Below are 288,358 nucleotides of genomic sequence, written 5' to 3'. Positions count from 1 at the left end.
GGCTGGGAGGGGGGGTTCCCCTCATTGAAATGTGCCCGCCAGGCTTCCGCGCATTCCACCAGCCGAGGGCTCAAAGTAGGGGCGGGGGGGTGGCGGCTATTATTAAGGAAAGTCTCTGTCTGAGGGAGGCCACTGTACCACAGATAGCCGGATGTGAGTCCTTCCTTGTGAAGTGGGGCCTTGGGGTGCAGATGGGCTTGCTGATTGCGTACCTGGCTCCCTGCCACATAGTAGCAGCCCTGCCTGAGCTGCTCAACGTAGTAGCCCGGGTAGCGGTGGATATCTCCAGACTTACGGTCATGGGGGATTTCAACCTGCCATCTGTCGGTGAAACATCAGAGGCGGCTTGGGAGTTCATGGCCTCCATGACAGCCATAGACCTGACCCGTTAATTCAAGGCCCCACTCACACGGGGGGGACACACTCTAGATCTGATTTTGTCTCTGGTCAGTGGCTGAATGATCTAGAAATAGGGGATATAGACATCAAGCCCTTGTCATGGTCAGATCATTCACTCCTTTGGCTAGACTTTCGAGCAACTACCCTCCACCGCAGGGAGATGGAACCGACCAGGTGGTTCCATCCCAGGCGCCTGATGGATCCGGATAGGTTCCTGACGGAGTTTGGGCCATTCCCTGAGGCTCTGGTTCACGACTCGACTGAAGAACTGGTGGCTGCCTGGGATAGAGTGGCCGCTGGAGTTTTGGACTGCGTCGTGCTTTTGCGGCCTCTGACCTGGTGCCGATCTCAATTGGCTCCTTGGTTTTCTGAGGAGCTGACAGAGATGAAGTGCCGTAAAATATGCCTGGAGTGTGATTGGAGGGCCAGCCGCTGTGAATCTGACCGAACACTGGTGAGGTCTCATATTAAGATCTACCTAGTGGCGATAAAAGTGGCAAAGTTTAATTATTTTTCCACTCTTATTGCAACTGCAGAGAACCGCCCAGCAGACCTGTTTAGGATGACCGCTCCCTCCTTCATTTGGGAGCGAGAGAAGACCCCTTGCAGGGTAAGGCTGAGGATTTTGTGCAATTCCTGCATGACAAAGTCACTCAGATTCGGGAAGGCCTGGACTCCGATTGGGTAGATTCAGATGGGGTGACAGAGGTGGGTCTTGAGAGTGTTATCTGGGTGGGGTTTGACCTTGTGACTCCCGAGGATGTGGACAGGATTCTGGGTAGGCTTAGTGCTGCCACATGTTTATTGGACCCGTGTCCCTCCTGGTTGGTGCTGGCCTCCTGGACAGCCACACGAGGCTGGCTCCAGGGGATTATTAATGCTTCTTTGAGTGGGGGTTTCTTCCCTCCTTCCCTGAAAGAGGCAGTGGTGAGGCCCTTTCTCAAGAAGCCTTCCCTGGATCAGGCTGTATTAGCGAACTATCATCCAGTCTCCAACCTTCACTTCGTTGCGAAGGTTGTTGAGAGTGTGGTGGCGTGACAACTTCCCCAGTACCTGGATGAAGCTGTCTATCTGGATCCGTTCCAGTCGGGCTTCAGGCCGGGGTACAGCATGGAAACAGCATTGGTCGCATTGGTTGATGATCTCTGGAGTGCTCGGGACAGGGGTTGTTCCTCTGTTCTGGTCCTATTAGACCTCTCAGTGGCTTTTGATACCATCGATCATGATATCATGCTGCGCCGATTAGAGGGGTTGGGAGTGGAGGGCACCGTGCTGCAGTGGTTCTCCTCCTTCCTCTCTGACCGTATGCAGTTTGTGTTGACAGGGGGACAGAGGTCGACCTTGAGGTGCCTTGTTTATGGGGTGCCACAAGGGTCGGTCCTCTCGCCCCTTCTGTTCAACATTTATATGAAGCCGCTGGGTGAGATCATCCATGGTTTTGGGGTGAAGTTCCATCAGTATGCTGATGACACTCAGCTGTACATCTCCACCCCAGACCACCCCAATGATGCCCTTGATGTGATGTCCCAGTGCCTGGAGGCTGTGTGGATCTGCATAGGGAGAAACAGACTCAGACTCAACCCTTCCAAGACCGAGTGGCTGTGGTTTCCGGCGTCCCAGTATAGCCAGCTGGCTCCATCGCTGACTATTGGGGGCGAGATCTTGGCCCCCTCAGAGAGGGCTCACAACTTGGGTGTTCTCCTGGATGCACAGCTGTCTTTAGAAGATCATATGACGGCTGTGGCCAGGGGAGCTTTTTATCAGGTTCGCCTGATCCACCAGTTGTGTCCCTTTCTGGACCAGAATGCCTTGTGCATGGTCACTCATGCCCTCGTCATGTCCTGCCTGGACTACTGTAACGCTCTCTACATGAGGCTCCCCTTGAAGAGCACTCAGAGGCTCCAACTGGTCCAGAATGCGGCTGCGCGGGTGATTATGGGGGTGACCCGTCGCACCCATGTGACACCTCTCCTGCGTGAGCTGCACTGGCTCCCAGTGGTCATCCGGGTGCGATTCAAGGTGTTGGTTACCACCTTTAAAGCGCTCCATGGCTTAGGACCTGGGTATGTATGAGACCGCCTTCTGCCACCGATAGCCTCACACTGGCCAATACGCTCCTACAGAGAGGGACTCCTCAGGGTGCCGTCAGCCAAACAATGTCAACTGGTGACACCCAGGGGGAGAGCTTTCTCTGTCGGGGCACCTGCCCTCTGGAATGAACTGCCCCTGGAGATTCACATGATCCCCGACCTACGTACCTTTCGCCATGCCCTTAAGACTCTCTTGTTCCAAAAGGCTGGGCTGGCCTAGAAACTGAATTTTAATTTTCTTGGGTGTTTGTAGTTTTTAATATAAGGGCCGAATTTTTAATATATTTTAAAATGTTTTTTAAATTTTGTGGGTATATGTTGTTTTAATATGGCTGTACACCGCCCTGAGTCCTTCGGGAGAAGGGCGATATAAAAATTTAATAAATACAAATACAAATACAATCATTCTCAGTTGCTTTCATGTGTAAACTCAAAGGGTAATCTGCTCAATAACCCACAACATCGGTTGTGAGCCAAGAATATCCTTAACAAGGAGCAAGTAAAAGAAACAATGATAGCTTGGGGAAGAAACTTTGGATATTCAATTCATTTGGAAAAATGGCAACAAATATGGGAAAGGAATTATAAATTAACAATGTCCACTGCATATAAGGAAAATCAATATAAAATGTTTTATAGATAGCATATGCCACCTAAGAAATTAGCAAAAATGTTTAAAGAAAAATCAGCTAAATGTTGCAAGTGTCATCAACTACCAGGATCATATTATCATATGTGGTGGACATGTCCGGAAGCCAAAAACTATTGGATTAAACTCAAGACTTGGTTGGAAAAAATGATACATCAACGTATCAAATTTAAACCAGAGCTGTTCCTACTGGGTATCCTACCTGAAAAAATTAGTAAGGAAAATGTTTATTTGATAATACATGTAATAACAGCTGCAAGGATTGTTTATGCACAAAATTGGAAAGTGGAGAAAATACCTTTGGAAGAAGAAGTAATATTTTTTTTTTAAATTGTGCAGAAATGAATAGATTAACTTTGATGATTAAAGATAAGACTCAGAATATTTTAAAATATGGAATGATTTTTATTATTGGTTGGAGAATAGATATAAATGATTAATTATATAAGTATGTAAAAATATGTGATGAGTAGAATATTATGTTAGTGATGAATTGATATTGTGGACTGGATACGGATCAAGATAGAAGTAATGACAACTATACAGAAGAAAAAAGAACAGTGGAAGATAACACTGAGATGTCACAGGGAAGAGAAAACTGATGTATTAAATGTTTGTTTGTCTAAAAAATTAAAAACTTTTTTTTAAAAAAATAGAAAGAGGCCTAAATTAAGAAATAGCTGTTTTGACCCAGCCTTAGCAGAAGCAAGAAACAGACTCCTTGTCACAAAAAACTCCTTTTTATTTCCTTTTTGTAAATTAATTGCATTCACCCACCAAAAAGTCCAGGAAATAGTCCTTCAAGGAATTAACTGCAGTAACAGACCTTATCAGTTCCTTGTGATAATTGCAAGGCCATGAGCTCCCAGCCGAAAGGCTGCAAATTAAGTTCTGGCAAGCAGTCTTTGTGGCACGAAACACAATGAGCAAAATCTTCAGTAATATGAACTGTTGTCTCCTACGACAACCACTCCCCTTTCCTTCTATTTATTCCCCAGCCAGGGAGGGGGCATTCAGCATCCACATGTGCTTTGCTTCCCGAATTGACTCCTTGTCGTCCGTTGTACACCTCTCCTAACTGCTCTGTGTATACATGCATCTGGAACAGTCCCCAGCTGTTCTTCCTCCTCATTCATATCAGCCTCCAAAGGCAGCTGCCTTTCTGGTGGCTGGGAAATGTTGGACGGCCCTGGCTCTATCTCTGTATCTGATGCAGAGCATCCATCAGAACCTTCCCTAGACTCCAGAACTGGCCCAAGTTCCTCCCCAACCTCCTCATTGTACAAGTCTGGCGGGCCACAATAACAGCACAGTCCCAAGCTCTATGGGAAGGGAAGAAGAGGTTCAGGATAGTTATGCCCTAGAATCTCTCAGCATATAACTTTTAGGTTAGTCTGCAGGATTCTGTCTATAAGATATAAGTAAATAAAGAATTAATTGGATTTCATGTGTCAACTTCGTGCTTGGGTCTGATATGAGCCCATGTTTTGTTAACTACCTAGATCAGGGGTGTCAAACTCATGGCCCATGCACCGGATGTGTCACATGCTGGCAATGCTCACCCCAGTTTAGCGAAGGAAAAAATATGTCATGTGATAATGTGATGCCGTGAGTTTGACACCCCTGACCTAGATGTTTTAAAGAAATTCTTTCCCTTCATTCTCATAGCATGACAACTATTATTGGCATATTTCAACTCTTGAAATTTTCATTGCTTTCCTCAGCATATAAGGAGACATATTACAGCCTTCCAATATTGAAGAATAAATATAATGTGACCCACATATTTTTTTTAAAATGTCAGGCTTGACAGCTATTTGCTATTCCAATTTACTATCTTTACATATTTTTGCACAGCAATAATACCAGCATAGATATCACCATAAACATCATAAATCTGGAAGTTAGTTTCAATTGGAATGACTCCTTTAGCAATCAAAAATGCAATCATGGTATTTAAACCATACTAAATAAGTAGACATTGCAGACTTCCATTGCATGCACAGTTGAAATCTTTTCTCACAGCAATTTCCATTCAACTAACATGAAGGAACAGGTGCAAAAAAGTCATATCAGAGCTTTCAAGCTTTACTTTTCATTTATTCCTTATATTCAGCATTTCCAAAGACCTATCAACTATACACTAATCATTTCATAAGATATTTTTGGAAAAAAACAGCATAGGCCTGTGTCCCTTTAATTATGTCAAGGCTTCACCAAAATAAGACCTTTAAGCCCAAGAGATAAATTTTTGGAATAAATTACTATCATATGCTTTATGAGGTGTAGAGGCTGTCAACAGCCTCTTAACAGTTAACAGATACTGCTTTGCTATAGTAATTCAGGAACTATAAATTTATCCTTCAAAGAAACTAATAACAAATTGAACTGGAACTCTAGGATAGGAAAGTATTTATTTTATTTTATTTATTTTGTTGAGTACATACTGGATAATATATATAAGTATAAGCATGAATTGAATATATAAAATGAATACAATTAAAGGGAACATTAGGACAGGGACGGTAGGCATGCTGGTGCTCTTATGCACGCCCTTTACAGACCTCTTAGGAATGGGCTGAAGTCAACAGTAGACAGTTTTAGGTTAAAGTTTAGGGGCCTTTGGGATGAGACCACAGAGTCTGGTAGTGCATTCCAGGCATTAACAACTCTGTTGTTGAAATCATATTTTCTGCAATTGAGTTTGGAGCAGTTCACTTTAAGTTTGTATCTATTGTGTGCTCGTATATTGTTGTGGTTGAAGCTGAAGTAGTCATTGACAGGTAGGACATTGTAGCAGATGATTTTATGAGCTATGCTTAGGTCATACCGAAGGCAGCATAGTTCTAAGTTTTCTAAGACCAGAATTTCAAGTCTGATGGCATAGGGTATTTTGTTAGAAATGTAATAAAACTTTATATGTGTACCAGGCTTATGCAGGAAGATCATTTGTCTGATTTCAAAGGTAACAAAAAAAAGTATGTTGGCAAATAAAAAGGGCATTGCCACTGAACTTCTCAAATCTTGCAATTGAAATCTGAGGTTATAAAACAAGAAAATAGCTTTCTTGGTTTAAAAAGTATTTACTTTTTTTGAAATTAAAATGTTACAAGCAACAGATATTCCCTCCTGTGTGAACAATTCCAAATCATATCAAAATGTCAAATAAATAGCATGCAAAGGAAATATATCTTCTGTGCCAGAAAAGTAATGAGAAATAAATTCATTCTCATTATTTGGAAGATTCTAATCATCATAGACCCATTCCTTTCTATGTTACATGCATGTTAACTTAAATGTCCAAGGAGGAAAGATGGAGATAACTGATTAAACATGTTTTCTGATACTGTACACAAACTATACCTTGCATACTTGTGCATGACATGACAACGCAAGTACAAAGTGCTAGAGCCTGCATTGTTGCAATGAACTATGAGAATAACCTTGGGAGACAGGAGGAAGAGCAGCCAGGGCAGCAATCAAACAAGAGAAAACTCAGCCCAAAGAGATATGGGGGGAGAGTGAAAGAAAGCATCTCAGATGGGAACATCCCTAGCTTTAGAATTACAAAATCAGAATAGAGCTGGAAGGGACCTTGGAGGTCTTCTATTCCAGCCCCCTGCTCAAGCAGCAGATCCTATACTATTTCAGACAAGTGACTATCCAGTCTCTTTTTAAAAACCTCAAGTGATGAAGCACACACAACTTCTGAAGGCAAGCTGTTCCACTGGTTAATTGTTGTCACTGTTAGGAAGTTTCTCCTTAATTCCAGGTTGCTTCTATCCTTGATTAGTTTCCATCCATTGTTTTTGTCCTGCCCTCTGGTGTTTTGGAAAATAAATTGATCCCCTCCTCTTTGTGGCAGCCTCTCAAATACTGGAATACTGCTATCAGGTTCCCCCAGTCCTTCCTTTCTCTAGACTAGCCAAACCCAAATTCTACAGGCCTTTATTCATCTTAGTTGGTCTGCTTTTCACTTTTTCCAAAGTCTCAAGATCTTTTTTTGTAATGTGATGATCAAAACTGGGTGCAGTATTCCAGATGTGCTCTTACTAAGGCTTTATAAAACCCCTCACATCCTGGACATAAACTGTTTCAACTCCTACCGTCAAAACGACACTACAGAGCACTGCACACCAGAACAACTAGACACAAGAACAGTTTTCCCCCAAATGCCATCACTCTGCTAAACAAATAATTCCCTCAATACTGTCAAACTATTTACTAAGTCTGCACTACTATTAATCTTCTCATCGTTCCCACCACCCATCTCCTTCTGCTTATGACTGTATGACTGTAATTTTGTTACTTGTATCTTTATAATTTATATTGATATTGTTTCCTGATTGCTTCTTTGTATCCTATGACTCTCATTAAGTGTTGTACCTTATGATTCTTGATGAACGTATCTTTTCTTTTACGTACACTGAGAGCATATGCACCATTCTATTCTATTCTATTCTATTCTATTCTATTCTATTCTATTCTATTCTATTCTATTCTATTCTATTCTATTCTATTCTATTCTATTCTATTCTATTCTATTCTAAAACAGTACTAATACTTCACATGATTTTGATTCTATGCCTGTGTTTATACACCCTAGGATTGTATTTAGCTTTTTTGGCTGCTGCTCCACACTGCTGACACATGTTTAAGTGATCATCCCCCATGACTCCAACATCTCTCTCACAGTTACTCTTTTTGAGCCAGGTTTCACCTAATCTGTTCCATTGGTTCTTCCTGCCCAGGTATAAAAACTTGCTTTTCTCAATATTAAATTTCGTTTTGTTTCATAGGGCCCATTGTTCAAGTCTGTCAAGATCTTTTTGGATCCTGAGCTTGTCTTCTAGGATGGTGGCTATTCCTGCCAGTTTAGTGTCTTCTGCAAATAGAAGTTCCCCTTCTATTCCCTCATCTAAGTCATTTATGAAGATATTGAAGAGTACTGGGCCTAAGATGGAACCTTGTGATACCCCACTGCTTACTTCCCTCAACGTAGATGTAGTATCATTAAGGACTACTCGTTGAGTATGGTTTGTCAGCCAGTTACAAATCCACAGATGGTGATGCAGTCTATCACACATTTTTCTAGCTTATGAAGAAGTAGGTTGTGGTCTACTTTGCTGAAGTCTAAATATACTATGTCCAGAGCATTTTGCTAATTTAGTCACTTTGTGAAAGAATGAAATAAATTGGTTTGGTTGACCTATTTTTAACAAACCCATGCTGCTACTAGTTATAAATGTATTTGTTTTTAGATGTTCACAGATCCGTTTTGTTATTATTTTTTCCAGTATTTTCCCAGGTATTAACATCTGCCAGCTCCTTCAGAACTCTGGGATGTAAACCATCAGATCCCAGTGATTTATATTTTTAAGATCAGATAGGTGTTCTCTAACCATTTTCTTGTTTATTTTAATTTTTATTACTAGTCTGACTTACAGTTACGGTTTTAATTGGGCTAGGGTTTTCTTTTGCATGAAGACTGATGCAAAGAATGAGTTAAGCAGCTGTGCTTTCTTTCTACTGCCTGTTACTTCCTTGTCATCTTTTCTCTTTAGTGGACCGACAATTTCCTTGACTTTTTTCTTTTTATTTATATGTTGAAAGAAACTTCTTTTTAATATCTTTGACTTTTTTATTTCTGTAGAGATGTAGTGATCTTTTATATTACTGCAACTCCACCTCCTCTTTTATTAGGTCTGTTTCTTTTGAATAGTTTGTATCCTTCTATCAGTACATTCCAGTCATGAGTTTCATCCCACCAAGTTTCAATAATGGCAACTATATTTTATCTACCTTCATATACTAATATTTCAACTTCATCCTGTTCATACCCTAAACTTTGAGCATTAGTGTATAGGCATTTGAGTCCTTTATGGGGCTTGGGTATGTTTCTTATATCTCCTATTTTGAAACTGGGATTTCCATCCTTTCCATCACTCCCTACTTCATTATGTTTTTCTTTTTTCTCTTTACTCCCTTCCTCCTTATGTGATTGGTTATGTATTGGTTTTTGCTTGGAATTAGGTTCTAACGATCATGAAGATTGACCCCTTTCTCCATCAATTTTAGTTCAAAACCCTTTTGATAAGATGAGCCAGAAATTTTCTGAATATCTTCTTTCCATTTCTTGTGAGGTTTACTCTATCCCAGGGGTCCTCAAACTTTTTAAACAGGGAGCCAATTCACAGTCTCTCAGACTGTTGGGGGGCTGGATCAGCTGGGTGGGCGTGACTAGGTGGTCATGTGACTAGGTGGGCATGGCTAGGTCATGTGACTAGATGGGCGTGGCCAATTTACCAGTCTATTGAACAATGCACATGAACTAAACTTTAATTTGTTTTGCTCCTGGGGGTGGTTTTTTTTGCTTTTGTTTGCATGTTGCTCTTTTGGTTGCCTTTTCTTTTTACTAGATTGTTTTTTCAGTTGTTTAGGAATTCTAGTGGTCCACTTCAGGAAACTCAGTTTTGCAGCAATTCTTCTCAGCCCCAAGGAGCTTGAGAAATCTCTCTCTGTCTCTCTCTATCTCTCTATCTCTCTGTCTCTTTTTTTCTATCTCTCTTTCTCTCTCTCTGTCTGTCTCTCTCTTTTTTGTCTCTCCCTCTCTCTCTCTCTCTCCCTCTCCCCCCTCTATTTTTCACTCTCTCTCTTTCTCTCTCTCCCCCTCTTTCTCTCTCTTTCTCTCTTTCTCTTTCTTTCTTTCTTTCTTTCTTTCTTTCTTTCTTTCTCTTTTTCTTTCTTTCTTTCTCTCTCTTTCTTTCTCTCTCTCTCCCTCCCTCCCTCTTTCTTTCTCTTTCCCTCTCTCTTTCCTTCTCTCCCTCCCTCCCCCCCTCTTTCTCTTTCTGTCTCTCTCTGTGTGTATCTATCTCTATCTATCTTCTGGAGGTGGGGAAGGTGAAAAACCGGTCATTTTTGCCTGTTTTTGGGCCTCCTTTCACCCCCCCCCCAAGCATTCTGCAGGCTAAAAACAGGCAAAAATGGCTCGGTTTTTGGCCAAAAATGGGCTGTTTCTGCCTGTTTTGGGGTCTCCTTTCAACACCCCACCCCACAAGAATTCTGCAGGTCAAAATTATTGAGCTTACCTTTTGGTTCCAGCCCGCCTGGCTCCTGAAGGCAAGTCCTGCACTCTGCTGAAGGCTGGGCGGGGTGATGTGGGTGGGGCAACCTCGTGGTGCTCAGAGGGCTGGATTAACTGCTTCAGCGGGCCACATGTAGCCCGTGGCCCGTAGTTTGAGGAACCATGCTCTATCCCTTGCCAGTACCTTCATGTAGGTAATGCAGACCATCGTCTACAAAGGTGAAGTTCTGTTGACAACACCAGTTTTTAAGCCAGTAGTTCATTTCTAAAATCCTTTGCTTCCTCATTGGTTGTTGGCCTTTTTTTGGAAGTATCCTAATTCTTTAACTTTCTTCCCTAGCTGTTTGTAATCTCTTGTTATTGTTTTCAGATTCATTGTTGTGTCATTGGTCCCCACACATAGGAGAAGAAAGGGGTAGTAATCTGTGGAGTTGATTATTTTTGTTGCAATATTTTTCAGGATCAGACTCAATAAATTTAGTAAGAGTTAAAGGTTTAAATATATCTCCTTTTATTTACAATAGGCATTCTATATTCACTGAATATTCATAGGTAGAAGCAAGTAAGTGGGGACAAACAGCTCCTTATATATACAATGGGTGGAGCTAGATGTGGGAGTGGTGAATCATGAATACATTAAGCAGTGAAGAATAAGTTAACCCCTGATACCCCGTTCATATATTATTTACACATTACAGAATAAGGCATTTACATCTGACAAATCCCCCTCTAAATGCCGATTCGTTATACAACACCAATTACATTCAGATTCAGGACAGTACAAAACATATAATTTAGAAGTTAAGTATTTATGCTGCTTGGCAGGTAAAGGTTTTGTCAATATGTCAGCTAATTGTTCTGAAATCTCACAATGCACAGCTTTAATAAATCCATCCTGAGATAATTGTCTCACATGTTTAAATTTTATGTCTATGTGTCTGGACCTTTGTCCAATGGCGTCAGATCTGGATATTTCAATAGCTGCTTTATTATCTTCATGCATAACAAAAGGTAAAGTAGGTTTTTTCCAAACATCTGAAATCAAATCATTAAACCATACAAGATTATTTGCAGCTTTAGATAAACAAACATATTCTGCTTCTGTCGTTGAAGTGGCCACTAATTCTTGTTTACCAGTGTACCAGTAAACTGGACAGTCATTTAAGAGGAATATATATAACCAGATGTACTTTTTCTACATGATGTGTCTCCAGCCCAGTCTGCATCTGCATAACATGTAAGCTTTGGTTCTTTATTATCGTTAGGTTCCAACATTAAACAAAAGTCTAGTGTACTTTTCAGATATCTTAATATTCTTTTAACAGCTTCCCAGTGATACATTGTTGGCTTGCTGACATGTCTGGATAATAAATTGAGGGGTAAAGCGATATCTGGTCTTGTCCAATTGATATATAAAGAAGTGAACCTATGACTGATCTATAAAATGTGTTGTCTTTGAATTCAGGGGATGATTCATCAGTATTTCTTAGAAAGTCAGTTTGCATAGGAGTATCGCAAGGTTTGGCATTACTTAGATTGCATTTGTTTAAGAGCTCTATGATCTTATCTCTCTGAGTAAGTTTGAACCCTCTTTTTGTTTTATTAATTTGAACACCAAGATATTTGTTTACTTTGCCTAAAGATTTCAATGAGAAATGTTCATTTAGCTTAGTTACAAAAGTTTCTCTTCTCTCTTTATGTTTTCCTATGTATAAAATGTCATCCACATAAATCAATACAAATTCCATGTAATCATCACCCTTTTTAACGAAAAAACAGTTATCAGCAGTGGTGGCATTGAAGTCCATGGTTTTAAGTACTTTTACTAAGCAATCATACCATCGTTTACCAGATTGTTTTAACCCGTATAAACTCTTGTTTAACAACCAAGTCTCATTTCTGTTAGTGTATTGACTGTGAGGTGCTCTTACATATATTTCCTTATCTAGTTTTGCGTGTAGGTACGCAGTTTGTATGTCATATTGGAATACATCGAGATTAAGTGCTGATGCTACCACTAGAGCTGTTTTGACACTCTCGGTTCTTACAGTGGGGGAATACGTGTCAGTGTAATCCTCCGGATATTTCTGTGCATAACCTTGTGCAACTAGTCTAGCTTTGTATAGGGTATTACCTCCCTCTAAGTTCTTAATTTTATATATCCACCTGGTACCAATAATTGTTTTATCCTTTGGTGCGATTGCAGGTGTAAATACATTTAGTCCTTGTAAACTTTCCATTTCTTTTTTCATTGCTAATTCCCATTTTTCTTTTTCTTCACGAGGGAGTTTTAACACTTCCTCATATGTATTAGGTGTCTTTGACTCATCATCCATATGCATTATATAGTCCTTATATCTATTTGGCATCTGATTTCTGGTGTTTCTAATTGTTTTTTCAGGTTTACTATTGTTATCATGCAAATATCTTGCTTCCTTTTTTGTTAGTGTGTCTGTCTTTATTTTGTGTTGGCTATTTGTCCATGTTTTGGTTTTGTTTTTATATTTGTTGATGTTTTGTTTTTCTATGGTCTCTTTCTCTTGAGATTTTATATCTTTGTTGTCACTTGGAAATATTTCATTAAGATGTATTTTAGACCAGTTGGCCTGTTCATGGAACACAGCTGTTCTGGAGACTATAAATTTGTTATTGCTATCTATGAATCTGTATCCTTTAGTACCTGTCTCATATCCCATAAATCTGAGTCTTCTGGATACGTTTTCTCCCTTTCTTCTCAGTTGCTTAGGTATGTGTACGTCTGCAGTGACCCCAAATATGTGCATGTGCGCCAATTTTGGTTTTCTATTATACATTACTTCATATGGTGTTTTATTTACAATGCTGGACCAGGTTCTATTCTGTGTATAATTGGATTAATGTAAGGCTTCTGACCAGAATTGTTTGCTTAAGCCAGCATCTTCCAATGTGCATCTAATCATGGTTTGTAATGTTGAGTTCTTCCTCTCTGCAATCCCGTTCTGGAACGCAGAAAATGGACTAGACGTGTAATGTAACATTCCTTTGTCCTTTAACCATTGGGAGAATTCTTTAGACATGAATTCACATCCCCTATCTGTCATAATTTGTTTTATTCTGATATTGTGTTGTGTTTCTATGCGTTTATAAAATTCTTTAAATTTTTGGAAGGTTTCATCCTTGTGTTTTAATGTATAGACAAATCCATAACGGCTATAATCGTCTACTATGGTTAAGAAGTAACGTTTTCTATAAGTGATTGATGGAGTTAGTGGACCAACTAAGTCCATGTGTACTAAATCAAAAATTTGGTTGGTTGATCTGGTGGATTTTCTTGGCCTGGGGCTAGTCTTTAGTTTTGTAGATTTACATACTGAGCATTCCAAATAGTTTTCACAATTTTTTTATTTTGACACCTTCTGCGTGTTCAGTCATTTTTTGTACTACAGGAAAACTGGCATGTCCTAACTTCCTATGTAAGATGTGAGCACACTCATCATGAATTGGCTTACCTATTTTTGGTTTTTTTTCATTGTGTACATCTTTGTGATCATGAGATATTTTACATTCATCATTGTCACTGTTGCTAATGTTTCCATCATCTACTTCAATACAATCTTCTATATTTGAATCAATGTTGTGTAACCATTTTTCCTTTGTTATTAGATAAGGTAGGCCTCCTTTAATTATTACAGTGCCTATATCTATTTCATTTTTCTTTAAAGTCGCCTTTCCTTTAGAAAAAACTATGTTAATATCAGAATCTCTACTTAGTTTTATGGCACTTAGTATGTTATGAGGTATTTCAGGTATTAGTAATACCCCCTCTATTTTCCCTAGACCTGGCAGTATTACATTCCCTTTGCCTAACACTTGAACCTTTTCTTGGTTAGCTACCTTTATTACAAATTTATCTTCTACAAATGAAGACAATATATCTTTGTTATTAGTGGTGTGATTAGTTGCTCCAGAATCAATAAGCCAATTACTATTTTCATTCTGCTGTGTGTTAGTGTTGTCTTGTTTATTTAATCCATTCAATGAACCAGATTTTCTATTCTTAGAATTATCTCTGCCCCCTCTATTGTCTTTGTAATTTGGTGGGCTTCTGTACCTATGTCTATCCATGGAAGACTGTCTATAATTGTATTTGTTTCTATATTCTGACCTATGTCTTTCTTTTGAAATTTTGGGGCAATCTCTTCTATTGTGTTCCCTGGATCCACAGTTGTGACATTTAAATGTTTCACTGTATTTTTCTTGGAAAGCTACTTTCCTATATGGTTTGTGTTCTATGTGGTTGTTAGAACGATTCCTTCTTGAATTGTCTTCTGCTATTAATTTATTGGATAGACTTTCTATGGATAAGTATCCTAGATTGATCGTGTCTAAATGTGACATATAATTGTCCCATGATGGATCAAGTGAGTTGATAATAACACTTTTCATTATTTGATCTGAAATCACCTCCCCCCTTAAATGCAGCTCAGCTCTTATTTTGTTTAAAGATACTAAATGCTCACTTATGGAAACCCCTGGTTTTATCCTAGATGAAAAGAAATCTTTAGACATCCTTGTGGTGGTAGCTACACTGTCACTGTAAAACAAATTGAACATGCATTGAATAATTTCTGATACAGTCATATTTTGCTTAATGCTATGATACATTGCAGGAGACACGCTAGATATTAATAAGAAAAATGCTCTATGGTGTAAGCAGTCTATTTTTAGAGTCCAAGGTCTTTTTGGGGGACTAGTGATAAAAAACAGTAAGTTTTCCTTCATAAAGACAACCTGGAGCTGCTGATACCATTCTTGCAAATTAATGCCATCTATCCTTAGCTTTGGGAAGTCACTGGGTAAATTTCCGACATTATTATGTCCATTACTTACAACCTGAGGTAGTCCGTGGTCTCGCAAATGCAGAAAGTTACAAAACGGCGTGGGGATGCTCGCGACGAGTCTGCACGGTCTCCTCGCCAGTTCATGTCTTCCCGGACCGTCTGCGTAGTCTTGCGCATGCGCGTTGTTCATTTCTTCCATGGAGTCGTCGTGAGAGGTTCTCCTCGTTGCGGCTCGCTCGTCCTGCTCCTCCTCAGACGAATTGGTCTCTGGCTCGATTTTGGGAGTCTTGACGATGGCGGCTGCTCTTCTTCTTCCTTTGACGGCGTTGGTGCTTGCTTCGGTCTGTGGCGTGGGGCGGTATCAGCAGGGCTCTCTGGGTTCGGGCGTCGTCGCTCTCGTAGTCAGAATGGGAGCGGGCAGGTCTTGAGGCGTTGGTTTGCTTGCTCGCTTCTTCGTTAGCTTTTTTGTAATTCTTAGTTTTGGTCCAAAAGCAGCAAAAAGCGTTTTCATTGCTGATTTTATTTGATTGTTTGTTGAATCCCCTTCACTTTCCAATTCTGATTCTTCAGAGGTGTTAGAGTCTTCTTTTTCATTTTCGTTGTCTGATGTTTTTCGCGCCAGAAATTTTGAATTGAGCTTTCTGATTGGCTCTGCTTCGCTCACCCTGGAGGTCTGTTGAAACCAAGATGGCTGCCATTCAAAATTTCGCGCGGGATCACCGGTTTTCTTCTTCACAGCAATATTTTCTGTAGTCATATCACTCACTATTTTGGTGTCTTTTGATTTTTCATTAGTGATGTGCTTCTCTCTCGCTGCTCCGCTGTTCTTCAGCATATCTTGGAGGTTCGCGATGAGGCTTTCATCGTTCTTCTGGCTCTTCAATAGTTTTAATATTTCTGACCTGAGTTCGTTATTCTCTATTTCGATTTCCTCCTCCTCATCATTTTCATCTATTATTTCTTCGTCTTCAGTGGTGTATTCTTCAGATTCTCTCGAAATCGCATTTGTGGATTCGTTGATTATTTCTTGTTCTGTTTCTATTTCTTTGCTGTATGCCCTGGTGTTGGGCCTATCTTTTTTAGACATTTTTAATTTTTTTATTGAGTCAATTAACCATCCTCTGCTACCAGCTTGTTGCAATATTTTTCAGGATCAGACTCAATAAATTTAGTAAGAGTTAAAGGTTTAAATATATCTCCTTTTATTTACAATAGGCATTCTATATTCACTGAATATTCATAGGTAGAAGCAAGTAAGTGGGGACAAACAGCTCCTTATATATACAATGGGTGGAGCTAGATGTGGGAGTGGTGAATCATGAATACATTAAGCAGTGAAGAATAAGTTAACCCCTGATACCCCGTTCATATATTATTTACACATTACAGAATAAGGCATTTACATCTGACAATTTTAGTAAGGTACTCAGTTACATATTTGATTTTTCCTCCAAGGAGACTATGTACCTCCCTAGATTGACTGCCTGGTCTGCAGACTATAGTTTCTGTTCTGCTAAGAATTGAATCTGCTATCACTAACATTCATCTTTATTCCCCTAGGGTAAGGTGACCAGACGTCCCGCTTTTGGCGGGACAGTCCCGCTTTTGAGCAATTTGTCCCGCGTCCCGCGGCGTTTCAAAAAAGTCCCGATTTTTCTTGAGCCCCAGCTGATGGCTAGAAGAAAAAAAAACTGTTTAAACTCTTGCCCGGGGCTTCAAAGGGCCGCCCTACAGGCAATCAGTGTAAAGCAGTTTTTTTTTCCCCTAGCTAAGCTTCAGAAACGAAACCGAAACCAGGGTCTTTGGTGCAGCGTGACAAAATGAGGCAGAGAGAGATTTATTTTTATTTTTATTTTTCCTCCCCAAAAAAGGTAGGTGAAAAACTGCAAACAATGGGAAATTTAGGAGGAGAGTTCAAGATTTTAAAACACAAAGGAAAAAAAGCTGTATTTAACTAGGGAATTGTAATAATTGAGATACTATTAATTGTATATTGTGTTGAAAGCAGAAATGGTTAAGTTGTGGTTCGGAGGAATATATGGGAGAAATTATTTGGTTTATTATTATTGGTAAATATAATTAATTGATTTGTAAGAAATTGGATTGCATGGAAATAATTGGAATATTCATGTTCATATTGATTAATATACAAAAAAGATAGTTTTATAACTAATTGATTTATATTAAAATGTTGAATTTGTATTAAACAACTGTATTACATAATTACATAATTAAACAATGTGAGGATGGATATAAAAATAGATGACAATGGGAAGGGGTATAATATAGAATAGAAGGGAAAAATTGAATTTGATTAAGATTAGAGATGAGGATGAAGGGTAATATTGGTTTTTTTAAAAAATAGATGAGGAATAAATATGGCAAAAAGGAAATATAGAAATTGTAAATTTAATTGAAATGACTAAACGCTGTTTAAATTTGTGAACCAGCCAAATATTCTGTTCAAAGAAAATACATTGTATGTTTGTATGTGTGTTTCTAATTATTGCTATTTATTCATATTTGTTCTCTTTTATTCTTTAAAGTTTAACAATTCATTCTTTATCTTAAATCATTCTTTATATTTGCTTGGGGTTGGCTTTCTTCCCTTTCATCTTTTTTATTGTACAGCAATCTTTCTCCTCAAACCTACCACCTCTCTCTTTTCTTTCCTTCTTACTTTCTCTTCCCCCCACCCTCTTTTTCTCCTCCCTACTTCCTCTTTCTTTCTCCTTCTCCTCCTCTCTTCCTCCCTCTCTTACCCTCACTCCTACTCTAATTTCCATTCCTTCATCCCTCTCTATTGCTGTAATCCTTTAATGCATATGGACTACTCAGAGGGCTGAAAAAGTTATTTTTGACTGGTCCTCACACTTTTGACCAGTCCTCGAACTTATGACTGTCCTCACATTTTACATTTTTGCCCTATCTTGTCATCATGGTGAAGAGAAGCAGTTGTGAAATGAGTGACATGGTTGTTAAGAATGCTGCACGGGCATAAATGTGAGGATGGTCATAAGTGTGAGGACCAGTCAAAAGTGTGAGGACCTGTCAGAAATGACTTTTCAGCCCTCTGAGTAGTCCCTATACACATAGCCATGGCCACCCGGTCACATGACCAGGTAGCCACGCCCACCCAGTCACATGGCCTCCAAGCCACGCCCACACAATAAGCCACGCCCACAATGGTGTCCTTCTTACCAATGTTAAAATCTGTTCACCTTACCCTATAGACATAGCCATGGCCACCCGGTCACATGACCAGCTAGCCACGCCCACCCAGTCACATGACCAGCTAGCCACGCCCACAAAATAAGCCACGCCCACAATGTCCCTCTTTACCAATGTTAAAATCTGGTCACCTTACTATAATAGTAATACGAAAAATAAAAAAAAGGAGGAGATCTTACCCAAAGAATTTTTTAATATGGCAACAGAATTAAACCTGCGGGATGCATGGACAGAAACACACAATGAAGAAAAACAATATACATTTTACTCCCATCCGCACCATTCGTGGTCCAGGATTGATATGGCCTAGATGACAGCAGAGATACAAATAGGATTGGGAAAAATAGAGATAGGAACTAATGAATGGGCAGATCATAATCCGATAAATATAGAATGGAATGGACAAAAAAAATATAAAAGATGGACAGTCAATCAAAACATATGTAAAGATAAAGAGTATATTCAGATGCTGTACAAGGAGTTGAAAATATTTCTCAGGGTAAACAAAAAAAAGATACATCAATTCAAAATCTTTGGGATACGTTAAAAGCATATATCAGAGGATTAACATTAGCCTATAACACAAGAAAAAAGAAGGAAAGAAAACATGAATAGGATGAACTTCAAAAAGAGTTAAAAAAACTAGAAGGAAATTTGCAGGAGGACCCTCAAAATAAAAAAATAAAAGAGGAATGGAGGATAGTTAAACATAAAATAAATTTAATAACTCAAAAAGAAGTGGCACAGAAAATAAAGATGGTGAAACAGAATTATTTCGAATATGCAAATAAAGTAAGTAGATGGTTAGCCTATAAACTAAAAAAGGAGAAAGATAAACGAACGAAAGATGACAAAGGAACAACCCAATACAAAAGAGAAGAAAAAAAGCAAATTATACATACATTCTTATATAGACATTTCAAAACTATATACACAGGAAGAGATACCAGAAGTAAGAATATCTGGAGGGAACACATATACGTAGGTAAAATAATGGAAGAACAACAAGAAATGTTAAACCGACCAATAACAGAAACAGAGTTTGGAATTGCAATGAAAAAACAAAAGAATAACAAAACACCAGGCCCAGATGGACTACCAGTGGAGTTATATAGAAATATCCAAGGATTTTTTTTTTATTGAAAAGTTTTACAAAAAGTTTACATATTTCCCCCCCCTTCCCTACCTCAACATCCCCCCTCCCCCCTCCTCTTCCTAGAACAAATTACAGGGTATAACCTTCAACAATCATAATCAATCCTAGTCTAAATAATTATGACATTCCACATCTCTTGTTCCTTCAATTCCCTAATTACCCGCCTAGCTTTATTACTTAAAGACACACCAAATATCTATATAATCATTCATAACCTATCTGCAATTTCTTATTCCGGTATTTATTTGGAATATAATCTATCCATCTTCTCCAGTCTCTTAAATATCTTTCATTTGAATGATCCTTCAAGTACGCCAAAATTTTTGCCATTTCCACTAACTTTCATTGTCCACTCTTGGATTGTAGGTAAATCTTGCTTCTTCCAATATTGTGCCACCAACAGTCTTGCTGCAGTTATTAAGTTCAAAATCAATTTAGTCTCTATAACTGTACAATCCGTAACTATACCCAGCAGAAACAGCTGTGGTATAAATTTCAACCTCTTTTTAAGAATATTTTGTAAAATCCACCAAATTTTAATCCAAAACGCTTTAACCTTTTTACATGTCCACCAAATGTGAAAATAAGTGGCATCCTCACAATTACATCTCCAACATTTTGGTTGTACATTCAGATACATACGAGATAACTTTTTTGGGTCTAGATGCCATCTATAAAACATTTTATAAAAGTTCTCCCTTAAATTTTGCGCTTTGGTAAATTTCACATTTGTCACCCATATTTTTTCCCACGTTTCCATCATTATTGGCTGTTCAAAATTCTGCGCCCATTTTATCATACAGTCCTTAACTAACTCTGTTTCCGAGTCCATCTCTATCAATATATTATACAATCTTTTTATGTGCATTGGGCTTTGGTCTCTAATTTGTTTAATTAAATTTTCATCACTTTGTATAACACCAGTTTTCTGGTCTTTTCTCCATCTGGCTTGTAATTGTACATATTGAAACCAAGTTTGAGTTATTTTCTCAATGACTTTTTTCAGCCCTCTGGTTAGTCCTTTTGTGCATATGGACTACTCAGAGGGCTGAAAAAGTTATTTTTGACTGGTCCTCACACTTTTGACCAGTCCTCGAACTTACGACTGTCCTCACATTTTACATTTTTGCCCTATCTTGTCACCTTGTTGAAGAGAAGCAGTTGTGAAATGAGTGACATGGTTGTTAAGAATGCTGCACGGGCATAAATGTGAGGATGGTCATAAGTGTGAGGACCAGTCAAAAGTGTGAGGACCTGTCAGAAATGACTTTTCAGCCCTCTGAGTAGTCCCTATACACATAGCCATGGCCACCCGGTCACATGACCAGGTAGCCACGCCCACCCAGTCACATGGCCTCCAAGCCACGCCCACACAATAAGCCACGCCCACAATGGTGTCCTTCTTACCAATGTTAAAATCTGTTCACCTTACCCTATAGACATAGCCATGGCCACCCGGTCACATGACCAGCTAGCCACGCCCACCCAGTCACATGACCAGCTAGCCACGCCCACAAAATAAGCCATGCCCACAATGTCCCTCTTTACCAATGTTAAAATCTGGTCACCTTACCCTAGGGAAGTCTGGAATACTTTTCTTCCTGTTGCAGGAATGCTAGGTTGTGTCTCTTTTTTAGAAACTATTGATGAATGCTTTTTTGTGAATGTCTGTATATTTTCTTCCAGGGGAGGCTATGAAACCATTTGTTCAGTTCTAGAGGGATTCATTAGAGTGGACTAGGGTAGATATTAGGGGCTTTGCTCTTTATTGTTGTTTTCTTCTAAAAGTGACATGTTTCCATTGGGCTTGCACTTTAGGTACATATATAGACTCATTTTTTAATGGAAACTCTTTGTTGCCTATTGTGTTCAATTTAGGTGTATTAGTTTTCTTCTTTATGTTCATATATGAATTCATCATTATCATCATTATTATTTTTTAGAAGCTGTTTGCTCCCTATTTTATTTTGGTGTAGTCTTCTTGTTTAGGTTGGGATTTCTCACTTTGTTCATTGAGTTTTAAAGTGGCTAATGTTGCTTCTAAACCTTTTACTTTTTCTTCTAGTAATTCAGGTAGTTTACATTTGATACGTACATAGTTTGGGTCTTCTGTCAGCATTAGCTGAAACGTATGGCACACTTTACAAATCACTACAATGTCAGCCTCTATTTCCATGACTTTTTTCTTGGTTTGTTTGCTAAACAATTAAAATTTTCTAGAAATTTAAATATTTTTATATATTGTCAGTTTACAATAGTTTACAAGAGATCTTTACCTTTTGTTCTCTGTCTTGAAAAATTCATTACTATCTTCTCTGTTTTAAGTGCCTATTTCTTTTTCTTTCTTTTTTTTATTTTTTTCCCCTAAAATTGTTAAGAAATTAAAATTTTCTTTTTTAAAATTTTTATTTTTATTATATAAAGTAAGAGCAATTTCAATGTCTATATAAATAGAATGTCTGGTTACAGTTAGTTTGAGCAATAGTCATTATCATAATAATAATAATGTTCACTAGTAGTGATCATATAATAACAGTATTTTCTCAACATAATATTAATACTTAATTAATACTAAATCATATTGATAATAAACATATCATAATAAAAAAAATTCTAAAGAATTAAAATAAGTAAACTTTTTTTTCCCAAATGTTTAGTTGAAAAAAGAAAATGGAAAAAAATGGGAAAAAATTAAAATTGAAAAAGATTTAAAAATTGAAAAAAGAATTTAAAATTTAAAATGATATTGGTCTTCTGCACTGCTCTCAGCCACTGCTGGTCCATCTCATTGCTCTTAGTCACTACTCGGGGCACTTTGCTCCTCTGCCACATAGCTCTGCACCACTACTGCTCAAGATCTGCCATGCTGCACATAGCGATTGGTCTGCTGCCACCCACCTCCATTTCACTGCTGCTCAGTGGCCTCCGTTTCCACCGCACTGGCTCTGCTCAGGTGTCAGGCTGGGTTGCTAAGCTGCCTCTCCGTATTTCAGCTTGGCTGTCTCTCCTTCTCTCAGATGGGTTGTTGCACCACCTCTCAGTTGCGATATTGGGCTGTCTCTCAGCTGGGCCACCTCTCAGCTGGGCCACTTCTCATCTCTTTGTTCAAGGAGTTCAAGTTCTCTTTTTAATCCCTCCTGTAGCTAATCTTGATGGTGCCCTCTTGATATAGTTTGTAATCCACCATGTATTGAAAATGACAGATGAATAAAATTTGCAAAGTAAAACAAAATCTCAGTTTAAAAGGAAAAAAATAGCATCTCAGCTATAAGGGAAAAAAAGAGTCAGCTTGTTAGTGTAAAAAAAGATTATACAAATATACATATATACATACAGTATATAAAATAAATTAACAGAAATAAATTCACAATAAAAACACTGCCACCATCAGGAAGGATCTATCACTAAAAGATGCACTGCTGAGCACCTCTAATGCCTCCAGGCAATGCCAACTCCATCACTGCTGCTGGTTTACCAAGTGCTAATGCCAGTGGTGGGATTCTGCCGGTTCTAGGGGGTTCGGCCGAACCCTTTGTTAAATTGCTGGCTCGCCACGCCCCTTGCCCCGCCCCTCCACACTACTATTTATTGCCAATAAATGGGGCGAGCGAGCCAGCAATTTAACAAACGGTTCGGTGTTTTTTTGTAATTTATTGGCCCCGGAGCACACCGAACCATTTTTTAAATTGCTGGCTCGCCCGCCCCTCACCCCGCCCCACCACTATTTATTGGCCAGACAGCACACCGAACCGTTTGTTAAATTGCTGGCCCGCCCAGCGCCCGCCCTTCACCCTGCCCCGCCCCATTATTTATTAGCCTCCCTCGTAAAGATGTTGCAAAGCTTGCCTTTGTGACACACCGAGGCATAACTTCTTTTCGTCTTTGGCTCCTCTCAACCATGTGGCCCAGCCTGCTTTCCTACCTTTGCCCGCGGCGGCCTCTCACTCACCCGAAAGCCCACTTCGGACTGCCCCGACCAGTCCAGCAGCAGAACAGGCAAGTACAGCCGAGTACTGCCTCGGGGAAGCGGGGCTGGGAAAGGTGGCCGACCTGTGGCCGCCCGGCTACCGGCCACGGCCTACACTTTTTAAAAAACAGGCTCAAACTCAACCCTTCCAAGACTGAGTGGCTGTGGCTCCCGGCATCCCAATATAGTCAGCTGACTCCATCACTGACTATTGGGGCGAGTCTTTGGCCCCCACTGAAAGGGCTCGCAATCTGGGAGTCCTCCTGGATAGGCAGCTGTCTTTGGAGGAACATCTGACGGCTGTTACCAGGGGGACCTTCTGTCAGGTTCGCCTGATTCGCCAGTTGTGGCCCTTTCTCAATTGGGATTTCTTGTGCACAGTCACTCACGCCCTCGTCACCTCTCGCCTTGACTACTGCAATGCTCTCTACATGGGGCTCCCCTTGAAGAGCACCTGGAGGCTCCAACTGGTCCAGAACGCAGCAGCGCGGGTAGTGATGGGAGCAACATGGCGCTCCCATGTAACACCGCTCCTGCGCGAGCTGCACTGGCTCCCGGTGGTCTTCCGGGTGCGCTTCAAGGTGTTGGTTATCACCTTTAAAGCGCTCCATGGCATAGGGCCTAGCTATCTGCGAGACCGCCTGCTGCTACCGACAACCTCCCATCGACTCGTGCGCTCCCACAGAGAGGGCCTCCTCAGGGTGCCATCAGCCAAACAATGTAGACTGGTGACCCCCAGGGGGAGGGCCTGCTCTGTGGGGGCCCCTATCCTCTGGAATCAGTTGCCCCCTGAGATAAGGAGAATCCATGACCTCAATGCCTTCCGTCGTGCCCTTAAAACCCATCTTTTCCAGCAAGCCGGGCTGGCTTAACAAGAAATTTTTAAATTCTTTTAATCAGTTTGTGACTTCTTAACTTTCGGGCTAAATTTATATATATATTTTTAACTGTTTTTAATATTTGTATTCTATGTTCTTATCTTGGCTGTACACCACCCTGAGTCCTCAGGGAGAAGGGGGGTATATAAATTGGAAATTAAATTAAATTAAATTAAATTAAAATGTAAGGAGCAGAATCTTGGTGAACTGGACAGGATAATAAAATTATATTTTGGCTTTTTTTTTGATTCGTGATCTACATGGTGGGGGTAACCAGTGAGGCGCTTGGGTGGAGGTAGCCCCACCCAAGCCTTGTTGGCCACGACGGCTTCCTCCACCCAAGCGCCTTGCCGTTTACCTCCACCCAAGCGCCTCACCATTTACCTCCACCCAAGCGCCTCGCCGGCTACCCCCACCCAAGCGCCTCGCCGTTTACCTCCACCCAAGCGCCTCGCCGGCTAACCCCCACCCAAGCACCTCGCCGTTTACCTCCAACAAAGCACCTCGCCGTTTACCCCCACCCAAGCACCTCGCTGGCTACGTCCACCGAAGCGCCTCGCCGGCTTCCTCCACCCAAGCGCCTCGCCGGCTACCCCCACCCAAGCGCCTCGCCGTTTACCTCCACCCAAGCACCTCACCGGCTTCCTCACCCAAGCGCCTCGCCGGCTTCCTCCACCCAAGCGCCTCGCCATTTACCTGCACCCAAGCACCTCGCCGGCTTCCTCCACCCAAGCGCCTCGCCGTTTACATCCACCCAAGCGCCTCGCTGGCTTCCTCCACCCAAGCGCCTCGCCGGCTACCCCCGCCCAAGCGCCTCGCCATTTACCTCCACCCAAGCGCCTCGCCGGCTACGTCCACCAAAACGTCTCGCCAGCTACGTCCACCCAAGTGCCTCACCGGCTTCCTCACCCAAGCGCCTCGCTGGCTTCCTCCACCCAAGCGCCTCGCCGTTTACCTGCACCCAAGCACCTCGCCGGCTACCCCCACCCAAGCACCTCGCTGTTTACCTCCACCCAAGCGCCTCGACGGCTTCCTCCACCCAAGCGCCTCGACGGCTACGTCCACCCAAGTGCCTCACCGGCTTCCTCACCCAAGCGCCTCGCTGGCTTCCTCCACCCAAGCGCCTCGCCGTTTACCTGCACCCAAGCGCCTCGCCGTTTACCCCCACCCAAGCACCTCGCCGGCTACGTCCACCGAAGCGCCTCACCGGCTTCCTCCACCCAAGCGCCTCGCCGGTTACTCCCACCCAAGCACCTCGCCATTTACCTCCACCCAAGCACCTCGCTGGCTTCCTCCACCCAAGCGCCTCACCGGCTACCCCCACCCAAGCACCTCGCCGTTTAACTCCACCCAAGCGCCTCACCGGCTACGTCCACCTAAGCCCCTCACCGTTTACCTCCACCCAAGCGCCTCGCCGGCTACGTCCACCAAAACGTCTCGCCAGCTACGTCCACCCAAGTGCCTCACCGGCTTCCTCACCCAAGCGCCTCGCTGGCTTCCTCCACCCAAGCGCCTCGCCGTTTACCTGCACCCAAGCACCTCGCCGGCTACCCCCACCCAAGCACCTCGCTGTTTACCTCCACCCAAGCGCCTCGACGGCTTCCTCCACCCAAGCGCCTCGACGGCTACGTCCACCCAAGTGCCTCACCGGCTTCCTCACCCAAGCGCCTCGCTGGCTTCCTCCACCCAAGCGCCTCGCCGTTTACCTGCACCCAAGCGCCTCGACGTTTACCCCCACCCAAGCACCTCGCCGGCTACGTCCACCGAAGCGCCTCACCGGCTTCCTCCACCCAAGCGCCTCGCCGTTTACCTGCACCCAAGCACCTCGCCGGCTACCCCCACCCAAGCACCTCGCTGTTTACCTCCACCCAAGCGCCTCGACGGCTTCCTCCACCCAAGCGCCTCGACGGCTACCCCCACCCAAGCACCTCGCCGTTTAACTCCACCCAAGCGCCTCACCGGCTACGTCCACCTAAGCCCCTCACCGTTTACCTCCACCCAAGCGCCTCGCCGCCTTCCTCCACCCAACACCTCGCCAGCTTCCTCCAACCAAGCGCCTCGCCATTTACCTCTACCCAAGCGCCTCGCCGGCTACCCCCACCAAAGCGCCTCGCCGTTTACCTGCACCCAAGCACCTCGCTGGCTTCCTCCACCCAAGCGCCTCGCCGTTTACCTCCACCCAAGCGCCTCGCTGGCTTCCTCCACCAAAGCGCCTCGCCGGCTACCCCCGCCCAAGCGCCTCGCCGTTTACCTCCACCCAAGCGCCTCGCCGGCTACCCCCACCCAAGCACCTCGCCGTTTACCTCCACCCAAGCGCCTCGCCGGCTACGTCCACCAAAACGTCTCGCCAGCTACGTCCACCCAAGTGCCTCACCGGCTTCCTCACCCAAGCGCCTCGCTGGCTTCCTCCACCCAAGCGCCTCGCCGTTTACCTGCACCCAAGCACCTCGCCGGCTACCCCCACCCAAGCGCCTCGCTGTTTACCTCCACCCAAGCGCCTCGACGGCTTCCTCCACCCAAGCGCCTCGACGGCTACGTCCACCCAAGTGCCTCACCGGCTTCCTCACCCAAGCGCCTCGCTGGCTTCCTCCACCCAAGCGCCTCGCCGTTTACCTGCACCCAAGCGCCTCGACGTTTACCCCCACCCAAGCACCTCGCCGGCTACGTCCACCGAAGCGCCTCACCGGCTTCCTCCACCCAAGCGCCTCGCCGGTTACTCCCACCCAAGCACCTCGCCATTTACCTCCACCCAAGCACCTCGCTGGCTTCCTCCACCCAAGCGCCTCACCGGCTACCCCCACCCAAGCACCTCGCCGTTTAACTCCACCCAAGCGCCTCATCGGCTACGTCCACCTAAGCCCCTCACCGTTTACCTCCACCCAAGCGCCTCGCCGGCTACGTCCACCAAAACGTCTCGCCAGCTACGTCCACCCAAGTGCCTCACCGGCTTCCTCACCCAAGCGCCTCGCTGGCTTCCTCCACCCAAGCGCCTCGCCGTTTACCTGCACCCAAGCACCTCGCCGGCTACCCCCACCCAAGCACCTCGCTGTTTACCTCCACCCAAGCGCCTCGACGGCTTCCTCCACCCAAGCGCCTCGACGGCTACGTCCACCCAAGTGCCTCACCGGCTTCCTCACCCAAGCGCCTCGCTGGCTTCCTCCACCCAAGCGCCTCGCCGTTTACCTGCACCCAAGCGCCTCGACGTTTACCCCCACCCAAGCACCTCGCCGGCTACGTCCACCGAAGCGCCTCACCGGCTTCCTCCACCCAAGCGCCTCGCCGTTTACCTGCACCCAAGCACCTCGCCGGCTACCCCCACCCAAGCACCTCGCTGTTTACCTCCACCCAAGCGCCTCGACGGCTTCCCCCACCCAAGCGCCTCGACGGCTACCCCCACCCAAGCACCTCGCCGTTTAACTCCACCCAAGCGCCTCACCGGCTACGTCCACCTAAGCCCCTCACCGTTTACCTCCACCCAAGCGCCTCGCCGCCTTCCTCCACCCAACACCTCGCCGGCTTCCTCCAACCAAGCGCCTCGCCATTTACCTCTACCCAAGCGCCTCGCCGGCTACCCCCACCAAAGCGCCTCGCCGTTTACCTGCACCCAAGCACCTCGCTGGCTTCCTCCACCCAAGCGCCTCGCCGTTTACCTCCACCCAAGCGCCTCGCTGGCTTCCTCCACCAAAGCGCCTCGCCGGCTACCCCCGCCCAAGCGCCTCGCCGTTTACCTCCACCCAAGCGCCTCGCCGGCTACCCCCACCCAAGCACCTCGCCGTTTACCTCCAACAAAGCACCTCGCCGTTTACCCCCACCCAAGCACCTCGCTGGCTACGTCCACCGAAGCGCCTCGCCGGCTTCCTCCACCCAAGCGCCTCGCCGGCTACCCCCACCCAAGCGCCTCGCCGTTTACCTCCACCCAAGCACCTCACCGGCTTCCTCACCCAAGCGCCTCGCCGGCTTCCTCCACCCAAGCGCCTCGCCATTTACCTGCACCCAAGCACCTCGCCGGCTTTCTCCACCCAAGCGCCTCGCCGTTTACCTCCACCCAAGCGCCTCGCTGGCTTCCTCCACCAAACGCCTCGCCGGCTACCCCCGCCCAAGCGCCTCGCCGTTTACCTCCACCCAAGCGCCTCGCCGGCTACGTCCACCCAAACGTCTCGCCAGCTACGTCCACCCAAGTGCCTCACCGGCTTCCTCACCCAAGCGCCTCGCTGGGTTCCTCCACCCAAGCGCCTCGCTGTTTACCTGCACCCAAGCACCTCGCCAGCTTCCTCCACCCAAGCGCCTCGCCGTTTACCTCCAACAAAGCGCCTTGCCGTTTACCCCCACCCAAGCACCTCGCCGGCTACGTCCACCGAAGCGCGTCACCGGCTTCCTCCACCCAAGCACCTCGCCGTTTAACTCCACCCAAGCGCCTCACCGGCTACGTCCACCTAAGCCCCTCGCCGTTTACCTCCACCCAAGCGCCTCGCCGCCTTCCTCCACCCAACACCTCGCCGGCTTCCTCCATCCAAGCGCCTCGCCATTTACCTCTACCCAAGCGCCTCGCCGGCTACCCCCACCAAAGCGCCTCGCCGTTTACCTGCACCCAAGCACCTCGCTGGCTTCCTCCACCCAAGCGCCTTGCTGTTTACCTCCACCCAAGCGCCTCGCTGGCTTCCTCCACCAGAGCGCCTCACCGGCTACGTCCACCTAAGCCCCTCACCGTTTACCTCCACCCAAGCGCCTCGCCGGCTACGTCCACCCAAGCACCTCGCCGTTTACCTCCAACAAAGCACCTCGCCGTTTACCCCCACCCAAGCACCTCGCTGGCTACGTCCACCAAAGCGCCTCGCCGGCTTCCTCCACCCAAGCGCCTCGCCGGCTACCCCCACCCAAGCGCCTCGCCGTTTACCTCCACCCAAGCACCTCACAGGCTTCCTCACGCAAGCGCCTCGCCGGCTTCCTCCACCCAAGCGCCTCGCCATTTACCTGCACCCAAGCACCTCGCCGGCTTCCTCCACCCAAGCGCCTCGCCGTTTACCTCCACCCAAGTGCCTTGCTGGCTTCCTCCACCAAAGCGCCTCGCCGGCTACCCCCGCCCAAGCGCCTTGCCGTTTACCTCCACCCAAGCGCCTCGCCGGCTACGTCCACCCAAGCGTCTCGCCAGCTACGTCCACCCAAGTGCCTCACCGGCTTCCTCACCCAAGCGCCTCGCTGGCTTCCTCCACCCAAGCACCTCGCCGTTTACCTGCACCCAAGCACCTCGCCAGCTTCCTCCATCCAAGCACCTCGCCATTTACCTCCACCCAAGCACCTCGCTGGCTTCCTCCACCCAAGCGCCTCACCGGCTACCCCCACCCAAGCACCTCGCCGTTTACCTCCACCCAAGCGCCTCACAGGCTACGTCCACCTAAGCCCCTCGCCGTTTACCTCCACCCAAGTGCCTCGCCGCCTTCCTCCACCCAACACCTCGCCGGCTTCCTCCCCCCAAGCGCCTCGCCATTTACCTCTACCCAAGCGCCTTGCCGGCTACCCCCACCAAAGCGCCTCGCCGTTTACCTGCACCCAAGCACCTCACCTTTTACCTCCACCCAAGCGCCTCGCCGTTTACCTCCACCCAAGTGCCTCGCCGTTTACCTCCACCCAAGCGCCTCGCCGGCTACCCCCACCCAAGCACCTCGCTGTTTACCCCCACCCAAGCTCCTCGCTGGCTACGTCCACCGAAGCGCCTCGCCGGCTTCCTCCACCCAAGCGCCTCGCTGGCTACCCCCACCCAAGCGCCTCGCCGTTTACCTCCACCCAAGCACCTCGCCGGCTTCCTCCACCCAAGCGCCTCGACGGCTACATCCACCCAAATGCCTCACCGGCTTCCTCACCCAAGCGCCTCGCTGGCTTCCTCCACCCAAGCGCCTCGCCGTTTACCTGCACCCAAGCACCTCGCCGGCTACCCCCACCCAAGCACCTCGCCGTTTACCTGCACCCAAGCGCCTCGCCGGCTACCCCCACCCAAGCGCCTCGCCGTTTACCTCCACCCAAGCGCCTCGCCATTTACCTCCACCCAAGCGCCTCACCGGCTACCCCCACCCAAGCACCTCGCTGTTTACCTCCAACAAAGCACCTCGCCGTTTACCCCCACCCAAGCACCTCGCTGGCTACGTCCACCGAAGCGCCTCGCCGGCTTCCTCCACCCAAGCGCCTCGCCGGCTACCCCCACCCAAGCGCCTCGCCGTTTACCTCCACCCAAGCACCTCACCGGCTTCCTCACCCAAGCGCCTCGCCGGCTTCCTCCACCCAAGCGCCTCGCCATTTACCTGCACCCAAGCACCTCGCCGTTTACCTGCACCCAAGCACCTCGCTGGCTTCCTCCATCCAAGCGCCTCGCCGGCTACCCCCACCCAAGCGCCACGCCGTTTACCTCCACCCAAGCGCCTCGCCATTTACCTCCACCCAAGCGCCTCGCCGGCTACCCCTACCCAAGCACCTCGCCGTTTACCTCCAACAAAGCACCTCGCCGTTTACCCCCACCCAAGCACCTCGCTGGCTACGTCCCCCGAAGCACCTCGCCGGCTACCCCCACCCAAGCGCCTCGCCGTTTACCTCCACCCAAGCACCTCACTGGCTTCCTCACCCAAGTGCCTCGCCGGCTTCCTCCACCCAAGCGCCTCGCCATTTACCTGCACCCAAGCACCTCGCCGGCTTCCTCCACCCAAGCGCCTCGCCGTTTACCTCCACCCAAGCGCCTCGCTGGCTTCCTCCACCCAAGCGCCTCGCCGGCTATCCCCGCCCAAGCACCTCGCCGTTTACCTCCACCCAAGCGCCTCACTGGCTACGTCCACCTAAGCCCCTCGCCGTTTACCTCCACCCAAGCGCCTCGCTGCCTTCCTCCACCCAACGCCTCGCCGGCTTCCTCCCCCCAAGCGCCTCGCCATTTACCTCTACCCAAGCGCCTCGCCGGCTACCCCCACCAAAGCGCCTCACCGTTTACCTCCACCCAAGCACCTCACCGCTTCCTCACCCAAGTGCCTCGCCGGCTTCCTCCACCCAAGCGCCTCGCCATTTACCTGCACCCAAGCACCTCACCGGCTTCCTCCACCCAAGCGCCTCGCCGGCTACGTCCACCCAAGCTGGCGAGGCGCTTGGGTGGAGGAAGCTGGCGAGGCCCTTGGGCAGAGGCAGCCGGCGAGGCGCTTGGTTGGAGGAAGCCGGTGAGGCGCTTGGGTGGATGGTGGGGGTAGCTGGCGAGGCGCTTGGGTAGAGGAAGCCGGCGAGGCGCTTGGTTGGAGGAAGCTGGCGAGGCGCTTGGGTGGACTGTGGGGATAGCTGGCGAGGCGCTTGGGTAGAGGAAGCCGGCGAGGCGCTTGGGTGGATGGTGGGGGTAGCCGGCGAGGCGCTTGGGTGGAGGAAGCTGGCTAGGGGCTTGGTTGGAGGAAGTCGGCGAGGCGCTTGGGTGGACTATGGGGATAGCCGGCGAGGGGCTTGGTTGGAGGAAGCCGGCGAGGCGCTTAGGTGGACGGTGGGGATAGCCGGCGAGGTGCTTGGGTGGAGGAAGCTGGTGAGGTGCTTGGGTAGACGGTGGGGGTAGCCGGCGAGGCACTTGGGTGGACGGTGGGGGTAGCCGGCGAGGCGCTTGGGTGGAGGAAGCCTGCGAGGCGCTTGGGTGGAGGCTTCTTCCACCCAAGTGCCTTGCCGGCTTCCTCCACCCAAGCCTCGTTGGCCACGTGGCCGCCAGCTACCCTACCCCATCCAGTCGTGAAGGGGCCGATCGAACACTTCTCCTGGGTCTTCTCAGCAAATTCTAATCCCGCCGAGAGCAGCTCCCGAAAAAACTTACTGGCCTGCCCTGATTGGACGGCACATGACGTTGAGGCTAAGCTCCGGGTGTGGGTCAAAGTGAAGTCGTGCAAGTGCTGTGGTCATGGGGAGGTTGCTCCCCTGTCACGGGTGGTGCCAGTGCCAAGCACCAAACTCCCGAACACCCTCGGGAAAGGAAGGGTCGTCGACAGAAGCAGAGACTCGGCAAGGCGGAAGTGGCGGTGGTGGCAACTTGTTGCACGCTCTTAACACTGTTATGGTAATGTTGGCATTATATAGTTGTATATTGAGAACTGGTCATAGCTAGATTGAAGAAAAAAAGACATAACACTATTCCCTGTTTTGTCAGACACTAAAAGGCGTTTTCTACCTGTTAGAAAACTAAAAGGCGTTTTCTACCTGTTGCCCATTTTGTCACCTAAAATATTGCCAGATACATTTTAAAGAAGCTATTTGTAAGCTCCAGAGTTTTCTGTTAAAGCAAGGTTACCATGTCACCTATTTTTCTGAACAAATATTTTTCAAGGATAAACTTGGTAGGAATACATTCCACAGACAATATGCTTTTAAAAGCAAGACTGAGCTTGCGATGAATGTGTGGTTGATTTCCATTGCTTTAAATTATTCTAATTTTAGAGTATGTGGCAGTATTCTAAAAAATGGTGGATCTACCCCTTTTTTTCTGCAGTTTATTTAAACCAAATCTACTGTCATCATAAGAGCTGCACTGTAGAACAGCTTTAATGCATTCCAGAACCTCTGGTTGCAGAGCTGTTCCATTGGAACAGCTGAATAGGGCAGATATACTGTATGGATTAAGTTAAAAGGCGGGATGAGTTTTTTGTTACTCTGAAAAAGGGCTACCAGATGACTCCTGAGTTTTGTCTACTGTTAAAAAGGACATTTTGAACAATAAGGGGACACTATTTACAAATTGTTTTTAACTTTACTCACATGAGAACTTGAAGCATTTTGCAAATCCTCACAGATACTCTATAGAGATGGTGCTTCAGGCACAAACAACACAAGAGCTTATTTTCTTTCAATACAGAATACATCATAAAAGTAAGCAAGGAAAGGTGAATATACAGGCAATCCTTGACTTACAACCAGCATTGGGACCATAATGTCTATGACTAAGCATTGTGGTTGTTAAGTTTGTTGCACCTGATTTTATGACTTTTTTTGCAGAAGTTGTTAAATAAATCACCATGGTCATTAAGCAAATCTGGCTTCTCCTATTGACTTTGCTTGCCAGAGGTCTCCTGGGAAGATTGTAAGTGGCAATCACATTACATGGGGACACTGTAAGGACAATTCATTCACATTCTTCAATGCCATCATAACTTTAAATGGTCATTAAATGAATGGTCATAAGTTGAGTACTTGAATAAGGTGCATAAGAAAACTGCATGGGGCAGCCATGTAAAAATGTATCTGCCTAATGTGGACATCATAATTATCCAGATTTCATTTTGTGAAAAAACCCTTTAGATCTTCAATAATGGACTGTAATAAAAAGATAATTTTCCATTGGCCTTGGGGGAAAATATGGAAAATCGGAGATAAAAATCAGCTACAGTAAAACTGTTTTTTTTTTTTGGAGTAGGAATTATCTTACTGCTATGTTATCAGAAAATCTAATGTAAAAGTCACAGAGCTGACAATAGCTACATTTCCTCTTAAACAGTTTTCCATTACTATTCTGCTGTTGCTGAGTAAGTAGCAGCTTGGTGGATAAATAGTTTTTATTCATATTGTAAAACTTGTATGGTTTTGTATAGTTTTTCATTCATATTGTAAAACTCGTAACAAAATCTAGTTCTGTGTACCTCTTATTCTTAAGTATTAAATACTTATAAATAAACAACCTTTTGGTATATTTTTTTTATATTTAAAACAGTAATTGGGGAAAAGAAATGATGTCGAGTTGGCCACGCCCGCCCAGTCACATTGTCACTTAACCACGCCCACCCAGTCACGTCACTTAGCCATGCCCACCCAGTCACATGGTCACTTAGCTACGCCCACTTAGCCACGCCCACAGAACCTGTTGTTAAATTATTTGAATCCTACCACTGGCTAATGCACCAGCTATTTCTTTGTGGCCTGAAATTACTTTTAGTTCATCCATGTAACCCTTTCTCCCTCTAAAATTTTTCAGGAATGTTCTAAAGGAAATCAAGTCAATGATAAGCCCTGAAACTTCTGAAATGATGCTCCTTAAAGAGTAACAGCCTATTGCACAGAAGCAAAGATCATAATGATATTAATTCTTCTTCTTACTTTTCTAGCTTCTACGTGACTATTGGATATTTGGCTGAATATCAGTTAATAAGAAGAAAGGTTTTAAACTTCATATTCTGTTTCATTGTGAGCATCATTCTTGTATAAAATACTTTTTAACCTATTCTTTTGTTTATATAAATCCCCTATTGTGCATAAATTCACAAGAAATTCTTTAAGTAATTGAAATTCACCTTTTAACTATTTAAAGAATTTTAAGTAATTAAAAATATTGGATTTTAAACTAAAAGATTTAAAGATAAAAGAATGTGTTTATGTTTTTACATTCTGCAATTAATTTTCATTTAAGGTAAAAGTATAAAATGAAAAGCCTGACTGTTGCTGTGTATTCATCTTAAATTAGTTAAACTGCCTTAGTTACAGTTACTATGGGAGGAAGGCTATAGCAACACTGTAAACCTAAATATTGAATAGGGAGAGGTCAGTTGAGGACAGGTTGTTCCATGTTGATGCAGAATTCCTCAACAGTGAATATGAGTAAAAAAAAAATGACAGAGAATTCTATAAATTCTCACTTTATTGTTTTCAAAAAGACATGAATACACTTGCATTTGTACTGTGTATTAACATGGCTGGCTCTAGAACAAGGGATCATTTGACAGAAGCATATGTGCATTTTAAATTCTTTATTATAAGTCAGCAGCCCAGTTTAAATAAGACTTGCTAAATAAAGTCTACAGAATACAGCTTAAAATAGAATGTGCAAAATAAAACAAGGCATGCCATATTTTAAAAATATACAATCATGCTTGCACTATTTTGCTATCAGCAATGTACAAGTTTTACAAGCTGCAAAAACAAACTTTACAACAATAAATTATTTTGGGATCCTTATCTGCCCAGTAAAAGTAAACCTAAAATTCTTCTGCCTGTCCACAAATGGGGTTAGAAGAATATTAGTAGCTTTTTACATTTTTCTTATTATAATTTACAATACAACAGAATATGAGTTAATATTTCAATAGTACCATCTTTACTAAGGCAGGGCCTTTCTGCATATAGAATTTTACAAAATATTCCATCCAGCTGTTTTGATGGTATAATACTGAATTGTAATAATATAAATGTCTGTCAAAAATGTGTTGTTTGTAAGTTGATCTAGGTACAATGCTGCTTTGAAATGTGCATTGTAATGGCCCAATTGTATGTTAGCTGAGGGTTATTATATTCTGATTGCAATTTTATATAGAGTCTTTTGCTTAATCATCTACAGTGCCTGATTTTGTACCATTCAAACGAGTATATCCCTTGAAAAATCATTTGTTCATTCATTCATTCATTCCTTAATATGAGTTTTCCAGAGTAATCTTATTTATTGATTAATGTTAACTGTTTCAGATTTTAGCTTACAAAATAACCTTTATCCAATATTTAATGCAGATAGACATGCCCTTGCTTCACCTTTTGTAAGTCCTGCTTCCTGCCTTAGGACAACAAAAGATTTCATATAGGACAAACCATAGGATTTCACCACTTGGAAAAGCTTCCTTAAAATTTTTGACTATACCCTTTCCGTGTTCTATTAATCATGGATTTAAATGGTCTCTGTATAATGGCTGGAATAAAATCCTGGCTTCAAAAAATAGGAGTAATTTTTAAAAAAAATAAATAAAAAATCTTTTTTTTTTTTAAAGTTCCAAAACAGATTTCTGATATTCTATGAAATTAGACCAAGAGGGCAGATTTCCAATTTTGAGAAACAGACAGATGGGCATTTACTGCTGTGTTGGTGGAAACAGACTTCTTAGCCCATCAGACCTTTAAATATATTGCCTAAATAATGTGAAAACTGCCTTAAATAAAGTACAGTGTCAGATATCTATGGAGTTCCCATAACTTTGGGAAAAAAATGATTTTAAATGTAAATTGTTTTATTTGAATTTAATTTCAAATCATCCAATGTAGCAATGTAACTGCAGAAATTATGGTGCATACATAAAGTTTAGGAAGGTCTGGAAATTTGAATATAAAATTTAAAAAATTCTTTAATCATTCATTCTTTTCTCTGAAATTCAAATATACTGTAAATGAGGTGAACTTTTAACTAAGTATATGGTAAAGAAAAACAACTGCATATATATATATATATATATATATATATATATATATATATATATATATATATATATATATGCATATTCTCTCTAGCCAGGTATACATATATATATATTTGTCTATGTAAATTTTGACATTAAACTTTGACAGACCAACAGAAGAATGAGTGTGCGCATCGAGGAACATAAAAACTCAGTACAAAAGAAAGAACACACATCTTCATTAGTACAACACATAAATGCCACAGGATATAATATTAATTTTAATAACACAAAAACAGTTGCAAAAATAGAACATCTCAATGGCAGAATAATCAGAGAGGCTATTGAAATAGAGAAAAGACCAAACGTGATCACACTTCCCGTCTGCCTACTATTTGGAAACCTGCTCTCATAGACAGACAAACCATAGATCAAAGGTTCATCAAAATGCCTGTTTTGCCACCAGTTCCAGCATAACTTATCCATTGACCCACAACCAAGCAACTGCGCTTCCACCCAATCAAAATACAGCTACGTCATCAGCCAATCAGAATACAACAACACTGTCGACCAATCAGAATACACCTTTGCCTCTTTTCATAGAAAAACATCAGTTATGATCACACAGTTTGCCCATAAGCACCAAACCGAGAACATCAGCCAGAAGATGACGAATGAGATTTCGTCGAAACGTCGCTACTACCCTTTTAAGGATATGTTTACAATTACACAGGAAGAAACCCGAGATATTAACTATACACACACACACACACACACACACACACACACACACACACATAGTTGTCCAGTTTTTCTTTCCCATGTGGCCAGATTATGAAGGTGTCGTCCACATATCTGAGCCAGAGTTTGGGTTTGTGATCAGATTTTTCTAGAGCTTGGGTTTCAAAGTATTGTCATTGCCAACCTCTATATGGAATACTTTGAAACCCAAACTCTGGCTCAGATATGTGGACGACACCTTCATAATCTGGCCACATGGGAAAGAAAAACTGGACAACTTCCTCACACACCTCAACAGCCTACACCCCAAAATACAGTTCACCATGGAAACAGAAGTGAACAACCAACTTCCCTTCCTGGATGTCTTAGTCTACAGAAAATCCAATGGCTCCCTAGGACACACTATCTACCAGAAGAAAACACACACAAACCGCAATCTGCACGCACTCTCACACCACCATCCAGCACAGATCAACTCTTTAGCCAAGACACTCATTTCCAGAACAAAACGCTTAGCTGACGAACAACACCTAAAAACTGAACTACACACTCTCACTAACGTACTAACATCCAATGGATTCCAAAGAAATAAGATCACCAACCTAATCCAAAAAGAAACCCCCACTAAAATCCAAGACAAAGAGCAAGAAAATGGCAAGGCCCTCCTCCCATACATAAAAGGCACCACAGACAGAATAAGCAAAATCCTCCACAAACATAACATCAAGACAGCATTCTGCACAAACCGAAAAATATCCACCATCCTAAGGAACCCCAAAGACAAAATTGAGTTAGAAAATCAAGGAGTATATGAAATCCCATGCACCGCCTGCCCCACCACATACATCGGACAAACCAACAGACGAATAAGTGCACGCATAGAAGAACACAAGAACTCAGTCAGAAAAGAGGAACCAACTTCTTCCCTGGTCCAACACCTTAAAGCCACAGGACATGATATTGACTTTAAAAAGACCAGAACTATCGCCAAAACTGAACACTTTAACAACAGAATAATCAGAGAAGCCATCGAGATAGAAAAACACCCACACAGCATGAACAAATGAGACGATACCTCCCGCCTACCAGCCATTTGGAAACCCGCCCTTATTGACAAACGAGTCCCTAACACGACGAATGACACCAGACCCACACTCACGAGAGCCACACAGGATGTCACCACCACACATCCATGCAGAAAGCAGACTCAAACCCACACTGATAATGAGCCACGACCAAGGACCAGAAGCCAGACCGCAGCTGCATCATTAGCCACTTTAAACCCCTCCAATCCATACATGAAGCAGACTGACACCCACCATGAAGAGCTCGCACGGCCACAAACACGAAGCCAAACAACAACAACGCAGCTCACCAGCTCAAATCCCCCTGCAACTCAGACTAAGCTGAGCACAACCAAGCCCCCACCCAAACAGAACACACCCCCAGCCAATCAGAGCACAACCAACCCCCCCATCCAATCAGAGCACAGCCAAGCCCCTAACCAATCAGAACACACCTCCACCCAATCAGAACACAGCCAGGTTCCCACCCAATCAGTTCACGCCCCCACTAGCAGTTAAAAGGAAGAGACAGCTGCGATCTCACATTGCTCCTGGAAGCACAAAGCCGAGAACACCAGCCTGAAAATGACGAATGAGACTTCGTCGAAACGTCGCCAAGACACTTCCAATTTTACGTGGGAGAAGACCCGAATAACCAAAGACCTACATACAAACACCCGCGAAAATCTGAGAAAACATATATATATATATATTCTGAGGTTTTCACGGGTGTTTGTATGTAGGTCTTTAGTTATTCGGGTTTTCTCCCGCGTAAAATTGGAAGTGTCTTGGCGACATTTCGACGAAGTCTCATTCGTCATCTTCAGGCTGGTGTTTTCAGCTTCGTGCTTCTAGGAGCAATGTGAAGCTCCTAGAAGCACGAAGCTGAAAACATCAGCCTGAAGATGACGAATGAGACTTCGTCGAAACGTCGCCAAGACACTTCCAATTTTATGCGGGAGAAAACCCGAATAACTAAAGGCATACATACATACATACATACATACATACATACATACATACGTATATATATATATATATATATTTGTTTTCTCAGGTTTTCGCGGGTGTTTGTATGTAGGTCTTTGGTTATTCGGGTCTTCTCCCACGTAAAATTTTACGTGGGAGAAGACCCGAATAACCAAAGACCTACATATATATATATATATAAAAACTTGATTACAGTAATTTAGTTTATCTACAATGCATCTTTGAGATGTTTATTTATTTATTTATTTATTTATTAAATTTATATACCGCCCTATTCCTGAGGGACTCAGGGTGGTGAACAGCGAACGATAAAAAATACATGTAATACAAATGTTAATTAAACAAAAACCAATTAAAATATACTAAACACTCTGGTCCTAGATAATTCAAGACATCCCAGTTTAAAATAAAATCGAAAGCAATATAAAGGGAAAGTTAGGCCAGGCCGGCCTGCTGAAACAGGAATGTTTTGAGGGCACGGCGGAAAGTGCGCAGATCCGGAATCTTCTGTATCTCTGGGGGGAGCTCGTTCCAGATGGTGGGTGCCCCCACAGAAAAGACTCTCCCCCTGGGAGATGTTATTTAGAGATGTTATTTAATGAGCTGTATATATCAAACTATCATAAGAAAAATAAAGGTTTTTTTAAAAAAAATCTATCTATAAAGAAGAAGCAATTCTATATTTCTTATTTTGAAATGAACAGCTGTATTTGTACTTTTAGTTACTGCATATGTTAAATGTTTCCAAAAATAATGAGGATGCTAAAATATGCTGAGAATAGAAAGTACTGTTTATTAAACCCTATCTTTGATTTTATAAGTATTTGAATATTAACAAGTAGCACAGAAATTTAAATGTAAATTCACATGATTTAATACATTTTTAGGCATTACATATTTTATGAAGGATTGTAAGTGTTATGGTTGCACAAAGTAGATGTACAGAGGTGATACACACAACTCCTCTGGATTTTGCAGCTAGATACTCTAATTCCAATTTTCTTCTTCTGAACCACAGCTGCATTTTCTGTTATGTCTATGCTACTTGGGCAAGGAAAATCCAGATGACTACAAGCAGCAGAGCTGGAGTTTTCTTTAGAGATATCTAGTGGTTACCTGAATATTTGCACCAAATTCTTGGTAGCTCTAACTTATATACACCAGCATGAAATGATTATAAGACAGTTAAAAACAGCATTGTTCTCTGGAAAATCTTACAAGATCATCCTTTTAACTGTGGAGTTGATTGAATACATTGTATATGAGGGCTGTGCATGCTTCAAAAATTATTTAGAAAAAAATGCTTTGAACTTTGCATGAATTTAACAAGTTTCTATTTTTCATTAAAACAGCCTAGAGTGGGTTTTTTCAGGATACCATATCTCTTCATTAATTTAATTCTTAAAATGGGAACACCTTTTTTCAGGCAACCTTTTTCCTTGAACCAGATTTTTACACTACCCAATCTAAAAGGCTAGGTGATGCACAAAAATCACAATTGCCTATTAAAAAGTCTACAAAATAATACTCTAATGCAAAACTGTGAGAGGAGACCAGGGGTAACTCCATGGGCCGCTTGTTCCACAATTAGGAGGATACTAAAGACAAGAAAAGTTTTTTCTCCACATATCCTTTACGTTCTTCAGTTTAGCCTGAACATTTTTGTGCACATTGTAAGCTCACTAAACATTTACCAAATTTTAAAGCCTTACTTCAATTGATAGAAAATCACTCTTTGCCATTGTATCTCTAATGTTTTCATGTCACTATTAAATGTTGTTGCTTGAAAATGTTTCCAGAGCTATATAACCTTTCTATTTTGACTGTTGTATATTCAATATATCTTCTACAAAGTAGCTTGATTGGGGTGGTTGCTATATTACTTCACCATAGCTGTGTGTTTATTTTTTTAAAAAAAATAATCCCTTCAGTGATTATGACACTGTATAGTGTCTAAGAATCACAGCATCTAATTTAATATGGCATCAGCTTGACAGAATGTTGACAAATTACTCATAGTGTTTTTTTAAGAAGCCAGTGACTCTAGCTTAATGCCTGACACCTAGCAATGAAAAACTGTCATAAAAACATATTGCAATTATAATAATTACTGAAATTCTATTTTAAATGGATAGGAACAGGAAGTCAATAGCACAAAAATAGATAGCGAGAAGCACCAGAACTGCTGACAACAAAGACATTGCTTTTTTCCTAAAATGTAATTACTTATTTATTTATCAATATTCTCCCAGCTAAATCTATGACTCCAGTCAAAATGGCCTTTTAGAGACTCCAAAATGGAGTTTTAGAGACATGGTCTCTATTTCAAAAAAAGAAAATCATGGTGATTTTCAAAAAAGCACATCTTGGTATTCCTACTTTTCTTTAATGTTAAATCAAGCTCATCTCTTAGTGACTAATGGACACATTGATGAATATGAACACATTGATGTATATGCCCAGGTTGTTGGCAACAGTATGTAAGTGTCTGCCATTACTTTCTTCTGGGTGTTTTCAGATGAAGAACTCTCATATTACTGCCTTGGTTATCTAGAGTCAGTATGATAAGAATGACTCTAACAAAAGAGGAGGTAGAGTTGCATTATATGTAAGAGATCCAATACGGGTCTTGGAACCCCGAGAGGTGGCATGCAGCAAAAAAGAGAGTGAGGGATTTTTAAACAAAAGTTTGTGTTAAGTTTTTAAGGGGTTTTGGGAACGGGTGGGAAGGACCTGGGGGGGTCCACAGAACCTCAGAGCAGCTGAGTGGGTCTGAGGGTCAAGGCGGGAGCAGAGAGGGAGGGGGTTTAGATAGGGAACCGGGGGTCGAGTGAAGGGCTATTCCATCAAAATAGTGGGTGGGAGGGGCAGATATGGTGGGCGCAGGGGGCCATATCATGTTCGGTGAGTATGCACTCGCTGCTTACGAGCGGTGGCATGCTTCGGCCCTCAAGACGCCACTTGTATTCCAGGTTGTGCAGAGTCGCAGGGCCCGAACCTTTGGCTGCTGTTGTGTAATATCAGGTCTGCAACTAATAAAGCCCCCCTCATTCATGATTTAGTTCAGGTTGGGCCATGAGGGGGGATTCCCCTCGTGGAGATGTGCCCACCAGGCTTCCGTGTATTTCATCAGCCGAGGGCCCAGGGGAGGGGCAGGGGGGGTAGCGGTGATTATTAAAGAAAGTCTTAGTCCGAGGGAGGCCACTGTTCCTCAGATAGCTGGCTGTGAATCCCTCCTTGTGAAGTGGGGTCATGGAGTGCAGATGGGTTTGTTGACTGCGTACCTGGCTCCCTGCCACGTGACAGCAGCCCTGCCTGACCTGCTCGATGTAATAGCCGGGGTGGCGGTGGATACCCCCAGGCTTCTGATCATGGGGGATTTCAACCTGCATGTTCTGTCCTCGTCTCACACATGCACACAAACAGATAGCCAGGGGTTAAATAAAACTGGCAGACAACAAATTCTTTCGATAAGAGGATTGGCAGCAACCCAGTAGCTGCTTGCCAAGAACTTTACTCATAGAGGGAGGGGGTGTTCCTCCATCAGATAAACCTAAACAAGATACATACAGTTCAAGAATTGTCAAGTCCAGTCTGTATTAAATCCAAGGCAGATAATGTTTCAAAGAAACAATGTGACTCGCTAGTAGTTAGTTTTGTCCGTCACAGAGTCTGAATGGCCACCTTATCCCCTTTTATCTCCTGTGGGGTGTGGTCCAGTGACTCAGCTTCATCTCTGGCACGCCTCCTTTTCTGCTGCGTGCGCTTGTCTCTCCAACGCTGGCGTGGATCCAGCCAAGACTTATCTCCGTCACTGTCCGACTGCGAGGAAATACCTGGCTCCTGGCCAATCTCTTCTCCTATGGGAGACACCTGAGGCATTGCCAGAGAGGAGGGTCCTGGAGAGGGAGGCCTGGCCAACTCCTCTCCTTCATGTTCGGAGCCTTCTCCCTCCGATAAGTCGGCCTCGGGGGTCGGTGAAACATCAGAAGCAGCTTGGGAGTTCATGGCTTCCATGATGGCCATGGACCTGACCCAGTTAGTTCATGACCCCACCCACATCGGGGGACACAGGCTGGACTTGATTTTTGTCTTTAGTCAGTGGTTGAATGATCTCACAATAGGGGACCTAGTTATTAAGCTAGACTTTCGAACTGCTTCCATTCATCGCAGGGAGATGGAACTGACCAGGTGGTTCCATCCCAGGTGCCAGATGGACCCCGAGAGGTTCCTGACGGAGCTTGCACCATTCCCAGAGACTCTGACTTGTGATTTGGCTGAGGAACTGGTGGCCGCCTGGGATAGGGCGGCCGCTGGAGCCTTGGACCATGTTGTGCCTTTGTGGCCTCTGACTCAGTGTCGATCTCAACCAGCTCCTTGGTTCTCCGAGGAGCTGAGGGAGATGAAGCACCAGAAAAGATGCATAGAGAGTGATTGGAGGTCCAGCCGCACCGAATCTGACCGGACACTGGTGAGGTCTTATATCAAGACCTACCTAGTGGCGATAAGAGTGGCGAAATCCAACTATTTTTCCACTCTTATTACATCTGCAGAGAACTGCCCAGCCACCCTGTTTAGGGTGACCCGCTCTCTCCTACGGGTGGGAGCGAGGGAGGATCCCTTGCAGGGTAGAGCTGAGGATTTTGGACAATTCCTGCATGATAAAATCGCTCAGATTCGGGCTGGCCTGGACTCCGATTGATAGCATCAGACGGGATGACAGAGATGAGTCTTGAAAGTGTCACCTGGGAAGAGTTTGACCATGTGACTCCTGAGGACGTGGACAGGAGGGAGGCTTAATGCTACCACATGTTTACTGGACCCGTGTCCCTCCTGGTTGGTGCTGGTCTCCCGGGAGTTTACACGAGGCTGGTGTCAGGAGATTACCAATGCTTCATTGAGTGAGGGTGTCTTCCAATCTGCCCTGAAAGAGGCGGTGGTGAGGCCCCTCCTCAAGAAGCCTTCCCTGGGCCCGGCTGTATTAGCTAACTATTTCCTGTCTCCAACCTCCGCTTCGTGGCGAAGGTTGTTCAGAGTGTGGTGGCGGGACAACTTCCTCGATTCCTGGATGAAGCTGTCTATCTAGATCCGTGCCAGTCGGGCTTCAGGGCGGGTTACAGCATGGAAACGGCATTGATCGCATTGGTTGATGATCTCTGGAGGGCCTGGGACAGGGGTTGCTCCTCTGTCCTGGTCCTCCTAGATTTCTCAGCGGCTTTTGATACCATCGATCATGGTATCATGCTGCGTTGACTAGAGGCGGTGGGAGTGGGGGGCACCATGCTACGGTGGTTCTCCTCCTTCCTCTCTGACCGTACGCAGTTTGTGTTGATGGGGGGGCAGAGGTCGACCTCGAGGTTCCTCACTTGTGGGGTGCCGCAAGGGTCGGTCCTCTCACCCCTTCTGTTTAACATTTATGTGAAGCTGCTGGGTGAGATCATCCATGGCTTTGGGGTGAAGTGTCAACTGTATGCCGATGACATGCAGTTGTACATTTCAACCCCAGGCCACCCCAATGATGCCCTTGATGTGATGTCCCACTGCCTGGAGGCCGTGCAGATCTGGATGGGGAGGAACAGGCTCAGACTCAACCCTTCCAAGACTGAGTGGCTGTGGCTCTCGACGGCCTGATATAGCCAGCTGACACCATCACTGGCTATTGGGGATAAGATCTTACCCCCCTCAGAGAGGGCTCGCAACTTGGGTGTCCTCCTGGATTCACGGCTGTCCTTGGAGGATCATATGACGGCCGTGGCTAGTGGGGCTTTTTATCAGGTTCGCCTGATCTCCCAGTTGTGTCCCTTTCTGGATTGGGACGCCCTGCGCACAGTCACTCACGCCCTCGTCACTTCCCGGCTGGACTATTGTAATGCTCTCTACATGGAGCTCCCCTTGAGGAGCACCTGGAGGCTCCAGTTGGTCCAGAATGCAGCCGCCTGAGTAATAATGGGGGCGACTTGTCACTCTCATGTAACACCCATCTTGCGTGAGCTGCACTGGCTCCCGGTGGTCTTCCGGGTGCGCTTCAAGGTGTTGGTTACCACCTTTAAAGCACTCCATGGCTTAGGACCTGGTTACCTACAGGACCACATTCTGCCACCAATTACCTCCCACTGACCAATACGCTCCCACAGAGAGGGCCTCCTCAGGGTGCAGTCAGCCAAACAGTGTAGGCTGGCAACCCCCAGGGGGAGAGCCTTCTCTGTGGGGGCCCCAGCCCTATGGAATGAACTACCCCCGGACATACGAAGGATCCCCGACCTCCATGCCTTCCGTCATGCTCTGAAGACCCTATTATTCCAGCAAGCTGGTCTGACAGGATAAAGGTTTTTTAAATTGGGTTTTGATAGGGGTTTTAAAATTATTTTAGTTGGATGTTTTAAATTTGGCCGAATGATTGAATTATTTTAATAAGCTTTTAATTTTTGTTGTACATTGTTTTTACCATGGTTGTTCACCGCCCTGAGTCCCTCGGGAGAAGGGCGGTATATAAATATAATAAAGTAAACTAACTAAACTAAACATATCTACAAAAATGCACAAAACGAACGACAAAAGCCTCCTTAATGATATATTGGTCAATATAAAAGGAAAAAATAAAGACATTGCTCTAGGCATATACTACAGGCCACCCAAACAAGCAAAAGACGTAGATGAACTTTTTGCTAACCAGTTAACAAATGTATGTAGGAAGCACACTACAGTAGTAATGGGGGACTTTAACTACCCTGGCATCAACTGGGAAACAAACTCTGCATCAGGTTGGTGGTTGAAGTTGCTGGAACCTTGGGCAAGGGTGATCATGTCATATTCAACATAATGCAAACACAAATAATAGAACATAGTCATAGACTTTAAAATAGCTAATTTTAACAAACTGAGTGAGAGCTTGGGAAGGATTCCATGGATGAAAATCTTAAAGAAGAAAACAACGCAAGAACCTTGGGAAACCCTGAAAAATTATAAAAGCCCAGTCCAGCTCAATACCACTGAAAAAGAAAATAAGAAATCCAAGAAGAAACCAACATGATTACACAAAGAACTCTCTGAGAAACTGAAAGACAAAAAAGGATAAGCACAAAAAAATGGAAAGAGGCACCCATAACTAAGGCAGAATACCCAAAAATAGCCTCAACTTGCAAAGATGATGTTAGGTTCAGGATGAAGTAAGACTTGCCACAAATGTCAATAATAATAATAATAAATTTTATTTCAACATGTAAAAAACAAGAAAAAGTTCAAGGAAACAATTGGTCGACTAATGAGAGAAGGCAAGAAAAGTAATGGACAGTAGAGAGAAAGCAGAACTGCTTAACTCATTCTTTGCATAGTCTTCATACAAAAAGATAATACAGCCCAACCTACAAAAAATCATAAATTTAAAAGAAAGACTTGGAATACAAATTAAAATAAGCAAGAAAATGGTAAGAGAATACCTGTCTGATCTAGATGAGTTCCAATCACTGGAGTCTGATGGATTATATCCAACAGTTCTGAAGAAACAGACAGATATGATCTTGGAACCATTGAACCATATCTTTAAAAAATCCTGGAGCACCAGGGAACTACCAGAGGATTGGAAAAGAACTGATATGATTCCCATCTTCAAACAAGGGGGAAAAAGTAGTTCTCTACTTCAAAAAAAAAGGAAAAAAAAACAAATCCAGAAAAGTATAGCCCAATCAGCCTGACATTTATACCTGGGAAGATCTGGAAAAGATAAGCAAACAACAGATTTGCGAACACCTAAAAGCAACCAAATTATAACCAGTAGCCAACATGGGTTTGTCAAAAACAGATCATGCCAAACAAATCTTATTTCATTCTTTGGCAAAGTGACTAAATCAGTGGACCAGTGAAATGCAGTGGATATAGTATACTTGGATTTCAGTAAGGGATTTGATAAAGGAGACCTCAAACTACTTCTTGGTAAGCTGAAAAAATGTGGGATAGGCAGCCTCACCACCAGATGGATTTGTAATTAGCTGATAAACCACATTGATAAACCACGATGTGTAGTGTAGTGTTAATCAAACTACATCTACATGTAGAGAAGTAAGCAGTGAGGGACCCCCAAGGTTATGTTTTAGGCTGTGTACTCTTCAACATCTTTATTAATGATTTAGATGAGGGAATGGAAGGGGAACTCATCAAATTTGCAGATGACACTGAATCTTGACAGACTTAAATACCTAACATAATGAAATTCAGTATAGAGAAAAATAAGGTTTTATAATTAGGAAGCAAAAACAAAACATACAGATATAGATTAGGTGAAACCTAACTCAAAAGCAGTAAATATGAGACAGAACTGTGTGGTAGCAGCCAAAAAAACCAATGCAATCCTTGGTTGCATTAATAGAGGGAAACAATCAAGTTCACATGAAGTATTAGTACCTCTTTATCAAGCCTTCATAATACCATACTTGATCACCTTATTATAAAAAAAATGAGTAGTCTCTGGAACAAGTGCAGAAAAGGACAACAAAAATGATTAGGGGACTAGAGGTTAAAACATATGAAGAATGATTGCAAGAATTGTGTTTTTCTAGTCTAGTGAAAGGTAGGACTGGGGTGACATAATAACAGTGTTTCAATATTTGAGAAAAATGCCACAAAGAAAAGAGGGTCAACCTCTTTTCCAAAGCATTCAGAAGGCAAGACAAGAAATAATGGATGGCAACTAATAAAGGAAAGAAGCAACCTAGAACTAATGAGAAATTTCCTAACAGTGAGAACAATTAACCAATGGAATGGCTTACCTTCAGAAGTTGTGAGTGCTCCATCATTGGAGGTTTTTAAGAAGCGACTGGAAAGCCACTTGTCTGGAATAGTATAAGTCCATGATGGTGAACTTATTGCACACGTGCCACAGGTGGCACACGGAGCCATATTTGAGGACACACGAGCGTTGCTCTAGTTCAGCTCCAGCGCACATGTGCATGCCAGCCATCTCATTTTCAGGCCTTCCGGGCCCTTCAGAAGTCAGAAAACGGGCTGTTTCCGGCCTCTGGAGGGCCTCCAGGGGGTGGGGAAGGCCGTTTTTGCTCTCCCCAGGCTCCTAGAAAGCCTCTGGAGCCGGGGAACGGGGAAAATGGGCCTACCGTGCCAAAAGTGGGGGTCACACGTGCATGTGCAGGGGCGCGTGACGGCATTGAATTATGGCCGTGGGCACACGCATGCACAATCCCACCACGCTCCCACCGCTTTTGGCACGCATCGGCAAAAGCTATAGGTTTTCCTGCTTGAACAGGGGATTGGACTAGAAGACCTCCAAATTCCCTTTCAACCCTGTTATTCTGTTATTCTCTATAGTCTATACCAATAATGCATTGGGAAACATATACATGAGTATTGGTCTCATAAAATTGTCACATAAAGCTTTTTTCCCCACAAGAATATGATCAGATACTCTTTCGGATCAACCAAGTGTTGATACACTGGTTGCAACAGAATTTACCCAATGGCTTGCCACCAAAGCTTATTGTGTCGTGGGCTGAGAGAGAGTGACTGACCCAAAGTCACCCTGCCAGCTTTCATGCTTAAAGCTGACAATCTCCTGGTTTCTAGTCCGGTGCCTTAATCACTAGACCAAACTGGTTCTTTTGCCAATGCAATCCTAAATTGCATTAATAGAGGGATACAATCAAGATCAAGTGAGGTACTAATACCACTCTATAAAGCCTTAGTAAGACCACACCTAGAATACTGCATCCAGTTTTGGTCAACACACTATAAAAAAAGAAGTTGAGCCTCTAGAAAGAGTGCAGAAAAGAGCAACCAGGATGATTAGGGGATTGGAGACTAAAACATATGAAGAACAGTTAAAGGGACTGGGCATGGCGAGTCTAGTGAAGAGAACGACCAGGGGAGACATGATAGCAGTCTTCCAATTTTTGAGGGACTGTCACAGAGAGGAGATGATCAACCTGTTTTCCAAAGCACCTGGAGGCCAGACAAGGAATAATGGATGGAAACTGAACAAGGAGAGATTTAACCTGGAAATAAGGAGACATTTTCTGACAGTGAGAACAATCAACCAGTGGAACAGCTTGCCTTCAGAAGTGTTGTGGGAGCTTCATCACTTGAGACTTTCAAGAAGATATTGGACTGCCATTTGTCAGAAATGGTGTCCTGCTTGGGCGAGGGGTTGGACTAGATGACCTACAAGGTCCCTTCCAACTCTGTTAATCTGTTAATTTGTTTTGGCAAATAAAGATATAAATCTTATAATTATACATGATCCATTATTATATTAGTCTTTGAAATCTTTTGAAATTTTTTTTCCCTAAAGGCCAATTACAATTTTTAAGATTTTCTCTTTAACCGAATTTATTTTTTAAGCAATTTTTTAATTATACCACATAGCATTTTAAGGATAGTATTTTAATAACTCCTTTTCTTATGTAAATAATTGTCTGTAAGTGACCACAAATATAATAATGAAAATAATCTATATGCATATACTTTGAATAAAAATCCAATACACTGTATATTTTAGTCATGTATAGTTCTATCACGTTTCTTTTATAATCAATATGCAGTTCACATAAGGTAATACAAATATTTTTCTCAATCAAAATATACACATACACATAAATAAATTATAGAACTATATATTTTTCATACGTGAGAAAAATATGTAGTTCACAGAATCCATTTTAATAAGTTATATTTTCATATTGTAATAAGATTAGAAAAATATTAATAATCTCTGTATTTAGCCTATTATGAACTAATAAAGATTGATAACTAAATAAATATGAATAGAATGCCAAAATTTATTTTCAGCTAGTCTAACATATGGAAAATTTGAGATTCATAGATCATTTTTATCTTTATTTTGAATTAAAGAGAAAATATCTCCAGTTTTCTATTGTTTTCTAAATTAATATTTACAGACTTTTCAATATCATATTTTAGCAGATATTACAATATGAACAAAATTATTTTGTTGCAGTAAAATGTTATGCTTAAGTTGCACATGTTTTTACTGAACTAAAGGAATATCATTAAAATAATGATATTCAAAATTAGTCACATCAGCCCAATATTGAAGCTAGTTGAGCTAAGACTGGATAAAATTTTGGAATGCTATGTTATAGATTGTATCTGAAATCAGAGACATGTTGATGCAAATAGTGTTCCTTCAACACAGCACCCTTAAGCAGTTATCTGTTTTATATTGCATCTTATTTATTTATTTGAATTTGTATACCGCCCTTCTCCCTGAGGACTCAGGGCGGTGAACAGCCAAGTAAAAACATCAAGTACAAATATTAAAATACAGTTAAAATATACATATATAAATTTGGCCCCATTAATTAAAAACAATAAACAAAACACTTAAAAACACTTAAAAAATTAGGCCAGCCCGGCTTGCTGGAAAAGGAAGGTTTTAAGGGCACGGCGGAAGGCACCGAGGTCTTGGATTCTCCTTATCTCTGGAGGCAATTGATTCCAGAGGGTAGGTGCCCCCACAGAGAAGGCCCTCCCCCTGGGGGTCACCAGCCTGCACTGTTTGGCTGATGGCACCCCGAGGAGGCCCTCTCTGTGGGAGCGCACAGGTCGATGGGAGATCGTCGGTGGCAGCAGGCGGTCTCGAAGATAGCTAGGCCCTATGCCATGGAGCGCTTTAAAGGTGATAACCAACACCTTGAAGCGCACCCGGAAGACCACTGGGAGCCAGTGCAGCTCGCGCAGGAGCGGTGTTACATGGGAGCGCCAGGCTGCTCCCGTCACTACCCGCGCTGCTGCATTCTGGACCAGTTGGAGCCTCCGGGTGCTCCTCAAGGGGAGCCCCATGTAGAGAGCGTTGCAGTAGTCAAGGCGAGAGGTGACGAGGGCATGAGTGACTGTGCACAGGGAATCCCGATCAAGAAAGGGCCGCAACTGGCGGATCAGGCGAACCTGACAAAAGGTCCCCCTGGTTACAGCCATCAGATGTTCCTCCAAGGACAGCTGCCTATCCAGGAGGACTCCCAGATTGCGAGCCCTCTCTGTGGGGGCCAACGACTCGCCCCCAATAGTCAGTGATGGAGTCAACTGACTATATCGGGATGCCGGGAGCCACAGCCACTCAGTCTTGGAAGGGTTGAGCCTGAGCCTGTTCCTCCCCATCCAGATCCGCACAGCCTCCAGGCACTGGGACATCACTTCAAGGGCATCGTTGGGGTGGCCTGGGGTGGAGATGTACAGCTGGGTGTCATCAGCGTACTGATGGTATCTCACCCCAAAGCCACGGATGATCTCGCCCAGCGGCTTCACATAAATGTTGAACAGGAGGGGCGAGAGGACCGACCCCTGAGGCACTCCACATATAAGAGGCCTTGAGGTCGACCTCTGCCCCCCTGCCAACATGAACTGCGACCGGTCGGAGAGAAAGGAGGAGAACCACCGTAATACGGTGCCCCCCATCCCCAACTCTTCCAACCGGTGCAGCATGATACCATGGTCGATGGTATCAAAAGCCGCTGAGAAGTCTAACAAGACCAGAACAGAGGAACAACCCCTGTCCCGAGCCCTCCAGAGATCATCAACCAACGCGACCAATGCCGTTTCCGTGCTGTGTCCAGGCCTGAAACCCGACTGGAACGGATCTAGATAGGATGTTTCCTCCAAGAATTGTGGAAACTGTCGCGCGACCACACTCTCAACAACCTTCGCCAGGAAGCGAAGGTTGGAGACAGGACGATAGTTGGCCAATATTGCCGGATCCAGGGACGGCTTCTTGAGGAGAGGCCTCACCATCGCTTCTTTCAAGGCGGCGGGGAAGTGACCCTCACTCAACGAAGCATTGATAACACCCTGGAGCCAGCCTCGTGTAACCTCCCGGGAGGCCAGTACCAACCAGGAGGGACACGGGTCCAGTAAACATGTGGCCGCACTAAGTCTCCCCAAAATCCTGTCCACATCATCCGGAGTCACAGCATCAAACTCCTCCCAGGTAACATTCTCAAGACTATTCCTCGTCACCCTGCCCTGATCTACCCAGTCAGAGTCCAAATCCCCCCGGATCTGAGCGATTTTGTCATACAGGTATTGTCCGAAATCCTCCACCCTGCCTTCCAAGGGATCCTCCCGCGCTCCCGGATGGAGCAGGGAGCGGGTTACCCTGAACAGGGCGGCCGGACGATTCCCTGATGACGCAATAGAGGCGGAAAAGTAGTTAAACTTTGCCGTCTTTATCGCCACTAGGTAGGTCTTAATATGCGACCTTACCAGTGTTCGGTCAGATTCAGCGAGACTGGCCCTCCAACCGCTCTCTAGGCGTCTTTTCTGGCGTTTCATCTCCCTCAGCTCCTCGGTGAACCAAGGAGCCGCGAGGGATCGACACCGGGTCAGAGGCCGCAAAGGCACGACTCAATCCAAGGCCCCACCAGCCACCCGATCCCAGGTAGCTACCAGGTCCTCGGCCGAGTCGTGTGCCAGATCTTCAGGAATTGGCCCAAGCTCCGTCTGGAACCTATCAGGATCCATCAGGCGCCTGGGGCGGATCCATCTAATTGGGTCCGCCTTCCTGCAGCGGGGTGTAGCGGTTCGAAGGTCCAGATGAAGGAGTGAGTGATCTGACCATGACAAGGGTTTCATGTCTATATCCCCTATAATAAGACCACTCAACCACTGGCCAGAGACAAAAATCAGGTCCAGCGTGTGTTCCCCCCTGTGAGTGGGGCCATGAACTAACTGGGTCAGGTCCATGGCCGTCATGGAAGCCATGAACTCCCGAGCCATCTCTGACGTTTCACCAACGGACGGCAGATTGAAATCACCCATGACCATAAGCCTGGGTGTATCAACTGCCACCGTGGCTATCACGTCGAGTAGCTCGGGCAGGGCCGTTGCCACGCGGCAGGGAGCCAGGTACGTAAGCAGCAAGCCCATCTGAACCCCATGACCCCATCTCACAAAGAGGGACTCACACCCGGCAATCTGTGGCACAGTGGTCTCCCTCGGACGCAGACCTTCGTTAATAATAACCGCCACCCCCCCCACCCCTCCCCTGGGCCCTTGGCTGATGGAATGCTCTGAAGCCTGGTGGACACATCTCAACCAGAGGGACCTCTCCCTCCGGGCCCAACCAGGTCTCCGTAATACCCGCCAGGTCCGCTCCCCCCTCTTGAATAAGATCGTAAATGAGGGGGGCCTTATTTACCACGGACCTGGCGTTGCACAGCATCAGCCGGAGGCCCAGGTCCTGAGTATCTGAGCCACCTAGTATCCGAGGGGAGCCTTGAGGACCGGGGCGTGCAATCGCTCTCAAGTAGCGAGTGCGCACCCCCGGCACAAGATAAGGTCCTCTGCTCCCGCCATATCTGCCCCTCCCATCCACCGTGCTGATGACATCCCCAATCCCTCGTCCTGCGCCCTCCAGACCGTTACCCTGTGCCAGGCTGGGCCCTGACCTAGGTGGATTACCCCCCCCATCCCCTTTGGTCGCCCTCCCAGTTCCCCTTAAAAGATTATTAAAAACCCTAATTAAAAACCCCTCAATCCCCGCTTTAAAACATGCCACCTCTCGGGGCTCCAAAGCCCGTCCTTAAGGTAGGCCTTCGATAGAGTGGAAGGCCATCGCCGCGAGAGGGAGGCATCTCGCAGCGCAAGCAAATCTGCCGAGGTATAAGCCATACAAGTATGATGAGATGGAAAAGGGGAACCTTGGATGTCAGCGAAATTTAAAGATAGTCATTGAGGTGAGAGATGGCAAAAGAGGCTGGCCAGGATGAAGCTGGGGCCCCTTCACTCTCTCACAGTGATGGGGCGACCAGATCAGATGGTTGCAGTGCAGGCGGATGGCCACAGCCGTTCTCTCACCGCGGCTGGATGTAAAAGGCCAACAATAGTCACTCTCTCCCTGCAGATGGAGCAGCAGTCCTTGACCTGGACTCTCAGCTTCTCCCTCCAGCCTGCAATCTCTCCTCCCCCGAGCCAAGGCCTAAAGGTGGAAATCGGGCGGCAGGAATAAACTAGCCAGCAGCAGAAGGAGATAGAGAACAAACATAAAAATCCAGGAGGGTGATAATAAAGTCCCAGAGTCAGTAGTGATGGAAAAATGGGCCGACCTAATAGAGAGTCCAGGTAGCAACGGGGGGGAGGCCATTTTCATAGGGGGGGGGCGAATCCAAGGGGGAAACCAGATGGTAATTGGAAATCCCCCTCTATCACTCCCCAACTCCCTTCGATGTTCCGGGCCAAATCCCCCCAATAGTCCTGCCCGTTTTCTCTGAGCAAATTCTGCCACGATCTTCCCAGGTCTCGGTCCATGTAGGGGGTTTTCAGGCGCAGCTGACCGCTGGGCCATACACCCCGGGCCTCAAATCTGGGCTAAATAACTGTTTGAAGCGGCCAACAGGCCTCCGAGCCTCCGGGTGCCGGGTCCATCGCCTTCCCGCACCCCCCCTCCCCCGGCAGCCCAGCTTTTTTTCGGCCACCGTCAAATCGAAGGGAGGCTTGGGTCGCTATAGATGATTCCCTCGGCTCCCTCAGTTCTCCATCCGGCTCAGTTAGACTCCCCAGACCACCTTAACTCCTTCACCTCCTACAGTCAGTCCGTAGGATGAAATCTTAAATAGAGAGAGATGACTAAGCTTATAATAAGGCAAACATCATCATTCTTTTTAAACACATTAAGGTAAATATTATGTTTTTATATGTGAGAGAAGGAGACTTGGTTTGCAGTCCTTTTCTTCTTGTCTATGGAGATTCTCAGTCATCCAGGTCATGGTCCCAAAGGTGCTTTTTCAAGACGCAAATGTTTTTCTTTGAAAATTTTTCACTTCTCATCAGGGGTAGGTTCTAAAAATTTTTACTACTGGTTCTGTGGGCGTGACTTATTTTGTGGGTGTGGTTTATTTATTTATTTATTATTCGTATTTCTATGCCACCCACTCTCCGAGCACTCTGGGCGGCTTACACCAAAGACAGTATACTAAATAGCATATTGCCCCCAATAATCTGGGTCCTTATTTTACCCACCTCGGAAGGATGGAAGGCTGAGTCAACCTTGAGCTGGTGAGATTTGATCCGCTGATCTGCTGAACTAGCAGTCAGCTGAAGTAGCTGAAGTACTGCACTCTAACCACTGCCCCACCTCGGGGGGGGGGGTAATGTGACTGGGTGCGTGTGGCCAACTTTTTTTTTTTTACTTTTAAAAGCATTTTTTCTACAACCTTAAGAGGTTGCAGAAAAAAATGCTTTTAGAAGCTTCTGACAATCAGGCAAATCTGCTGGGATTGCCAGAGGCTTTTAAAGGGATTTTTTTCCCTATAACCTCTTCGCCTGAAGTGGTTGCAGAAAAAAATGCTTTTAGAAGCTTCTGACAATCAGGCAAATCTGCTGGGATCACCAGAGGCTTTTAAAGGGATTTTTTTTTCCTACAACCTGTTCAGCTGAAGAGGTTGCAGAAAAAATGCTTTCAGAAGCCTCTGACGATCCCAGCTGAGCCGCGCGATCATCAGAGGCTTTTCTTTAAATGTTAAAGCATTTTTTCAGTCGAAGAGGTTGTAGAAAAAATGCTTTTAAAAGTAAAAAAAAAAAAAGCCTCTGATGAGGTGGGCGAGCGGCGACCGGGCCGGGGACCGGTTCGGGGGCGTGGCCAGCCAATGTTATTACCGGTTCTCCGAACTACTAAAATTTTTTACTACTGGTTCTTGTGAACCGGTGCGAACCGGGAGCAACCCACCACTGCTTCTCATCCAAGAAGCTTCTTCAGCTCTGACTGGATGGTAGGGAATGGAAGGATTTCTATTTCTTGCCGACAGCTTGTCCTTTGCATTTTTTTAGAAAGTTGTTGAGGCCACTTGGAGGTTTATCACTGTTCTCAAGGTTACCTGAGTAGTGCAAATGGGTTTGGAGCCTTATTGGAAGTGTTGAAAGGACTGTGTTGTACACTGGAGATAAATGATGTGTATCCCACCCCCTCTACTGAGAAAGGGCTATTAAATTTTGACATAAATGGCCTCTTTGATCCCTCTTTAAAACCAGCGGTCCTCTCTGTCCAAAATGTGTACTTTGATGTCTTCAAAAGAGTGGTGTTTGTCTTTTAAATGCAGATGGAGTGCTGAATCTAGCCCTGATGGGTTTGTTCTCCTATGTTGTGCCATGCATTTATGAAGTGGTTGTTTTGTTTCCCCAATGTACAGATCTGCATGTTTCACTGCATTTTACTGCTTATACTACATTGCTCTGTTTGTGTCTGGGTGTCCTTGGAGTGTATTCTTGGGTTTAAAGTGTGCATGTATTTTGTGCTGGCTGAAGATCCTCCTGAGATTTTCAGATATCCCTGCAACTTATGGAATGACAACATTGCTTTGTTTCTCTGTTTAATTTGTTATGGAGGAACTCCTGCTGAGTCTTTTTTGGAATTTAATGAAGGTCCACTTGGGATAACCAGACATTCTGATGGCTTCCTTGATGTGTTTTAGTTCTTTTTCTTTCCATCTTTGCTGGTAGGCAGGCCTTCAGCTCAGTGGTGTAGAGTTCTGATAACTGCCATTTTGTGCTCCAATTGATGGTGAGACTCAAAATATAAATATTGATCTGTGGGTGGGGGTTTTCTGTAAACTTCAGTGTTAAGGCTTCTATCTTTTTTAATTCAGCAGTTCCAAGAAGGATCCATACCCATTTGCACTACTCAGGTAACCCTGAGGACACAGATAAAGCTCCAAGTAGCCTAATTGACTTTCTAAAAGAATGCAAATGACCAGCTGTCTGCAAGGAATAAAAATCCTACCATTCCCCACCATCCAGTCAGAACTGAAGAAGCTTCTTGGATGAGAAGTGAAATGTCTTCAAAGAAAAACAAGAAAGTCCAGTTGCCTCTTGAAAAAACACCTTTCGGTCCTTTTCTTCTTAATACTGTACATCTCATATCTCTTCCACTTTCAATACCTTGTAAAAGGAACAAGGAAAGTATGGTTCTGAAATGTAGTGATGCAAAATGTGAAGTTAGAAGCACAAGATTCTACACCATGCAGACTCAAGAGTATTTCCACAGCTTGAGGAAGCTAGCTCACTTTGAGAGTGATTCTATTTCACCATCCCACAAGACTATAATTAAAAAAGGAATTTAATTTGATTTAGATATATGCTTACATGACATGGATATAACAGGATTTGCATTCCAAAAGCTGTCATGTACAATTATCTTGGCATGCTGTTATGACAGTAATAAGCACCTATGAAGAGATAATTGAAATGCAATGAATGTACACATGTTGAACTAAGCATTTTGTTAACCATCTATTATAATAATATATAAATAATACTCTGGATTTTATAATGAGTTTGTTTCACAAACATGCATCAATCCATGTGTTAGGCAGAAATAGCTTCTGTCTGTAAGTACCCAATTTTCTTTGGATAAACATAGAGAAAAAGAAGTTTAATGTCACCTTTACCAGAACAAAAAAAAAAAAAAAAAAAGAGGGGGGAGGAATGCAGTGAGAGAAGAAGGTGGGCAGTTGAGTGGCTCTTAATTTTAAATCTGCACAAATAGAGGTGTTAATATGAAAAAAAGTTCATTTTAGATTCTGATTTTTCATGTAAATACTTGGGATGATGAACAATATTTTTCACTGTTTAACAATACTTGCCATCATTATATTAATTATACTCAATAATCATCAACAGTAATATGCACCACCACTAGTTCTAGTTTGTAATTCTTGGTGTTCTCTGAGCTTGGCTGTTGGCTTGCAGATGTTTAATTATCCAACAAAGTAACATTCCTGGAGAAAACATCCTATCTAGATCCGTTCCAGTTGGGTTTCAGGTCTGGGCACAGCACGGAAACGGCATTGGTCGCGTTGGTGGATGATCTCTAGAGGGCTCGGCACAGGGGTTGTTCCTCTGTTCTGGTCCTATTAGATCTCTCAGCGGCTTTTGATACCATCGACCATGGTATCATGCTGCACCGGCTGGAAGAGTTGGGGGTGGGAGGCACTGTGTTGCGGTGGTTCTCCTCCTTTCTCTCCGACCGGTCGCAGTTTGTGTTGGCAGGGGGGCAGAGGTCGACCTCGAGGCCTCTCATCTGTGGAGTGCCGCAGGGATCGGTCCTCTCGCCCCTTCTGTTCAACATTTATGTGAAGCCGCTGGGTGAGATCATCCGTGGCTTTGGGGTGAGATACCATCAGTACGCTGATGACACCCAGCTGTACATCTCCACCCCAGGCCACCCCAACGATGCCCTTGAAATGATGTCCCATTGCCTGGAGGCTGTTCGGATCTGGATGGGGAGGAACAGGCTCAGGCTCAACCCTTCCAAGACTGAGTGGCTGTGGCTCCCGGCATCCCGATATAGTCAGTTGACTCCATCACTGACTATTGGGGGTGAGTCTTTGGCCCCCACTGAAAGGGCTCGCAATCTGGGAGTCCTCCTGGATAGGCATCTGTCTTTGGAGGAACATCTGACGGCTGTTACCAGGGGGACCTTTTATCAGGTTCGCCTGATTCGCCAGTTGCGGCCCTTTCTCGATCGGGATTCCTTGTGCACAGTCACTCACACCCTCGTCACCTCTCACCTTGACTACTGCAATGCTCTCTACATGGGGCTCCCCTTGAGGGGCACCCGGAGGCTCCAGCTGGTCCAGAATGCAGCAGCGCGGGTAGTGATGAGAGCAACATGGCGCTCCCATGTAACACCGCTCTTGCGCGAGCTGCACTGGCTCCCGGTGGTCTTCCGGGTGCGCTTCAAGGTGTTGGTTATCACCTTTAAAGCACTCCATGGCATAGGGCCTAGCTATCTGCGACAACCTCCCAGCGACCCATGCGCTCCCACAGAGAGGGCCTCCTCAGGGTGCCATCAGCCAAACAATGTAGGCTGGTGACCCCCAGGGGGAGGGCCTTCTCGGTGGGGGCTCCCACCCTCTGGAATCAGTTGCCCCCGGAGATAAGGAGAATCCATGACCTCAATGCCTTCCGTCGTTCCCTTAAAACCCATGTTTTCCAGCAAGCTGGGTTGGCTTAAGAAGAAATTTTTAAATTCTTTTAATCAGTCTGTGATTTCTTAACTTTCGGGCCAAAATTTATATATATTTTTAAATGTTTTTTTAATATTTGTATTCTATGTTTTTTATCTTGGCTGTACACCGCCCTGAGTCCTCAGGGAGAAGGGCGGTATATAAATTGGAAATTAAATTAAATTAAATTAAATTAAACATCTTAAGCGCAAGATCTAGTATACTCTTTAGATCTCCCTTTTCAATATGTATCAAGTATGCAATCAGTCAAAATTTTAATCCACACCCAGGTCTTGTTGATTCAAATCCCATAAGAATCTTTTTTTTAAAAAAAATTATTTATGAAGTTCATTCTCCTTCATTTGCTTTAAGAATTTCAGGGAAGTTGCAACATTTCACTGATGCTTCAGTCATCTAAGGTAAAAGACTTTCTTTGGGTTATTATTTGGGTTATTGGAAGTTGAGGGTAAAAACAATAAACATAATTTTATTTATGTATGTTTATGCCTATGTATGTATATATATCCAGAAGGTCAGCCACAGGAAGGAAAGTGCTTGGCCATTACTTTCCTGGGACAGAAAAATGAAAGGGCACAGCAGGAAAAGTATTGTTCTTTGGGAAGATGTGGCAATCTGTTGCCCAGGCTGAATACCTTATGAGGCATGGACAAAATGTCTTAGTTCCTAGTTCAAATAGGAGTCTTTCACAAGACTAGAGTGGCATGAGCACAGAGGAGTAGCTTAAATGTGATAAATATTGATATGCCAATACAATGTAATATTGCTATTACATTGTGTTTCAATAAGTCCAATGTAACTAAGAAAGGCTGGACCTAAGTCTGCCCATAAAATAATTCCCAGGAAGCAGAGCAAAAATATCACAGAACATTTTCTGGAATCTGTCTCAAGAAAAAAGCTGATGTTCGGCTGTTCTGGGGCTTTTACGGAACTGAGGATCAGGTGCTCGTAAAAGAGTGTCTTCAAAGCTCACGGAGCCAACTGGAAGCCCTCTTTTACAAGCGCCCGATCCCCGGTTCCGTAAAAGCCCCAGAACAGCTGAAAAACAGCTGTCTGGAGGCTTGGAACCCTCTCCCTGGGCAAAGGGGAGAGAGAAGAGCCGACAGGCAGAGGTAGAGCCCCCCAAGTGCCCTAGGAGAAATCCTGGGGCGTGAAGGGTGTGGGCTCCCTATTGAAGCCTGTCAAGCTGCTCCGGACCAGGGACGACTCCGCTAAAGCGGAGCTAGAAGCCACGACCAAAATCTGCTGAAAATAAATGAGGGGACTTTTAACATCTTTACCTTGATTGCAGACAGAGCAAACCAGGAGAAAAAAGAAGAAAATTGCAAGTAACACTTTAACTCCATTTTAAAATGCAGAAAATGGCGCCTGAGGGCAGGAGGAGGAAGCTACTAGGGAAAGTGCTTGTTACGCTTGTTAACGTTTGCAACATTGATACAGCTACTGGATTACACCTTAAGAGAAAGTTTTAAAGTGGAAGCGCCTAGGAAAAGAATTTGGTACTGAGGAAAAGAATTTGGTACTGAGGAAAAGAATTTGGTACTGAGGAAAAGAATTTGGTATTGACTTTAACTAAAATTGTGCTCTTATACTGTGTGGAAAATAGTTGGAATTGTCAACCTAATAGCTGGATAAATACAAAGTGACTGAAATATGGCTGACATCAGGGCTGGTGAATCAGCAAATTCTCAAGCTGTGACTGTTAAAGCTTTTCAATAAGTTCTAGAATCTTTTAATTCTGCTCTTTTGGATACAATTGAGCTTTTTCAAAAAACAGCTTGGAAAATTATAAGGAGTTGTTGGATGGGCAGCAGAAAATTTTTCAGAGGAGTTTGCCCTTGGAAGATCAAGAGGCTGTTAGGACTGAAAAGCAGGCTGGCACAGCTGAAACAAAGGACTGGGTAGACGCTTCCATTCAATTGATAGAAAAGCAACAAATAGACTCTTTATCGCAAGCTGACAAACTTTATGGCAACAAATTTTGGCTATATGGACAAAGGAATGGACTGAAGGATTATACAAGCAAGAAGAGTCGAAATGGAGATTTCAAATTAGAAAAAGTGATTTCAAGAAGAGAGCGAGTATTTCAGAAACATCAACCTCAAATCAACACTTTAAAATTTTCAAAAATAACATTGGGGGAAATGTTGAAAGAATTAATTAAAAAAAAAAGGATTGGGAGCTTCCGGTTTGCTAGCCTTCGGCGACGGCGGTGCCTTTTGAAGCTCCGCCAGCCCCGCCGCCTGTAGAGCCGCTTCGCGATCGAGAAGCGGCTCGAAAACTTCAAAATCCTGAGGATTGTTGGAGGAGAGATAGCAGGGCACAGGTCGAGCCCCTGTAACCCCCCAGGGAATCGTTTCTGGGGAGGAAACAGGCGCGGCTCCCTCCCAACCTGCTGAGACTCCGGGCGGCGTGGGACGATTCTGCTTCTGCAGAACAAGCCGGCTGCAGTAAACATTTAAAGCGAAAGGAACTAACTTTAACAAGCAGCGGATATACACTTGAACCCTGAAACTTGGAATCGCAAGTATTAGCGCTTTGTTGACTTTTCAATTTAAGAAAAAATGCGAATGAGTGAAAGTGACTTGAAAAAATATGGCGCTCAGCATTAGAGTTAACGAGCCAGCAAGTGTGGATTGGTGAAGTTATCTTGCTTTGTTACAAAGTTACTAAGTTGCTACAAAGTTGCTTCGCTTGTAACAAGAGAATAACAGAGAAATTTCTCCTTTTTTAATACTGGACTTTGTTTTACTTTGGTTTTTATTTGATTAAATCTGGGGGACTTTTTTAGAAGTCTTTATGGAGGTGGGAGAGGAAGAAGAACTTCCCTTTTTAGTAAAACCAGCCTACGTGGCAGGATGGCTTCAAAGAAGCAGGAAGCGAAGGCAACAGGAGGTGGATCTCCCACACATAAAGCACAGCCTCCCCCAGTACAACAGATACAGACTCAGAAAAAAGATTTTGATGTGGGAGATTTAAAAGAATTTATTTCTAAAACTTTGGATGATAAATTTCAAAAATCTCAACAGGAGATAGATGATAAACTTCAAAAATCACATCAGGAATTTATGCAGGAAATTAATGAAGTTAAAGATATGGTGAAACAGAATCAAAACAAGGTGACCAAAAAAATATCAGAAGTGGCGTCTGGCCTGGCAGAATTTATTGGGAAAGTTGATTCTAAAGTTGAAGAACTTAAATCAGAAGTTAATGTTAAGATGAAAGACAATGATTATAAAATTGCTGATGTTGACAATAAAATGCAAAGAGTTGAAAATGAGATTGTCATGGTACAATTCAGGGCAATGGAGTTTGCCATATGGCTTCGAGGAATTCGAGAAGAGGAAAGACAGGATTTGAGACAAGTTTGTTCTGAGGCCCTGGCCAAGATTCTACAAGTTAATCCTGATGTGGTTTTTCACAAAATAGACAAAATTTACAGAGTGAATTCTTGGGTGGCCAGACAAAGACAATTGCCCAGAGATGTGGTCATATATTTTACAGATAGACAAATAAGAAATGACATCCTGCAAAAATCCTTTTACACTTCTGTGCAAGTGGGGGGCTCACGAATTGGAATTTATAAAGAATTACCTCCTAAAATGCTGAAAACTAGAAAAGAATTTGGCTTTCTTGTTAAGGAATTGCAAAATTTACAGATACCATTTCGGTGGGACGCCCCAGTTGGTATAATTTTCAGATACAAGGGAGAAAGATATCATTTGAATACCGTGGAGAAGGCACAGCACTTTTATACTACTATTCTTAAGGAAAGAACACCATCTCCACGTACATCTACAGTTTTGGAGATTAAGGAGAATGAAGAGAAGCAACCTCAACGAGAACTGCAAGAACAGTCTAAGCAAGAATTAGAGGAAATGCAAGGCGCAGAAGGAGGTTTTCTGGATGAGCCTCTGCTGGAATCTTCTCCAATCTTGGACCCGGTTCGGATGATTGAAGTTAAGGATCAACGTATAACTCGAGCTCAATCTAAGTTACTTAAACAAAAGCAACAACAACAACAGGAAAGACAAGACAAGAAGGCAGTTAAGAGTACTGCACAAGAGACTGGAGCCATGGGGGGAGCGAGATCGAAGCTTTCGGATGACCTTCGATTATTCTGCTCTTTGCTCCAGAAAGATGAAGATGATGTTTAAGTGTTTATCTTGGAATGTTAACGGGTTGAATTCAGTACAGAAAAGGAAGAAATTATTTACATATTTGAAACAATTTAATAATGATATAATTTGTTTACAAGAAACGCATATCACAACTCAAGATCAAAAATATTTGACAAACTCCAAACTAGGAACACATTTTATATCTTCAACTTCGCAAAAAAAGAATGGTGTGGTTATTTATGTAAATAAAAAGCTAACAGCTAAAGTTATAGAAGCAGATGAAGATGGTAGGTTTGTAGCAATTGAATTGCTTACAGCAAATGGCCAAATTCTTCTGATTGGAATTTATGCTCCCAATCAACAACAGGACCATTTCTATAAGATGTTACATACTAAAATACTGCAATGGGACTACAGATCTATTTTAATTATGGGAGACTGGAATGGAGTAATTGATTCCAAATTAGATAAAAAGAGTTTGGCAAAGTCTAGGATCAGATTACCACAGACCTTTTTTGACATGAAAGAAGATATGGAACTAAAAGATGTTTGGAGAATACATAATCCAAAAGAATTGTACTACACTTTTTTTTCTGACAGACACAGATCCTTCTCTAGGATTGATTTCATTTTGTTGTCAGATGACTTACTTGTCAAGACAAAAAGAACAAAGATTTTTCCAAGAACTTTGACTGACCATAGCCCAGTATGGATAGAAATTGAGATGGATAAGGTTGAGAGACGTTCTTGGAGATTAAATGAGAACTTGTTTAGATACGAAAAAAATATAACAGAACTTAAAAAGCATTTGAAAGAATTTTTTGAAATAAATTTGAATAAAGGTACCCCAATTGAAATTGTGTGGGACGCAAGTAAAGCTTATATGAGAGGGGTACTTATCTACATGAACTCTAAACATAGACTGTTTCGACAAAAGAAAAGATCTGAATTGGAAATAGAAATAAAGAATAAAGAACAGTTACTTATTAAAAATCCAACAGATGAAAGAATATGTAGTGCTATAAAACTTTTGAAAGACCAATTTCAAATGCTTATGGCGGAACAAGTTGCAACAAACTTACAATATGCGAAGCATAATACATTTTGTAACGCTAATAAACCGGGCAGATGGTTGGCTTACACATTGAGGAAAAAACAAAGTATACGGACTATTGATAGTATTGATATTGGAGGGAAAGAAATCTTTCAACAAAAATTAATTAAAGAAGCTTTTGTGGACTATTATACCAAACTATATGCCAAAGAGGAGGTGCAGAATGGACTTATAGAAAAATATTTAAACGATAAAAGAGTTACAAAAATTACTGATCAACAAAAGGAAAGAATGAATTATCCTATAACAGAGGAGGAGATAATAGTAGCAATTAAACAGTTAAAAACAGCCAAAGCTCCTGGCACGGATGGTTTGACCGCAGTGTATTACAAAACTTTGCAAGCTGAAATGGTGGGACAACTTAGAGATTTATTTTGCAATATTCAACAAGGGGGTAAAATATCCCCATCATGGATAACTGCTTATATATCTTTGATACCAAAAGAACAAGTCGGTCCTAAAAAACCAGAGAACTATAGACCAATATCTCTTTTGAATACAGATTATAAAATCTATGCGAAAGTATTAGCCAACAAGTTGATGCCAGTAATCCAAAAGGTGATTCATGACGATCAAGCGGGATTTATCGAGGGTAGACACATGAAGGATAATGTAAGGCAAGTAATAGATTTATTGGAATATCTTGAGAAGAATAAACAGATTCCTGCAGTGCTGGTCTTTTTGGATGCAGAGAAGGCCTTTGATAGAGTGGATTGGAATTTTCTACTAAAGACTTTAAAAAAGATGGATTTTGGGGATCAATTTATACAGGCGATTTCAGCAATTTACCAAGAGCAAAAGGCACAGATCATTATTAATGGAAGTTTGACAACAGAGTTTAAAATTGAAAAAGGAACAAGACAGGGATGTCCGTTGTCCCCACTTTTATTTATTCTAACATTAGAAGTCTTGCTAAATACAATACGGGACTCTAATATCTTGAAAGGTATAATGATTAGGCAAGAGGATTACAGAATAAAGGCATTTGCAGATGATCTGGTTGTTACCCTATCACAACCAATGGAATCAATAATCTTGATGAAGGACATTATACAAGACTATGGTAAAGTTTCAGGTTTTAGACTGAATCCAAAAAAGACTAAAATGATAGCTAAACAGTTTATGACACAAGATCATAAACATGAGCTAGAAAGGAGGGCAGGTTTTGAAACTGTACCTAAGGTAAAATATCTAGGAGTTCAGGTTGCAGAATCAAACATGAAATTGTTTCAAAATAACTATGAGGTGTTGTGGCGAGAGGTGCAGAAAGACATGGAGACTTGGAAAAAACTGCAGCTGTCTCTACTTGGAAGAATAGCAGCAGTTAAGATGAACATTTTGCCAAGATTTCTTTTTTTGTTTCAAATGATTCCGGTGCTTAAAAGTGATAAACAATTGAAAGTCTGGCAAACTGGAGTGAATAAGTTTGTCTGGAACGAGAAAAAGCCGAGAGTGAAATTGAAAATTATGCAAGATGTTCCAGAAAGAGGAGGTCTTAAACTTCCAAACCTACAGTTATATTATGATGCAGCAGCTTTAACTTTAACAAGTGATTGGTTTGGAAGGAAAAAGACTGGAATATTGAATGCAGAAAGTTTTGATCTCGAATTTGGATGGCATGCTTACTTATTTTATGATGACAAAGTTGATAAAGTATTTAAAAGTCATATACTTAGAGACTCTTTGATGAGAGTTTGGAAGAAGCACCGACTCAAATGGGATTATAAAATACCGCTATGGCTGGATCTTGGTCATACTTTGTGGAATACAAATATAATGTCACTTGGGGGGTTTTTATACAAAGAGGTTCTTTTTACAGATGCGGGCAGATGGCAGCTGAAGACATTGCAGACACTGTTGGACGAAGGGATTAATCTAACATGGTTACAATATAATCAATTACAATTCAGATGGAAAGAGGACCAAAAAACTGGTATTATGTTGCACGAAGAAGAATTGGTTAGACATATGAAAGAGAAAGGTCCAATGCATATCAAAAGGCTTTATAATGTTTTGTGAGAAAGGGATTCAGAAACCGAATTAGTTAAAGATTGTATGATTAAGTGGGCACAAAATTTTGAAGAACCAGTGATGTTGGAAACATGGGAAAAAATTCGGGTTCAGAATGTTAAATTTACACAGTCACAGAACCTGAGGAAAAATTTTATAAAATGTTTTATAGATGGCATTTAGATCCCAAAAAGTTGTCATGTATGTACCCTAATGTTCAGCCAAAATGTTGGAGATGTGAATGTTTGGATGCTACGTATTATCATGTTTGGTGGACCTGTAGGAAAGTTAAGGCTTTTTGGATAAAAATCTGGTGGGTCATGCAGAATGTTTTGAAGAAAAAAATTCAATTCTCTCCACAATTGTTTTTATTGGGTATAGTTAAGGGTTTTACATCGGGTGAAACAAAACTGATATTGTATATGATAACAGCAGCAAGATTGTTGATAGGTAAATATTGGAAAAATGAAGCTTTGCCCACTATTGAGGAATGGACTTTGAAGATGGCCAGTTTTGCAGAGATGGCGAAGATTTCAGCATACTTAAAAGATTGCTCACAAGAGACTTATGAATGGGAATGGAAAAGATGGATAGAATATGTTCAGAACAAATATCAAACTAGAAAGTATCAAATAGCTTTTATTTGAAAATAATGTTTTAGAAATATTTTAATGTAATGAGGTAAAAAGAAAAATTATACAGGGGAGGGAGGGGTTCAAGTTTACACATAAGTGTTATATTAAGGGTTTTTTTCTTGTGTTTTTTTTTACGAGTTATGAGTATATTATAGGGAAGTCTGGGGGGAGGGGAGGGTTAGGGAGGGTTAGGGAGGTTGGGAAGTTTGGGGGGGGTGGAGGGGGGGAAAAGGGGTGAAAATGTAATTGTAAAACTTTTGCAATAAAAAAGAAAGGATTGGAAAAAATATAGAAAGAAGAGAAGAATAGAAGATTAAGTACTTGCTTTTTTTTCTCTTTGGGGAAGGAAGATTCTAGTAATAAATTGAAAAGTTTAATTACATTGGTAGTAAAGGCTACTTTAGGAATTGAAAATTTGAAAGATATCTTCCTGTAGATTTTGAAATCTGCATTTGGCAAATATGTGTTTTAATGGTATTAAGAGATTTTTAAAATATTTAACATAAGATTATACTATTTTAAAAGATATATGAGATAAAATGTGTAAGCTTTCAAGATGCCCAGCTTTTTGAAGCAAAGAGGATTAATGTTAAACTCAGAATTGTATTACAAAATGATAATTAGTTTTGGATAGTAAAAGGGCTGTTTTCTAAAAAGTTAGAGGTATTAAAATGGCTAATTGAAAACTTGAAAGATATCCTCCTGTAGATTTTGAAATTTATATTTGGTAAATAAGTGTTTTAATGGTATTAAGAGATTTTTAAAATGTTTAACATAAGATTATATAATTTTAACAGATATATGAGATAAAATGTGTAAGATTTCAAGATGCCCAATTTTTTGAAGGAAAGAGGATTAATATTAAATTCAGAATTTTATTAGGGAATAATGTTCAAAAAGAATGATGTTCGAGGGTATGGAAATGAAATTTACTTATGATTTTTACTGTTTGTAATATTGCTAAAGTATTGGATTATACATCAAGAAAAAGTTTTTTTATAATTAGGAAGAATGAACTTAACTTAATTGGTCTTGAGGATTTATAAAAGGGAGGTTGATGAATTGGAGCAAGGGGAGTTAAAGAATGTGTGGGAGTTTTGAACTTTATAATTAGTTTATTTTAGCATATGTTTGTTAGATGCTATACCCTGTTTTTGCTCTGGGAAGTCGGGGGGGTGGGTGGGGAGGGTAGAATAAGGGTTGGGGTGGGAAAAAAGTGGTGAATAGAGAAATGTTTTAACAGAAGAAAGTATTTACTATTAGAATACAGGAGTTGCTCAGATACTAAAAGAGGAGAATATTTCACAGCAAAGAAGTTAGAAAGGAGAGAGGAGGAGAGGGTAGGAAGAGGAGAGGGAGGGAGAGGAATGGAAGAAAGGAGAGGAGGAAGGGAAGGGGACAAGAGTAGGAGTGAAGGTGAGAAGGGGGAAAAGAAGAAAGAAGTGGGGGAAAGGAAAAGGAAGTAGGATGAGGTAGGAGAGGAGGAAGGAGAAAGTAGGAGAGAAGAGGAGGGAGGGAAGGGAAAGAAAGGAGGAGGAGAAGAAGGTTTGTTGTGGAATGAGCGAAGAAAGAGAAGAAGAGCAACTCCGAATGTAATTAAAATGTCTTATTTTAATGCTTTCTTTAAGGGAAACATGTATAAGTAGGATTTATTATGTATAAGAAAATGTACACTTTCTATTATGTGGGGAGGGGGAAAGGGGGGGGAGAAAATTGTTTGTATTTCTTATAAAACTTTTCAATTAAAAAAAAAAAGAAAAAGCTGAAAATTGCAATGAAGTCAGTTTTCATTCTGTAGACAAATTTCATCCTTTAATCAAATAATTTTAACTTAATAATTTGTAGTCAAATATCACTAAGTCAAGGTCAGAGGTCACATTTCTTTATTTCCAGAAAATTCAAAGGATTTTCCTTTTCTTCAGATATGAAGCCAAGCTTGGCAATTTGCTTTCCAAAGTATCTAAATTACTGAAAATAACTTGAACATTATTGTATGCTACCCATCTCACTATCAAGTGATTCTAGCTAGGTTACAATACCATAAATAACAATTACAGGATTAAGACATTAAAACGTTAGGCAATAAAAGTTAAACATAAAATTAAATTAAAGTGGATAAAAAGAACCAATGCTTACACAGCATGGAATTGGTGTCCTCTACTAATCTACTAGTCACCTCTACGCCCCCACTGGGCCCACAAGACAATCGGCAGAACTTCAGACTGTCATCTTAATCAAGAAAGGTTATTTGAAAACCAAAGATTCAGAAAATGTTAAAGGAACTGTTGACACTTTTAAAAAAGATTTTAGAATCTTTTTGAGCAGAACAGGCCATAATGACAAGAGGCATTGATCAAAAAATTTAGCCAATCATTAAAGAAAGGTTTAAACATGTCTTAACGTGCCATTTTTATTAAGTACAATGGTGAATTAATAATAAAAGTAATAACATTTTATACTCATCTACAAATACAGATTATATTGCTATGATTTTCTTTTAGCACATTTATCTGCTAAGTCCAATTCAGAAACAGTAACAGAGTTGGAAGGGACCTTAGAGGTCATCTAGTCCAACCTCCTGCTCATGCAGGAGACCTATACTAGGGATTCAAACTGCCGACCTTTCTGATCAACAAGCCAAGTCTTAGCCACTAAGCCACTAGCCAGGCATTTCCTCCTGTATAAAGCAATAGTCAGAAATCTCTTGAAAAAATGTTAAAACCAATAAAATTATAAAAAGGAAAACCGTAGACAGGCTATATTATATGGCCTTTCTACAGAATCAGTGAGGATACTAATTGCAAACACTATTTTTATCTGTTTTTATTATCAAATCAGTTCAATTCATTACTTGCCATTGCTTTTGCATTTGCAGGCATTCTTACTCATTCTGTATTACTTTACATAATGCTTTGTTACATAAATAAATCTTGAGTTCAGTTAAGTCTGAAAATAAATAAAGCAGTATTTTGCACTATAAAGTCACTCTCACATAAAAGTTTCAGGAGTAATGCTCTACAGGTAGTCCTCAACTTACAACAGTTCATTTAGAGAAAGAGAGAGTGCGTGTATATACATACATAAATAGTCTCAAGAAAAGAAGGGCTAGGAATGAGATGATAGCAGTATTCCAGTATTTGAGGGGCTGCCACAAAGAAGAGGGGTCAACTTATTTTCCAAAGCACCAGAAGGCAAGACAAGAAACAATGGATGCTAATTAAGGAGAAAAACAACCTGGAATTAAGGAGAAACTTCCTAACAGTGAGGACAACTAATCAATGCAACAGCTTACATTCAGAACTTGTAGGTGCTTCATCACTGGAGGTCTTTAAGAAAAGACTGGACAGCTACCAGTCTGAAATGGTCTCCTGCTTGAACAGGGGGCTGGACTAGAAGACTTCCAAGGTCCCTTCCAACTCTATTCTGATTCAAGATTGATTCTTGGTTGCTATATCTCTCCCACTATAATTCTTCAGTCAGAATTAGTTCTTCTAGAAGTTTCAGGAAACCAAGCAACAAAATTAAATTAAAAAAATAAAAATAATTCCTGACAAATGTCTTTTATTTGATCAGTAGAAAAGGCACAACATCATAAACCACAAAGATGATGAGCACCTCTTGTATTAGAGTAAGATCTAGGTAACATCTAGATTGTCATGTTTAGGTTTAGATTTTTATTTTGTATTTTCATACAAATATATCAGAAAAGTACTTTATCCAAATGCATTATACTTAAACACCATCTATAAAAAGTGGATGTGGTGGCTAAAATGTTGTTTAGTGGCTAAAATGCTTGTTGATCAGAAGGTCAGCAGTTCAGTGGTTTGAATCCCTAGTGCAGTGTAAGGAGTGTGCTCCCGTTACTTGTCCCAGCTTCTGCCAACCTAGCAGTTCAAAAGCAAGTAAAAAATGCAAGTAGAAAAATAGGGACCACTTTGGTGGAAAAGTAACAGCACTCCATGCACCTTCAGCATTTAGTCATGTTGGCCACATGACCATGGAGACATCTTCAGACAGTTCTGGCTCTTCAGTTTAGAAATGGAGATGAGCACAGCCCCTAGAACCAGAAACGACTAGTATGCATGTGCGGGAAAACTTTACCTTTACCTTTAATAATAAGGTCAGCTATATGGAAATGTTCTCCAATACTTACTGTTCTTCCAATAGGCATGATCTCATGGTTCAGAGCCTAGCCAGTAAGAAATGAGGCCACATGAATTGTTGGTAGAGCAATTCCCCTTTACTGTTCTCTCAATTTGGTACACAGTGAAATTTGGAATCTCACCAGGATTACCGGCTTCCGCCTGACTGCTGATTTTGAGGGCTCAGCAAAGCTTGCTACAGGCTTCCTCCAGCAAACACACTCCAGCTGCTGCTGCTTCGCTCTTCAAGGGCCCCTCTGCGAGTCGGTCATGCCCCTCTCCATGAGTCCATTGCAACACCCAGCACCCAAAACCGAGCAGTGCACCCAGTGGTGGGATTCAAATAATTTAACAACCAATTCTCTGCCCTAATGACCAGCTGGGTAGGTGTGGCTGGGTGGTTATGTGTGGCCAATTTGACATCACTCACATCAAGGGGCGCTTCTCCTCACCTGGCCTCTCGTGACCATGGGGATGCTGCAACGGTCATAAGTGTGAAAAATGGTCATAAGACACTTTTTTCAGTGCCATGGTAACTTTGAATGGTCATTAAGTGAAATGTTGTAAGTCAAGGATTACCTGTACAAAAATACAAAAAGCTTCTTTGCTTGCAAAAAGCTGCCCTAAATACCAATCATTACATTAAAAATACCTGTAACCCAGAGTTACAAATCAGGCAGGGTGCCGAAGCACCTTGAGGAATTAAAATAGTTAAAATGCAATGATAACTGTCAGCAGTCAACTCTTGCTCATAAAGTGAAACCCTTTAGCAGAGAGGTCATTTAAGCTCTACAGAAAATGGGTGGGCACATTTGGACTACAAAATGCCAAGCTAAAAAGACAAATTAACAAATTATATAGGGAACCCAGGTTCAAGTCTCTGCCCTCCAAAGTTTGCTAAGCACGACTTTCCAGATTTAGGAAAGATCACCTGCCTCCCAGAAAGGCAGTAAAAAATCAGTGTCAAACTTGCTTCCTGCCTCTTGGAAGTGCACCACAGTGTCAGGAACCACTAAAGCAGTGAAGGAAGACCCCCTTTCCAGATAGAAAAAGAAACCATGAGGCAAGAAAAAATTCAAACACAATACAAATAATTAAATCACAACAGTTTAAATCCTTTTAAAACTAAAATACAAGCCTTGTCTGGCTCATTGCCAGAGCTCACACCAGTGGTGGGTTCCACCCGGTTTGGCCCAGTTCTGCCAAGCCGGTACTGGTGATGATATGACTGATCAGCTAGAGGGGAAAAAACTGTTTAAACTCTTGCTGTGGGGCTTCAAAGGGTCGCCCTACAGCTGATCAGTGTTAAAAGAAAACAAATGAATAGACCGGTGCCTGCAAAAATAAATGAGTAGACCGGTGCCTGCAAAAATAAATGGGTAGACCAGTCCCTCCAAAAACAAATGAGTAGACCAGTGCCTGCAAAAATAAATGGGTAGACCAGTGCCTCCAAAAACAAATGAGTAGTCCGGTACAGCTCTGCAAGCAGTTAAAAGCCTGGTAGACCAGTATCTCTGCTAAATCCTAAAGAATTGTCACATGACCATCAAGCCATGCCCACAAAATAAGCCATGCCCACAGAACCAGCAGTAAAAAAATTTAGAACCCACCCCTGGCTCACACCCAAGGCAAGCTCAAGTGTAAACACTTGAGATAAGCCTAACTACAAAGAAAGCAATTAGCACTAGAATGTAGCAAAAGAGCAAACACAGTAGCTGTTGCTTGTTAAACCAATTACCGGAACAAATAGACACAGAAACTAGCCAGATTTCTGAACACTGCTTCTTTTCAGGAACAGAGATTAACCTTTCTCCTTCCAAACAAAGCTGAATATCCCATCAATAAATGCAGGATTAGACATCACCAAGCACAGAATTAAAAAACTAGTTTTTTACTAGTAAAACTAGTAAACTAGTTAAACTAGTTTCACAAAAAACTAGTTTTAGACCAAAACTGAGAAAGGGTATGTAAACTCACATTTGAATATCAATCTTTCTAGCTAGCCAAGAAGCCTTGCTGAATGTCACTCATATTTGTTCCTTGTTATTAAAAGCTTCTTTCCAGTAGCTCTACTTTGTTATTCAATTATTTCTTCAAAGGGATAATCGTTGCATCCCGGCTGGAAGAACTCCAACAGGGGAGTATTTCCTCCCAACAGCAGTGTAAAAAGCTTAAAGCTTCCTTAAAGCTTCCATTTAAGAAAATCAAGCCCCAGCAAAGTACCAGCAAAGAAAAAAAAAAAAAAACCTCCAGAGAAGCTCAGGTGACAGTAAGTCTGGGCATACTGCCAAAAATCTTTAGCTGTTACAATGTAATAAAGGAGGCAGTTTCTGTAAACAGGGCAGTAAAGATAAATATTAGGCTAGAAACAACACCAGAATGTTTCCTTCCTGCCTTCCATACCGGATTAGCCCTGTAAAGTGAAAAAAAACAAAACAAGATTTCTTCCAACAACTGGTTCTCCAAACTGCTTAGAAAGTTAACAACAGGTTCTAGCGAATAGGTGTGAATGGTTTGAATCCCACCACTGACTGCATTCCAAGGCAAGAAGACTAGACAAGAGAATACATAGCCTGGAGCTGAATTGTAGAACGTAGAGGAGATTTAGGATAGCCACTTTCCAGAATCTTCCTGGTATGTCTGTTAGGGTAGTACAAGTTTAGTCTGATGAAATTCTTCCTATACAGTATAATGTAAGCAAATAAGGAACTAAAGTTTAGCTGCATTGTTCTTAGGCTGAGCCTGATGTCTATAATTGCTAGAAGTTTTAAACACACATTGTTTTTTTCATTTCAAACAAAGCATTAACCATCATGTTTCAAAATCGTCATGAAATTCACATTTAATTTCATTCATTGTTCACTAAATAATATTGAAGAGTAAATTCAATGTGACATACAGAACAGAGTTATTTTTAAAATTCTAAATTTCACAGGGACCTACATGAATATAATTTCTGCTTTCAGAAATTATCTCTGATTCAGATTAATAGAATATCAGAGTTGGAAGGGACCTTGGAGGTCTTATAGTCCAACCTCCTGCTCAAGCAGGAGACCCTATAGCATTTCTGAGAAATGGCTGTCCAATCTCTTTTTAAAAGCCTCCAGTAATGGAAAACCCACAACTTCTGAAGGCAACCCTTTCCACTGGTTAATTATTCTCACTGTCAGAAAGTTTTCCTTAGTGCTAGGTTGTGTCTCTCCTTGGTTAGTTTCCAACCATTACTTTTTGTCTTGCCTTCTGGTGCTTTGGAAAATAGGTTGACCCCTGTCTTCTTTGTTGCAGCCCCTCAAACATTCATAGAGAATTATGGTTAGGTACAGGTTTAGAGTTCCTGTTAGAATATGTTGATTTCACAAAATGAAAATGCAATATAAACAAATTGTATATATTATGAAAACAGGATTTTGTCAGCAGGTTTGGGGACCATAAATGAAGATGGCGCCAATGAAATGGCTGGTTTGCTACACTTTTGCTGTCATGGGAGGCAGGGTGGGAGGAGGTTTATAATGTATGATGGATTTTTCAAATTTTTTCAAATTTTGTAAGCTGCCTGGAATCACCTATGTGTGAACTGGGTGGCTAAATAACTTTATTTATTACATAAATAACAATACATGAGCCTCCTTGGCAAAATGAGTAATAATAATCTACGTTTTTATTTATAAAGTCACCTCAAGCAATATGGCTACAATAATGAGTTTAATCTGTACGAACTGCATAAATCTTTAAAACATATTTATAAATTCAGAAAATGTTTATAAGTGTTTTGTTTCTCCAACCGTTTGCAGAAATAACCTCAGATTTACATGATGGTGTTGTCAGATTTTCAGACCACAAACTTATGTTTTCAAGTACTATTTGTGCATTTTCTGATTGTATCTTCTCAGAAACAGTAGGAAAATGTCATTTGCTTCCACATGGCTGGTTTTCTGTTGATTAAATGGAGCTAGTACATATTTTCATTTCCCTCCAAAGTTTTTTTAAAGTCTGCTTTCTTGGCTTTTGTTGTATTATTTTCTACTGTCTAGAAACAAATGGTAGCAATACCTAACAATTTTCAATTTCACCTTTTTCTTCTTGTATAGTTGCCCTTCCCCTTTCTTTTCCTGCTCCTCATCAGCTTTCTGTCATCTTCATCTGACCCTGCTAGAGTTGCAAGATGCCAGATTCTGATTCTGGCAGTTCATACCATCCAAGATTGACCCTTAAATCTATGGAGTGATACAAAAATGTGCTTTATGGAACATTTCCATAGAAGCCATCCTTAATATTATATTCAAGCCAATGGAGAATGGGCCTTTGGGTCTAGGGAAGCAGTTTGCCTACTGTATGAATATTGATAACAGTGTCTGACTGAGTGGAACAACTTATGCCAAGAGAACTGCCAGTATGTTTCTGAGTTTTTTCCCCCCTTTAAACTGAGGGTCACATATACATCAACAGATTTGTTAAAGTACAAAAAGAATTGACAGCTGCTAGCTCTGTTAAGCAGAAATTTCATTTTCATTACCACTGAAGTGAACTATTCCATGAATCTCTGATTAAGGTCACTTTGAATCAAATAGTGTTTCAAAATAGATTCAATAACCTGAAGCTCCTCTAAAGTCAGACTATCATATTTTGTCTATTAACTAGATATATACCAAAAAGCATTTTTTATCATTGGGATTTTTGTAAATTCAATACTTAGGATACATCCATACTGCCATCATTGTCATCCAAAACCCTAACTCAGAATAACTCTTGGATGCTGAGTTTATTTATTTATTTATTTATTTTTCATATTTGTATACCGCCCTACTCCCGAAGGACTCAGGGCGGTGAACAGCCATAATAAATACAAATACATATAGAAGTTAAAAACTATTAAGAAACAGATTAAGTAATTTAGGGTAAAAGATTAAAAACATCCAAATTTATCTAAAGAGGTTTAAAACCCAATTTAAAAGCCAGTTTAAAAGCCAATTAAAAAGGGAGAGTTAGGCCAGACCAGCTTGTTGGAATAGAAATGTTTTCAGGGCACGGCGGAATATGCGTAAGTCTTGGATGTTTCGTAACTCCGGGGGAAGCCCGTTCCAGATGGTAGGTGCCCCCACAGAAAAGGCTCTCCCCCTGGGGGCCGTCAGTCGACATTGTTTGGCCGACGGCACCCTGAGGAGTCCCTCTCTATGGGAGCGAACTGGTCGGTGAGAGGCTATTGGTGGCAGGAGGCGGTCTCGTAAGTACCCTGGTCCTGAGCCATGGAGCGCTCTAAAGATAGTAACCAAAACCTTGAAGCGCACCCGGAAGACCACTGGGAGCCAGTGCAGCTCGCGCAGGAGGGGGGTTACATGAGAGCGCCACATTGCTCCCATTACCACCCATGCGGCCGCATTCTGTACCAGTTGGAGCCTTCGGGTGCTTCTCAAGGGGAGCCCCATGTAGAGAGCATTACAATAATCCAGGCGTGAGGTGACAAGGGCGTGAGTGACCGTGCGTAATGAGTCCCGATCCAGAAAGGGATGCAACTGGTGAATCAGGCGAACCTGATAAAAAGTCCTCCTGGCTACGGCCGTCATATGCTCTTCAAAAGACAGCCGTGAGTCCAGGAGGATGCCCAAGTTGCGAACCCTATCTGTGGGGGCCAATGACTCGCCCCCAATAGTCAGAGATGGCGCCAACTGACTATATCGGGACATATTATTGGATGTTATTGGATGCCCCCCAAGAAAGATATATCAGCTTTTATTTCAAGATGTTTCAAACCACAGTGCAGCTATGAAAGTACAATGATCATAATTCATACATGAACACAAACAAGTTATATTGTGTATAGTATATATTTGTGATGACTTCATTTTTTCAGTTTTTTTTTTTAAATTTTTATCTACTATTATATATCAGTTGGGACCTACTTCTAAAGCCACCATTGGTTACTCTAGACATATTCTCTGTACTAGAAAGTAGGCACCTTCAAAAACTGGCCATCCTTCCTCCATATGGCTTAGGGAAGAGCATAAAAACCAGAGATTTCTTCCATGCCTTAATCTAAATTTATTTTGTCATATATCATTAGTTTTGTGTAAAGAAAAAAAAAAGGATATGTTCTCAGAGAGTAGCAAACCACAAGAGTTGAATGGAGTAAACTAGCAAGATACCAAAGTACTTGAGGAAGTAGGACTAATTCAAGGAGATGGAAGGCAAGTTAAGGCAGGCTTCTCTGCCAAGGACAATTACCCACATCTCCAAGGAAACACTGATTATTTTCTTTATAGTATTTGTCTACAGAGTAGCAGCTGAAGTTAACCCACACAACTGCAAAAAACATCTTCAATCCCAACAAAAGGTTTCTTCAAGATCCAGCTCCCTGGCAGAAACCATTTTTGATGCCAATCATGCTTCCTTTAATTATTTTCTAGCCTAGCATGCTATGTATTGAGTTGTTATTAATTTCTCCAAATATTTCCAATATAGTATCTCTCTGAGGTATTGGGGAAATTAAAAGGATAGCTATCAACCATCTCTCTTCCCAATGCCACTAACTTATGAAATATGACTGCCAAAGTAAGTAAGATAAGTCAAGACAAGATGCTTCTAATAGTTTTTTTAAATTATCTATTTATGGTACAAAAATTCAGATGATAGCAAAGAGTTTGTTAGAGGAAACATGGATATTAAGACTTTAATGTAAAGAAGACTAAGCAATCCAAGCAAAGAATTTCTTGTACAGATTGATCTAAAGAGCAGAGTCCTTTCCAGGGAAAATTAGAAAAAATAACCAAATAACCAAACAGTGGCTTTTGATTTAGCTGATCACATTTTGAAAGACAATCTCAAGGCAATCTAATTAGAGTCAACTCACTTCATAGGAGGATTTTCCACTCATTCTTTGAAACACCTGTGGTATAAATAAACTAAGCCTTTTATTGTTTCTGTATTCTCGTCTCAGACATAATTCACAAGAACAATATGAGTGAATTACAACTAGTAGAGAAAATAGTTGTACAGGAATTCCATGAAGAATAAATCCAGTGTGAAAGGTTGCTAAAGATAGTTTCACTAACCTATGAAAAATTACATAGTGCAAAAGAATGTTAAGACTTTTCTCCTTCTTTGATGATTAGCTCTGAATTGCAAAAGTCTGGAACTATTTTATAGTATTAAGGAGAAACTGAAAACTCTAATGCTTTGCTGCCACATAGTAGTTATCTTCATCTCTGCATATTTGATCTGCTTGCCTTATTATTTTAAAATAGTAACATTCAAATAAATAAGAGAGATAGCAGGTTCAGAATGAAAAAGATACTCTGTTAAAATACACAATTCACTTTCTCAACTGAACTGAAATATTTTAAAGTGAGGGCTTGACAAGGCCACTCATACTTTCCAGTTACAATTGTGATATATTAGATGAAGTATGTTTCTAACTCTGGAAGCAACAATGAGAGAAAACCATTGCCTAGTGTTATATTCTGGGTTTCTCACTGCCATCTGGTTGGCCAGTTTGAAAAATAGGATACTGGGTTGGCCAGTTTGAAAAATAGGATACTGGGGGGCCAGTTTGAAAAATAGGATACTGGGGGGAAAGCACAACTTGGGCTCAATGACTGAGACTCAATTTATTTTTTTCCTGCGAGGAGAGGGAAGAGATAGAAATTTGGGTAACAGGTGGGTTTCTAAAAACTCATACTGGGTATTGCAATCAAGACAGTCCTGACTCAAGTAACAACCATCCAGAATAAAATCAATAGACTTGAGCAAAGTTTTCCTAATAGATTTCAGGTAGCACAAATTAATGCAGAAAACTTAGAACAATATGCATGCAAGGTTCTTGGCAAAGTTTACTGTATGTTACAGAAGTGCTTCTTTCATTACTTAAAGATTATTTTCTTGGATTCTCATTCAACTATATTGTTAGATTCTACATTTACATTACATTTGGTGGACATATAGCATTATTTTTTTCCATTTGTTGTTTTTATTAATTAATCAGCAGGAAGAACAAATAAAGAAAAAAGGTAAATGGAAAGGAGTTAAAGTAAAAATACAAAAGACAACATGTAATGTAATGAGAAGGGAGGGAGGGAGGGAGGGAGGGAGGGAGGAAAAGCAAGCAAGAAAAAACGTTCAAGTAGCCCTCTTCTCTTCTCTTCTCTTCTCTTCTCTTCTCTTCTCTTCTCTTCTCTTCTCTTCTCTTCTCTTCTCTTCTCTTCTCTTCTCTTCACCATTAAGTTACTGCTACTTAAATATTTTAATATTATGATTTAAATAATTACCCATTTCTTTTTATATTATTTTAATTATTTTTAAAGTTCCCCTTTGTCTCCAAAAACCCATATTTAAAATATGATATTTTGTAAATGAATATACAAATCCTGCTTGAATGTTAGCATTCTATCTAAACTCAGAAGGGGAGCCCATTAGTCAATGTTATTTTTTTTAACAATTCAGTGCATATCAAGTCTCCAGATGGTTGACTAGTAGTTAAGGGAGAATAGTATTTGGAAGTAAATTGAGATGAAAGACTGTAGGGAAAATCCATATAATTGACTACATGTCAGCAGCATCCCATGTTCATGTGATCAAATTTGAATGCTTGGCAACTGGCATTATGTGTGATGTTGCACTCTCCTGAAGTCATGTGATCACCTTTTATAATCTTCCCATCCAGCTTCCGACAAGCAAAGTTAATGAGGGGAAGCCAGATTCACTTAACAACCACATGATTACTTAACAACTGCAGCAATTCGCTTAACAACTATGGCAAAAAAAGGTAATAAAATGGAGCAAAACACACTTAACAACTGCCTTGCTTAAAATTTTATTTTTTTCAATTGTGGTCATAAATAGTCCTCAACTGAACCAAAATGTAATTGTATCACTTGTGTTATAGGATATCTGAGCTTTGAAATATCTGAGGTATTGTTCCTAAATCAGGTGTAACTCTCCTATGAAGTTGAATAAGGATTAAGGTCCAGAGGAAGCAATAAAAGAGTGTGGTCACTGTCTGGCCAGAACTCAACTTTAAACAAGATTACCAAATGGTAAAAGTCATAAGAAATTGGCACATATTCAACCTCTTCAATGTTTACATAATATATATCTAAAGACTGGAACAATTACATTACTATTCCCCCCTTTAAGGACAGCAGAATGGACTTACCTAAGTATTGTCTGATGAGTCTCCTCAGTTTCCCCAGTTAATTATATACATGCTTCTTATTTCATAAGCTTTGATTGACATAAAGAGCAGAAGAATAATCTTGAGGAATAAGAGGAAGAGCTGCATCCAAGACAATATTCTAATTAAAGAAATCTGAGCAAGAGTCTTGAGCAAAAGTCTCCCTCTCTAGCATTCTTATCCAGGTTACGATTCTGGCCCAAACTCAGATTTCTTTCATCTGACTATTGCCTTATTTGTGGCTTTTTCTCCTGTTCTTCGTGGTTATTCCTTCTGCCCATTGTAACTGGTCAGAAGAGAAGAAATTTCTTACTGATGAAAAAACTGGTTTTAGGGAAGGAACAGAAAAACTCCTTGTGTTACATTTTTTATCTTTAAAAAATCAGCATTTGATTCAAAACTTAATGAAAAGCTCTGGTTAAAGTTCTTGCATTTTTTGATTTTGGTCTTCCAATCTTATATTCTCTTTTCCAAAAATTGTGCCAGACTGTTTTAAGCATATATGTTAATAAAGTATTGTGCTTTTCCTTTGTTTTGAGATCATACCTAATAAAGTATTTGTGGATTTAATTTAAATGTTATTTTATTTTTATGTTTTGGTATTTTTTTCTCCAATACTTTTTAGTCTTTTTACATGATCACCACTATATTCACTAAGACATTTCCAAAATCTATTACTGCATAATTTGTCTACCTTACAACCAGTGGTGGGATTCAAATAATTTAACAACTGGTTCTCTGTCTTAATGATTTCTTCCAACAACCAGTTCACATTACTTACTGAACAACTGTTCAGTAAGTTAACAACTGGTTCTCCCGGTTACAATGCTTACAACCATTCATGGAATAAAATATCATAATTTTATACCAATTTGCCTTTACCTTGTAGTTTGATGTAAATTGTATCAATTTTTTCATACTGTAGTTCTTCCCAGTATTTAATAATAATAATAATGATGATGATGATGATGATGATGATGATGTCTCTGTTTTGTATTTAAATATATGTATAAATATATTATTAGACTTCATGTTGAACTCTAGAGTGATGCCAGCTGTCTTCTCCACAGCATTCCTACCATCATAAACATCAATAGTAGTTGACAGGCAGGGTACATGTTTACTGCAGTACACAGGAAATTGCCTGTACCATCATCTTTATTATGCATGCTTTATCCCAATATGTGTTTAGAGTTTAGGGCAAAATACTATATGTATTTAGGGCAAAATACTATATGCAATAGCATGACAGGGCCAAATATCAGAGTTGGAGTTCTCTATTAGAAGCATAGTATCTATGCAGAGATGTGGTATGCTGTCAAATGATCCACTTGAGCTTGGTTTTGTGTGATAATTTTTAACAGTTGTTTTTGCGAACCTTTCCTTTGTCCATTTTCTTCAATACAGAAAAAGCCCAGACTTTCCTTTCTGTAAATTTGGGGAGAGAGTTGGAAGGAGAGGAAGTGCTCTCTAGCTACTTCTGCTATTTCTGGCATTATCACATTAAAATGGATAATGAATGATTTCTGCTTTGTTCTTTTACTTTCTTTCTTTTGCTTAACAACATTCACCAAAGTGATAAAATAGCACCAAATCTGTCAGCATGTTTATGTTGCTGAATCTTTCTCCATGACAACAGGAGAGAAACTCCTAGTTTTATTTCACAATCTAAGGTTTCTATTAGCTGGCCACATTCCCTTAACTCCAATTAAGATTTTCCTATTATATCTATATAGTTGTTAATTACATCACCTTGTTGATAAGTGATGAAAATGATATAGTAATTTGTTTAATAGGAAGAAATAGAAAGAACCTAGCCAGTAGACAAAAGTGAATTTGCATTTCCATCTTATTAGTAGTTAAAGTACAGGTTGCTGCTGGTTAAGGAAGAGTGGGATATTGTACTAAAAGGGCAAAATATGGGATAACAGCATAAAGCAGATTCTTTATTCTCTAGTTCTGTTTTGTCTGCTTATGGAACTTGATAATATAAGATAATAAGTACTATAGTGGAGGCAGAGCAAAATCTTGATGGCAGCTTTTAGTACAGTAATATAGAAGACCATAAGATAAATCCACCAAGAGACATTTGAGAGTTAGTTTGTTTTTGAATCTAATCGCATAGATTGCATAGATCACTGTGAAGCACCAGGGAAATAAGAAAATCCAGGCAGTTTAAATGAGTATAAAGATTTATTGCAAGCTTAAGCTCTCTACAAAAATCTGAAATACTAATACAAAGCAAATTCGTAGTAGATAAGAATCAATGGAATTCAAGGTGACTGGACTTAAATCTCTTGTGGGCACAAAGGGATTTATGACTGATGATGCATTTGATCCCTCCTTAGGCTTGGTGAAGAAAGAGGGCTGGTGGGTGAAAAGTTTTAATTCATTGGTGTGTAGTATTGGTGTGTAGAAATCCAGATGAATGTAACATCTTTCTTAAGTAAGTTGGGTCAGTGGTTTGGCTTTACAAGCAAAGCCTAGTATAAATTTCCTGTAGAAGTTAGCAAAGCCCAGAAAGCATTGAACATTGTTGGCTATGTGAGGGGCTTGCCAGTCTAGGATAGCTTGACTTTCCAAGGGCCCATCTGAATGCCTTTTGTGAGAATATAGAAACCCAAGAGATTTAGTTTTTGCAGATGAAATGTGCATTTTTATGCCTAGGCAAAGAGGTGCTTCTTTCTTAATCTATGGAGAACTGTGCCCACAAGATCGGTGTGCTGAGCTTATGTTCAGAGTAGGCCAAAATGTCATTCAGATAGAGTACCATGAATTCATCTATGAGATCTGAGAATACTTGATTCATAAATCTGGAAAATACAGCTCCTGCATTAACGAGACCATAGGGGATCGCTGTGGATTGAAATTTGCTGTATATGGTGTCAAAGACTGTTAAGTATTCCTGCTTTTCTTTGATCCTAATGAGGTTGTAAGCATTGCAAAGGCTTTCTCATAAAAATGTGCTTTATTCAGTCTATCTGAGAGGTCTGGTATTAGCGACAATGGATACTGTCACTGAGTACAAAGTTTTGTAATAATGGACCACTCTCAGTGTGTGGGGTTGCGGTGTCCCCACTGTTGTTAGATCCATGGTGATCTTGCTTCTTCAGTATGAAGAAGGTGGGAGCTGAGGCAGTAGACTGGGAGGGTTGTATAAATCCCTTTTGCAAATTAGAGTTCAAATATTGTTTCAGAGTTTCTAATTCTTTAGTAGACATTTGATATTGTCTCTTGGTGGGAATCTTGGTGCCAGGAACAAGATTTATGGTGCAATCACAGTCTCTGGATGAGGGTGAAGATTGAGGCTTCTTCCTCTCCAAAACATCAGCAAAGTTTACTTGGCAGGTTGGGAATCTTTCTGTTAGGTTTCAGGGAGGGCAGGTGGGGGGGGGGGGTGGTTTGAAGGGTCAATTGCAGTGAGAAAGCAGTGAGATTGCATTGAGGACTTTCAAAGGCAATAGACTGGTTCCTCCACTTCATAGTAGGATCATAGTGTTGTAACCAAGCGGTCCCAGATCGATGTGGTCAGCCACGTAAAGGATTAATGCTTCAGGATGTTGATTTATTGTCAATTGCAAAGTCACTGTGGCGTGAGTGATAGGGCCTGCTTTAAAAATTTGACCATCAATAGTTACAACCATCAATAAAGATTTCAAGGGAACAGTGGATATCCTAATTTTCTGGACTATGGCTAGGCTTATATAAAGTCAGCAGTTGCCCCAGAATCTATCAAAACAGGGAGGGTGATTTCCTGACCACTGGGGAGTTTCAGGACAGAATCAAATAGTACCTGAGTGTGCTTGTGAAATGGGGGCATTTTTCATTTCCCTGACCTTGGGGCTTGTTGTCCAAGTGGAGAGTAGTAGAGACTGTTTGTTGCCTCTTCTAGGAGGTTTAGTAGGGCAATTCTTGACCATGTGTCCAGGCTCTCCACAGTAGAAACAAAGGGCAAGCTCTCTGTGCCATTGCCATTCTTCTGTTCCCAGGGCTTGTCTGGCTGCTCTGCTTTGCATTGGCTCTTCTGTGTGCAAATCCAAGAGGGCAGGGGGGCTTGGCCTAGTAATGGCAGGAGGCAGCTTTGGAAGCAGCTGGCTGATTCTGCTGAAAAATGTTACGTGAGTTGAGACTCAGCTGTTATAGCGGCTATGGTAGAGGTCTTGTAGACCACAGATAATACCTTGTTGTATTAGTTGTGTGATTATGGCCTTGTTGAGACTGCTTTTGAATTGTGCTCTTAAGGCTGGATTATTCTAATCCAATCTGCAGCAAGGAGCTTGAAATCTTCAATATATGTTTCTATGTACAAGTGTAACCCCATTTACAATCAATTGCAATATTCCAAACGTGATTGACAAAAGCATGAATAACTATCCTAAGGATCTCCTAGTCTAAATATGGGCAAATTTGGAACATTAGATGAATTTGTGCAAAGGCCTTCCTGGCTAAACTTCTATTTGCTCCTTAAGCGAGTCTATAAAAATGAATTGCATAGTACAGGGGTGTCAAACTCAAGGCCCATAGGCCGGATTCAGCTCACAGGATGCTTAAATCCGACCCACAGGGCCACCCTGGAAATAGCAAAGGACTGGACCACGGTGCCTCTGGTAGCCAAAATGGGGTCTGGGGGGGGGGGCACACAGCCTGGATGGCCTTCTGCATCACTCTGCCAGTCAAAACAGGGCACAAAATGGGCACCCCCATTTTGGCCAGCAGGGTGCTGCAGGAGGTATCCGTCCCATCTCCCCCTCCCCCAGCCAGCCCACAGAGGAGAACTACAATGCTGATCTGGCCCTCGAAGAAATCCAGTTTGACACCCCTGGCATATTGGTTCTGAAGTAGAAGGATTGAAGGTGGAACATCTCTAGACCTGGATCAAATATCTGAACTCTTCCCAAGAAATCTCTTATTTATAATATTTATTTATTTTATTTGTTAAATTGATACTCTGCCCATCACCCAAATAAAGCAAGTCTGGGAACTTTATGATGAAAACTTGAAAATTTCCTGATATAATGTTTTTCTAACATAGGCTCTATATGTATAGAGCATATGCACCAAAGACAAATTCCTTGTGTGTCCAATCACACTTGGCCAATAAAGAATTCTATTCTATTCTATGATAATACTCTCCATGTTTAATATGGTAAAGTAGACAAATTATCCAGAGGAATGCTCAAAAGGGCTGCATTTTGGCCCACCCCTGTTTAACATTTTTCTAAATGATTTGGAAACCTCCTAAATGAAGTCAAAAGACATTTTCTTAAATTTCAATTCAGGAAACAGAACATTTTATAATATGAAAATGGCACAGTGATACTTTTGCGGTCACTCTAGGATTTGAATTGTCAAGGCACTTTGATATTAATACACTGAAAATTAATTACATTATTGTTATTGATAATAGGATCACCAACAAGTTTACAGACCATTTGTTGTCTTCACCATAAGTGTTTTATCACTAAGAAGGCATCTGCCTCTATTCAGTGATTCTTAGAATTTTCCATTTAAAAAACCCTCAACATCCATCAACAATAATTCAAGTTTACATAGCCAAATCTGTGATTCAAATTAGGTACCAATCTAGTTCAAGGAATTAAAGATTGTCATCATTCATTACAGACTCAATTCCATCAAATTTTGGTTCATGTCCCAAGTTATGTCTCTAATACAGTTTTGTTACTGAAAAAACGTGTCTTCTTTTGATTTTAGCTTGGTTAGCTGCTCTTAAATTATGATTTACAATAGCTATATACCTACAATATTGACACTAGTTCCTTTATACGGTTACATTGATACTGGGCAGTTTTGTTAGCAGACAAAATAGGACAAATAGCATTGATTTGACAAAGCTCTCCAGTTTTGAGCAAATGTCAAACTGAACTGAATTGAACTAAAATCTAGAAATCATTCACCAGGATTTGTATGTGGCAGCTGACGTATCTTATTCTTTGGAATAAGATATGAAAAACCGTTGTACTTTACACCTTCTATTAAAAATCTTTTCATATTAAAATAGGTTCAGACAGGCTTTTCGCAAGTCTAAGTTAATGTCTTCCTTCCCAGAAAACATGGGGAGGGTATAAGGGAATTAGCACTTCTAAAAGAGTGGATCCCTCTAATAGCCAGAATATAGTGGCAATGAAGCATACATTCCCCTAGTGTAGCTTTTATTTTAGCTTGTATAATGATGTGATTAATCTTATTTTAACACCTTTTCCTCCACATTCAAATCAATTTTACATTAAATATCTTCTCTGTGATCAAATTCTTAAAGAATTTAGCAATGGCAAAGTTTCTTACTGGTGATAGTAGGATACAAAAGTAAACAGATGTCAAATCATATAGTGATATTGAGAGTTGTATTGTTAAAAAGAATATTTTTTTGGATTTTAAAATAATACCATGTTGTGTTATGATCTGTACACTGTTTAAATAAACTGATCAGCTTCTCAGCCTGGAAGTGGCACTGATAAAATATTGTCACCATCCATACCCTGGAAGAAATGGCTTTTGGAAAGAATTTGGGAATAATGAGAGTTGATCTAACCTCCCTGTTAGCTGTTATAGTTTTTATTATGATAATTATTGTTAGTTCGGTGGATTGAAGAGACTGGAGACAGGCTTCAGACAACAGCTCTTTATTCAGCAACTATTTACAATCCAGCAGCCAGTCCCTCTAACAGCCAGCCTTTATATAGAGGGCTGTCTGGGAGCTCAGCCAATCACATTTAAACATTCTTCCCACCCAAACAGTGGACCAGAGGGAAAACTTCCTTGTTAATATCTAACACCCCTCCCTTCTAGATGGAGCAATCCATTTTACATATGTAGTCGTGCAGGTAGGTAGGGCGTTTACTAGCTCTACTTGACCTGCGTGGTTCAGTTGGTGTGGCGGCAGCAGGCTGAGAGGTTGTGCCTGCTGCTGCCTCTTGCTCCGCTCCTGGAAAGTCCTGGAAACTTTTGGGCAGGGCCTTAGATTCTACAGGAACCAGTTCGCTGGAGGAGCATCGCAGGATTCCTGGTTCTTCAGGTGCGTTCTCCGGTTCCATCAGGCTTGAGTCTGCTAGGAAGGGATTAGAATTAAACTCTTTTTGTTCAGTTTTCAATAATGAAAACTTTTATTACTGCATCTGCTGTGGTGGTAGACATTAGAATGATTTCCATCCATTTAGAATAGGCATCCACAATTACTAAAAAAGTTTGGCCATGGAATGGCCCAGCAAAGTCGATGTGGATCCTTGACCAGGGGGGCTCTTGGTCAATCCCACTCTTGAATGGGTGCCTTAGGGGGAACTGGCCATGATTCTTGGCAGGGTTGGCATGTGGATACCCACTCTTGTATCTCTTGCTCCATATTGGGCCACCATACAAAACTCCGAGCCAGGGCTTTCATCTGGACAATTCCCAGATGACCCTCATGCAGTGCATTAAGTACAGAATACCTCAAACTGGGCGGTATAATTACCTGGTCCCCCCACAGTAAACAACCCCCTTGCGCCGAAATCTCATGTTGTTGTATTGCAAATGGCTTAAACTCTGTACCAAATGGGCCCTTTGGCCATCCCCTCCAAACCTAGTTTTTTGAATGTCGCATTTTTAACCAAGTGCTTTGCCACAGCAACAGAAGTCACGAGGCCAGAGTTCAGGCAGTCAATGAGGAGAACAGGGATGCCCGGGGTCAGGTCATCCAATAAGTCTGGCAGAGGACATCTGCTGAGGGCATCAGCATGTCCCATAGTTTTTCCAGGCTGGTGAATCAGTTTGTAGCAGTACGCTGACAAGAAAAAGTCTCGTAAAACGAGGCAACAATGCCACCGGAGTGAGGCGGTCCCCCGCCAAGAGTCCCAACAGAGGTTTATGGTCCATTACCAATTCAAAATCCCTCCCAAACAAATACTCATGAAACCACTTGACCCCAGCCACCACAGCCAGCACTTCCCTGTCCAGTTGACTATAGTTCCTCTCAGCACTTGACAGTGTCTTGGAGAAATAGGTGACTGGGGCTTCAGTCCCATTTGGGAGACGGTGGCTCAGCACAGCCCCTACACCAAAAGGAGAGGCATCACACACTAGTACCAATGGTAGTGTGTCATTGTATTGAATTAGAAAACTGTCAGCAGATAGAAGGCGTTTTACAGCGGCAAAAGCGGTAGCCTCCTTATGTCCCCAAACCCAGATGCTTTTCTTCGCCAATAGTTTGTGGAGTGGTTCAGCAATGGTAGCCTTGTTCTTCAAGAATACACTATAGAAGCTTCCGGCGGCTCCGCAGGACGTTGCAGACCCTCCTTTGTGGAGCGCTAGCCCCCTGACTTTGTTAGCCACTAGAACAACGAAAAAACAGCTGTCTAGTGGCGAAGAACCTTCCCCCCCAGGAGAAGAGGGGGAAGCAAGCAGCCAGGCAGAGTAGAGCTCCCTAAGAGCCCTAGAATTAATTCTGGGGCTCGAAAGGTGAGAGCTCCCCAGGAGCCTGGGAAAGCTCCAAAGCCGGACGCCTCTGCCAAAAGGCAGAGCAAAACGCCGTGACCACCCCTGCTACGAAATTGAAACAAATTGAGAATTGAAGCAGGCAGAACAGAGACAGGAGGCTACATAATTGCAAGTATTTATACCTCAATTCCATTGAACATTGCTTCTTTCTGAGCCTACAAGAGCAGAGCTGAAGCGGAAAGGGGGGGAAGATGGCGCTGGCTTGTTAACACAAAGAGACGAAAGTAAAAGTTAAGAAGAAAGTTTTTATTGATTCGTTAACTCATTAGCGCCTTTCAGCTACCAGCCCCGCTCAAAAATTTTTGGACTTAATTCTGTATTTTAGACTTTGGGATTAAAAAATTAAAGATTTTCTGGATTTTCTTCACTGGCTTTATGAATTGATTCTGAGACTGTGTGATTTTAAAATGGCTTCAAAGCAGATAAAATCTGGGTTGCCTAAAGCAGGGAGTGCGGGAAGTTCCCTCGCCCAGACTACCAAGCTGCAAGCATTATTGCCCCCAGCAGATACACAAGCTCAATCACAACCACAACCACAAGCACAAACTTTAACACTCGAGATGTTTCAGGAAGCCATGAAAGAAATTAAAAAAGGATTTAAAGAAGATATTGCATGTGCATTTAAAGGAGTCTCAGATCAAATGGAAGAAATGAAGGACATAATTAAGACAAGAAATAAACATATAAGGGAAGACATAGTTGTTGCACTCCAGGGACTGGTAAAGCATGTTAATTATGTAGAGGATAGAGATGAAGAGGTTGCTCAAGCTAACAAGATTCTGGATGGTAAATTTGAGGAAACACAAATCAAGATTGATAAAACAGAAGCTGAAGTGATGTTGACACAATATAAGATGATGGAATTTTCTGCAAGAATAAGAGGCTTGAAAGAAGATCCCAAAGAGAACTTGAAAGAGATCTTTGTGGAAGCCCTGGCACAGTTTACAGGAGAGTCCAGAGGAGAACTTGAATGGCAAATTGATCGGACCTATCACGTTAACTCATGGATAGCCAGATAAAGGAAATTACCAAGAGATGTTGTAATCTACTTTGTTACCAGAAGGATTAGAAATGAGATTTTACAAGCCTCTTATAAAAACAAGTTGCAAGTGGCAGGACAAGAAGTGGCAGTATTCAAAGAAATACCACCTAAAATGTTGAAATCCAAGAAAGAGTATGCATTTCTGTCAGATGAACTTAGAAATCGACAGATACAATACAGATGGGAAGCTCCAGTTGGATTAGTGGTGAACTATGCAGGAGAGCGATATCGCCTTAATACAATTTGGAAAGCAAGAGATTTCTACACTAACATACTAAAGGCTGGATACCCACCATCTGTGGGAGTTAAAAAAGTAAGAGATGTAACAGAGGGGAGGAAAGAGGATCTGCAGAAGAAAGCAGAAGGTGGAGCTATGAGTAAGCAGGATGAATTACTGCAACTTTCAAGTGCTGTCCAAGCATGGGATATAGTTGAAAAACAAGAAGAAGTTAAAGATCAAAGACAAACCAGAGCAGTTACTAAACGTAAAGAACAAGAATTAAAAATGTTACAAGCGCAGGCTTTATTACAAGAAAATGTGAATACCGTTATAGAAGCTGTGGGAGGGGCAAGACCGAAAAAGAAATTCCAAGAGGATTACCAAGCAGTTCTTGCCAAGCTTTGAGAGTCTGAAGATGGCTTCTAGGTTTTTAACCTGGAATGTCAATGGTTTAAATTCACCACAAAAAAGGAAGAAAATATTTCACCATCTGAGACAATTTAAAAATGATATAATATGCCTGCAGGAAACACATATAAGGATAACTGATCAAAAATATTTAATAAATGCAAAATTGGGAACACATTTTGTTGCGTCTGCCCCGGAAAAAAAGAATGGAATAGTGATCTATCTGAAAAGAGACTTGACGGCTAAATTAGTTGAAGCAGATCAATAAGGAAGATATTTGGCAATTGAGTTACTGATAGAAGGGAAGAAAACACTTTTAATGGGGATATATGCACCCAACCAACAAGAAAAGTTTTATAAGTTGATACATACAAAATTATTACACTGGGATTATAATTCATGCATGCTGATGGGGGATTGGAATGGAGTAATAGACCCCAATATTGATAAGAAAAGACTTTTACAATCTACTAAATTGCAAGAGAGACTGCCTAAATCTTTTTTCGATATGATGGAGGATATGGAATTAAGAGATATTTGGTGTGAACTGAATTACAAAGAACAAGATTTTACATTTTTTTCAGACAGACATCAATCTTTTTCGAGAATTGATTTTATATTAACTACAAATGATTTTTTTTCCAGGGTAAAGAAGAGAAAAATTTGCCCCAGAATTTTAACGGATCATAGTCCACTTTGGATGGAACTGGAGTGTGGAGAAAGGTCTAGGAGATCTTGGCGGTTAAATGAAAATCTTTTTAGATATGAGAAAAATGTAATAGAATGTAAAAAATTAATGAAGGAATTTTTTTCTTTTCAATATGAATAAGGGAACATCTATGGATATGGTATGGGATGCTAGTAAAGCATACATGAGAGGAGTTTTGATAAATATGAACAATGCATATAGGCATAGACAGATGGAAAAAAGGAGGGAATTAGAAGAAGAGATTAAGAAAAAAGAAAAGGTGTTAATACATAACCCAGGGGATAAGAAAACTAAAGAAGAGATTACCCTATTACGAGGACAGTTTAATATGATGCTCTCAGATCAAGTGGCAACTAATTTACAATATGCTAAACATAATACCTTTTGTAATGCAAATAAACCAAGTAGATGGTTGATATACATGCTGAGGAAAAAACAAAAATCTCGTACCATAGAGAAAATAGAGTATAAAGGTAAAGAGGTTTATCACCAAAATATGATTAAAAAGGCATTTTTAGAATTTTACACAAGATTATATACTGCAGATAAAATACAAGGTGAAGATATAGAGAGATATTTGGATAGACAGAATATTCCTATAGTCACAGAGGAACAAAGAGAACGGTTGAACCAATTAATAACAGAGGAGGAGATCCTCTCAGCAATTAAACAGTTAAAAACTGGTAAGGCTCCTGGCACGGATGGATTAACAGCTGTGTATTATAAATATTTACAACTGGAGATGGTTGTACCTCTTAAAGAATTATTTAATAGAATTCAGTTGGGTGAAGGGGTACCACCTTCATGGAAAACAGCTTTTATTTCGTTAATTCCAAAAGAAGATCAAGATTTGACACATCCCAAAAATTATAGACCCATATCATTATTGAATACAGATTATAAAATATTTGCTAAGATATTGGCAAATAGGTTAATGTCAGTAATGCAAAAAATGATTCATGCTGATCAATCTGGTTTTATACAAGGGAGACAAATGAAAAATAATGTAACACAAATTGTTGATATATTGGAATATTTGGAAAGGAACACCCAAATCCCTGCGGTGTTTATATTTTTAGATGCAGAAAAAGCTTTTGATCGATTGGATTGGCAATTTTTATTGAGAGTAGTTTACAGGATGCAATTTGGGAATTGCTTTATGCAATCTATAAAAGCAATATATCAAGAACAGACAGCTCAGATAATTGTTAATGGCAGTTTAACAGAAACTTTCAAAATTGAAAAAGGTACAAGGCAGGGATGCCCCTTATTGCCATTATTATTTATATTAAGTTTAGAACTGTTGTTGAATAGAATACGTAATATAGATGAGATAGAGGGAATTAAAGTTAGAGATTATGAATATAAGATACAGGCATTTGCAGACAATTTGGTTGTGACCTTAACTCAACCAGTAGAATCAGCAAAGGAGCTATAAAGGGTAACGGGATGTGAAATAGTTAAAAAAGTTAAATATCTAGGTGTTCATATTGCACCTTCTAATGGGAAACTGTATAAATATAATTATGAGTTGTTATGGCATAAAATACAAATTGAAATTGATAAATGGAAAAAATTACAATTGTCCTTGTTAGGTAGAATAGCAGTTATAAAAATGAATGTTTTACCTAAGTTTTTATTCCTCTTTCAAATGATACCAATACTAAAAAAGGATGCCAACCTGGAAGAATGGCAGAAAGGTATTAATAAGTTTGTATGGCAAGGTAAGAAACCAACGATAAAATTGAAAATAATGCAGCATATACGAGAAAGAGAGGGGCTGAAAATGTCCAATTTAAAATTATATTATGAAGCAGCTGTCTTATCAGCAATTAGTGATTGGATTAATTTAACAAATGGAAGGGTATGATTTGGTTTATGGTTGGCATGCCTACTTAGTGTATGATAAAAAGGTGGATAGAGCATTTAAGAGCCATATATTGAGGAATGCTTTACTGCGTGTCTGGAAGAAATATCAATATAAGTTAAATGAAAAGATACCTATATGGACAGTTCCCAGGCATGCAATAGAGAACATGAGTCTAGAAAGCAGATAGGATGTAATTACATATACAGATATTCTTAATATGGAGGGAGGTATATTAAAATTAAAACCTTTGAATGTGTTGAAAGAGGAGAAAATAATTCAAACTTTGTTTCAGTATGTACAACTTCAAGCCAGATGGAGAAAAGATCAGAAAATTGGTATTATACAAAGCGATGAAAATTTAATAAAACAAACTAGAGACCAAAGTTCAATGCATATAAAAAGATTGTATAATATATTGATAGAGATAGACTTGGAAACAGAGCTAGATAAAGATTGTATGATAAAATGGACGCAGAATTTTGAACAACCAATAATGATGGAAACATGGGGAAAAATATGGGTAAGAAATGTGAAATTTACACAAGCGCAAAACTTAAGGGAGAATTTTTATAAAATGTTTTATAGATGGCATCTAGATCCAAAAAAACTATCTTGTATGTATCTGAATGTACAACCAAAATGTTGGAGATGTGATTGTGAGGATGCTACATACTTCCATATTTGGCGGACATGTAAAAAGGTTAAAGCGTTCTGGATAAAAATTTGGTGGATTTTACAAAATATTCTTAAAAAGAGGTTAAAATTTACACCACAGTTGTTTCTCCTGGGTATAGTTATGGATTGTACGGTTATAGAGACTAATTTGATTTTGAATTTAATAACTGCAGCAAGATTGTTGGTGGCACAATATTGGAAGAAGCAAGGTTTACCTACAATCCAAGAATGAACAATGAAAGTAACAAACCTAACGGACCTAACCTAGCGTACTTGAAGGAACATTCAAATGAAAGATACTTAAGGGACTGGAGAAGATGGATAGATTATATCCAAAGCAAACACCGGAATAAGAAGTTGCAGATAGGTTATGAATAAATATGTAGATATTTGGTGTGTTTTTAGGTAATTAAGTTAACAGGGTAATTAGAGAATTGAAGGAATAAGAGATGCTGAATGTTATAATTACTTAGATTAGGATGGATTATGTTTGTTGAATGTTATACCCTGTAATTTGTTCTGGGAAGAGGGGGGGACGTGGGCGGATGGGAAGGGGAAGGGGTGGGGGGAGGGGTGGGGGTGGTAGGGAAGGGGGGGAACAAATATGTAAACCTTCTGTAAAACTTTTTAATTAAAAAAAAAGAATACACTATAGAAATTGAGCAATCCCAGGAAAGTCTGCAATTCTGTCTAATTTCATGGCACTGGGGCTTCCTGAATTGCTCTGACCTTGCTTTTGGTAGGATGAATGCCTTCTCCATTTATCCTGTATCCCAGGAACTGAACCACAGGGACCCCGATTTGGCATTTGCTGCCCTTTACTCTGAGCCCTGCGGTTCTAAATTTTGACAGCACCTCCCTCAGATGCAAGTGTAGTTGCTGTTTGTCACTAGCAGTAACTAGGACATTGTTGAAATAAGGCACTACCCCAGGAATTTTCTGCAATAGTCTTTCCATTACACTCTGGAAAAGACTCGGGGCAACGTTTACACCAAATTGTAAATGGTGACATTTGAATGCCCCCCTATGCGTCACAATGGTTTGGGCCTCGGCAGTAGTGCCATCTACAGACAGCTGCTGACACGTCTGCGTGAGGTCCAATTTTGCGAAAATCCTTCCGGGACCCAAGGAATGCAACAAGTGCTGAACTATGGTCACTGGGTACGCGCTGTGCTGTAGAGCCTTGTTCAATGTGCACTTATAATCAGCACAGATGCACACAGAGACATCACTCTTAACTGGGGTGACAATGGGGGTCTCCCACTTAGCATGGTCAATTGGCTCAAGAATGCCCTGCCTGATCAGTTTGTCAAGTTCTTTGTCGATCTTGGGTTTTAGGGCAAATGGAACACTCTGGGATTTCATCCTAATCAGTGCCACCTTGGGGTCTAGACTGAATGATATTGGGGTGCCCACATACTTGCCGAGTTCCGGATTGAACACATCTTGGAATTCCTGGATCAGATCATCGGCCCACAAGCTGGCGATGGCATTGATGCCCGTCACCCCTAGACCAAGGGACTCGAACCAGTCCAGCCCGAGCAGGTTGGGAAGGTTTCCTCCAACAATTGTTAAGGTCAGCTCACCCCAGAATTTGTTGAACTGGACCTTGAAGGTTCTGCAGCCGATGACAGGGATCCAATTTCCCTGGTAATTGCTGAGCCAAAAGTGTTGTCATTCAAGTTGGTGTTTTTGAAGTCTTGGAACAGCAGCCTTCAATGCTTGCCAGGAGATAATTGTAACCAATGAGCTGGTGTCGATTTCCATGTCGCAGGGCGACCCTTCTATCTGTACAGTGACATGAAGCTTCTTCCTGCAGGGGGTGCTCACCTGCACTATTCTAGTCTGGCAGTTTGTTTCTGGCACCCTTGCATTAGCAGCTTCAAGCCTAGGCTTCCAGGTTTCCCACCAAAACAGTCTTGCACCCTCAGTCTTTGGAATGTCTGTGTCTGCACGATAACTAGAGGGCAAGTTCGCTTGGCAGACTTTTGCCAAATGTCTCTTTTTGTTGCATCGGTGACATATGGCGTCCTTGTAATGACAGGAAGCCCTAGGATGCTGCCCTCCACAGCTGCACATGGTTGCCTTCTCAGCTGCCCTGAGTCTCCGGAGAAAGGCGGCATATAAATTGAATAAATAAATAAATAAATAAATAAATAAATAAATAAATAAATAAATAAATAAATATTTTCTGGCTCTGCGTGTTTCTTCTTTTCTGTCCAATAAACCTCGTCCTTGCTGCTTTCAGATTCTTTGTCTTGGTGATGGCTCTTATGTATAGTGGCAGTCTGTTTTGCTGCAGCCAGAGCTGTAGCAAGCTTTTGGAGTGACTCGGCTGCCCTATTTGACAACACAGTTGTCCTTGCAGCCTGCAACGTTAGATTTGTCTTTGCTAAGAGTCTTCTCTGCAGCCGGAGGTCTTTTACTCCCCAAATTATTTGGTCGATTAAGATATCCTCCAGATCTCTAAATTCGCAGTGGGCAGCGGTTTTTCATAGTGCAGCAACAAATTGGTTAATAGATTCTCTGTCCTACTGCATTCAGTGCCGGATTTTGTAGTGTCTCACTGTCTTTGATGGGGCAGGAACATAGTGTGTTTTTAGTGTAGCACTTGCCACGGTACAGATTGTACCAGAGTTGGTTCGCACAGGGCTTCAGCGGTGTCGAACACATCATGCCCGCAGTGGCTTAGGAACAGTGCTCTTTTCCTGTTGTCCAATAGTCAAGGAAGTCATTTGCTTCCATGAAGCATTCAAACCTGGTCATGTAAATGCCCCATTTCTCCTTCACTGGATCGAACGGAACTGGTGGGTGAAATGCAGACATGCTTGCCGCTGTTTCAAGCATTTGAATTTGGCGCACAAGATGGCTGCTGTTCATGTTTGCTGTTGGACTGGATTGTTTCGTTGTCAGCTCTTTCTGTTCTCAGTGATTTCTTCAGTATCCCACCTTCATCGCCAATGTTAGATAGGTGGATTGAAGAGACTGGAGACAGGCTTCAAACAACAGCTCTTTATTTAGCAACTATTTACAATCAAGCAGCCACTCCCTCTAACAGCCAGCCTTTATATAGAGGGCTGTCTGGGAGCTCAGCCAATCACATTAAAAAATTCTTCCCACCCAAACAGTGGACCAGAGGGAAAACTTCTTTGTCAATATCCAACAATTATAATTAATATATTTTGTTGTTGTTGCTTGTTGCATTTGAATTTAAATAGCATTAAAGCTGCAACAAAACCAAAACAATATTGCTTTTTTTTTTTTTTACATGCTGGCAAAAATCAAAGGCATTGCCTGGCTACAGTCAATACAGGCAGTCCTTGACTTACCACTGTAATGGAGCCTGGGACTTTTGTCATAAGTAATGAGGGGCATAAGTCAAGCCTCTCATGTGACTGATCCAATTTTACGACCTTTTTTTTTTTTTTGCAGTGTTCATAAAGGCAATGTAGTGGTTGTAAAGTGAGTCCATTTATTCCTATGACTCTCAGCCCCTTATCCCGCACAGCACGGAGACAACAAGAGAACAAAGCCGGACACATCAAACAGAGGTTGAATACTGGTTTAATGCTTTCGTCAGATATGAGACAATGCTGAGCTACAAAGCCTTTCAAAGTTGGCACTATGAGCATCCGCCTCGTAGTGCTTTATATCCCGGTGCCCCGCCCTTCCTGTAATGGCCAGGTATTGTCCATCAGCTGTGAAGGCTTGTTCCGGGGCTCCGCCTCCGGTAATCCAGCATCCACCTCATCAAGCGCAGCGGTTATCCTGGATTGTGGACCTAATCCTGACTCCCCACCACCCGATTCCGCGTCGCGTACACCTGTGTCACCTACATCCTACACTACCAGGGTGTAGGCGACAGGGTGTAGGTGATGCTATAAGGTTTCGTTGCCCTGCCGGAGAGGTTCTGTGGGTTATATCCTTCACCATTCCTCCTTCCCGTCCCGTCAGTGTGTCGAGCACGCCAGGCTCGACAGGCGGCTCCCCTTCACCAGGGACCTCTCTGGAAGACATAAATTAGACATATTACTTTCGGTCGATGGTTTCCATGGATATCTCTTATGGAATTGCCGTACTAGACGGATAGCTGCGGTGTCTTTTGCTAAGACCCAGGTGGCTTCCTCTAACGGATAGCCTTCCATCTTACTAGATACTGTAGCCTTCCCCGATGGACCCAAGCATCTAATATATCCTCTACCTCATAATGTTCACCATATACAGGAGGGGGAGGGGATGGTGTGGGTTTATTGTGCCTACAGGTTTCAGAAGGCTACTGTGAAATACCAGGTGGATTTTCTCTAACAGGGGTGGAAGTTTTAAAACCACCGTAACTGGGTTAATAATTTTGCTAATGGGAAAGGGTCCCAGATATTTTGGTCCTAACTTCCGGCTAGGTACTCGTAGTTTGATATACTTAGTGGACAGGTATACCATATCCCCCACGCTAAAAAGTTTCATGGTGGCCCGTTTTTTATCAGCCTGGTTTTTATATCCGGCTGCAGCCTTATCGAGTGCTCCCTTCACTTGTGGCCATAGAGCTCGTATTTTCTCCCCCCCATTCGCTAGGGGCTACTCCAGTTTGTATGGTTTTAAGTTCTGGGATGGCAATGAAGTCTTGTCCGGTGACTATTCGGAATGGGGTGCAGCCAGTACTCCAGTGTACCGCATTGTTGCGGTACACTATCATTCGCATATGCCACCTCTGCGAATGATAGTAATGCGGACCAGTCCATTTGTTGGTATGAAACATAGCTCCTTAGGTAGCACTCCACCATCACATTAGGTCTTTCAACTGCGCCATTGGTGCTAGGGTGGAATGCTGAACTAAGTCCTTGAGTGGATCCTATCAACTGAAGAAAGTTTCACCAGAACCATGCCGTAAACTGTACCCCCCTATCTGAAATGATTCTACGAGGTACTCCGTGTAGTCGATAGACATGTTGGATGAATGGTTTGGTTAACTGCTGGGCCAATGGTAATCCATTGCATGGTATGAAATGAGCCTGTTTAGAAAAAAGATCTATAACAGTCCAGATAACATTACAGCCATTGCTTTGTGGTAGGTCTACGATAAAATCCATGGCTATCTCTTCCCATGGTCTCATAGGGTTGACCATGGTTTGTAACAGACCAAGAGGTTTTACAGGTCTGGGTTTTGTTTTGGAACAGGTTACACAACTGTTTACATATTCCTCTATCTCTTGTCGCATATGCGGCCCCCAAAATTGACGTCTTGTCAGATGTAGAGTTTTAAGAAATCCGAAATGTCCAGCTGCTTTGACATCATGGCATTGCTGTAATACGTCATTTTGTAGAGCCATGGGGATATATAATTTGTCCTCTTTCCACGCGTACCCATCCTTATACGTGACCAGCTGGAGATGTCCTGATAACCAGTCATCTGTTAGCAAAGCATCTCGGAGTTTGTTCCTCCACCCTTGTGAGGATCCTGCCAGTGCCAAACTCCCTTCTGCTATGTGCTTAGTGGGCATCATAGCTTGTACAATTTCATCCCTCTGGCTATGGTATTGTGGCACTCGAGACAGGGCGTCAGCCAGAAAATTCTTTCCTGCAGGAACATACTTTAGTGTGAAGTTGAACCGTTGGAAATATTGGGCCCACCACACCTGTTTGGGGGATAATTTTTGAGGAGTCTGCAGAAATATTAGGTTCCGATGGTCCGTCCATACTTCGAATTGAGACTTCGCCCCTTTCAAGATGTGCTGCCATGTAAGAAGTGTCCACCTAACTGCGAATGCCTCTTTCTCCCAAATAGCCCACCCGCGTTCAGTTGGGATGAATTTCTTCGACGTGTAGGTGGATGGTTACAACTGGCCTTGATTGTTAGGTTGTAGCAAGACAGCACCAACAGCCACGTCACTTGCATCTGTTTGTACTATGAATGGTTTATCTTGGTTGGGGTGTTGCAAGATGGGTTCTTGTGCGAACAAGGTTTTCAAGGTCTCGAAGGCCTTCTGGCATTCTGCAGTCCATATGATACGTTGACTCGGTTTCACAGGGGAATTACTCCCTTTTGTACGTAGAAGGTTGGTAAGAGGTAATGCTATATGGGCAAATGCTGGGAATTGGCGGTAAAAATTAGCGAATCCGAGGAAACTTTGCACCTGTTTCCACGTTCTCAGTGCTTGCCATTCCATAACTGCCACTACCTTTTTGGGATCAATCCATAAACCTCCCTTCGAGATTCTATACCCCAAATAATCCAACTTGGTGCAATGGAACTCACATTTTGATATTTTAACAAATAGTTTGCTGCTAATAATTTTTCCAGTACTTGGCGTACCAAACGTATGTGTTCCTCCATAATGTTAGTGTAGATAAGAATATCATCAAGATATACTAACACTCCTCGGTATAGGTGTTCATGCAATACCTCATTGATGAGTTGCATGAAAACCACTGGGGCTCCTTGTAAGGCAAACGGCATAACTTGGAATTTATAACTGCCAAGGGGGCAATTGAACATGATTTTCCACTCGTCCCCCTCCTTTAAAACGGATACGGTAATATGCTTCTTTTAGATCCAATTTGGTAAAGATATGGCCGGTAGCCAATATTGCTAAGAGATCCTTTATTAACGGTAATGGGTATAGGGATTCAACACTCACTGTGTTCAGGCCACGAAAATCAACGCAGAGGCGTAGCCTGCTGTCTTTCTTTTCTCGGAAGAGAACCGGGGCTGCCATAGGAGCTCGACTAGGCGAAATAAAACCCCAGGTTAAGTTACTGTCAATATATCTATGCAATTCCTCCACCTTCTTGGGAGTCATGGCGTACATACGGGGTTTGGGTAATTTAGCTCCAGGGATTAATTCTATTGCACAACCGGTGGCCCGATGTGGTGGGAGGGTGTCACATTGATCCTCGCTGAAAACGTTCAATAGATCTGCGTATACCTCCGGAACCCCTGGTACTTGGGGTTTGTCTTGCTGGGGTTTCGTTTGTAAGTCGATACCCTTGGTCTGTTCATTAGGACTCTCTGTTCTTGGCTCAGGGCCTAGTTCCAGACGTAATTTCCTATACCCACCCTCCCACCATATGGTGGGTCTCCACTTATCCAACCACGTTAGACCTAATATGAGGGGCTCTATTATGCTGTCTACTATCACAAAGCGTATGAGCTCCCAATGTTCTCCTATCTCAAGTCTTATCAGTTATGTCACCTGTGTTGCCGGTGAACCCCCTAAGATAGACCCGTCCATTTGTTCAAAACGGATGGAAGTTTTCAACCAGGCTAAACAAAGCCCCAATTGCTTGGACAGGGAAGCTTGTATCAAGCACCTGGTACACCCGGAGTCGATCAATGCCCCTTGATACACCATTGCATTGGTGCAGGGATTCTGAAGGCCAACCTGGATAATGAAAGGGCTTATGGGTGCACTCACCATTGGATCATGGTTGTCTTCCTCGTCACTATCTCCCAACACCACAGGTAAGTCTCCGGGTCCAGTTGAGTTCCCTTCCTCCTTGATGGGGTTGTCGCTGTCCATTGGCAAAGTCTGTGAGGCTACTCGGGATCGTTCGGGAGTTGTTCGTGTCCTTTCTTTACCACCGGATTGGTCTGGGGTGCGCCCTGCGGGAGGTTGAGGGGGTGGGAACGGACATTCTGCGGCCCTATGTCCGACTTGGTTGCACCAGAAACATCTAAAGGGAGCTTTCCAAGTGGATCCTATGGTCCCAGGCAGAGGGGCCAGTCTTCCCGAGTCCCTAAAAGCAGGTGGCCTCTTGGGTATTCTTCTTACTTGTGCAACTCCAGTGGTCCCTTTAAATCTAAACTCCTTCAGACCTAAATCCGATGGCTGCTTTGAACCAGCTAACCGGGACAGTAGTCCCCAGTACATGCAAGCCTGCCGTAACTCCCTATCCAAGCCAAGGTGGAACTGGTGGACTAGGATCAGTTCCGGCCATGCTCGTAGTCTACCTGCAATTTAGTGGAAGTCCTTCACATATTCCCTGGCCGGCTGGCCTCTTTGTCATAGAGACACTAACTCCCCCTCAGCCTGCTGTATACGGGAATCATCCTCAAAACGTGCCCGAAGACTCTCCAGAAACAGACCCACGTCTATCAGCTCCCGTCACTATGGAGGTCAGCCACCCAATCTGCTGCTTCCCCTTCCAATACTGTCATGACTGCTACCACCATGGACCACTGGGTGGGGTAAAACTGTCCATACAGATCAAAATAACTGATGACTTGGCTTAGAAAAATGGCCACCCTGTCCGAGCTGCCATCAAATGACGCCTGCAGCGGAGGTGGGCCCCACATCGGTTGAGGTGGCCACGGGCCCTGACCAGGGGCCCCCGCATACCCGTGACTGGGGTGGCCCTGGGGAGGTAGTCGATTTGCTCGATGGTCTTGGGTCTCCGTAACACGCCCCATGTTGTTCTGTCATCTGTCACCCAAGAGGGACATAGGGACGTGCCTCCTACCCTGGTCAATGGTCCCCAATCCCCCCCCCAGATGGAGGATGGGTCTCAGTTATCATCCGTTCCAGGTTCCTTGCTCTGCTTGCAGGTGCTTCAAGCCGCAATTTGGGGCTAGCCAAACTAAACTAAGTGTCAGACTTCGATGCTATCTCAAAATAAATGAATTTCCAAACTGCCAATCTTTAAGGAAATCTTTTCTTTAATTGAGCACAGCAACCAGATCATGACTCGATGCGGACAAGACTGACCTTTTGCCCCCCAATCCCTCCCTTTCTGATCCCCAAATCTCTGCTTCTCATTGGCTATCTTCCAAGTCATTCTCCAGAGTTCTTGTCTCATCATTTCCCAGGAATGTCTCCCCCCTCCTCATTTCCATGACAACCCAGCTTCAAAGGGATTTAGCAGGCAAAAGTTCAGAACTTATCTCTCTCCTCTCTATTTCAGCGCTGAGGCGCTGACATCCGGCCCCTCTCCCTTCACTCTCCCAGCGGGGCCTGCATGAGATAAACAACAAGTTTAGTACCTCACCCCCTCCGAGGGGGTACCCCACCCCCTCCCGGCTTGTCCGGGTGATCTGCATGGAATTTAGCTATTTGGCAGTCAGCTTGGATGTTTGTGCTCTTCACCCAGGGAGCTTCTGACAAGGGGTAGCCCTTCCACTTAATTAAGTACTGGAGGCGCCCTCTGTGCCACCTCGAATCAAGAACTCGCTGTACTTCATAGTGGGTCTGGCCTCCAACAATTAAGGGCCCTGGGGGATCACGTGGCACCGGCCTTAAAGTTGACCCTACTACAGGCTTCAGGAGGCTACTGTGAAAAACGGGATGTATCCTCCCTAGTAACCGGGGCAACTGCAATTGTACTGTGACCGGGTTGATTACTTTTACTATTGGAAATGGCCCTATGAATTTCGGCCCCAGTTTTCTGGTCAGGTGTCTGAGTCTCAAGTACTTGGTGGAGAGGTAGACCTTTTCCCTCACTTGGAACGGCCTCTGGGGGGCTCGGTGCTTATCTGCTTGTTTCTTATAAGACCGTGCTGCCTTGTCTAATGCCCTCTTGACGTTCTCCCAGGTTTCTCTTAGCATTGCCATCCATTTGGTCAAGGTAACTGAGGAAGGAGGCTCCCTCAGGTACTCTGGCATGGGGACGAAATCGATGCCGCTCACTATCTTAAATGGGGTTAGTCCTGTACTACTGTGGACAGCATTGTTATATGCGACCTCAGCAAACGATAAGAGGTCCGCCCAGATTGATTGTTGAAACGATTGAAGTATTGGGCCCACCGGACTTGCCTGGGCGATAACTTCCGTGGGGTCTTGAGGGCCTCTAGATTTTTGTGGTCAGTGCAGACCTCGAACGGTGTCTGGCCTCCTTCTAGCAGGTGTCACCAGGTTAACAGCGCCCATCTCACTGTGAACGCTTCCTTTTCCCACGCCGCCCATCGTCTTTCTGTGTCAGTGAGCTTGCGGGATGTGTAGGCACAAGGTTGCAGGTCCCCCTGGCTGTTCTTTTGGAGTAGGACTGCCCCTACTGCCACATCGCTGGCATCTGCTTGGATGATGAAGGGTTGTTCGGGGTCAGGATGCTTCAAGACCGGTTCTTTTGCAAACATTTGTTTTAGTGTCTCGAATGCTTGTTGGCAGGCCAAGTCCCACTGTAGAGGCTGTCCCAGGTGGGGTTTCATTGTCAGACTTCCTGTCTTTAGGAGGTCCATCAGAGGTTTGGCAATTCTTGCAAAGGAGGGGATGAATTGCCTGTAGAAATTTGTGAACCCCAGGAAGCTTTGTAGTTGCCTGCGGGTGCACGGGGGTCGCCAGTCTAGGACTGATTGTAATTTAGCCGGGTCCATCTCTATCCCCTCGTTTGACACTCGGTAACCTAAATAGTCCAGACGCGATCGGTGGAACTTGCATTTTGACAGTTTGACATAGAGGTTCGCTTTCAGCAGTTTTTCCAGCACTTTGTGTACGAGGGGTATGTGTTTGTCTATGGTCTCCGTGTAAATGAGGATGTCATCTAGGTAGACGAGGACCCCTTTGTACAGGTGGTCATGTAGAACTTCGTTTATCAATTGCATGAACATGGCTGGGACTCCCTGTAGCCCAAATGGCATCACCTTGAATTGGTAACTTCCCAGGGGGCAGTTGAACGCTGTCTTCCACTCATCTCCTTCCCTGATGCACACTCAGTAGTAGGCTTCGCGGAGGTCTAGTTTGGTGAAAATCTTCCCCTTGGCCAGGTGAGCTAGCATGTCCTTCATGAGGGGGAGGGGGTATAAGTTGTGTACACAGACCGCATTGATCCCCCAAAAGTCAACTACCAGACGCATAGAGCCGTCTTTCTTCTCTTTGAAGAGAACCGGTGCCGCAACCCGCAGTTTGACTGGCTCAATGAAATCCCGTCGTAGGTTTTTGTCTGTGTAGTTTCGCATTTCTTGCATTTCACGGGGTGTCATGGCATACAATTTAGGTTTAGGCAGTTTCGCCCCAGGGATGATTTTGATGGTGCAGTTGGCATCGCGGTGGGGAGATAGGACGTCGCGCTCGGTCTCGCTAAATACCTGTGCTAGGTCTTGGTAGTCTTTTGGGATCTGCTCTCTTTCATGGGTGCTGTTGGATGTGGGCCCCAGCTGCTTCGCGGTGCCCTTTGGGAGGGGCCCTTGCATCGGTGCCATCTTCTTTTGTTCAGGTGGGAGATGTTGGGGCTCAAGTGTGGGGGGTATTTGTTCTGGCTGGAACGGCAGAGGTTGGGGCCCTTTGGCTATCCTCAATCTGAGGGTCCGCTCTTGCCACCAGATAATTGGACCCCACTTGTCTAGCCAGGAAAGTCTCAGTATGACTGGATCGGCCATCTTGGGGGCTATTATGAACCATATCATCTCCCAGTGATCCCCTAGTTCTAGCTTCACTGGTTCGGTCAGGTGTGTGTCACAAGCTCCGCCTACTAGGGTCCCATCAACTTGCTCAAATCGAATTGGGTGGTTGAGCTTCTTAGCTCGGATCCCCAATTTTAGGACTGTGGGTAGATTAATCAGACACCTAGTGCAGCCCGAATCTATCAGGGCTTGGAAAGTCTCTTGGGTACCTGTCTTTGGGGTTGTTAGGCATATGGGGAAAAGGAAAGGGTGGATGGGTCCACTCACCATTGGGTCGTCTTCACCCTCGTCCTCGCTGTCATACGAGTCGGGGGATTGGTCTCCATCATCCTGGACTCCCCTTGTCTCGGTCAGGTGGGCGAAGACCTCTGTGCCGGGGAGGAGACTTCGTGGCGCATCGGTGGCTCGCTTGGGGCCCTGTTCTCATCGTGCCTTTGGCTGAGGGTTTGGCCTCGTGCCCGGGGTTCCACAGGCTGCTGCTAGATGGCCCATTCCTCCACATCTGTAGCATCTCATTGGGCTCCGCAGAATGAAAGGCCTTTGGGTAGGCCATGGTGCCATGGTTCCTCGTCTGGTCTGTGGCCTTGGGTCTGATTGGTATCTCTCCCTGGCCTCTGGTTGCTTTAACATGTCATTGGCGCGCAGTCCCCTTTCAACTTGCATCGCCACGCGGAACCATTCAGAGAGTCGGTTCGGGATGTCCCGGTAAGCGGTCACTTGAGCGATCCGCTTATCTAGGCTCGTTCTGAAAAAATACACTAGCAGTCGCTCAGGTAGGGGAGGCAAGGTGCCCACGACTTTTCGGAACTCACAAATGTGCTCCTTGATGGGCTTCCCTCTCTGGATTAGGCTTCTGAGTTCGTCTTCCACATATGGGTCCTCCCCTACTTCCTCGTACCTCACCCGCAGTAGTTGCAAGAAATCATCTGCGTCTTGCAGTTGGGGGGCTCTATTCTTGTAGAGGGCTGATGACCAAGTCTTTGCTTCTCCCTCCAGCCCTTCTGAAATGGCATTGACCAGGGCTCTGGGGAATGGGTAAAGGTGCCCATAGCTCTCGATATAGACCTCAGCTGCATCGAGGAACTGCGCCATCTGGTCTGGATCCCCATCAAACTTCCCTTTGAACCAGGGTGGCTCTGCCCTCAGTGGCCCATCCTCCCATAGTGGGGCTCTGTGTGCCTGTCTAGGGTATCGTTGGGTTTCTTCCTCATCTCTCATTCGGGGGTGGGGGGTGATGCCTTGCGTAGGCTGGTATGCTTGCTGGGCAGAGGAGGAACCCATGGATGCAAACTGGGACTTTCCTTCCTTCTGGTGTGGGAGGGGGAAGGGCTGGGCCCCCTTCTACGGTGACTTAGTTCAACAGGGTCAGCTGGCCACCTTCTATCTTTGGGCCTGCAGGATGGATCGTCTTCCAGGCTGACGGCACGTTCAAAATCTTGCTTTAACTCCTCCATGGGGCTTTCGAGTGGCAGGGTTGAAGTTTTTTTCTGTCTGGCCTGCTGTCAATCCCATAACCAATCCGCCCTTCCCAATTCACTCAGGGGCTTCCCCTTACCTTTAGCGTCTGGAAAGGGGAATTCAGCTTCTGCAGATTTTGGCAAAGTCCACCAAGGTTCATCATTTTTTCTTCTCTTGGGCTGGAGCACGATTGTCTGTCCTTGGTAATCCTGTGGCAGTGGGGGGGGGAAGGCGGGGTTGCAGCTTTGCTGGAGGAGGGGGTGGCCCCATTGCATCCAAGCTGGCTGGAGTAGGGAGGGGTGGCTGGTTCACAGTCATCTGGAGTAGATTTTCAGTAGACAGCTGGCTTGTTGCCATGGCTTCAGAACCTTGCCTCCAATCCGTCCAAACATCTGATAGGAAGCTGGAGGGCTGGAGGTTTGCCAGTTTGGCTTGGAAAGTTGAGTCTTGTCCGTCTGTCAGACTTCGATGCTATCTCAAAATAAATGAATTTCCAAACTGCCAATCTTTAAGGAAATCTTTTCTTTAATTGAGCACAGCAACCGGATCATGACTCGATGTGGACAAGACTGACCTTTTGCCCCCCAATCCCTCCCTTTCCGATCCCCAAATCTCTGCTTCTCATTGGCTATCTTCCAAGTCATTCTCCAGACTTCTTGTCTCGTCATTTCCCAGGAATGTCTCCCCCCTCCTCATTTCCACGACAACCCAGCTTCAAAGGGATTTAGCAGGCAAAAGTTCAGAGTTTATCTCTCTCCTCTCTATGACAGCGCTGAGGCGCTGACATCAAGTTGTCCCTGAAGCCCCAGAACTTTGCCAGGCAGAAAGGGGTTCCACTCCTGTGGCCCATGGTTGCCACGATGAAGCGTCCCTAAAGCTATTTTCCCTAAACCGGTCCCTCAGAATATCCATAGTGGAAGAACCGAGGCCAGTAGAATAGCTCCACTCTCCTCCTTTGTCGTCATCCACCCAGAGTCTTTCTCTCCAGTGCTGGAAAGTCTAGTCTGATGGGGAGGTCACAGGAACCTTCCCACCTCCCCCGGGGCCAGCCAACGCCAGACTGTGCCACCATTCACTGGACATGGAAGGCCCTTCTGTGGGCTTCGTCTCTGTTTCATCTGCCCCTCCACCATCCTCACCTTGTTTTATGAGCCGTTCCTTCGGTCTCACCATGGGCTGCAACTCAGCCTGGACCACTGGCCGCACGCTCACTTCCTCCACCAGCGTCTCTGCTAACACCTCCACCTCGAGGTCCGTACCCTCCACCATTCCAAATATCCAGGCGTACCTTGAGAATGAAACTGGAACGAAGGGAGCGCCAACTTTCTCTCAGCTCCTTATCCCGCACAGCACAGAGACAGCAAGAGAACACAGCTGGACACATCAAACAGAGGTTGAATGCTGGTTTAATGCTTTCGTCAGATACAAGACAACGCTGAGCTACAAAGCCTTTCAAAGTTGGCGCTACGAGCATCCACCTCCTAGCGCTTTATATCCCAGTGCCCCGCCCCTCCTGTAATGGCCGGGTGTTGTCCATCAGCTGTGAAGGCTTGTTCCGGGGCTCCGCCTCTGGTAATCCAGCATCCACCTTGCCTAGCGCAGCGGTTATCCTGGATTGTGGACCTAATCCCGACGCCCCATCACCCGATTCCGCGTCGCCTACACCCTGTGCCACCTCCACTGCTATAAAATTTCATTGCCCCGCCAGAGGGGTTCTGTGGGTTATATCCTTCACCGTTCCTCCTTCCCGTCCCATCAGTGTGTCAAGCACGGCGGGCTCGACAATGACGTTTTTGCCAAAAACTAGCCAAAAAGGCAGAAGCCAGGCAAAAATGTTTTAAATGTGACTGCAGAATGCTGCAACCAGCCATGGAAGTGAGCCTATTGCCAAGCACCCAAAATGCAGTCATATGTCTGGTGTGTGTGTGTGTGTGTGTGTGTGTGTGTGTGTTTGTATGTGTGTGTGTGTGCTGTTGTAAGGTCATAAATACTTTTTGGTGGTTGTCATAACTATACATGGCTCTTATTGCATCATCAGATAACCGCCCGGCCGCCCTGTTTAGGGTGACCTGCTCCCTGCTCCACCAGGAAGCACGGGAGGACCCCTTGGAGGGTAGAGCTGAGGATTTTGTTCAGTATCTGTATGACAAAATCACTCAGATTTGGGAAGATCTGGACTTCGACTGGGTAGTCTCAGGGGGAGGGACTGTGGCAGGTCTTGAGAATGTTATCTGGGATGAGTTTGATCCTGTGACTCCGGAGGATGTGGACAGGATTCTGGGCAGACTGAACGCGACCACATGTTTGTTGGACCCGAGTCCCTCCTGGTTAGTGCTGGCTTCCCAGGAGGTGACATGAGGCTGGCTCCAGGGGATTATAAATGCTTCATTGGGTGAGGGTGACTTTCCCACCACCTTGAAAGAAGCGGTGGTGAGGCCTCCCCTCAAGAAGCCTTCCCTGGACCCGGCAATGTTGGTTAATTATCGTCCGGTCTCCAACCTTCGCTTTGTGGCGAAAGTTGTTGAGAGCATGGTTGCGCAACAGTTCCCCCAGCACCTGGATGAAATGACGTATCTGGATCCATTCCAGTTGGGTTTCAGGCCTGGGTACAGCACGGAAACGACATTGGTCACATTGGTAGATGATCTCTGGAGGGCTCGGGACAGGGGTTGCTCCTCTGTCCTGGTCCTATTAGATCTCTCAGCAGCTTTTGATACCATCGACCATGGTATCATGCTGCACCGGTTGGAAGAGTTAGGGGTGGGAGGCACTGTGTTGCGGTGGTTCTCCTCCTTTCTCTCTGACCGGTTGCAGTCTGTGTTGGCAGGGGGGCAGAGGTCGATCCCCGAGGCCCCTCATATGTGGGGTGCCACAAGTGTCGGTCCTCTCACCCCTCTTGTTCAACATTTATGTAAAGCCGCTGGGCAAGATAATCCATGGTTTCGGGGTGAAGTACCACCAGTACGCTGATGACACTCAGCTGTACATCTCCACCCCGGACCACCCCAATGATGCCCTTGAAGTGATGTCCTGGTGCCCGGAGGCCGTGCGGATCTGGATGGGGAGGAACAGGCTCAGGCTCAACCCATCCAAGACCGAGTGGCTGTGGTTTCCGACGTCCCGATATAGTCAGTTGGCGCCATCACTGACTATTGGGGGCGAATCATTGGCCCCCATGGAGAGGGCTCGCAACTTGGGCGTTCTCCTGGATTCACGGCTATCTTTAGAAGAGCATTTGACGACTGTGACCGGGAGGATTTTTCATCAGGTTCGCCTGATTCGCCAGTTGCGTCCCTTTCTGGATCGGGACTCCTTACGCACGGTCACTCATGCCCTCATCACTTCCCGCCTGGACTATTACAACGCTCTCTACATGGGGCTCCCCTTGAGGAGCACCTGGAGGCTCCAACTGGCGCAGAGTGTGGCCGTGTGGGTGGTTATGGGAGTGACATGGTGTTCCCATGTAACACCTCTCCTGCGCAAGCTGCATTGGCTCCCGGTGGTCTTCTGGGTGCGCTTCAAGGTTTTGGTTACCACCTTTAGAGTGCTCCATGTCTTAGGACCTGGTTATCTACAGGACCGCCTACCACCACCAATAGCCTCCCACCAGCCGGTACACTCTCATAGAGAGGGCTCCTCTGGGTGCCGTCGGCCAAACAATGTTGACTGGCGGCCCCTAGGGGGAAAGCCTTCTCTGTGGGGGCATCTACTACCTGGAATGAGCTCCCCCCAGAGATACAGAGGATCCCAGATCTGCGCACCTTCTGCCGCGTTTTCAAGACCTTTTTATTCCACCAGGCGGGCCTGGCCTAATCTTTTCCCTTTTTCTTTTTAATATGAAAATTTTAATCTGTTTTTAAATGATTGGGGTGTTTTAAATCTGTCTGGGCCAAATTGTTTAATTCTGTTTAATTCTGTTTTTAAATTTTGTATTTATGTATTTTATCATTTGGCGGTTCACCGCCCTGTGTCCTTTGGGAGTAGGGTGGTATATGTTGCAATATTTTTCAGGATCAGACTCAATAAATTTAGTAAGAGTTAAAGGTTTAAATATATCTCCTTTTATTTACAATAGGCATTCTATATTCACTGAATATTCATAGGTAGAAGCAAGTAAGTGGGGACAAACAGCTCCTTATATATACAATGGGTGGAACTAGATGTGGGAGTGGTGAATCATGAATACATTAAGCAGTGAAGAATAAGTTAACCCCTGATACCCCGTTCATATATTATTTACACATTACAGAATAAGGCATTTACATCTGACAGTATATAAATTAAATAAACATAAACATAAACATAAACATAAACATAAAGATGCTTGCTAAATGACTGGTGGTTAAGTGAGGACTACCTACTATATCTGTCCAAGAAGCTACTGGTAATGTGTCTGGTAATCTTTTTCTGTGAAGCTGTTTCTATCTTTTGGATTTATGCAAATATTAACTACTCCAGAAAGTTACAAGTCTGAAATTAAGGGAAATAATGATTGAACACTTTTTTGGGATCTTACTTTACTTTTGAAGGGAATACAAATGCCATCTGCTAGTTCCAATTTTTAAATAAATGGTATTATTGGCAAATCTTAGGGTTAAATCTGCTGTTAGGATTAAATCTCTCATAATTAGTGCTACTTTACCAATTTCTTCAGTACTGTTATTGTGTAATGGTGAAGTTAAGAAAATGAGAATTTCATAGCTCCATTTGGATGCTATATAGAAAATTAATTGCCAAAATATTGCTAACAGTTGGCCATATAGCTTCTCCTTAGAAAGTGAGAAAGATTCTCATTCCAAGGCAGTCTCTTCTACTAGACAACTTCATCATCAGATAGAATTGCACTAAATTCTGTTCAATCTGGAAGACTAATCTGGTCTTCCTTGTTATCTGAGTATTATAGTGAAATTCTCATGCCTGTTGCAGAACAATAATCTGCTATGAACATCAGATATTATTTACATGAATACAAGTTCAGAAAATAGTGGTCCACTAATACAAGCATAAACTGGAATGAGATTAGCAAACTTTCTTAAACAGCACACAATAAATATTTTTATCCTGTAGAATAGTTTTTCTAATTGGACAAATTAAGATAAATGTCTCAAACTGCAAGTCTCATGAATTGCACTATCATTATTTTCTTCTTAATTGCAAAAATTTTGATAAGAAAAATTAACTATGAATAATTGTGTGATTTATTGGGTATCAGGTTAGATTAGGAAGTATTTCTTAAGCACTCTACAATTTGAGTTTATTATTCTTATCCAATATATTCTCTTATTTAACCATTGTGAAGTTATTTTCAGGATCTTTTTTTAAATCATGCACAGAATATGTTTGCTTTCATTTTTAAATAAAGGAAAGCATATGGTTAAAACACAATGTAGAATTCACTGTGTACAATCAGAATTATAGGCAAAATCTCAAAAACGTGTTTGTAATTTAGAATTTCCCACAAACTGGAAGCCATCTGCTATCAAAGAGATTGAGCGGTATTTTGATATAGTTATTAAATCTGGAGAAAAGCCTCAAAGATCCTTAAAATTTGTAATAAACTCTGCACAACCTTCCTTCCTTCCTTCCTTCCTTCCTTCCTTCCTTCCTTCCTTCCTTCCTTCCTTCCTACTAGTGTAGCTGCAAAAGAAAAAGCCAGGCAAATATTATATTATGGAACTATAATTCATTTCTTCAAAATACAACAGGGATATCCATTTAATCCTCATGATTACCCTTCTGCTTGATTTATTCTATGAATATCCTCTCTTCATTATCAATTTTAAACAAACTAAGCAAAGATAATAAATAATAACAGGTGCAGAAAAGCCCAATTACAGTGATTTTCTAAAGTACTTTTAAAGGCAGTTTCATATATACCTAAATATGTACAGAATGTCATAGGCGTATTTTTAAACAACATGGCATGAATCATCAAAATATAGTCCTTTGTGGCACAGGTGGATATATAAGTATTGGAAGTTGCTGGTATCTTCAAATTTTTAAAGGTTTTTTTGGGGAGGAGGGAGGAGGGCTACATAAGTTAATGCCCAAAATTAACTTTTCAAAAAGTTGCAGACAAAATAAGTTTGTGCAAACGATATCTACCACAATAATATGCAGAAAAAATGAAATGGATAAAATGCTGCTGCTTCCTTAGGTTTGGAGGCTGCCTTCCCTTTCTTCAGGGGACCATGTGGAGTAGCTAGCACTGATCGTGGGGAATAGCAGTTGATGGCCTTCATTGCCATACTGGTAACTTCCTGTCAAGCATCATCTAGGACTGGGGCCCCTTCTATCTGTCTTTAGGGGGTGGTTTCTTCTTTCTGAGGCCTTGAAATGTCACGGTTCCCTTCCTAGGTGCTATGGAATGAGGCTAGATCAATTTCCAATTCACTGGCCAGGATGTACCATCCTTGGAAGGTTCTTGGTGACCTCAGGACAGGCAGGTGTAGAACACTTTGCAATTCAGGCCTTCTCTGAAGTACTCAATTAGCATCACCTGGGGCCAGTCCAAGAGACATCTAGGCAGCCCCTGGAATTCTTAGATGTATGCTATGATGTCTCCCTTGCCTGATGGTTCTGATTCTGTCCTGGCTCTTAAATCTGCCAGAAGGTCCTCTAACCATTTATTTATTTATTTTATTTATTAATTTTATTTCTATACCACCCTTCTCCCGAAGGACTCAGGGCGGTGTACAGCCTAATTAAAAACACAAAGACAGACAATATTTAAAAATAATTAAAATTATTAAATAGTTAAACCATTGCCTTATTGCCACCATGCATGCATCAAAGTATTATAACTCTTCAGTGTCATCATCATGCAATCTCATGACCTATTCAATAGCTTTACCTTCTAAAGCCCTGGTGACATAGGTCTCATCACCTAGGAGATCTGGGCCATACTCATCCATGAAGTCTCAGACCTGGATAAGGAAGAATCCTAACTGCTTCATTTCTCCATTGAATTTCTCCCAGCCCAGGTAGACATCACTCATCTCTGGCCACTGGTTGTCCATGCCAGTGGTGCTGTCAGTACTGGTGGTGCTGGAATAGGTCAAGCGGCAAACATCCCTGGGCTTCAGATTTGTGCCCAATCTGGAGTTTGTGAAGCATGAACTCTGTGAACCTCTCTCTCTAGAATTCAATTGCCGTTCAAATGCTGAAGCTTGGTGTCCCTCTCAGCCCAAATGATGCTCTGGTGGCAGGCTTTGGGTCCAGACCCTCAAGTGAAAGTCAATCCTATCAGAGGTTCCTCCAGCTCCTCCAGTTTCCTGATTTCCAGGGACCAAGATTCCTGGACCTCTCGGCTAATCAGGGTAGAGGCATCAGTTTCCAGTCCACTGTCATGGCCTGGGTCCAGGTTCAAGCTGGATACACAGGCCTCCTTCTGGGCACATTTTGGTTCCAATTCTTCTCCCAACCTTGGTTTCCACTGCTGCTCCTCAGCTTTGACACAGCTTCTTCCCATTTCTCCATTTCCTCTTGATCTTCATCAGGAAACGGCATGGTTGCATAATCCCCATGGTAGATGCTTTCTCCAGGTGGATTGTGATCACAGTTCTGGCTTAATGTCAGTCCTGCCCCAACTTAGTCCCTTAAGCAAGAATGACCCTTGACTCAATTCGGTGTGAAAGGTTTACTTTACTAAAGGCCAAGTGGATTACAGTATAACAAAGCCAGAATGCCAAAACTTCCAAGTTAACTTTCCCTATCCAATTCTTCCCCAGTTCCTCCCCCTTGGTGGTCCTTATTGTCCAATTGCATTTGAATAAATTGTTTTATGAATTGTCTCTTCAATGGAGAGGGGAGGGGCTGGTGGTGAGCTATTGCATTTCATTCCCAGCATTTTGACCTTGAGCTGGTGTCTCTAGAAGGTATGATGAGTAGTTAGATTTTCCTCTCCCAACTGGCTCCTCCTCACCCCATAATTCATGGCAGATTGGCAGCTAGCATATGTGAAGCTCAAGCATATGATAGTAATTCTGACATATAGTCAGAATCTAACTAAAAAAAATTCTCATTTTACTCTTTTAACTATGTATTGTATAGTAAAACCAGACCATATTTAATTAACTATGGCTGCAGTGATCCATAAAATTAAGGACTCTTATTATGTAGAGATCTAGTTTATGGATAGCAATATAAATTACATTCACAGACACAGTTTTATTTCAGAGATTGTCCCTTAACACAGAAAGATCAGAGATGGAAAACCATCCATCATCATCTGCTCCCATTCTTGCTTTCTCAAGCAAGCGCAATCCTATCTAGTCTCATTCATAAGCTCCAGGAACCACTTTCCTTAATCATAGTATATTTGTTTTCGCTGGGTAAAATTTCTACTTTGTCCCTGTCATCCATCATAAAACAGCCTCAATATATCAGTTTAAAAGATTCATTGAAATGAGTAGCTGAACATTATAGGGGAAATGAATGACATTTGCATATTACTGGTATCTAATATACAAACTATAATAGTCTAAGTTTTTTTAGGTAGGAATTTAAAAGCATAGTACCCAAACTAGAACCATATTAGGTCATGGAGTAGAATAACTGCAGCTATAACCTTCTGACACCAATTCTCCATGAAACAACTGAGTCACCATATCTACCAAAAACCAATCTCACTAGGCGATCTAGAACAATTGTATAGATTATTGAATAGAGATCCTAAAGAATTGATAGGGTAACTTTAATGTGCCACATAAATTGTATATCATCATGAGATAGACTAGACCAATAAACTTAATAAACATGAATAATAATGCCACTTTTATTATAAAGTTACAGTAACAGATCTTGTAAGTCTGAATGCCTTTACATTCCATAAAACTAATGAGGGTCAATTCTGAAATACATATTCAAATTAAAGTCCTTCTGTGTTCTCAGATTTCTCAGTGTTCTCACATTTCATTTAACAGACGATCGTCTAGGCTACAACTCTTCCTCCTGCCTCTCAAGGTTATTCTCACAACCCATTACAGTTGTTTCCACTGAATCTGCTTATGAAATAGGTATTAACAACATAATCCAAAATCTTATCAGTATATATCCCATTCAAAACCTCATGCAGGTAACCCTAATTTAGCAACACAATTGGGATTAGCAACTCTGTCACTAAGAAATGCAGTCACTAAGTAAAATCACATGACCACAACTTGAGATTTTACTATAGGCAGCATGCAAATAGCAATAACAAAATCATGGGATGCTGCTATGGTAGTAAACATCAACTAGACTAATAGCCTGTTATTAACATTCAGCTGCCTGCCGGTTGGCTCCGTGAGCCTCAAAGACGCTCTTTTACGGGCGCCTGATCCCTGGTTCCGTAAAAGCCCCAGAACAGCCGAAAAACAGCTGTCTGGAGGCTTGGAACCCTCTCCCTGGGCAAAGGGGAGAGAGAAGAGCTGACAGGCGGAGGTAGAACCCTCCAAGTGGAGGGTTCTACCTTTGGAAACTCTCAAAAATGGAGTACGGGTGTGGGGGGGGGGATCTCTCTCATCCCTGTTTGAAAAGGAAACACTAACTTTGATTAAAATTAAATATCACCAATATTATCTTCCAAGCAAGTGTTTAACAATTTCCCATTTGCCACGTTAAAAAACTCCTGCCAAGGCTTTTGAGGGTTTTATAAGGCCCTGGGCCCTCAGACTATTATTTTTCTCATGTATGCTCAGGATAGAGATGAGAACCATAAACATCCTTCCATTGTCATTTCAATCCTGCACCTGCAGGACTTCAGAACAACTGGAGAATCTAATGTTGCAGGTATAATTTCTCCATAGGATTACTTTGTAGATGTGATTACCAAATTAAAAGTAATATATAAATTGATATTAAAATCCTATGAATGTTATGAAGGCCAATATTTCTCACTTGTTTATCTTCTACTATTTGTTGCTCTTTCTTTCCTCCTAAATGTTATCAAAACTTTATATTGACTAATTCACTTCCACTATATTATATAGCATCAAACATTTCATCATTGTCTAATTTTAAATTTCCAATTAGAGAAGCACTGGTGTATTCTATCTTCAGCTGTCAGACTATTTGAATCCAATATTTTGACCATAGCTTTTTCATAAAGCCAGGTAGAACCCTCCAAGTGCGCTAGGAGAAATCCTGGGGCGTGAAGGGTGTGGGCTCCCTATTGAAGCCTGTCAAGCTGCTCCGGACCAGGGAAGCCGCAAACAAAATCTGCTGAAAATAAATGGGGGGACTTTTAACATCTTTACTTTGATTGCAGACAGAGCAAATCATGAGAAAAAAGGAAAAAATTGCAAGTAACACTTTAACTCCGTTTTAAAATGCAGAAAATGGCGCCTGAGGGCGGGAGGAGGAAGCTATTAGGGAAAGTGCTTGTTAATGCTTGTTAACGTTTGCAATAGTGATACAGCTACTGGATTACACTTTAAGAGAAAGTTTTAAAGTGGAAGCAGCCAGGAAAAGAATTTGGTACCGAGGAAAAGAATTTGGTACTGACTTTAATTAAAATTTTGCTTTTAAACTGTGTGGAAAATAGTTGGAATTGCCATCCTAATAGCTGGATGAATACAAAATGGATGAAATATGGCTGACATATGCTGGTGAATCAGCAAATTCTCAAGCTGTGACTGTTCAGGTCTTTCAAGAACTTCTAGACTCTTTTAATTCTGCTCTTTTGGATACAATTGAAAGAGCTTTTTCAAAAAACAGCTTGGGAAATCATAAGCAGTTGTTGGAGGGGCAGCAGGAAATTACTCAGAGGAGTTTGCTTTTGGAAGATCAAGAGGCTGTCAGGATTGAAAGGCAGGCTGGCACAGTTGAAACAAAGGTTTTGGCTGACGTTTCCATTCAACTGATAGAAAAGCAACAAATAGACTCTTTATTGCAAGCTGACAATCTTTATGGCAACAAATTTTGGCTATATGAACAACGGAATGGACTGAATGATTATACAAGCAAGAAGAGTCGAAATGGGGATTTCAAATTAGAAAACGTGACCTCAAGAAGAGAGCGAGTATTTCAGAAACATCAACCTCAAATCAACATTTTAAAATTTTCAAAAATAAAATTGGGGGGAATGTTGAAAGAATTTATTAAAAAAAAAAGGATTGGAAAAAATATAGAAAGAAGAGAAGAACAGAAGATTAAGTATTTGCTTTTTTTTCTTTTTGGGGAAGGATAAATATGTGTTTTAATGGTATGAAGAGATTTTAAAATGTTTAACATAAGATTATGTTATTTTAAAAGATATATGTGATAAAACGTCTAAGATTTTAAGATGCCCAATTTTTTCGAAGGAAAGAGGATTAATGTTAAATTTAGAACTCTATTAGGGAGGTTGCCCCCTATCCCCATTATTGTTTATTTTGGCCTTAGAAGTTCTTTTGCGGAAAATTAAAATTATTAATGAGGAAATAAAAGGACTGAAGATCAGGAAGGAGATTTACAAGACGCAAGCATTTGCAGACGACGTAGCTCTAATCCTCGAAGACCCCATAGAATCGGGACCAAAAGTGCTAGAGGAATTAAGTAAATATGGAGAGGTGACAGGCTTCATATTGAACAAAACTAAAACCAAAGTATTGATTAAGAATACAACTGAGAGCCAGAAAAACGAGATAGAAGAAGTATTAGGACTACAGGTTGCCAAAAAAATTAAATACCTAGGAATTTGGATTACATCAAGATGTTCGATCCTGAAAGATGACAATTATACTCCCCTAATTAGAAAGATGAAACAAGACCTTGACAGATGGAAGAAAATAAGACTATCACTTTTGGGCAAGATAGCCACAATTAAGATGAACATTCTCCCCAGAATATTATTCTTATTCCAAAATATACCGGTAAATTTAGATAAAAAGTTTTTTTTTTAGAACTAGACAAAATCATCAGAGAATTTATATGGGAGGGGAAAAAACCGAGGTTTTCTATTAAAATTTTAAGGGGTAAAAGAGATATAGGTGGATTTGGACTCCCTGATTGGGAAATATATTACAGGGCAGCTAAGCTAGTCTGGATAAGAGATTGGATCACCCTGGAAAATGAGAGGATTCTTACCCTAGAAGGCCACAATTTGCAAAAAGGGTGGCACGCCCACATTTGGGATGCAGAGAAGAAAAGGAAGACATATTTCCATAGACATAAAATTAGAGACTCATTGATACAAACATGGACCCCAATTAGGCAAAGAAATTACAAAAAAAATTCCAAGTTGGCTCTCAACGATGGAGGCCCTGATCCACCCCAATAGATGGGGGATGGAGAAAATGGGCAGATATAAAGATATCTTAGACGAAGGAGGGAATCTTAAATCAAATGAGCAAGGAATAACCTTAGATTGGTGGACCTATTCACAAATAAAATCTAGATATCAGAAAGACAAAGAACAATATGGTTTAGAACTTGGATCAAATGGATTGGATAAAGTCCTGATGGGAACAAATAAAAAGATTCTGGCCAAACTATATAACTATTTATTAGGTGATGATAAGTCCGAAGATATCACAAAGAATCAAATAAATGCATGGGAAAAAAATATAGGGCGTGATATAAATCTTGGGGAATGGGAGGAGGCATGGAATAGGAATCTTAAACTGACTAGAGCGGCGGCATACAAGGAAAACCATTATAAAATGCTCCATAGATGGTATTTAGCCCCAGCCAGACTAGCAAAGATATATCCTAATATACATCCCAATTGTTGGAAATGTGGCCACGGTCAAGGCACCTTCTTTCACATGTGGTGGACATGCCCGGAAGCTAAAGGATATTGGAACAAGATCAGGAGGTGGTTATATGAAATAATTGGCGAAGATATTGAACTAACACCAGAGATATTTCTCCTGGGAATAGTAAAGAAGCCATATGGAAAGGAAAAGATACATTTAATGATCCACATAATTACAGCCGCCAGATTGGCATACGCACAGTACTGGAAAGAGAAAACCCAACCACCAGAAGAGCTCACAATTAGGAAAATATTGGAGTGCGCAGAGATGACCAAATTAACTCATGAATTAAATGATGATGAGAAGTCAGTTTACTATATTGTGTGGGAAAGGTGGTACAGGTGGATGCATGATAAAATGAAAGAAAGACCTAAAGGTGTTAAATAATGGTTAAAAGTGATTTGAAATATCACCAAGTATTATTTATGTAAATAGTTAAAACACTGCACATCCGAATCTAACTGAAAATGTCATTACACCTATGTTTTTTATGCTTTTGTTTGTATGTTTTTCTTTTTTGTTTGTTTGTTTGTAAAAAATCTCAATAAAGTTTCTCAAAAAAAAAAAGAACTCTATTAGGGAGTAATGCTTAAAAAGAATGATGTTTGGGGGTGTGGAGATGAAACTTAGCCATGATTTTCACTGTTTGTAACATTGTTAAAGTATTGGATTATACATTAAGAAAAAGTTTTTTATAACTAGGAAGAAGGAATTTAATTTAATTGGTCTTGAGAATTTATAAAAGGGAGGTTGATGAATTGGAGTAAGGGGAGTTAAAGGACGTGTGTGAGTTTTGAATTTTATAGATAGTTAGCTTATTATAGCATATGTTTGTTAGATGCCATACCCTGTTTTTGCTCTGGGAAGTCGGGTGGGGGGAGGTTGGGATAAGGGGTGGGATGGGATAAAAGTGTTGAATAGAGAAATGTTTTAACAGAAAATTAAATGTGGGGGAAATTGTCACGAGTGTTTCCAGGATTGCTGTGGCTACTTGCCTACTCACAAACAGTATGGTTTCAATCAAGCCATCTCCTGTTTGTAATTACCTGCAAGCCTTCCCCGCCCTAGTTAATTGCAGGTTAACTCCCCATATAAGCAAGGACCTTTTCGCTTGCTACTCAGGCCTAGTTTAGGCCTAAATGCACAGCTCCTGCAGGAAGCTCAGTGCAACACCGCAGATGGGAGAAGAATGCAGATAAGGACTCCAGATGCCGTTGCAGAGAAACTTCCACGGATGCTTGCCTTTTGCTGTTTTGTAGCACGCAAGCTATCATCGGGACTGCTGTTGCTGGACCTCCTTCCTCCCACAAGCTTCAAGCAATGTTTGCTGTTTGAACTGTTTTTACTTCAGGTGACTTTTAGCTGTAAGTTTGTGCTGCCGCCCCTTCTATTACCTCAATGATGTATCGACCCCGAAGCTGCTTATCTTCATGTTAGCTTTATTCTCTTGTGAACTGTTTCGGTATTGTGGAGAGGAATTTAGGGAGATAGCCTTGCTTCACATACCCAGATAAGACTTTGTTTTTAATGTGCTTTCTTAAAGACATAGTGCTTTTTAAATGTTTTAAAGTAAATTATATTTTTACACAAGACGCCTCTGTCAGATTTATTTCAGTCTCAGTGTGTTTGCTCATGAGCTGGTTCACGGTCCGGGGTACCTCTCAACCCCATTTCATAACAGAAATGTATAAATAATGAAATGACAATATTAAGAATATTAAGAATGATAGTTATTGGAGGAGTAAGATGTAATGTTTTAATAGAAAAGCAAATGTGGGGGAAATGTAATAATAAATGAAATGATAATATTAAGTTGCGATAGTTAGAAGATTATAAGAATAAATGTACAATTAGGATGATAATGCAGATGGATAGAATAAATCTGAAAAGAAACTGAAAGAAAGTAGAATACAGGATTAGAATACAGGAGTTGCTCAGATACTAAAGGAGAAGAATATTCCACAGCAAAGAATTAAGGAGAGAGGAGGAGAGGGTAGGAAGAGGAAAGGGAGGGAGAGGAATGGAAGAAAGGAGAGGAGGAAAGGAAGGGGATAGGAGTAGGAGAGAAGGTGAGAAGGGGGGAAAGAAGAGAGAAGTGGGGGAAAGGAAAAGGAAGTAGGATGAGGTAGGAGAGGAGGAAGGAGAAAGTAGGAGAGAAGAGGAGGGAGGGAAGGGAAAAAAGGAGGAGAAGAAGAAGGTTTGCTGTGGAATGAGGGAAGAAAGAGAAGAAGAGCAACTCCGAATGTAATTAAAATGCCTTATTTTAATGCTTTCTTTAAGGGAAACATGTATATGTAGGATTTACTATGTATAAGAAAATGTATATTTTCTATTATGTGGGGAGGGGGAAAGGGGGGGAAATTGTTTGTATTTCTTATAAAACTTTTCAATAAAAAAAAAAACATTCAGCTGCCTGCAATTACTGCAAGTTCGAATCTCCCCAGGCTCAAGGTTGACTCAGCCTTCCATCCTTTCTAACGTAGGTAAATTGAGGACCCAATTTGTGGGGGCAATAAGCTGACTTTGTATAAATATACAAAAATATGAAGGCTATTGCTTAACACATTGTAAGCCGCCCTGAGTCTCCGGAGAAGGGCGGCATATAAATAAAATAATAATAATAATAATAATAATAATAATAATAATAATAATAATAAATAGTTGTGAAGTGCCATAGGGATGCTGTGATAGTCATTAAAAAAAGAACTGGTAATAAAGTTCATAATTTTTCAGCACAATTGAACTTTGTATGGTTGTCACTATATGCCAACTATGGCAAATCACTACAGTGACTTGCAAAATGTGTCACATTTTTCAGTTTATGCCCACAGAAGACCCAAACTATGTATGTATCAAATGTAAACTACATGAATTACTAGAAGAAAAAGTAAAAGGTCTAGAGGAAATTCTAACCATTCTGAAACTCAATAAACAAACCAAGAAATCCCAACCTAAATAAGAATTCTACATCAAAATAAAACACAATAGGAGCAAACAGTTTCTTTAAAAAATGACCACAGATATGAACATAGAAGAAAACCAATACACCCAAACTGAACACAATAGGGAATAAACAGCTTCTATATATATAAAAGAAACTACCCAATAATATGAACCTAAAGAGCAAGATCAAGGGAAACATGTCACTTTTAGAAGAAAACAACAGCCAAGAGCAAAGCCCCTACTATCTACCCTGGTCAACTCCAATGAAGCCCCTCTGGAACTGAACAATTGGTTTCATAGCCTCCCCATGGAAGAAAATATGCAGACACCCATAAAAGAGCATTCATCAATAGTTTCTAAACAAGTTTCTAAAAAAGAGGCTCAACCCATCATTCCTGCAACAGGAAGAAAACTATCACAGACTTCCATAAGGAAAAAAAGGCAAATATTCATGATAAGAGATTCAATTCTTAGGGGAACTGAAACTAAGGTCTGAAGACTGGGCAGTCAATCTAGGGAGGTATATTGTCTCCATGGAGCAAAAATCAAAGATGTAACTGAGTACCTTACTAAGATAATCAACCCCACGGATTACTACCCCTCTCTTCTACTACTCATGGGAACCAATGACACAACAATGAATCTGAAAACAATAACAAGAGATTACAAACAGCTAGGGAAGAAAGTTAAAGAATTAGGAGCAAAGTGGTGTTTTCATCTATACTGCACCCCTTTTTAGAAACGTATTTTTTCAGATTGCTTTGCTTTCTTTGCAGGTTAACATGTTGAAGTTGAAGGCACCGACAGCAGACAGAGACAGAGGGGCATGGGGTGGAAGGCAGGTGATCCCGATGCACCATGCAGGCTGCAGGCAAATTGAGAGATGTGAAGACAAGCCTCCGACAGCCGCCCAACTGCTCCAGCCCACCAACTCTTGGCTCTGGCCCACCAACTCTTGGTTTTTCCTGCGGCCCATCCAGATCGCATGCCACCCCCTGCTTTTCCCTCCACCTGCTGCTTGGACACGTAATCAACTCACCTGCACTTCACGGGCTGCAGTGCCTCCTGTGCTGGCCAGACCAACCCCGCTTCACTAAGGCTTATTTTGGGGGTAGGGCTTATATTAGGCATATGCTTAAAAATCAGGCTAGGGCTTATTTTTTGGATAAGTCTTATTTTGGGGGAAGCATGGTATACATTTCTCAACCCAGACCAGGACATTAACTGCATCACTGATAAATCATTCTAGACTGATTCCATTAAAAAATTGTGCTGGAAAAAAATTGGAAAATGTTACTTTTTATTTATTTATTAATTTTTTATGCTACCCATGCCCCTTATAAGGTGACTACTTCAGAACTGGAACAGCTAATAAAGATAGCTTTCAGCTGCCTCCGTTTTAAGTTTGGGTAAAATGAAGGAAAGCACCATGGGAACATTTATCTAAAAACAGTTGCATGTTTTTGCTATAGTTAGACCAACAAACCTACATCTATTGAACTTGAATTTTTATGAATTCATTTATCTTTTCAATTTTCCCAGAACACAATTGTTTTGAAAGGACTACCACAGCAAGTTTCAGCCACCCTCTCATTATTTCCATGGTATAGATCTACTGAATTCTGCTTTGTTCATGCTGTCTTGTCAGCCTAGATGATGCCGAGAACTGATTCTGTCTTGCTTTTTCCTTTCCTAGTTTCTAAGAAAAGTCTAAGTGAACTCCTCTAGTCCTTCTTGTATAGAACTAAAAGAATCCACTACAATAAACAAAGGCACCATAAAAACAAATTATATAAGCTTTTGTTTCAAATACATTTTAAAATTTCTTAAGATATCTATTTTATATCAGTTTTATATATTAGTTTTTATATAGGCCTGGATAGAACCTCTTAGCTGATGTCTACAGTACCCAGGGTTTTTAATATTAGTTGCTCATCAATGTAAGCATTTTTTTTCCAATAGTAAAAAGAAAAAATGTGAAAAGTGATTGTGCAACAAACTCACAGAAGCATCTTTCAGGTAGTGAAACTGCTGGATAAGAAGCTCAGAGTGAAAAACAACAAGGCAGTGACACCTTAAATTCTGGGATCACCATTGCTTCATGAAACATCTTTGTGTTTTGCTCAAACCTTGCACCTTGAACCTCAAAGCATCCTTTTATTTCATAAGAAGCCAGTGAAATTAGATCAAGAGGGTATCACCAATGATAATGGGACAAAGGAAGTATTGCAGGAGCACATTTTGGGCAGATTAGGGTAGACCTTATGAAAATTGAAGTATGCAACTGATTGAAACTCTATTCATTGTTCTCAGCTCCTTCTAGAGTGTTTGCAAGATAGTGTGAAATGATTAAGAAAAATCATGAGCACTGCCATTTTTTTTATCAAAGCAACAGTTTCATTTATGAATTGGGTTGATCTTGTCTATTACATTTCTGAGAAGCTATAAATGCAGGAAATGCAGGCAATTGTGGCATGAAGTGGCTAATTGTTGATTGTATGAGTTGTTATTAACATTTTGAGATAACTAAACATTATACTGCATCTGGCTGTGCAGAATGTTATATAAAAAATTTAAAACCAAACAGTTTCTCCTGTTTTCTATATAAAAATATTCTATCTATGCAATTAATGCTTAAAATCAGGAGACAAATTACATGTGATTAACTAAAATCCTGACATTAATTTCAGTTGCACCAAGGCAACTGTGTAAATAGGTTAACAAATTTGTAACATTTATACTTTCAAAGCTAATAAGTTCATTCAGTTTCCCAAACTGACGTGAAAACAAGGATTATTTTTTCATCATGTTTTTGTGTTGCTACTACTTAATATATACATACTAATATATTACTGTCAATTATATGTGTCCTATCACTGCAGAAATACTGTAAGACTAAAGACTCTCCTCCACATACTTTTGATATTGTTTCATGTCATAAATCAAATTCTAAATTTTAATCAGATGGACTTGCTACAACATTCTAACTTCTCCTCCTGCTTTCCTGCTAAACTTTATTGCTGAAACTTTGAAAGTCGATATTGGAAACTCTCAAAAATGGAGTACGGGTGTGGGGGGGGATCTCTCTCATCCCTGTTTGAAAAGGAAACACTAACTTTGATTAAAATTAAATATCACCAATATTATCTTCCAAGCAAGTGTTTAACAATTTCCCATTTGCCACGTTAAAAAACTCCTGCCAAGGCTTTTGAGGGTTTTATAAGGCCCTGGGCCCTCAGACTATTATTTTTCTCATGTATGCTCAGGATAGAGATGAGAACCATAAACATCCTTCCATTGTCATTTCAATCCTGCACCTGCAGGACTTCAGAACAACTGGAGAATCTAATGTTGCAGGTATAATTTCTCCATAGGATTACTTTGTAGATGTGATTACCAAATTAAAAGTAATATATAAATTGATATTAAAATCCTATGAATGTTATGAAGGCCAATATTTCTCACTTGTTTATCTTCTACTATTTGTTGCTCTTTCTTTCCTCCTAAATGTTATCAAAACTTTATATTGACTAATTCACTTCCACTATATTATATAGCATCAAATATTTCATCATTGTCTAATTTTAAATTTCCAATTAGAGAAGCACTGGTGTATTCTATCTTCAGCTGTCAGACTATTTGAATCCAATATTTTGACCATAGCTTTTTCATAAAGCCAGATAATGCTGTAAGAGAAACCTAGCTCATAAGGGAAGAGGAATGGGTTCAGTTATATAATTTTGTAATGAAAAGGTGAGATTAAAAAAACTACATAGTTGCATCTAAAAGCAAAATGGATGATGTTTTTACTTACAAACCTCAACAATGCAAACTTTTTGCATGTCTGTTTAAGAGTAAATCACATAGAATTCAGTAGTGCTTGTGCTAGGTGAGTACATGTAGAATTACAGCTCTGGTGGTTATAAATTTTCTCCTGACTATTAGTCCACGGTACAGTTTTCCACATTGTCCTCTGTGGAAATTTCATTTAGAAATCTTTTAAAATGTCCCATATTCCCATTAATATCTTGTGAATGTTTTCAGGTTGAATTATCTTTACTTCTTCAATCCAGTTTCTCTACCACATCTTTTGCCAAAATGAAAGAGTCCAGGTCCAGTATGATAAGCCACAGTGTCCAAATCAAGATGGATAGGTCAGTGATCAGATCAGAAAAAAATGGAGTTAAATTAATCTTCCAGATGTAACAATTTGTATTTGAAGTCTATTTTTTCATTGGAGTTTGATAGTTTCTATTTCTTTGCCTCCAAAGTATAACCACAATAGAAGCTCTTGACTTCTCATTTTCATAATCAAAACCATTTCATATTCAAAACCTTTTTCTTCAGATTTTACCACACTTAATTTTCAATTGTATTCAGAAAAATTGACTCTAGTTAAAAATACAGTAGATTCTCTAGAAGAATTTTGTTTGCAAAATTTATTCAGTCACACAGAATTCAAGACAAACTATAGGTTCTTAAATTGGGTCCTGTTAATGTTGGCAGAGGAAAGGAAGACCTCGTGCCTGAATTCAGCCTAATGAGGGAAAATGATGGAGAATTAAAAAGAAAGTTAAGCAATCCCACAGAAAAAGGTGAGCACGGTGAAAAACTTCCACAAATACAAACTAGTAAGATAATTTTTCAGAACTTAAATATTAGAGTACACAGGAACAGATGAGGACTCTTAAAAAGGTCATTATTCAGATGTTAAGCCAATTATGCTATGAAAGGCAACTGATGGATTTCCAAAAGGTCGAATGATTCCCACCAAGAGAACCCTGCTAACTTTTGGGCACCATTGTTTTCATTTTTAAAATTAAATAATTCCCAAATACCTTTTTGATCTTCCCAAGTAATGTTTTCCACTTTGAAGAAATCCATCTATCTCCAATCCAGTTTGGCCAAGCAGGTACTGGCACTTTAATATACAAATATTATGTTTCTCACTAAGACAACTTCTTACCAAGTCTTTGTGAGAGAGAAATCCAAGCAAATACCTTGCATAATTCACAGCAATGCAGCCATTAAAGTATTTCTAAAAGGAAGCTTGATTAACTGTTTTTAGTGCTGTGTAGGGCTCACACCAAGCTGACATTATTAAATTTTAGATGACTTGAGAAAATCTTTAATGTCAACAGTAAAACATCAAATCCATTAATAAATTTAGCTTTACTAAATTTACTACCCAAGACAAAAACACCAACTTAGAAAAAAACTGATTGTGCAGTTAAAAGTGAGCAACCTATCTGCAACTTCACAGCTGCCATGAAGAATTCAGATCTTTAAAACTCCAATGCAATGTTTGCTGTGGAAGACTTCTAATTCATATTCTAATAGCCCTCTAAAATGATCAGGATTCTTAAAATTCAAAACTTCCACAGTTGTTCAATTTGATGAGCGGGCTTCTGAGAACTTCAATTCTGAATCTCACAAGCTATGCCTGCAGGTCCATGAAATGGGTACTCACAGGTTACAGCGTATAGTACAAAAAGCATGACAGCATGCTGGGCAGTATAAGACAAACACGATAAAAATCCTAATATAGAATCTAGCTGGCTGTTATTGCAACAGAAGTTCCAATTTCTTCAACTCCTGCATAGCAAGTATATAACTGGGATGCAAGAAACATGGACAGTCATGGTTACCATTCATATAAAACACTTGTAGAAGCATGGCACTCTGACAAATTAGCCATCAATAGACACATACACTTAAACAATATCTACATATGCAAAAGAGACAACCAACAAACCAAAAATGGAACAAAAGCACCAAAGCACCTTCCAACAACAATCAGGACCCAGATGAGCACAGTTTAATTCCAAGATTAATATCAGACCAACAATCAAGTAAACAATACCCCAATCAAGGAACTGATACCCAATCAAGAAACAAGCCAAAATAAACAGCCCAACCAAAGAACATCTAAGACCACCCCACCAATACTGATAAGGCAAGCCACTAGAATATAAACTGAAACCAAACTTCACTCCTTACTAGAATAAAATAGAATAATTTTATTTCTATACCGCCCTTCTCCCGAAGGACTCAGGGCGGTATACAGCCTATTAAAAACACAAGACAACATCAGTTAAAATAGTTTAAAATTATTAAATGAATTCGGCTCAATTTAAAACCCCAGGAATTGGGGTTGATAGCCCAGCCTGGTGGAACAACCGGGTCTTGAGTGCACAAACAAATACCCGAAGGTCGGAGATCTTACGCATTTCCAGGGGCAGTTCATTCCACAGGGCTGGGGCTCCCACAGAGAAGGCCCTCCCCCTGGGTGTCGCCAGCCGACATAACTTGGCCGATGGCACCCTGAGGAGACCCTCTCTGTGGGAGCGAACTGGCCGGTGGGAGGCTATTGGTGGCAGAAGTCAGTCTCGAAGGTACCCGGGTCCCATGCCATGGAGCGCTTTAAAGGTGGTGATCAACACCTTGAATTGCACCTGGAAGACCACTGGGAGCCAGAGCAGCTCACGCAGGAGGGGTGTTACATGGGCACAATGAGTTGCGCCCATAACCACCCACGCGGCCGCATTCTGGACCAGCTGGAGCCTCTGAGTGCTCTTCAAGGGGAGCCCCATGTAGAGAGCATTACAATAGTCCAGCCGGGAGGTGACAAGGGCATGAGTGACCGTGCGCAAGGTGTCCCGGTCCAGAAAGGGCTGCAACTGGCGAATCAGGTGAACCTGATAAAAGGCCCCCCTGGCCACGGCTGTCATATGCTCTTCTAAAGACAGCCGTGCGTCCAGGAGGACACCCAGATTGTGAGTCCTCTCTGTGGGGGGCAAGGATTCACCCCAATAGTCAGCGATGGCACCTGCTGACTATATCGGGATGCCGGAAGCCACAGCCACTCAGTCTTGGAAGGATTGAGTCTGAGCCTGTTCCTCCCCATCCAGACCCGCACAGCCTCCAGGCAGCGAGACATCACATCAAGGGCATCGTTGGGGTGGTCTGGGGTGGAGATGTACAGCTGAGTATCATCAGCATACAGATGACACTTCACCCCAAAACCACGGATGATCTCACCCAGCAGCTTCACATAAATGTTGAACAGAAGGGGCGAGAGGACCGAACCTTGCGGCACTCCTCATGAGAGGCAGCTCGAGGTCGACCTCTGCCCCCCTGCCAACACAAACTGTGAGCAGTCAGAGAGGAAGGAGGAGAACCACCGCAGAATGGTGCCCCCTATTCCTAACACTCTCAACCACTGCAGCATGATACCATGGTCGATGGTATCAAAAGCTGCTGAGAGATCTAATAGGACTAGGACAGAGGAGCAACCCTTGTCCCGAGCCCTCCAGAGATCATCCACCAACGCGACCAATGCTGTTTCTGTGCTGTACCCCTGCCTGAAGCCCGACTGGTACAGGTCCAGATAGATAGCTTCATCCAGGTGCCGGGGAAGTTGTCATGCCACCACGCTCTCAACATCCTTCGCCACAAAATGAAGGTTGGAGACCAGACGGTAGTTGGCTAATTCAGCCGGGTCCAGAGAAGGCTTCTTGAGGAGGGGCCTCACTACCGCCTCTTTCAAGGCAGCAGGAAAGGCACCCTCACTCAGAGAAGCACTTATAATTCTCTGGAGCCAGCCTCGTGTAACCTCCCAGGAGGCCAGTACCAACCAGGAGGGACACAGGTCCAATAAACATGTGGCGGCACTAATTTTACCCAGAACCCTGTCCACATCCTCGGGAGCCACAGGATCAAACTCCTCCCAGATAATATTCTCAAGACCTACCCTCGTCTCCTCCCCTGGACACATCCAATCGGAGTCCAAGCCATCCCGAATCTGAGCGACTTTATCATGCAGGAATTGCACAAAATCCTCAGCACGACCCTGCAAGGGATCTTCCCGCACTCCCCCCGAAGAAGGGAGTGGGTCACCCTAAACAGGGCGGCTGGGCAGTTCTCTGCAGATGCGATAAGAGCGGAAAAATGGTTAGATTTTGCCGCTTTTATTGCCACTAGGTAGGTCTTGATATAAGACCTCACCTGTGTCCGGTCAGAATCGGACTAACTAGTCCTCCAAATGCTCTCTAGGCATCTTTTCCTACACTTCATCTCTCTCAGCTCCTCAGAGAACCAAGGAGCCAATTGAGATCGGCATCGGGTCAGAGGCCACAAAGGCACGACGCGGTCCAAAGCTCCGGCGGCCGCACTCTCCCAGGCGGCCACCAGCTCTTCAGTCGAGTCATGTGCCAGAGTCTCAGGAAACGGCCCAAGCTCCGTCAGGAACCTTCAGGGTCCATCAGGCGCCTGGGATGGAACCATTTGGTCAGTTCTGTCTCCCTGCGGTGGGGGAAAGCAGTAGGAAAGTACAAGTGGAGGAGCGAATGATCTGTCCATGACAAGGGTTTGATGACTAGGTCCCCTCTACCAAGAAATCAGATCCAGAGTGTGTCCTCCTATGTGAGTTGGGCCTTGAACTAACTGGGTCAGGTCCATGGCTGTCATGGAAGCCATGAACTCCCGAGCCACCTCTGACGCCTCACCCGCAGATGGAAGGTTGAAATCCCCCATGACAATAAGTCTGGGGTATCAACCACCACCCTGGCAATGACGTCGAGTAGCTCGGGCAGGGTCGCTGCCATGTGGCAGGGAGCCAGGTACATAGTCAGCAAACCCATCTGCACCCCACGGCCCCACTTCACAAAGAAGGACTCACATCTGCTATCTGAAGAACAGTAGTCTCCCTCGGACAAAGACTTTCCCTAATAATCACCACCACTCCCCCACCCCTCCCCTGGGCCCTTGGCTGATGAAATGCACGGAAACCTGGTGGGCACATTTCAATGAGGGGGACCCCCCCCTTGGCCCAACCAGGTCTCTGTAATACCTGCCAGGTCCACACCCCCTCCAAAATAAGATCACAAATGAAGGGGGCTTTATTAACAACTGACCTAGCATTACACAACATCAGCCGCGGACCCTGGGCCTGAGACTCTGGACAACCCAGGACACGAGTCGCACATTGGGGGCCGGAGTGCATAATTGCTCATAAACAGTGTGTGTGCACCCCCAACACATGATATGGCCTCCTGCGCCCATCATACCTGCCCCTCCCACTCATTGTTTCAATTACCCTGCCTTTCCTATCGTCCCCCTGCTCCCCAGTTAAATTTCCTTTCACGACCCCTCTGTTGCAGCCAATCGACCCATCACCCTGCTCAGTCGCTATCTGAACCCCTCCGGGTCAACTTTTACAACCCCCTCCCTTCCTCCCGGGTCCCCTTAAAATTTTCATTATCATCCCCTCTGGTAAAAGATGGTTCAAACAGCCGACTTCCCTCAGGGTCCACAAAATACTGTCCAAGTCCCCATCTGCCGGGAGTTTCGATGGAAATAATTCAGTTTGATTTAATATGATTTGAAGCAGGGTACAAATAAAGCTGCCCAGTAGTTCCGTAGTTCCGTAGTAGGATAGATGTACACAAAAGGGAGAGGAGAGGGTGAGGGGGGGAGGAAGGCTGACCCCCAGGCCAATAACAGGGCCAGAAAGAGGGGGAGTGGGGGTAGGAGAGGCCACCCATGGAGGCCCCATCCCAGAGCCATCCACCAGACTCTCCAACCCCAGATCTTTCCATCCATCCCCTCTCATCGTTTCAGCCATGTCATGCCTCCGTTGGCAACCTCCATTTTGCCTCTCCGCCAGCGTCCAACGTCCAGCAACATCCACCTCACCCATTTTCACAGCCATCTTCATCCAGCTATCATCCCCTCCCAATCGCTGTGCAGCGGCCGCCATTGCCACCGCAACTCTGCAACTCTACCGCCAGTGCCAGACCACCCTCAGTCCACCGTCGGCACCATTGGTACCGCCATGTTGTCGCCACTGTTCTGACAGCCGCCGACCAGCGAGTGGGAAAGAAGCCGGCATCGCTACAGGCCAGTTTCCCTAATCCTCCTCGCGCGGCGCCTCGCGGCGTCCTGCAGCCTCCCGCGGCGTTCTTCTTTGCCTTCCCCTCTCCTCAGGCATTTCGGAGGGTGAAGAAGCCCTCAACAGGTTGAGGGGAAACTCTCCTAGGCGGGGGTGGGGCTGCCAATGGTCCTGACAGCCCTAGGAGACCCCGAAACACCAAAAATGCTGCCCATCCTGACAGCGACTCAGGCCGGCACCGCCATGTTGGGGCATGCGCAGAGAGTATTTGATCAATTACTAGCATTGATGATGTTTGGATAATGAAAACATCCAAGTTCAGAGAGCACCAAGTACCTGTCATTTTAGCCCTGAGATACAAACATTTTCCTTTATTGGGAGCTAGAACACGTTGGCAACCTTTTTCTGGAATACCCAAATGCTAACTGCAACTGAAATATGACTTAATGCTGAGTTGGGCTCTAATGATCATATACTCTACACTAAATTTCACCAGTACTCAGGACTTCAACTCAGCTTGCATCATTTTTTTGAATCTCTCCAAAGATAAGAGATCAAGCTCTGCTGGATTCTGCATTAAAGAAATGATAAATGGTCAATAGTCTGACTACTGAACCCAAGGAAAGTAAACACTCTCAGGAACTTCAAATCCCAAAAGCAAAACTTTATTGGAGACACCATTTTAATACTGAAGAATCAAAACCAACTCTGGTTTTTTCCTGTGCAATGCTTGTATGGTTAAACAGTAGCCTCTCTTTCTGTCACCCTTGGTTGATCACCTAGTCCAATAATGAATCATCCTTTTGCTTTGAGAACAGTTTATTTTTCTGTTGGACACCTACATCAGTGGCCTTGGTGGGATCTTGGCTCTCACAGTCCATCTCTGGAGTGTCTGCATTCTTTCTCCCTTTCCCTCTCCTCAGTTCTTTGGCAAATTGAATAGCAATAAGACCTAAACATTCAAAAACAGTTCAGCCTTGACATAGGCTCAGTTTTTTTACACTAGCTGGGTCTCTCAAAATAGATTATCCAGATTAATTCACATTTATGGCAGAAATCTGACTGCATGTAAATTATTACAAATTTGCTACTCCATGCGGAGAATTTCAAAATGCTATCCCATCTAGATAATGATCATCTCCTACTCTGCCTATATCTGTTGTCTTCCACTCAGCAGGTGCACCTGGAAGTTTTTTTTATTCATTTAGTCTCTCTATTAGGTCAAGGAAGATGTCACGTGAAATAGATCTTGCAGCTTGACCAAAAGACAAATTGGATACTGTCACAGGACAGCCTCAAGAATTGTTGATTGTGCTTGTCAACCTAACTCATGATCCTTTGAATCTATATAAAACGCTAGTGCAAAAGCTAGAACCCTTTGTGGCTTGCAATCCTAATTTCTTGGTTGAGCATTTTACAATCTCATTAAAGCCGTAGTTTGATAAGGATTGTGTTGAAGCTAAAAACTTCAAATTATAACCTTTGTAAATATGAGACATGAATAATAACATAATGACACTTGAATATCTTCTTGCCTTTAACAAACTGTAAACATCTGGTGACCTTCAAGAAGAAAAAAGTACAAGGAAAACTTGGGAGCAAGCTACTCAAGCAGTGAAGGAAAAAAGCTCCATTGTCTTCTGGCACCTAATATTTCACCAGGTCTCCAGAGATCTCATTCTGTTTGATTCACTTGCCACTTTTAAATTTTATAAACTGTTTTTAATATTTTATGTACATTATTGTACAAATATTTTATTGTGAGTAAGATTGGAGTGCTTAAAATTTGATGAGAGAGAGGGGGGAGGGAGGGGGGAGGGAGGGAGAGAGGGAGAGCGAATTATGCTTTCAGAAGATATATGAAAAGCCCTTCAGATAGTGTCCTTACTATCTGAGACTAAGATTAAATTTCCTATTGATAAACTCATGAGGGCAAAGGCCCCTCGAACTGATGTTATTCCCCTGAACTCATAAAAATGTAGTGTGATAGGCACCAATCCTGGCATCACTTTTAAATTATATTGATACCACCAATTTTGTCCCTGAGGAATGGTGCCTGGCAATTATAATTCCAATCTTCAAAATGGGAAAAAGAATCCTTCTAATTACAGGCCAATTAACCTACTCAACATAATCAGCAAACTTTATGCTAAACATCTCCATAATAAACTTAAGGACTGTCTGGATCCAGAAAATATGAGAGCAGAAGAGCAGGCCAGTTTCAGAGAAGGTAAAGGCACCATCAATTAATGCTTAAATTTGATTTAAAAAACATTCAACCAACAATATAGCATTACTATATGCTATCTACATAAATCTTAAAACAGCTTTCTATATCCAGGACCAAATTATGGGAGAAGCTGGAAGTCTCATCAATCAATTGTAGGTTTCTCTATTTAATCAGATCCCTTACACATTAATACAACACTTAAGATAAGATGCAATAGAATAGAATAGAGTATAGCAGAGCAGAGCAGAGCAGAGCGACCTTGTAGGTCATCTAGTCCAACCCCTTGCTCAAGCAGGAGACCCTACACCATTTCTGACAAATGGCAGTTTAATCTCTTCTTGAAAGCCTTCAGTGATGAAGCTCTCACAACTTCTGAAGGCAAGCTCTTCCATTGGTTGATTGTTCTCAATGTCAGAAAATTTCTCCTTGTTTCTAGGTTGAATTTCTCCTTGGTCAGTTTCCATCCATTATTCCTTGTCTGGCCTCCAGGTGCTTTGGGAAACAGGTTGACCGTCTCCTCTCTGTGATAGTCCCTCAAATATTGGAATACTGCTATCATGTGAACCCTGGTTATTCTCTTCACTAGACTAGCCATTCCTAGTTCCTTGCAACCATTCTTCATAAGTTTTAGTCTCCAGTTTCCTAATCATCTTTGTTGCTCTTCTCTGCACTCTTTCTAGTCTCAACATCTTTTTGTATAGTGTGGTAATCAAAACAAGATGCAGTATCTTAGTAAGTATTTATCTTACTAAGGTTTTATACGGTGGTATTAGTACCTCATGTGATCTTGATTGAATCCCTCTGTTAATGCAAATTAGGAGTGCATTGGCATTTTTTGCTTCCGCTACAGAGTGCTGGCTCATATTGAATTGATTGTCCACTTAGACTTCAAAATCCCTCTCACAGTTACTGCTATTAAGCCTGGTTTCACCCAATCTATATGTGTACTTTTAATTTTTCTTGCCTAGGTGTAAGATTTTACTTTTCTCTATATTGAATTTCATTTTGTTAGATAGGGCCCAGTGTTCATGTCTGTCAAGATCCATATGGATCTTGAGCTTTTCATCTAGGGTTTTGGCTATTCCTTCCAGTTTAGTATCATCTGCAAATTTGATGAGTTCTCCTTCTATTACTTCATCAAGATATTGAAGAGTACTGGGCCTAAGATGGAACCTTGTGGAATCCCATTGCTTACTTCCCTCCATGTAGATGTAGTACCATTAAGGACTATTCGTTGAATACAGTTTGTCAGCCAGTTACAAATCCATCTGGTGGTGATGCTATCTATTCCACTTTTTTCTAGCTTACCAAGTCGGTTGTGGTCTACTTTGTTGAGTGCTTTGCTGAAGTCTAAGTCCACAGCATTTTTCTGATCTACTAATTTAGTCACTATGTCAAATAATGAAATAAATTGGTTTGGCATGATCTGTTTTTAACAAACGCAAGCTGGCTACTTGTTATAAACGTATTTATTTTTAGATATTCACAGATCTGTTTTGTTATTATATTTTCAAGTATCTTCCCAGGTATTAATGTTAGGCTGATTGTTCTGTCATTTCCTGGATCTGTTTCCCCCCCTTTTTTTTGAAGATGGGAATCATATCATCTCTTTTCCAGTCCTCTGGTAGTTCCCCAGTACTCCAGGATTTTTGAAAGATATGGTACAGTGGCTCTGGGTTGACTTTGCCAACTCCTTTAGAACTCTGGGATGTAATCCATCATGTCCTGGTGATTTATATTCATCAAAATCAGACAGGTGTTCTCTCACCATTTTTTTTAATAAAAAGTTATTTATTTATTTTTAAAGCAAACAAACATATAATACATCAGTCCTTCCATGTGTCATCTCGCTGTTTCTTCGGTGACTTCTTATTCTTTTTGTTACTCCTCCTCTTCTTATTTCTTCCTTAATACATCCCATTTCTCTATTTCCCCCAAAGATATATTTAATGTAGCTTTCTCCTATTTGCTTATCAAATTCTTTATCTATATCTCTTTTCTATCTAATCATAAAATTTCCCCCATATCTTAAAATATTCTATATCCTCTTTCTTTTTAATCATTAAGATTAATCTGTTCATTTCTGCACAGTCCAAAATTTTTCTAATTACTTCCCCTTCTAAAAGGATTTTCTCTGCTTTCCATCTTTGTGCAAATACTATTCTTGCTGCAGTTATTATATGTATAATCAAATATATATTTTCTTTACTAATTTTCTCTGGTAGGATACCCAGTAGGAACAACTCAGGTTTTAAATCAATATGTTGTTGAGTCATTTCTTCTATCCATGTCTTAATTCTGCTCCAATAATCTTTAGCTTCTGGGCAAATCTACCACATATGATAATAAGATCCTGGTATTTGGTGTCATTTCCAACATTTAGCTGATTTATCTTTAAACATTTTTGCCAATTTTTCAGTAGACACATGCCATCTGTAAAACATTTTATATTGATTCTCTTTATATGCAGTCGACATTGTTAGTTTATAGTTCCTTTCCCATAACTGTTGCCATTTATCCCTGATCTTCTCCCATACTAATAACAATGCATTTCTTACATAATGTCTATGAAAATACATATGTATCTTACTTCTACCATACCATAAAAAAGCATGCCATCTCAGTTGTAAACCATGTCCTTCCAAAGTTAATTTCTTAATTCTATCCATTCTTTCATCCAAGTCAGTGTTGCTGCCTGATAGTATAATTCCCATGTTACATCTTGTAACATCTTTATATTAATTCTTGCCTTTTCCCCCTGCCATATACAGTAAACTTCCTCATTATTTTATTAAGGTGTTGAAAATAGGTCTTTTCAATTCTTATTGGAATTGTCTGGAATAAAAACATTAGTCTCAGTAGTATATTCATCTTGATTATTGCAATCTTTCCCATAAGTGATTGTTGCAAAGTTTTCAATTTTTCCAGATCTTTCTCAATTTGTTTTATGTTATAATAATTGACCTCTTTTATCATTGCACATCTTGAAGTTAGTTGTATTCCTAGATATCTCACTTTTTTCACAATTTGTATATCTAATTTCTCCTTTACTTCTCTTTTTTGTTTTTCTGTAATATTTTTCACCAATATTTTTGTTTTTTCTTTGTTTATTCTTAAACTTGCCACTTCGTCATATTCCTCTATTTGTTCTAATAATTTCGGTCCTGTCTTTTGATGTTCCTCAAGAATAAATACTAAATCATTTGCAAAAGCTTGTAGTTTGTATTCCTCTTTTTTAATTTTCATCCGTTTTATTTCTTCATTCCTTCTTATATTTCTGTTTAGCACTTCTAAAGTCAATACAAATAACAGTGGGGATAATGGGTATCCTTGTCTTGTTCCTTTTGTTATATTAACTTTTTCTGTCATATCTCCATTCATCATTATCTTGGCTAATTGTTTATTATATATTGTTTTTATAATGTTCATTAAGCTTTCCCCCAAAGTCTATTATCTGTAATTGCTTTATCATAAACTGCCAGTTCACATTGTCAAAAGCTTTCTGTGCATCTAGGAATATCATCACCATTTGTTTTTCTGAATGTATCTCATAATACTCCAAAGTGTTCAAAATTATCCTCATATTGTCTCTAATTTGCCTTTTAGGTAAAAACCCATTTTGGTCCATATGAATAAATTCATTTAATAGTTTCTTCAGTCTGTTCACTATTATTGAAGCAAAAATCTTATAATCACATTTAATAATGAAATCGGCCTATAATTTTTTATTAATTGCAAATCTGAATCTTTTTAGGTATAAGTATAACATAGGCTTCTAGCCATGAATCCTGCATTTTAGCTTTCAATAAAAGTTCATTAAATAGTTCCAGCATTACATTGCTTAACACCTCTTGAAATGTCTTATATAGTTCCACTGGAAATCCATCCGGACCTGGTGCTTTCCCATTTTTTGTTTTTTAATCGCTTCTGTTAGCTCCACCATATTTTTCAGGTATTTTAGGTAGATCTGATTTTTCTAAAAATTTTGTTACCTTCTCTTCAGATATCTTCTCTTGATAATAAAGTTTTTCATAATAATTTTGAGTTATTTTCTTTTTTTCTTCATTTCTATAATGTATTTTCCCTCTTTCATCTTGTAAATATTTTATTCCTTTCTTCACTTTCTCTTTTTTATTTTATATGCTAGCCATCTTCCCAGTTTATTCACATTTTCAAAATAATTCTGTTTGGATGCTCTTAATTTATTTGCCAAAATTTTTTGCTCATTTAAATTTATTTCATGCTTTTTTATTTCCATTTGTTTCTTAATTTTGTTGTTTTGTATATCTTTTTGTAACTCTTTCTCTAATTTCTTTTTTTTAATTAAAAAGTTTTTTTAAAAAGTTTACACGTATTTTCCCCCTTCTCCTCCCCCCTTCTGCCCCAACCCTCCCACCCCCCCTTGACTTCCCAGAGCAAATACAGGGTATAGCATTTAACAAACATAAAAAAAAAACATAAGCTAACTATCTATAGATTTATCTGCTTCTTGCATTTTAACTCCCCTTGTTCATATCTAAATATAACTATTTAAACCAATTATTGCTTGAAAGTAATCAATCCAACTTCGTTCTTGTCCATTCTTCAATAATAAGCAAGTCTTCTTTCTTCTACAGTTAAACATCAGATCTCCAACCCTTACATACATTAACACCTTAACAAAATATTTTAACCAATCTCAAATAAAATATATTGTAGAAACCTTATTTTTACTTTTTACCCCATAAACTTACATTAATTCTCCTTGAAAACATTCCTTGCTTAGTAGCTTTACATAAACGTATTCATCTTATTCTCTACAAATCCTCTACGTATAATCAAATAACATCTTCACTGTTTAATATCCATATAAAATATTGTCAAAAACCTTCCCTCAACCCTTGCACAATTTATATTTTCCTTATACTCCACAAGTTTATATTTATTCTTCAACAAAGCATTTAATATGGTATTAATGTAATTTAAAACAACATATAAAAGTTTAAGTAATATCCTTCTAACCCATAAATTTATATTGAATTATCTACACGGTCCATAATTTTTACATCCACAATATTTTTCTTTTAACCCATAAACTTATATAAATTCTTCACCAATTCATAACAATTCAACCATAACATTATTTAATGTAACTTTTCAAAACAAATCATGTCCCTAAATATAGGTAAATCATTCATTTTCCCTATAATATAACTTATACAGGTATAACCATTCTTTTTCACTATTACTATCCTCCCCAAAAAGAGGATTGTAATTTTTCCTTCTCCATTTTTTCCTGACTTTTTTGCGAACCTTTTGCTTCAGTCTTTTTCCTCTGCCTTCTTTTATTTTTATAAGTTCTTGGATTTTTAATTGAAGTTGCTGAACCTTACAATCCTGTTCTCTTTGCAAAGTAATTTCTTTCAGTAAAAACACCTCTTTAACTGCGATTGGGAATCCATTTTTGTAAAAAGGTTGTAAAGTTCCATTTCGAATCTTCCTTCTTATATAAGAAATCCCAACGCCTCCTGACAATTTTCCAGTTGTCTGTATCAAAGCCTCTGAAGAAATGTCTCTCATTGTTTCCTGGTTGCACTCCTTCAAGCCTCTCTGCCTTTCCTTCTTAATTTGAAAAAACCTCCATTTCATTTTCCAAAGGTACATTAAACTGGGTTATTTCGTCCACCTCCTCCTTCAGCAACTCCTTGTTGTTTGGCAACTGGAACAATATAGTATCTTCACTTGTATCTTTGTTTTAAATTTGTGTAAAGTCCTTCCTGAAAAACCCTTCCATTCTTTCCACAAACGTGGAGGTAAATGATTCTAAAATTTCTTCAAAGAGATCCACAGTCAGTATTTGTGTATTTACTGATGTATGTAATGGTGAGTCTTCATCACTTTCAAAAAAACCAGCCATTTTTTTCCCTAATAAGACTTTCACTTTTTACTTTTTAACAACTAAATCAATTATTCCAGTCCTTAAATGGTACCAGTCTTTTTCAATAAAAGTCCTTTTAAAATAAAATCCTCTTCTTTTAAACAGAGGCTTTCAGCACCACATGATACTTTGTAAGTAACTTTCACTTCTTCATGCCCTCGTTAGAATCAAATGCCATCTTACTATCCCTTTCTCCCATAGAAAATCAGAGGGAAGTGATAGACTCTTTGGAGTTAAAGTTCAGTACTTGCCAATTTAGTTTCTCCTGTATTTGCTCTGCCAGCTTTCAAGTCCAAAAATTTTTTCTTTAAAGTTGAGTTGCTGGGGTGGTCGCGACGCCTAGTTCTGCTTGAAGCAGAAATGTCCCAGGTCCGGAGCAATGACGGGCTTCCCGGGGAGCTCTCACACTTTAAGCCCCAGATTTAAAAAGAAACCTGGGGCTTTTGGGGAGCTCTACCCACACCCGTCGGCTCTCTTTCCCCCCTTCTCCCAGGGGGAAAGTTTTCAAGCCACTGAACAGCTGATTTTTGCTGTTCTAGCGGCTCTAACGGAGTCCTAGGGCTGGCGCTCCCAAGGGAGCGTCTTTCGGCATCGGCGGAGCCACTGGAAGTGTCCTTTCTCTAATTTCTTATACTCCTCTTCCAATTTCTTCTGTAATTGTCTTTTCTTTTTATTTTTTCCCCCAAGAATTGCCAATCCCCTTATATATGCTTTCATTGTGTCCCATACATTCTGAAGTGATGTATCCTCCTTTTTATTTATTTTTTTAAAAAAAACCTCGTTCCTTTTCCATAATCTGTTGGAATTCTTTTTCATTTAATATTATTTGATTCAGTGTTTTTTTCTTCTGTCCTTTCCAAGTTATTGTTATTGGATTGTGGTCACCCCAAATGCTTGTTTCAATATTTACTTCCTGTATATTGTCTATAAGGTCTGTTGACATCCAGATCATATCTATCCTTGACCATGACAAATGTCTATTTGAATAAAAAGTAAATTGTTTTACTTTCAAGTGTCTTTGTCTCCAAATACCTTGAATACTTAATTCTTCAATCATTGTGAAAAAAGATTTTGGGAGAGTTTTTCTGGGTTTCTTATTTGTCTTTGTTGTTTTATAATCCAAGTCAACATCCATTACAGCATTAAAGTCACCCATTATACATATATTTTCATAATCCAATTCTATAATTGTCCTGTGTAATTTCTTATAAAATTCTTCTTGTTTATCATTTGGAGCATAGAGCGCTATCAAAAGTATTTGTTTAAGATTCATTTTTATTTCTACCATTAGAATTCTACCTTCTTCATCCTCAAATATTAATTTAGGCTCTAATTTTTCTTTAACATATAAAACTACTCCCCTTTTGCTTTGTTGTATCAATGAAGTGAATACCACTCCTAGTTTTGGATACTCTAATAATTTTATGTGTTGTTTTCTAATGTGTACTTCTTGTAGACATGTGATATCCATCTTTAGCCTATTTAATTTGTTAAAAATTCTATTCCATTTTGTCGCCGAATTCAGTCCATTTCTGTTTATTGATATTACTTTGATTTCTTCTTCCATATTTTATTTTACTTGTTATTAGTTTTTAATTTCATCACTCTTGTCTCTCTTTGTGGTTTTTCCTTTTAGGATTTTCATCCAAGGAATCTTTCCCAAGCTCTCTTTGAGTTTGTTAAAATCAGGTAGTTTAAGATCTAAGACTTTGGTATCACTATGTTCTATTGCTTGTGTTTGCATTATATTGAATTCCAGTATGACATGGTCACTCTCACCAAGGTTTCTGCAGTTTCAAATCCCTCTATCACTTCTCTGTTTGTAAGAATTAAGTCCAGTATGGATATCCTTCTAGTTCCCTTCTCTGCCTTTTGGACAACAAAGTTGTCAGCTAGGTTGATCAGGAACCTATTCAATTTCTCACTTGGTGCAAAATTAAGCGTCCATGATGTTGTAGTTCTTTCCAGAACACCAATAGACCATAAAAAAGCACTGGGAGCAGTACTTCAACAATAATATTTTTTGAAAAACTATCAAAAAAACCAAGATTATGGCATTTGCCAAAAGGCCAAGTTCCTTCCATGGAGCTCACTGTGGATATGCCACTGCCACTGGCAAAAAATCTGCCAATGCCATTCTTAATTATTTTGGTCCAAGGGAGGATGTTGTGTCCCAGCCATATTTAAACTTTTTTCAGACTATGACACTAGCCAGCTCCTCTGTGTAATTTTGGTTGTCCCTCAAACTTTTGGTTTTGCTGCCTTGGAGATAGTACTATCCAAATTCATCACAGCTGATCTGCAGATAATCCACTGGAATCTATGACTGGAGATGGGTATGATAAAACTTAAGGCAAGAATGTGTCTTGCTTCTCTAAACCTCTGGTTAAAGCTTAACTTTTATCCTGCAGGCCTAATACTATTAATTTTCCAAGAAAACTTCCAATCTGCCTGGATTAAGGTATTGAATCTAAATCTTAAATTTGAGTTTCTTTCTCTCCTTGGTTTTTATAATTCTCGGCCTCGCTAGGCTGTGGGTGTGGAAACGCAGGGAATACACAAGAGCCGGAGTGTGGTGAATCAATCCTGGTTTAATATCCGCAACGCAACAGCTATTACTCGACGCCGGAATGCTAAGGCAAATAAAGTCAGCGCTGAGAGCGGCTGCTATCTAGCGCCCTTTTATTGGGGCTGCTCTCTCCTTCCGGATTGGGTGTGTCTCTGCAATTACAGCAAAAAGGTGTTCTGGTTTGTATCTACCGCCACAGAAAGCAGCCTGGTTGCGGGAGTATGATGTTGCCTTTCCTTTCGGTGTCACTATCATCCTTTGATCGTTTCTCATCCGATCCACAATATCTCCACATGACCCTGCTATACCCGTCACCAGTGATCAGTAACTCCTATCCATGGTTCCTAACCCCACCACCGTCACCCGTGCCATCCGTTCCCCTCCACCCCTCATCCAGGGTATCATCTGATTTGGATGGCTTGGTGTTGAGGGTTGCTTGATGGTCGACAGGCGCCCCCCCCACCAGGTGTCTGCCTATGAAGAAGAAAAGGAAGAGGTTAGCGTGTAGTTACACGTCGTGTTTTTTGAGGATAGACTTTGTGGAATTTTTGTAACAGTTTCGGTGTCTTGATATCTCCTACTTATACCCAGGACGCATCTGCGTCTGGATACCCTGCCCACCGGACTAGGTATTGGAGTTTTCCTCTATGATATCTAGAATCAATAATGTCCTTTATTTCATAATGTGTACCTGCTATAGATCCTGGATAGATATGTGGGTCTCATGGTATTGTGGCTGGTTTTAGTAGGCTAGAATGGAATATTGGATGTACTTTACCCAGTAAAGGAGGTAGTTTCAACATCACTGTCACTGGATTTATTATTTTCGTTATGGTAAAAGGGCCAGTATATTTGGGACCCAGTTTTCTACTAGGCACCCGTAACCGGAGGTATTTCGTAGATAAATATACCTGATCCCCTATCTGGAATGGTGGGCATTCTTCCCTCTTTTTATTTGCTTGATGTTTATATTCATCTGATGCCTTTTCTAACACCTTTTTCACATGGGGCCAGACCTTCTGTATGCTATCTGACCAATCGGAGGGTGTGGTAGTTTCTGGTTTCTGGACTTCCAGGTCGGAGATGGCCAGTCACTATTTTAAATGGGATATACCCTGTACTATGGTGGACTGAATTATTGTATGCTGTTTCTGCAAACGGTAAGAGGTCAGACCAGTCCTTTTGTTGATATGATATGTAGGAGCGCAGATAGCATTCTACCATTGTGTTGGCCCATTCAACGGCTCTATTTGTGCTAGGATGGTAAGCAGAACTTAACCCCTGTGTTGACCCGATGCAGCAGAGGAACCCCCTCCAGAATTTGGCCATAAATTGTACCTCTCTATCTGATATAATCCGTTTGGGCACTCCATGTAATCTGTAGATATGGTAAATAAAGAGTTTTGCTAGGCATTATGCTCAAGGTAACCTCTTGCATGGAATGAAATGGGCCTGCTTAGAAAACAGGTCCATATCACTGTATGTCGTCTACTGTCTGGTAAGTCTACTATAAAATCCATGGCAACCTCGTCCCATGGCCTACTGGGCTCAGCCACCGATTGTAACAGCCCTAGTGGTTTTCCTGGTCTGGGTTTGGAGGTTGCACAGACATGACACCTACGAACGTATTCTTCGATTTATGTACGCATTTTGGGCCATCAGAATTGCCATCTGGTAAGGTGTAATGTCTTCAAGAACCCAAAATGTCCTGCTGTCTTAACATCATGGCATTGTTTTAGTATTTTGGATCTTAATGATGCAGGAATGTACAGCCTATCCCCCCGCCATGCCAGTCCCGCCCGGTGGGTCACCGATGATTGATTGGTTATCAACCCTGCATCAGACGCCAATTCCTTCTTTAAGGTCGTTATCCATTCCTGTTTTGGTTGTCTCTCTACAGCTCATGTTCCCGTTTGTGTGAGTGGCATTAAGGCCTGCAGCACCTCATCCCGTCTACTGTTGTATTGAGGCATACGGGACAGGGCATCAGCCAAGAACATTTTCCCTGTCAGCACATATTTGAGAAGGAAACAAAAGCGCTGGAAATATTGTGCCCACCTAACCTGATTGGGAGACAGTTTACGGGGTGTTTGGAGTGCTTCCAAATTCTTATGGTCTGTCCAGACCTCAAAAGGGTTTTCACTGCCCTCTAAGAGATGTCACCAGGTCTGTAGCGCCCATTTTACAGCAAATGCCTCCTTTTCCCAAACAGCCCAGTTTCTTTCGGTCGACGTGAATTTGCATGATGTATACGCACACGGCCGTAGGTTGTTGTTTGTATCCTGTTGCAATAACACTGCTCTGATAGCTACATCACTAGCATCAGCCTGTATGACAAAAGGCTTTGACACATCTGGGTGTTTGAGAACAGGCTTTCTAGCAAATAGCTCTTTGTGGTGTTTGAAAGCCTTTTGGCATACACGGGTCCAATTCAGTACTTGTCCTGGATTAGGCTTAGTGATGGACAGAGTTTTCGTGCGTAACAGATCTGTCAATGGCAAGGCCGTTTTAGCAAACGAAGGGATGAAATGCCTGTAAAAATTGGTGAAACCAAGGAAACTTTGCAATTGTTTCCTAGTCTTTGGTGCTTGCCATTCCAGGACTGCCTTGACCTTTTTTGGATCCATTTGTATCCCTTCTCCGGTTATCCGGAACCCGAGATAATCTATTTCCGTGCGATGAAATTCGCATTTTGAGATCTTTACAAAGAGACGTGCCTCTAACAGTTTGGTCAGCACCTGCCTGACCAATCGGGTGTGTTCTTCTAGAGTGTTTGTGTAAATCAGGATATCGTCGAGGTGTACAAAAACCCCTCTATATAAATGTTCATGCAAAACCACATTGATAAGTTGCATGAAGACGGCCGGGGCACCTTGCAGTCCAAATGGCATCACCTGAAATTGATAACTCCCCAGGGGACAGTTGAATGTGGTCTTCCATTCATCCCCTGGGCAGATATGCACCCGGTAGTAAGCCTCACATAGATCCAGCTTCATGAAGATCTTACCAGTTGCTAGGGTTGTTAACAGATCAGTTATCAGAGACAGGGGATATAAGGGTTCAATACACACAGCATTAAGGCCCCGGTAATCGACACACAAACATAGACCTCCATCTTTCTTCTCTTGGAAAAGCACTGGAGCCGCCATATGTGACCTACTTGGTTGGATAAATCCCCTGGCTAGGTTTTTATCAATGTAGTTCCTCTACTCCATAAGTTCTCTTGGGGTCATAGAGTACATACGGGGTTTCGGTAATTTAGCTCCTGGTACCAATGCAATGGCGCAATCAGTGTCACGGTGCGGTGGTAAGACCTCACATTCGTCTTCACTGAATACTTGCGCTAGATTCTTTTTTTTTTCTTTTTTTTTTTTAATAAAAAAGTTTTTATTTTCTGATCAAACAAGTATACAATATAAACAATCATTCATACTATCATCAGAAAAAAAGAAAAAAAAATCAATTTGGTAAACTCAATCTTCAACCCCTCCTCACCACCCCCCACCCCCGACTTCCCAGAACAAAAACAGGGCATAGATTTCACCAAACATTCGCTAAAATAAACTAGCTAACTGCAAGATTTAATAACTCCCAAGACCCCTTAACTCCCCTTTTACAATTTCATCAACCTCCCTTTATATAAACACAAAGTAACATGTAATCCAATAACTCTAAGAATTTTAAAACCATTAACAAATCTTAAACATTCAAACCTAAAAACATTTTTCCCCCTCCTACTTTTCTCAAAGTTCAGATATTTTGAAATCTCATAACAAAAAATAAACCTTAGATATTCACTAATTAAATTTCTACATTTTTATAATTAACCATTAGTACATTAACTAGAAAACCAAAAAAGATTAATCAACCATTAATACATCATATTTAAAAATCAATATTCAACTTTATACTTTTTCCCCCTCAGTAGTTATAACACCTAAAACATAATCAATTTAAACCATGAATAGAACAACTGCAAAGCCAAAAAAAAAAAATTAATCTTCCATTCTTGGTTTCTTATTTTAAAATCTCATAACAAAAAATAAACCTTAGATATTCACTAATTAAATTTCTACATTTTTTAAGTTTCTAAATTTCCCCCCTTCATTATTCCTCCCTCCAATTTTTAAAATTTAAAAGATAATCAACAACATAATTAACCATTAATACATAAACTAAAAAACCAAAAAGGATTAATCAACCATTAGTACATCATATTTAAAAATCAATATTTAACTTTATACTTTTTCCCCCCTCAGTAGTTATAATACCTACAACATAATCATTTTTAACCATGAGTAGAACAACTACAAAGCCAAAAGAAAAGATTAATCTTCCATTCTTGCTTTCTTTTTATATTTTTTCCAATCTTTCTGCATCCCTCCTACTTCTATTTTGAGGAGGTTTTTCATTTTAATTTGAGGTTGATATAACTGCAAAAATTGTCCCCTTTTTAAAAAAGTTTCCTCTGATTTAGAGCCCCCAAATCGCCTCTTCATGCTTATATAAATCAGTTCATTCCTTCGTCTGTAAAACCAAAGTTTGTCAAGAGTTTGTGAAGAAAAGTTCAATTGTTTCTTTTCTATTAAATGTATAGATGCCACTGACAAGTCTCCTTCATCTTCTGAAACTTCGAAAGTCTGGTCATTTACTACTTTTTTCCAAACCAAGTCATAATTTTGAAGGATTCTATCAATTTTTCCAAAAAGAGCAGAGAGTAAGCTCGAAAATTCTTGAGAAAATTCTTCCACCCTCTCTGCTGCAATATCTCCTGAGTTGTCATCATGCTCCGTAGTTGTTTTGATTTCCTCAGTCATTTCTGTTGTTATCCCTTTAAGAATTGCTATTTGGTTACTTATAGCTGCAGTATGATTATTCATGGCTTCTTTTATAAATTCTGTAAATTCTGCATCAAAATCCTTACAACTCTGTAAATCAGACAACTGTTTCGTTTCTGACACCTCCAAATAGCATCCAGCACTTTCAAGATCTCCTTTCTTAGAAGCCATTTTATTTTAAAGAAATTTTCTTTCTTCCCACAACCATAAAATCATAAAGTCAGAGCCATCCTTTTGAGCAGCATTCAGCAATTTCTTTATAAACAATCTTTTCCCAAACAGCTCTTCAAAATCTATTCCAGCAACTTAAAGCCAGTCTCTGAGCACGAGTCTATTAGCAAAAACTTTTTCTAACTTTCCCTTTTAAAATCGCAACAAAGAAATGCCATCTTAACTTCCAGCTCAGAAAATCCAATTAGAAACATTGTATCCCCGGAGTTAAGTGTTATACTTGCAAAAAGCTTGTCCTCCTGCTTCTGTTCCGCCTGCTTTTTTGAAATCATTTAATCTTCTGTTTGACAGCAGAAATTGGACGCAACACCTAGCTCTGTAAAAAAAAAACAGAGTCCCCCCGGATCCGGAGCTTCAGTGGGCTGAACGGGGAGCTCTCACCCTCCTAACCCCTGGAATTAATCCAGGGGTTTTCAGGGAGCTCTACCCTCACCCACCTGCTCTCCTCCCCTTCTTTTCCCGAAGGGGAGATTTTCAAGCCGTTTGACAGCTGATTAACGCTGTCAGAACGGCTCAACGGAATCACGGGGGCGGCGGTCTAAAAAGACCGTCAATGGTGCTGCGGAGCCAACCCGGAAGTCCCTTGCACTAGATTCTTGTATACATCAGGATAATGGCATTTGGCTGCTGGTAATGTTCTTTCTACTCCCCAATCTGTCAAGTGTCAGCCATTCCCTCAACACATGATTCCGGGGACTGTGACAAGCCAGAAGAACAGAGACACTGTGAAGGGGGGTGTTGTAGCATTTAGCAAGGCACGGTGATATCAGGTGATGGACGGTATGGGAATCTGGGGACAGGGTCAATAAAACGGTGTTAAAGGAAGCAAACGCTATTCAATATGAGGGACAGTGAGATCCGGAAGTAACTGGCGATCCACAGCAAAGCCGAATGAGTAAATAGCGCAGTTACTTTAAATGTACAAGTGAGCATGGGCGGGGCGCTTGGGGGTGTTCCATAAAGCCAGATAAGCGGAGGAATCAAGTGTCTCTGACTTTGTTTGTCATCAAAGAACTTCAGCACTTACTATATGACCAGTGTGTAAGCTACGATTAAACTGGATAGCTTCACCTTTTGAGTGTGTGCGTGTGGTGTTTGTTCGGCGGAGTACAGGTGGTTCCAGAGGAAGCTGACAGAAAGTCAGAGATGCTTTATTCTTTTGTACTGAGGACTGCGAGCAGCTGCGATGGCAGAGGGCGTGACGGATGATGCCGTGGTGTTGGACTTGGGGACAGAACTGGAGGCAGAGGTGGAGGAGAATGTGGAGACAGAGGAGCATTGCGAACAGCCAGTGGTACGCCCCAAACAGCGAGTGGTGTCGCCGCCCCCACCAGAAGACAAGCAGGAAAGACAGGATTCATTGGGGACTGAAGCTGCTCGAAAACCGTCTGGGAATTGGTGGCAAAGTACCGCTATACTAGGGAAGTTGGGGTTTCAGACGTCAGCTACCCCCCCCCCAGCCCCTCAATTCCAAGGGTGGCAGGAAAGGCGATGGACAGAGGAGGAGGAAGAGGGGGACTGGAGTTATTCCTCCGGCCCTGGTGTAACCACCATGGATATGTTGAGGGAGAGGTTTGGGGAAGCTAGCTTCTGGGATGCCCCCTCTTGGCAGCCCTGGGCGCCCGGGGCAGACCAGTCGAATACATGGCAGAGTGGGGTGGGAGCGTCAATGGGCGGAATGTCCGAATCCAGAGTGCGTTTGGCCAGTCCAAAGCTGCAAGTAGACTGTAGTAGATACAGGGGCAGAAGGGATGAAGACCCTGCTCCCCAGGGGGGGTTCCTCATCAAGCGAGGGGTTACATGGTACACGATGACAGCCACACAGTTAGGGGCATCGTGAGGACCAGGAGGTGAGCCTGCTGCTGGACGGTCCCGCTCACGGGAACGAAGAACCCCTTGGGGTGGAGAGCGGTCCAGGCGTGAACGGGATCCAGCGCCTGCATGGATCCCAGGGCCTTGGGTACAGCAAATACCATGGGGCCTCTCTCCCTTACAAGCCACGTTCGATGGGAATCCAGACTGTGTAGCCCTCTTTCTAAGCCAGGTGATCAGCTACATGGATGCCTACGGACATTATTATTCCTCTCAGTGGGCCAGGGTAGTAGTGGTTATGATGGTTTTGACGGGTGAGGCAGCTGATTGGGTGGCCAGTTTACACATCATGCACACTCGAGAACTGGCAGATTTGGGACTGTTCCTGGAAGCATTACGGAGTCGGTTTGAGGACAATGCCAGCACCCAGGCTGTTGTCAAGAGCAATCTAGTTTCATTAAAACAAAATGGACAAGCGGCTAAAGACTATGTAAAGGAATTACGTACCTTGGCTAATCGGTTGAGGGGCTGACCCGAACGTTTATTAGTGCACCATTTCCATAAGGGGCTGGATAGAGACCTACGTCAGGCCTGCGTTTATAGGGGCCTTGGTCCTTACATAACAGCCTGGTATAAAGCAGCTGTCAAATTGGACGTAGGCCTGAAGGAGTTCTGGATGCGAAGTGACACTGTGGCCCCACCACGGAAGGTGTTGGAGAAGCCGCCAACAGGGCGGGGAGGCATTCGAACATATATGCCTATAGGAGTAAGAGGTGGTATCAACTCACAAAGACCATTCTGATGTTACCGTTGTGACCAGGAGGGCCACAGGGCACTTGATTGCCCACTCCCGCCTCTCCGGACTCCAGATGTCCAGGCATCAGGTTCCGGTAGGCGGGCGAGTTTCCATTCCAGACTATCGGAGCGCTCTCGTTTCGCAGCTCAAACAAGAGGTGGCGAGGCCAATGGTCGTGATGGCAATGGTGGCTCTCCTGACGTTATCCAAACGCCGACGGAGGAGGGGATCGTTGAGGAAGAAACGGAACACATGGATCCTATGGTATGTGATCCTGTCCGACCTTTCGTTATCCAGGTAATACTAAAACACCCTGGGTCAGGTAGACTGGAATGGCAAGGGGCCTTAGTAGATACCGGTTGCACCCGTTGTCTTTTACGAAAGTCGATAGCGGACAGTCTTGGTCTTCATGTAGTGAAGTTACAGAAACCTATTTACTTTGAGCAAATGGATGGCTCAATGCTAGGAGGACAACCGGCTACCCATGTAACAGAGCCAGTGACACTTGAAATCGGAAATCATCGGGAAGTAGTACGATTCATGGTTGTAGAAAAAATGATTGAACCCATCATTCTAGGCCTATCATGGTTAGATAAGTGGAAACCTAACATTTGGTGGGAAGGGTTTTTTCGCAAATTACGCTTGGCAGTAGGCCCTGATCCACCTGAAGACAGTAGAGATGTAGGAGTGACTGGAAGGGAGATGCCCTGTCTAGAAAAAGTCCCACACATATACAGAGATCTATGGCATGTGTTTAGCGAGAAGGAATGTGAGGCCCTTCCACCCCACCGTCCTAGAGACTGTGTGATAGAGTTGAAACCAGGTGTTAGTCTACCTAAACCCCGCATGTATTCCATGACTCCCCTTGAATTAGAGGAATTATGACGTTATATAAACCAGAACCTAGCCAGGGGTTTTATCTTCCCCAGTCATGCACATATGGCAGCGCCAGTTCTGTTTAAGGAGAAGAAAGACGGAGGGTTAAGATTGTGTGTTGACTTTCGGGGATTAAACGCTGTCTGTATGGAACCCCTCTACCCCTTACCCCTTATGACGGATTTGCTTTCCACCCTCACAACAGGGAAGATCTTTACTAAGTTGGACCTCCGAGAAGCGTATTACAGGGTCCGGGTAAAAGCGGGTGATGAATGGAAGACCACATTTAACTGTCCTTTGGGCAGTTATAAGTTCCAGGTCATGCCGTTTGGTCTATAGGGGGCCCCTGCAGTTTTTATGCAGTTTTTATCAATAGTATACTCTATGACCACCTGTATCAGGGAATCCTGGTATATTTAGACGATATTCTGATATACTCCAATACCCTAGAAGAACACGTTCGTCTGGTACGGCAGATATTAGTGAAGTTGTTGAAGGCTCAGTTGTATGTAAAGCTATTGAAATGCGAATTTCACAAGACAGAGATAGATTACTTGGGGTTTAGGATTTCAGGAAAAGGGATTGAAATGGACCCGAATAAGGTTAAGAAAGTGTTGGAATGGCAGGCTCCAAAGACCCGAAAACAGTTACAAAGCTTTCTGGGCTTTGCAAATTTTTATAGGAGATTTATCCCCTCATTTGCTAAGGTGGCCTTACTGTTGACTGATCTCTTAAAGACGAGAAAAACTGCAGTTGGGAAAGGCAACCAACAACAAAAGATCAATTGGACAATATCATCTGAACGTGTATTTGACACGTTGAAAACCCTATTCGCTAATGAACCCATACTAAGACATCCTAACACATCGAAACCCTTTGTAATACAGGCAGATGCAAGTGATGTGGCAGTGGGGGGTGTTCTCCTACAAAGAAATGAACGTGGGGTTCTTTAACCATGCACCTACACCTCCCGAAAACTAACCGATACGGAACGAAATTGGACGATTTGTGAAAAAGAGGCATATGCCATAAAATGGGTATCAGGTTTCGTTGCTATCTTAAATAAACTTCATTCTCAAACGCAAGGTCTCTGATGAATCTTTTCTTTATTTAAGAATAGAGACAACGACATCCCTGAACTCTTTGTGCAGCCAAAACTGGCACCTCCTTCCAAAACCCTCCCTTTCCGTTCTTCAACCCCAATGTCTCATTGGCCATCGTGCAGATCCATCTCTCCGTCCCAAGCACTTTCTGTTCACAGGAATTCCTCCCTCCCTCTATCACCCAGGTAACGCTATCTACTAAAGAGCAAGAAACTAGGTAAAAGTTCATCTCAGCACTAAAGCAAAGCTTCTCCCTCTCTCATTCATATCAGCGCTGGAGGAGATCATAAATTGGAACGCTGACATCGGGCCTTGCAAACGTGGAGGCATTTGTTAGAAGGGACTAAGGTAGAATCCAAGGTATGGACGGACCACAAGAATTTAGAGGCACTTCAATCGCCTTGTAAACTGTCCCCGAAACAGGCACGTTGGGCGCAATATTTCTGCAGATTTACCATCAAGCTGAAAGCGATACCAGGGGGAAAGAACTATTTAGCTGATGCCCTATCGCGCATGCCGCAATTTGAGAGCCAAAAAGAGGAGATAACACAAGCTTTAATACCTTATAAACAGTCAGGAAAGCAAGGAAGGTACGTATTCCCGCTCTCCACAACCTGGGTAGTGGAGTTGAGGAGAAAATTAGTGACAGACAATTGGTTGAAGACTAATCCCCAGATAGTGACACAGAAAGGAGGACTAATGTGGAAAGGAGATAAATTATATATCCCCGAAGGGTTGAGAGATAAGATGTTACGACAATGCCACGATGTAAAAATAGCAGGGCATTTCGGTTTCGTGAAAACGTTGCATCTAGTGAGGAGACAGTTCTGGTGGCCACGTATGCGAAAACAGGTAGAGACATATGTACAAGTCTGTCCCGTATGTATAAGAGCTAAACCCTTGCAGGGAAACTGTCTGGTTTATTACAGTCCGTGGCTGAACCACAGAGGCCTTGGGAAGATATAGCCATGGATTTCATAGTCGAGTTGCCTCCCAGCAAAGGATACAATGTAATATGGACTATTATTGACCTGTTTTCCAAACAGGCACATTTTGTCCCCTGTAAAGGGCTACTGTCTGCACGGTGTCTAGCGAAACTATTTGTCCAACACATATATCGACTTCCTGGCACACCCAAACGTATAATCTCAGACAGAGGTCCCCAATTTACCGCCCGGTTCTGGAGACATTTCTTAGGACAACTAGGAACAGAACAGGGACTGAGTTCTGCATTCCACCCAAATACCAACGGAGCCGTTGAAAGAGCCAATGCCATGGTAGAAAGGTATCTACGTTCTTATGTGTCATACCAACAAACAGATTGGTACGAACTCTTATCTTTCGCAGAATCAGCATATAATAACACCGTGCACAGCAGTACAGGTTATACACCTTTCCTAGTAGTTTCTGGAAAAGAATTCCCGGCCATCCCCGATCTAGATGTACAAATGACTAGTTCCATAGTCCAAAGGAATGGACAGAGAAGGTTAAACAGAGTTGGCCACACATCAAAAATGCATTAGAAAGGCTTCCGGTTTGGCTTCCGTCGTCGCTAGACGGTCTTTTGGACTGCCACCCCCACCGCCCGTAAAGAGCCGCCTTTACAGTTGAGAGGCGGCTCGAAAAACTCCGTTTCTTTAAGGAAATGTGAGGAGAGCCGGCGAGAACAGGTAGAGCCCTCTGCAAAGTCCCCAGAGGTTTTTTTTTACTCTTGGGGAGGAAGCAGGATGAGGCTCCCTATCCAGCTCGCTGCTGCTCTGGGCTTTGGGGGAACTCTGAGCTTTGCAGAGCTAGACGATGTGACCAACCTAATCAGTGAAAACTAACAGATTGCTTGAATAAGCAGGATGAAATCTGGATTTGGGACTCTAAATTGCAAGTATTTGTAACAACCCTATGATTGATTTTAAGAATGAAGAAAGAGTGAAAGGGGAAAAAAAAGTTTAAAATGGCGGCTGGCTGAGGCTTGAGAAGAAAGCTGAAAGCGAAAGTCTTTCCGTTTGAATGGTTTAATATGCTACAAAGTATTTGAAGCAATAGCGCTGGCTAGAAGAGAAGAGAAAAATTTCTGTTTTATGCTTCTTCCTTCTTAGAGACTTGATATTGATATTGTGTGGAGAGAAGACTTTTTCTTTAAAAAGAGTCTGTTTGCGTGGCAGGATGGCGTTAAAACTGACAAAGCCAGACAACCAAGATGTGGGGGGGGGGGCTCCCCCATTTATAAATCAGAAGAGCAATTTTTGAGCTCGCAGATGCAGAAGAATGGTTTTAAAGATTTAAAGGAATTTGTTGTGGAGGAGTTGGCAAGACATGATGAGATTATGAACCAGAATCTTGAAAAATTTAGACAGGAAATTAAAGAGTTGGTTCAACAAAAGTATGATAACCTGAAGCGCTATATTGTAACAGCTTTGAAAAGCTTTTCAGAAGTAATTCTAAAGATGGATAAAGATATCAATTTAGAAACAGAGTCTAAAATGAAGGAAGCTGATTATAAGATTTATAATCTGGATAATAAAATACAAAGAATTGAAAATGATTTGACAATGATTCAAGAAAATAGCTCAGAAGTAGAGTCTAAAATGAAGGAAGCTGATCACAAGACTTACAATGTAGATAATATAAAGCAAAGGATTGAAAATGAAGTTACAATGATGCAATTCAGATCCATGGAATTTGCGATCAGAATGAGGGGAATACAGGAAAATAACAGAGAGGACTTGAGAAAGATGTCTGCTGAAGTTCTGGCTGTGATTTTAAAGGTTAGTTTTGAAGAGGTATTCTGTAAGATTGATAAGGTCTACAGAGCTAATTCTTGGGTGGCAAAGCAAAGACAATTGCCTAGAGATGTGGTGATTTATTTTACTGATAAAGGAATAAGAAATGATATTGTGCAAAAGTCTTTTAACTCCACTCTAGAAATGAATGGAATGAAGATCTGGATATATAAAGAGCTGCTGTCCAAGATGTTAAAAGATAGAAAGGACTTTGGATTTTTGATGACTGAGCTAAAGAAACAAAACATCCCATTTAGGTGGGATGCTCCAGTTGGTATAATATTGAGATATCAAGGAGAAAGATATCAATTAAACACTGTTGAAAAAGCGGAAGAATTTTACTACAAGGTTTTTAAAATGGGCCCAACATCTCCACGTATGTCATCAGTGTCAGGAATACAGGAGGTGGATAAAGAAAAGCAAAATGAACAAGAGATTGAAACTCAGGCTAAGCAGATGGAGATGGAGGTAATGGAAAAACAACAAGTTATAGAGGGCTTTTTGGATGAGCCGCTTTTGGATTCTCCTTCAGAGGCTATAGCTGGATCACCTATAAATATAAAAGAGGCGGCTTTGGATCTCGATTTGATGTCTTATCAAGTTAAAGACCAGCATGTAATTCAATCAGCTGATATACAAGTCCTAGAAAGGCAACCAGGGTGGAGATCTAAACCACAACAAGTTAAGAAAAGAAGAAGCAGGTTCTACAAAACTAAAAAATTTTAAACTAAACAATTCTTTTTTAGCCAACAGATTAATGCCAGTTATTTAAGAGATGATTAAATATAATAAGCGGGATTTATAGAAAGCTGATACATGAAAATATAACTGAGGCAAATTACAGACGTATACTATTTTGAGAAGAATAACAGATCTCTGCAGTGCTGGTGTTTTTGGGATGTGGAAGATGGCCTGTGATTGAGCAGACTGGAACTTTCTATTTTGGAGTCTCTGAAAAATGGATTATGTATATGTTGAGCTATAAGGCAAGAGAACTATGGAATTAGGGCATGCAGATGATCTGGCTGTTACCCTAACGTGGTTGTTGGAATTAATAATCTAGACAAAAGACATTACAGAAGATACCATATGGAATATAAATATAAAGTCAGTCAGGGTTTTTTTTATATATACAGAAATACTTATTAATGATGGGGGCAGATGGTAATTGAAGATACTGAATACACTGTTGGAAGCAGGACTTAATGTTACCCTAACATGGCCGATGGAATTAACAATCTAGTTGAAAGACATTACAGAAGATACTATATGGAATACAAATTTAAAGTCATTTGAGGGTTTTATGGAAATATCTTTTAGTGATATGGGCAGAAGAATAAAGATATTAAATATATTATGTATGGTAGACCTGTAGGAAAGTGGGTGATATAAAATTGATATGGTACAAGGGGATAGGTTAGGTTACTGATTGCTTAGTTTAGGAAAAGTGATGTTATGTTTAGATATTAATATATTTAAAAGAAATATAAGTATCCAGGTGGAGGAAATGGGTAGATTATGAGTAGAATAAATGCCAAATTAGGATCTATTATATAGTTTTTAGCCTAATGCTGTTAAATGTATAGTATACAGGGGATATAATAATAATGCTAGGAAGAAATGTATAGCACATAGGGGGTGGTGTATAAGGGTGGTAAAGTATTATATAATGTGATATTAATCTGGATTTCATCTTGGAGAAGCCATGGGGGGAGGGGAGGGGGAGGGGGGATTGGGGGGGGAAGGGGGAAAAATTTGTATTTGAAAAACTTTTTCAATTAAAAAGAAAATGCATTAGAAAAAGCTTCTGAAACGTACAAAACCCAAGTAAACAAATGGAGACGAGATAACCTACCCTTCAAAATAGGAGAAAAGGTATATTTGTCCACAAAATATATCAATCTGCGTATGCCCAGTAAAAAATTAGGTCCGAAGTATATAGGTCCCTTTACCATCACCAAAATAATAAATCCCGTAATGGTATTCTTACAACTACTCCCCTTACTGAAAAGAATACACCCAGTATTCCACAGTAGTCTCCTAAAGCCAGCAGCAAAAATAAGAAAGACAGGAACACGTCCACGACCCGTGGTAGGAAGCTCATACGAAATTAAAAAGATCCTCAATTCTAAGATATATCATGGGAAGCTCAGGTATTTAGTACATTGGAAGGGATATCCTATATCAGAAGCAACATGGGTGAAAACGAAAGATATAGATGCTCCACGATTACTAAAACAATTTCATGAAACATATCCAAACAAACCAGGTGGACACTTTCCCACTTAATAAGAATAACCGAATGTTTTTATGTTCCTACAGGAAGAAACCTGGTGGGGGGGGCGCATGTCAAGTGTCAGCCATTCCCTCGACACATGATCCCGGGGACTGTGACAAGCCAGAAGAACAGAGACACGGTGAAGGGGGGTGTTGTAGTGTTTAGCAAGGCACAGTGATATCAGGTGGTGGACGGTATGGGAATCTGGGGACAGGGTCAATAAAATGATGTTAAAGGAAGCAAACGCCATTCAATATGAGGGACAGCAAGATCCGGAAGTAACTGGCGATCCACAGCAAACCCGAATGAGTAAATAGCGCGGTTACTTTAAATGTACAAGTGAGCATGGGCGGGGCGCTTGGGGGCATTCTATAAAGCCGGATAAGTGGAGGAATCAGGCGTCTCTGACTTTGTTTGTCATCAAAGAACTTCAGCGCTTACTGTATGACCACCGTGTAAGCTACGATTAAACCGGATAGCTTCACCTTTTGAGTGTGTGCGTGTGGTGTTTGTTCGGCGGAGCACAGGTGGTTCCAGAGGAAGCTGACACAATCACTATGTTGGAGCCCAACACATGGTTCTAGTCCCACCAGCAGTCTCAATCTACGAAAGCTGCCTTCCCACCAGATGGTTGGCTCCCACTTGTCAAGGCACACAAGACCGAGAATTACCAGTTCGATCATCTGAGTTATTACCACGAACCGGATACGTTCCCAGTCTTCTCCTACTTTTAGAACAACTGGCTCAGTCACATGGGTGGCTGGTTTACCCCCCAAGGTCGACCCATCCATTTGTTCAAAAGTTATGGGTTTTCGTAACTTGACGATGCGTAGCCCCAACTCCTCCACTATCGAATGACTGATAAGACACCGAGTGCAACCAGGGTCTATTAACACTCCTTGATTACTTTCTTTTCCCGTACATGGGTGTTTAAGGGTTATCGGGATTAGGAACGGATGTATAGGGTCACTTACCATGGGATCTTGGACCTCCTCTTCTTCATCACTGATCCCTGTGGTCTCAGGAACACGGGCTGTCCCAGAAGTGCCTCCAACATCGGTGCATATAATTGTGTCTATCATGGAGGTCTGGGTTGCAACTCTGGAATGTTCTGGGGTTCTCGAGGATCAGTCCTTTGGCATACTGCTAGAGCCCTGTGCACTTGGAGTAGAAATACGAAGTGGTGGCAGGGGGTACTCAGCCGCCCTGTGTCCCTCCTGGTTGCAACGGTAATAGTGGAATGGCTTTTTAGCCTGGTCAATGCTCCTAGGCCCAGGGGCCAGGAATGGTCTTACTGTGTTTCGGTCGGTGAACTGTCGCAACCCCGCTCGTTTTGGATGGCTCTGACTCACAGTGCATGTCCTAAACTTGTAACCCAATGTCTAATTCCACCGCCGCCTTATACTACTCTGCTAAATGAGGCACTAATGCCCAGTATACACACGCCTGTCTAATGTCTTTATCAAGGCCCATTTGGAACTGGTGTATAAGAAGTCTCTCTGGCCACGAACGTAGCCTCCCGGCTAGTTTCTGGAATTCCTTCACATAGTCTTTAGCCGGCCTTCCGCGTTGTTTCAGGGCTACTAGTTCCCCCTCGGTTATTTGAGTTTAGGTTTCATCGTCAAAACGGCCGCGCAAAGCCTCCAAAAATAAGCCAAGCATGGTCACTATGTAGGTCAGCTACCCAATCTGCTGCCTCGCCCGTGAGAACGGCCGTAGCTGCAAAGCCATAGGCCACTGAGAAGGATACAGGTGGCCATAAAGGTCCATATGGCTAATCACCTGATTTAGGAATAGAGCCATTTTCTCTGGCACTCCTGGCTCCACAACCCAGGGCCCCACATGGGCAGGGGGTCCATACTATGGGACATGGCTGGCCTATCACTAGCCCCATCTTGATCTTGCTGCCGCCCGTTCCAGGACCCATTTCCCTCTTCCTGGTTAGCTGCAGAAGGGGCCATCCTGGATCACATATGGTCCCCCCTAAGGATGGGGTGGAAGCTGCAGGGATGGGATGATCCTCCCCCCGCAACCAGCTTGGCCTCACCTCGGGTCTGAATTTAAGACTTGTGAGACGGAGTCTACTTTTGGATCCACCCCCTATCACAGTCCCTCCCTGCCAGGTACCAGAAGGATCCAGGCTGGGTGATCATGGCTGCCATGAGGGCGCATCGCGAAAGCTTGCTTCCCCAAACTGCTCTCGACCACTGTCCAAGGTGGTCGTCTCAAGCCCTGTGGAGTAACTCCATTCTCCGTTCTCATCTTCGCCCTATTGCCGTTCCCTCCATCCTTGGAACTGGGCTCCTGAGTGGAGTGGTGTCTGTACCTGCGTGCCCGCTGTCCCCGTCAACGCCTAACTATGCCACCAATGTCCGGCCACAGCCTGGGATATTCCCACACCTTGGGAGTCCTGGTCTTCAGCCCCCACCTCCTTCCGCATTTCCCATCATTTCGGATGGACTACCAGCTGTTCACTAACATCTGGCATCTCAGCAACTGTATCCTCTCATTCCTCCACTACCGTTGGCTCTGCAGGCTGCGCCCCGTTTGAAACACCCTCAGCCATGTTCCGCTGTCCTACTGTGCCATCGTTGGAACAAACAGGGAGAAAAAAAAGGCTGAGTGCTGACTTCCTCTCCTCACTAGGCTGCGGGTGCGGAAACGCAGGAATACACAAGAGCCGGAATGTGGTGAAACAAACCTGATTTAATATCCACGAAGCAACAGCTACTACTCAATGCCGGAATGCTAAGGCAAATAAAGTCAGCGCTGAGAACGGCTGCTATCCAGCGCCCTTTTATTGGGGCTGCTCTCTCCTTCCGGATTGGGCGTGTCTCTGCAATTACAGCAAAAAGGTGTTCTGGTTTGTATCTACTGCCACAGAAAGCAGCCTGGTCGCGGGAGTATGACGTTGCTCTTCCTTTCGGCATCATTGTCATCCTTTGGTCGTTTCTCATCTGATCCACAATATCTCCACATGACCCTGCTATACCTGTCACCAGTGAGCAGTAACTCCTATCTGTGGTTCCTAAACCCACCACCATCACCTGTGCCATCTGTTCCCCTCCACCCTTCATCCAGGGTATCATCCAGTTTGGACGGCTTGGTGTCGAGGGTTGCTTGACGCTCAATAATATTGGAATCTGTTCAGGTGAAACAAAACCTAAAGCAAAGGATAAAGGATACTGAGTATCAGGTAGCAATAGCAATAGCACTTAGACTTATATACCGCTTTACACTGCTTTTATGGCCCTCTCTAAGCGGTTTACAGAGTCAGCATATTGCCCTCAACAATCTGGGTCCTCATTTTACTGACCTCAGAAAGATGGAAGGCTGAGTCAATCTTGAGCCTGGTGAGATTCGATCTGCCAAATTACAGGCAGCTGGCAGTCAATAGAAGTAGGCTGCAGTACTGCACTCTAACCACTGCACCACTGCAGCTCTTGTAGATGTAGAGAAGGACTTAGTCTTCCTGTCATTGGTGCACAACAAGTTATATTGCCAGTGTTGCCAGCTATCTCACATGTTTAGGAAAACTCAGCTATCAGAAAACTTTCTCTCTTGATCAATTTCATGCTTTCCTTTCTGCAGCATTGGATGGCAAATATTAAAAAATAGCATTGGTTGATAGAGTTTGTTTGTTTGTTCTGAGAGTAGAAAGAAAATATGTTCTTCTTCAGTGCTCCTTTTATAGAAACTTTCAGATTGGATTTATCCTTGTTTTGATTAGCAGTTATCGTGGCCTCCAAACTTGGTCTGTGCCCAAATGCTGCAACTGTCTTTTATTACAACACATGTGATTAGGTTTTACATAGTAGTATGTAAGAGTTGCCAAACACTGGGCCAAATTCCTGCTATACTGATGCATTCTATGTAATCTTAGATATTATCTTATTTTTTGGTTTGTAATTTTACATATTATCACATTTTATTTAAATTTTAGATACTGTCACATTTTTGTAAATTAGATGTTATAATATTTTATATAATTTTAAATATTACTTTATAATCTAGACATTGATTGCTCTTTTTGGACTTCACTCATGGATTCTAGTCAGATTCTTTTTTTATTTTAACTTTGAATTCAATTTTATATACTATCTTTTAAGATAGATTTGCAAGTAAGCTCACAGAGCACGCAAGGACACATTGCTTGTATTGGTCTTTAATTGACTGAGTGAGTGACTGAATAAGTACCCTATCCTTGAAGTAATCTTGAGGCAAAGCAACATGTTTTCAAAGCAGCAAAATTTAATCTGAAAAGATTGTGTGTTTAATATACATACTTAAATCTATAAGATTTATAATTTTAATAAAGAATCATCCATTTAAAAATAAATCTACTTTTTCAATCAGATTTCTTATTTCCTTCAAAAAAAAATTTTCTGATGCTTACTTTGTCTTGCCAAATTACTGGAGAGTTTTGTCCTCTCTAGCGAGTTGCCTGCTGCCCCTCTTTAGTTGCACAAAATTGAAGATATTTCAACAAATGAAAACATTAAATGCTGGAACTGAGTCCCAAGTGGCTGAAATAAAATGCTTAGACCTGGTTTTATATCAAAAGGTTTATGTTCAGGAGTTTTTCTAACCAAACCGCAGCACACAAATACTGCAACACATATATTCTATGCCTTAATTAACAATAAGAAAATCATTTTGGAAGACAAAATCCCTTTGACTATCTGAACAAAATAGGCACCTGCTAGGCAACTTTAACATAGGCAACTATTAAAATAGGCAAGTATTAAACTATATTTCAATCTTTTAGAAATGTAGTTTAATAGTTATTTGGTAAGCCAAAATAGTGCTCAGTTACCTAGGGAATAGATTCAATCTTTTACAACTTTTTAAAAATAATTGTAAAATACTGTGAAAATACATACATATACATATATGCATATACATATAGAGAATGCTTGCACATATGCTAATGGATTCCTATTAAAATGGGTTTAGAGAATGATTCCATCCATACAAAAGCTTCAACAAGTGAAGTAACTGCTCCGATGAATCACACTTTGCCTTGAAAAGGAGATTTCTTTGTCTTTCTGATTAGCTCTTTCTTGAAAACTGTTGGAATCAGATAACATTAATTCAATGTCAATGCTCAATGTCCCAAGACACGATTAAGTTTGAAATTGTGTTCAACAATAAACAATTCTTATGATAGAATTTTTGAACTTTAATAACAAGGAATCTTCAACTTTCTTAACCACTTATGCAAATGCAAAAATTGGTCTATATGTTGCCCAATATTACAGCCTCTCAATAATGAGATAATAAGTGTAAGAAGGAAGTCATCATTTTTCAATCCACTTAAAATATTGAGCAGGAGATTTCAGTTATTTAAACAGTTATTTCAGTTGAGATACCAGCTTTTGAAAATAACATCAAAAGATGGAAAAATTACTCATGGACTTCCGGTTTGGCGTCGCAGCGGTGCAGTCAGGGAAATAGCAGGCTCTGATGAGCCCCGCGAAAACCCCGACTGGCAAACCGCCGCTGACAGGTCTGTGGACCGATCCTGTCCTGTAGGACAGGAGAAAGAGAGGGTCCCCTTGGCGGCTGCCACGAAGCCGGGACAACCCAGGACAAGAAATGTGCAGGAGGAAGGAAGAAAGGACAATGTACTTTGAAGCCGGGTGAGTGACACCAACCCAGGCGAGAAACAACGATTGTGTATTGACGTTTACAAATAAGACCCCCAGCTTTAATTAGTGGCTGAAGATCTGTGGGGCTTGAAGATTTTGTAAAGTAACGAAAGGAGTTAAAGACCCTTTAAGAAATCTATATCAGCACTGATTGATTGGAATGAACTGAATATTAACTAATTAGAACTGGATATTTGAATTTCTTTTGTTAAATTGAAACAGATCTGATTTTTGGAAACGAGAAAAGCGACAATAAAGGACTTGGGACCTTTAAAAGCCAGACAAAGAGATCAAATGGATAGCTACATAATTGCTTCAAAATGGCGATTGAATCTGTGACTAAGTGAAAGTGTGGACTGTAGAAATTAGCCCTCTCCTGAAAAAGAACCATTTCAACTCGCTATTTATTTTGGATTACTTTGAAAATAACTATGGACTTTTGAATTTTGGAGATTCCTATTCCGTCTACTGATGGTTTTACAAAGAAAGAAGAAATACAACAGAACTAATAAACTTTTAGCTAATTGGCGTAGCAACAAAAGGACTGGTGCAGGAACAAAAGTGGAATTGATGGACTTTACAGGAAACAGACTTTACGTCAGAATTAAAAATGATATACAGAGTTTTAAGCACGGAAGTATTGACTATGAACTGAAATACTTATGGACAGATAAGGAAATGAAGAAATAAAATAGATAAAATTAAAAGGCAATGTTTAATTGTCTAAATGGTTAAATGGTTAAATGACTTTTAAATAAAAACAAGAGGTGCCTATGGTGTAATAAAGATAGAAAATAAAAGAAGATAATTAAAATAGAAGTTGGAAGTTAAGGTGACTAAAAGTGATATTTTTAAAAAGCATAATTAGATGTAATATATTTTAGTTTTAATTTGTCAACAAAGTGGTGAAGGATAACTATGATTATATAATGATTATATATGATTAATGATTAATGATTATATAAGATATAATCAGGTGCACAGATTGAAGTAACAATTGAGATTGAATTTAACATATGTTGGAAATAACTAGTAACAAGAAACAGATGGGGAAACACCCTAGAAGAGTATATTTGGAAATAGTGGATTAATAGATAAACATATTGAAAAAGAAATACTTAAAACAAGATATGTTGGTTATCAGCTAAATAAAAGATGGAGATGTGAAGAAGAATAAGTTGGAAATCAAATGATGCTGGTAAATCAGCTTAATAATTGATGGGAGTAAGGAGGAGTATATGCTGGATATCAACCAAAATAAAGCATGCTGAAAATCAACCAAATAATAGTTGGAGTGATGGAGGAGAATATGCTGAAAACTCAGCCAAAATAAGTAATGCTGGAAATCAGCCAAATAATAGGTAGAGTTAGGGAGGAAAATGCTGAAAATCAGCCAAAATAAAGCATGCTGGAAATCAGCCAAAATAATGAAAAATGCTGGAAATCAGCCAAATAATAGTTGGAGTTACAGAGGAGAATATGCTGAAAACTCAGCCAAAATATGTCATGCTGGAAATCAGCCAAATAATAGGTGGAGTTAGGGAGGAGAATGCTGAAAATCAGCCAAAATAAATTATGCTGGAAATCAGCAAAACAACAGTTGGAGGTATAGAGGAGAATACATTGGAGAACAATTATTAATAAGGGGTGAAAAAGAAATTGTTGGATGACAACTAAAATGAAATGAAAAATTTTGAGATGTCTGTGTAAAAGTTCAAGATTCAAAGATTGGATGAAATGGGTCTAGAAACCAAGAAGAATTAGAAAGAATTTTTATTAATAAATTGAAATAAAAATTGAATTGTATATATTTGGAAATTAAGATTTGTGGTGATAAAATTGTAAGTTAAATACATAGATTAAGAGATTAGATCATTTTTGTGTTTTAATGTTGATGTTAAAAGGAGCAATGGAGAAAAATTTAGAAAGAGCTGTATTGAATTTTGATTTATAATTGAATATAAAAATGAGCAATGTTTAGTAGGAAATTAAGATTTATGGCAATATAATAGAAAGATTTAAATTAGGATTTGGAATTTATGTTAAAAATATTTGTTTTTATTTGTAAAATTAGTCTACCTATTTGTGACCGGAACAAGACTTCGTTCTTGAAAGATTTTTTTTTTTTTAATGTCTATGTTTGGAAAAAAAAGATGGAAAAATTACTCACTATGGAGGAATGGCTGGGAAATTGACAGAATTTGTGGAGATGATTAAAAAAAGATCATTAGTAACACTCACCAAAGACTGAAAACCCCTTATGGATTTTTTGTGTGTGAGAAAGGAAATTATTTTGTAATTTATGGTTTTGATAATTAGAAAGAATAGGTTAAAGAAAGAAGAGAATTATGATGAAATTGAAGAGACTGGTTTGATTAGAACTATATGTATAACTGCCAAGAGGGATATCATAAGTCATATAAAGCCAGTCTTTAAATGTACACTATAATTCTTAATGCTTTCTATTATTTTTTCTGTTTTTCTGTTTTCTTTTTTTACACTTACTTTCCTATATCTTTTTCTTTCTTTAAATTTCTTTCTCATTATTTATGTAAAATCTATTAATTTTTTAAAGAAATAATATCAAGTTCTCTAATTCCTTTCTAGGTTTAATAATTTCTCATGTCATCCAATGACTATAATGCTGGATAATGTGAAATTTATGATTAATTTATTTTTAACCATATAAGTAGGAAGAGGATGGCTTTGTTCCCAAATTTATTTTTGACCCAAAGAAAAAAGAAAAGTTGATTTCTAGAAAGGATAATAACTCTTATTAATTCATTTCTTGAAGGATCAAAGAATCAAAGAACTTTAAGCTTAGAACGTTTGATAATGTGTGTTAGAAGAATTTTTAGTCTGATTCCAAGCCAGATGACCCAATGAAAGATGCAAGACAATTGCTTGAAATAGAGGTAGAGTTTATTCAAAAAGCTAGACAGTAAAATGGAGGGTCAGCAATTTGAAGGTGGCTACACTTTAATGGACAAAGGTGGCAGATCCTTTCTTAGAAGACCTTTGTGAATGTGCTTGTTGTATGTTTTGCCCTGGAAGATGAGCATGGTGTTCTGGAAGGAAATGCCTATTTCTCACCTCCGGTGTGGGAGAGGGGAATGATGATCTTTTGTTCTTTTTCATATATGGCTAGTAAATGTTAATATGGTGGGTAGTGGGACAGCTGTATTGTGTGAGTAACAGATTTCCATATGTGGAGGAGTACTGTCGGTATTTGCTCATTTCCTGACACATTTAGCTGATTCCAATCTATTTATCAATATGTGCAGAAAGGCTTAAGTGGTTCTTTGTGTTGTTGATTGGAATCAGGAGAGAAACCCATGTCTACACTGTGTGGAATAGATGCCAAGGGGTAAAATGAATGGCCAAGGAGGCAGATAGGCATTTTCTTCCTACATCTGACCCAGATTTCAACTACTATTTTATTTCACTACTAGTCTAGCTAGTTTGATATTTCAAGTTCATTGTTTTTTTAAAAATGAGGGTTTTTAAAATTTATTTTCCTATGAGATTCTATGTCCAGTATTAGAGTCTATAAAGGAGCATTAATAGGAAATAATAGAAATAAACCATTGCAAGAGGGTAATGGTGAAATCCAAATGAGAAATAACTGGCAGAAAAAACAATAGAACTCAAGTCCTGAAACTTCAAAGCATATAAAAAGAAGAAGAAAGTAATATTTCCCATTAATAACTTCTGTCATGGAAACAATAAATGAGAATATTTAACATTTGTAGTTCAGACTGCACCTCTACCAATCTTGTCAATTGTATCTCTTAGCTGGATAATTTATCCAAGAAGCACAATTTAATAGTTTTTAAAAATATATCAGAACAGTGGTGAAATCCAATTTTTTTTTACTACCGGTTCTGTGGGCATGGCTTGGTGGGCGTGGCAGGGGAAAGGATACTGCAAAATCCCCATTCCCTCCCCACTCCTGGAGGAAGATACTGCAAAATCCCCATTCCCTCCCCACTCCTGGGGGAAGATACTGCAAAATCCCCATTCCCTCCCCACTCCTGGGGAAAGGATATTGCAAAATCTCCATTCCCACCCCACTCTGGGGCCAGCCAGAGGTGATATTTGCTGGTTCTCTGAACTACTCAAAATTTCCATTACCGGTTCTCCGAACTGCTCAAAATTTCCGCTACCGGTTCTCCGGTATCTGTCCGAATCTGTCAGAATCTGTTGGATTTCACCCCTGTATCAGAGGAATTCAAACAGAGGTAGCATAATACCATGCCAAATTTTATTAAGCTTTGACGTGCATTCCACTTCTAAGCATGAATATTTAAATATACCAACAATCATGTGATAACAACAATCATATGATTGCTAATGACAAAATGTTGATGAATATAATTTGCATGGAGGTTTCCTTTTTATATATATACTCATTGTTTGGGATCTTGGTGATGATGTGATTGCAACTGCTATTATTATTACTATACTACTACTAAATGTAATTACTATTACATTTTTGTGCATCTATTGAGCCCTTCCCAAGTACCTGGGATAAATAGATGTGTATGTTTGATGGTGTTACATATATTATCACAAGATGTAAGCTGTTCCGAGAAAAGCTGACTTTTGTAATTGACTGGTGGTTAATTTTTCAATGTTGATAGTGTTCAAATGGTGCTCCAATTGTTTTTGGATTGCATCCAAGGTGCTTATTACTATTGGCGTTGCTTTTGCCACAGTAGTTCTATTTGCAGGTCTTTGTATTTTGCTATCTTCAGAAGTTCTTTTTCTTCTGTTCTTCTGTCTCCAGGTAGTGCCACATCTATTATCCAGACTTTTTTGTCTTTCTTATTGACAATTGTTAAGTCTGGAGTGTTATGTGGCAGATGCCTGTTTGCTTGAATTCTAAAGTCTCAGAGCATTTTAGCTTCTTCATTTTCAATTACTTTCAACTACTATTTTTTGGTCCCAGCAGTTCTTGCTTGCAGGCTATTATTATAACTATCAGAATAATAGATTGTAAGGACTGGAAGGGACTTTGCAGGTCATTTAGTCCAATCCCTCCACTCAGTTGAAGTTCCTGTAAAAACAGTGTCCCTGACAGCTTCAGTTACCATCTTCCAAATTAGACTATTCTGCCGTTGAGCAGTTCTTATTGTCAAGATTTTTTTCTTGGTCCAGCTGAATCATGCTCCTTATAATTAGATCCATCCTTGGCCTATCTTCAGAAGCAAATTTGAACGATTATGACCTGTCATCTACATGACAGGTTTCTACAGTTTTTTAAACATTCCCATCAATACATCCAACCATTCTTTGTACTTCTTGTTTCTAGGTGCCTTTTTGTCAATGTCCTCCTAAAACTGCCAAAATGTGACATAATATTCTGTATGCAGTCTGAGTCCTTGCATTAACTAATGCCAAAGTGAGGAAAATTGCTACTTTTTCTGATCTTTATACTATGTCAGGGCTGTCAAACTTGTGGCCTGTGGGCCAGATGTGTTAAACCAGCCATGCCCATGCCCGGTTTAATGAAGGTGAAAAAGTCATGATACATCACATGATGCTGCCATGACGACACGAGTTTGACACCCCTGCACTATGTGTTTGTTGTTGCAACCTTGGATGCATCAAAGACACTTTGTAAACTGGAATTATTCTCCTTATATTCAAGGAATTGTGTTCTATTGCAGGGACCCCAATCTCTAGGCCACAGACCTGTACCAGTCAGTGGCCTGTTAGAAACCAGGCCACACAGCTGGATGTGAGCAGCAGCTGATTGAGTGAAACCAAAACGATCTCCCACTCACCCCCCTCAATCCACTGAAAAATTGACTTCTATGAAACCAGTCCTTGATGCCAAAAAGGTGCGGACTGCTGCTCTGTTGCCGTCTACTAATCAAGCCCATCATGATAAATGAAAGGAATGTTAAGAGTTAGAGAAATCAAAATGTAAGGATACAGGTTCCACTTTTCTATTTTATTCCTTTTTTCCATTTTCCTGCTTTTTTGTTTTCTTGCTCTTTCATAACAATAGATTTTTAGAAGCATAACTATTTAATGCATGGTTTATAATAAGAATAGAACAAAAGCAAATTAGATCACACCAAAACTCATCACGTCCAGCATTTAGGTCTCATAATATTCAATAAAATAACACTAAAATGTCACAATACAAGTGCAATATCACCTTCCCACTCATGTTCTTTAGGAAATGATACTGAGAAGCAGGTAAGATAATACAGAATGTTATAAAATAATATTGAACACTGTAAAAAGAATGTTTTAACTGTAGAAAAAAATTAAGAGAGTTGTTGGCAGTGGCTACTTTTTAAACATTACTTTCTCTTTCCCATACAAATGCACATATTTGAGATTTAAAAAGTGGTTTTCTAAATCACATAGGAGTATGTTGCTCTGAGGATATTATTGTCAAGAGTGACATAGGCAGCTATGTGCCTCTTCATTTAAACTTGTCATTAGAGTCGAAGGAGGGAGGTGTTGATTATGAATGGGTTAGTTCAGTGGTGTCAAATTTACATCATCATGGTGGCATCACGTGATATATCGGGACTTTTTTCCCCTTTGCTAAACCAGGCATGGTCATGGCCAACACATGATGCATCCGGCCCTCGGGCCAGGACTTTGACAGCCCTGGGTTAGTTGGACAAATGAAACTTCTGAAGTTCTGAAACTCATGAGAGTCTGGAAACTTTTCAATGATGTACCAACAGGTGTGAAGAAGAAGGCAGATGGTTCCCATAACAAAGAAAACTTGTTTACATAGTCTTTGTTGATTCCTGGGGGTTGGGCTGGGAACTTAATTGTTTAATACTATGAACTGTTGCCTTAGAAAATCAAAGTTAGTTTTACCTTGCCATTACCTTGCTCTGCATTCAATAAATAGTAAGCCTTTCAGAGAAGACATGATCCTGGACTTTTAATTAGAATACTCAAGCTGGATGTTGTCATTAAACTAACTCTCTACTTTGTAGCATACCTGGCTTTCCCTGCCAGGAGTGCTGAATATTGTAAGAACTGCTATGGAAAAGAAGACAGATAAAGGGATATTGCAGAGAAAAGCTCCCCTCTCAATATCGGCGACTGTAATCCAGATGGAAGAGACAGCTTTATTGCTGTCAGTTTGTGCTTCCATGAAGAAGTTGCCTGGGAAAACTCCATGTTTGTTGCAACCAATGGCTGACCTTAAAAGACCATGGGAAGAAATAGCCATGGATTTCATAATGGAATTACCAGAAAGTGCTGAGAACACGGTAATATGGACAGTAGTTGATTTATTCTCAAAACTAGCACACTTTGCAGTTTGTCCAAAGCTTCCCTCAGCTAAGAGGTTAGTCAAGATGTTTGTGCAACATATTTACAGGCTGCATGGAATCCCAAAAAGGATAATTTCACACAGAGGGGTGCAATTGACAGCAAAATGTTGGAGAGTGTTCATTAAGTAAATAGGATCATCACAAGGACTCAGTTCCAGTTTTAATCCAAGCACCAATGGCACAGATGAACGAGCAAATGCAATGATAGAACAATATATAAGATTTTATATAAATTATGAACAAAATGATTGGGCTGATTTAATACTGTTTGCTGAAGTACCATACAATAATGTGGCACACAGCAGCACTGGTTTTACACCTTTCAAAGTGAACTCTGGGATCAAACATATGTGTCATGCCCCTGTTGGAGCCTGAATCGGCAGATAAAGATAAGCCAGAACTGGAGCAGAGAAGAGCTCGAGGAGACAGCTTTATTGGCTTGGGAGGAAAATGGGGAGGAGCAGGCTCAGTCAGGCCAGAGCCTTTCAGGATTGGAACAGTTTATAGTTAGGGAGGAAAGGGGACAGGATGACCAGGAGAGGCTAAGCAGTGAACATGAGAGACAAAGGTCAGGCGATGAACAAGGACCACCCCGTCCTGGTCCTTGAGCATAGAGAGTGGAGATAAGGCGAGAACAGCGCAGACAGACTTCCAACTACTTGGGAGGAAAGCTCCCCGCCCCTCTTCACAAGGTATACTTGGGGACTGAGCCTTAAGGAGATGCTGTGGGAAGGGGCATTTGTCAGGAACAAATGCTGAATTCCTGGAGTGTTGAGTGCCGAAGTTTGAACTTTCCTGGATTCCTTGCATTCTTTCCGGATTTCTTGCTTTTCAGCCATGGTGCTCACAGCATTGGCTGGACTATTTGCAGCCAGAGATTGCTTGAGGTGTGTGTGTGTGATCACTTTGTTCTGGGACTTGCCTGAAATGTGGGAGCGTTTGGGGAAATTTGGAGCAATAAAGGGACGGTTTGAACTTCCAGTTGCCTGCGTTATCTCTGTGCCATGCCACAGTCATCACAATATGGCTATGCCTGAAATCTCTCAAGATATACCATCATCCACAACCTTAGCTGATTGGATGGGTAATAGAAAAAGCACATGGCCAAAGGTAGGCAAAGCTCTAGAACAAGCATAAAAAAGTAAAAAAAAACAAAAACAAATAAACAAACAAACAAACAAGCAGACAAGAAACAAGCTACTCAGAAGGTATTTAAAGTAGATGATAAGGTATATTTGTCCACAAAATGTTTGAACCTCAAAAAATCCACTTCCAATTTTAGTTAAGGAAGAAAGGCAATATGAAATTGAAGAAATATTAGATTCTAGATATCATTGGGGAAAGTTGCAATATCAAGTAAAATGGAAAGAGTACCCCCTGGTGGATGCACAGTGGGAGGCAGCTACAAATGTTGGAGCAGCTAAGCTAATAAAGAAATTCCATTCTAAATACCCTAACTGACCCCACTGAGAAGGGGGATATTGTAGATGGAATATTGATTTTATTTTTTACCTTTCCAGATCCATTCTTCTTTCAAGGGAGCAGCATGTCAAGAGTGAAACATTGGCGGCTACGTGTCTCTTTGTTTCAATTTGTCATTAGAATAGAGGCAGAGAAGTGTTGATTATGAATGGGTTAGTTGGAGAAATGAAACTTCTGCAGTTCACCGAAACTCATGAGAGTCTGAAACTTTTCAAGAAGATGTGAAGAAGAAGGCAGATGGTTCCCATAACAAAGAGAACTTGTTTATATAGTCTATGTGGATTCCGGGGGGTTGGGCTGGGAACTTAATTTTTAATACTATGAACTGTTGCCTAAGAAAATCAGAGTCACCATTACCATGCTATGTATTCAATAAACTGTAAGCTTTTTGGAAAAGACATGATCTTTTTACTTGGGTACTTGGGTACTCAAACTGCATATTGACAATTATATAATTATTCATTTAGCCCAAGATGTAAAATAATTATAATAATTTTTGCAGGAAAGTGTCAAGCCCTGGCCAGGACTCGCCATACCTGGACGCTTACGATGTGGGGGGGAGAGATCTGGGCAGCAACTAGCCTGTTGCAAGACCACGCACGGCAACCAGCAGACATTATCCCATCAGCGAGGATTCCAGCTCCCTGCATGGTGCCGTTCAATGATGTCATCAGCAGCACAAACACGGCAGGAAATATGAAACTACGGTGGGAGGGGGTCTTGGTGATGGGTGTGCCAGATGATGGCTTATGAAGGATAATAAATAGCGCTGCATGGCGACTGTGTGCAGCGCTGACCTTGACCCTGTATTTCGACTTGTGCTGTGTGTCTGGCTGTGCTGGTGATTAAACTGCTTATTCACTTTGAGAAATCTTGCTCACCTGCTGTGTTTTGTACTATAGCATGGACCGGGACAAGCCAAGCCAAGAGAAAGTGTTATTTTATATATGGAGATGTGCAACTGAAACTTTACCTTAATGATACATCATAAACATTAGAAAATAATAAAAGTAAGCAGTAAGTAGATAATATCCCTGAAATTTTAAAATGCTGCCTCAACCTGGGGAGGTGGGAGTGTCCTGAAAAAGATGGGAGAACACCTGGAAGGTACATCAAATGTATATACTCTCAGCAGGATCACTCAAGACATGAAGATGATCCCAGAGACCTAGCTATATTGAACAGGAGTGTGGGAATGCAGTAGCCATAGTACATGTATAGACCAGTTTAACTGGTTGGACACTTGTATGGAGCTTAGCATCGAAATAATCAAACTATGAAAAGCGGGTTCATATGGATACTCTCTGAAGGGCCCTATTCATTCTCTCTTTGTTTATAACATAGGATGTGCCTGCAAAAGCAAAGATATCTCCTTGTATAAACATTGAGAAACAAAGCAGACAAATCTCTTATCTCTTTGTAAACACATTCCTGAGAATCAGATAAGGGAGATGGGCCTCTCGCCTGGTAGTATCTGGTACCAAGGTTTCGCTTTACATCTTCACCATTGCTTTCCTATCTCTCGTATGTAATATGAGATGTGTAGCCATAATAACGCCTTCTGATGACGCTGTATCTGGATAACTAATAAAAGAGATTGTAGCTCTTTGTTTGCTGCTCTCTCATCCCGAGAAAATGCTTGTCCTGTGTTTTCCTAAACTGAAACTCACATGAGAAGCCCGCCAGTATGAATTCAACACAGGAGAAATTTGGGAAGATGCTAAGGGTTGGTGATTACCTTAATGAAAATGGAAAAGGAATAATTTTATACTTTGCAGGATAATATAATAGTAAACCATTTCAATATTTACCAATAGAACTACATGAATATAAAATATAAATTAATTGATAATTAATTGATAAACTAGTACCCACAACAACAACCCTGTGAGTGAATTGGGCTGATAGTGAGTGACTGGACCAAAGTTATCCATCTGGCTTTCATGCCAAAAGGAGACTAGAATTTATATATAATGTTTTTTTGGACTGGTGCCATCAATACTAGAACAAACTAGCTCTCATGAATGAAGGCAAATATATGTGTCCAGGATAATGTTGCAGGATCCAATCAAGACTGATCACCAGGACCAGAGATTTAGTTTGGACTCATGCTGGAGCCCATCCTCAGGGAACTTCTGTCTCCACGGAATAGGAGAGAGAAGTTCCAAGCTTTCAAAAACTCAGAAGACTAAACCTTTGGTCTCAGTGAGCAACCATGATTGGATCCTGCAAACTAGCTCTATTATTCATGCCAACTCATTGTTAGAGCTCAGTACATAAGGCAGAGATAGAGAAAAAGAGAACTTAACATTCTGAGACAAAGAAATTATTAAATAAAAGATAATCAGATAAATCATAAAGATTCAAACTTACAAATAACAACACACATTTTTTACATGCAGAATATTTTCAGAGATATTTTCTTGGCTTTTTGTATTGCTAAGGTAAACTTAACTCAATCGTACTGCTTTTTTCAGGTTGTTTATCTAGTAAAAAATACAAAATGGACACAATCTGGTTTGACCATATTTTACTCTTTGGGAGTGATGTAGTATCAACCATCTGTACCAGGTTCAAACTGCACTCCTAAAACACAAACTAGGGAACAACACCACTGAGTTCAGTGTGACTGTGTCTTCAGTAAACATGCTTAAAAGTGCAGCATTGGAGAAGGCAGTAAAATACTTCAGCTTAGATGTTTGGTACATTCACATTCATAAGAGTTATCCAAAATGCAAGAACAGAATTGATAATAAACAAGAGTTTAATAAGCAGGAAGAATGAATAATTCATTCCAGCAAAGTTCTTTGAATTGAAATTCCTTTTCTTTAATCAAATTCCAGACTTTAGAAGCATAATTTACAAGAGATTTCACAACATTCATTTATTATTGTCAGCATCTAATAAAAATTATACTGTAGGTTCAGGTTGATTATTGTAAGTTGCAAAATTAGATGGTTGCAAAAAGTGATCATATGACCCAGAAACATTGGAACCATCATAAATACGAATCAGTCACCTAGCTTTTCAATTTTGATGATGTGACTATGGGGATGCTGCATTTGTTTTAAGTGTGAAAAACAGTCATAAGTCACTTTTTTCAGTGCCATTGTAACTTTAAATGCGTCACTAAATTAATTGTTGTAAGTCAAGGACCATCTGTAGTATGCAACACACCTGACCTAGCCAGATAAAAATACTCAGAATCATGGACCTTATCAACCTCTGCCTCACTGATCACATTCAGTTTTGTGGACAAATATATCAAAATTGAGAGGAGCACCCTTGGGATTAGTATTCTCAGGACTCATATCAGAGACTGTAATACAGCATCTAAAAATATAGCACTTACACATAAACAACCAAAGATATGGATCTGATATGTAGATGATACCTTCATCATATTGAATAAGGAATAAGAAAAAAAAGGAGTCATCTGCAACATATAGTATAAGGACTATAACAGCCACCATATAGGATATACAGGCAGAAGACTAGTAGAATGCGTTCATGAACATCAACTAGCAGTCAGAAGACATGATGAAAACACAATTTCACAACATATGGACAGATTCAACCATAGTTTTAATTGGAAAACTGTGAGCATCCTAGATGAAATAATATCCAAAAGTGCTAGGGAATTCTTTGAAACTTGGTATTCAGAATAATCAACTATCAACAGACATAAGAAATAAACTATATTTATACACCATTCTTAAGAGATAACCTAAGAAACAAACAAAAAGATTAGAACATATCCTCTCCAACAGCCAACACCCAGATAAACAGAGATACCAGACAATCAAGCAGAAAATAATATTTTAATCAAAGAACTACCAAGGAAAAAAACATGCCAACCAGAAGGACAAACTATGGTATTTAAACAGGAAACAAACCTCACACTCATTGGCTCTGATCATGTTACCTAGGCAGGTAATGAAATGTCTGCAAGCAAGCAACCAATATCAGAGAGCACCAACCCTGAATTGTATATACTCTCTTCTATTGGGTGTTTCTAAATGATTTTCATTTAGAAACACCTTCACTTAAACAAAGAAACAAAAACTCTAAATTAAAGAAGAAATACATACAGCATGCAGTGACATTATCCAGGAACTAAACAACTTTATTTTATCAAAAGTATTTTGATAAATAGGATGTTCTGCTTGAAAGATGAGATATAGGAAGTGGGCTAAGAAGAACCTTTCTATCAGGTCTGCCTCCTTTCAAATCCTAAGAAAGAAAACCCACAACTCCATCGATTTAGAGAAGAGGTATTTTTACTAAGAATGAACTGACAGCAGCAAAAGTAAGGCAAGATCTGGGAAAAATCTACACAAAAGTTACACCTTGAAAGTCACCCCAAATCCCTCCTCCCAGGGTCCAGCCCAGAAAGACCAATCAGTGTCCAATGTGATGTTATGAGAACTTCAGCAGATGTTGTGTGCCTCCGTAGTCCCAGGACGGTTGGTCTGGGAAAAGTCCAAACAATTGTCTGCAGTTTATGGGTGCAAACCTCCTTTCTCACACCAACTCTCTTCCCCAATCCAAATGGCAAAACCCCCTTCCCTGTTTCTTTAGCAACTGAGAGCAAACCAACAGCAAACCACATGCTGGAGATCCAGCTAACATTCACCCCCCCACCCTTTCAACAGAGGCGTTGGCTTTAGAAAAGAATAAAAGACATAATATAAAACTAAACTAGGAGCCACAAAATGAAATAGGTCAATTAAGGAACATTGCTTAGCCCAGGTTTATCAAGGTATTTCCTCTGAAACACTTGAAGGAGTATAGGGGCCCAAATATTTTGAGCATCAACCCATTACGATTGTGAAGGTGGGAAATGGTTCCAGGCCACTAAGTATTGTACTTTCCCTTTTTGCTTTCTGGAGTCTAAAATTTCCTTGACTTCAAAATGCTGTTCCCTCTCTATAAAAATGGGCACCAGAGAGGCTGATTGAGCAGGGCAAAGGGGAGACACCTTTTCAGGCTCGAGCAGATTACAATGAAACACAGGGTGGATTTGCTTAAGATTCTTTGGCAGGTCCAACTGCACAGTAATCGGGTTTAAATGGTCCCACATATTTAGATCCCACTTTCTTTGATTTTTGGGTAGTCTGTAAGTATTTAGTGGAAAGATATACTTTATCACCCACTTGGAACTCTTTTAGTTTCGCCCTCTTTTTATCAGCCTGTTTCTTATGAGCCTGATGCGCATCTTCCAATGCCTTACGTTCATGTCAACTTGAAAAGCTTTCCAGACCAGCTTTCAAGTTGAATTCATTCAACCAGGTGGTCAGAGGCTTCTGTTGGGATAGTTCTGGTAGGGAACAAAATCCTGGCCAGAAGCTACCTTGAAAGGAATGAAACTGGTATTATTATGCACTGAGTTATTATAAGCAACTTCTGCGAAAGGCAGTAGGTCAGCCCAATCATCTTGCTGATAATTTTACATAGCATGTGGATGATGGACGGAACTTAGCCCCTGGGTAAAGCCTAACAACTTCCCACCAAAACTGGGAAGTGAATTGCACCCCCTATCCAAGATGATGCAGTGAGGAACTCCATGTAACCTATATACATGTTGAATAAAAAGTTTAGCAAGTGTCTAAGCCAATGGTATATTAATGCAGGGTGCAAAATGCACTTGTTTGGAAAAAATATCTCTAATGACCCAAATGATTGTGTTCCTCCCACTGTCAGGCAGCTCCACTATAATGTCCATGAATATTTCCTTCCGGACTTCCGGTGGCACCGCAGGCATCGATGGCAGCTCCTTTTGGGGCGCTAGCCCCACGATCTCATCAAAGCCACTAGAACAGCAAAAATCAGCTGTCTAGCAACTTGGAAATTTTCCCCTCGGGAAAAGAGGGGAAAGAGAGCAGCCAGGCTTGGGTAGAGCTCCCCAAGAGTCCCAGGAATAACTCTTGGGGCTTGAAGGGTGAGAGCTCCCTGGAAGCCTGACACAAGCTCCGGACCCGGGACACTTCTGCTCTTAGCAGAACAAGATGCCGCGACCATCCCTGCAAGAATTTAATAACATTTTGGATACAAAAGCAGGCAGAGTGATGTCAGGAGGGACTCTAACTGCAAGTATTAAACTTTAACTCCTGTGTATTGAATACTTCCTTCTTGATTGCTGTGGGAAGAAAGTGAAAGGAAATGGCTCTGAGTCTTAATTGGGTGTGGTAACAAAAGTTAACTCTAAAGTACTCCTCTGCGCTGACAGTCTTTGCTGACAATAAACGGAATTTGCTTTAAAAGAAAGAAGAATTAAATTGGACTGTAGATAAATTCAAACTTACTGAAGACTGGAAACTAATTGGAAATTGAGCTAATTTCCGGGACTTTGTTCTGGCTGTTGTAAAAGTTTTAATTTGGAACTGAAAATTGGAAAATGGCTTTCAAGCAAATAAAAACTGCTGGGGCCAAAATTACTGTGAGTTCTCCTGTTCCACCACCCAAACCGCAATCTCTGACAGTTGCAGTAGAACCACAAGTTTTAACTCTGGAAGCCTTGCAGCAAGCTTTAAAGCTGCAAGCCTTTACTTTAGAAGAAAAAATTACTTCTGCTTTTGATGAAAAAATGAAAGAGGTGACTGATAAAATGAATGAAGTAACTGGAGAAATGACAGAAATAAAAGATGTAATTCAAGCTCGAAATAAGGAAATTAGAGAAGACATTATTTTTGCATTTCAAGGTTTGGCAAGCCACATTGAAGGGTTAGATGAAAGATTAGAGGAAATTAATCAATCAAACGTGAATTTGGAGAATAAAATGGGAGAGGTTCAGACACAGATAGAAAAAGCAGACTCAGAGGTGATGATGATACAATATAGATTGATGGAATTTGCCATAAGAGTAAGAGGTCTGAAAGAAAATACCCAAGAGAATTTGAGAGAGATCTTTGCAGAAACCTTTGTACAGATAACTGAAGAAAGAAAGAAGGATCTGGATTGGCAAATTGATAAAATTTATCATGTTAATTCATGTGTGGCCAGGCAGAGAAATTTACCAAGAGACATTGTAATTTACTTTACAACAAGGAGGCTAAGAAATGTGATTTTACAGGCTTCTTACAAAAATAAACTTCAAGTGGCAGGGCAGGAGGTTTTAACATTGAAAGAAATCCCTCCCAAAATGTTGAGAGCAAGGAAGAACTATGCTGTTTTGGTGGATGAACTTAGAAAGTGTCAGATACAGTACAGATGGGAGGTTCCAACTGGATTGGTGGTGGATTATTCAGGACAGAGATTTCGTCTTAATACAGTATGGAAGACAAGAGATTTTCACTTTAATGTATTAAAGGCTGGAGGTTCACTTTCTCCAGAAATCAGAAGAAGAAAGGAAACAGAGGGAGCAAGAAAGGGAGTGAAAGAAATTACGCAGGCTCAGATACAGGCTCAAGGAGGGGCCTCGATTGTTGAAGAAGATTTATTACAATTTACAAGTTCTGTCCAAGACATGGAATTATTTGGCAAAATAGAGGAACCAAAGGACCAAAGACAGACTCGAGCAGCAACGAAACGCCAAGAGGAATTAAAGGTGCAGCAAGCCCAGATGAAAGCACAAGAAACTACAAAATCAGAAGCAGTGGGAGGGGCAAGGCCGAAGATCAAAGTGAAAGATGACCTTCAGCTAATGCTTCAAAAGCTTCAAATTGCCAAAGATGGCAAGTAAATTTTTAACCTGGAATGTTAATGGATTAAATTCACCGCAAAAGAGGAGGAAAATATTTCATTACCTGAAACAGTATAAAAATGACATTATATGCTTACAAGAGACACATATTAGAATGCAAGATCAAAAATATTTAATAAATGCAAGGTTGGGGACACATTTTGTAGCACCTGCACCAGAAAAGAAAAATGCTATAGTTATATACCTAAAAAAAGGTTTAATAGCTAAATTAATTGAAGCAGATGCGCAAGGAAGATATATTGCAATTGAAATCTTAATAGAAGGGAAAAAAAACATTATTTATTGGAATATATGCACCAAATCAGCAACAAGAAAGTTTTTATAAGATTTTACATGCTAAGTTAACACAATGGGATTACAAAACATATAATGATGGGAGATTGGAATGGAGTTTTGGATATTAAAAAGGACAAAAAAGGATCTCTGCAAAATATCCAAACACGTGCCAGATTGCCTAAATCTTTTTTTGATATGATGGAGGATATGGAGCTGAGAGATATTTGGCTTGAGACGAATGGAGAAGAGAAAGATTTTACCTTTTTTTCTGATAGACATCAGTCATTTTCTAGGATTGACTTTATACTAATTTCTAATGATTTTCTTTCTAGGGTGAAGAAAACGAAAATATGTCCAAGAACATTAACAGATCATAGTCTGTTTGGATGGAATTAGAATATGAAAAGGGACCCAGGAAGTCCTGGAGGCTGAATGAAAACTTGTTTAGATATGAGGGAAATGTGAAAGAATGTAAACCATTTATGAAAGAATTTTTTGTTATGAATATGCATAAAGGTACATGTATGGAAACGGTTTGGGATGCAAGTAAAGCATATATGAGAGGTATTTTAATATATTTGAATAATAAATATAGACGTAAATAGGAAAGAAAACAGTAGGAGCTAGAAGAAGAAATAAAAAATAAAGAGCAAGTATTAATTTTAAACCCAACTGATAAGAAAACAAAAGAAGCAATTAATTTATTACGAGGGCAATTTAATATGTTGATGGCAGATCAGGTGGCAACTTATTTGCAATATGCCAAACATAACTCTTTTTGTAATGCAAACAAACCAGGCAGATGGTTGGCATATTTGCTTAGGAAAAAACAAAAGCTACGTACTATAGAGAAAATAGAATATAAGGGTAAAGAGGTGTATCAGCAAAATATGATTAAAAAAGCATTTTCAGAATTCTATACAAAGTTGTATACTAGTGATAAGATTCAAGGTACAGATATAGATAAATATTTACAGAGGGAGAATATTTCTATAGTTTCAGAAGAGCAAAGGGAAAGTTTGAATCAATTGATAACTGTTGAAGAAATTGTTTTAGCAATTAAGCAACTGAAGGTGGGAAAAGCCCCTGGGACGGATGGACTGACAGCGGTTTATTATAAAAATTTGCAGGCAGAAATGGTGGAACCACTTAAAGAACTATTTAATAAAATACAAACTGGAGGACAAGTGCCTCCTTCCTGGAGAACAGCATTTATTTCCCTGATCCCAAAGGAGGATCAAGATCATACTCAGCCCAAAAACTATAGGCCTATATCACTGTTAAATACAGATTATAAGATCTTTACTAAAATATTGGCAAATAGGTTGATGCCAGTTATGCAACAAATGATTCACAATGACCAAACCGGTTTCATTAATAGGCGATATATGAAGAGTAATGTAAGACAAATAGTTAATATATTGGAGTATTTGGGAAAAAACAACAAGGTCCCTGCGGTGCTTATGTTCTTAGATGCAGAGAAAGCATTTGATCGATTGAACTGGAATTTTTTATTGAAAATATGCAGTTTGGAGAGTACTTTATACAATCTATTAAGGCAATATATCAGCAACAAACGGCATAAGTAATAATTAATAGTAGTTTAATGGAAACTTTCAATATAGAAAAGGGAACAAGACAAGGATGTCCTTTATCTCCATTATTGTTTATTTTGACTCTGGAATTTTTGTTGAATAAAATACGTGGCTCAGATAAAATAAGGGGAATCAAAATTAGGCATCAGGATTATAGGGTACAAGCATTCACAGATGACTTGGTTGTGACCTTGACTCAACCAATAAAATCGGTTATAGGTTTAATGGATATAATTAATCAATATGGACAAGTATCTGGATTTAAAATTAATGCAAGGAAAACGAAGATAATAATTAAAAATATGGTTACAAGTCAAAAAGAAGAAATAGAAAGAATAACAGGATTTGAATCAGTTAAGAAGGTTAAGTATTTAGGGGTTTATATTACGACATCAAATGCGAAACTATAAGTATAACTATGAATTGTTGTGGCAAAAAATTCAGAAAGAGATGGAAAATTGGAAAAAATTGCAATTATCACTGCTGGGAAGGATAGCTGCAGTGAAGATGAATATTTTGCCAAAGTTCTTATTTCTTTTCCAAATGATACCAATACTGAAAAAAGATGGAAATTTGAATGAATGGCAGAAGGGTATTACTAATTTTGTGTGGGTAGGAAAGAGACCAAGAATAAAACGAAAAATAATGCAAGATACACGTGAAAGAGGAGGTCTCAAAATGCCTAATTTAAGATTGTATTACGAGGCAGCCGTGCGCTCAGTAATTAGTGATTGGATTAATTCAACAGAAGAGAGAATATTGAATATTGAAGGGTATGATTTGTTATATGGATGGCATGCATATTTAGTATATGATAAAAAGGTGAATAAGAATTTTAAAAGTCATATATTAAGAAATGCATTATTATGTGTATGGAAAAAGTATCAATATAAATTAAATAATAAACTACCTATATGGACAATACCTAGACATATGATAGAGAATGTAAGTGTGGAACAGAAACAAGATGTGATTACTTATAAAGAGCTTCTTATCTTGGAAAGAGGCATATTGCAATTAAAGTCTTTAGAGGTATTAAAGGAAGAAAGGAAAATTCAAACTTTACAAATTTACAAAATTTGTTTGTAAAACATTTTAAAACTTTTCAATAAAAAAAATATATATTTCCTTCCATGGGGCTCTAGGGCTAGCCACGTTCTGTAAGAGTACTGAGGACTTCCCTGGGGGCCATTTAGCAGTTGCACAGATGGGACAGCTAGCAACATAAGCCTTAATGTCCTTTTTCAACAACGGACACCAACATGGTCACTTAATCAGGCGCAAATCTTTACAAAACCAAAGTGACCAGCAGTTTTAGAATCATGAACCTGATGTAGGAGAGGGCCCCTTAGCAATAGCAATAGGACTTAGACTTATATACCACTTTACAGTGCTTTACAGCCCTCTCTAAGAGGTTTTACAGAGTCAGCATAATGCCTCTAACAATCTGGGTCATCATTTTACCCACCTCGGAAGAATGGAAGACTGGTGAGATTTGAACTGCCAAATTGCAGGCAGCTGGCAGTCAGCAGAAGTAGCCTGCAGTACTGCACTCTAACCATTGCACCACTGCAGCTCATTTAGGCTAGTAGGCACATACAATTTGGCACTAAGCCATGCCAAGCCATCTCGTATGGTGCAGTCATTTGTGTGGGACAGAAACCACTCACCATTCTTTAACGTGCGGAGGCTGTGCGGGTCTGGATGGGGAGGAACAAGCTCAAGCTCAACCCTTCCAAGACTGAGTGGCTGTGGCTCCCGGCATCCCGATATAGTCAGTTGACTCCATCACTGACTATGGGGGGCGAGTCGTTGGCCCCCACAGAGAGGGCTCGCAATCTGGGAGTCCTCCTGGATATGCAGCTGTCTTTGGAGGAACATCTGACGGCTGTAACCAGGGGGACCTTTTGTCAGGTTCGCCTGATCCGCCAGTTGCGGCCCTTTCTTGATCGGGATTCCCTGTGCACAGTCACTCATGCCCTCGTCACCTCTTGCCTTGACTACTGCAACGCTCTCTACATGGGGCTCCCCTTGAGGAGCACCCGGAGGCTCCAGCTGGTCCAGAACGCAGCAGCGCGGGTAGTGACGGGAGCAGCATGGCGCTCCCATGTAACACCGCTCCTGCACGAGCTGCACTGGCTCCCGGTGGTCTTCCAGGTGCGCTTCAAGGTGTTGGTTATCACCTTCAAAGCGCTCCATGGCATAGGGCCTAGCTATCTTCGAGACCGCCTGCTGCTACCGACGACCTCCCAGCGACCCGTGCGCTCCCACAGAGAGGGCCTCCTCGGGGTGCCATCAGCCAAACAGTGTAGGCTGGTGACCCCCAGGGGGAGGGCCTTCTCTGTGGGGGCACCTACCCTCTGGAATCACCTCCCCCCAGAGATAAGGAGAATCCAGGACCTCAGTGCCTTCCGTCGTGCCCTTAAAACCCATTTTTTTCAAGCAAGCTGGGCTGGCTTAAGAAGAAATTTTTAAATGTTTTTAAATGTTTTAAATGTTTTAATTGGTAGTGAGTTTTAATTGGGCCAAATTTATATATCTTTTAATTGTTTTTTAATATTTGTCCTGCATGTTTTTTTAATTCTGGCTGTACACCGCCCTGAGTCCTCAGGGAGAAGGGCGGTATAGAAATTCAATAATAAATAAATAAATAAATAAATAAACGTCCCCTTCAATTCATGCATAATTCAGTAGGGAGCTCAGGCTCTGATTTTCTCTGAGCCCCAGTAGTCACTGGAGCAGCTAACTGCTTAGACATGATAACTGACCAGATTACTTCAGCTCTAATACTATTATATAGTGGTAATCTGGATAAAACATCAGATATGAAGTCCTACCCCCCCTCCCGGGATATAATGCAGCACAAAATTAAAACTATTAAAGTACTGTGTCCAACGGACTTGCTTAGGTGACATTTTCAGAATAGCACACACAAGTCCAACTTGAAAACCTAATTGAGATGTTTTTCATTTGAACACTTTTCAGGATTAAATTGTTTGGATTATCCTGAAAATTATAACATTGTGTATAAGCTGACTTTGTATAAAAAAGAACACTGCTTAGGGGGGGCCGAAAGCCCTACTAAGCAGGTATATACAAAAATATGAAGGCTATTGCTTAACGCATTGTAAACCACCCTGAGTCTCCGGAGAAGGGCGGCATATAAATCGAAGCAATAAATAAATAAAATAAATAAATAAATATTACATTATTATTTATTTAAAAAAGATTTGTAAATTGTCCATTAACAAAATGCTTGTGATACTATAATACATTTAAAATATAACAAAATAGTCAATAATTTTGTCCCAGACTTGAAGTGTTTGGGATATTTGGTTTTCAATCTCAGGAAAATACTAGTTCCAAGGAATTAGTAGTTTTCAAACTTGTGGAACAGATTAAAAAAGAATTTAGCTTAAATAAATTTCTATTAACAATAAATAGAATAATAATATTAAAAATTCTCTTGGGTTTTGCTGATCCTTTTTTTCTAATTATCATAAAGATAAAATAAAATTATTTTGGCCTATTCACATTTTATAGAAACAGAGAAAGTTTAAAATTGTTTCTACATTAGCAAAATAGTCTAAATTGTCATTTTACCAGTTTTTGCTTTTAACAATGACTTTGGCCACACTTCTGCACCACAAACATGTTATTTGATAGGATTATAAATTAAATTACCAGAAATGACATGGGGGGGGGATAATTTTCATGCACTAAATCTTCCCCAATCAAATTGCACATGGAGGGATGAATATAATTGAGATGGCAGATGGAGAAGGTATTATATGCCTTGATGTAGGAATGTACATTGAATGGGCAGGATCTAAGAAAGTTGTATGTAAGAGTTGGGATGATCCAGCTGCTGCTCTTAAGTCATAGCCCATAAGTGAATGAAGCAGGAGGTAACAGGTTACATAGAAATATTATGTTGGTTACCACAGAGAAGTAACAAGCTTTGCATTCAAAGACAGTTGGATTAGATACTGTCCAAAGAATTGACTATCTGTGCAATGGTATTTTTTAATGTGTTCTAAGATTCAGGATGCATGAAAAAATAAAATATGCAATGTGGACTTCCTTACTACATCCAACATATTAAAATGTCTTTTGTGCCATTCCATTTTTCCCTGAGTTTGTTTGTTTGCTTGTTTATTTATTTATTTAGTTAGTTAGTTAGTTAGTTATGTTAATGCTGGATGGATCTAACCCAATAACTCACAGGAGACAATGGAATCTCTTCATTGAATCTTTATTCTAGGCCTGGAGTCCTCCTAGGCCCAGTTCAGGGTAAGGTCACTGACCTCTGTCTTGTCTTTGCAGGTACACATCTGGAACTGCTGGGAGCCCACGTGTAGGACCCTTATATACACCAGGGGAGGAGTCTGAGGTAAGGGGGTATGATGGGATATGGGGAGGTGCCAGCCCCTGCCTGGGAGAATTAGACATTTACCCTGACAAATCCCCCTCTAAATGTCTAATTAACGGCAGACATATGACATCTGTGAACATACATGTTAGGTACATAAAACACATGATCTACATATATACACATATTTTTGATGTGAGATATGTGTGTTGTTTTTGAGGTAGTGGCTTTGTAAGTATGTCTGCTGTTTGTTGTTCAGTGTCACAGTATATGGCTTTAATGAACTCCATTTCTGAGAATTGCCTAATGTGTTTATATTTTATGTCTATGTGCCTTGATCTCTGTCCCACGGCATCTGCTTTTGATATTTCTATAGCTGCCTTGTTGTCTTCATGTATGACTATAGGATATGTTGGTTCGGCCCAGATGTCAGCAAGTAAATCATCAAATCACACTAGGTTATTTGCGGCTTTTGATAAACAGATGAATTCGGCTTCGGTGGTAGAAATGGCCACCAGCTTCTGTTTTCCTGTATACCAATGTATAGGGCAATTGTTTAAGAAGACTACGTACCTGGAAGTGCTTTTTCTGCTTTTGGCATCCCCGGCCCAGTCAGCGTCTGCATAGCAGGTTAACTTGGGTTTCTCAGACAGGTCTGGTTCAAGGCACAGCTGGGCGTTGGCACTGTGTTTCCAGTACCTCAGCAGTCTTTTTATGGCATCCCAGTGCAGGACAGTGGGTTTTCTCATGTGCCTGGACAGTAGATTGACAGCCAGAGCGATGTCAGGCCTCGTCCAGTTGGCGATGTAGAGTAGCGAGCCTATCGTTGACCTGTACAGCTTGTTGTCAACAAAGGGTTCAGCTTCATTGTACATGCTCCTTATGAAGTCCGGTTGCATAGGTGTTTCACAGGGTTTTGCCCCTGACATGTTGCATTTGGATAACAGTTCCATGATTTTCTCTCTTTGTGAGATCCGGAAGCCCTTGTCAGTTTTAATTACTTGTACTCCTAGGTACTTGTCTATCTTCCCTAGTGACTTCAGGGAGAAATGATTTCCTAACTCGGTGGCAAATTTATCGCATTTGGTCCTTTGCTTCCCTACGTACAATATATCATCCACATACACAAGAACGCCCTCTAATGCTCCTCCCTCTCTCTTTGTGAAAAAACATTTGTCTACAGAGGTGGCTTTGAAGCCCATGGTGTTGTGAGCTTTGGCTAGACAGTCGTACCACCTCTTGCCAGACTGTTTGAGTCCATATAAACTTTTGTTCAGAAGCCATGTGTTGTCCTTCCCATCATTGTATCCTGGTGGGGCCTTAACATAGATTTCATTATCCAATTCTGCATGTAGATATGCAGTTTCCACGTAGAATTGGAATGCTTCCAATTCCAGCCCTAGGATGGTGGCAATTACTAGGGCGCTCTTGACACTCTCAGCCCTGATTGTGGGGGAGTAGGTGTCCGTATAGTCTTCCGGGTACCTTTGGGCGAAGCCTTGTGCGACCAACCTCGCTTTGTAGAGTGCTTTGTTATCTTCGAGTGTTTTGACTTTAAACACCCACTTGGTCCCAATTGGCTTTTTGTTCTCAGGTACTTGAGCTGGCGAGTATACCTGTAGGTCTCGGAGGCTCTCCATCTCCTTTTCCATGGCTTGTTTCCACCTTTCCCTCTCTTCCTGGGGGAGGCCGAGTATCTCTTCGTAGGAACTGGGTGTGAAATTCTCTGTGTGTATGGACATGACGTAGTCCTCTACTCTCTTTGGTAACTTGTTCCTACTGGATCTAGTTGGTCTGTCTGGAGGCGTATCTGCTACATGCAGGCATTTGGCTTCTTTTTCGGTGAGGCTATCTAGGTTCAGTGTGGGGTGTCCTTCTTTCCATCCCTCGGCTTTCAGTTCTTGGTGTTTGGGTCTGTCTGTTTCAGTTTCCTCTGGCCCCCTGGTGGTCAGTTCCTTGTCACTTTGGTTATGTGGTTGCATGTCTCTGTCAAGGAAAATGTCATTGCAGTGGAGCTTTGACCAATTCATGGAATTCTGCAGACCTGGATACAATGAATTTGTTATTGCAGTCCACAAATCTGAATCCCTTTGTCCCAGGCTCATAGCCCACGAAACTTAGTCTTTTTGACACCTTTTCTTCCTCCTTCCTTAGCTGTCGGGGAGTGTGGACGTCAGCTGGGGCACCAAATACGTGTAGGTGGGCTAGGTTGGGTTTTCTATTGTACATTAGTTCGTATGGGGTTTTATTGATTGAGCTTGACCACAACCTGTTTAGTGTGCAATTTGAATAGTATAATGCCTCTGACCAGAATGATTGGTTCATTCCAGCGTCCTCCAGAACACACCTCATCATTGTTTGGAGTAGGCTGTTTTTTCATTCTAAGACCTCATTCTGAAATGGGGAAAAAGGGGTGGAGCTAAAATACAATATGCCCCTCTCCCTTAACCATTTTGCAAAGTCTTTGGCCATGAATTCTGTACCCTGGTCAGTCATTATCTGTTTGATTCTTGCCCCATGTTGCAGTTCCACCCTTTTATAAAAGTCTTTGAACCTTTGGAATGTCTCATTTTTATGCTTGAGAGAGTACACATAGCCATACCTGCTGTAGTCGTCTACTATGGTTAGGAAAAACCTTTTCCTGTGTCCAATGGAAGGTCTCAGTGGTCCCACTAAATCCATGTGTACTAGCTGAAATGGGTGGTCAGTTGTGCGCTCTGACCTTTTGGGCCTCTCTTTGATCTTAATTTTTGAAGATTTACACACTGAACATGCCAAATAATTTTTGCAGTCCTTTACTTTCAAACCCTCTGTACATCCTAGCATTTTTTCTACAACTGGGAAACTGATATGTCCCAGCCTTCTGTGAAGGAGGTGGGCACAATTGTCGTGGATGGGTTTTCCCATGGATACCTTGTTTTTGCCTGGTGACACAGTGTTCGTTTCGCCCTGGGGTCCCCCTCTAGTTTCAGTGTCTCCCCCCTGCTCATGGGTGATGCTTGTGTTTATACTTCCCTCGCCACTTTCACTGGGTGTAAAGTATGGTAGTCCATCATGTGTGGTTACCTTGCCAACCCTTTTTCCTTGGTTGAGTATCTGTACCCTGCCTTCCTTGAATGTTATCTCTGTGTCTGTGTCTGTTGTGAGCTTTGCGATGGCTAAGACATTGTGGGGTATCTCTGGTATGTACAGTACCCCCTCTATTTTCCCAACCCCTGGTATATGTACATTCCCTCTCCCTATGACCTTGGCTGTGCTCTGGTTAGCCATTCTGATCTTGAAGTCTGTCTCTACGAGGGAGGTGAATAGATTGGGGTTGTGTGTGGTATGGTTAGTGGCTCCTGAATCCAGAAGCCACATGTTCTCATCTGTCCCCTGCTTGGAGTCTGCTTTACCATGCCTGAAGCCGTACATGGTCCCTGGGTTGCTATCTCTGGAAGCATCCCTGCGTTCACTGTTTTTTCTAGGGTTGGGTGACCACCCACGTCCCCGTTCCCTGAAGTGTCTGCAGTCTGGTGACCGTCTCTTTCTATATCCCCTGTCCCTATCACCTCTGGGGCAATCCCTCCTTAAATGATTCCTGGACCCACAGGAAAAACACTCTGGGGCAACCTTTCCCCTGTCCTGGAATTCAACCCTTTTGGTGGGTCTGGGGTCCCTTCTTGACATGTGACGGTCCCTCCTTAAATTATCCTCTGCAATAAGGCGGTTAGTGAGTGTGTCTAATGTTAAGTGTTCTAGACTGAGGCTGTCCAATTGCATCACAAAGTTGTCCCAGCTATTGTCTAAAGAGTTTATGACTATACTCATCATACTCTCCTCAGTGATTGCTTCACCCCTATGCATTAATTCAGTCCTGGTTGTGTTAAGTTTTAACAGGTGTTCACTCATGGGGACCCCTGGTCTAAGTCTGGCAGAATGGAATTCTTTGGAAATCCTAGTTGTAGTTGCTCTACTCCTGCTGTAAAAAAGGTTATAAAGTTTTTGTATCACTTCATGCACTGTCATGTGATTCCCTATGCTTGGGTACATAGTTGGAGAAATACTGGTTAACAAAATGCAAAAAGCCCTGAGTCAATTTCAAAAGTTCAAAAGGGTTTCTGGGGTGGATCTGATATTAGGAAAAGTAAGTTTTCTTTCATAAAAACTATCTGCAGCTGCTGACACCACTCTAGAAGATTTTTTTCCTTCTACTTGTAGTTTGGGAAAGTTGACAGGTAAAGCCCCAGAATTGTTAGAATGGTTACTTACAGAGGGTAGCTGTCCATGGTTTTGTAAGTGAGGGAACTCACAATAAGGCATGGGTATGCAAGTTGTTACTCTGTATTGATGTGTCTCTATGTTTCTTCCCACTCTGTACTGATGTGTCTGTTTCTTTCCTCTCTCTCTCTGTAGGTGGAAACTGGGCATGCGCGAGGCTCATTTGTCTCTGGAAGTCATCTGGTGAGGAGCTCACAGTCGTGGCTCCTAGGTCCAGGCCTAGGCTGGCCAGGTGGGTGCTGGACTCACCCCTGGTCTGCCTGGGTCCCTCGCTGAGCATCGTGGATCGCTGCTGGGTGGCTGGATCCCTGGCGGACATCGATGGAGGCTGCGGAGGCCTCGTGGTCATTAAGCGAGGACTCCCGAAGATTGGCGGCTCGGTGGCGATGGTGGCTGGTCCGGATCAGTGAGCGGTGGTCCTTGGAGGTGCAGGGAAGCCCGGCGGGTGTCGCAGCATCGGTGAGTAGATGGGTTGATTTTCTTCTCTCGGGTCCCATTCCAGTGGTAGGAAGGGTGGCGGGTTTGAATCCTGCCGCGAGGTCTGTCCATAGGCGGTCGATGCCCCGTGTCCATCGTGCAGGTGCGTCCCTCTTTTGGTGAGTGGCAGGGTCAGTGTTGTGGCTTCGGCGGCAGGCCTGGGATCTCCCTGGTTGCTGGAGGCCTCCCTGCGGCCTGTGGCTGGTGCGGGAGGCCTGAAAGTGGGGCTGAATGCTGCCGCTAGGGTCTCCATGGCCTTTTCTATTTCGAGCTCGGTAGGCGAGCTCCTGTTGCATTGAGTCTGTTCCCCATAGCTACTTTTGGGGTGCCCCTCGTTCGTTTCAGGGCCTTGGCTGGTTCCTGCCATTGGATTTAAATCCCAGCCTCCTATTGGTTGCTGGCCATTCCAAGATGGCCACCAGGAAATTGGCGCGAAACTGAGCCCCTCTATGTCCGGGGCCTTTGCGAGGGAATCCCTTTCCCTTACCGGGCTGGCGTCTTCTTGGGTCTGTTCTTGGGTGCTCATCACTGCTCCATGGGTTTCTAGGAGGCCTTGGAGTTTCGCGATGAGCTCTCCATTGCTGATGGGCACTTTCATCATTTTCAGCAGGTCCATTCTCAGTTCGTCTTCTTCTTGTGGCTCTTCTCTTTTGTGATCATCTGCTTCCCCCCGTGGTCTCTCTTTACAGAGGAATGGGTCCGGCTCAATGTCCTGTCCACTTTCAGCTGGGGTGGCTCTTGGCATGGCACCTTTGGGTGTCAGTTGAGCAGCCATCTTCTTGGTGAATGCTCTGGTGTTTACTCTGCTCTTCTTATCAGAGTAAGCGGCCTGTTCAGTCATTCTCTAGAGTTATGGGTAACCATCCTCTGCTACCAACTTGTTAATGCTGGATGGATCTAATCCAATAACTCACAGGAGACAATGGAATCTCTTCATTGAATCTTTATTCTAGGCCTGGAGTCCTCCTAGGCCCAATTCAGGGTAAAGGTCACTGACCTCTGTCTTGTCTTTGCAGGTACACATCTGGAACTGCTGGGAGCCCACGTGTAGGACCTTTATATACACCAGGGGAGGAGTCTGAGATAAGGGGGTATGATGGGATATGGGGAGGTGCCAGCCCCTGCCTGGGAGAATTAGACATTTACCCTGACAAGTTATTTACTTATTTATTTTAGAAAATTTATATTGCTGCCTACTTGCATATGGCAACTAAGGTAGCTTACACAGATATAAAAACCATGTAAAAGAAATAAAAAGAATAAAAAGAAGAAGAATAAAATAATAAATTAGTAAAATAATAACCCCCCTCCCCACACCCACTCTACTCCTGAGACAACACACTTTCATACAAACCATCTAATGGCTCCATCCCACTCTGGGTTCCCCAGGCCCACTGTCAGAACTACGTCTTCAACACCTTCCGAAAGAGTGTTAGAGTGGGGGCCAGTCTGATGTCTGGGGGAATGATGTTCCAGACAGAGGGAGCCACCACGGCGAAGGCGCTCACTTGGGGAGGGTCTCCCTGTGTGTGTGCACGCTCCGGGCTCAGCCAGAGCATTACAAGAGGAGGGGGGAGGAGGAGGAGGATGGTCGCCCGAAGGGAGGGGGAGAGAGATATATATACATACATATATACACAGAGAGAGGGGGGCAGAGAGAGAGACATAGAGACACATAAAGTGATACATAGAGAGGGAGAAGAGAGGGAGAGAGAGAGAGATACAGAGGGAGAGAGACACGGGGGGAGATAGGGAGAGGGGGAGACAGAATGGTTTTATGGCTGGGTAGGTGTGACTATGGGGTCATGTGACTGGATGGGAGTGAGTGACATTGAGTTGGCCACTCCCACCCAGGTTTTGTGGCTCCGGTGTGTTTTTTTTCTGTGGGAAACGAGTCCAAGTGGCTCTTTGAGTGTTTAAGGTTGCCGACCCCTGCTACAGACACTGCAAGAGGGAGGTCACAGCATTGCTTAATTCACCATGGGCTGAGACATACAGAGGAGAAATTAGAACAGGGGTGTCAAACTCATGGCCTGCAAGCCAGATGCATTAGCTGCTGGCCATGTCCATGCCCGGTTTAGTGAAAGGGGGAAAAGTCACGATACGTCATGTGACAACGCAGTGACAACACGAGTTTGACACTGCTGAGTGTCAAAGTATGGATTTTGGCAGGAACATTTGAAGGAGTGACCTACTAGAAAACAAGGATGGATTTACATTGGCATAACTGCAATTGCTTGTTGAAGAAAACCTTGCATTCCATCATTACCACCAACATGATGATAATGACAAGCAAGTATTTTTATTGTAGTATAACAATGACAATAAAATATTATCTTCTGTATCAGTTTTCTTGGTGTTTAGGAATAAATTGGTAAGAAGTATTTCAGGAAAATGAAATAAACTAAATGAACTAAAATTCTGTTACCTTTCTACTAAAACATTGATTTAATTTGAAGTGCTTTTGCATAAAATTTCCTATTTAAAAATCTAAGATCTTATTAAAAGTTCCTTTTCAAATAATATTCCAATGATGTGTACTTACCAGTAGGCTCTTAATTAGATTTTAATATCAATTTCAAATTTAAAGACCTGTGAGGGTTTTATTTTATTTCTTTCAAAAATAGAATTAATTTTATAAGTATTTAAATGGAATTTTACATTGCAATTATTGGGGAAGAAAATAAAGAGTGGAATTGTAGTACCAAAATATAGAACAATATCATCCCCTTGTGACAACACTAGGAGTCAGCATTGAAGGTAATGCTATGTTGTGTTTTTAAAAGATTTAATGTTCACTTTGAACATTGCTATTTTCAGATTGTAAAAAGATAAAATATATCCACATTTTGGCACATTTTTATGTATCATCTTGGCCACTGACCCTTTTCTTTTTTTTCAATTTGCTTGAAAAATCTTGTCCAGATATTCAATATGTCCAAATACTAAAGTAGATACTGAAAGTCTGCCATAAATTTCAATATGTGACAATTATTCTTCATTATCCAACCAAGATGGATCAAACTTTCCTGTTTTATTATACTTAATAATGATTTCATTATTTAATAATCCTAAAATACTGTCATAATATTGTTATAATTGTTATAATTCAGTTTATGTGTCACACAACTTTATACACAAAGAGTAATAAAAAATATGGTTTCTATAGACATTGCCAATGGTGTTTGTCAAGTATCCTTCCCTAACTTTCATCTTAATTGGTATATTTATCCTGGTGTGTTATTTACTAGTGGATTTTTTTCTCAATTGCATGTAGACATTTTTAAAACATCAATAATTTGCTTTTCATGAAACTGTTTTAAAACAAAATTACTTTGGTGCTCCTTAGTTTCTTAGTTTCCTTAGTTTCGTCAACAAATTATGTTTCTCTTCTTCTCCATTCCATTGTGGCTGAGAAATAATTTTGAACAATAAATAAATAATTGGAAAAAAATACAATTTATATCAAGTTGAACAAGTTTGTGAGCGCATGTTTTCATAGGGATTGAGAATATGGGCTTTAATATTCTTTTAATTAAAATGATGTTTGCAAGAATACAGTGGGGGAGGAACTATTTGAAGTTCTTTTATGGTATCACTATATTTTTGTTTTATAATGCCCTACATTTTTTTTAAATAGATAAATTGTTGGATTTGGATTCAAATTGAAATGGGCTCATATTTTCAAATAGTAAGAATGGATCATGGGATAATTTTGATTTTGGGGTTTCTGTTTCTTAATTGGTTCATTAAATATTTACTATATACCTACAGATCAAGCTAAAATATCACTTCAAAGTCAGAATGACATTAAAAATAAACAATTGTGCATATAGTAATATAATGTTACAAGTAAAAAACATGGCTTTTTAATGGAGTAACTATATTTTTATTCTATAATCACATTACATTATATATTTAAACACTGTAATTTATTGATAAGAAATTTCTGATTGTCACCTTGAGAATTGCTTTACAATTAGACACCTTAGAAATCAAAATAGTAGCACTGGTAGTAATGTAATTACATCCCATTATCTCTGAGGATTTGTTGTTTTTTCTCCCACAAGAAAAAATAACCATACTCTCTTATGCTAAAGAAGTACCAATTAATACAAACACTGTTACATGTTGAATAAGACTTTTTATTAAACTCTTCTTACTGCACGCTGAAAATTATTTTCTTTAAACCAATATTTAGAAAAGCTAGGCAACTTTTAAAATTGTCAAAAGAATATATCATTGTTTTCTCTTTCCAGTGCTTCAACATATTGAGTAAGCTGCTAAAATAAATTATGACTACCAATTCTACTGAAGGTTACAGACGTTTCAATAAACTTAGATATTTGTCTCTCCATACAATGCTGTAAATAATTGTATTATCCTATTGGTGGAAAGAAGAATGGAGCATACATTATTTATACTAGGGTGTCAAACTAGTGGTGAAATCTGAACCGGTTTACTACCGGTTCGCTGGCTGCGCATGCGCAGTGCTCACCACATACCAAATGTGGGGTGCATGTGCACAGTGCATGCCAAAAGGAGGCATGCAGTAAGTAGAACAGTGCACGAGGGGGTGTGATCAGCTGTGGCATGCAATCTTTTTTTTTTTAAAGCATTGCTTTTAAAAGTAAAAAAAAGCCTCTGACGATCGCACTGCTCAGCTGTGATTGTCAGAAGCTTTTTTTTAACCTTTTAAAAGCATTTTTTCCTACAACCTCTTCAGCCAAAGAGGTTGTTTAAAAAATGCTTTTAAAAGGCTCTGACAATCCCAGCTGAGTTGCCTGATCGTCAAAGGCTCTTTTTTTTTACTTTTAAAAGCACCTTTTCTACAACCTCTTTGGCCAAAGAGGTTGTAGAAAAAATGCTTTTAAAAGAAAAAAAAAGCCTCTGATGATCACGTGGCTCAGCTGGGCATGGGGGGGGGGCAGAGATTTTTGCTACCAGTTCTCCGAATTATCCGCTGCGATCGCTACTAGATTGGGTGATCCAGTCTGAACCAGGAGCATTTCACTCCTGTGTCAAACTCAAATTCATTGAGGGCCGCATCAGCAATTTGGTTGCCCTCAGAGCGCCAGTTGTATATAAGACTATGACAACTCACAGCAGCCAGATGGGTATGCCTGGGTGGACATGCCTGGGTGGGCATAGCCATCTTGATGCCACTCACTGGGTGTGGCTGATTCAGGATGGTTGGTTCGGGACAAAACAAGTCGCACCAGTTAATTTGACATGGAGACTATTTGGTGTCCCACAAGCTCCTTGCCTCTCCAAACTGCTGGCAGCTAAGTGCATGTGAACACACGGGCGCGCACACACCACATTCCAAGTTTGAGGACTTTCATCCACAGAAGAAGGAGATGGCCTTCTCCCCAAGCCCAGGCATGATTGGCAGTTTGTAAGCTCAGATGTGGATAAAAGTCTCCAAGCTTGGAAAGGTAGGGGATGCGTGCATTCGTGTGTACAAAATGCCAAAGGAGACATTCTTCTCCCATTTGCAGACATCATTCCCTGTTCAGTGCTCCCTCCCAGCAAAGCAGAAGGTGGAGGACGATGCTGCTGCATGTGGAACTTCAGAGAAGAAAATTTGCAGGAAGCAGTTTCCTCCAAATCCAACTTCTGCCTTGACAGATGTCTGGAGAGCCAGAGAAGAAGGCAGGAGAGCAGCACTTCCTGGTTCTGCCCAAGGGAGGCTGGCCCTTCTCAAAAGGAAATCTCCATTTCCAATCATGTGTGGTAAATATGCTGGCTTGTTGGGACAGCCTTCCCTCATGCAGCTCTCCCACCACCCCCTCCTCCTCTCCAGAGATTTGTCAAGGCAGAAGATGGACTTGGAGGAAACTGCTTCCTGAAAACTTTCTCCTCCATGCTTCCACATGCAGCAATATCATCCTCCACCTCCTGTGGGGGGCCAGCCAAGGCTAGGAAAGGGGATCTGGAGGTCTCCAGTGGAGGAAAGTGAGACCAGGACGAGCACCAAAGCCTCGTCCACCAAAGGAGCCTTGCTGTCTCTCTCAGTCCAGATGGCATGGGCAAGTAATAGTGAGCAAATGCCCAGCCCTCAAGCTTCCATGGCACCAGGAGCCTGCAGCCCAGCCCAGCCCTGCTTCCCCGAAGGGGTGACTGGCCACACTTACCTTTTCCTTGAGGCTGTTGCTGCTATGCTTGCTCTCCTTGGCCAGGTTGCTTATGTGGGTGCCTGGAAGTGCCCACATCAGTCCTGACACAATGCTGGCCTCCTGCCCATCCTTGGCCTTAGGAGCTGGGCGCAGAGCCAAAGGACGTATGGCAGCAGAAAGTGAAGTGTGTGAGTCAGAGGGAGGCTCACTTCATCTCCATGCAAGGAGACCCAGCTTTGTAAACAAAGCATCCTTAGCGATAGGATGGGAGACCACCAGGAGAGGCCAGGAGGAGGGAGCAAGGTGATGGTGAGAGGGCAGCAGGGGTGCTGGTGGCCAAGTGCTAAGGTAAGACTCCCTCAAATCCTCCCTCCCTCCTTCCCTTCCTCCCTCCCTCCCTCCCTCCCTCCCTCCTTCCTTCCTTCCTTCCTTCCTTCCTTCCTTCCTTCCTCCCTTCCCCTCATTCCTTCCTTCCTCCCTTCCCCTTCCTCCCTTCCCTACCTCCCTCCTTGTCATTCCCATCTCCTTCCTTCCTTCTTTCCTTCCTCCCTCCCTCCCTCCCTCCCTATCTTTCTCCCTCCCTCTCTTCTCTCCCTCCCTCCTTCTCATTTCTGTCGCCTCCCTCCCTCCCTCCCTCCCTTCCTCCCTCCATGCCAGGAAGGGACAAGGGGAGGGTGTGAGAGCAGCAGCTCTGCTGGTGGCCATGGCAGGAGGTAGGGTGGGAGTGGGGGCCACCCAGTAAAAGGGAAGTGCTCATGGGCTGCAGGGCCAACAAATGGGTGGCAGAAGCACTGGTTGCAGGTGTAGCACTGCTGCTGGGGCTCTATGTACTGGTCTACAACAACTTCATGGCAATGGTGCTCATTACATGTCAGCTGCATGTCAGCCCCCACATGCTCATTACCTCTGTGTGCACGCCCGGCCAGGCTGGGGTGGGCTGGGGCTGAGGCGGCAAGGGCTGGCCCCTCACCAGGGTGGCTCTATGGGCCAGATCTAACCACATTGTGGGCCAGATCTGGCCTGCGGGCCTCAAGTTTGACTTAGTGAATAACAAATCAGGCCAAAACATGCATAAACTTTAAATCAGGCTCCTATTTTTTACTATTCTGCTCTGATAACAGGATTTCACCTGTTTGGCATTCAATTGTACCTTTCCCCCCTTTATTACTATCTTAGTATTTCATTAAAAATGAAATTGAAGGATAATGTTTTGTTTCACAATTGAAATCTAGTTTAGCCAACGTTGGAATCACTAAATCATATAGAAAATCTGTTAACAATATGAATCTACCTTGAGTTACTTTATAGGGTTCCAGTTTTTCCTTATTTTATTTTTAAATGGATGCCACAATCTGAGATTATGTGCTTAGGCACTTTGTGCACTCGATAGACGTGTTGCACGAATGACTTCACTAGAGTCCATGCAGACAGGATCTTGGGGCAAGCCACAAAGTTGGAGAAAAGGTCTGTAATAACCCAAATCATTGTGTTTTCTGAGCTTTCTGGCAATTCCACAATAAAATCCATTGATATTTCTCTCCATGGGACTGGAGATGGATTGCAGCAACTCTGGGATCATGCCAAGGCATCTCTTGGTTGAGGTACAGACTGGGCAACTGGCCACATAACTTTCAATGTCTCTTTTCATGTGCAGCCACCAGAACTGGCATTTCACAAAGTAGAGAGTTTTAACAAATCTAAAATGTCCCATGGTCTTAGTGTCGTGGCTACATAGCAGCACCAGGGTTTGCTGGCTCATGGGCACATACAATCTACTCCCAATCCACTCCAGGCCATCCCTTAGTGAAAGTTCTTCCTTATGTAATTGGAACCATTTGTCTTTTGACAGACCTCTTTCAATGCTTGGGCTGTATCCCCAGCTACCTGTTCTTTTGGGATTTTTTGTTGCCTTGTGAGGACTGATGCAGCTATTTGTTTCAAAGGGATGATGGAATTGACAACTTCTTCTTTGGCACTGTTGTACTTGGACATCTGGGACAAGGCACCCACCAGGAATTTTTTTCCCCTGGGAGGTAGCGGAGGGTGAAATTGAACTAGTTGAAATATTGAGTCCACCTGACTTGTTTTCCCATGCTAATGTTCCTGCCCAGCAAATTGGGATAATAACAGAAAACCATCTTTTTCTATGATTACTTCATAGTTATCAAAGCTTTTTTTCCTTTGCTGTTTTTTTAAATGATTACAGCCTTTATCTGCAATGTGTATAGACCCACTTACGACACAAAGAAAATAGTTGGATATTGATAAAAGAATCTAGAATCCATTGTCCATGTTTATATTTAAAGATCTTTTTTCTACCATGCTTCTCAGAAAATTCTTCTACTTTTTCCTTCTTCATGGGAAAAATATAGTCACTCACAATAAACTGCTTGCTTTGGACTGATAAAATTTTCAGGTGGACCATCTCTGGTTTATTGGTTTTCTTGGTGAGTTATTTTTTGCCACAACACATACTCACACAAAATACTCTTGTTTCCTTAAATGTAATGTTTCAAAAGGGTTATTACTAGAGCTGTGCCACAGAGCAATTTATAAAGCATATTGTTGTGAGCAAAGTAGCACTTCTCTGAACAGCTTCTGCAGTTACTTCAAAAGCTATTTCTGGCTGTCACTTATACTTATGCATGCACAAATATTTTTTTTCATTGATTGTTCTAACAGAAATGTTGTCTATACACGCACATGCACTCTCAGACAACTAGAATGGCCTCTGAAGCAGCATGCCTTTCTAAGGAAGCATGGATCATTCTAACATACATTGTGAATACCCTTTTGAATGCTTGGCACAGCCATAGTTATTGTCAAAAATGTATAACAAATCTATTAAACGATCTCAAGCAGACAAGATTGCTTTCTTTTGTGCAACTGTTTATAAAGCCTGCCAGTTCCTTGGAATGACACAGTTTAAAAATACCTGTCTCCTGCTTCCAGACCCTTTTGTTCTTTTGGTATTTCTCTGAGTACTCATATCCATCTGTGGCAAGGTCAATGTGCAAGGATATTCTTGACAATGTAAAGTTGGAGAGTGTCAAAATGATATTCCTTATATTGATATGTGGAACCTCCAAGCTCTACTCCTTCATACCCTTCATTACCTTGTGGCAATGCAAACCATGAAGATATATGAATAAAACGTATTTCATTATTGCTAGAGCACATGAGAAAAAGGATTATTAACAAGTTTTAATTTCCAAGCCATGATTCATTTTCTCCATGAAAAGTTTCACAATAGGGCTGGAAAGATTTCAGAAAATTCTGACCGAGAATTGAGCAAAGCATTCCTTAAAGGCATTAAATGAAATAACCTGCTTCTTATAAATATAGGGAAATGGGTGCCCCACTTGTCAAAGTCAGAGAAATGTCCTCATCCCAATTCAAGGACGGTTTCTTTAGATTTAAAGGAAAGGCACACTTAGTACTGACTAATACTTTGAAGAGACAGAGCCCAGCACTACTTTGGTTCAGCATCAAAGATATTCTTGGTAGCATCTCAAGGGGGAAAAAATCCAAGAATTAAGTATAAATTGTTACAGGATACCAAAAAATGAGGTACAGATTTAAAATTGCATGTTCTTTGGTTTGGATGAAGGAATAGATGACTGTATAGAATAAGATGTTACTGGATTTCAGAGGTCATGAACTAAAATTTGGATGGCCCACCTATCTATCTAAAATTAAAATGAATGCGGATTTCAAGTATCACTTTGTCAGGCATGCCATTTAGAGTTTGGAATAAATACAAATTTATTTATTTGGTTAAATTTATATGCTGCCCTTCTCCCAAAGGACTCGGGGCAGCTCACAAAAGATTAAAAACCGAAGAACAATAAAAAATATAATTAATTTAGCATAATTAAAATCCCACAATTTAAAACCCATATTAAAACCAACTAAAAACACCCCGCAGATCAGATGAGTTGTTTAAAAAGCCATATCTTATTTATATATAATTTTTATTAATATATTCTATACACTAATACACAAATAAAATATACAATCCTGCCACCATGGTATAATATGATTACATTGTCCATAAGTATAAAATCATTCCTTTATACATACATATTTGCCATCATATATATACATCATCATATGTCTATTCTATCCCACCTTTTCTGGACCCAATCGTACCATACTTTCCAACTGTTATAAAATTCTGAATCTTTTTTACCATTGATCAATCTAGTTAGTCTATCTGATTCCGCACACTCATTAATTTTATATATTATTTTCAAATCTATCGGTAAGTATTGATTTTTCCACTCCTGCGCATACGCTAATCTTGCTGCAGTGATAATGTGAATCAACAAGAACCATATATCTGACTTAACATTCAAAGGTTTTGCCCCCAATAGGAAAATCTCAGGTCTTAATTCCAAATTAATCTGTGTAATTTCCAAAATCCATTGCCGTATTTTTTTCCAATATTTAACCGCCTGCGGGCAGGTCCACCATTGGTGAAAATAGGTTCCATTGCTGTAACCACACTTCCAACAGCAGGCAGATGTCCCGGGAAACATTTTAGCTAATCTCGCCGGGGGTAGATGCCACCGGTAGATCATTTTATATATGTTTTCTTTATATGAGGAGGCCATGGTTAATTTCATATTTTTTAACCAAATCTGTTCCCATTGCTGGAAGTCAAGGGGATATCCAAAATTTCGCCCCCATGCTACCATACAATCCTTCACTACATCCTGTCCTATCTGCAGACACAATAAATATGCATAACATTTAGATAATATCCCTTTCCCTCCTTCTAATAAGATCTTATCCAATTCTTGTCTTTTACGGTAGATTCCTTCACTATGTAAATCTTTTTTATACCTGGAGTACACTTGCGAATAAGACCACCAGTCTATCTTATATCCTTGAAGAGTTAATAATTCTCGTGACTTTGGATTACCCTGAACATCCAAGAAACCTTCATACATCAAGGTTTTCTCCCCTTTATACAATGTCGGGTAAACCTGAGCTTCCTGCGCCAAAATCCATATCCATAAAGCCATATCTTTAGGTCCTTGCAGAAGGAGCAGAGGTCAGGAGCCGTTCGGAACTCGGTGGGTAAGGCATTCCAGAGGGTCGGCGTGCCCACCGAGAACGCCCTCATCCTGGGCGCCATCAGCCGACATTGCTTGGTTGACGGCACCCCGAGGAGGACTGCCCTATGTGAGCGCACTGGTCGGTGAGAGGCAGGTAGTAGGTGTGTTGTGGCCCCGCCCTCTGAGCCTGTCCCATCGGAGGAAGAAAGCTCCAAGCATGAGGAAGAGGAGTCAGCCAGGCCTCCCTCTCCAGGCCCCTCCCCTCTGGCACTGTCTCAGGTGCCGGCCGAGGGAGAGGAGATTAGCAGGGAGACAGGTGGCTCGGATGAGAGCGGAGGAGAAACATCATTCCTGGACGCACGCCTCCGAAGGCGTGATAAACGATTGCAGCAGCTCAGGAGGCGTGCTAGGGATTAGAACTGAGTCACTGGACCACACCCCAGAGACTATATAATAGAGGGTGGTGGCCAGTGATCCCTGTGATGAACAAAACTAACCTTGGATAGTCACTAAAGCCTCATTCGGAACTGCTGGGAGGAATATTTATTGTTGTGGGACGTTTGGAAGCTGAGTATTTATCTTTCTGTTTTCTGTGGAAATAAAAGCACTTGGCAGACGGCGTGTATATCGCTGCCAAGTTGGAGATAAAGAGCTGGGTGTGTTCCAAGTGCTTCCTTAACCCTTGGCTGGCTGTATTTGTGTGTGTGTGTGGACGGGGACAGATCAAGGTGCTCCTTCAAGTACCCCGGGCCCATGCCATGAAGGGCTTTATAGGTAAGCACCAGCACCTTAAAGCAGATCTGGAGGATCACTGGTAACCAGTGCAGATCGCGCAGGAGAGGTGTAACATGGGAGTAATGGGAAGCTCCCATAACAACCCGTGCGGCTGCATTTGGACCAGCTGGAGCCTCTGGGTGCACTCCAAGGGCAGCCCCATGTAGAGGGCATTGCAGGAATCCAGGCGAGAGATGACAAGAGCATGGGGGACTGTACGAAGGGCATCTCTGTGTAGGAAAGGGCACAATTGGTGCACAAGGTGAACCTGCGCAAAGGCCCCCCTGGTCAAGGCCGTCAGATGGTCAGCTAGTGACAGTTGTGAATCCAGGAGGACACCAAGATTGTGAACCCTTTCTGAGGGAGTAAGCAACTCCCCTCCCATCACAAGTGATGGGGCCACAAGATCAGAGGATGCCAGCATCCACAGCCACTCTATCTTGGAGGGGTTGAGTCTGAGCCTGTTCCTACCCATCCAGACCTGCACCACCTCCAGGCACTTCGACATCACAGAAAGAGCATCCCTAGTTGGTCAGGGGTGGAGATGTACAACTGGGTATCATCAGCATATTGCTGATATCTCACCCCAAAACCATGAATGATCTCTCCCAGTGGCTTCATATAGATGTTGAAGAGCAGGGGGGAGAGAATCGATCCCTGAGGTACCCCACAAGTGAGGGGCCTTGGGGAGGATCTCTGTCCCCCTGCCCAAACAAATTGTATACGACCCGAGAGGTAGGAGGAGAACCACTGTAGCACAGTGCCCCCCACCCCAACTCCCCAAGCTGTTGCAATAGGATACCATGGTCGATGGTATCAAAAGCCGCCAGAGGTCAAGTAGGACCAGGATAGAGGAGTGGCCGTTCACTCGGGCGACCAATGCCGTTTCTGTGCTGTGTCCGTGCCTGAAGCCCAATTAGGACAAGTCTAGATAGTCCATTTCCTCCAGGAATTGTGGAAGTTGGTGAGCGACCACAGGCTCAACAACCTTCGCTATAAAGCGAAGGTTGGAGACAGGATGAAAGTTGTTCAAAACGGCCGGATCCAGGGCTGGCTTCTTGAGGAGGGGTCAAACCATCACCTCCTTAAGGATGGTCGGGAAGACCCCCATCCCTCAAAGAAGTGTTGACAATGGCCTGGATCCAGTCACTGGTCACCTCCCTGGTTGCCACAACGAGCTAGGAGGGACATGGGTCCAACAAACATGTGGAAGTTCCCAATCTACCCACAATCCTGTCCACTTCCTCTGAGGACACAGGGTCAAAGTTAACCCAGATATTACCTTCAAGACTCGCTCTTGTTTCCTCGCTCGGTCCTGCCCAGTCGGAGTCTAGACCTAACCGGATCTGACCGATTTTATCTTGCAGAAATTGCACAAAATCCTCAGTGTTGCCCTGCAAGGGGTCCTCCCTCGCTCCCTGATTAAGAAGAGAGTGGATCACTCTAAACAAGGCCGCTGGGCGGTTTTCTGCAGATGCAATGAGAGCGGTGAAATAATCACGTTTCACCGCTTCCATTGCCACAAGATAAGACTTAATGTAGGCTCTTAACTGTGTTCGGTCAGATTTGGAACGAGAAGATCTCCAACAGCCCTCTAGGCATCTCTTCCGATGCTTCATCTCCCTGAGCTCCTCGGAGAACCAAGGAGCCGCACGGGATCCCTGTCGGATAAGAGGCCGCAAAGGGGCGATTCGATCCAGTGCCCCGGCAGTTGCCCGTTCCCAGGCTTCCACCAGGGTCTCTGGCGAATCGTGGGATAGGTATGTGGGAAAAGTCCCAAGCTCTGTCCGGAACCTCTCAGGGTCCATCAGGCACCTGGGGCAGAACCATTTAGTAGCTTGGCTTGGTAGTTAGGCTGTTGGTTTGAGCTCTGAGCTTGGCAATTTGGTTGAAAATGTTTCGTCACCATTTGTTTTGTATTTTGAGAACTCAAAACTCACTGACAATGTCTCCTCAAATGGTGATGAAATGTTTGCAACCAAATTGCCAAGCTCGGAGCTCAAACCAACAGCCTAAATACAAAGACCTTTTTTTCTGAAATAGCAATAGCACTTAGACTTATATACCACTTCACAGAGCTTTACAATCCTCTCAAAGTGGTTACTTTGTGAGTACCAGCATATTATTGCCAACAATCTGGGTCCTCCTTTTACCGACCTCGGAATGATGGAATGGTGAGTCAACCTTGAACTGGTGAGACTTGAACTGCCAAGCTGCTGGCAGCCAGCAATTAGCAGACGTAGCCTGCAGTACTGCATTCTAACCACTGTGCCACCATTCTCCCAATAAGCCATTTTTAGAAAAGAAAGACAGTTCCATTTGGTGGATGTATAGTAAAATAATATTCATCGTTCAAGGTGAACCCATTCTTAAATCAAACAAGAGTTGGAACTGAAAGTTCATACATGATACCTATCTACAATTGAAAGAAAGGATTACTTTGGTTAAAAAATGTGGTTTTGAAATCGATAAAACTGAATTTGAAATAATACTATGTACTAATGATGAAATCTTATAACTAAGGTTTATAAAATTCTGTTATAATCTAGGTTGTTATAATTAAACCTAGAAAGATATGATTCAAATGGCAAGAAATTTTGGTTATAATATAATGTTAGAGCAATGAGAAAATACATGGATTAAAGGACTGAATTATAACCTTAAAGAGAATTTCTATAAAAGAATGTAGCTGTGGTATTTAATACTATGTAAACTATCAAAAATGTATAAGGGTATTTAGAATGTTTGTTGGAAAAGCAAGTGTGGCGGACATGTGACAAGGCAAAGAAATATTGGGACCAGATTCATTGCCCAATTCAGAAGATTTAAAAAATGGACTATATTATTTGCAGGTGTCACATAGAGACATGCAATAATTTCCATTTTTTTCACATATCATTTCAAGATACTAACCAAATATATATATCCAATGGAGAGAACATGTAATTGACAATTTCACCCATCAAATGAGCTTTGAGTCCTGAGCTCTCATGAATCAATGGTTCAACCATACATCTTTAACAGTCAAAATTTTGGCAGGTCTAGGATGGTTCTTGTACTGATTCTAACTGCTGGAAACATATCTATTAACTTTACTGGTGTAAAAAGAATTTATGAGATAGGATTTAATTCATTCATCCAGGTTATTTGCTTATTTTCCACATCAATCTACTAAATATATCCAGAAATAGAACAAAGGGAAAATTTAATACTAGAGAAATATTAAATACTAGAAAAATTGAATTGCTAGATTCACCCATATAGAGACACAATAGCCATCAACTATTTGAAAGACAGATGAGTATAAATTATGTGGACAGATTTCTAGAGCAAAGAGCACAATGTTGGAAGAACCCAAATAGTTCCTGAATATGCAGCAATAAAATTTAAATTATATATTTTATAAAACTAGTATACCTATTTTTTTAAAAATGATGAAAGCTATTGGTAGCATATTAAAATATCCCTTGACATTACAAGATTTATTAATAATTGGTGTTCTTGAATCAAACTCTACCCATTTAATAAACTCTGCAATTTTATTAAAGTTTAAGGTCAGACACTCATGTTTAGACAATTTTTGAGATTTTGAAAAATAGTTACTTTTAGGCTGCTATCTTTTAGTTTATTTGTCATAGAAATATGACATTTGAAATGGCAGATTAGTAGAAAATAACTGAGCCCAAATTAAAATGAGTGTATTAAATAATAGAAAAAAAGGCATCTTGGGAGATTTTTTTTCATATATTTCTTAATAGCAAGTACAAATATTGGATTTAAAATAAGTACTATTCAGTCTCTAGTAAGCAAAAATAATTTCCCCAAATGTAGTTAGAGTGATAGTGCTGGAAAACAGGAAGGACCATCTGGTTTAGTCTGTGTATTGTGCCATGACATCTTTTCAACTTTGGAAATACAGTTAAGTAGGAAAACAACAAATTTGGAACAAATTAGAGTAATCCAAGAATATTTTTAAGCATAAGTATTTTTTTTGTTGTTGTTTTGGAAGTAATATTTATTGCAAATGATAGCATTGTAACAACTGTACAAATGCATAGCCACTGAACAGAAGAAAATATTAATATTTTTATGGAGCTTGTATGCACAAGAAGAAGACTAATATTGGATTCAGTGATTAACAGGTCTGTCCTCAATCCAGAATGAGCCTAATCAGACTATCATGATTGTACCCATCACAGCCTTATGGACATATAGAAATGTTACAGAGACAGTGCTTCACATCAGAATTGGTAGCAAAAGAAATACAGTGTATACTGTTTTAGCAAGCCGGCATCCTATTTAATAAACAACACCAAAAATAGAGTCTAAGCGGCTTCTGATGTGCCAACTCAAATTAAGTATCAAGATAGGGATTGAGAGATAAATATCACCTCTCCGTGTCTCTTTCCAAGTATCAGCCTATTCAAACTTTTTATAGATTCTAAAAATTTGGTTGAACCTATATGCTCATATGATGCTGGCAGCACAAACATTTATAGAGGAACAAGGTCGGAGCAAGAAGGCATATTATTAAATGTATGTTACCTGTCTCAACACAGATTCTTCTCCTTTTGTATTGCATGGTGAAATCATACACAAATACATGGGGCAAAGCATGCTTTCTGATGTCACAACATATGTTTTGTGATTTTGATGAAATCTCCATACTTGCTACAGATTCCACAGGTGACAGCATGAGCAATTTTTTTCTTTAAGACTCTCTAAACAGATATCCTCCAGGAAAATTATGTGTAGCTTGCAGACAAGTAGGAAATGGCTAAATTGCATTGCAGAAACTGCAACCAGTTACTTTCATATGTAACAACATATCAGAATGGATAATTTTCTTTTAAAAATATTTAATGATGAGATAAGGGAGTGTTTTTTCCTGAATCAAGGTCTGAATCATAACCATGATATTAGGTGTGTAACATCAGAACTGACCTTGGGAAGCGGAAACTATTTTTGGAGTTACTCATGCATGCCTTGAAGCAGATGGCAAGGTGTCAGCATAGAGTTTTAGAAGCAAATAAGAATTAGTTCAAGCTTTTTTTATTACAGCTTTTTGTCATCCTGAGGTCAGCTGTAGTGTAAAACTATACAAAAATTCAGTATTAGATTAGTTTCAAGTAGTGACAATATTTCACTCCTACAAATCACAAACGGTATGATTAACTTTGTCCCCAAATTTTGTTTAATCAGAAAATGAGAAATAGATCTCTGTGGTTTATCTTTAATGATTAAACAGCTATATATTTTAAACTGCAGCATATATATTCTTAGGCTTCTATTATTGTCTAACATACTCTGAGTTGAAAAGACTGAATAGATAAACTATAACAAAAAATAGAGAAAAAAAGAGAAATTATATTTTTCTGGTAGATAAAGTAGAGAAGATAAATTAAGATTATGTAGATGGGCAGTTCATTTTAGAAAATAAGTAATACAAGACTAATTTATTTGGGGGAAATTAGTTTACAGTAACATTTATGAGAATTTAACTGATTGACCTTTAGGTTGATGGAACAAATAAGAGGATCAAAAAGACTCCGTGAATTTTTGGCAGCTGATAACCCTTTTGCCTTATATTCTGTTTTCAGAAGAAGTTGCTTATTTCTTTGCTTCATAACCTTGCCCTCTATGATGCTGAAGAACTGATTTCTATTTTGGAACCCAACCTCTGATAAATGAAAGACAAAGAGAAAAGAGAATCAGAGATATGGATAAATATTGCATGGAATCAGATACGATTTTGGGGAAAATTGGCAGGAATAGCTTCAGTACCAAAGAAGTTATTAGGTTTATACTCTTAATTTCCCTTTTGTAAGTGTGTTCCTCTGGAAAGCACTGTGCAAGATATCATATAATTTCCCTTTTTATCATATCAACCGTAAATGCATAGTTTTAAAAGTAAGGTAAATGAACTTTCAGCATTCCTGAATCTCAACATATCATATTACTTTAAATAGAACCTTAATTCAGCATAGCTGATCAGTGAAAACACTCAGCCATTCAGAGAAGCAATATGATCCTAGAAAGTTAGCATCTGCAATTCCCTAGACTGGGATGCATTTATCAGGAAACCTTGAAGCCATATGAATGTCAAAATGAAACTTTTCTTTTCCTCTAGTGAATAAGATGATTAAAATGGAAAGCATTAATGTTGAATTCACATGCAATATTTTGAATTATGGAAAAGATTTTTAAATAATATTACCCTGTGGAATATTAATATTCTGGGTATCATAAAGACAAAAAAGGCAGAAAACTTAATGGTATATAGAATACTGTATATACAATAAAGCCTTATTTCTGGCAATTTGAATTTTTCAATATTTGAAACTGAACAAAGCTACATGATAATTATTGTTGTGAAAAGAAAAAACTTTAGCATATGCTTCTTTATTGAATCTTAACAGATGTCAAAGAACTTGATTCTCAAGCCATTTAGTGTAATTTAAGAGCCGAGGTGGTGCAGTGGTTAGAGTGCAGTACTGCAACTACTTCAGCTGACTGCTAGTTCAGCAGATCAGCGGATCAAACCTCACCTGCTCAAGGTTGACTCATCCTTCCATCCTTCCGAGGTGGGTAAAATGAGGACCCAGATTGTTGGGGGCAATATGCTATTTAGTATACTGTCTTTGGTGTAAGCCGCCCAGAATCCTCGGAGAGTGGGTGGCATAGAAATATGACTAATAATAAATAAATAAATAAAATCCATAGATTTTTAATGTGTTTCTGCTATGTTTGAGAGCCAGTGTGACATAGAAGTAGAATGTTGTACCAGGACTTGGGAAAACCAGTTTCAATCCCTACCTAGCCATAGTCTAGGCGAGTCTTTGGCCCCCACAGAAAGGGCTCGCAATCTGGGAGTCCTCCTGGATATGCAGCTGTCCTTGGAGGAACATCTGATGGCTGTAACCAGGGGGACCTTTTATCAGGTTCGCCTGATTCGCCAGTTGCGGCCCTTTCTTGATCGGGATTCCCTGTGCACAGTTACTCACGCCCTCGTCACCTCTCGCCTTGACTACTGCAATGCTCTCTACATGGGGCTCAGCTTGAGGGGCACCCGGAGGCTCCAGCTGGTCCAGAACGCAGCAGCACGGGTAGTGACGGGAGCAGCATGGCGCTCCCATGTAACACCGCTCCTGCGCGAGCTGCACTGGCTCCTGGTGGTCTTCCGGGTGCGCTTCAAGGTGTTGGTTATCACCTTTAAAGCGCTCCATGGCATAGGGCCATATCTTTGAGACCGCCTGCTGCTACCGACGACCTCCCAGCGACCCGTGCGCTCCCACAGAGAGGGTCTCCTCAGGGTGCCATCAGCCAAACAATGTAGGCTGGTGACCCCCAGGGGGAGAGCCTTCTCTGTGGGGGCACCTACCCTCTGGAATCAGCTGCCCCCAGAGATAAGGAGAATCCAAGACCTCAGTGCCTTCCGCCGTGCCCTTAAAACCCACTTTTTCCAGCAAGCCGGGCTGGCTTAGGAAGAAATTTTTTAAAATTTTTAAATGTTTAATTGGTTTGTGATTTTAAATTTTGGGCCAAATTTATATAGATTTTAATTGTTTTTAATATTTGTATTTCATGTTTTTAATTCTGGCTGTGCACCGCCCTGAGTCCTCAGGGAGAAGGGCGGTATATAAATTGAAAATAAAAAAAATAAAATAAAAAAAATAATGTTTATAAAATTACTAAGCACTATTCACTAGTTTTTAGATTAGCTACCACATGAAATTGTCCTTATGCCACCAGACTTCAAATTTTGAGCTTAGACAACTTAGAACTACACCGACTTCAGTCTGACTTAAGCATAGTACATAAAATTATCTGCCACAATGTTCTTCCTGTCAATGACTATTTCAGCTTCAATCACAACAATATATGAGCAAATAATAGATACAAACTCAAGGTAAACCATTCCAAACTTGATTGCAGAAAATGTTACTAACTCCTGATGTGAGATTTTATGTCTTTTATAATCATTGTGATGTATTTCTTTATCTTTCCATGCAACACATAAGTATATAGCAGTTTACCCATAAAGAAGGAGTATAGCAGTGGTGAAATCGTCCGAGGTCTGCTACCAGTTTGCTGTGTGCACGCATGTGCAGTGCATGCCAAATGCACACTTCGTGCGCATGTGCACCACAGGCACTACTGCGCAGCACTGAAAAAAAAAGGCTTAAGAAGCCTTTTCTAAGCTAAGTAGAACAGCAAGGGGGGGAACAGCTGTGATGCGTGATTTAGATTTCCTGCTTTCTAGTGAATATAAATCCAGCGGCACAGCTGATCGTCGGAAATACTGGTTCATCTGAACTGATAGCATTTTTTTTACTACTGGTTCACCCAAACCGGTCCGAACCAGTAGCATTTCACTGGGGTATAGCTACATGAAATTCAAATGGCCTCTTCTCAAAACTTGGATACAAAATACCAAATGTATCTTCCACTTCAACATTTTATGTATCTGTTGTTTGCGATATCTATACACTACTTTTTATTGGCAAGTTCTGAAAACAATTAGATTATTCATAATACGTGACACTCTATTCTTTAGAGTGACAAAAAGCAAAAGAGGGCAGCAAATAATAATGAAAAGTGCCATATTTTGCCAAGCTACAAAATGAATTGGGCTGCAAGTAGTGCTTTATGCCAATGACTGCTCTCATTCAATTTAGGAGCAATGAATATTCATGGAGGTTCTTTTTTTTCCTTACAGTACTCGTTTATAAAAAATCTACAATCAACCACATTCAGACACTTGTCAATGAAATTGTCTCATAGGAATTTGTAATATAAATTGGATCATGTCCTCATTTTCCTGAATCAGATGAAAGCCATCTGTTCAGCCTCCTGGACAAGAAGCAGGCCCATCCATTCACCAATACCATAGAGCCTAGAGGATGCCAAAGGCAGAATGAAGATTGCTGCATCATTAATTACTCCAGATGACTAATGTATTTGGTTGTTCCTAGCAGATTTGGATTTCAAATAGAATGGAAAAGAAAAAGGAGGAAACATCAGGTTATTAGCTCTAGAATCCAAATCTGATTATTTCTACAACACTACCATTTTAGATATAAATCCAAGTATGATCAATAAAGTTTGCTGTAACCCAGTTTAGATCTAAGACCAAGTATGGTCAATAAAGTTTGCTGTAATGTAAATGTGCACAGACTTACAACTGAATGTGCTTTTTATTAAATGTTATGTTAATTATTCAGATATTATAATAAATGGGAAGGTGTTAAATTATGGATTGTTAAACTGTTTTTTTTTAAATGTATGCTATCCGGAGTAACTGTGTGAGTTGGGTGGTTATATATATTTGTTTAACAAATAAATAAATAGGAATTCAAGAGATTTGAAGTTCCTGATTATATTGAAGGCAGAGATTCTCCTAAATAGTGTTAGAATTGAGTGTCTATAATGATCATTTCAGGACAATAGTGTCATGCTAGCACATAAGAAGCCAGAGCATGTGGAGCATTTACTTGGAGCATGCCCACCCTGCCAGATCCGGTAGGGTAGATAGAAACCATCAGGGATATGCAGTGCTGCAAGTAACCTGGCTCAATGTTATGTAGGACAACTGACAACCAGCACCTTGAATTGGCCAGAAGCCAATTAAGAGTCAGGGAAGTTTATGCTGCAATGGTGTTATGTGGCCTTTCTGTGATGCCCCACTACTGTCAAGGCCACTGCAGTTTAGACTATCTGCAATTTCAAAATGTTCTGGAAATTCAGCCCCATGTAGAATAAGGCATGAGTTGCAGTGAACAATGTGTCCCAATCTAAGAAGAGATGCAATTGGCTCACAAGATGAATTTCTGCAAAAAAAAAAATTGGCCATGACTACCATCTGCTCTTTGAGCAGAAAGTTCAGGAGAAGCCCCAGATTGTGCATTCTTCTGGCTGGAGGTATAACCCCAATCAAAGTCAATAGTAGCAAATCAAGTGGCTGAAACTTATAGACCTGGTCTTGTCAAAGTTGAGTTGAAGCCAGTTCTGTCCCATTCAAACCCACACAGCCTCCAGGCACTAGGAAAGCAAGGCAGATATGTACAATTGTGTTTAGATATTATAATTGATTCCATATTAATAGGTGACCACACCCAGCAGTTTCATGTGAATGTTAAAAGGAGTGGGAAGAGTAATGAACCCTTTCTTCTACCAACACTTATTGGAAACATCCTTTGAAGGGGGAGGAGAACCACTGAAGACCTGTGCTTCCAGCCAATAAACTCACAGCCAGACCAGACCGATATCATGATTGTTGCTATCAAAAGCCACTGAGATATCAAGGAGGGCCAGGATGGCTGTAGAGAGACCTTAGGGTTCAGTTGATGAACATATCATCAGTGAATATCAAGTAAAGGAGGAGTTCAGGTAGTAAGAGATTGTTCCAGGTCAGCCATGAAGACGTTGGGAAATTGTGAAACAATGTTTGTGCCCATGACTATGTAAATGATTTTCAAGTTTGTCACAGTTGAAATAGTTATTTGTGAATACATAATCTTACAGATTGGTTTCAAGGCATATGATTTGGAATCAGTGATGCCTGAAATCCATGTCTATGGCAGATTTTGCTTCAACATTCATGGTGGCTAAAATGGTGCTATTGGGGAAATTGCCTATGGGCTTTAGTGCTTAAATTATTTTAAAAGAAACATATGTATATTATGCAAACAGAAACTCTGGGCCAAAATAGCTACTGTATGCTGCTGCTGGTGGCATATGGACACTATCTGAATATTTTAAAAAGGATGTAGGAACTGCTTTGCCACTGTGGACTTCCAAGTTTGATCAGAACAGTAATACATGAAATGGTGTACAAGGAAAATTGTATTTAACTCTTTTCCTAGCATAATTTCTATTATACCGAAATGCCTCAAATATGTCTTTTTTCATATGAAAATTCAGTTTCGCTGCACTGTTCTACACTAAATATGCTAGGCTTAAATGTGACTGATTATCTTCCATGGGATATAGTGTAGCAGTCTGTAAAGTCTTATGTCAGAACTTTCTACATAGTTATATCTATGCATGTTTTCAAGAGGGTGAAGGTGAAAAGTTCTTTACAGTATTTACTTTCTTTTGATTATTTTTAAATGAGTGAAATATTGTAAGGAAATTATGTAAAGGGACTCACTGGTTCATTTACAGTATAACACTCTTAAAACAGAAGAGGATCAAGTTTGATGTTAAGTGGATAAGCCAGTACAAGGTTGCATTTGAAAATAGACTAGATTCACTTTCAGAGACTTGGGAGGAAAAAAATCCATCTGTGGTGGAAGGGGACATATCTTTGGGATAGATAATTGGGCAGTGGTTCAAAATATTGCTGACTGTTCCATCTTAACCCATTTCCTCCCTCCTCCCTCCTCCATGATGCAGGGCAGAATTCCTAGGGGGGTTGGAAAGAATTTCAGAAGGTGTGTTCTATGTGCTTTTCTTACCTGTTTAAGTTTGGATTGTCAGAATGATCTGTCATGATGCGAAAGGTCTTCATCTCTTGAAGAAATAAGATTCATTTAACCTATAGAGACCTCAATTTTGTGCACACTAGAAATACTTTTCTTCACCTTTACTTCTGACACAATTGTGCTTAAGTGATCCATTCTGGTAGCCTTACTAAAAATGTTAGAAGGGGTTTAAGTAACAATTAAAGCAGCAAACCTCCAGAGTTTCCAGTGAATTAAATTAGCAAACCACACTCAAATACAATACAATAGCTGGGCTACCTTTGTGGATTCATTATGGAAATGCCAAAAAAACGAAGAAAGAAATCTCTGCAAAAGGACAATTTATCTGCAATCATTTATAGGTAAAAAAACCCACTGTTTTTAAATTCATTTCTCATGAATGTTTTTACTTAGTAAAATTGCATTGAATAAATGAAATCATTCATTTGTACTAACCAAATTCTATTGGACTGGTACAGCAATTCTAAATATAAAGGATCAAGAAGAAAATAATAATTAGAGTCCATGCTTAGTCATCTTGTAATAGACTGAAATCAGTGGGGCTTGATCTAAATAGTATTTACCTCTGTGAGTGAATAGTATTATGTGGAAAATAAAGTGTATCTCTAATATATATTATTAATATATCATCACTGTCATCTGGGTTTTGGGGCAGTGAATGAACTTAGACTTTTGAGAGCATGTTGGAGGCATTTTCATAATATGGTTGTCTTAGTAGGCATGGTAAGTTGTCAAGACGGATCTTGGAATCCTAGTGGATTATCATCAGCCAGCATTGTGCAGCAGCCACCAAAAAAGCCAATGCAATCCTAGGCTGCATTAACAGAGAGAGAATCAAGATCACACGAAGTGTTAATATTACTCTATAATGCCTTGGTAAGACCACTCTTGGAATACTGCATCCAGTTGTGGTCACTACAATATACAAAGGATGTTGAGACTCAGAAAAGAGTACAGAAAAGAGCAACAAAGATGGTTAGGGGCTAGAAGCTAAAACATATGAAGAATGGTTACAGGAATTGAGTATGTCTCGTCAAGTGAAAAGAAGGACTTGGGGCAACATGATAGCAGTGTTCCAATATTTGAGGGGCTACCACAAAGAAGAGGGGGTCAATCTATTTTCCAAAGCAGCAGAAGGCAAGACAAGAAGCAAAGGTTGGAAACTATTCAAGGAGAGCAACCTAGAACTAAGAAAAAATTTCCTGACAGAATAATTAACCAGTGGAACAGCTTGCTTTAGAAGTTGTGGGTGATCCATCTCTGGAGGCTTTTAGAAAGAGACTGGATAGCCATTTGTCTGAAATAGTATAAGGTCTCCTGCTTGAGTAGAGGGTTGGAAAGAAAACCTCCTAGGTCCCTTACAACTCTGTTTTTCTGTTATTTATCACAGAATTTCCAAACAGTGCTTCTTAACTTCCCAAATCTACTTCACTACTTATGCATTTATTTCTTTTGTCACCTTCCCAATCAAAGCAGTGAGCTGCAATCCCTATTATTTTTATTTTCTAAGCATCCATCCATTTTCTATCCATTGCTTAGAAGCATTCTTGACAATAAAGATTAGGCTTGAGGCTTACACTCTGTTTTTCTGCTTGTCAGATTTCTTTTTTTAAATTGAAGATAATTAAATTTTGAATCAAGCAGAATTATTATCTCTACACATTCAACATTAGCAAAAGTCTGTTTTGTCTACACTGACATTGACCTGAGAGAAAACTTTGGAGATGAAAATAATTGGCTTCCTTGATAAATAGGCTAAATATAATAGCAAAATAAGGTAATAAATGCCACTGGTAAGCATTCCAAAACACCTTTACAGTGAATACATTTTTGTATGAGTTGTAGAACCAGGAGGCAGAGAAAAAATCCTTCAACAGTTGAGATCCAGTTCAATCTTGCTCAATTGGATGAAAATGAATGGGTTGTACCCAGTTAGAAGCTCCCACCTGCATAGCATGCCATTTTATTCTTATTGGTGCTAAACAAAGTGGTGATTCTATTTCATCCAGTTCTCAGTTTATTAAATTTTCTTTTAGTTGGCATATAATAGAATATAACAAGGATGTATCTGCCATCTGAAAGTCAAATATTTCCAAAGCATAACTTCAAAATGTAGTGGAAATATTTCAATTTAACAGAACTGAATTTATGTTCACACATTTGTCATTTGCCTTATTCCCCAGCTGCTTTATTGAAAAGTCCATATGTAAACATACATTACATTTTACATAAATGAAAACTACTTCTCTAAAAATTTTGTAGTATCCTAGTTTTATTGAAACATCCAAATTCCACAATATTAGTAAATTATTGATTTTACAGAAATGGTGAAATATGGTAGTACTATTTCTATACAATTTATCCATCTTGAGTCACTGATAAATGTTTGTTATTCTGAACAATCATAATATCTTTAACATCTTGTCCTATTTGAAAACTGAACTAATGTTAATTACTAGGTAATATTTCTAAGTCCAGCTTCAAAGATTGACAAGAAAATCCTACTTCTTTTTAAGCATTCATTTAAAAAAATACAGATGAATGATAATGTACAGATAACTGCACAGATGAATGATAATGTAATCTCTAGTAATTACAAAAATCCTATCCTGTTTCTAAAGTCCAAACCATCATATTTGTGAAACCAAAAAAATATCAATAATACCATATATATTTATGGATAAGCCCATTTGCTGATAAGCCAGCCCTGATACCATGAAAAATGTGCCAGCTGTACATAAACCGACCCTTGAAACATTTGTATGTTTTAATTTTCACAATTGGCTAAATGGAGAAATCCTTGGATCATTTTTTAGTATGAAAAATGATATTTTGATTAAAAATTTGAGGGTCAGCTTATCTATAGATTGATATAATGGGTATATCAATTATATAAAGGACATATCAGTAGTTTTAAAAAGTATTACCTTATATACTCATGGATAAGCTCACCTATTGATAACTGAACATAATTCTTCAGATATATTTTGGACCTACAATTCTTGGATTATTCATGAGTTTATACAGTATTTTTTCTCATGGATATATGAAGAAATGATTTATAAGACTATTATATTAACATTATAAAGACTTGCAGTCTTGGGGTTTTAAAGTTGAAATATTATGTTCATTTCCATATTATAATGCACATTAATTGTATTTATTAAAAGATATTATAATCATATAATACCCAACACTGGCTAATATCTAACACAGATTCTGTTTGAAAGGTCTATTTATGGGACAGTCATATTTGATTTGAAAAAAGTTCTTTGAAATGAAATTATGGCTGCTTTTCTCATGTTTTTCAGTCTTGCATATCACTTTCATTTATAGAAACATCTCAGTTTGAATCAGAAGAGAAGGGACGTGGTCATGCAGTGCATTTATATTTATATCTAAGCATTTTTTTAAAAAAAATAATTTTCCTTTATACAACTCTAGTACATAATCAACAGACTGTGTCATTTTTGTATACTTCGGATCAACATTCCATACAATATATACATTACATACATTCAATATCTAGTCCTCAATAGCCTTATGTATATTTCCAATTTTTATTTCTATTATCTATCCAAGTATACCATTTTTCCCAAACCGCATAAAATTCTGAATCATCTTTTTCTTTTAGTTCTAGGGTAAGTTTATCCATTTCAGCACATTCATATATCTTCTGAATGATCAGTCCCTCTGGTGATGTATTGCGTTCCTTCCAATATTGTGCGAATGCAATTCTTGCCGCTGTTAATATGTGTAGAATCAAATATCTTATCTTTCTATCAAATTTTGTTTTAAGTATTCCCAGGAGAAATGTTTCCGGGTTTAGTTCTATTTGACATTTTATTATCTCTTGTAACCATTCTTGTACTTAGTCCAGTACATTTTCACTTCAGGAGATAGCCACCAAGCATGAAAGAAGGTACCTTGACGTTGGTTACATTTCCAAAATTTTGGACTTAAATTCGAGTGCATTTTAGCCAGCCTTGCTGGGGCTAGGTGCCAACGGTAAAGCATTTTGTATTGATTTTCCTTATAAGCAGTGGATTTTGTATTGGGTAATTTTTGTTCCAAATTCTTTCCCAATCCTCTAAATCTATATTATGCCCTATGTTTTTAGCCCATGCAATCATCAGTTCTTTCACCACCTCCTCTACTCTATCAAATTCTAATAGATAATTGGATATTTTGGATATTAATTTTCCTTCGGGACCTATCAACAATTTATCTAGTTGTTTTGGTTCCGTGTCAATTCCGTATTCTTCCACGTCTTTCTTGTACCTAGATTGCAGTTGTAAATATGGCCACCGATCGATAAAAATTCCCTGTTCCTTTAGTATCTGATTGTTTTTAAGCTTCCCCTGTTTATGTAAAATTTCTGAATATCTGGGCATTTTGCTTATATCTAATGGGGTGGATCATTGCTTCCATGGTGGATAACCAACCAGGGATTTTCATGTAATGTTTTTTCCTTATATCCTCCCAAATTCGTAACAATGCATCTCTTATTTTGTGTCTATAGAAATACGAGTGTGTCCTATTCCCTTTATCCCACATAAAGGCATGCCACCCCTTTTGCAGATCATGTCCTTCCAGTGTTAAGATTCTTCTGTTGTTTAAGTTCACCCAATCCCTTATCCAAACCAGAGTTGCTGCCTTGTGGTAAAATTCCCACGCCGGGAGTCCAAAGCCCCTCTTACTTCTGCTATCTTGGAGAGAGAGTAGTTTCCTGACCAAACAAATTTTGTAGTAATTTTGTTAAGTTCTCTGAAAAACTTCTTATCTAATGATATGGGAATTGTCTGAAATAAGTATAATAATTTGGGTAAGATATTCATCTTGATGGTCGCTATCCTACCTAAAAGCGATAGTTGTAGCGTCCCCCATTTTTCCAAATCCTTCTTTATTTGTTGGACTAATATCATGTAATTATCCTCCTTTAGGGATGTACATCTCACCATTAACCATATCCCTAAGTATTTTTTTTTTAACAATTTGTAAATCCATTTCCTTTTCTAATTCTTTTTTCTGAATTGTTAAGTTTTTAACTATCATTTTGGTTTTCCCTTTGTTAATTTTAAGTCCAGATATTTTCCCATATTTTTCTATTTCTTGTATTAGAATAGGACCAGATTCCAGAGGTTCCTCAATAATGAATACCATGTCATCCGCGAAGGCCTGTGCTTTGTACTCTTCTCTTTTAATTTTCGTTCCCTTTATTTCTCGGTTTGCTCTGATTCTATTTAGTAAAATTTCTAATGTTAAAATAAAGAGAAGTGGCTACAGTGGGCATCCCTGACATACACCCTTGGTTATCTGAAATGTGTTGGTGGTGTCCCCGTTTACTATTACCCTTGCCTTCTGCATTGTATATATTGATGCTATCATATTTTTGAATTTACTTCCCAGTTTCATGTGTCTAATTTGCCTCATCATGAATTGCCAGTTTAGATTATCGAAAGCCTTTTGGGCATCCAGAAAAACAAGAGCCACTTGTTTCTCTGGGTGGGCTTCATAATATTCCAGTATGTTTACTATTATTCTTGTGTTATCTCTTATTTGTCTGTTTGTAAGGAAGCCACTTTGATCCGGGTGTATAATCTCATTCAATACTCTTTTCAGCTTTTCTGCTATTATATTCATTAATATTTTGTAATCTGCATTTAAGAGGGATATTGGTCTGTAATTTTTGATTTGATTTTTATCTGTACCTTCTTTCAAGAGTAAGGTGATGTATGCCTCCCTCTACGATTCCAGTATTTTCACTTCGTATAGTGCTTCATTACATATTTCCAACAATACTGGTTCTATAATCTCATTCATTTTTTGTAGACTTCCCCTGGGAAGCCATCCGGTCCTGGTGTCTTATTGTTCTTAAGTCTTAGGATTGCCCCTCTCAATTCTTCTGGCATTATTTCTCTATTTAGCATTGTCCTTTTTTCCTCCTCTAGTGGTGTAATCCCTTCTTCCAACAAATAATTATCAATTTTATTCTTTGCTATTTCCTTTTGTTTATAAAGATTCACATAATAATTTTGTACAATTTTCTTTTTCTCTTCTTCATTATTTTGTGGGGTCCCCATCTCATCATATAATTGTTGGATAATCCATCCTTCTTTCTCCTTCTTCAGTTTGTAAGCCAGCCACCTTCCAGTCTTATTACCATGTTCAAAAAAGAATTGTTTAGAAAATTTTAAAATTTTCCGCGTGCTCTAATATGTTTAATTTATGTCTAACAAGGGTCAAAGTTTCTTTAACAAGTTCATCTCCTGGTTTTGTTTGGAGTTGATTGTCCAATTTTCCAATTTCTTCCATTAGAGTGTTTATGTTGCTTCCGTTTTTCCTTACTTTTCTTTGCCATGTAAGCTATTGTTATCCCCCTTATATAAGCTTTCATAGTGTCCCATAAGTTTGTTAATGAGGTATGTTGTTTTTTATTTTCTTTAAAAAATAATGTCAATTCCTTCGTTATCCTTTCAATGTTCCTTTTCCTTTAAGATTTGGGGGTTTAGCATCCATCTTTTGATTTTTTTCCCCTTTGGCCTCTCCATATTATCTCAAGGGGGTTATGATCTGCCCACGTGTTTGGGGAGATCTCAATCTTTTCTATTTCTATACCTAATTCTTTATTCATCCACATCATATCCATTCTAGACCAGGATGCTTGGGGGTTGGAATAAAATGTATATTTATTTTCTTTTGGATGTAGAGTCCTCCACATATCTATCAAATTTAGTTCATCTATCATTCTAAAAAAGGTTTTTGGTAATATGTTTCTCTTTTTCTTGTTATTTTTATCGCTAACATAATCTTTTTTTTAGTATCGACTATCCCATTATAATCACCCACAATGCATATCTTCCTGTGGCCTGTCACAATTATCTTTTCATGCAATTTCTTATAAAACTCCCCCTGGTTTTTATTAGGGGCATAATTAACTACCAACAAGATTAGTATATGTCCTCTTTTTATTTCCATCATTAGGATTCTTCCTTTTGGGTCTGCATAGATTTGATTATCCTTTATTCCTTCCTTAATATATACCACTACCCCTTTCTTCTTCTTCTCTGCCAATGCTGTATAAAGTTTCCCTAACTTATTGTACTCTAAATATTTTTCATCTTGCTTTTGGATGTGTACCTCCTGGAAGCACACTATGTCTGTTTTTGTTTAATTAGCTTTGTGAATATTTGTATCCTTTTTGCCACTGCGCTTAGTCCATTAACATTTATTGATATTAATTTCAAATTTTCCATTCCGTCTGTCTGTCTGTTAGCCCTTGTAACTCTTTGAGTTCTTGTTTTAATACCTCTTATTTCTTGGCTTTTTCTCCCCTTCTTTGCTTCTTTCTTCCAGGACTCCTCCTTTGGCTTCCTGATGTTGTATTGGTGCCTCTTCTTGACTTACGGTCTCCATCTCCTCCTTACTACTCTGATCCTCTTCATTTCCCATCAGTTGGTCAAAAAAGTCCTCTGCCGTCACTAAGCTATCGATTTTAACCATGAAACAAGCATTCTTTCCAGGAGTATTCACCTAAACAAGATGTTTCATTTGTTCAATTGTAAGGCCAAGAAACAATAGTCCTTACGTTGTTCTCAAACCCTTCTAGGGATTTGCTTCAATGTAATAATTTCCTTCTCCTTGTAGTCATTGGTTCCTCTCGGGTGATATTATAAACTATATCCCAGATTTTCTTTCGGGAAAATTTAATATGGATCTCTCTGGACAATTTGTGACGTCTAGCAAAATTCATTTGGATTCGATACACTTCATCTAATTCGTTCATAATTTCTTGCTTATCCCTTTGGAGAGACAGTGGTGTTGCAATGAGACGGGTGGACATTCTGGTGAGAAACTGAAGGAAAGGAGAAAGTGAAGAAGGAGAGAAATATGGCATGCTAGTGCGACAGGAAAAGAAAGGAGAGGAAGAGAAGCAGTGAGAGCAGACAACGGCATGCCATTACTGCAAGAGAGGCTTGAGCGGACGAGCACCTGAGCCAGAAAGTAGAGAAAGAACTCACTGCTTCAATAGAACTTTTAAACAGAGGGACCAGAAGAACCCGAGGCTGAATAAAAGTGAAGAAAGACAATAATAACTTAATAGACTATAGAAAATATATAATAATTTAATTGAGGCATTAAAGACTTAGGAGGAGTAAAGAGAGCTATAACCAGAAGAAGATACAAGGATTCACACTCTTTTAGAATTAAATGCCTGAACTTTGCACTTAAGGCATATTTATTATTATTTATCACCCTCTATTGACTAATTCTAAGCTAACTAAGAAGATTCAAAGGATTAAATATACCTATATATTTTATACATAAATATTAGTGGTAATGTAAGTACTTATGAATCAGTAACATTTATAAAATACACATTTTATAGAGAGATAAAGTATAATATATTTATATATGTATCTAGCTGCTTATAAATTTGGATATATTTACATGTTTATAACCTGGTATTTAAAATTAATTCTATAGATACTCTGAATTGCTTATATATTGATAATTGTAACTACATTTTTGTACAAATTGATAATTACAATTAGAATTAACTTTAGATATATGCTAACTATTTGATTATTGATACTCACTCTTATACCTATATAGATCTGCTTATTGATTTATTTTAAAACTCTTGTTGATATATTTTGATTAATTTACATAGACTATTGATATTGATTAAGAATAGAGATAGCTATCATTAGTGGAATTGATTATTTAACACCTAATACTTAATATCATAATGACGGTAAAAAGAGGGACGGGAAATAAAATAAAATATTTTATAAAATAAAATAAAAGTCAGATAATAAATGGTTGATGACAGTGTGGAAAAACATGCATAGAATACTGGGAAAACAAAGTAGGATATTGAAAGAGATGACTAGTCTTACAACAACGACTTTAAAGGCAGGGAAAAAAACTGCATCAAATCCAAAGATAACGATGGCTTCCCCATTAAATCAATGGTCAACAGAGGGCTTATCAAAGGTGGAAAAAATTAACGCGACCCCAAACACGCAAACAATGCAAGCCACTCTGACATTGATCCAGAAGATGTATTAGCCAATAAATGTCTATTCAGAACTAAGTTCTACAGAATTAACTAATGTTAATCTACAAATATGTTCATAGGATATTTAGAACTGAGATACTAGAATTTTCAGACAAAAATATAGATATCAACATGGTCTTTTCTTAAAATCCTCTACATTATACTGTATATGTTCGAATAATATCAGATCTCAGAAATTTTCCTATAATTTATAAAGCTATTGAAAATGTAAGTTTGCAATACAGAGAAAGTTTTCAATGTAGCATCTAAATTGTATCTGTTAAATCCGAACAAACTCAGCATGAGGCAACTAGATGAAACAACAGGAACTGTTTATTACTTCAGAATACACAACTGTAAAGCAGATCAGCTCAGCCGGTGTTTGACAGCTCTTATATAGGGAGAGCCCGGCTGTTCAAGCCAATCAGTGGTGAGGAATCTCCCGCGCGTGTGACGTAACGCGGAAGAGGCAACAGTAACACTAACATCAACTCATTTAACCCTTGCCAGACAGAACACCCCTCCCCCCTTGGATCGCACAAGCGTAATCATTTAGGTACGCTGGGCACCTTCACTCGCGCTCGGATCGCCTTAATACTGGACCGGCCACTGGCAGGCTGGGTTCCGGTATTGTTGGAGGCGTGGCTGGCTCAACAGGTGGAGAGTGTTCTGGAACGGACCCCCGGGCATCTGGCACAGGTAAGTTGGGCGACTGCTGTATTTCTTCGGGGCTCCGCTGTAATCTCTCAGTCGTATGTGGGCTTGGAGTTGGATGAAGCATGGGGGTTGGTTGCCCACCTGGTGATGGCCTCTCCACCCCCGCCGGGACCTGGACTAATGTGCATCTCCGTAACTGGTCCACATGGCGCCGCCACGTTCTACCGTCAATGAGCAGGACCCTGTAAGAGCAGGGGCCTGTTACTTGTAAGATCTGTCCTGGTAACCACCGACGGTCGCCCCCATAGTTCCGAGCAAAAACCAGGTCCCCCTCTGTAAACACCCTGGGTGGCAAACAGCCTGTCATGGGCCGTTCCGGTGCATACGAGGGGTGCAGATGGTCTAGCATAGTACGTAATCGGCGGCTCATCAACATCTCAGTTGGACTTCGGTTAGTACTTGGGCAAGGAGTCGTATGTTGAGACAGTAGATAGGTAGACACCCTTTCCTCCCACCCCCGTGGCCCAAGCCTGGCCAGCGCCTCTTTAGCTGACCACACGGCCCTTTCTGCTAAACCATTACTGGATGGACAATAAGGGGCAACCTGGGCATGGCGGATACCTAGGCCGGCCAAGAATGCCTGGAATGGGGCAGACGTCAGTTGTGGGCCGTTATCGGACACCAAGACATCCGGAAGGCCATGTGTAGCAAACAACTTATTCAATACTCATATAACAGCCTCCGAGTTAGTGGATGGCATTATTTCCACCTCAACCCATCACGAGTAGGCATCCACCACAATAAGAAATTAGCGACCCATGAAAGGACCTGCAAAATCTAAATGGACCCGCGACCATGGAGTCTTTGGAAATTCCCACTCCCTGGGGCGGGGCGGATGGTGCCACTGGCCTGGAGAGCTGGCAAGTATGGCATTTATCAACCCACTCTGTTATATCTTGATCAATTCCAGGCCACCACACATAACTTCTGCCCAGTCCCTTAATCCTAACAATCCCAGGATGGGCTTCATGTAGACACTCTAATATAGACGTACCTAATCTAGGGGAAATGACCACCCTATGCCCCCACAAAAGTCAACCACAGTGGACAGAAAGTTCATGTTTCCAGAGCCTGAATGGCTTGAACTGCTCAGGTACACATCCCAAGGGCCACCCCCTACCCACCCAATCAAGCACCTGAGCTAGGACTGGGTCGTCAGCTGAGTGGGCCGCAACGTCGGTCATGGTCAACAGAAGGGGCAGGTCCTCCACAAGGAGTACCGAGGATGCTGGCGCAGGATCCATGATGGACACGGGTAGGGGACAACGACTTAGTGCATCAGCGTGTGCAATGTTTTTACCCGGCCTGTAGACCAGGGTATAGTTATAAGCTGCTAAAAATTCAGCCCAATGAGACATTCTAGGGGAGAGTATCAAAGGTGTTTGGTGGTACCCCACTAAGAGTCCTAAAAGGGGTTTATGGTCGGTTACCAATTCGAAATGGTGGCCATAAATATAATCATGGAATTTCTTGACAGAGGCCACAGCGGCCAGTGCCTCCCTGTCCAATTGGCTATACCTACATTCCACAGAAGAGAGGGTGCGTGAATAGTAGGCAATAGGTGCTTCCAAACCATTTGGAAAACGATGCCTAAGGACAGCACCAATGCCAAAAGGGGATGCGTCAGCCGTTAGAACTAAGGGCAAATTGGAGCTGTACTGTACAAGGACAGCAGAGGATGTTAGTAATTCTTGGACAGCTCGGAAAGAGCGGGATTCAGCCTCCCCCCAAGACCAGGGTGTGTTTTTTCCTAGTAGATGGTGAAGGGGTTCAGCAACAGTAGCCTTATGGGGCAGAAATACACTATAAAAATTGAGGAGCCCCAGAAAGGCTTGTAGGTCAGCCTTGCACGAGGGAATATAGCTGCCACCTTGGAAGGAGTGGGGTGAATACCCGTGGCATCAATTAAGTAACCTAAAAATTCCACTTGTGGCACTCCAATTTGGCATTTAGTTTTTTTCAATTTGAGGCTAGCCTTCTTAAACCGGAGAAGGACAGCCCTAACCTGGCTGACGAGCTCACTCTGCGAAGAAGCGGAGATGAGCACGTCATCAAAATAGGGCACAACCCCAGGGAGTCCATGCAGGAGCCGTTCCATTAAGTTTTGAAACAACCCCGGGGCAACACTGATACCGAATTCTAAGCGCTTGCATCTAAACGCTTCCCGGTGGGTTACAATTGTTTGAGCCTCAGCTGAGGCATCATTCACCGGGAACTGCTGATAAGCTTGGGCTAAATCTAACTTAGCAAAAATGAAGCCAGATTCCAGGGAGTGGAGCAGGTGTTGAACTACTGGAACCGGATAGGGGTTGGCTTGTAACACCCTATTTAATGTACTCTTAAAATCAGCACAGATTCGGACCGAGCCATCTGGCTTGATAGGAATGACAATTGGTGTTTCCCACCTGGAATGGTCAGTGGGTTCTAACACTCCTTGGGCGATAAGCTTATCCAGCTCCGCCTCAACTTTTGGACGGAGGGCTAGAGGAACTCTCCGGGGTTTGAGCCTAATGGGGGCAACATTGGGATCTAAATTTAGCGAAATTGGGGAGCCCACATATTTACCCAGGGTATTGTTGAAAACATCTCCGAATTCACGGGTTAACACATCAAACTCGCTCTCTGACGTTGTTGAATGGATACCTGAAATGGCAAGCCCAAGGGAACTAAACCAGTCTAACCTTAACAAACTGGGGAGAGAACCGTCTACCACAATTAAAGGGAGGCGGCCAGTAAAATTATCTTTTTCCACTAGGAAATGACCCTGCCCGATAATTGGAATCCTATTGCCCTGATTATCTCGAAGTTTAACTAGGCAGGGGTGTATCTGGTTCTTCTGCAGACTAGGCAACATCTCTTTGAGGGTGGTCCAGGAAATGATAGATTTAGATGAGCCGGTGTCGACTTCCATCTGACATGGAATGCCTTCGATCTTCGAAGTTAGAAACAGCTTGCTCAATCGTGCAGTGGAGCTATGGTGGGTGGTCACTTCCGTGACCTGCCGGCCTCGGAAAATTGCATAACAGTCCTCACTGCTGTTGACCATTGCACCTTTGGGTCGAAAAGTGGGTGGCCTCTGATATCCTGAGCGGCAAACCTTTGCAAGGTGGCCCAGTTTGCCGCAACATCAGCACGTCACTGAACGGAATCGGCAAGTCGCCCTGGGGGTGTTTCTCGCCACAACTTAAACAGGAGGACAGAGGGTTTTTATTCTCTGTTGGCCGCTTCCCCTTTCCAGCAAACACCTTGAGGTGACTGACCTCTGACTCCTCTGCCTCGTCCTCAGAAACTACCTCCTCAGAATGGACAGCCCCAGCTTGGCTAACAGGGGCTTGAAACTTTCAAATGTCCACAGCGGATTTGTCTGACATTTCTGCCGCCTGAGCCTCCTCGATAGCAGTTTGAAGATCTACGGTTTTCTTCGCTAATAAACACCTCTGTAACTCTATGTCACACACCCCACAAACCAACTGCTCAACCAAGGTGTCGTCTAGATCCCGAAATTCGCAGTCCAGGGCAGCTGTTCGCAACCGGGCAACATACCGGTTAATAGGCTCACCTTCCTCTGGCAGGATTTGCCTCAAGTTAAACCTACGGGCTATTCGTGAAGGGGTCGGGGCATAATGGCCCCTCAGCTTTTCCCTTAGAACGTCTCAGGGTGTAGTATGTACGGGCTGTGGAGCGACTAACGCTCTGGCGGTGGCAAACACCTCAGGGCCACAAGCATTCAAGAAATGAGCCCTTTTCTTACTGCTAGAGAGGTCGGTAAAATTGTTAGCCTCTAAAAAGCATTCAAACCACTCTTCATATGCGTCCCAAGTTTCGGCAGCAGCATTGTATGGGGCGAAAATTGGAGGAGCCATCCTTACTTCAGCAGCTTGTGCATGTGTGTGGCGACTGCAACAATCGGCTGACCGTTTATATGCTCGATGGGTGCCTCAGAAACATCCCACCTTCGTCGCCAGTGTTAAATCTGAACAAACTCAGCATGAGGTGACTAGATGAAACAACAGGAACTGTTTGTAACTTCAGAATACACAACTGTAAAGCAGATCGGCTCAGCCGGTGTTTGACAGCTCTTATATAGGGAGAGCCCGGCTGCTCAAGCCAATCAGTGGTGAGGAATCTCCCGCGCGTGTGACGTAATGCGGAAGAGGCAACAGTAACATTAACATCAACTCATTTAACCCTTGCCAGACAGAACAGTATCATTCTTAACATAAAATAACTCAACCACCTTTTGTTTTTATAGTTTTTTTTAAAGAAACAAATCAAAGTATATTGCTTTAACTCTCTCTGGCACATGCATTTCCTGCTACTTTATAAATACAAATTTCCTATATTTATACTATTGTTTTCCCTAAGTATGCAATTACTAGATCGATCTTCATTTTATTTTGTTGGTAATAGGAAAAGATAAATATTAACTGGAATTTTCTTGAGAACAGAATAACTACAACTCAATGACCTTTTATGCTGCTATAGTTTAGTGCCTTGGTACTTCTCTTTAATTTCTTAATCACTTATGCCCTTGTTAATTTTTGCATTAATATTCTCACCCAATACATTTACTACAAAGATATTGCTACTGATGAGATTTTACACAACCAACATTAAGAGTCTAATACCTTCTCTCTCTCTCTCTCTCTCTCTCTCTCTCTCTCTCTCTCTCTCTCTCTCTCTCTCTCTCTCCTCCTCCTCCTCCTCCTCCTCCTCCTCCTCCTCCTCCTCCTTCCATTAAATTCTTCAACAAAATGGAGATGACAAAGAAAATTCCCCCACTCCTCAATAAACAAGTTAATGATTTTTGGCATCTATCTTTTCCTTGTTTGTGACTTATTTAAACAATGAAATTTCAGAAATTTAATTAAGAGTTTAGCCTTCACTTTAGTAAGTCTGCTGTCTAAAATGAAATGAGTTTGGTTGTCCAGTTTGTAAAGGGATTTTAAAAAGTCCAATGTTACACAAGAGGAATATTGTTATGTAGACACTTAGATTTATCAATACAAAGAAAAAAGGGCAAGAATATGAATTTGTGGAACAAGTACAGCTGGCAGAAGTGCAGAAGGTTATATTAGTAAATCAAAATTCAAATGATATTGCCTGTATGGAATGGGACGTTTAGATGCTGACCCTTGGCTGTGCCCACTTTGCTCCCAGCCAACCACCACCACCGAACCACAGCTAACCTCTGCCAGTCCACTGCCAGTGATTGTACACAACCAATGGCCGCCTGGCCCTCCACCCTTCATCCCACCCATTCCCCGAGGCATGGTTTGACTCAGGGGTTTCACTCCATGGGACAAAGAGCCATCAGCCAATTGGGTGGTGGTAAGCAGCAATGGCACGGGGGCGGGGGTAGTGCATGATTGATGGTGGATGGAGCAATCGTGGTGGTTGTGGGAGGGAGGTATGTGAGGGCAGCACACTATTAGACTATTAGCACTATGGACAGGGAGATTGTGAGGACTGGGGGGGGGGCAGCGTGCTGCTATCACTCTGCCTTCTGACAACCTACTCACTCACTTCCCATCCAGTCCAACCCAAGCTGTGGAAGGAATGGTATGAGGTGTAAAAATAGGAAGGCATTGAGTGCTACTACTGCCACGTAGACACCAGCCATTCATGGAGCCCTCCGATTAGTTCTCACACTTGTTGCAAGTGGGATGTATGTTCTCACATGACCACAAAGACAATAGAGTATGTTAACTAATTGGAGTGCTCCATGAATGGCCGATGTCTACATGCAGAGAGATGGGACAGGGAGGAAGAAGTTGGTGGGGGCTTCCCATTTTGACACCCCCTGCCATTGACTCTGCACCAAGGCTCTGAAGGCTGAACATGTCTATGTCTATGATTAAAAGATTATGTCTCAGCTTTCCCTTTGAACTTAAGATGCCCTTTTTGATGAGGCAAACTGATTTCTTCTAGATGGAAACATATGACTTATTCATTTGTCGGAGCTTAAAAAATGAAGATCTAAAACCGAAATCTATTTTTAGTCAGAAAATTCTGTAAATAAATGGACTCACAAGAACACAAAATCTTGAATAAATATTATTATAAGCAATGCATCAAAGAGCTTAATAAAAGTTGGAAAACGGCATAGTTTTAACTTTTTTAAGTTAAAATGAGAAATCTGTCCATATAAAAAAGCATTGGTACAACAGATAATTTTAGACATTTTCTTTTCTTTTTTTTTATTAAATTTATAAACTTTATTAAAACACATATAAAAACATATAAGAACATTTACACAACAAACAACACGTAAATAAATTAATCTTTTGAAGCATTTGTTTCGTATTTGTCCTTCAGTTAATACAGTTGTACTTATTTCCCTTGGTCTTAAGCTAATAGTTTTCTTTTTCTATTTCGCCCTCCCCATTCTCTTCCTCCCCTAAGAATTCTCCCTTATTAGTCTATGTACTATATGTTTGGATTATCCCTTTCATTTTATGTTTCCCTCTACAGATTTAGTTCCTGTAGGAAGGTATTTATATACATATTTACACTTTTATCCTATCCTTCTTCTAGGTGTATTCCTTTATTAGTGGAGTTATGCCATTGATACTACTTATCCCATATTTTGTAATACTCCTTCTCTTCCTTTTCCTTTAATTCTTTTGTTAGCATGTCCATTTCAGCACATTGTGTAATTTTGTCCATTACTTCTTCTTTCGTTGGGATTCTTTCCTGTTTCCAGTTCTTGGCATACGTTATCCATGCTGCCGTTAGAATGTGTATCAGCAAATATTTTCTTTCTTTAGGGTATGTTTTGGTGAAAATTCCTAACAGGAAAGTTTCTGGCTTCTTCTCTATTTGTAGCTTGGTGATTTGTTCTAGCCATTTCTTGATGTTTGACCAAAATTTCTTTGCTGCCGGGCATGTCCACCATAGATGGTAAAAGGTGCCTTGTGATTTTTTACATTTCCAGCATAGTGCACTATTCTTCGGGTCTATTTTGGCTAGTCTTGTAGGCGACATATGCCACCTATAAAACATCTTCAGCTGGTTTTCCTTGTATGCCACCGCTAACGTTATTTTTGTGTTCAGTTGCCAAAGTTCTTCCCATTTCTCCAAGTCTATTGTATATTTAAAATTTTGCATCCATTTAATCTTCGTATTCTTAACTGTTTCCTCCTCCAATTTATATCGCAATAGGAATTTATAAATTTTACTAATTAGTTTCTCTTCTGAATCTAGTATGATTTTATCTAACTCTTGTTTTTCTTTGTCAATTTCATATGACTTTATATATTCTTTATGTTTCAATTGAATCTATTTCTCTATTTAAGTCTATTTCCAATTGTTGTTTAGTTTTCAATTTCCCTTGGTGATCAATTAAATCTTTGTATCTAATTATATCTTTGGGTTCTATTAGGTTTGGATGCCTTAATGCTTCTGATGGTGAGAGCCAAGTCGGGATTTTTGTATACTGTTGTTTTTTGATTTTGAGCCAAATTAATATTAGTGTATTCCTAAGTGCGTGTCTTTTGAAGTAAGTGTGTGTTTTATATTTTTCGTCCCATAAAAAGGAGTGCCAACCTACTTATAAATCATGGCCTTCTATTGTTAATATTCTACTATTTTTCAGATCCATCCAGTCTTTAACCCATGCTAACACTGCCGCTTGATAATAAAGTTCCCAATCTGGGAGTGCTGTTCCCCCTCTGTCCTTGGTGTCTTGAAGTAACTTCAATTTTATTCGTGGTTGTTTCCCCTGCCATATGAATTTGGAAATCATCTTATTTAAGGTTTCAAAGAATTTTTTCTCTAACTTTATTGGTGCGACCTGGAACAAATATAACAGCTTTGGTAAAGTGTTCATTTTAATAGTGGAGATTCTTCCCATTAAGGAGATCTGTAGGTTTTTCCAATTATCCAAATCTTTTTTTATCTGTATCACTAGTTTATCATAATTATTTTCTCTTATAGATAAAGTTTTTGGTGAGAGCCAGATCCCTAGGTATTTTTTTTTTGTTGTTGTTGCTTGGATTTGTATCTTATTCTCCAGTTCTATCTCTTGGGACTTCGTAAGGTTTTTTAATAATAGTTTCGATTTATTCCTATTTATTTTTAGGCCGGCCACCTCTCCAAATTCTTCAATTTTCTTAAACAGCTTTGGCACTACTTCTAATGGCTCTTCTATTATGAATACAAGGTCATCAGCAAAAGCCTGAACCTTGTACTCCTCTTGTCTAATTATTAACCCTTTAATTTCCTGGTCTTCCCTAATTTTTTTTTAGCAAAATTTCCAGTGTTAAGATATATAATAGCGGAGAAAGTAGGCAACCTTGTCTAACCCCTTTTGTTATATCAAATTGGTCAGTCATATCGCAAAATAATTTTTGCTGTTTGTTTGGTATATATTTCTCCAATAATTTTTTCAAATTTTGTTCCAAATTGCATACTCTCTAATTGTCCTTTTAAAAATTTCCAGTTTAAGTTGTCAAATGCTTTTTGGGCATCAAGGAAAACCAGCGAAGCTTGTTTTTCCGGATGTGCCTCGTAATATTCCAATGTATTTATTATTACGCTCATATTGTTTTTAATTTGGCGACCCGGCAGAAATCCATTTTGGTCCATATGAATAAAGTTATTCAGTACTTTTTTAATTCTTTCCGCTATGATTATTGCAAATAGTTTATAATCTGTATTCAATAGAGATATTGGTCTGTAGTTTTGGATTAATTGGTGATCAGTATCGTCTTTAGGTATGATTGTAATTATAGCTTCCATCCAAGTTACTGGGATTTTTGTCTTCTCTAAGGCCTCATTGTATAAATCCAACATGATCTCTCCTAATGTTTCTTGTGTATTTTTGTATAATTCCACCGGTATGCCGTCTGGTCCCGGAGTTTTGTTATTTTTTTTGTTTTTTCAGAGCAGCTTCCAATTCCGTCTTTGTTATTGGCCTATTTAACATTTCTCTCTGTTCATCTGTATTTACTGGAATATCTGATCTTTTTATGTATTGTTTTATCTTTTCTTCGTCTACTTCTTCCTGTTTATATAAGTTTGCATAGAATGTTTGGATAATTTCTTTTTTTGCTTTCCTACTGTATTAGATTTCTCCATTTGCATCTCTAAATTGGTGTATCATCCTTTTGTCTTTATCTCTTTTCAATCTGTAGGCCAGCCATCTCCCGGTTTTATTCGCGAATTCAAAATAATTCTGTTTGGCCATTTTTTTTTCCAAGCTAGTTCTTTTTGATTTATCAGATTTAAATTATGTTTGATTGCTTTCCATTCTTCTTTTATTTTTTTACTATGAGGATATTGTTGCAATTTATGTTCTATATTTTTAAATTCTTGGTGCAGATTGTCTACCTGTTGTTTCCTTTCCTTATTCTTTTTCCCTATATATGCTATGGTAGGCCTCTTATATATGCTTTTGCTGTATCCCAAGTGTTCTGTAAGGAAGTATCCTCTTTTTTATTTATTTTAAAAAATAATTCTAGTTCCTTTTCTAGCATCTGTTTAAATTCTTTTTGTTTACAGATTCTTTGGTTCATTGACCACCTCCTAAATCTTTTTTCTCCTTTCCAGTTTACCAGAATTGGGTTATAGTCTGCCCATTGATTTACCTCTATCTCTATCTTTTCAACCCCATTTCTGATGTTCGCAGTCATCCATGCCATGTCAATCCTAGACCAGGATTGATGGGGATGGGAGTAAAAGGTAAATTGCTTCTGATCCTCATGGGTTTCCCTCCAAACATATCTCAGATTTATTTCCCTGGCCATATCAAAGAATTCTTTTGGGAGTATTTCTTTTTTTTTTCTTATTCTTTTTACTCGTTTTGTAATCTTTTTTCACATCTGTTATCACATTATAATCTCCAATTAGACAAATATCTTCATACTCCAATTCTACCATTTTATTGTGTAATACCCTTGAAGTGATGTCCCAGTGCCTGGAGGCCGTGCGGGCCTGGATGGGGAGAAACAGGCTCCGACTCAACCCCTCCAAGACCGAGTGGCTGTGGCTTCCAGCGTCCCGATATAGCCAGCTGACGCCATCGCTGGCTATTGGGGACGAATCACTCGCCCCCACGGAGAGGGCTCGTAACTTGGGCATCCTCCTGGACGCACGGCTGTCTTTAGAAGATCATTTGACGGCCGTGGCCAGGGGGGCTTTTTATCAGGTTCGCCTGATACGCCAGTTGTGCCCCTTTCTAGATCAGGACTCTCTACGCACAGTCACTCAGGCACTAGTCACTTCCCGCCTGGACTACTGTAACGCTCTCTACATGGGGCTCCCCCTGGGGTGCACCCGGAGGCTCCAGCTGGTCCAGAACGCGGCCGCGCGGGGGATTATGAGGGTGACGAGATGCTCCCATGTGACACCTCTCCTGCGCGAGCTGCACTGGCTCCCGGTGGTCTTCCGGGTGCGCTTCAAGGTGTTGGTGACCACCTTTAAAGCGCTCCATGGCTTAGGGCCGGGGTACTTACGAGACCGCCTTCTGCCACCAATAGCCTCCCACCGGCCAGTACGCTCACACAGAGTGGGCCTCCTCAGGGTGCCATCCACCAGACAATGTCGGCTGGCGACCCCCAGGGGGAGAGCCTTCTCTGTGACAGCGCCCACCCTCTGGAACAACCTTCCCCCAGAGTTACGTACAATAACAGACCTCGGGATTTTTCGTCGGGGCCCTGAAAACCTATTTATTTCAACTAGCTGGGCTGGCTTGAGTTAAATTTTAAATTGATTTTAAATTGGGTTGTTTTAATTTACAGCCAAAATATTTAATTATTTTAATACTGTTTTTTAAATTTTGTATGCTCTTTTTTTTACTTTGGCTGTTCACCACCCTGAGTCCTATTTGGAGAAGGGCGGTATAGAAATGGAAATAAATAAATAAATAAATAAATAAATAAATAAATAAATAAATAATCCCTTGAAGAATTCCTGTTGATTTTGATTGGGGGCATATATTACTACCAATAACATTTTCTTATTTTCCAGTACTAATTCGACCATCACTGTTCTACCCTCTTCATCTGCATATATTAATTTCGATTGAATCCTATCTTTAACATAAACCGCTATTCCTCTTTTCTTTTTTTGATTCAGGGATACATATAATTTCCCTAGTTTTGAATTTCCTAAAATTTTTTGGTATCCTTTTTTAATGTGTACTTCCTGTAGACACGTCACATCTGCTCCTATTTTCCGTAATTTTGTAAAAATTTGAGATCTTTTCTTCGGTGCATTCAAGCTATTTATATTTACAGAGAGAAGTTTCATTGCCTCATCCATTGCCTAGTGTAATTGTTTTTTAGTGTGTCTTGTTTCCATCCGTGATTTCGTTCTTGCGCCCTCTCTTTCCTCCCTCTCTTTCTCTTGGCTTGTCCTTACTTCCTTTCCTTGCACCACTTCCGTTTGCTCTTCTTCCTGACTTCTACTTTCCAATTCTTCTTTGCTTTCCTGTTCGTCTTCCTGATTGAAATGCACATTGTAAAATTCCTGTGCTTTTTCTAGTGTATCTATTTTGTACTTTTTGTCCTCCCAAGTAGCCAAAATCTCTTCCGGGGTTAACCATCTAAAGGTTATTTTGTATTTGTTCAACTGGTTTGTTAGGAATTGATATTGTTGACACTGGTTCCTGATTCTTTGGGGTATTTGTTTTAGTACTATGATTTCTTTTCCTTTGTATGTCAACTTCCCTTCACTAGCTTTCCTATAAACTTCGTCTCTAATTGATCGTTTGGAAAATCTGACATGTACTTCTCTTGCCAATCTGTGTCTTCTTATATAATTTGTATGTACATGGTAAATTTCATCCAATTGTCCTTTTATTTCCAATTTATTTTTTTGTATTATTTCCGCCATTATCTCAGTCATTTTTTCACCCAAATCTTCATCTTTTTCTTCTGGTATGTTTTGAAAACGGAGGAAGTATGAAGTTTTCTCCATCTCAAGCATTGCTAGTGAATCAGACAGTTCCTTATTTAGTTGAGAAGTTTTCAGTTCTATTGCCTCTACTTTTGTCTCTACTTGGTCTATTTTTATTTCTGCTTTTCTAATCCTTTGTTCATTTTCTGTTATGGATTGTTGAATATCTCCAATTTTATCATTCATGTTTTTAATGTCCTTCCTAACTTCTCCAATTTCATTTTTAATCTCCGCATGGAATGTTCTCATTTCTTCATGGTTCTCTGCTATTTTTTCCTGTGTTTTTAGTAATGTTTCCTGAATCATTGAGAACATACTTTGCATGGTACTTAAGGACAAATCCGATTTTTCTTTCTCCCTTTCTTTTCCAACCATACTGTCTAATGTTTTTTGTTGTAGTGGTGGTGCCACCATTATCATGGGGTTTACAAGTGGCTTTTTGCCTGTTTTCATTATGGTAGTTGTTGTTGACATTTTAAATGCTTGTGAGAGGCATTCCCAGACTAACATATAATTATCAATCCCTAGTTTTCTTTCCCCTATTCCTTCAAACTTTTCAGCCTTTTCCACTTCTATACAATAATTTATCCACACTTTGAACACACTATCATTAATTATCGGTCATTCAACAATGCTTAGTTGTTATTCTAACAGTTTTCTTCCTCACTTTACAATGTTTTCAAACAATCAATCTCTATTATAATTCATTCACTTTTCACCTTCCTATTTTTTCAATTTATATGGATTCAGTATATATTATATATAGATTATAAATATGTAAATTATAAATTATAAATTATAACTTATAAATTATAACTATGCACAGTATATACAGTATATAAAAGTTGTTAACAATAGAGACAAGAAAAGGGAATTTTTTTAAAAAAGTTTCCTTTATAATACTTAGTGTTTCCAGTCCGGTCCCGTAAGTGGTTTCAAGTGGTTTTAAGCGTAGCTATAACTACTGTCCATTCATGTCCATCTTTCTTCCCCACAGTCCTTGTCTTGGTCTTTGTCTCTGCAATTATTGCAATCACCAGTCTTTTATTTAAGTCCTCCAGGCAGTTTCACAGTTCCACTTCGCCTTAGGTATTTCCTTCTCCAACTTTGCTTCTCTCCCTCTGCCTCGGGATCTTAAGGGTTACAATCCTCCAATATTGCCAAGTCACTCCGTGGGATTCTTCTTCTCCATGCTATTACTCCTTCTGTTTGTTTGCGCTTTTATTTTAAATTATTGCCGCTGATTAGTCCCTTAGTTTTGCGCCCACCTCCTTTTGCGATCTTCTGAACCGCTCATCAATTGGGAATCTTCCGCTCGACTGCTCGAAACTGCAATCCACTCTTAGCTTCATTCTAAGCGGCTGCCATCACTCCTGTCTGCCTTAAAGGCTGGCTTTCTCTCCACCAGTTTTAAGGCATTCGTCCTGTATCCCCTCTGGCGTTAGCGCCACATCCAGAGGCTTCAAGACTTCGCCTTTTATTTCCCGATCTCTACAGGGCTGGGAATGCTCATAAAGAGCTTCTAATAGAGAGTTTTTGGGGTTCCAGAAACGGCAGCTCCGTTTCCTCGCCCCGCTCACGATGATGTCACCGCCAAAAGTTCCAATTTTAGACATTTTCTTTGGCACATATTTGCTGCATGGTTAGTGAATAACATAGCATGAAATCATCTCTAGCTGGTTTGATTCAGGAGTGACCTAAGCCCAACATTGACTTTGTAAGATATTTCCCAAAGTGTTATTTATGCCTAATATATGAAAATATTTTTATTTTATTATTTATTATAAATAATAATTATATTATGTAATACAATTATCCATTGTATTATGAAGAGGATTATGGCCTAATATCTGCATAAACTAAAATGAATATTGGTCAATTTTGCATTAAGGAATGAAATTAATTTTTTTCTTAAAGCTTAAACTAAAAAATTGATGAACAAATTAAATAGAGGAAGAGTCAAAATAACTCCTCTTGAAGTGGAAACTGATTTTGAATTCTGCTTATTGTATACATGGCTCACATACATGTATTTTCATGGGGCATCATAATGAATAAGACTGTGTTCCATTGGCATATGTATTAATTGCTTCCACAATGATATAAGAAGGGTTTCTCACATTCAAGATATAATCAGTTCTTCTTTCACCAGTTATAAACTGCATTGTGCCTTAGCCCTTGTTTTTCTGGTTCAGCTGGTAAATTTCAAATAATGTAATACATCATATTTTCAGTTAAATACTGAAGATCTTTAAAAGTGGCAGATATTAAAACTGCATCCTGTTAAGTATAATCACAATTAAATCATCTCTCCATTCCTATTAAGGGATTTTGGTGTCCCTAAGAATTTACTCATTTGGATATAGTGATGGGGAAGTCTGAATAAATACATCATTCAAAGGATGAGTACTTTCAGATGAGCATATGTTTTCATTTCTCAAGGCCAGAAAAAAAAAAAATCAAAAATTAAAAGATAGTTGTGCAGTTATTCTCTTAATATCTTATCTTCCTTCTATTTGAATGTGCTTTTTCAGCTATTTCTAATGACATTATTAGATTCTAGATTCCTTGTTTGTTTTTGAAGGACTGAATTCCAAAAAATAACAACAACACATTTCTTTGAGCTAAGCAGGATGCCCTTGAAAATAAACATGTCTAGATCGGGCACCTAATATTCAAAGACTGGATGGACTTGAAGAGGACATTTACTCAAGAACTGTGCTAATGAAATGAAATAGCAACAGGCTTATAATGACTGAGTATGTTGCTTCCCGTGCTATGCTGATGGCTGGCTAGCAGAGAATGAATGGTACAGACACAAGCTGTCAAATTGGGTGCAACTAGGCTCTCATTAAATAAAAGTAATGGCAATACAGATAGCTCCCTGCAGTGTCTCATCATACAGATAAATAGCCAGATATGGAGACTGACAGATGGTAAATGACACTTATATAATTGAAAAGTAAGTCTGAAACTTCTACCAACTGTTGCTGCAGTGGCCTGAATTTGTTTGGGTTTTTTTGTTAAATGGTCTCTCATGTGAAATAACCTTTCTGCTCATTTCCTTAAGAAATGCTGTTTGGGATTTCCACCAGACTCTGCTTTTCTGCCTTTGCTTTGGAATAAATAATTTTGCATGTGAGAAGTGATGGTTGCATTTAGAGAGAATTAGAAAAAATACCAAGTATTTAACTATGGCTACTCAACTATTTGCACTAAAGTTAATGGGACCATTTTAAATTAATTTTTCACTTTCACTGAAGTTTTTTTATTATCTCATGCCATAGACATTGTGTGAAGCACTTGCCTGAGTCCTTGTCTTTTTACAATCCACAGAATAAGAAAATGAGCACTATCCATTCAGTTTAGAGCAAAGAACAAATCAATATCACGTTATAGTTGATGTTAGAAAACATTCTGAATTTTAATTGACTTCTAGCTCAAATATATTACTCATTTAAAAAGCATGCTTACAGAACCATGCTTAAACATGTATAATTTTACTTTTTTCTCAGAGAAAATATTTATCTAATTATGCTTTGCAAGTGAAAATTATGGTTGTTATTATTATACATACTAAAGATGGCTTGAAATGTACCAAGGAAGGATGAGATGTAAACACATCACAGGAAGCACTTTAAAGGGAACTGTGGACATTCCTAATTGTGCCACTATTGGGGAAAAAATAAAAATAACGGGTGGAAAATTGGGCATGAATAACCCATAAGCCTTACTTATAGAAACTATCAGACAGATAATTTTCTCTGCTTCCATGAATTTCAAGTCACAGATTTTAGTAAGAACATAATTTCTCTGTTTAAAATAATGTTGTGTGATTTGGTTCTAATATGTGGCAATAACAACTTGAGCATATACTATTTGAGAGACTGCTTCTCTTATTCCATATCATCAGGACAGTACATTCTTTAGGATATATACTCATACATTGCATCAGTCGGTAGCTTTTTATTAAATAGGAATGTGGAGAAGATTCCCCTAAGGACCCCTACAAAAACTGTTGCAATATTTTCAGGATCAGACTCAATAAATCATTTAAGAATTAAGAGTTCAAATATATCTCTCTTTATTTACATGAGGCATTCTATATTCGCTGAATATTCACAGATAGAAGCAAGGAATGAGTGCGTGCAGCTCCTTATATATACAATGGGTGGAGCTAGATATGGGAGTGGTGAAATATGAATACATTAAGAAGTGAAGAATAAATTAACCCCTGATATCCCGTTCATATACTATTTACATATTGGAGAATAAGGCATTTACTTGTGACAAATCCCCCTCTAAATGCCGATTCGATATGCTACACCAATTACATTCAGATTCAGAACAATACAAAACATATAACTTAGAGGTCAGGTATTTATGTTGTTTAGATGGCAAAGGTTTTGTTAATATGTCAGCTAATTGTTCTGATGTCTCACAATGCACCACTTTAATAAATCCATCCTGAGATAACTGTCTCACATGTTTAAATTTTATATCTATATGTCTGGACCTTTGTCCAATGGCGTCAGATCTAGATATTTCGATAGCCGCTTTATTATCTTCATGCATGATAAAAGGCAAGGTGGGTTTTTTCCAAATGTCAGAAATTAAGTCATTAAACCATACAAGGTTATTTGCTGCTTTAGATAGACAGACATATTCTGCTTCTGTTGTTGAAGTGGCCACTAAATCTTGTTTGCCAGTGTACCAGTAAACTGGACAACCGTTAAGGAGGAATATATAACCAGATGTACTTTTTCTGCATGAAGTGTCTCCAGCCCAATCCGCATCTGCGTAACATGTTAGGTTTGGCTCCTTGACATTATTAGGCTCTAATATCAAACAAAAATCTAAGGTATTCTTTAAATATCTTAATATCCTTTTGACAGCTTCCCAATGGTACATTGTTGGTTTGCTGACATGTCTGGACAATAAATTGAGGGGTAAAGCGATATCAGGTCTGGTCCAATTGGAAATGTAAAGAAGGGAACCTATGATTGATCTATAGAATGTGTTATCTTTGAACTCAGGGGATGATTCATCTGCATTCCTTAGAAAATCAGTCTGCATAGGAGTATCACAGGGTTTAGCATCGCTTAGATTACATTTGTTCAAGAGCTCTATGATCTTATCTCTCTGAGAAAGCTTGAATCCTTTTCTAGTTTTACTAATTTGAACACCAAGATACTTATTTACTTTGCCTAAAGATTTCAGTGAAAAATGTTCATTTAGCTTTGTTACAAATGTTTCTCTTCTTTCTTTATGTTTACCTATGTACAAAATGTCATCCACATAGATCAATACAAATTCTATGGAATCATCACCCTTTTTAACAAAGAAACAGTTATCAGCAGTAGTAGCACTGAAATCCATAGTTTTAAGTACTTTTACTAAACAATCATACCATCGTTTACCAGATTGTTTTAACCCGTATAAACTTTTGTTTAATAACCAAGTCTCATTCTTGTTTGTGTATTGACTGTGAGGTGCTCTTACATATATTTCCTTATCTAATTTTGCGTGTAAATACGCAGTCTGTATGTCATATTGGAATACATCGAGATTGAGTGCTGATGCTACAACTAGAGCTGTTTTGACACTCTCAGTTCTTACTGTGGGGGAGTATGTGTCAGTATAATCCTCAGGATATTTCTGTGCATAACCTTGTGCAACTAATCTAGCCTTGTATAGAGTATTGCCTCCCTCTAAATTTTTAATTTTATATATCCACCTAGTGCCAATAATAGTTTTGTCCTTTGGTGCAATTGCAGGTGTAAATACATCTAATCCTTGTAAACTTTCCATCTCTTTTGTCATTGCTGATTCCCATTTTTCTTTTTCTTTAGGAGGAAGTTTTAACACTTCCTCATATGTATTAGGTGTCGTTGATTCTCCATTCATATGCATTATATAATCCTTGTACTTATTTGGCATTTGATTTCTGGTATTTCTAATTGTTTTTTCAGGTTTACTATTATTATCATGCAAATATCTTGCTTCCTTTTTTGTTAATGTATCTGTCTTTATTTTGTGTTGACTGTTTGTCCATGTTTTGGTTTTGTTTCTATGTTTGTTGTCATTTTGCTTTTCTATAGTTCTTTTCTCTTGGGGTTTAGTACCTGTGTTGTTGCTTGGGAATATTTCATTAAGATGTATTTTAGACCAGTTGGCCTGTTCATGGAACACAGCTGTTCTGGAAACTATAAATTTGTTATTATTATCAATGAATCTGTATCCTTTTGTACCTGTCTCATATCCCATAAATCTAAGTCTTCTAGACACATTTTCTCCTTTTCTTCTTAATTGTTTAGGTATGTGTACGTCTGCAGTGACTCCAAATATGTGCATGTGTGCTAATTTTGGTTTCCTATTATACATCACTTCATATGGTGTCTTATTTACAATGCTGGACCAAGTTCTATTTTGTGTGTAATTGGAATATTGTAGGGCTTCTGACCAGAATTGTTTGCTTAAGCCAGCATCTTCCAATGTGCATCTAATCATGGTTTGTAATGTTGAGTTCTTTCTCTCTACAACTCCGTTCTGGAATGCAGAAAATGGGCTAGATGTGTAATGTAACATTCCTTTGTCCTTCAGCCATTGGGAGAATTCCTTAGACATGAATTCACATCCCCTATCTGTCATGATTTGTTTTATTTTGATATTGTGTTGTGTTTCTACGCGTTTGTAAAATTCTTTAAATTTCTGAAAAGTTTCATCTTTATGTTTTAATGTGTAAACAAATCCATAACGACTATAATCGTCCACAATGGTTAAGAAGTAACGTTTTTTATAAGTGATTGATGGAGTTAGTGGACCAACCAGGTCCATGTGTACTAAATCAAAAATTTTGTTGGTTGACCTTGTTGATTTTCTAGGCCTGGGACTAGTTTTTAGTTTTGTAGATTTACATACTGAGCATTCCAAATAGTTTTCACAATTTTTTATTTTAACACCTTCTGCGTGTTCAGTCATCTTTTGTACTACAGGAAAACTGGCATGTCCTAACTTCCTATGTAAAACATGAGCACACTCATCATGAATTGGCTTACCTATTTTTGGTTTTTTCTCATTATGTGTATCCTTGTGATTATGAGCTACTTTACATTCATCATTGTCACTGTTACTAATGTTTCCATTATCTAGTTCAATACAATCTTCCATATTTGAATCAATGTTGTGTAACCATTTCTCCTTTGTTATTAAATAAGGTAGGCCTCCTTTAATCATTACTGTACCTATATCTATTTTATTTTTCTCCAAAGTCGCTTTTCCTTTTGAAAACACAATATTAATATCAGAATCTCTGCTTAGTTTTATGGCACTTAGTATGTTATGAGGTATTTCAGGTATTAGTAATACCCCCTCTATTTTTCCTAGGCCAGGTAAGGTTACATTCCCTCTACCTATTACTTGGACTTTTTCTTGGTTAGCTACCTTTATTACAAATTTATCTTCTACAAATGAAGATAATATACTTTTATTATTAGTGGTATGATTAGTTGCTCCAGAATCAATAAGCCAATTATTGTTCTCAGTTTGTTGTATGTTAGTGTTGTCTTGTTTGTTTAGTCCATTCAGTGAACCAGATTTTCTATCCTTTGAATTATCTCTGCCCCCTCTATGCTCTTTATAATTTGGTGGGCTTCTATATCTATGTCTATCAATGGAAGACTGTCTATAGTTGTATTTATTTCTGTGTTCTGACCTATGTCTTTCTTTTGAAATTTTGGGGCAATCTCTCCTATTGTGTTCCTTGGATCCACAGTTGTGGCATCTAAATGTTTCATGATATCTTTCTTGAAAAGCTACCTTTCTATATGGTTTGTGTTCTATGTGGTTGTTAGAGCGACTCCTCCTTGAATTGTCTTCAGCTATTAACTTATTGGATAGACTTTCTATGGATAAGTATCCTAGATTGATTGTGTCTAAATGTGACATATAATTATCCCATGATGGGTCAAGTGAGTTGATGATAACACTTTTCATTGTTTGGTCTGAAATCACCTCCCCCCTTAAATGCAGTTCAGCTCTAATTTTGTTTAAAGATATTAAATGTTCACTTATGGAAACCCCTGGTTTTATCCTAGAAGAAAAGAAATCTTTAGACATTCTTGTGGTAGTAGCTACACTATCACTGTGAAACAAATTGAACATGCATTGAATAATTTCTGAGACAGTCAGATTTTGCTTAATGCTGTGATACATTGCAGGAGATACACTAGAAATTAATAAGAAAAATGCTCTATGGTGTAAGCAGTCTAACTTTAGAGTCCAAGGTCTTTTTGGGGGATTAGTGATAAAAAATAGTAAGTTTTCTTTCATAAAGACAACCTGGAGCTGCTGATACCATTCTTGTAAATTAATGCCATCTATTCTCAGCTTTGGGAAGTCACTGGGCAAGTTTCCGACATTATTGGGTCCATTACTTACAACCAGGGGTAGTCCGTGGTCTCGTAAATGCTGGAAATTACAAAACGGCGTGGGAATGCTCGCGACGAGTCTGCACGATCCTTTCAGCAACTCATGTCTTCCTGGGCCGTCTGCGTGGTCTTGCGCATGCGCGTTGCTCATTTCATTCCTGGAGTCGTCGTGAGAGGTTCTCGTCATTGCGGCTCGCTCGCTCTGCTCCTCCTCAGATGAATCGGTCTCCGGCTCGATCTTGGGAGTCCTGACGATGGCAGTTGTTCTTTTTCTTCTCTTGAGAGCGTTGGTGCTTGCATCGATCTGCGGTGTGGGGCGGTATCTGCAGGGCTCTCTGGGTTCAGGCGTCGGTTCTCTCGTCGTCAGGATGGGAGCGGGTAGATTTTGAGGCGTTGGCTTGCTCGCTTGCTTTCTAGTTGATTTTTTGGTAATCTTTAGTTTCGGTCCAAATGCAGCAAAAAGCGTTTTCATTGCTGACTTTATTTGTGTGTCTGTTGAATCACCTTCACTTTCCGATTCTGATCCTTCTGAGGTGTTTGACTTTTCTTTTTCATTTTCATTATCTAGTAATGTCTTTCGCGCCAGAAATTTTGAATCAAGTTTTCTGATTGGCTCTGCTTCGCTCACCCTGGAGGTCTGTTGAAACCAAGATGGCTGCCATTCGAAATTTTGTGCGGGATCACCGTTTTTCTTCTTCACAGCGTTTTTTTCTGTAATCGTATCACTCACTATTTTTGAATCTTTTGGCTTTTCAGTAGCGATGTGCTTCTCTCTCGCTGCTCCGCTGTTTTTCAGCATATCTTGGAGGTTCGCGATGAGGCTTTCATCGTTCTTCTGGCTTTTTAACAGTTTTAATATCTCTGACCTGAGTTCGTTGTTTTCTATTTTGTTTTCCTCTCGGTCATCATTTTCATTTATTATTTCTTCGTCTTCAGTGGTGTATTCTTCAGATTCTCTCGAAATCGCATTTGCGGATTCATCGATTATTTCTTGATCCATTTCCATTTCTTTGCTGTATGCCCTGGTGTTGGGCCTATCTCTCTTAGACATATTTAAGTTTTTATTGAGTCAATTCAACCATCCTCTGCTACCAGCTTGTTGCAATATTTTCAGGATCAGACTCAATAAATCATTTAAGAATTAAGAGTTCAAATATATCTCTCTTTATTTACATGAGGCATTCTATATTCACTGAATATTCACAGATAGAAGCAAGGAATGAGTGCGTGCAGCTCCTTATATATACAATGGGTGGAGCTAGATATGGGAGTGGTGAAATATGAATACATTAAGAAGTGAAGAATAAATTAACCCCTGATATCCCGTTCATATACTATTTACATATTGGAGAATAAGGCATTTACTTGTGACAAAAACATTATGACCACTATGAAAATACTGCAGGCATCTAGCAGATGAAGTTGCTTGGATTCTCGTGGAATGGAACTCTGATTGGTAGATTCAGAAGAGGTAGTAGAGACATGTCTTGTTTGGTTTGATCCTGTGACATGCTATTGTCATAATTATTGTGGGATAATCACTAGCTCTTTTAAAAAATGGGTAGAGTAAATGTTCTAACACTATAGATAAGCATGGTACAGCAGGGCTCTTAATCTTGCTCATTTGGGCTTGTTTTTCTCCAACAAGGTTCTAGGCACTTTAAGAATTTCATTTCCCAGATTGTCATCTCCCTGACAATCAGGAACCTGTTCCTGATTGTCAATTCTACTGACAATCAAGAACAGGTTTCAAGAATCCACAAACAGAACAGTGCACACCAGGGGTGCTATTCAGCAGGCTCTGACAGGTTCTGGAGAACCAATAGGAGAAATTTTGAGTAGTTTGGAGAACCAGCAAATACCACCTCTGGCTGGCCCCAGAGTTGGGAGGGAATGGGGATTTTGCAGTATCCTTCCCCTGCCACGCTCACCAAGCCACACCCACAGAACCAGTAGTAAAAAAAAAAATGAATTCTACCACTGGTTCACACAGGCATAATCTGCTCCAAATCATAATCATCCATGGTTCAATTGAAAACTAATGTTTTAAGAGACTGAAATATAGTAGGATCCATCAGGTACCTGGAGTGGATAGATCAAATAGGTCCTTCTTCCCTAAAATGGGAAGCAGTGCAGAAAACTGGAATGTTCACAGAGAATGATTTGACTAGGACACATGACTGATTGTCCCACCCTAGGTAAACAATCAGATGTAACATGTATTACTGGGCTCTCAGTATTCTGGGTCAGATTCATGATTGCCAAGCTAGCTAGGAACTCCTTGGTTACTTCCAACTCTGTAGCCAGTAATACCATACAGTAAGTTTGGAGAAATCCACCACCACCAACTCCTGAACAACATCTAGCTGTAAAAAAGTAAAAGGCTGGTACATTAACAGTATTCCATCTGAACCCTAGAGCCCAGGTTTACCATTTCCTCTATTTCATATTCTAGAACAAAATGAAATAATGAGTTAACAGCAGTTAATGAATATGGACTTGTTGTCATACCTGTTACATCTTTCTTGACAAATAGATAATTTAGATGATTCTGAATGAGGATGGGCAATATGGCAAATATAGTACAATTGCATTGAAGCATCTAACAATGTTACAAAGCACGCAGACAATACAATGAGACTATAACATAAATCATTCCTGAAATAGAAATGCTTACTTATAGTGTTAGAACATTAGAATACTTTCACTCTACCCATTTTTGAAAAGAGTAAGTGATTATCAAACCATAATTATGCAATAACATTATAATGAAAGATGCAAGATTATTTTTTTAAAAGATTAAGGAATCCGTGAGGTGTTATACTATTGTATATATTGTTTTGGGAAAGACCAATGTGAATAGCAGCTAGCAAAGTAATGCAAACTTAACTAATTAACCTGGCTCATGGCTGACAATACAGATAAATATGAACTATTTTGGAATGAAGAAAGAAAATTTGTGTAAGTTTTACTGTAAAGGAAATGTATTGACCTAAAAAGAGATATGGAAACAATTATAATTCAGTCCTTAAATTCTCTCAACCATTAGATGGCTAAACTGGAAAAAAAAAAGAGGGGGACGGGAGGGAGGGAGGGAGAGAAAGAGAGAGAGAGATTTTGTAGTAAAACTCATGGGAAATAGTATTATAGGTGTACCAAGTGAGATCTTCTCCATATTTCTGGATGTCATTCTGAGAATAAAATTTAGAGAAGCCAAATCACTTGCAAAATATAATTTATGCAGAAAATGAAGTTAATTTCAATTCTTCAGTATAATTGAAATTTATGTTAAGATAAATTTATGATAAATTAACAAAACAAATTAAGAAAGACTTAGAAATTTGGAAAAAGTTACAGCTATCTCTTTTGGGAAGGATCGCCTCCATTAAAATGAATGTGTTGCCTCGAATACTATTCTTGTTTCAAGTGATTCCAATAAAACCGGGGAAGAACTTCTTCAAGGACTTTAATAAACTAATTGCAGACTACATATGGCAAGGGAAGAAGGCAAGAATTAAACTAAAACACCTACAGGACTCAAGAGAGAGAGGAAGATTGGCATTGCCCGATTGGGAAATATATTACAAAGCATCAGCATTAATTTGGATCAAGGAGTGGATGGAACTCAAAAACCATAGACTATTGAATTTGGAAGGATTTGATCTCCAGCAAGGATGGCATGCCTTCTTATGGGAGGGTACAGACAAAAGGCATGAATATTTTCAGAGACATACAATCAGACACACATTATACCAAACATGGCAGAGTATTAAAAAGGCACACTCAATTCAAAAACTGGATGTTTCATGTTTATAGTCATTACTTTCTTAGCAACTTCTTAAAAAAGTGTATAATCAGGCCAATTGATCTTTGTTTTTTCTACACAATACCTCAGATGACATATTTATTCAATATTTTGCAATTAGGTTTATTTGTACTTATGTATATATTGTTTTATTGTATAGATGCTAGTGAAACATAACATGAATTTCTTCAATTCATAGAAGGTGGCTAGAAAAATTCAGTAAAACAGCTCTTTATCATTTTTCTTTTTTCACCTTTCTTTCTTTCTTTCTTTCCAGCTGGGAATCCCTGGACTAACCAGGGATGTTCGCCTCGGCTGGTGCTGCAAGGGGCAGGTTCCCTGGCACTGCTGCTGCTCCTGCAGCAGTGGTGGCTTGGTCAGCTATGGCTGGGTCTGAAGTGGTGGCCCTGGCTTCGTCAGTGGCTGGTTCTAATTTAATTTAATTTAATTAATCATATTTCTATGCCACCCAACTCCCAAGAGACTCTGGGCGGCTTATAACAGAAATAATACAAACAGTGAACATAATTTTTTTTAAAAAAAAAAACATTATAAAAGCATTGTAAAAACATTAAAAACACATGCACACCATCCATGGCGGATCTCGCAGATTGAACAGCGCTTTCTGGAAGGCCAATAGGGTGGGGGTAGTCCGGACCTCAGGAGGTAACCGGTTCTATCTCTTCCCCCCAGATTCTATCTGGTTTTCCCCAGATGTTCAGGTTCTCCAGGGCATCCATCACGAGTTGGGTAACATGCCTCTTAAGCAGGTCCTCCCTCAGCGGTTCCTCAACCAATTCTTCCTGGTTGAACAGGGCTTCCAACTCCAGCTTCCATCCTATCTTCCTGCTACCATGAGTGAGGGTGACTCCCTTGGTTCTCTCATCCCAGCTGTCTTTCTTCCCCACTCCAATCAACCATTGTGGTTTCGTGGGGGCTTCCAGGACAGCTTTGACAGCTTCGATGGGACGTAGGGGACTGGCGTCCAGCTGGATGGTAGTGGAGGTTTCTCCCCAGTATTCTGCCTCCCCTTGCTCGCTGCTCTGTTCAGACATGGTTCGTAGGGTCCCCTCGGTAGAGCAAGAAAATTTCTCTCCAGGTTGACCACTTTTGCAGATTCTGCTTTATGTAAGGTCCGGCCTCTCCTCCTCGTTCAAGAAAGTAAAGATTCTTGAAAGTTTGGCATTTCAGAAGGAACATTTTATTGAACTGGAGTGATAGCAAGATGAAAGAAAAGCAGACTCTGAATTCCCTCAGGCAATACAGTTAGGATAAAGGAATTAGAAACCCCTCCCTTCAATGTGGGTTCAGCCCACAATGTGGATTCAGCCAATCTGCAAGTGTGGAGATGTTATTGTAACAGCCGTCCTGAGAACTTGATAAGGGAACTTTCTCAGGGTCATCCTTTTCCGGCTTTTGAGTGATACAAACCCAGAGGTGGGTTTCTACCGGTTCAGACTGGTTCGGGACAACCGTTAGCAGAAATTTGACATGGTTTCCCAAACTGTTAGTGACCTTTGGCTGGCCATGCCCCCGAACTGGTCCCCGCTTGCTCACCCTGCTCGCCCGATGCTTGACCACCCTACCACTACTTACAGAATGTAGCCCTGTACTTCTGCTCACCCCTGCTGGCAAAGGTAAGGCCAAAGGGCATGGGTGGGCGGGTAAGGGAGAGCTGGTGGAGGGGTGATACCAGCAGCGAGTGGTAGATCAATGCGCGCGAGGAGGGAGGGGACTGCGCAGGAGATCATGGCACCGGAGCTCTTCCTGTGTGTTTCTCCAGCTGGCTTGGCCTGTGAGGGAAGCACGCAGGAGATCCTAGCTGCAGTTTACTCATGAGCAACATTGGCCGGGACAGACAGGGAGAAAGGCCAATGGTGCTCACGAGTAAACTGAGGGTCCTAAGGAGGGTCGAGTCTCCCCGCCCACAACATCTTCACCTGAGGGCATCGCTGGCAGCCACTTCCTGCACCTCCAGTCCTGTGCTCTTCCCACTGCTGCTCTGCCTCCTCTATGTACAGAGGCGGGAGGCAGTGGTTTCTTTCGCTGCCTGCAATCTGCTGGCTGCCTCTAATCTGCAGTTTACTCGTGAGCAAGTATACTGGTGAGCATGGTGCTCACGAGTAAACTGCAGATTACAGGAAACCGACAGATCGCTGGCTTACTCGCTCTGCTGCTCACCTGGCAGAGCACAGACTGGCAGCTCCAGGTCATCTCTCAGCCATTGTGTGCAGGGAAAAAACTTGCAAAGTAAAGAAAAACTTTTCCTGAGTACAATAAGTTAATTGCCTCACACTCCCTGCATGCAATGGCTGAGAGACGACCTGGAGCTGCCACTTTCCAGTAAAATGCGCGTCTCGCAGTGGGGTGCAATTTGGGGTGGCAGGTGGGACAGGGGATTGGGGGAGCTTGGTAAGCTTTGCAGCTGTGTGGCTACAAAGGTTGCTGTGCCGGCTCCCTTCTCCCTGCTGGCTAGCGCCTCCCAAAGCCACTGGAATTGCATGCAGCCGCTGCACTGGGTCTGATAGGGGCAGCAGCATCCCTCTCCTGTCTTTCTCCAGCTGGGCGGGAAAAAAAGGAGGGGGACTTCACAAACAAAAAAGAAATCTCTCTTTTGGCACTGGAGCCAAATAAAAGAAACTGGTGAGGAGAAAAAGAGGGAGGGTAAGAACAGGGAAAGGGTAATTTTTTCGTTGTTTTAACTCTGTAGCAACATCCTTCCCAGCTACTGCTTTCTCTCTCAGCAGCAGAGCTTTTTTCTTTTAAAGGTTAGTCCCCTTCTTCACGGGAGAGAGAAGAGTGGGGGTGGCGAGAGAAAAAGAAGGTGGAGGGGGGTGGAGCGGGGGTCATCTTAGTCCTGGCCGGTTGCTGCTTCCTTGGATCCCCTCAACTTTTCAGTCCCAGAAAGCAGCTGAAAAATGCCCTCCTCCATGCACCATTTTCTGTCCTTGACTCCTTCCGTTTTTATTTGGTTTTCCCTTCCACCCTGAAAGGAGTTTCATGCAAAAGGAAATGAGGGGGGGGCAAGGGGGGAAGAAGGATCCGAGAGTAGGAAGGGAAAGGATTGGGAAGAATGAGAATGAGGAGGGCTTCCCGGGTCAGGGAAGGCTCGGAGTCCGGAATCCAGAGCATGACTTTCCCCTTTTCTCTTGTGGCACTTTTATTTCCAAAGCTCCCCCCCCAGTCCGCGCTCTTTCCCTAAAAACGGAGCTCTTGGTCCGAAGCAGCCAGTGTGTAACGAAAGCAAGATTTAAAGGAAACAAAGTTGAGCTGGTTTCTAAGGAAAACAAGTACTGTCAAGGTTCAGTGCAAGCCATACCAGTATTCCAAACTAATGAGTCTTAATGTCTGGTTAAAATGGGTAGTACTTCCATTTAAAGAAGAAAAGCAAAGCTCAGACTATTGCTATGTTTTTTTGCTCCTATATTCTGTTGTTTAGGTATAAATTTTGTTAATGTAGAAATTTTATTTACAGCCTATTAAACAAGGGAGCTAGCTATCTGCCTGCAATCATGTTTATGTTTATTAGAAGTAAATCGCACTAAAAAAGAGTAGCCTTACTGCCAGTAAACATGCATAGGCTTTACATAGTTGAGAGATAGTGTATTGATTAGTATCAGATGTATTATAGAGAGAAATGAGAACTTCTCTAACAACAGATACTTTGTGCCCAGACCATGTGTGTGTGTGTGTGTGTAAGATAAAAGAGAATTGTTGTGGTTCGGGAATAACGAGAGGCACAAGCAAGCAAGTGACAACAGCTCTTTAATATACAGTGAGACTTCAGCAAAAACTCTGAGGCTGCAGCCCTCCTTATATACAATCCCGGAGAGGCTGTCAGCCAATCAGCAACTAAGGCAGGTTTGAAACTCCCGCTGAAATGTATCAATACATAACACCCCTCCCTTCCCAGAAGGCACTAACATTCAAATATTTACATAAGTACACACAAAATCTCGCAGGTGACCTGGGCGAGTTCTCGTTCTGGTCGACTTGCGCAGTTCAGTGTTTGGTGGGGAGTCGAGCTGGTCAGAGGGACTCTCTGTCTCTCCCGGCTCCGCCAATGGAACCTCCTGGATTTTGTCCGGGGCGAGGTTATCCCCGGCTGGGAGTGGCGGCTCGCTGGGGCAGCGCTGGAACCAGGGCTTATCAGCTAAGTATTCCCTCGAACCCGGGCTTGAGTTAGCTGTTTTGGGAAAGTTGTTGTAGTTAGGTTCGGAGATTTCTAAGTTGATGTTTGCCTCGCTGACTATTCTCTTCCTTAGTTGGTCTATGTGGCGTTTCCAGATTCTGTCTACCACTATGTCTACCGTGTAAGATTTTGGGCCCGTTATGCCCACTATGGTTCCTGCAACCCATAGAGGTCCGCTAGCATAATTGCGAGCGAATACCGGGGACCTAACCTGGAACTGCCTTAGTCCAGTGGTCTCTCCCTTAAAGTTCTCATTTGAGTAGTTAGGGTGAAGCTTGTCTGACACGCACCGAAGCTTCCTGCCCATGAGGAGTTCGGCTGGGCTTCTCCCTGTGGCCGTGCATGGTGTGGCATGCTGGACTGCTAAAAATTGGTCTATCCTGGCCTGCCAGTCCCCGTCGTCTAGCCTGGACAAAGCCTCTTTGGCCGTTCTTACGAAATGTTCAACAAGGCCATTAGAAGCCGGATGGAAAGGGGCCGACAGGGCATGGCGGATGCCCAGTCCGGCCAGGTAGCTCTCAAACAGAGTCGCTGTAAATTGAGGCCAGTTATCAGATACAAGGGTATCCGGTAGCCCGTGGGTGGCAAATAATTTCCGAAGAGCCTTAATGACTGCTTCGGCTGTGGTTGAAGACATGAGTATGATTTTGAGCCATTTTGAAAAGGCATCGACTATGATTAAAAATGTTTGCCCGTGGAATGGCCCGGCAAAATCAATATGGATCCTCCCCCATGGCCCCTTTGGTTTCTCCCACTCTCGGATAGGCGCTATCGGGGGATTGGGGCGAGATTCCTGGCAGGGCCTGCACTTCCCCACCCACTCGGAGATGACTTGGTCCATGTTGGGCCACCAAACGTAACTGCGGGCTAGGCTTTTCATCCGAACTATTCCTGGGTGCCCCTCGTGCAGTAACTCCAAGACCCTCGTTCTCAGTTTTGTTGGTACCACCACCTATCACCCCACAACAAGCAACCCCCTTGCATAAACAATTTGTTACATTTGTTAACATAACCCTGGTATTCCCCACCGTCCACCTTGACAGGCCACCCCTTAAGGACCCACCCCATCACAGTGCGAATCACAGGGTCCCTAGCAGAGGCTTTAGCCACCTCGCAAGAGGAGATAGGTCCCAAAGTCATAGCGTCGATCATAAGGACGGGGGCTTCCGGCGTGGGGTTGACAAGCAGTTCGGGGAGGGGACGGCAGCTGAGGGCGTCTGCGTGACCCAAGGTCCATCCGGGTCGATGGACAAGCTGGTACGAATAGGCCGACAGGAAGATGGCCCACCTGGTTAAGCGTGGGGACAGGGCAGTGGGGGTGGGCTTGTCACCAGCCAAAAGTCCCAGCAAGGGCCAGTGGTCTGTCACAAGTTCGAATTGATAGAGAATTGGCCATAGAGAATTGGCCATAGAGATATTCACGAAACTTCTTAACCCCCGCAATTGCAGCCAGAGCCTTTCTGTCCAACTGACTATAGTTACGCTCGGCGCTGGACAGAGTGCGAGAGTAAAACGCAATGGGCGCCTCTAGGCCATTTGGCAGTCTATGGCCTAGGACGGCACCAACTCCGAAAGGGGAGGCGTCACAAACCAATACAAGCGGTAGCGCCGAGTTGTATTGAATGAGGAAGCTGTCCTCAGACAAAAGTTTCTTTACAGCCTCAAATGTGACTGCCTCTGCCTTGCCCCAAAACCACGGAACATTCTTCCCTAACAGTTTGTGCAGGGGATCTGCGACAGTAGCCTTGTCTTTTAAAAACATTGAGTAAAAGTTGAGGAGTCCAAGGAAGGCTTGGAGCTCCGATTTGGATTTGGGGGCAGGTGTGTTCTTGATGGCCCTAACTTTACTTTCGGTGGGGTGGATGCCTGTGCCATCAACCTTGTACCCCAAAAATTCGACAGAGGGAACAGCGATAATGCACTTGTTCTTTTTAAGTTTGAGTCCCGCTTCCCTAAATCTGGTTAGGACGTTCCTCACTCTGTCTCCTAGTTGACGTTCATCTTGAGCGCTGATTAAAACATCATCAAAATAGGGCACCACCCCCGGAAGCCCTTGCAAAAGGCGCTCCATGGTGCTCTGGAATAGGCCGGGTGCGACGCTCACCCCAAACTGGAGCCTGGTGCACTTGAATGCACCCCTGTGAGTCATGATCGTTTGCGCCTCTGCCGTGGCGTCATCAACGGGTAACTGTTGATAGGCCTGTGCTAGGTCTAATTTGGCAAAAAATTTTCCTGGCCCCAGGGAGTGTAGTAGATGATGCACAATCGGCACCGGATAGGCGCTCAGCTGCAAAGCCTTGTTGATCGTGCACTTGTAGTCGGCGCAAATTCTGATTGAGCCGTCAGATTTAACTGGGGTCACTATGGGGGTTTCCCATTTCGCATGGTCAACGGGGACCAACACCCCTTGTTTAATTAATTTGTCCAGTTCTGCATCGATCTTTGGTTTCAATGCGAAAGGCACCCGTCTGGCTTTAAGTCTTATTTGGGCTACGTTGGGGTCTAAATTTAGGGAGATAGGGGTCCCCACATACTTGCCTAACGTGTCCCCGAAGACGTCCTGGAACTCGGTCAGGAGGCTGTCCTTCAGTGACGGCTCGAACATTCGGTGGACGCTGGTGAAACCCATGCCAAGGGCTCGGAACCATCCCATGCCCAGAAGGCTGGGTAGCTGCTTTGTGACGACTGTTAGCAACAGGTCTTTTTCAAAGTCTCCGTAGGTGATTCGGAACGTGCCTACTCCTTCGACGGGGACCCGGTTCCCCTGGTAGTCTAGGATGCTCAGTCTCTGTTTGGATAGCTGGTCCTTCCGGAATGACGGCAGGATGGTCTTCAGGGTCGCCCACGACATTATGGAAAGAGCTGAGCCGGTGTCGATCTCCATCGTGCATGGTTTGCCGTTGATTTTGACCACCGTGCTGACCTTGTCTTCGATTGCCGCGCTGGCCTGGTCGACGTGTATGCTGCGGCCATCTCGCGTTTCAAATTTGCGCCATTTTCTAACGCCGCCCTCTCTCATTGGATGCTTCTGGCGCGTTGGTTCTGGTTGGCTGCGGCGTTCACATGATTGATGTTTTCTGGGCAGTATGGTTCTACAGACTCGCACCAAGTGCCCTTTTTTCTCGCAACGCCTGCAAATAGCCTCTCTGTATTTGCATGACAGTCTATCGTGATTCCCGCCACAGCTGGGGCAGTTATGCAGGGGGCTGCCTGCATCTTTTCTTTGGTGCTCTGTGCGGAAGACGTCCTCATCAGACTCGGACTCCGAGCTGGATCCGGCGTCTTCCCTGTGCACTGGTGTAGACTTGGGATTGTCCTTGCTGGTCAACAGACGCTGCAGTGTTTCTGCGGCTTTTGTGGAGGCTTCATGAGCCCTGGCCTCGTCTAGGGCTCCGGCAAGCGTTAGATCAGGCTTAGCGAGTAGTCGCCTTTGTAGTCTTATGTCTCGAACGCCACAGATTAGCTGCTCAAGCAGCGCATCGTCCAAGTCCCTATAGTCGCAATGTGTTGCGGCTTTATGCAGGCTCGCCATGTAAGCGCTGACCGGTTCCCCTTCTCGTTGCATGCGTTGTCTTAATTGGTATTGTTGCACAAATTTGGAGGGCACAGGAGCGTAGTGAGCCCGAAGAGTTGCCATCAGGGTGTCCCAGGAAACGGTCTGGACCGGCGTTGGTTCACATAGTGACTCCACCATCTTGAACACGTCTGGTCCACAGTGGCTTAGAAAGAGGGCTCTCTTCCGATTTGCGGAGAGTCCTTGCATGTTGCTGGCTTCTAGCGAACACTCAAACCTCGTTAGGTACGAGACCCATTTTTCACGGGCCGGATCAAAAGGCTTGGGCGGAACGTAGGCAGACATGTTCGGTATGTCTCCTGTAGTTCGCCTCGTCACCTAGCTGAAGCTCGTGGTCTCACTGGTTTGCTTCTTGTGGCCTCTATCCCACCTTCGTCGCCAATGTTGTGGTTCAGGAATAACGAGAGGCACAAGCAAGCAAGTGACAACAGCTCTTTAATATACAGTGAGACTTCAGCAAAAACTCTGAGGCTGCAGCCCTCCTTATATACAATCCCGGAGAGGCTGTCAGCCAATCAGCAACTAAGGCAGGTTTGAAACTCCCACTGAAATGTATCAATACATAACAAGAATGAAAGAGAAAGGAAGGGAGAGAGAGAGAGAGAGAAAAAAACCCTCTGTGCTATTATTTTTAATTGTTCCATTATTTATCATGTGTTAATATTTTTCACTGTCCCTACACCTAGAGTGTTTTTACTGCCTTTCTTCTGCCCAGGGCTACCACATATTTTTCAGGGATTTACATGCATTCAATGTCTATAGTCCAGAGCATAAATATGTGTGTGTTTATTTTGTACATCAGATTGCATAGGTCCATCTTAATATGCTATTCCTGGTATGTGATGTTTTCTATGCATACAGAGAAAGAAGCACTCTTGTGATCTTTGACTTTTAGGCTTGCTGTCAAACATCAACCATAATACTAATGACTGTTTTGAACCAGATGCAGGTTATATTACATGATTGGCTATTTTATATGTGAAATTATGACTGAAATATTTCTGCACCTATATTGGTTCTCACTGTCAGGAAGTTTCTCCTTAGTTTTAAGTTGCTTCTTTCTTTGTTCAGTTTCAATCCATTGCTTTTTGTTTTGCCTTCTGGTGCTTTGGAAAATACATTGCCCCCCCTTCTTTGTGGCAGCCCCTTAAAAGCCTGTTGCCTATCACACTCTTGGGCAAAGCATGTGAGCCATTTCCTCCTTTCAGTGGTCCATGAAAGGACAGCTATAGTATGTAGATAATAAAGGTGAAAAAAGATGAACATTTTTACAGAACTATAGATATGTTGAGGCTGGGTGTGACAAGGAATGGCTGGGAGGGCAGGGGCCAGGCAAGAACCCCTTGATGTGAGTGACATTGAGTTGGCCACGCCCACCCACTCACATGACCATCAAGCCACGCCCACTGTCACATGACCATCAAGCCATGCCCACAAAATAAGCCATGCCCACAGAACCGGTAGTAAAACAATTTAGAACCCACCCCTGGATACAGCTCACATGGGCCTTCCTCCCTTTACATTTCCCAAAAGGTGAGAAAATCTCAGGGTGCCCAGGTTCCAGGATAAAGGTTATAAGTCAATAGTACAGGCTGTGAATGATATAGGGAAGAAAGTAATAAACTAAATAACATATCTAGGGTCCCCCCTTCCCCTGAAGAATGGCAGCATCACAATAGGAATCTGACAGATACTATCAGCCAAGCTCTGGGCTACAGTTGGTCAACACTCTTTTTATATATATAAAAGCTTATGAGCACCATTTAAGACCTAGAAAGGTGTAAATCAGATTTCTAGAAGATAGGTCATTGCTTTATAGAAATGCCAGCTTTGCATTTTTAATGTTTTACATTATATCAGAGATAAAGTCCTCATGAGTACCAGAGAATATATCCAGAAGCCCAGTGATGCTCCTGGGTACCATCATAATACTATACTGTTTCTAAAAAGAAACAACCATACCAAATTAGAGTATCTTCATGTATTATGGTGGTCAATGAGTTTCAATCATTGAAATAAAATATATTCTGCTAATTTTTCTTTAAAATGTGATATTAATAAACATTTCAACTCTACATCACTTGAGTGAATTTTAAAAGTTCGATAGTGCGACTTCCGGCTGGTGACTTGCAGCGACAGGGTGTGGAGTGAGTGCTCGCTGCTCCTCTACACCTCTTTTCATCGCGTTTTGGGGATCCCTTAAGGGGCGTAGGACCCGGAGAGTCCTGCGGACAAGAGGGGAAGCCAGGCAAGTGGGAAAGTGGGGTGCAACCACTTCTTGCTGGACCCGGCAGCCCTGTCAGTCCAACGCGGTGAGCCGGCCGCTAATGGCGGGCCTGAAGCTGTAATAGCCGGCAAGAGACGGGAAGCTTAAAAGGAGATCGGAGGTGCGGTGCTAGATCTAAAGCCTCATCTTTATACCTTGGAGCGATTTGCGCTGAAAGAGGAGGTCGGCGGAGTCGGGAGAGGAGTGCTTAACCTGAAGTCAGGCGGCGACGGTGAGGGTACAGGAAGACTACATCTACGAAGACCCGACAACCCGACGAGCTGTTGAGATCCACGGAGGGAGGATTAAGCCTTTATAAAGAGTTCCAGACGGTGTGGTGAGAAGGAAAAAGATTTGAAAAAGTCAATTGGGGTGGTTGGGTTGTGTTTTACGAACGAAGCGAAAAAGAAGAAGGAGAAATTTGTGATCTGCCTTTGAAAGCTTTAGAGAGCTCTGGGGAAACAGGAAGTGCATCCATTGAGCCACAAGATTGAAACAGCAGAGGATTGACAAAGAGACGCTCTAGCGGTGAGCTTTACCACTGAGAAGCGTCGGAACCTAGTAGAGCTAAGAAGTGAAGAACTAAAGCTGGGAGATCACCATATTACCTCATAGATATGCTTCTATTTCTTTCCCCCCCCCCCGATCTTTTGAGTATTTGCGATTTTAATACTCAGAACTCTGATTTTGCCTTTGATAAGTAAAAAAAATAAAAATAAATAAATAAATAAATAAAAATAAATAAATAAATATATATATATATATCCATTATATTTTCAACTAGAGTTACTTTGTGTTAGGAAATATTGAATCCTTAAATTTGAGTATTTAAGTATAGATCTTATTAAATAGTGATTGGATATAGCTTTATATAAGGTTTTAGATTTGCATTCATTGAATTGATACATTATATATATATATTTATCTAGGTATATTTATCTTACTCCTTGAACTTACTTAATCTTAAATATTAAATATCTTAAATCTTAAATATCTATTCTTGTTGGTAATAGCTTTTTATATATTTATTTACTTGATAGTAATATTGTATATTATAGTAAGGGTTCAATTTAGATATTTAAAAACTATTGAGAGAATTTATTAAGTTATTAACTTATTGATTATTGACTAATTAATTTATCGATTAACTTAATCCATCAATTGTTCAACTTATTAATGTATTAATATATCTATATTTAACAATTATATTAAGATTGTACTTAGTTCTATAAGAACCTTACTTGGACATATTGCGTAGAATTTTCATACTATAGTAATTTATAAACCAAGCTCTATCTGAATCCCATTTAGAGAATAGTGAGAATAAATTAAGGAGGTAGGGACTTAAGATAGTGTCTTGGAATAAAAGGTGGCAAGCTTCATTGGATGACTATATGGAGAAAGATTGAGAATATAATTAGAGATCAAAAAGCACTTCTGAAAGAAATGGCAAGTCTGACATCCACAATAGCAAAAACTAATAAAAAAGTACCATCCATTCCCACGTTAGCAATGTCATCCCCAGCCACCCAGAAAGCAGTAGAAGGTCTTCAGAAAACAGACAAACCTCCTGCAACTCCAACGCTGCAAACATTACAATTGTCTCTATTAACAATACAAGAAACCATGCTTGCGATGCAAGAAAAGCTTTTAAATAGCCATTCCGAACTGAAACTAGATATACATGGACTGGATGCTAAAATGAACGAGATCCAAATTTCGATCGCCAGCAATGAGAATAGAATACAAAAAGCGGAACAAAGAATAGAAAAAAACGAGAAGAAACTGGACATGGTCGATCAAACCCTGTGGGCGCAGAATAAAGAAACAGAAGATGCTTTAATACAACTTGAGATGGACAAGGCCTCATTTTACTTGCGATTCCAAAACATTGCGGAAGACAAAGAAGAGGACCTAGGAGATAAGATGGCTGAGTTGATTGCAGAGACGCTCCAACAGGATAAGCAAGAAATAATCCGAGAGATCGACGAGGTCTATAGAGTCCAAACCAACTATGTGAGAAGGAACAGGCTCCCTAGAAAAGTCCATATTCGCTTCGCTAGGAAAAAAGTGAGAGACATTTTGTATAACATAGCTAGGGAGAAAAAAATTACATACGGGGGGAAAAGAAGTGAACATCTTAAAACAAATTCCAAGGAGAGTGAGGGAGAGGAGGAAAAGCTATAGATTTTTGACAAACCAATTAAACAGGAGAAGTATAATATTTAGGTGGCTCCTCCCAGAAGGAATGTTAATATCGTGGCAAGGGAGGAAAATCAGAATCGATTGTGTAAGTGATGCCCAAGATTTCCTAGAACAACTAAGGGGAGGTGAAGAGGAACAAACTAGTAAGGAGGAAAACGAAGTACTAAATACGGAAGAAGAGACATCGCAAGAACAAATCACAAGAGAAGACATAGAAGAGGAGAAGAAAAAGGAAGACACAGAAGAAAGAGGGAAAAAATCTAGACCAGTGAGAGCAGTTACACTAAAAGGTAAATAAAAACCAGAGACTAGAGGACAGCTACAGGAATGAACGATACCAAGATCTTATCGCTCAATGTGAACGGCTTAAATGATTACAAAAAAAGGAGGATAATATTGTCGAAACTGACGAAACAAAATCCTGATATAATCTGTATTCAAGAGGTCCATATAAAAAAGGATGAAGCCAACTATTTAAATTTTACTAAATTTGGTAAAGTATTCTTCTCATTAGCCGAGAAAAGAAAAAGGGGGGTGGCTATCTATGTTAAGAAAGGAATAGAGGCAGAATGTAAATATAAAGATGAAAAAGGGAGAATACGGATAGTAGAGATAACGAGAGGCAATTCTAAGGTGTTAGTGGTGGGGGTTTATGCCCCGAATAAAAAACAAGGGAAATTTTATCGGAAATTGCATGAACAGCTGGCAAAATGGGCAAACAATGAAATTTGTATGGTTGGGGATTTTAATGGAATTATAGACCCTAAATATGATTATAAATGTGATATAACTAAAAAGAATAAAAGATCTCCCTTACCAAAGACTTTTTTTGATTTAGTGGACGAGATTAACCTAATTGATATGTGGCGCACTTTACACCCTCATGATAGACAATTTACCTTCTATTCAATGCCACATAACTCCTGGTCCAGAATAGATATGGTCTGGGCTACCAGAAAACTGGGCCTAGAAATTAAAAAGGTTAACATGTGCACAAATGTTTGGGCAGACCATAAGTTCCTCGAAATTAGCTGGCATCACGATACAAAGAAAATACAACAGAGATGGAGTCTAAGGACTAAGTTGCTATACGAAGAAGAGTTTATACGGAAATTGAACGAAGAAGTTAAACGCTTCTTCACAGAAAATGGAAATCGAGAGACAGCCAAAGAAATCGTGTGGGATACTATGAAGGCCTACGTGAGAGGGGTAGCCATATCATATACTGCCTTCAAAAACAAGGAAAAAAGAAAGACCACAGAAGTGCTCACTAATAAGCTATTGCAAGCAGAAGATAAACTCCAGCAATGCCCGGGAGATGAGGCGTCCAAACAACAGTGGTTGATGACGAGACATAGATTGAACTTATTGGACCAGGAGGAAATGGCACAGAAAATAAAAAGATCCAAGCACTATTGTTTTGAAAACGCTAACAAGTCGGGGAGATGGCTGACGTATAAACTAAAAAAAGAGAAGGAAAAAAACCAAATACTAGTATTAGAAGACTCTCAGGGCAACTTGCTGATGAAGGAAGAAGATAAATTAGAGAGTATAAGAAAGTTTTATGAAGATCTATACAAAAATGAAGGAATAGCGACAAGCAAGGTAGAACAGTATTTGTGGGAAACTAAACTACCGCTAATTTCTGAAGAAGAAAAGGAAATGTTAAATGAAAAGATTACTATAGAGGAACTAAAAACAGCCCTTTCTAAAATAAAGAAGAATAAAACTCCAGGCCCAGATGGTCTCCCCGGGGAAATATACCAAAAATTTGATGATACCTTAAAATTAGAGCTGTTAGAAATATTAAACGAGGCCCTGGCGGGTATCACAATCCCAGATTCGTGGAGGGAAGCGTATTTGACGCTTATACCGAAAGAAGGTGCCGATCCGAAACAGATATCCAACTACAGACCCATCTCATTGCTGAACGCAGATTATAAACTGTTCATGAATATAATTGCGGAGAGGTTCAAAAAAATTTTAAATCAGTGGATTCACAAAGACCAAAATGGCTTTCTCCCAGGGAGACAGATCAGAGACAACTTGAGGATAGTTTTAAACACCTTTGAATATTACGAACAACATCCCGAAAAACAGCTGGCTTTAATGTTTGTCGATGCCCAAAAGGCATTCGACAACTTGAATTGGACCTTTATGATAAATCAAATTGATCTAATGGGATTCGGCACCAACTTTAGGAAGATGATTGAGAACATATATAAAAACCAGAGGGCAAACATACTAGTGAATGGAGATAGAACCCAGCTGTTTCAGATCCAAAAAGGAGTGAGGCAGGGATGCCCTTTATCTCCCTTACTATATATCTTGGCGCTAGAGGTGCTACTTAGAAAGATAAGAGCCAACAAAGAGATTAAAGGATTAAAGATTAGGAACGAAACCTTTAAAACCCAAGCTTTCGCGGACGACGTAGCCCTCATAATGGAAGACCCACTAGAATCCGGTGTAAAACTATTGCAGGAAATCCAGGAGTATGGAGGGGTGGCGGGCCTAAAACTTAATAAGAACAAAACCAAAATGATAGTGAAAAACATGACAGATCTACAAAAGGAAGAATTGGAAGAATCATTAGGCCTCCAGACAGTTAGGAAAATAAAATACCTGGGAATATGGATTACCGCGAGATTCTCCTCACTAAAAGAGGATAATTATATTCCCCTTCTACAGAAAACACACCAAGACCTAGAAAGATGGAAAAAGCTCAAATTGTCCCTGATTGGTAAAATTGCAGCGATCAAAATGAACATCCTACCAAAAATTCTGTTCCTATTCCAAAATATTCCGCTATCACTAGACAAAAAATTCTTTTTGGACCTGAACAAATACATCAGGAACTTTTTGTGGGAGGGTAAGAAATCGAGGATTTCTTTTAAGATACTCCAAGGGAAAAGGAATTTGGGAGGCTTTGGGCTCCCTGACTGGGAACTATATCAAAAGGCCGCAAAATTAATTTGGATCAAGGAGTGGATCAAGTTACAGGATAGGAGAACCCTGATCTTGGAAGGACATGACCTCCTAGAAGGATGGCACTCCCATCTCTGGGATATAAAGAATAAGAAAAAATCCTATTTCCATAAGCACAAAATCAGGGAGACCCTCATTCGTACGTGGGACGAAATTAGACAGAAGATCTATACTAAGGTACCCATTTGGCTTTCTATTATGGAATCGTTGGCGGCTCCAAACAGGAGAGATGATTATAAATGGGGTACATATAAGGACATCCTCGATGAAGAAGGGAAACTTAAATCGCTGGAGCTATTGAGGGATCAGGGCTTTAGTTTGGATTGGTGGAACTATATTCGGATCAACTCAAGATTCCAAAAAGATAGAGATAAATTCGGAATAGCAGCGAAACATGGAAACTTTGACAAAATTATTTGGGGACCAGAAAAAAAAATGTTAACCAAAATTTATCACTTTTTATTAGATGAAGATAAAGCAGAGTCCATAGCAAAAAGACAATTGAACATCTGGGAAAAAAATCTAGGACATAGACTAAATTTCAATGACTGGGAGATAGCTTGGAATAGAAACTACAAAATAACCAAATCGACAATGTTTAGGGAAAATCACTATAAATTGCTACATAGGTGGTATCTAGCCCCAGCGAGGCTAGCTAAGATGTTCCCAAATCTCTCTCCCATATGTTGGAAATGTGGAAAATCGGTCGGCACCTTTTATCACCTATGGTGGACCTGCCCTGAGACTAAAAAGTACTGGTCCAAAATTCAACACAGGCTCTGTGAAATAACAGGACAGGAGGTAGCCCTAGTTCCGGAACTTTTCCTCCTAGGCATGACTGAAGAGGGCTTAAACAACAACAAAACCCAACTGATAATCCAGATTATAACTGCGGTTAGATTAGCTTTCGCAAAATGGTGGAAAAACAAACTTATACCCTCAGAAGAAACTCTAATAAATAAGATCTTAGAGTGCTCAGAAATGGCGAAACTGACAGGCGAGTTAAAAAACGAGGACAACTCAAGATATTATGATGTATGGGGTATTTGGTACCACTGGCTTAAAAATAAGACGAAAACATGACTTTAGAATTTTGACTTGGCACATCTACTATAGTCATATTGTATAGTATCATGTATAGTTAAGATTGAAGCCTTATTTTTCCTAATTTTTGTTTTATTATATTGTAAATACACTGTACCTCCGAAAGCAGAGATGGATTGTACATTCTCTTTATTGTTTTGGAAAAATCAATAAAAAATTTAAAAAAAATAAAAAAAAAATAAAAGTTCGATAGTGCAATATATATGGAAATAGATAGCACATTAGCTCTTCTTTGCAGTTGCTTTGACTTTTAATAATAACATAAATAATATTTAGGTAAAAATAAAGGTTCAATTTAGAATTGCTCTGACTTCTGTGTGTGCATGCATAATGCATATTAAAATATTTTGCATACATAAAATTCTTTATGGAAATCAGCATCTTTATCTGATTGCTTTCATTTTTAAAAAAATCAAGCAAATAATAATTGATGATAAACCAAGGAATACTATTTTATGGATCATTTTCATTGTCCTTAAATCATTTCCTTTTTATATTCATGTTCTAACTGAAAACAATTTAAGGTATTTTGTCAACTAAGATGCTTCACGTGTCTCAACATGATGATAAGGTGGTTAACACATGGTGGGACCTGAGTGAGAATAAAATAGTGTAAAGATATGTTTTGAATAATGATAATTTCATTTCTCTATTCAGATGTGAAATTCACTGGATAATCTTAAACCAGTTGACTTTTATGTTTATTACTTCAGAAGATCGGGTAGTAATTAATATTAATATAATACATATTATATAATCATTTTAAAATGTAGTTTTTCTTCACTCCAAAGAAATTGGAAAATTACTTCAAATCTTGATAAATCATAAATTTTGACTTTTACTCTTTTGTTTATATATAGCTCCTTGGAACATCACACAAAATGTATTGCAACTACACACCTTTATATATATTTCTATCATAATAAATACAGAAACTTGCAAAACTTCCTCAGAGTTATTCAATTCCATGTTGAAATGAGAAATTGAATTCTTTCTGAACACAAGGCTAAATATTATCTTCAAAACATATCATGGCCGGTTTGCTGCCTGTCGCTGCCAGACGATCTTTCGGGATCGCCAGCCCCACTGCCTGTAAAGAGCCGCCTTCACAACGGAATGGCGGCTCAAAAAAACTCCGTTTCCACGAGGAAATGGAGATAGAGCTGGCTGGGATGGGTAGAGCTCTCTGCATAGCCCCAAAAGTTTTTCTTTTACTTTTGGGACGGAGCAGATGAGACTCTCCATATCCCTAGCCGCCGCTCCGGGCTTTGGGAGACCTCTGCTTATGCAGAGCTAGGCGACAAGAGCAAGCCTACAAACTTAACAGATTAATTAAAGAAGATGTAAGCTGGACCTGTGATCCTGAATCGCAAGTATTTTATTTATTCTACAAAAGTTATTTAAGAAAGAAAGAAGGAAAAAAAAAGATTTTTTAAAATGGCGACTGCCGCGGCTTGAGAAGGGGTTGAAAGGGAAAGTCCTTCCGTTCTCTATTACTACAAAGTAGCGGAATAAATACTCTTGGCTACAATTGAAGACAAAACTTCACTTTTGTGTTTTTTTTTTTTTTCCTCCTGGAGATTTGATATTAATCTTGGTTGGAAAGAAGTTTTTTTTCCCTGCTTTTCTTCTTTTCTAAAAAAGTTTGTCTGGGCGGAAACATGGCATTGAGACTTATAAAGTCAGACAAACAAGCAGTGGGGGGGGATTCCCCCATTAACAAATTACATGAACAAGTTCTAAGTCTCCAGTTTCAGAAACCTGATTTTAACATAATAGAATTTCTCTTAGAGGAGATTGTAAGAAGGGATGAGATTGTGAATCAGCACTTTGAAAAATTTAAGCAGGAAATTAAAGAATTGGTGCAATCAAAGTTTGACTTTTTGGAACGAAAGATTATAAAAGTGGCTAATGGTTTTTCAGAATTTATGATCCAGTTGGATGCAAATACTAAGTTATTAGAGTCTAAACTGGAAGAAACTGAGGACAATTTGGATAATAGAATACAAAAAATTGAAAATGATTTGACAAATACTCAAGATAATAGCTCAGAAGAAAAACCTAAAATGGAGGCTGATCAAAAGACTTGCAATGTAGAAAATTTGCAACAGAGGATTGAAAGAGAAGTTTTAATGATGCAATATAATTTCACTGAATATGCGATTAGACTGAGAGGGCTGCAGGAAAACAACAGAGATGATTTAAGGAAAATATCTTCTGAAATTCTGGCTGGGATTTTAAAGGTTCAACCTGAGGAAGTATTCTGTAGGATTGACAGAGTTTATAGAATAAACTCCTGGACTGCAAAGCAAAGGCAACTGCCTAGAGATGTGGTGATTTATTTTACAGATAAGGAGATAAGAAATAATATTGTGCAAAATTCTTACAATTCTATTTTGCAATGGTATGGAAGAAAGATTTGGATATACAAAGAGCTCCCGCCCAAGATGTTATTGGAAAGAAAGAAATTTGGTTTTCTGGTGACTGAACTTAAAAAAAGAAATATTCTATTCAGGTGGGATGCCCCAGTTGGTATTATATTGAGATATCAAGGAGAAAGATATCAATTAAATACTGTTGAAAAAGCGGAAGAATTTTATCAAAATTTTTTGAAAATGAATTCAACATCTTTATGCACAATACAGGATAAGCAGAAGGAATTGGAAATAAAGGGAAAACATCGAATTATAGAGGTTTTTGTAGACAAATTGCCTTTGGATTCTTTAGACATCCCAGCTGGATTATTCATAAATAAAAGAGAAGTGGCATCGGATTCTAATGTGATTATGACTCATCAAGTCACAGACAAGCATGGAAATCAATTAGTTGATATACAATTGTCAGAAAAGAAATATGAGTTAAAGCAAAACCAACAAGATCAAGTCATAAAGCAGAATGAAAATCGCCCAGTCGATATACAACTTGCAGAAAGGAAATTAGGATGGAGAACAAACCCACAAAAGGAAAAGAGAAAAAGAAATAGGTCTCACAAAAATAAAAATTTCTAAATTAAGCAACAGTGACGCCAGTTTTTTTTTTTTAAAAAAATGAACGAATATATGAAAAGACAGTTGAGGCGAAATATTGGTTAACAATATCCTGAGGAGAGTGACAGACCTCTGCAATGCCGTAATTTTGGGATGTGAAAAGAGCCTTAAACTGGTTGGATTGGAATTATCTATTTTGGAGTTCTCTTTACAGATAAATGTATTATACTTATGTCGAGCTATAAGGCAAGAGAATTACGCTGGGGCATGCAGAAGATCTGGTTGTTACCCATTATGATGATGGGAATTAATAATCCTGAAGAAAACCACAACTACAGATATTGTATGGAATATAATTATAATGTCACTCGGGTGGTTGTTTTCTTTTTATATATATATAGGAGGAGAATTATTACTGATGGGGGCAGAAGACAACTGAGGATTTGGAACAATCTGTTGCACCTAGGATGCTATGTTACCCTAATATGGATGATGTACTCAACAATCTAGTGGACAGATACTAAAGAAGATATTATATGGATTATAAACTTAAAGTTATTGATTTATTCTATATAATGGAATATTTTTTTGTAGTAGGGTGGGTAGTAGATTAAAGATATTAAGAATTGTTGTGTATGGCAACTTAGTAGGAAAGTGGGTGGAGATAGGTTAGTTTACTGATTGTTTAGTTTAAGAAAAGGGAATAAATGCTAAATTAGGATTTATGGGGAAGGCTGCTTTGAAATGTTATATTAATATATATATAAAAGATTAAATGTTAAAGCAGGATTTATTACATAGTTTTAAAAGGGAAGGTTGTTATGAAATGTTGTATTAATATACAGATATAAGCATGGGGAGGAGAAATAGGGCAGATTACTGTTAAATTGGGAGTTATAATAATATTATTATGTTAAATTAGAAGTTATTATGCAATGCTATAGTAAAATGATATTTTGAAATGTATGGTAAAAGGGGGAAGTAATAATATTAATAATATTATTAGTAAATAAGGGTCAGTATTTAGAGGAGGGAGTAAGGGGATGGTAAAATATTATATAATCTGTTATGAATTAGGCTTTTGTTGTGAGGAAGTCATGGGGGGGATGGGTGGTGAGGGGGGGTTAGGGAGGAGGGGGGAGAAAAATGTGGGGAAAAAATTTGTATTTGAAAACTTTTTCAATAAAAAAAAAAAACATATCATGGCCGTGACACTTGTGTTGATTTAAAATCATCTGTATATCTATGGATATTGCTAGGATAACCCAAAAGGTTAAAGAATCAGAACTGATCTACTAATTCTTTATCTAAAACCTTATATAAAGGATGAACTGTCTTGATCTGCAAGTAAGGAAAAACTAGTTAAACTACTGCAAATAAAGTTTAGGATGAATTTTGCAGTTCAGTTCCAAACCAAACATTCAGTTAAGACATTTAGAAGGACTGACAGTCATATGTACTCATGATGCAAGTCAAGGAACAACAAATAACAACAGATAGGTTATGATGTCAGATGGATCTCGAGCATGGGTTTTCTCTTTGATGCTTGCTTGCTATCAGCTGCCATAGTAACAGAGAGGGGGGGCATGGCATTGGGGTTTGGGAAGTGAGCTGGGGTGAAGAAGGCTCATGTGAATAAAAAGGGAGGTTTGCTTTCACAAATTACTGTGCTGCTGAATGGAGTTGTTTACATCCAGTCAAGGCCAACCGTCCTGTAACTCCAGATGGACAAAAATACCTGAAGATGTCATTATGTGGGATGGAGATTGGACATTCAGCCTGAGTCCCTGGGGGGAGGGATTTGGGGAAACTTTCAATATGTAATTTTTGCACCTTTTGGCTCAGATCTTGCTTTTCTTTTGCTGCTATTATTTCAAACTCAGTAAAAGTACCTCTTCTCTATTTCAATAGAGTCGGGGGGTTTCTTTCTTGGGTTTTGAATGGAAGCAGGCCTGACATATGATATCAATTATGTAATTTAGATATCTGTATTACACATCAAGTTTCAAGTACTATGATGCATCTTTGTGTGTTGACATTGTAAAGCGCATGGCAGCTTAAAATCATCATAAATTGTTATAAATGAGGCTGCTGTGACTGCCTGTGGCTTTACTCTACTTGCTAGCAAAAAAAAAAAAAAAAAAAAAAAAAAGCCCTAAGAATAATCCTGCTAGGTTGTAGCTTTTCTCTGGTCAGACAAAAACTCTTACTGCAAATAGGCTATCAGTTAGATCCATTGTAGCAATATGTTTTTAAGTGGAAAGCAATTTAACTAGATAGCTTGAATAAAAATTGAAGCAGGCCCAGATTTTTAATGTAGGAGCTAATAAGATGGTTAAAAATTAGGAGCTTCTTGGTAAATTATAGAGCTAACAGATGTTTTGTCATTTATTCCAATTATAGCAGAACATACAATGTCAGGTACTTATCCCATAAATAGATGGATTCCGTGAGATTTTACACTGTATAGTGAGTTTAGCTGGAGTTGAGTTACAACATAGCCTATTTAATGTCTCATCTGGTCATGTCTCGTGTCAGAAATGCAGGAACTAGAAAGGGGGAAATTATTAATTTAAATTTTAAAAGATTAACAATTTTAATAAAAACATAGAATTATATAGTTCTAGCCCAGTGCCAGGCCAAATTGATGGCAGGGATATTTCCTGTTAGGAATATCTAATGTTAGCTAATGTGATATATCCAGACATCCATAATAGTCATATATTGATTTTAGTCATGCTTTAATAACAATTATGTTTTCTCATCACTTCTCACCCTCACCCTATATCAGAATTTAAGTTGCTGCTTCTTGATTAGTCAACACAAAAAATCAATATCTTTTGCATTTCACTTCAAAGCTTTGATTCAATTACAATCTATGAACTAATCAAATGTTGATCAAGTTGTTTCAGTCACAGGAAAGCAGTTTTCTAATGTCCTAATCTTTCTTTGTTACTACAGGCTACTTTTTATTTCATTCATAAAATACTTAATTCCATGCTGCAATCCATAAAAAAACTGCTTCTCAGTTTACATTTATTTAATTAAAATGTGTGTGTGTGTGTCTTTTTAAAAATACCTTCTTACTGCTGTGGGCTAAGTCTTCTTCAATCTTAGGCCCTCTATGGGAGGCCTGGGAGTTTGAGGGTTTTCTACAATATCTTAGCTGTTCCTAGCACTGCACTCTTCTGGACAGAGAGTTCTGATGTCTTTCCTGGGATCTGTTGGAGCCATTCTCCCAATTTAGAAGTCACAGCCCCAAGTGCTATTACTACCACTGGGACCATTTTGGTATTCACTTTCCATATAGAGTTTTAATGGACTAGAAACTCAGTATATCTGTGCACAATATTTGAATATACAGGTAGTCTTCGACCGCAATTGAGCCCAACATTTCTGCTGTTAAGTGAAACATTTGATAAGTGAGTTTTGCCCCATTTTACAAGCTTTCTTGCCACAGTTGTTAAGTGAATCACTGCAGTTGATAAGTTAGTAATACAATTGTGAAGTGAATCTGGCTTCCCCATTGACTATGCTTGCCAGAAGGTCACAAAAGGGGATCACGTGACCCCTGGACACTGCAATGGTCACAAATGTGAGTCAGTTTCCAAGCGTCTGAATTTTGATCATGTGACCATGGGGATGCTGCAATGTTCATAAGTTTGAAAAATGGTCATAAGTCATTTTTTTCAGTGCTGTTGTAACTTCAAACGGTCACTAAATGAACTGTTGTAAGTGGAGGACAACCTGTATTAATTTCTTCAGTGGAAAAAATGGTTGTATAGCAATTATCATTTTAACTGGCTTCTTTCTTCTCATTTGCTGAGCCCAGTGCAGGTATCAACTAACTACTTTTTTTCATGAGCTTTTAGCAGAACACTGGAACGACCTGGGAAATGTCTTGAAATTATTAAGAATTCATGATTGCAGCCCTTAAAGCCTGGGAGGAATATAAAGAGGGAAGAGAACAACCATCAGACCCCGGGAATTAATGCACTGATTAGCCAGATGAAGGGGAATGAAAATACCAGGTCCTGGATTTAGTTTCTGAATATTAAGTATGCCCTGAATTATTCTGCATGAGTTGCCTTCTGAAAAATTTACTAAAGTCTTTATTGGCACTGAACAGCAGAATTTAGGCTGGCCTCCTGTATTAGAACCAGCTTGAGATGAAAAGTATGAAAAAGAGAACTGTTTGGCAGAAAGCCTCCAGGCTTGCTTTTTCATTACTGTCTAAGATCCTACTCTAATAAAGTTGCACCTACTGTCTGCACCAAAAGCAGATTTAATATATAGGAGCCGAACTGAATATAACAGAAAGAGAACAGCTTCTACTGTTTTTTATTTTGTTTTTATTATTATTATTATTATTATTATTATTATTATTATTATTATTATTATTATTGTAATTTTTTGTAATTTTTATAGTAATGTTTCCCTTGTCATTTTAACTATTTTTTTATATATTTTGCAATTTCAGCATAAGGAACATGTAGATGTACTTCACATTTTTTACACAAAATGAATTAGTTTTCTAATTAAACATTTACACTGTGAATTTTCAGAAAGTGCTTTCTCTTGCTTCTCTGTCAGTTAAACACCTATTATAAATACCAGTAATTAAGTTATCCTGTATTTAAAAAAGTGCTATGGAAACAAAAAGTCTCTGAATTTCTCTCATTGCTGATAGAAATGATGATAGAACAGTCCAATGTACTCACCTCCTGCCAAGAGGCTTATACAAATTACAAAAACTGTAATGGTAAATGTTTTTTGAGCATTTGATTTTAGCCTCCAACATGGAAGGATATTACATATTTTATTAGCTCATTTACCACCTACTATGTTGGATTATTAGCTAATTCACTAGTTACAATTTAAAAGCATTTCTTGTCTGATATCTAATTTATAATTTCACAAAATTAAATAATCAACAGTTTTTAAAGAATTTTAAGAAAAGCTAAAAACTATCATTAAGAAAAGATAACCTTAAAACTTAAAAGGCATAGTTCAGCACCTGCTGAGACCAATGATGGAATGGGCACCTTGTATAGTGCCTACTAACTGTTTTTCTCATCGATCAGTTGCCCTTTCCAAGCATGTAAATAATTGTCAGAATTAAGAGATGGAATGACACCCTGTAGTTTTCTAGCAGCCATCTCTGTATTTTTGTGCAGAGTTGAATCAGAGCAAAAGGTAGCAATTAGTTATTCTAAGCATCTTCTTTTTCTTCTCTCCAATGAGAACTTTAGAAGTGAGTGGAATTTTTAAACCTCCCAAGACTTCTTATAACACTTCCTTACTTTAGATCAGGACCCTTACATGCTACCTTAGGAATTAAAAGAAGCAACATGGTTAGCTTCATTTCACAGAATTAAATGTTTGCACTAGAAAATGGAAAAATTACATCAAATTTCAAGTACAAGCTAATAAGACACCTTATAAAAGGCATCATCAGTTAAATCTCTGGGATCCAACTGTGTTTTATGGCTAATAATATAGATTTACTTTAGAGAATCAATGAGATATTATGAAAGGCTCATATAGCAGAGACAGGACACAATCTTAAGATTACAGACGGTTAGGATACAAATTGAGATTACATTTATAAAGATTTGGTTTATAAATCCCTCTTTGTTTCAGTCTATCTGCAGACCAAATACCTCCAGTTCTAGGTGTGTCTGGACATGGCAACAGGATCAGGAGGCTCTCCTCACAGTCACTCATGCCCTTGTCACCTCACGGTTAGATTATTGCATCGCGCTCTACATGGGGCTACCCTTGAAAAGTGTTTGGAGACTACAGTTGGTCCAGAACGTAGCCGCGCGAGCTGTCATGGGTGCACCTAGGTTCACCCACATTACACCAATTCTCCGCGAGCTGCACTGGCTCCCTATTGGTCTCCGGTCACAATTCAAGGTGTTGGTTATTACCTTTAAAGCCCTACATGGCTCAGGGCCAGGGTATCTTCGAGACCGCCTTCTACCACATAACTCCCAATGACTGGTAAGATCCCACAGAGTTGGTCTCCTCCGGGTCCTGTCAGCTAAACAATGCCGGCTGGCAGGCCCGCGGGGGAGGGCCTTCTCTGTGGCTGCCCCAGCTCTCTGGAACCAGTTACCTCCTGAGATCCGGACCATTCCCACCCCATTGGCCTTCCAAAAAGCAGTGAAGACCTGGCTTTTCTGGCAGGCCTGGGGCTGTTGATCTCACTCTTGTGATCCAGCGAGATCCATGGTGTGAATGAGTTTTAATGTTTTTAATGTTTTTAATTCTTGAATGTTTTTTATAATGATTTTAAATGCATTGTGAGCCGCCCTGAGTCTTCGGAAAGGGGCGGCATGCAAATTGAATTAATAAATAAATAAATGGCAGCAGGAGCTAGTTAACTTTTCCCCTCCCATCTGATGCAGTAGCTCAGCCCAATAGTCCCTAGAGTGGAGTTTTGATCTCTCATTACTTAGGGACATGATAGCAATTTCTGGATCATAGTGTACATTATACTTGTTTATCAAATGACTGATCTGATTCAATTTGGAGGGAGGGAAGGAGAGAAAGAGAGAGAGAGACACACACACAGAGAGAGAGAGAGACAGAGACAGAGACAGAGAGAAGGTGGGTAGTCTGCTTGAAAAAAATGTTCTACATAACTTGTATTTATGTGACTAAAAATGGATCACAAGAGACTGCAGGTGTACAGTCTATATGGCCAAAAGTTCACCCAATATGGATTCACTCACACATCTAGTTTTATCCTTTATAGAGACAACATAGAAGACAACATATAGACAACATACAAGACAACCCACCCTTTGAGCTTGGGAATGCAAGCTGCTTTATATTAATATATATAAAATCATTTATCTAAAGTAATTTGATAAATTAAGTAGGCATAAATCTATTACAACTCTTCTGAAATAAACTTTTTTTTAAAATTACATAATTGCATGCTCTGTTTCTTATTTTTATAATAGATATATTCCAAATGAATATATCTTGTTTTTCCTGAAGAATTTGTGGTATTATAATTACTACAAACATAAGTCAGTGTTCAGGAAGAAATATCTTTTAAAAAGTTTATTTAAAGAGAGAAAGAAAATGAAAAGGGAATTAATATGCACTTCAGGATACATTTGATGTAATTTGAAATATATTGTTTATGTTGGATTGTCAGCTGAAGTTAAGAGAGATTATGAGAATATATTAACACTATGGATTTTCCTAAACAGTTCATGAAGAAAACCTTTCTGTAAAGATAAAATTTGCATTCAGTTATCTTATTCTTTTGCAGTTACTGAACCATATATATTGTTGAAAGATTTGAACTTAGACAAAAGATAGTTAATGAAGAATACAGAACTACAGCTGGACAATGCCACAAGAATCCTGGATTTCTTTGGCATGCCTTTCTATGGTACGGGAAACAAAGGATACATGGATATTTCCAGAGACATTATGTAAGAAATGGCTTGTTATCAGTGTGGGAAAGAGTGAAAGAAAAACATTATCTGAATATACCAATGTGGCTTTCTACAATAGAAGCGGTGACATTTCCAAATATTGTAAATATGGGGAATATTGTTAGGTATAAGGACATCTTGACAGATCGGGGAGAACTGAAACAAAAACAAGAACTACAGAGTCAAGGGATTGAGATAGATTGGTATATAAGACAGCAAATACAATCAAGATATGAAGCAGATCGTAGACAATATAGTTTTAACTTGGGGAAATCAAAACTGGATGAAATATTGACAGAAACAGATGAAAAAATGATTAAGAAATTATATAATTATCTATTGTGGATTAGACTAGAAGATGAAGAAGTAAAAGAAACAATGATAGCATGGGCAAAGAATTTTGGATATACAATAGAACTGGAGAAATGGCAAAAACTTTGGGAAAGAAACTATAAATTAACAATGGCAACAGCTTATAAAGAAAATTTGTATAAAATGTTTTATAGATGGCATATGCCACCAGAAAGATTAGCTAAGACGTTTAAAGATTACTGCAAGTTCAAATCTCACCAGGCTCAAGGTTGACTCAGCCTTCCATCCTTTCAAAGATAGGTGAAATGAGGACCCAGATTGTGGGGGCAATAAGATGACTTTGTATAAATATACAAAAGTATGAAGGCTATTGCTTAACACATTGTAAGCCGCCCTGAGTCTCCGGAGAAGGGCGGCATATAAATTAAAGCAAAAAAAAAAAAAAAGATAAATCAGCTAAATGTTGGAAATGTCACCAATTGCCGGGATCATATTATCATATGTGGTGGTTGTGTAAAGAAGCAAAACTTTACTGGGTAAAAAAACAGGCATGGTTAGAGGGAATGTTGCAGCAACATATAGAGTTAAAACCAGAGATATTCTGGTTTGGGAATTTTACCAGAGAATTATAGTAAAGAAGATACATATTTGATTATTCATATAATAACAGTGGCTAGAATTTTATTTGCACAAAATTGGAAAGCAGATAAAATCCTATTGGAAGGAGAAATTATAAAGAAAATTTTAGAATGTGCAGAAATGAATAAATTAACTTTGAGAATAAAAGATAAAAAGGAGTCGATGTATTTCAAGACATGGGATAAATTTTACGATTGATTAGAAAGGAAATATGAATAAGGGTATAAAGATAAAATAGAGGAAAAAAGGGAGAAAATAATCAGAAAAATAGAAACCAGATGATGCCTTGGTAAAAGGAGAAAGGAGGGGGAGAGTAAAAGGGAAAAAGTGAGATTATTATAAAAATGTACACAAATGATGAAACAGATATAAATATTAATCAAATAAGAAACTGAAATGAGAATAGAGAAAAATAGAAAATTGGGGCTGCTCGAATACCATTCTAGATTGAACTGAAAAAGAAAACAATAAGAGAGAGGGGAAGGAGTAGAGAGAGAGGAAGGGAGAAGAGAGGAGAGGGAGAGAAAAAAGAAAGGGAAAAGGAGAGGAAGAAAAGGGAGTGAAAAGAGGAGTAGGAGAGAAGGTTAGAAGGGGGGAAGAAGAGAGGAAGGGGGGAAGGGAAGGGAAAGTAGGAAAGAGAAGGAGAGGAAGAACGAAGAAAGTAGGAGGAGATAGAGGAAGGAAGAGAAGGGGAGGAGAAGAAGAAAGGTTGTGGCAAAATAAGAAGGGTAAATGGTAAAAGAGCAACTCCGAATAAGTAAAAATTAAAAATGAAAGTTAAAAGATAAGATGAATGAAAAATAGTGGATAAATGACTACATGTAAATATATTTATGAGAAATAAAAATAAAAACTTTTTTGAAAAAAAAAAGAATCCTGGATTTCTGATTTCTCATGACCAGAACAGGTAAGAAATACTTTGAAGAATACTTGCAGGCAAGAATTGTGTTAGATCAGGCGCAGGAACAGAAGACGTGACCAGCTCGATACATGTAACAACTTTATTTACACAGTAACAAGTGAAAGAAGACTGCTGGCGCGCTGCCGGAGCTCTCCTTATATTCGCTCCCGGCAGACGCACCGCCCCTAGACAGGGATTCAAATCTCCCGCCCGATGGCTGGCAGCCAATCAGGGCGGATGTCCTTATAAGGACATAACACTCCTCCCCCCTTAGTCTGAACTGTCAATCTCGTTCACAAAAGTCACGTAGTCCCGCAGGTACGTAGGACGCCTCGGCACCCTAGCTGACCTGCGCAGTCTCACTTGTTCTCCGTCTCCGACCTGGATGGACGGGGCTCTGTCGTCTCCCGGCTCCCTCTCCGGAACCGGGCTTGGTTCGGCTGTCGAGTGAGCGGGGTCACCCCCAGCGCCTCCGGCCGGACCGCAGACCTTGGATGGCTGGTTCTGGTGGTCTTCTTCCTGGCCTGTGGATCTGTCGCCTCGCCTCGGTGGCTCGGTTCCGACCCGGGAAGAGCGTCTGAGTCTCGGTAAGTCCATCGGTTGCTCCTCCCTGGTCTCCCGGGCGCTGCAGTTCGGTTGCGGTTCGGCCTGGTGCTGGGTGGGTGGTGGTTCTGTTTGGTGCCCTCTGGACCGGCCCGCCGGCTGCGGGTGGTGCTGGCCTGTGTTGCGTTGTCCGACCTCGCAGGGGTGGCGTTGGTCTGCTAGGTCGGGCTGGCGTTGGTCTACCCCGTCTGGTCGGTGGTGGTCGACCTGGTCGGGCTGTTGTTGCGGCACTACCTCTGCGGGGCGGCGGAGGTCTCCCCTGCCGGGGTGGTGCAGGTCTACCTGGCCGGGTTGTTGTCGGCTTTCCCTTCCCCCTAGTCCCTGGTCTACCGTCGGGTGGTGCCTGGGGTCATCCGGGTCAGGGTGTCGTTTGTTGGCTGTCTTCCGTGATGGGCGGGGGTCCCCCACGTCGGTGAGCCGTGTGCCACCCTCGCCCGTGGGTCGTGGGGTGCCCATCTTGGCTGGGTCCCGGTCTACTCGCCTGGAACTGCAGTCTCCCTGGCTGGGCTGGCATAGGCTGCTGTAACTGGTGGGGTGCGCTGCTCCTCCTCTGGGCAGGTCCCGGTCTACCTGCGGGCTGGGTTGGTGGTCCCTGGCCTTGCCGTGCCCGGTGCCCACCTGGCTGGGTTGGTGTTGCCATCCCCCGTGGGGCTGGCCCCGGTCTACCTCGCTGGGCTGCCGATGTGACAGCATCTGGTAGTGGGCTGGGCCAACCTTGTCGGGGTGGTGCTGCTCTGCCTCGCAGGGGTGTGGTAGGCCTGCCTCGTCAGGGTGTTGTAGGCCTACCTCGTCGGGGTGTTGTAGGCCTACCTGGTCTGGGTGTGGCAGGCCTACCTCGCCGGGGTGTTGGAGGCCTACCTCGTCGGGGTGTTGTAGGCCTCCCTCGTCAGGCTGGTTTTCATGTGCCCCCCCCCACCTTTTTCGGAGTTGGTCGATGTGGCGTCTCGTGAACTGTCCATCTTCCAACTCGACGATGTAGGATTTGGGGCCGGTTGTGCTGGCAATTTTCCCTTTCAGCCATTTAGGAGAGCCGCTAAAGTTTAGCGCGAAGATTGAATCTCCGTTGCTGAAGGCGCGAAGCGGGCGGCTGGCGGTTGCGGTCACTTCCGGGCTGTATTGGGGGTGCAGCCGGTCCAAGGGTGACCTCAATCTTCTGCCCATCAACAGTTCGGCCGGGCTCTTGTGGGTGGTGGCGTGTGGCGTGATGTGCTGTGTGAGGAGGAAATTGTCTATGCGCTCTTGCCAGTCCCCCGGGCCCATCTTGGTGAGGGCCTCTTTGGTCAGTCGGACCATGCGTTCGGCTTGTCCGTTTCCGGCCGGCCTGTAAGGGGCGGACAGGGCGTGGCGGATGCCCAGTCCTGCCAGGAAGGACTCCATGGCCAGGGATGTGAGCTGGGGGCCATTGTCTGAGACCAGCACATCCGGTAGACCATGTGTGGCAAACAGGCGGCGCAGGGCTCGGATCGTAGCGTCTGTTGTGGTAGATGCCATGGGCACCACCTCGAGCCATTTGGAGAAGGCATCTACCACGATGAGGAGGTGTCGCCCTTGCATCGGACCCGCGAAGTCAATGTGTATCCTCGACCAGGGGTTGCTGGGGGTCTCCCACTTCGTGACTTCGGATTGCGGTGGCGCTGGGCGGACTTCTTGGCACGGGTCACATCTGGAGACCCATTGTTCAATGTCTCTGTCCATGGAGGGCCACCAGACATAACTCCGTGCCAGGGCCTTCATGCGGACGATGCCCGGATGCCCCTTGTGTAAGGTTTCTAGCGTCCGCCGTTGCAGAGTGCTTGGAATCAGCACCCTGTCTCCCCATAGCAGACAGCCTTTGATGGTGGACAGCTCCTCCTGTTTCCTGGCGAACGGGCTGAACCTTTCCTCTGGCTTTTCCGCTGGCCACCCTCTGAGGATCCATGACTTCACTTGGCGGAGTGTGGGGTCCTTTTGGGTGTGGACGGCCACATCTGCGGATGACACCGGGCAGCTGGCGTCGTCATCAATGTGAAGTAGGTGGAGCGTGGGGGCTGGGTCCTCGACTGGCTTCTTCGACGGGCATCTGCTGAGGGCGTCAGCGTTCCCTATGGCTGTGCCTGGCTGGTGCACGAGCCTATAGGAGTAGCCAGCTAGGAAGATGGCCCATCTCGTCATTCTTGGGGACATGAAGGTCGGGGTTGGTTGGTCGCCTGCGAGGAGTCCCAGGAGAGGCTTGTGGTCTGTGACTATGGTGAAGCGTCTTCCGTAGAGGTATTCGTGGAAGCGCTTCACTCCGGCCACGATGGCCAGGGCTTCTTTGTCCAGCTGGCTATAGTTCCGTTCTGCGCCGGACATAGTCTTTGAGAAGTACGCGATTGGGGCTTCCGAGCCATTGGGCAGTTCGTGGCTGAGGACTGCCCCCACCCCGTAGGGCGACGCGTCGCAGGTCAGTCTGATGGGGAGCGTCTCGCTGTATTGGATGAGGACGCTTTTGGACGTCAATAGTCCCTTGATGGCCCGGAATGCTGCTTCCTCTTCCTGGCCCCACTTCCAGGAAGCCGATTTCCCCAGCAGGCGGTGGAGTGGCTCAGCAACTGTGGCTTTCTGTTTTAAGAAAATGGCGTAGAAGTTGAGCAACCCAAGGAAAGCCTGAAGCTCCGTTTTGTTTTTTGGGCTTGGAGCTTCATGGATTGCTTCCACTTTTGATTTGGTGGGGTGTATGCCTGTGCTATCAATGAGGAAGCCCAGGAACTCGACTTCCTGTACTCCTATGATGCACTTGTCCCGCCTGACCCTCAAACCCTTGGCCTTGAACCGCTGCAGGACAAGCCTGAGCCTTTCAAGGAGTTGGGGTCTCGAGTCACCGGAGATGAGTACATCATCGAAGTAAGGCACCACCCCTGGAACGCCTTGGAGAAGGCGTTCCATCATGGATTGGAAGATGCCAGGGGCAGCGCTGACTCCAAATTGGAGGCGGTTACATTTAAATGCCCCTCTGTGCGTGACAATCGTTTGGGCCTCCGCCGTTTTGTCATCCACTGGCAGTTGCTGGTAAGCCTGGGCCAGGTCCAGTTTCGCGAAAATTGATCCAGATCCCAGGGAATGCAGCAGATGTTGCACCACTGGGACTGGGTATGCGCTCTGTGCCAACGCCTTGTTGATGGTGCAACGGTAGTCAGCACAGATGCGCACAGACCCATCATGCTTCAGTGGGGTCACAATGGGGGTCTCCCATGAGGCATGATCGATCGGTTCCAGTACGCCCTGGGCGATCAGCTTATCCAGCTGTTCATCTACTTTAGGCCGCAGGGCAAATGGAACTCGGCGGGGCTTGAGCCTGATTGGGGTGATTCCCTTGTCCAGATTAAAAGAGATTGGCCTCCCCACAAATTTCCCCAGCTTACCATCGAAGACTTCTTTGAACTCTTCGATGATGGAGTCGAGTTCGTCCCTGCGGATCTCGTGGATGCCCTGGAGTGAAAGTCCTAGAGGCTTGAACCACTCCACGCCCAACAGGTTCGGTCGGCTGTGCTGCACAATGGTGATGGGTAGCTTTCCATCGAAGTCGTTGTACTTCACATGGATGGTTGCTCTGCCTAGGATTTCAATGGGGTTTCCGTTAAAGTCCACAAGTTTGTCTTTCGGGGCTTTCAGCTGGGTCCTTTTGTATGCCGGTTTCAGCTGTTGTAGGTGCTGCCAGTCCATGATGGAGAAGGCGGATCCGGAGTCTACCTCCATCTTGCACGGAGACCCCTCTGCTAGCAGCGTCACGTGGAACTTGGTGGTCCCCTCGTCGCTTGTGTGAGCAATGGTGGTGGTCTGGTGCACCGTTCTGTTTCGGGGATATTCCTCCTCCCCGCGCCGGGACTGGTTTGAGGACCGTTTGGATGTCCTCTGATTATCTTTGCGATTTTCCCGGAATCGCGGTCTGGGCGGCTCCGGGGCTGGGTCTGTGGCTCTGCAGGCCTCGGCGATGTGGCCCCTCTTCAGGCATCGGCGGCAGGTCGCGTCCCTCCATCTGCAGGTTGCTCTGGGGTGGTCGCCTCTGCAGCTGCCGCATCGCTCTCCACGGTCGCCATGCTGTGGTGTTTCCCGCCTGGGAGGGCGGGACACCTTGTGGACGGCCATTTCCTCATCAGACTCGGATTGAGTGGTTGCCTCGTCTGATGAGGTTGGGCCCGACTTGTGGATCTTATGGATCCCTCTTGCTTTTACCATTGCGGCGGCTGCTTGTTCGGACGTCTCCGCCGCTGTTGCCTCGTCGAGGACGTCTTTAAGCGGAATCCTCTTCCTGCTGAGGAATTTCTTTTGCAGCCCCACATCTCGCATTCCAAAAACAATGCGGTCCCGGATGGCGTTGTCCACATTATCGAACTCACAGTTGGCAGCGAGTTGGCGGAGCGCTGCCACGAATTCTTTGATGGATTCACCTTCCCGCTGGTTTCTTTGCTGGAAGGTGAACCTGTTTGCGATGGGGGTGCCTGTAGGTGCATAGTGCTCCTGTAAGACGTCCTGCAGGTCGTTCCAGGACATCTCCTCGATGTCCCTAGGTGCCACGAGGTCCATCGCCATCTCTAGGACGTCCGATCCGCAATGAGCCAGGAAGAGGGCTCTTTTCCTCTCATCATCGAGGTTCTGGTATCCATTGCCTCGCAGGAACTGCCGGAATCGGACCATGTATGACCTCCACTTCTCCCGGGATGGGTCGAACGGGTTCAGCGCGGTCATCGGGGCTTGCGGGGTAGCCATTCTGGAAGTCGCTGTGGTGAAGTGACTTCAGCTCTTGGGCGATCGTGCCGTGAGTCTTTCTCAGGTTCTCTTCTCTAGTCCTTCGTCGCCAGTGTTAGATCAGGCGCAGGAACAGAAGACGTGACCAGCTCGATACATGTAACAACTTTATTTACACAGTAACAAGTGAAAGAAGACTGCTGGCGCGCTGCCGGAGCTCTCCTTATATTCGCTCCCGGCAGACGCACCGCCCCTAGACAGGGATTCAAATCTCCCGCCCGATGGCTGGCAGCCAATCAGGGCGGATGTCCTTATAAGGACATAACAAATTGCGTGTCCATAAAGGAAGCAAAAGTCACACTGAAATTTTCATTCCTAGAGAAACACATAGTATGGAGTCTGGATTCCAAAAAAACCTACAGAATTAAATTATAGGGCTAAAAGTACAAACACATATATGGAACCACCACAATAAAAATATTCTCTTTCAAGTTTTTTAAATTAAATATATGGAGTCTGTATATAATGTTTTGATGTCTGCCTTGTAAGGTAGACGTTAAATTTATGCTAGATATTCTTATTAGTGCCATTTCAAAAAAGACCAATGATTACATTAACTTTTGGCAGCTATGTGATAAATTAATCTCTTCCAAAGTTGTATAATAAAGCAACAAAATTATTTTTCAGGATAATGTACTGGCTTCAGTTTCCTTTTGAAATGGTTTGCCCATCAACTGAACAAGTAAACTAATCAAAAGAGATTTACTACCTGTATGCAGAATGCATGCAATAAGAAGTACATGAAATAAACACTTTTTTGCCATGTAGTTGAAAGAGTGGAGATGCAATAAGATAATAAGACAGTTTAAAAAGTGCTTGTAAATGTATTTTAAGAGAAATTGGTAATGTAAAATCAGCGTTTTTGTTCTCTCTAATAAAGTGTAAATGAATAGGTGCATCAAATTCTGTCTCCTGAAAGGCAGTCAATTAAGATACTGTGTTTTCCATCAATCAGCACTAATAAACCTTCAAATATGATGCAATCAACTTAAAATCAAAGAGTAAATTATAATGAAAATGAAGTGACCTTACTTTAAAAATATTCATTATATACTCTTTTTTGCCTTTCTCTCGCTTTTGATCAACATAATTGGCAATAGAGACAAATATGTCTCTGAACTTATTTGCTTTGTAGAATGAATGAGAAATTATCTAGAGTTTTTCTTCTCAGTGTTAGAGGTTCCTATAATAACTGAGATTTACACCCCAAATCACTCTATGATCTGTTAAATTTTACTTGATCAATCCCTTTCACAGAGGTTTTTAATTAAACTAATTAAACCAGGAGGACAAAAAACAGTACCTAATCAAGGAACTGCCAAGGAGAAACTACACCCCCAATTGTACCCCTACCAACACTGGCAAGGCAAGTTACTATAGATAAATTGGGAATAAATACCACATTCACTAGCACTTATGTTATAGGTAATCAAATGTCTGCAAGCAAACAACCAAGTTCAAGAGGAGCAAGACTCCACTAGTCAACATTCATATAAGACATTTTGAAACTATCCCTTGAGCACTACAGATAAAATTGAACAATTACCCAAGAATTAGTTATGTGTATAATTTTTCTAAAAGTCATTCAAGAACAAACCCTTTTTAATTAATAACAGATAATAAATCACTCAAGGTCTTTGGGCTCAAAAAACAAAGTTCAGCTTCTTTCACATCTAATAACCAATAACATGTTTAAAATTTTGCTATTAATTACATTAATATAAAATATTACATTAATTTTAAAAATCGGATCATAAAAAGGTTATTATTTGCATAATAAATAGCAGGTGTCATCTCAGGAGAAATTAATAAGACAATTTTATTAGGAATGAAATCTCTTTTTGAGGATACTATGAGAAGAGAGGAAACTACATTTTGAAGAGTTAGTTCTAAATCCTTAAAAATCTGTGGTCTGCAGGAAGCATTTGTGAGTCCTCTAAGACCAAAATGTCTTGTGATTTCAAAGTTCTTTCCTTATTTGCAAAGGCATCTCAGTTCTCCAACTCTGTTCTAAAGTCAATATATAACTTAGCACATTGTATAAATTTAGGAAAACAATAAAATAGAGACTTTTGTTTTTGTCCCATTTTAGTCATTCAGCTTGCCCATTTTTTATGGGCAAATCGAACTTTCATAGAACATGAAAATGCCATTGGTAAATCTACATCTTCTATAGACATTATATGCTAATGAAGCATATTATATATAATATGCTTCAAATATTATTGTATTTGGAGTCTTTTACATCATTTGTGCACTTTTTCTGATAATAGATTAAAGTAACAGGATTTTCCATTCTAATTAATGTGTCTAAAATGTGAATAATATGCAAATTTGAGTTTTGCCTTTAGTTCATCCTTCAATACCATATTTTTAATGTCAATGAACAAAATGTTATGCTGTTTTGTAATATACACTTATTTTTATACAACTGATCTGGTTATAGAAATCCTTTGCAAGTATTAAGTAGTTATCTTCCTATAGCTTTAATTAAAATAGCCTTGTTTTCTGTTTTGTTTCCATTTTAATTATAAAATTAAGTCATTAAATTAAGCTCGCTTTACCATTGTTTTCAGGAATATATTTCAGATATGATTAAATTTAATCAGTCATTTAAATTTCCTTCCTGTTTTCAGTTTCTGAAGATACTGTAGGTATATTTAGTGAATAATTAAAAGAGTCTGCCGTGGCTTCATTGGATCCTGGTTTGGAGGTGGAGTTGGAACCGGGACTGTCCTATGAGGAGAAGATGGTTGCCTATGAACAAGTGAAAAGCCCAGGGGCTGAGGACAAGTCAGTCTCAGGGACATCTGGCAGTGGAAGGGGATGGCCGACTGGATAAAGAGCCACTTGCAGGAGCAGAGCAGCTGCAGAGGACCAGCAAAGATGACAGGCTCCAGACCATTCTGATGAGGAACAGCTGCCTTCCCTGCTCAATCCATGGGCATGAAGAGAAGAGTGGAGGCAGTGGAGGAAGAGTGGAGGCAGGCCTTGCAAGGAAGCAGCCCTGTCCCTCCTCACAAGGAACATCTGGGGAAGAGTGATTTAAGCAGAGAAGGTGTGTTCTTCTAGGGGAAGGTGTGTTTGTCGGGAACACCTGCTTGTTTTGCAGCCCTAGATTGCTGTGCTGTTTCAAAGCGTCTTCTGAAACCAAGTCTAGTGCCAGAGTTTACCATCCTTCCTCTCTTTTTTTTTCTCTCTCTCTCCCTTCCTTCCTCCTTCCGTCCCTCCCTTCATGTATCTATCCATCCATCCATGCAACTATATGTCATTCACTTTCCCCTCCCTCCCTCCCTCTTTCTTTCTTTCTCTTTCTTTCTTTCTTTCTTTCTTTCTTTCTTTCTTTCTTTCTTTCTTTCTTTCTTTCTTTCTTCTCTCTCTCTCTCTCTTTCTCTCCCTTCCCTTCCTCCTTCCCTCTCTCTTTCTAAGGCTAGGAGACCCACCCAAAACAAAAACTCCTTTGGATGAAACCATCCATTGCCATCTGGCTTATTCAACCCAAGACACATACACGCATGCATACATGCATGCACGCATGCACTCAAACAAACTTCTGTGATGGTAAGCTGCAAAGTGCAAACTAACAAAAACTCTCTTTTTGCAATGCTTGTTTTTCTCAGCCCCAAGCCTCTCCCAATGATTTCCTCTCCTTTGTCACAACACAAGAGCCTTGGTACTACAGTGGTTTAAAGCACCCTGTTATTAACACAGCTGCCTGCAATTTACTGCTGGTTCGAATCTCTCCAAGGCTCAAGGTTGACTCAGCCTTCCATCCTTTCTAAGGTAGGTTAAATGAGGACCCAGTTTGTGGGGGCAATAAGCTGACTTTGTATAAAATATACAAAAGTATGAAGGCTATTGCTGAGCACATTGTAAGCCGCCCTGAGTCTCCGGAGAAGGGCGGCATATAAATCAAATTAAAAAAAAAAAAAAAAAAACACCAGGCTGCAAGGGAGGAAACCTTAGGCTCATGCGCTATCAAAGAGGATCTTAGGTGCTGTGCTCAATAGGGAAATGAGAAAGGGAGCTGCTGGCATGAGAGAAAGGCAAATGGCAGGCAAAGAAAGAAAGCTGCTTCCTTCCCTCACGCTGGCTGCTCTGTTTCCCCTCCCATTAAAGAAGATCCTGGGCACTGTGCTCAATAGGGAAATGAGAAAGGGAGCTTCCGGCATGAGAGAAAGATGAATGGCAGGCAAAGAAAATAAGTAGCTGGGCTGCGTGGGAAGTACTGTGTGGGATTCAGCTTTGCGGAAGGCAGGCAAGCATGGCAGGACCACGTAGAAGGGAGCAGGGAAGGCAGGCAAGTGGGCCTAGTCATGGGGACCGCCGGGAAGTTCACGGGGAAGGCACGCAAGCATGGCTGGCCCATGGGGAAGTTAGCTGGGAAGAAGCAAAGGAAGACTCACAAGGCAGAGATCAGCTGGATGGCATGGTTGAGGCAAGCGAGGGAACCAGAGAGCAGCAGCAGCTATGCCACAGGTATGACTATGTAGGCAAAACGTGAAAAGGAGTGAGTGAGAGGGGAGGGCCAGAGAGGGGCCAGCCAATGGTGGCAGTTGCCAGTTCGCCAAAATGCGCATAATCGATACTACCGGTTTGGGAGAACCAGTCCGAACTGGCTGAATACTACCTCTGGCTGAGGTGGAGCTTCGCCAATACCATTTGTGGGTTGTTTGACACTACGATAAGTAAGCAATAAACAGATTCTACTTAACCTCTGCCTTGTCAGTGTGACTTGGGTCAAAACAGGGTCTGATCATTTTTAGGTTAAGAGGATTACAGGATTTCCAGAAATAAGAATTTGACCCATCCAAGCATAAGACTGGATGGTTATGCATGATTTCTGAAGAAAGCAGGATAAAAATACAAAAAATTCCAAGTTAATTTATAATGGCAAATGCAACTTGTCTATCTTGACCACAGCTATAAAATATCTTTCTGTATCTGAAGATTGCTTCCATATTAGTTGAACTATCACACTTATTCACTTAAATATTCATTTAACATTTGGAAAATACTAATTGTCATTTGCTGTTTTGAATTAATATTATTCCAAGCACTACTATTCACTTTCCTAAATTTCCAAGATGTGTTTTGCCAATTATTTTTCCTTAAGCGTTATTAAAGATAACATTCAAATCAAAAATCTTCTATTTATGTCAGTAACACAGACTTGACCTTGTGTATGTTTGTGTGAGAAAGAGAGGAGGGGGGATCTTTGCCAAATATAACTTTTTTCCAGGACTATTTGTTCTGTTAATCTGAGACTTCTTTATCAGCAGTTTGCAATGAAGAAAAAAATAAAGAACAATTTTCTGAGTAAATCCCACTAGACATCTTTTTATTCTGAAGGAGAAATTATAACTATGTTAATCTCTCTGTATTTTTATACAAAGTACAAAATATGTTACTCTGTCGTTCCGAGTCTGACTTGACACTGGTAAGGTGTCATATTAAGACCTACCTAGTGGCGATAAAAGCGGCGAAATCTAGTTATTTTGCCGCTCTTATCGCGTCATCAGATAACCGCCCAGCCGCCCTGTTTAGGGTGACCCGCTCCCTCCTCCATCTGGGAGCGCGGGAGGACCCCTTGCAGGGCCGAGCTGAGGATTTTGTACAGTATCTGGATGATAAAATAACTCAGATTCGGGAAGACTTGGCCGCCGACTGGGTTAGTTCAGACGAGATGACTGAGGCAGGCCTTGAGAGTGTTATCTGGGAGGAGTTCGATCCTGTGGCTCCCGAGGACATGGACAGGATCTTGGGGCGGCTGAACGCAACCACATGTTTATTGGACCCGTGTCCCTCCTGGTTGGTGCTGGCTTCCCGGGAGGTTACACGAGGCTGGCTCCAGGGGATTATTAACGCTTCTTTGAGTGAGGGTGTCCTGCCGCCTGCCTTGAAAGAGGCGGTGGTGAGGCCTCTCCTCAAGAAGCCATCCCTGGATCCGGCTGTTTTGGCTAACTATCGTCCAGTCTCCAACCTTCGCTTTATTGCGAAGGTTGTTGAGAGTGTGGTGGCGCGACAGCTTCCCCAGTACCTGGATGAAGCTGTCTATCTGGATCCGCTCCAGTCCGGCTTCAGACCTGGGTACAGCACGGAAACGGCATTGGTCGCATTGGTGGATGATCTCTGGAGGGCCCGGGATAGGGGTTCTTCCTCTATCCTGGTCCTATTAGACCTCTCAGCGGCTTTTGATACCATCGACCATGGTATCATGTTGCGCCGGCTGGAGGGATTGGGAGTGGGGGGCACCGTTTTGCGGTGGTTCTCCTCCTATCTCTCCGACCGGTCGCAATCCATGTTGACAGGGGGGCAGCGGTCGACCCCA

This window comes from Pituophis catenifer, unplaced genomic scaffold (genome assembly GCF_029215685.1).
Source record: "Pituophis catenifer annectens isolate HBS135680 unplaced genomic scaffold, rPitCat1.0.hap2 SCAF_8, whole genome shotgun sequence".
Taxonomy (NCBI): Eukaryota; Metazoa; Chordata; class Lepidosauria; order Squamata; family Colubridae; genus Pituophis; species Pituophis catenifer.
Note: the sequence above shows the minus strand (reverse complement) of the source record.